Below are 288,358 nucleotides of genomic sequence, written 5' to 3' on the forward strand. Positions count from 1 at the left end.
AAGAGACCACAAGCCAAGGAATACAGGCCACCATTAAAAAAAAAAAAAACACTGCCATTGAGTGAACTCCAGCTCATAGTGACCCTATAGGACAGAGTAGCACTTCTCCCATAGGGTGTCCAAGGCTACACATCTTTACAAAAACAGATTGCCACATCTTTCTCCTGTGGAGCAGCTGGTGGATTTGAACCACTGAACTTTGGGTTAGCAGCCAAGCACTTTAACCACTGCACTGTCAGGTCTCCCTAACTAGAAGCTGCATAGGGCCTTCAGGAGCCCTGCCGACACCTTGATTTGAGCCCAGTAAGACTGATTTTGGACTTCTGACTTCCAGAAGTATAAAAAAGTAAACGTGTGATGTCTTAAGCCACGACGTTTGTGGCAATTGGTTATGGCAGCGGGAAAGGAAACTAATACAGCGCCCCACCGCGAATGCCGTGTCACATCTCACATTCACTGGTCACTTAGTGAGTGACTGTTGAATGAAGGTGGATTATTGCTGTGAGCACACCAGTTCTATTGGGCAAGATACGTGAGAAAGTAGGGCTTTTTCACGTTTATATTAACACATCAGATGGGTCTCAGGACTTCTGAGCACATATACACAGTGCAACCCGTGAGAGCTGGAACTTGGCGAGACTGCTTTGTTTTCCCAGGTTTCAAAAGTTTTCCGGCTTTGACAGGGTGCAGTCTTACCTCTTCTCTATTGCTTGTTTTAGTAGAAAATATTTGAGTTTTCCTTCTCTGACAGGTTTCCGCCTTACATAGGTTCTGGCTTTTACAGGTTTTACTATATATAGATAAAGACAGAGAAATGCTGAAGTTATACCCCCCTTACACAAATGTTAGTACTGGGTATCTTTAGACAGTGGGATTATGTGTGATTTTTTAATTCTTTCTTCCGTATGTGTGACTACAGTAATTAAAAAACCGTTATCAGATCCAGCCCTGCCTTTGCTCCGCACAGACTGGGGCTCCACGAGTCTTGTAATGCTTCCAGGGGAGGTGGAGGGGCCTTTTCAAAGGGAACTTAAGGGTTCCGCTGTCCTCTGAGATGGGAAAGCAGATATGGGATGTTTGGAGTTACCTGGAGAGCAAAGGGCTGGTCCTGAGGGAAGGAGGGTCCTTATATATAAAGCGAGCGGCAATATGGCCAGTGAATGGCCCAGATTGGCCCAGGAGCAGGCAGCAGATATTCCAACAGCTGTGAAATTCCAGAGCCAGGCTGAGGCCAGGCACTTTCCCTTGCCTACCTCCTCACTCCAGCTTTCTCCCCTTCTGCTCACACACATTCAGCATTCTCCATCTCAATCCAGGAGCTCCTGTTGGGGGCTGGAGCTGCAATGTACTTGGCTCTGTGCTTTTGGGAACTTAGCAAGGCTTGGTTCATGATGGAGCTATCCAATGTCTGCTGGATGGTGGGCAGGTGGATGGATGGGTAGGTGGGTGGATGGATGGATGGATGATCGGTGGGTAGATGGAGGGGCAGGGGGATGGATGGATGGATGGGTGCGTGGTTTGGTAGGTAGATGGATGGATAGATAGGTGGATGGGTAGATAGATAGGTGGATGGTTTGGTGGGTGGATGGGCGGGTGGGAGGGTGGAGGTGTGGATAGATAAGTGGATGGGTGGGTAGGTGATTGGGAGGATGAATGGATGGGTGGGTGAGTGGATGGATGCTCCTGTCCCCTTTCTTATCTCCATCTCCTGACCTTCCACCTCTGTAGGCTCAGAGGCCTCCTGTTCAGGAAGCCCTTGCTGACCCTCCAGGCCCCCATTGTACTCCATGGTAACCTCAGTTACACATCCTGGCAGAGTCTGCCCGGTACCCAGATTGTGGGACTCCAAGCTGATTTCCACCAGCAGTGCATGGACACCTTGAGGTCAAAGTCAACATCCTGGTCCACTCTTGTTTTTTAGTGAACCCACAGCACAGGTCTTGCACCAAAGAGGTGCTCAATAGATACTATAAAGGAAGAGAAAGGACCTTCTCTTCTCTCTCTGAGGCTGTTTGGCTCATCATTTGTGGGGGCAGGAATAGGGGGTCCGCCCCCACCATCAGCCATCCAAGGCAGCTTCCATGGTCCCAGGCTCATCTGCATCCTCGACCCCACCAGCTGGTTCATTTTACTTTGCTCCCAGTCATGGTCACGAGGGGACCTGAGAGGGATGGTGACTCAGCCCAATTCATCACCACAATGGAAAAACCCAGTCACCTGTCCTCCTGGCAACGAGACCAGAGCTGCCTCTGCATCTGGAAGGGCAGCAAGTCTCACCGACTTTAAGGTCCTTTTGTCTTTCACCTGCTGAAAAATCAAAGATGAAGTTCTGCAGAAGCACCCCTGGCTGACATTAAGTTTGTAGAGAGAGGATAGGAATTACAGCAACCAGGGAGTGAGTGCTCCTCCATGCCAGGCTCCATGGAGTCAAGTACCCCATGTGCGTCACAAGTCCATTGTTATCTGAAGTGGCACTTGACTTTCTTTTGGCCACCAGCACCTGACACACCCTTTGTATGAGGCAGAGCCCCCCTCTCACTGTTGTTCTTGTTACCTGCCTTTGAGTCTGCCCTTGACTCATGGCAACCCTGTGTGTTATGGAGTAGAACTGCTCCACAGGGTTTTCTTGGCTATAATTTTTAGAGAAGCAGCTTGCCAGGACTTTCTTCTGCAGAGTTGCTGGGTGGGTTCGAACTGCCAACTTTTAGGTTAGCAGCTGATCACAAACCACTTGCAACAGCCAGGCCCCTCCCACTAGAAAAACTGAAAATATCTTTTACCAGCCTCCCTTGCAGCTTTGACATAATCTGGGCTCCTCCAATCAGACATCCCTGTTCTTGACTGTGAATCAGAAACTGGTGGCAGCAGGAAGCTGAGGCCACACAGAAGTCATTCCGGTGAAGATGGCGACAGCTGTGACAGCAGTTCAGCTCCAGCTTCAGAGGCAGCCATGGCCCTGATGGCAGTGCCAGTGTCCAAGCCCAGGAGGATGGAGGTGGTGATTTTTTTTATTATTGTTATTTGTGGTAAACATATACATATAACAAAACACTTGTCTTTTTGACATTTTTTTACGTGTACAATTCAGTGACATTAATTATGTTCGTCATGTTGGGCAACCATCACCACTGTCTGTTTTCATGGTGGTTTTGACACCAAGGACAATGCTGCAGTGCTGAGCCTGCCTGGCTCCTGAGATCCTGAAAGCTTCCCACCTCCTGTTAGCAAAGCCCTTTTCTGCTTAAATTAGCCAGAGTGGGTCTCTCATTCTTGCAACTCAAAACCCTGACTGATATAGCCAGTTGCTGCAGAGTCGATTCCAACTTATGGCAAACCCGTGCGCACAGAGTAGAACTGTGCTCCATAGGGTTTTCAACGCTGTGACTTTCAGAAGCAGATTGCCTGGCCTTTCTTCCAAGGTGCTTCTGAGTGGGTTGGAATCACCAATCTTTCAGTTAGTAGATGAGCGCTTAACCATTTGCACCACTCAAGGACTCCTGACTGATATATTAGCCTCAATTTATAGATGGGGAAATAAAGGCTCAGAGGGTCTTCAGAAAAGTTGTATCTTGTCTACAGCTTAGGTGCAGGCTAGCCAGTCTTCTCCTGCCTGTTTTACAAATGGGACAACAGAAGTTGAGAGAAAGCAATGACTTACCCAGCATCCTTTAGGTAATTAGGAGCAAGACTGAGAGGACATTTTATAGAAGCCCCGTCCCAGCCAATAGCTTGGCCCTCTGCAGGGCTCTGCTTTGCTTCGTTAAAACTCTGCCATCCAAAGAAGGAGAGTAAGGAATAGGAGGAGGAAATGGAATACGTGGCTAATGGCCTCCATGAACAACTGCCTCTTTTGCCATGAGACCAGAAGAACTGGATTGGTGCCTGGCTACCATTGCTGAATGTTTTGATCAAAAACTCTATAGAAGTATCCTAATCAAAAGGGTGAAAGAGGAAGAGAATTTCAAATCCTCATACAATCCAGACTTCCTGGAGCAATTGAGGCTCAATGAACCCCTAAAACTATTGCCCTGAAATAATCTTTAAACCTTAAACTAAAAATATCCCCTGAAGTCTTCTTTAAACCAAATAGTTTAGCTTAATTAGTAAAGAGTGTCTGCCTTGAGCACTGTGCTCCTTTAAAAAACTTCCTATATGGGATCAATTTGACAACAGCAGCTGGAAAAGTTTGACAGGAGGCTTAGGGAGTAGTGAGTTTATGTTAATGATGGAGGAATAACTCAGGAAAGGAGGGTGAGAATGGTTACACAACTTGAAGAACATAATCAATGTCATTGAACTGTTGTTGTTAAGTGCCGTCAAGGCGATTCCGACTCATAGAGACCCCATGCACAACAGAACGAAACACTGCCCAGTCCTGTGCCATCCTTACCATCGTTGTTAAGCTTGAGTCCATTGTTGCAGCCACTGTGTCAATTCACCTCGTTCTGGGTCTTCCTCTTTTCTGCTGACCCTGTACTTTGCCAAGCATGATGTCCTTCTCAAGAGACTGATCCCTCCTGGCAACATGTCCAAAGTATGTAAGATGCAGTCTTGCCATCCTTGCTTCTAAGGAGCATTCTGGTTGTACTTCTTCCAAGACAGATTTATTCATTCTCCTGGCAGTCCATGGTATATTCAATATTCTTCGCCAACACCACAATTCAAAGGTACCAATTCTTCTTCGGTCTTCCTTATTCATTGTCCAGCTTTTACATGCATATGATGCAATTGAAAATACCATGGCTTGGGTCAGGCACACCTTAGTCTTCAGGGTGACATCTTTGCTCTTCAACACTTTAAAGAGGTCTTTTGCAGCAGATTTGCCCAATGCAATGCGTCTTTTGATTTCTTGACTGCTGTTTCCATGGCTGTTGATTGTGGTTCCAAGTAAAATGAAATCCTTGACAACTTCAATCTTTTCTCCGTTTATCATGATGTTGCTCGTTGGTCCAGTTGTGAGGATTTTTGTTTTCTTTATATTGAGGTGCAATCCATACTGAAGGCTGTACATTGAATTGTACATGTAGAAATTGATGAATTTGTCTATGCTCTGCTGTGCATGTTTTCAACGACAAAAATATATAAAATAAATTACTAAAAACAAACAAAAAACACCCTGCCATCCAGCCTGTCCCCAAACATCAGGCTTCTTCCTCAGGGTGTAAACGATGAAGAGAACCCGGCAGCAGAGGCACTTCTTGACTGCCTGACATGGCTGATTTCTCCAGAACGGCTAAGGCTCCCTTGTACCTGCCTATCCCCTTTGCTTGAGGCAATAGCTCAGGGGGTTGTTTACAACAACCTTCATCATCTATTAAGTCTTCACTTTTAGGGGTCTGCCAAGATTGCTAATACAAATTCACAGCCGACCCTCCTTAACACTCACGTGGGGTTAGTGAATTTTCTGAGCTTAGCAGATTGACTATACATCAGTTCAAGACCATTCTGACACCATTCTGCACACATACAGATGTGTGGTGGTGTCGAAGCTCTTGTAGGCAGACTTTTACACCCTCTCAGCGCCTGCATTCCTCCAGGGAATTCAGAACAGGCTAAGCCTGGTGAATTATATAAACAGAACATCAGCATCAACAATTAATTTTATTCAATAACTGGGTTCGAAATTATTTTAAAGGCTAGGTTTCAGAAAAGTCTGAGTCTCCAAAGCAATAACAACTTCATCATCAGTAATAATAGTAAAAAAAAAAAAATAGTGGCCATTTATTGAATACTTAAACCATGTGTCCCATACCATATTAAGTGTTCTCTTTACTAAATCTTACAGAAACCTTCTGAGTTTGTATCATTCCAGTTTCACAGAGTATGACATGGAGGCTCAGATAGGGTAAGTAATTTGCATGATATCACACAGCCAGGAAACAGTAGAGCCAGCCCGAGCTCTTAAGGATTGGCTTTCTGTGTGTGTGTGTGTGTGTGTGTATATATATATATAAACCCCAGTGCTGTCAAGTCGATTCCGACTCACAGTGACCCCATAGGAGGCCACCAGCGTTTCCTATATGTATATGTGTATGTACACACACACACACACACATATATGGAAACCCTGATGACATAGTGGTTATGTGCTATGGCTGCTAACCAAAACTTCAGCAGTTTGAATCCATCCATGAGGTGAAACTCCACGGGGCAGTTCTACTCTATCCTATAGGGTTGCTATGAGTCGGAATTGACTCGACAGCAATGGGCTTGGTTGGTTTTATATGTAGGTATACACACACACACATATATATATACACACAGCCCCCTGGACCTTGGGGTTTACCCAGTCACCACTGCTCCTCAACTGTGACAAAGGAGCGTTGTAGAGCTAAATTACACAGCCTGATTAATGTAATAGCAAGGCATTTTATTGAGGAATAAAACAATTTGCAAACTGGGAAACACTGGGTCAAGAGGTTTCCAACACGGTGTTGGGCAAGAGTGTAAGGGGTTTCTATTCAGTAGAGAAAACACGTGTACTGGTTACAATCATGGTGGCTTGGATTTACATACAGTTATAAGACAATAGCAAGTTCTATGTTAGTTGATAGATTTCCTGGACTTAATCTAGTAAGAAATTTTCTGCTTCATAGACGTTCATCATTCTGCGCAGCCATTATTTCAAGACCCTCTGGAAAAACATTCCCTGACAAACATTTCTTTACAAACCATATTCTTCCTCCATTGTTTGTTGGGAGTAGTTAAAGACACATTGCTTGTTAAAGTTTCCCCATTCTTGAACATGGTTTGCGGGGACTTCTAAGTCAATTGGCAAAATAATTCTATTATGAAATCATTCTGCATCCCACTTCGAAATGTGGCGTCTGGGGTCTTAAATGCTAACAAGCAGCCATCTAAGATGCAGCAATTGGTCTCAACCCACCTGGAGCAAAGGAAAATGAAGAACACCAAGCCCACATGACAACTAAGAGCCCAAGAGACAGAAAGGGCCACATGAACCAGAGACCTACATCATCCTGAGACCAGAAGAACTAGTTGGTGCCCGGCCACAATCGATGACTGCCCTGACAGGGAGCTCAGCAGAGGACCCCTGAGGGAGCAGGAGATCAGTGGGATGCAGACCCCAAATTCTCATAACAAGACCAAACTTAATGGTCTGACTGAGACTGGAGGAATCCCGGCGGCCATGCTCCCCAGACCTTCAGCTGACACAGGACAGGAACCATCCCCGAAGACAACTCTTCAGAAATGAAAGGGACTGGTCAGCGGGTGGGAGAGAGATGCTGATGAAGAGTGAGCTAATTATATCAGGTGGACACTTGAGATTGTGTTGGCAACTCTTGCCTGGAGGGGGGATGGGAGGATAGAGAGAGAGGGAAGCCGGCAAAATTGTCAAGAAAGGAGAGACTGAAAGGGCTGACTCAAGACAGGGAGAGTAAGTGGGAGTAGGGAGTGAGATGTATGTAAACTTATATGTGACAGACTGATTGGATTTGTAAACGTTCACTTGAAGCTTAATAAAAGTTATTATAAAAAAAAAAAAAAAAGTTTCCCCATTCTTCTCTAAAGCACAATGGAAACTTAAGGAAATGACAGGCTGATTATTCTGTTAAAAATTAAAATAGAGTTTGACGTTGGCCAAGAACATAAAAACTCACAGAACTGCCCCATAGGCTTTCCAAGGAGCAGCTGGGGGATTCAAACAGTTGACCTTTTGGTCAGCAGCCAAATATTTAAGCATTGTGCCACACCTCAATTATTAATTTTAGGGGCTCCTTTTCAGGAGGAAACCAAGAGACAGGGATTTCCCTGAGGAGAGCCACAGACCTGTATGGAGAACCCAAGCTTGCTGCCTCCCACACTGTTTATACACTGCAGCCCAAGTATATATGCTGTTTACATGTTTTTGGGTACATGTGTCCCACCTGGGCACAGCTGCCTCAGCCCTGATCAGAGGGTTAATCCACTGCCCCAGCAGCTTCCACAGCCGCCTGGGAACCTCACCAGAAAGCAGCCCAGCTAGAAGGTTCATGAAGGGGAAGGATATTTGACCTGCCACCCTACCCTCACCCTGGACCTCCAACTTGGCCTAGCCCAGCACTTCCATTCTGCACCACAAGGGCTGGAATCCAGGAGGTGGGGTACAGAGCTCCCCACCCCAAGGTCACTGGCAGAGCCAAAGGAGAACCCGGGCCTCTAGACACTCAAGACACAGTTCTGTCCCTCTTTGCCTTGTCCCCTCTCAGAATTTTTTTGACCAAATAAATTTTGGGGGTCAACAGGTCTTCATTCTCCCTCTCCGTCCGAGGCCTTTGCAGATGGGAGCAATACAAGGCCATATGGGGCGAGCGGAGCTCCTTTCCCTGTTCAATAGCGTAGGGCGAATTGGGGGGAGCCACACTTTGGCCTGGACCACAAGGGCCCAGAATACCTTTGCCAGGAACCAGTCACTCCCGCAAGAGTCCCCAAGGAAACCCTCAAACTCTGAAAACAGGGGCTATGCCCCAAGGGCGCCTATACACCTGCTTCTTCCCAACGCCCCAGGGCTTTTCCCAGCGGGTCCCTGGTGGCCGCGGGTGGGGCCGAGCTGCGTAGACAAGAAGTGCGGCGTATGAGGGGGAGGGATGTCGCCTCCGGCTAGGGTTCCTTCTAGAGCCTAAACAAAGACGAAGGCGGTGGCCGCTGCCTCCCCCGGGACCTGACGCCTCGCGGCTAGAAGGGTACTGGAGGGACAAGAGGGTTCGCACACCGCACCCGGCCGAGGCCGACCAGCGGGGACCTCCCTCCTGGAGTTTCCAGAGGTGAGAAGCAGGCATGGGCGGGCGGGGGGAATCGACCAGGGGTCTCGGTTAGGCCTGGGTGTCGCGGCGTCCCACTCGCCCCCCTACCCACGCGCCCCTCAGGGCGCTCCAGCCGCTGCAGGAGGCGGAAGCAGGGCGCCCGGCACCGCCCTCCGGGTCTAGCGGCTAGGCCCGGCCCAGTGCAGCGGACCAGCGACCTGTCCCCGCCCAGCCCCCGCCCCCACGGGCACGCCCCCCCGGCGCACCGCCCCCCGCCCGGCCCCCGCCCCGGCAGCGGCGGGAACTGTGGAGCGGCTGCCAGCACCTGCACCCGCGCGTCGGCGGCGGTGGCGGCGCCCAGGCCCAGCTGCCCGCCTGCGTGTCTGTCTCACTCAGATCACCCTAGGTGAGTGGCGGCCCAGGTGCCGGCAGCCCCCGGCCCCCGCACCCCTACCTTGGCGGCTGCGACGCTCGCCCTCAGACCCGCAAGCCGGGCGCCTTCTTGCGGGGGCACATGCCGCCTACGCGAAGGAAGGCCCCCCCACGCTCTTGCTCCTCGCAGTGCCCGCCAGGCCGGGACTCCTAAGGCCACGGCTCGTTGCCACCCTCACCTCCCCCAGCCCGACCCCCGGTGCGTTGGGGTCTCTTTGTTTGGACGGGAACCCCCTCCCGCCGTTGCTTCCCGAGTGTCACCTCCACCCACCCTGTGTGCACCCTACTCCTTCCGGAGTTCACCCCGACCAGGTGGCAGCGGGCGCCTTTTGGGGGTGCACGGTCGTGCAATTGGTGGATTTTTTTAAACCGTTTTGGGAGGGGGGAGCGCGGCGTGGGGTGCGGCGAGAGCGCTTCTGGCTCCCGGCGGCTCCTCCCGCCTCGCTCTCCCGCTGCTCCGAGCCTCCCGCGCTGCTCTCCGTGCCCGGCGGAGCGCACTCCCCAGACGCCGCAGCCCCGAGCCGGGCAGCAGGGGCGCAGACATGAAGGTGCTGGGCCACAAGATCGAACTGCTCACAGGTACCATAGTCGCTTCCCCGCGGCCGGCCCTCCGCGCGGCCCTCGCCACCTGCCACTTCTTGAGTTGGAGCGCGTGCGGCACTCGGGGCCGGGGCTTGGGGAGGCTCGGGTTCGTGCAGAGGAAGGGGTGAGGGTGCCGGCTAACTCTGGCCTGGGTGCTACCAAGCCCTGTGCGGAGCCCTTCCCCGGGAGGGGACTTGGGGCTGTGCCCCGCCAGCCTGTGCCGTCCAAGTCACAGGTGCCCCGCGTCCAGTTGGGCAGAGCGAGAGCGGCGGGAACGCAGGTTAGAGGATCGACCCCCAGGGGTCCCCGACCAGCCGTGCTCGGCTCAGGTCCCCGAAAGGCAAACTCGGAGCTTCTGCCTTTTAATCAGCGTAGCTGTCCCCCAAGAAAGGAGCTTCCTGGGCTCCCAGAGGAACCCCTGCCATGGGTCTGGCTTCCTTTCCCTGGAGCAGTCTGGCTGCCTCTCCCTATGGGGAGAAGTTTCTCGCTAGGAGTAGAGGCCAGGTGGCCTGGGAAGTGGGAAGCCAGATTGGATGCTGATGACTGGGGGGCTCTCAGCCTGGGACTCCTCAGAGAAGTGGCCAGACACTGGCCGGTGGAAACCGGTGTCCAGGGAACTGTGGCCGAGATCAGCAGAGGACACTGACTTTGCCTGGAAGAATCAGGAATGGGAGCTAGGCAGGGAGCTGAGGAAGAAGCTCTCCTGGGCATGCAGGCTGATTGCACACGCAGCTCTGCCATCTCCCCAGGGAGAGGTTGTGGAAGGACCCAGACAGCAGGAAGGGGCCAGAAAGGGAGGCAGTCTGGTTCTCCATCTCTTCTTATTGCAGATCCCTCCAGGCCTGGGACTGGTAGGTGCTCAATCAGTGTGTGTTGGATGAACACTTGGACTCCCAGCAAGTGCCCTCTGGCACCTGGGAGGGTTTGGTCCCTGCCCTCGAGGACCTTACTGTCTGGTACAAGAGAACGGAGCACAGGAGTCGGGTTACAAGACAGAGGAGGACGCAGCAATCTGGGGCACCAGGAAGCAGGTTGGAGTGTGAGTCGGGCCAGGAGGGGAGCAGAGAGGCTTTGAGCATGTGGCAGCATTTGAGCTGGACCCTACAAAACAGTTTCTTTTCATGGCGGGGAGGTGGCATTGCAGGCTGAAGGGCCCAGGGAAAGGCATAAGGGGAGGCGCTGTGGTGCAGAGCCTGGGGGGCCTGAGGTGTGTGTGTGTGAGAGGGGGATTGGAATGAGGTCAAGATTGGAATTTGAGGCTGTGAGTGCAGGGTCATAGAAGGGAAAATGGTGGCTGTTCTTGGATCACCCGAAACTCTGGCCAGGTGCTCAGATGTGCCACACTAGTGGCATTTCTGAGCCCATGTAGCTACAGGGTAGGGCACCTCCCAGGGTATGTGGGGCAGGACGCCCCTCCAGTCCCTTGCCAATGTTTCCTTGTAGAGCTCACTTGAGGCGGGCCCGCCCCACCTACGTCCAAGAGACCTGCATGGGCCACTGGACTTGTTATCCTCTGGAGGGAAAGTTTTTACAGCCCCATGGGTTTTTAGAGCCCTGCAGAACTCCTGGGTCCTTTCCCATCTTCCTGGCCCAGAAGGGCCTGGAGCAGGAGTACTCACAGGAGTCACAGGGGGCTCCAGTGGGGGCCAGGCTTTGGGGGCCAGTGTGGTATGCCCCCATCTCCTGGATCCAGGGGTCAGGATGGGCCCCGATTTCTGGCAGGCTTTATGAGTCCCCAGCCAGGTTGAAACAGGACCCCCCAGTCACTGCTGGTCACAGGGTCCACGTTGTACCTCCAGCCAGGCCCTGGGGGACAGTGCTTCCCTCAGTCACCATCTCAAGGTCTTTGCAGCCTCCCCTCTCTCTCCAGCCCACTCCTACCCTTTTCCTTGTCCTGCAGATCTGGGTTCAAATCCCAACCCCACCACTTGCCTGCTCCGTGATTTCAAGCAGGTTGCTTAACCTCTCTGACTTCAGTTTACTTCTCTTAAAGATGAACTGGTGTTTCCTCCCTCTGAGAACTAGTGTGTGGCTCCCTGAGATAGTGCAGGTGGCACACCTGGTCAGGGTCTAGACCCTGGCAGGCACCTAACAGGCTTAGCCTACCCTCTGGTTCTTGATCTTGGTTGTCCCGGTGATGGGGAACTCCACCTGCCCTGCCTGGCTGGCCACGAGGGTGTTTGCATTTGCTGCCACCCCAATTTATCCTGCTGTCTGAGATTTTTCGAACCCACTTGCTGCTCTGTGGGAGAAAGGTGTGGCAGTCTGCTTCCGTAAAGATTACAGCCTAGGAAACACTATGGGGCAGTTCTACTCTGTCTTATAGGGTCGCTATGATTTGGAGTCAACTCGATGGCAGTGGATTTGGTTTGGTTGCTCAGTGGTTAAGTGCTCAACTGCTAGCCGAAAGGTCGGCGCTTTGAACCCACCAGCTGCTCCATGGGAGGAAGATGTGGCAGTCTGCTCTGGTAAAGATTATGGCCCTAGGGAACAGAATTTCAAATTCTTATAGACTCTAGACATTCTGGAGCTTTGGAGGCTGAATGAACCCCTGAAACTATTAGCCTGAGGTCATCTTTAAACCTTAAACCAAAACTATCCCCTAAAGTCATTTTAAAACTGAACAATAGTTTAGCTTAACTAGTATAAAAGATCTGCTTTTATTATTATGCTCTTTTAAGAACTATCTATACGGGATCAGATTGACAACAGCCACTCCAAAGATTAGATAGGAACTTTAGGGGGCAGGAAGTTTATGTTAATGAGGGACGAACAACTCTGAAAATGTGAGAATGGTTGCAGAATTTGAAGAATTGAATCCATGTTATTAAATGGTACGTGTAGAAACTGTCGATTTGGTGTATATGTTTTGCTGTGTATATTTCCAACAGCAACAACAAAATAAATAAAATTCAGGAAAAAAAAAAGATTACAGCCTTGGAAACCCTACGGGGCAGTTCTACTCAGTTCTACTCTGTCGTTGGGAGTGGGAATCGGAGATAAGCAGATCACAGTCAAGAGTGGTAGCCAGTTTACAGTGATGGCATACAGCAAAAAGCACGTGCTCAGTAATTATTGACTGAAGTCCAGCCTCACATACCTGCCCCTCCAGGATAACTTCAAGGAGGCCTCTACCTCTCTGCCCTCACATCAGCATTAGAAAATTGTCCCACTGAACCATTTTTTTAAACTCAGATCTATTTCGTTGTTTATTTATTTAGTTTCACATTCTTCCATTTTATTATGATTCCCATTTTACCGATGAGTTTGGTTGCTTCCTCAAGCCCATACTGCTGGCAAGAAGAGGTGGAGCCAGACGGAGCCATCATGCTGTGTTCTAACTGCCTGACTGCAGGCCAACACCTCAGTTTCCACATCTGTAAAATGGGATAGTCTTGGTGCCTACCTGGTCGGGCTCTTCGGTGGACTAGATAAGACGATGTGTGTGAATGGCAAGCAAACAGCAGATGGCAGTTGCAGGGCTGTTGTCCCTGAGCTGTCTCCCGAATGTCCTGGGGTCTCCCCAGCCTGCCTGTGCTCTGGTCACCTGATTCCCTACCTCCAGGATGTCCCAGTTCCTTCCTGGGTTCTCTGCATAACCCAGGCCTTTCTGAGATGTGTTTCTGGGGGAGCCTCAGGTTTCCATTGTATGGGATGGAGGGGACACAGCATCTGAGGTTGGGCGTTCTGGCCGGACATCTGTCGGGAAAGCCAGGTGCCCAGGTCTGGTGTCCTTTTTTTCCAGGGGAAGAGAGGAGTGGTACAGGACATAGCAGGAGGTGTCACTGGTAACTAGTGCTTATCTAGGCTGGAAGTTTCCAGATGCCCTCTGTTGACTTATAGAAAAAAAAAAAAAAAAACCAAACCCAGTGCTGTTGAGTCGATTCTGTCTCATGGAGACCGTATAGGACAGAGTAGAACTGCCCCATAGAGTTTCCAAGGAGTGCCTGGCAAATTTGAACTGCCAACCCTTTGGTTAGCAGCCATAGCACTTAACCACTATGCCACCAGGGTTTCCTTTGCCTTATAGAAGCAGGGACAAAAGAGGCAGGGATTTTAGAATCTGTATGGGAATTTCGGGTCTCTTCTGATTCTCTGAGCTTCTGGGTAAGTTCGTAACTCCTCTGACCCTCAGTCTTCTCATCAGTAAAATGGGAATAACAGCTCTGCCTTGTTCGCATCGTGAGAAAGAGCTGAGATGATACACTGAAGGAGCCCAGTACCACTGTCGGCTGTACACACAAGCTCTATGGTTCTCAGAGGGCGGGCTCTTGGTGCCTTTTGTAGCTGGGTGTTTTTTTTTTTTTTCATGTGATGTGGGAAAGTGGAACGTTAGTCTATTCACAAGTAGGCAGGTGATTGTTTTAGTGCATTTGTACTCAAACAATATGTTTCCAAGACTGTTTGGAGTCAGAGGGAGCTCTGCAATGGCAAATTTGGTTCTCTGAAATGGTCCCTTGGGAGCCTAGATAGTGGATCTTGGAAATTTTAAAAAATCTATTTGATTAAAAAGCACTTTTTTTTTCCAGTTCTGTCTAGAATTATGGTTTTATTTTAATGTAGGAATGTGCACCCCATACAATTTTCTAAAAATTAAAAAAATTTTTTTCTTTTTTTTTTGTTGTTAAGAAATCCATATAATTTTATAGACTGGGATTAAATGGTGTTTGATTGTTGGTAGGTAGGTCAATCCACATTTTACATGTGTGAGAAACTGAGTCATGGACTTGCCCTGTTGTAGTCGTGAGATGCCGCTGTGTCGATTTTGGCTAATAGAGACCGTATATGACTCGATGGCACTGGGTTTTTTGGTTGGGATGACAGAGTAGAACTGCCCCTTAGGGTTTTCTAAACTGTAATCTCTACGGGAGCGGATCACCAGGTCTTTCTCTTGCAGAGCTGCTGGGTACGTTCAAACCACCAACCTTTCAGTTAACAGCCTAATACTTAACCTTCGGGCCACCAGGGGTCCTTGGAATTGCCCTAGGAGGCTCAGAATAGGACCCCAAATCTCATTTCCAGTTCATCTATTTCAGTAAATGACCGGGGTGCTACAATAAAGAAGGTGGTGTGTACATAGATGGGTGAGGAGGTGGGGGCCGCTGGAGGAGGGGGGAGATGTGCAAAACATGAAGTGTGCCCGGGGCCGCCGGCCGGTGTGTGGGTGTGGGGACATGGGCAGGCTGTTGCTCCATGCTTCGGAGGGTAACTAGTACAACTTTTATGAAGGACAAATTGGCAGTGTTGTATCAGAAGCTTAAAAATGTGTGTGATCTGTGACTCATGAATTTTTAGGAACAAATAAAAATGTGTGCAGAGGTGTTGGTTCCAGGATGTTTATTAAAAAAAGGTAGAAACTACCTAAATGCCTAAAAAAAAAAAAAAAAAAACAGTAGAGAAGGTTAAATAAATGGGAGTGCATCATACCAGGGAATCCCAGGTAGCTGCTAATTATAAAGGTTATTTATCCGTCTGAACAGATGTCCCCCAATATAAGTGTAATAACAATAACAGTGATGACAGCTCACACTTATATGTCATATGCCATGTGCCAGGCACAGTCGTAAGAGCTCGAGATACATTAACTCATTGTTATTACAACCCAATAAAGTGTGTGAACTATTTTTTCCTTTTTACAGATGAGGAAACTGAGGCACAGAGGGGTTAGGTAACTTGCCAAAGGTCACACAGCTGATGAATGGCTGGCTAGAATTCAAACCAGGCTGTCTGGCTCCAGAGTCCAAAAGATGTTCCAAAACAGTGTTTTTTTGCTTATTTTAAATTATTTTTTCAATGCTTAAAAAAGAATGAAAGGATATATGCCAAAATGTTAACAGTGGTTTCCTCTGGTCAATAGGATTATATGTGATTTTTACTTTCTTCTTTTCATGCCTGTTTTTCTGTTTTTTCTCAGTGTATGTGTAGTACATGAAATTTAAGTTATATTTTTTAAAACTAAAAATTAACAAATGCATGAAGGAAAGTGATAAGTACTGTGGCTCCGATTAAACCAATCCCATGAGATTTCCCACGAGGAGGGGAGAAGCCTAGGGTGTGGAGTGGGTGTGCTCTTGGAAAACTTGGAGGAGGAGCCATTCAAAGTGGATGTTGAAGTTGGCTTTCCATCAGTCCAAGGAGAAGGAGGGCACTTGGGGCAAAGTGAACAACGTGGGCCGAGGTGGGGCCACAGGAGTGTTTGGGATGGGGTCGGGGGGGGTATGCTGAGTAATGGCCTCCAAAGGTAGCCAGGTCGTGGTCCCTAGAACAAGGAGCCCTGGTGGCATTCTGGTTAAGTGCTTACCTGCAAACCGAGAGGTTGGTGGTTCAAACCCACCAGCTGCTCCACAGGAGAAAGATGTGGTGATCTTCTTCCGTAAAAATTACAGCCTTGGAAACCCTGTGTGGTAGCTGTACTCTGTCCTATAGGGTTGCTATGAGTTGGGTTTTTTAGATTTAATTAAACCTGGTGTCTTTGTTATCTAGTGCTGCTGTAACAGAAATACCACAAGTGAATAGCTTTGACAAAGACAAATTTATTCTCCCACAGTCTAGTAGGCTGAAAGTCCGAATTCAGGGCACCAGCTCCAGGGGAAGGCTTTCTCTCTCTGTTGGCTCTGGAGGAAGGTCCTTGTCATCAATCATCTCCTGGTCTAGGAGCATCTCAGTGCAGGAACCTGGGGTAGGGGAGGGATGGGCACTGCTCCTGGCTCTGCTTTCTTGGTGGTAGGAGGTCCCCATGTCTCTCTGCTCACTTCTCTCTTTTGGATCTCAGAAGAGATTGATTTAAGACACAATCTAATCTTGGAGGAGCCCTGTTGGCGTAGTGGTTAAGAGCTTGGCTGCTAACCAAAAGGTAGGATTTTCAAATCCACCATCCGCTCCTTGGAAACCCTATGGGGCAGTTCTGCTCTGTCCTGTAGGGTCGCTGTGAGTTGGAACCGACTTGACAGCACATAACAACAACAATCTTGTAGATTGAGTCCTGCCTTATTAACATAACTGCTTCTAATCCCACCTCGTTGACATCATAGAGGTAGGATTTACAACGCATGAGAAAATCACATCAGATGACAAAATGGTGGACAGTCACACAATACTGGAAATCATGGACTCGCCAAGTTGACACACATTTGTGGGGGGACACAATTCAGTCCCTAACATCTGACATATAGAATAAAAATCTCCATTTTACTACCTTCCCGTCAAACTGACATTCTTCCTCCTTGTTGCAATTCACTATGAATCATTTGAGAACTTTTTCTTAGAATTTTCAAATATATATATACCTGTTCAGTACAATTTTTTTTTGCATAAATGGGATTGCTTATTCTTATTATTCTGTGACGTCCCTTTTTCTCTTAACTGCATCCTGTAAAATGCCTTCCCTATCTGTTTACATGGAAACCCTGGTGACGTAGTGGTTAAGTGCTACGGCTGCTAACCAAAGGGTCAGCAGTTTGAATCTGCCAGGCGCTCCTTGGAAACTCTATGGGGCAGTTCTACTCTGTCTATAGGGTCGCTGTGAGTCGGAATCGACTCGACAGCAGTGGGTTTGGTTTTTTGGGTTTTATCTGTTTACATGGAACTGCCTCATTTTTAAATAGCTGCATGGTACTCCAGGATGTAAATATTCCATAATTTATTTAACTACAAGGTTTTCTTAAGTATGTAAGAGGAAGTAAGGAAGACCCTAATCACCTATAGTCAATGACTTTTGTATCAATCAAGCATGTACGAGATCTTCCACTTAAAAGTCCTTTTCATATCTACCGTCTCTGGTGTACCTCAAAGCTTTTGGAGGTAGGCAGAGGAAGGCTAGCGCTTCCATTTTACAGATAAGGAATCTTTTTAGTGATGTGCCCAAAATAAAGCTGGGAAGGGAGTACTCTAGAAGAAATATTGGCCATGGTTTCAGTGACTCAAGGCCAAACCATTAATACGTGGAGGGGTTGAAATTCATCTCAAGCCCGCATGTTTCTAACACTCCTGCTGCCTTCAGGGAATGGGAATCAGGAGGGAAAAATAGAAGAAAAACAATGGCAGAGCAAAAAGGGCCATCTCTGTTGCTTCATAGACCCCGGGTTTCCCCCACTCCACCCTGCTCTCAGCCATTTAACCCCTTACAGACCTCAACCAGGCTTCCTTTGTGGAAGGTTGATGTTGTTAGTTGCTGTAAAGTTGATTTCCACTCATGGCAACCCCACGTGTGCAGAGTAGAACTGGGTTCCATAGCGTTTTCAAGGCTGCGACCTTTCAGAAGCAGATCGCCAGGCCCGTCTTCCGTGGCACCTCTGGATGGGTTTGAACTGCCATCCTTTCTGCTTGTAGTCGAGCGTTTACCGTTTGTGCCACCCAGGAACTCCGAGGGAGGTTAATAGGAGCCTCATTATCTTTTGCCTTATCATTTAGCTGCCTTTTTTTTTAAATCATAACTTTCTTAGGAAGAAACTTCTCTGCCACTGTCCTGTGGGAATGTCCACTCTGGCTCCTTTATCCTGGAGTCCCACATCTCCACACTGGGACCTGGCTGTCTCTGTTTCATGGGCTGACACAGACCTGGCTCTCTGGATCCCCGGCATCACAGGCCATCTGTCCCTGCACTGCCCACTCTCAACCCTTTTAATAGCACCATCCTCGTCCTTGGGGACGATGGTCTCCAGGGTGGTTTCATAACAGGCCTGGGTGAGGGCGGGGACACCCCAGTGCTGCCAAGCATCTAATTGAGCTGGGTGTCGAGGGAGGGAGCAGCTAAAAAAACTCCTGATGGGGGAAGAGTTTTTCAAGGTGGGGGCCCTGTTTCCAGTTCCCCACTGGGATGGACGGATGAGTGTGCACACATCAGAAGAGTGGAAGAGAAAGGGTGGGAGAGGGGGGAGAGAGGATGCCTTGCTAAAAATACAGCCCATCTGCATTGTGTTAGCTAGTTTCCCCGGAAACCACTGGAAACACAGCACTCCAGGAGAGCCCGGCAGTGCTGCGACCTGAAGCCTGGGCCCTGGCCTCAATGCCCTGCCTCCTTGGGCTGAGGACAAGTACTCTCCCAGGGGGCTTTTCCATGAGGACTGGGTGGCCAGCAACTCCTAGCCCTGTCCCAGCATGTGTGAATCCCAAACTAGCCTCCAGTGAGGACCACCCTACTTTTATGAGGCACCGCCATTGCAACAAGGTCCCTGGGTGGTGTAAGTGAGTTGAGCTTGACTAGTAAAGTGGAAACCCTGGTGGCGTAGTGGTTAAGTGCTACGGCTGCTAACCAAAAGGTCCACAGTCCGAATCCACCAGGCGCTCCTTGGAAACTCTACAGGGCAGCTCTACTCTGTCCTATAGGGTCTCTATGAGTGGGAATTGACTCCACGGCAGTGGGTTTTTTTTTTTTTTTTTTTTTTTTAGTAACTTAAAGATTCGCGGTTCTAACACACCCAGTGGCCACAGAAGAAAGGCCTGGTAACCTGCTTCCATAGACGTTACAGCCAAGAAGACTCTATGAAATAGTTCTACTCTGTAACACGTGGGGCCACCATGAGTTGGAATTGACTCCGGCGATGGGCTTCTCCCAGGAGGGAAGGAAGGCCAGGGAAGGCTGGGAGCTGCAACCTGGTCTCATGGCAGCTGCCCCATCACAGAAGTGGGTGTCCACGCACAGGCTTTGTGTCCCCTGGTTGCTGGACAACCATTGCATAGACTCCCCAGATCTCTGGCCGGTCCACAGGAAGAAGTAGAAGGAGCAGAGGGAGTAGGATGGGGTGGGGGGTTTCTTCTGACCAACTAGCTGGTGGAGATTGTTGGCCTTTGGGGGCAGAAGGGAAAGTCTGAGGGGTTTACCCTTTAGAAAGGCTGAAAATGAAGTTGGCAAGGAGGAAGGGAGGAAGGCGGGAGGGAAGCAGGGAAGGAGAGAGGGAAGGAAAGAAAGAAAGGAAGGAGAGCAAGAAAGTAGGAAGGAACCCACCTTCCAGACCAGGCAGCCGTGGTGTATAGAATGAGCACTGGCCTGGTATTCTGGAGACCCCATTTTGAGTCCTGGCCCTGTCTGGGCAAAGCACTGAACCCATGTCATCAGGGTGAAATAAAATAGCACAAGAAAGCACTTTGTGAGCTTAGAAATGCATTCCAAAAATAAGGAATTGCTATTGATCTTCAACCACATAGTTAAAAAAATTTTTTTCCTGATTATTTATTATAGACACTAATTTTCAATCCACTACCCAGGGATCACTCTTGTTAACGTTTTGATGTATGTTCTCCCAGGCTATTCATATTTATATTTCAAAATTGGGATAATACTGTATTTTTGTTCTGTAACAGCTTTTTCTATTTATTATGACATAAGCATTTTCCCATATTATTAAATAACCTTTTAAAAGTGATTGGCCCATAACTTATTTATCTAGTCCCTTGTTGTTAGTTGCTGTTGAATTGATTGTGACTCGTGGCAACCGCATGTGTGCAGAGTAGAGCTGCCCCATAGGGTTCTCAGGGTTATGACCTTTCAAAAGGAGATCGCCAGGCCTGACTTCTGAGGTGCGTCTGGATGGGTTCGAGCTGCCAACCTTAGCAGTTTGTGCCACTCAGGGACTCCTACCAATGGACATTTAGTCGCTTCCAGTTTTCCTCTATTATAAATAGCATGTGGTGAGCCTTGTAGATTAAGTCACTGAATGCCCTCCCGGATGGTCTCCTTGGGAAATTTCCCACAGAGAGGAAATTGCTGAGTCCAACAGTATGAAGCCTTTAAATAATTTTGATTCGTTTTGCAAAGCTGCCCTTAATTTATACGCCCACAAATGATACAGGGAACTGCCGGTTTCCACGCATTGCCAGCACTGAAAACTTGGCCAGTTCCATCTAGTGAGCTTTTTTCCATGTTTATTTGCCAAGTGTAGTCCTTTTATGAGTTTCCAGGCCATGTCCTTACCTAGTTCCTCTTAGCGCTTCCCAGTCTATGCCATCCTGAAATCCAAGTGAGGGCTCCAGAGCCTGTCCTAGAGGAACTAGGGCCCTGAGTCCTCTCTGGCTTCTTTCCTGCTCCGCTGTTCTTACTTGCCGAGTTGATTTTCAACGCCTGGTGACCCCATCTGACAGAGTAGAACTGTCCCATAGGCTTTTCTAGGCTGTAATCTTAATGGGAGGAGTCCTGGTGGCACAGTGGTTAAGTGCTTGGCTGCTAACTGAAAGGTGGGCAGTTTGAACCCACCAGCAGAAAGATTTGACAGTCAGCGTGAGCGAGGATTTACAGCCTTGGAAGCCCTGTGGGGAAGTTCTGTCCTGCCTTAAAAGGTTGCTTTGAGTTGGGATCATGCGTTGCTTTTTTCTATTTTTTTGAAATATGTTTTAATTTTGAAGAGCAAATGATAGAATGGCGTCCCCAGAGCCAAATCAGCCGGTCTTGCAGGAGACTTCGGTTCCCTGGGTGAAGCGCTCCCATGCGCCAGCGCTTGGGGTGCTGGGGTTGGACGGTCAGTGTGGTGCCTGAGTGCCGCAGCCCCATCCCTGTTCTCCCCCGGCATCCCCGCCGCCGCAGGCCCCAACCTTCTCCCTCGCCCTCCCTCCCCAGGGCTGCTGCTCCACGACGTGACCATGGCGGGGCTGCAGGAGCTGCGATTTCCGGAGGAGAAGCCGCTGCTCCGGGGCCAGGACGCCACCGAGCTGGTGAGTCGGTCCCGGAGCCGAGGGTGCCACCTGGTGGCCAAGAAGGAAACCTCGTGCCTTCCCTCCAGTCATGACGATGGTAACAAGTGCTGACGCTCCATGGGGACTAGACACGTGCCACGTGCCCGGAATCCTTATGCCACCCTCACAGGCTTTGTCCCCACCTTCCATCCGGCCTGAGTGCCCACTCGGTTAAGACTCAGCCAACCTCACTGTGGTTTCTGCTACCTGTGTGACTGAGAAAACTTTGTAATGAGAAAACAGGCACAGAAAAGGCATCTGACTTGGCCAAGGCCATGCAGCTGGCAGGGAATGAGGCTGTACTCAGCGTCTGGTTCTGGGTAACCTACAGCCCCAGGCAGTAAACACTGGGCAGGGCTGTCCCGGGTGCTTCCTACTTCTTTGTCTTTTCCCTACAAGCCTCTGAGTTTCAAGGGCCAGTATTACCAACAGTACCACCCGGAGCAGTTGAGCTGAGACCCTCAAGGGTTACTAAGTTACCCAAAGCCCCCTTCATCTGGGGATCAGGCGTTAGATTCCAGATTTCCACCCACGCTTGCCTGGCACCCTCTCCCTGTTCAATTCTACTGGGAACTGCAACACAAACCTCCTTGCCAGGAGAGGCTGTCGGCCCACCCTTCGTGGAATTCTGGGATGCCAGGGCTGCGGGGTTCAGGCTGGTTATGCTGTTCCGACGTCCTCATTTACAGAGGGCAAAGCTGGGAACCCAGTCCCTGGAATCTTCAGGCAGCCCTTCTCTACTTTCTTCAGGCTCCCCTGAGCCTGCCCCCAGAAGGTGAGCCCAAGAGCCACCAAGCAGCAAGTATTGGGGTCTGAGCAGCAAGCCAGGATTCAGGGGATCCAGCTACGTAAGGCCAGCCGTCCTGTCCGCAAGAACGGTGCAGCCTTATCTTTAAGGCAGGACCTTGAGTTAATTTATAAGACCCCGAATATTGGAGGGCAGCCCCTCCCCAGGAGTGGCCAGGGGACACTGCAGGGCTTTTTGTTACCATTCCACTCCCTCCTGGGTCCTGGATGTTTGCAGAGGCCTCTTCACTGGCTGCCTTGCTTCTGCCTTTGTTCTACACGACCTTTCAAAGTACAGCATGTCACTGCTTTGCTGCAATGTCATCAGTGCCATGCTGCCATCTCACTCAGTCACAGCCACAGCCTTCCTGGGGCCCGGGGGGTGATCTGTACCCCTTTCCCATGCTCTCCCCTGGCTCACCCCTTTCCATCTTCCCTGGCTGGCTACTGGTCCTCAGACATGCCCACCATATTCTCAGGCTGGAATATTCTAGCCCCAGAAACTGCAGGGCTGGCTCCTCATCTGACCCAGCCCACCCCTACCCTCCCCAGGCTCCTGGGAGCGGGAATCTTGTCCGTCTAGTCCTGGTCTCCCCAGCACCTAGCACAGTGTCTTGCACATAGTAGGCTGTCAGTAAAGACACAGACTGGGAGGATGCCGCAAGTTGTGATCCAGCTCAAAAGAAATATATTTCTCAAAACTTAATGGAAATCCGCTTTTCCCCACAAGCAGTCTTTTGAGGTGTATATAAATAGAGACCAACTCTCTTGGGAAGGCCTGGTGGGGCAATGGTGGTCCTCAGGAAACCTTCCATCACAAGGGCTTAAGTGTGGGGTTCCATTATAGCCCTCAAGGGGGTCTGTCTGCTGGGGTGGGGGTGCATCAGTGGTCCTGACCAGGCCCCGTGGTACATGAGGGTGTGTTGGCCTGGTACCGCCTGTGCCTGTCACCTCAGCAGGGGGCACCCCAAGAGATATCCCTGCCAGGGCGGCCCCACACCTGCCAGGGTGGCCCCACAACGTATCTCTGCCCAGTCTGAATGGCCCCTTGTTGCCCCCTCCCTCCTTCCCTGTCTTGAGGGGCACACTCCCGCCTTTTCCTAGGGGTGCTGCCTTTCTGCTGCTTCTGCTGTGGTTGGGGGCTGAAATCAAACTTGGTCCACCTGCCACCATGACCCGTGTTTGCCCCCACAGTGTTCCCACCTTGCTTGAGGGTGTGCGTTTCAATCCCCTGCTGGAGTATTCTCCAGTCAGCACAAGTCCCCTGCGGTGGACCTGGTCACGTCCTCCTATTCCAAAGTGCATTAAAAGCCCTGTCCCTGACCCCGAAGACAACCCTCAGTGCTCTCAGCGCGGTCTTTCCAGGTGTTGTGACGAGCTGGTGTAGGCCTGTGGACTCAGCCTTCAAGAGCTATGTGGTGTGCTCTTCCAGGCTGGTGCCCTCAGGTGGATTCTCCTTTTCCACCTGCAGTGTGCAAATGGGCCTGTCAGCTTCACTTTTAACTCTTCCAGAGAGGGGTGAATCCCTGCTTATGCGTGGGCACCCCAGCCCTGTGGTCACCTCAGACTTTCTTGCCTTTGACAACTTCAATGCCAGGGCTGTCCAGGACTCCGTGGGGATCTGCTGCTTGTTCTTCCGCCCCAGTGTCCCCTCTCAGCCTCCCACAGCCCCTCCTATGCTTGGCCAGCTCCTCTCACCTGGGCTCTCCCTCCTGCCTTTACCCCTGAATTTATCACTCAGCTCCTCCTGGACCTCCAGGTCTCTGAACTGGCTTGTATTGCTCTAGCAGTGTCTTTGTTTTTTTTTCAGTCCTGCCGCTCCTACAGCCCCCCCAATCTCCTGGGACTCCCAAGCACCCGAGGGGCACACAGCGCACCCTGCCATTATCTGCCCTATCCTCCTTATCTGAGTGTTTTTAACAAAACTGCCTCCTTGTGACTCTCCTGAGATAATTGCCCCCTTAGTGTCTTCAGTACAAACATTTCGCAAGTCTCCTTGCTCAGCCCCGTTGTGCAAGGATTCATCAACAACCAGCCCCCATTCCCTTCCCCTCAGCCCGGTCGCCTTCTACTGAGAGCAGAACCAGACTTGGTTCCACTAACCAAAGGCTCACCCCGCTTAGTGTAAATCACCTGTGCAGTGTAAACTCAGACCTCCGTGCTTTGAGAGCAAGCTGCAGGCAGGCCAGAAAGGGCAGGAGTGGACGGTGCACCGAGCAACTGCCAGCACCGCTGGCCCAGGTTAGAAAAGCCTCCTCAACTCCCTTCCTGTGTGGGCCTCAGCTCCCCATCCCTAAAATGGGTGTGATCGTAACTCTCGCCTCTCAGGACTGCCCATAAATCATCAAATGTTCCTTCTCTGCCTCTGCCCTGTGCCTCGATGGTTAGACCATGAAAATTGGCTGTCGGGGGGTTGGGGGGAAGGGGCAGCAGGGCCAGGAGGAAGACCAAGGAATTGGAGTCAGAGATCCCACTGCTTTTGAGCCTGCAACTCGGTCTCTCTGAGCCTCGCCTTTCTCACCTGTGAAATGGAAATCTTCATGTTTTAAATTAATAAGGAAAATCAGTGTCAGCAACTGCTCATGGGCTCATCTGCCGAAGACTTAATACTTCCCTGCCTGGCCCTTTGTACACTCTTGATTGCTCTTATTAAGATAGACCCACCCGTGGCAGTCAAGTCGATTCCGACTCATAGCAGCCCTATAGGACAGAATAGAACTGCCCAAAGGGTTTCCAAGGAGCAGCTGGTGGATTCAAACTGCTGACCTTTTGGTGAGCAGACGAGCTCTTAAGCGATGCACCACCAGGGCTCCTAAGATAGACGAGGGAACTGAATTATCTGTTCTTGGTGGTGCAACGGTTAAGCACTTGGTGCTGCTAACTGAAAAGCTGGTCGTTCTAACCCACACAGCAGCTCCTCGGGAGAGAGACCTGGCAATCTGCTTCCGTAAAGATTACAGCCAAGAAAACCCTATGGGGCAGTTCTACCCTGTCTCCTGGCGTTGTTATGAGTTGAAATCAACTCAGCGGCATCAGGAACAACAAGATAGACCAGGGAACAGAGAAATCGTGTCCACTTGAGACAGAGCCCTGTGGGCCCCCAGGCCAGCAGGGTCTGACTCTGCTCTATCTGTCTGCCTTTCTGTAGGAGAACTCAGATGCCTTCCTCTTGACTGTGGACACAGACTGGAAGGTAGGTCACCCCGTTCAACCTTCTGAGATGTGGGACCACAGCTGGCTGGCCCCCTACCTCCTGGCTTGGTCCCAGAGGAGGATTATAGCCTTCTGTGTGCCCCACCCCAGAGTGGCCTCCAGGACCACTCCCACTGCTCAAAGCAGCTACACCTGCCCCCTGCCCAGTGGAGAGATGCCCGAGGCGGTCCGACCTACCCTTCCTCCTTGAACAGGACACTGGGGGAAGGATGGGGACAGAGAAGGGAGTGAAGGATGTTGTGATCTGAATCAGCATTTTCCACCAATGAAAGCCAGGTCGATGCTCAGAAATAGCTCCTGTCTCCATGGCAGCGGTTGCCTGGACAACCATGTCGTCCGTCCTTCGTTTGATGCCAGAGTCTCTGTGAAAACTGAAATCGTTCTTTGTTTTTATTCCTCCACACAATGCTCTTGCTCGCGGGGCCTGCCATGTCTCCCCTCTGAGGCGCAGAGTGGCCATTTATTTCTGTGCCTCTGGAAATGTCTGGCAGCAGACATCTGCTATCTGTAGGCAGAGAGAGGAGTGTGACTTACACTGGGAGTCTTGCCGGTTGCTGGGGCCCCACGGGTGTCAAAACCTGCGGAGCAAATGCAGACCCTTCCAGGACCTTTCTCTTGGCTAGATGGAACTAGCCCCCAGGCCAGTGCCCTGATCTGGGCCTGACTTCAGTTTGGGCCAATTCCCAAGTCCCGTGACAGCACCAGCCTCCTGGTCTGGATGACGTGGCAGGTGGGGCTGTCTGCTGCTCCTCTCTGGGGGCCAGCAGCTCTGCGGTGAGGATCGGCCTGTGCGTCAGTCCTTGGTCACGCGCCCCTTCAAGGACGTGAGAGGAGCCTTCAGCACAGCCAAATGTGCACATACTCAGATCCCTGGAGTGCCATCTCCAAACACAGATGAAGGATGGGGACAGGGAAGTGGGGAAGGAGTGGGAGCCCAGGACGAGGGATGGCGGGAGGTGGCCCAAGCTGGTAGGCACCAGAGATCAGGGCCAGACACATGGGCAAAAAGGCCATAGAGGAGGGGACCCTGCCCTGACACACCGGTCCCACGTCGGGGGTGCTGAGTGGGGTTTTCTGCCAGCCTCCAACACACACACACACACACCTGCTGCAGGGGTGGGGGTTCTGGGGTCGTGGAGGAGGACCCCCTCCCCGCCCCTGGAGCCCCCTGAAGAGCAGCCACCCCAGCAGACCGAGTCCTCCACACTGGGTGCTGGGCCCACGCGCAGGGCAGTGCTCACGGTGTGCAGGACCCTGATTCTCAGACCCTTCCCCTGGTAAAGGGCAGCATGTGTTAAAAGGCACCTTCTTGTCCACACCAGAGTCTCCTTTTATTTATTTATTTTTGAAAAGCAGCCATAAGTTTGGCTGATATCTAGGTGGAGGCCTGATAGGGCTTTTATCTCATTTCATAGGGGCAGGCCGAGTCACTGCCCTTCACCTCACTGGGTCCAGGCAAGGATGAGCAAGGCAGAGGGACAAGCAAGAGCCAGACAGACCTGTGTCCAGGTCTGGCTCTGCTGCTTACGGCCGCATGACGTCAAGGACGTTAGCTCTACCTCAGCTACCTCATTTGTGCAGTGAGACAAGGAGCTCAGACCTCACCTGTGTGTTTTTGAAGGTTGGGGATGCTGCCTGCAGGCCAAGCACTCAGACACTTGGCACACAGCAGCTGTGTCCAGGGAGGCAGTATGGGCTAGTGACCGCCAGAGCATAGAGTGCTCCTGGCACTGGGGTCACTAGCTGTGTGACATTGGACACGTTAGCTAGCCTCTCTGTGCCTCAATTTGCTCATCTGTAAAGTGGGTATTAAAAGCAGTAAGGCCTGGTACATGGGACACAGTTTAATAAGTGTTTGCCACTCTCAATAATGTACTCCCAGCCTCTTGCTGAGTGGGAAAATTACTTAACCGCTCCGTGCCTCAGTTTCCTCATCTGTATATGCTAGTCCTTTCTCATAGGCTTGTGAAGATTACATGTCTTAGCCTTGCAGCTCCCTGTGCTGTTTCTCCCATCTGCAGATGCAGAGGCTCAGAGAGGTTGAGTCAGACCCACCTAAGGTCAGAACTATGGCTGGCTGGTACCTGGGTCTGGCTGGCTCCACAGCCCTGCTTTTAACCACCACATGGGAGGGAGCGAGACCTGAACCTGCCTTGTGTGACCACAGTACTGCACAACTCCAGGGAAGAGGTGACAGGGAGAGGCACACAAACGTCCCATTTCTCCCCTACCAGGGCTGTGCAGGCCCTCGGGTCAAGTCTGGAGCAATTGATGCGGGTGTTTTTCATCCTCATAGCAACCCGGTGAGGAATACACTAGACCTCTTTTACAGTTGAGAAACCTGAGGCCCGGAGAGGTTAAAAACTTGCCCAAGGTCACCCAGTTAGAGGGGGAGCCAGGACTTATACTCAGGTCTGTGTGATTTGAAGCCAGTGAGCTGAGCAGAAATGGGGGGCCGTGGCTTGGAGTGGGCAGTGTTGGAGGTCAGCTTCTCACCTGGGCTGGAGGGTAGGGAGGTTAGAGGTTAGAGTGAGCATAGGTTACATGGGGGCTGGGGGAAGCAAGCAGGGACTTGTTGGCCGAAAGCTTTACTCTCCCTGGCCTGATCCCTGACACAGGTGGGACACACCCCTCCTTTGAGAGCCATATGGAAGGACTTGGCGGCAGGGGCAGGAGCAGAGGACAGGGGCTGTGCCTTTGCAATCTGCCTCAGATGTCTGAACCTCTTTCTGTGCTGAGGTGGCTGTAGGGCCAGAATGTGAGGGCCAGGGGGTCACCCCATCCTCCCCCCTGGCTACCTGGGTGGGGGGTACAGGGCCAAGCCCTCTGCCCAGGCCCCCAGAACAAGAGGGCAGAGTTGGGTAAGGGGCATTTGTGCCCCCCACCAAGGCAGGGATACAGCCAGGAATAGTGTCCCAGGCAGGTGTTGACCAGGTCATCAGGTGCAGGAGCCCACCTCCTTCCCTCAAGGCTGCCAGCCAGCATGCAGGGCTGTCAGTGAAGGCTGGGGCACATGGCGTGTTCCTACCCTAGAGAGACAGAATGGGGGCAGAGGCACCCAGCACCCCGCCTTCTCTCTGGCGCTCTGCTTTTTTCAGCCCTTGGGCTCCCTCTTTTGCTCACCTCCCTGGCCCATTTCCTCTCCTTTGCCTCCCGCTCTCTGTTTGCTCTAGATCAGCACACCTCCCCAAATCCTGGCAGGGGCTCCTGCACCTTGCTCCCCAGAAGCCTGGGAGCCAAGCCCACAGGCCCCAGGAAAGGGTGGGCATGTCAGGTGCGACAGGCTGCCTCCTGATCCTTCTTCCCGTCCTTGAAGCTGGATGGGGGTGCCCCTCCGTGCCCCTGGCCCTGCAGTCTGTCCAGAAACCCTGGCCCAGAACCGCCTTGCAGCAGAGTGGGCAGGCATTGGGCATACATGTGGGCAGAGTGGGAGCTGCCCTAGGGAAGGAGGAGTTATCCTCTTGAAGCAGGGCCACTACCCTGGTGCCCCAAACAGCAGTCACTTCCCAGGCCTTCCTTGTGGGGAAGCTAGGTGGTGCTGGGAGGCTGGGACTCTGGTCATGGGTCAAGAGGTATGCCCATCTAGGGGATATCTGTGTGTCCTGCCACGTCCTGCACTGGTGTGCATGTCTGACACCGTGTACAGGGCATCCCTGTGCGTGTGGCCTATCCCTGTGTTCCTGGGACCCCGTGTGCAGCTGCAGCTGCTGGTGAGTGCTGGGTGCTGGGGGCAGGAGAGATAAGGAGACCGGTCCAGGATTCTGTGTTGCAGGGGGCGGGAGCAGCTGCGCAGGGCTGGGGGGAGTGAGGACCTCGGAAGCCAATTGGAGCCCGATTTGTCTTCCAACAGCCAATCTGGGAGCAGGGGCTCAGGGCGAGCAAGTGGCTGCTCCGGAGGCCCGCAGGGAGGATGGGCCAGCCTCGGCGGGGCCAGGATCCGAGTATAAATGTCCCGGGAACGGGGCCCCATCACAGAGTCGACCCTCTCCTCCCAAGCGGCCCCTCCCGCGGAGTGATTCAGGCCTTTGTTTGTCCTTCCTGGTCGAGTCGGGGCCGCCTCCCTCGGCAAGATGCCGGAATGCTGGGACGGGGTGAGTGCGGCTGGGTCTGGGAGGAAGGGCATCCCTCAGTCCCGTGTCTGGTGCGTTGGTCCTGCAGTGCCGCACCGTGGGGGTTGCTGAGGAAATGCGGAGGGCTCCAAGCTCCCTGGTCCGCAGGAGTGGCTGGGGGCAGTCAGGCCCTAGGGAGAGGGCGGGGTCGGATGACATCTCTGCGGAGACGGGTGCGACGTGTCTGGGACTCGCCCGTGAGGCCCCGAAGGTCTGCTACACGCGTGTCAGTGTGTGCATATCCACTGGCGTGTGACCTCTACCTGGTGTCCTTCCTGAGCCCCGAGGCAGAGTTCCCCCTGCCAACCTGTGTCCGAGGGTGTCTGCAGGCGGCTGCCCTCCTGCCCGTGTGTGTTGGTGGGGGCGGTGTCTTGGTTGTTCGGTTGAGCACCGAAGGACAGGCAGCCTCTTTCTTCCTTAAGGGCTACGTGCGAGGCTCTCCGTGGTCCCCGGGCACTTCGGTGCCAGGCGGGCAGAGGCCGAGGAAGTCTCAGCCCTGGCCACTGCAGACGGCTCCTGCAGGCTGGGGTCTCTGCGGGGGAGGGTGGAGGAAGGGTCGCCGTGCCTTACTTCGTGCGTGCCTTAGGGCAACGCGGGATCCTTGAGCCCGACAGGCTTGTGGCGCCAGGTGGGTGCCAGGTGCACAGGACCCACATGGAGGGAAGAGGCAAGGGCAGACCCCCCATCCCGCCCGCCTGGTCTGCAGACCATGGGATCGATCGCCCGCACAGAGGCGACGACGTCAGCGCCTACAGCCTGCGTAGACGGTCCCCTGAATTATTGATACGGTTGACGGAAAGGATCGGCCCTCTACGGTCCCCGCTCTCCAGCTCTCTCCCACGCTGAGGGCTCTGCATCCCTCAAGGTCACGGGCGAGGGAAGAGGGCTGGCAGAGAAGGGACGTCAGAGCCCCCTCCCTCACTGCCGCAGTGCCTCATGCCGGCGCCCACCTGGAGGGAGGGGCTCTGACGTCACCCCGAGCCAATGCGAGCTCTTGGCCTCGGGGTTTGGGGAGCTCAGAGCGTGTGGTCCTGCAGCCCGAGGGGCGTCCACCCTGTGCAGGAACCCGAGGGACTGCGGGCTTCTATCAACCAATCTGGGTCTGAGCTCGCCAGAGTCGGAGGGTTCAGCCAAAGTCACTGGGCCACGCGGTATTGGTGTGGGGCTGGCGCCCCCAGGGCCTGCCCAAGCCCAGCCTTTCCTGTCCTAGGAGAGCTGAGCCTTAGTGGGGCCAGCACTGTGGCTGAGGCTTGCGGGGGTGGGGAAGTGGAGGGCGGGTGGAGGGGAAGTTGAGACTGAGCAGCTACACCGGGGGTGGACAGGGCCGACGGCCCTCCTCCGCAGTGGAGGGCAGACATAACCCCACACACCCATGCCTGTCTGGGTGGTGAAGAACTAGGTATGGAAAGTCAGCCTGCCCTGGGGTCACTGACCTCTGAGAGTCTGCCTTGAGAACCGCCTTCTATACCACAGGAAGTGCATTGCAGCTGTCCAGCCTGGGATGCCTCTCCTGCCTTCCAGAGCCCAGAGACAGAGAATGAGTCATGGACCCCCGGCAGGGGTAGCCTTCTGTGGAGGGGGTGCCTCCATACCCCTGACACACCTCTGGCCGCTGAGGCTGGCTACCTGGCAAGGCCCACCTGCCCCCTCTGGGTTGACCTTAGCAAGTCATTTCTTTCTCAGCCTCAGTTTCCTTCTCTGTGGCTTGGGTCCATGTGAGGAGTAAATGAGAAACGTGTCCAGCAAGTGGTCAGTGATCTGTTGTCCATGTGCTTATTTCTCACAAAGTCCCTGTGAGGTGGCTTCAGGTGAGAGGGCACAGAGGAGTGACATACCCTGCTCAAAGGCACACACTAGTGGCAGGGCTGGGTCTTGAGCCCCCAGCATCTAGATCCACTGTTTCTTGATGGACTAGTGACCCTTAGTAGGAAAACCAAGGGTGTGAACACAGGAAGATCCCTGAGCAGGCATTGGGAAGACCTTTGGGGAGAGGGTGGGTCTCCAACCCTGGGCCTGCCTGAAGGGAGGCCTTGGGAAAGAGCATTCAAGGTGGAAGGACCAGCTGAGCAGTATCCTGGAGGTGGAAACCAGGGGCGGGTATAAGGGTTGGGTAGTGGGTGGTTGGGCTTGGCTGGCATGGAGCTGTTTACCAAGAACCCTAGTTGGGGCTAGAGTCCCTGGGCGGTGCAAACAGTTAACATGTTCAGCTGCTAAGTGAAGGTTGGAGGTTCAAGTTCACCCAGAGGCACCTTGGAAGAAAGGCCTGGTGATCTACTTCTGAAAAATCAGCCATTGAAAACCCTGTGAAGCACAGTTCTACTCTGACACACATGGGAGCGACTTGACAGCAACTGCTACTGGTCTAGCTGGTGCTATTGAGGCCATTCCCCTTCAGCAGCAGGGAGCACTTGAAGGGTACTTAGTTGGGGAGGGCCAAGGTGGAATTGAGGTTCAGGCTGGGGTGAAGAGGTCAGTGGGGAGGCTGTCTCAAGGGCACTGCAGCAAGATGGAGAACATAGGCCTCATTGGACCTGAAGGGCAGGGCTAGGCCAGGGCAGCACGGCCTGCTGACTGGCGTGCAAGGAGCCCTGCACTTCTCCACAAAGACCAGTTCACGTTGTTCTTTACCATGCTTGGGAAGGGCTGCTCCATCTGGTCTGTCCTGTCTGGGGGCTGCTTGGTGTGATGAGAATGGGATGCCCCACGTGGGTCCCTACCACAGACCCGACAGCCCACAGCCTCATTCCTCAGGAGAGCCAGGAGTGGGGCCTGCCCAGAGTGCCCAGCGCTGTCTGTCCTCTCCAGGAGCATGACATCGAGACACCTTATGGCCTTCTGCACGTGGTGATCCGTGGCTCCCCTAAGGGGAACCGCCCGGCCATCCTCACCTACCATGACGTGGGCCTCAACCGTAAGTGCCCAGCCAGCCTTGCTCGGCCCTCAAGTCCACCAGAGCAGTGAGGCCTTCCTTCTCTGCTCCCCACAGGGCCCACACCTCAGCTCTGTGACTGTACCTATCCGGTCCTTGGTTTCCCTATTGGGCCATGAGGTTGATCACCTCTGCCTCACTTGCCCTCTCAGCCCCTCCTGCCCCCCTCTGCTCAGCCACAGCTGAGAAATGTGTCTTCGCAGACAAGCTGTGCTTCAACACCTTCTTCAACTTTGAGGACATGCAGGAGATCACCAAGCACTTCGTGGTGTGCCATGTGGACGCCCCCGGGCAGCAGGTGGGGGCGTCGCAGTTTCCTCAGGGGTAGGTACCCCACGCCCCCCCAGTCTTTCCCCAGCTCTGTGCCCAGGCTTCCCATGAGCCCTGATCTCCTGCTCTGCCTGCAGGTACCAGTTCCCCTCCATGGAACAGCTGGCCGCCATGCTTCCCAGCGTGGTGCAGCATTTTGGGTGAGTCCTGGCCCACCCCTGTCCCTCTGCTAGGGAGTACGGGGTACACAATACCACCACAGAGCCACCAGGCTCCAGCTGAGGGTGGGGCCTGCCCTGGATGATACCACCCCGTGGAGGGGGACTGGGGCATCCGTGGGGAATGGCATTCTAGCCCTAGATTTACCAGTCATGTTCTAATCCAGGTTCAAGTATGTGATTGGCATCGGAGTGGGAGCTGGAGCCTATGTGCTGGCCAAGTTTGCAGTGAGTACCCCCACAGCCCCCCAGCCCTGCCCCCATGGGACTGTGTCACTGGCCCAGGGCCAGTCTCTCCCAGGAGCAACCCTTTGGCCACAGGGAGATTTTCCTGCTCTTTCTTCCTTCTCCTCCTCCCCCAACCCCACTTCCTTTTCGTTTGGAAGGATCCTTTTTTTCTTTTTTTATCCAAGGAAATTTACTTGTTTTGAAAAGATTACTTTCTTCATTTATCTCCTTGGACGACTATAAACTATAACTTGCTTAACTGTAATTCAGAACCAGAATTTCTGTTAGCAACAAACTGTACAACTGATGGCTCTAGCCACTAAATAAGGATTGCCCTTCACTAAGGTAGTAATTAAACATGAATAATTTTTACCCTAGAATTACACTTACATTAAGCTTGTGAGATTTAAAGAAAGTCATATTTGAAAAACCTCAGGTTGGGTAGGAGCCCACAAGCTTCTCGTCTTTAAAGACAAAGACTTAATTTTTAGAATTCAAGATATTTCTTTCGTCAAAACAAATGACCAAGTATGGAATCTAGACTTTCCGGAGCCGTGGAGGTTGGATGAACACCCAAAACGATTGCTCTGAGATAACCTTTAAATCTTAAACCAAAAATATCCCTCGAAGTCTTCTTAAAACCAAACAATAGCTTAGCTTAACTAGTAAAGAATGTCTGCCTTGAGCATTATGTTCTTTTAAGAGCTATCTATATGAGATCAGTTTGAAAGTAACTTGAAAGATTAGATAGGAAACTTAGGAGACAGTGAATTTAAGTTAATGGGGGAGGAGCAACTCGGAAAAGGAGGGTGAGAATGGATGCACAACTTGAAGAATATCGTCACTGAATTGTACATGTAGAAATTGTTGAATTGGTGTAGAAATTGTGTAGAATTTGCTCTGCTGTGTGTGTTCTCAACAACAAAAATAAATTAAAAACAAAACGCACTGCCATTGAGTCAGTTCCAACTCATAGAGACCCCATAGGATTTCCAAGCCTGCAAATCTCTGTGGAAGCAGACCGCCATATCTTTCTCCTGCAGAGCTGCTGGGGGTTTCAAACCACCCAGCTTTTGGTTAGCAGTTATCACTTTAATCACTTCGCCACCAGTTGCAAACTTTCAACACATTACTATTTTGTTAACTATAGACCATTCCCTGCCACCCCAGACAAACTTGGCATGGCTCTAGTATAGCACGCATATTACCATTTTCCTCCAAACGTGGGCAATTAAACAGAAAATACAGAGCTGTATTACCATGTCCAAGGAGCCCTGGCAGTTCGGCAGTTTGAACCCACCAGCCACTCCATGGGAGAAAGATGTGGCAATCAGTTTCTGTAAAGAAAACAGCTTGGACATCCTATGGGACAGTTCTACACTATCCTATAGGGTCTCTTTGAGTTGGAATTGACTGGACAGCAATGGGTTTGGTTTTTGGTTTGGTGACCGGTGTCCAACACAAAGCAAGCTGTCGAAAACCCAATTAATTTCAATCACTAGGGATTCAGTTTCTATAAAAGCAAAGAAAAAATATTTACAAAACATAACAAGATGTTCTATTCAAGATGTGTAATACTCAGTTTTATAAAGGTATATTAAAAGCAGCAGAAAACAGCAATATAGCCGTAGGTTCAAAATAAAGCAAAGAATTTTAAAAGGCTAGGGGGAGGGAGAGAGGCAATACCATGTGTTACAGAGTAGAAGTGCACATAGGGTTTTCTTGGCAGTAATCTTAGTGGAAGCAGATTGCCAGCCCTTTCTTCCGTGGTACTGCTGAGTGGGTTCAAACTGCTAACCTTTAGGTTAGCAGTAGAGCCCAAACTGTTTATACCACCCAGAGAATGCTATGAGTCCAATCAACTGGACAGCAACTAACAACGACAAAAGGAGGGAGGAAGGCCCGTGGGCATCTGGAAGCAGTAACCCAGGAGGGCTGTCAGCTGTCACCAGTTGTCTTATCAGTGGCACCACGAAGCCTTTGCAGAGCGTTCCTGTCTCTTTTGATCCTCCCAGTCACCTGTGAGATTTGCAGGACCAGCTTTTTAAAGCCCATTTTCTAGGTGGGAAGATAAGGGCTCCCCGTGCACCACCCCACCCAGCCCTGCCTCCCTCTCACTGCAGCTCATCTTCCCTGACCTGGTCGAGGGGCTGGTGCTGATGAACATCGACCCAAACGGCAAAGGCTGGATCGACTGGGCTGCCACCAAAGTGAGTGTGGCCGTGGCCAGCCTGGGTTGGGGGGTGAGAATGTGGGGGATGGACATTCATGCTGGCTTCTACCTTGGCCTGCAGCTCTCCGGCCTGACCAGCACTTTACCTGACACGGTGCTATCCCACCTTTTCAGCCAGGTAAGGGGATGGGGGCTTCTGCAGACCTCGGCCACCCTCAGACAGGAGCAGGGTGGCAGGACTGGGGATCTCAGCTCCATCTCAGGAACCTTGGACAACTGCTGAAGGGCATGGGTTTACCCAATCACAGCCACTTATAGGAGTGCCCGGCAGCCAGGCGGATGGTTATTTGGCATCTGGAGTCTCACTCAGTACCTTTCTATCATCCGTGCGTCCATGGTGTCAAAGAGCAGTTGGGGGTGGGAGCCTGCTCTCCCGAGGCCCCGCCCCTCCCAGGGCCCCACCCCCAAGGGTGGGGCAAGGGCCTTGACACTTGGACACTGGCCCTCTGAGCCCGAGTCCTTTGTCCACTCCCCTGGGCCCAGGAGGAGCTGGTGAACAACACGGAGTTGGTGCAGAGCTACCGGCAGCAGATTGGGAATGTGGTGAACCAGGCCAACTTGCAGCTCTTCTGGAACATGTACAACAGGTATGGGCTGGGCAGGATTGGCAGCACCTTGTCTCGGACAACCCCGCCTCCAGCTACCATGGGAGGCAGGGCAAGCTTGACAGCTCTCCCCGCTTTGTAGATGAGCACATTGGACCTTGGAGAGGGCTCACCTCTTCCCATGGTCAGAGTGGGGGATGGAAACCGCTATGTCTACTTCTCCTCCCTTGGGACAGAGCTGGCCAGGAGCCCTGGGGAACACTGAGAACAGCTGTGCTCCTCAGAGTCCCTTTAGGGGCTTCCATGCAGGGGGCAGCCAGGCAGCAGACACCTCCTCGTCTGCCTTCTCTTCTCTTTCTCTGACAAATATTTATTAAGCACCTGCTTGTGCATGGTGCTGAGAAACAATGGTGAATAAGAGACCCCAGCTCCTGTGTATACAGGGCAGGTCCATGTTTCCCTGCTTCACAAATTGGAATCTGTGTGGCCTTGTTCAGACAAAGCGTTGATGAGCCTTGAGCCCAGCTCTGTGGCTCTGGGACTAGCCCAGGGACTCCGGGGATGTTGGGCCACAATAGCCACTGGGCGTGATGGGGTACGGCTGAAATACCGTGTCAGGTGTGGGGACATTCCCTGGGATTCAGTCCCTGGGGATGCCCACCTCTGCCGTCTCCTCCCCCACCCCCCACCCCCCGCAGCCGCAGAGACCTGGACATTAATCGACCTGGGACGGTGCCCAATGCCAAGACACTCCGGTGAGTGCCCCCACACCCTCTGCCCACTCCTGTCTTTGCCCCCCCCAGATCAGACCAGACAGCCCTTTTCTTCTGTCTGCAGCTGCCCCGTGATGCTGGTAGTCGGGGATAACGCACCTGCTGAGGACGGGGTGGTGAGTGTGGCTTGTACCCTGACTGCAAGTGAGGGGAGGGGTCAGAGAGTCATTGGTCCCTGGCCAGCAGAGCCTCCTCTTGACCCAGCCCGGGGTAGCCTGGGGACAGGCACTGCTCAGTGGACTTCTCATCCCACTTCCTGCCATCTTGCCACCCATCACTGCCTGGCATCCCCCTCCATATACTTCAGATGAGGGAGGCGTGAAGATGAGGGGGGCGAGACCAGGGCTGGGACACCCTATGGCCCCTTCTCCCCTGCCTCCCCAGCAGTGCAGCCCCCACCTCAGCCTCTAGCCACTTAGACCCAGAGCCTAAGAGCTGTCTTTTCTCTAAAATTTGCTTTATTCATTATGAAATAAGTAGTTCATGGTCCTGACTGACCACCACTTGCCTTTGTTTGGGAACCATTTCTCACCTTTCCTGCTGGACTCTGGGAGCAGGCAGCTTGGGCTGGCATGTCCCTCTCAGTACAGAGGTGGCAGGAGAGGTGGGGGTCCAGGATGCCCAGGGCAGCCCCCAGATGTGAAAACTGCCAAACCTTCCCTGTGACTGAAAGAGGGCTTGGCAGAGCAGGGGTGTGGGCTGTGCCGGCCATTTTGACCGAGGCAGGGTCCTCCAAGTGTCCTGCTGACCCTTAACACCTGCCTTGGGTCACTGCTCTATGTCCTGTGATCCCTTGCACTTTCCCAGGCCACTGCGCCAGGGTGGCCCTGGCTCCTTCAGACACCTGCCCACCCTCTGCCCCACACCCACCCCACCAGCACTTGTGAGTGGAATCCCAAGGTTCTCGGGCTCCTTGCGGCTGCTAACTGACCTCCAGGGACTTGGCCTGGGGAAGGGCAGCTTTGCCCAGGTCCTAGGGGCCGACTCTGTGTCTGCCTCCCCCACGCTCCCCTCTCCTTGCCCGTAGAGCTCCCCAGCTCTGGGTCTGGGACTCACTTTAGCAACTGGCTGTCTGGGATTTCCTCCTCCCCTACCACCACCCCACACCCTCAGGCTTGAGAGGACCTTGCTCTTTGTTGAAGCTGCCTCCTTGCCCCCAGGTTGAGTGCAATTCTAAACTGGACCCCACCATCACGACTTTCCTAAAGGTAAGGCCTTTCCTGCCCAGCCCTGGGCCACATCCCCCACCCGGGACCCAGCCTCAGTGAGGGGTCTGCCCTGGGGGTTCTGGCTGGGGCCCTGGCCAGGACAGGAGCAGGATTGTGTGTCTGGTCAGGGGAGCTTGCCCATGTGCTGGAGGGCCAGGGTGGGGCAGCCCCTGCTCAGCTGACCCTGCTCTCTCCCCTGCAGATGGCAGACTCTGGAGGGCTCCCTCAGGTCACACAGGTGAGGCCGTGGGCCCTCCTTTCCTTGCACCACTAGCTGGAGGTGGGGGAAGCCTCTAGCCTCCCTGATAACCCCAGGCAGCCAGTCAAAGCTTGTCCCTGTTCCACCCCCTTGCAGCCCGGGAAGCTGACAGAAGCCTTCAAATACTTCCTGCAAGGCATGGGCTACAGTAAGTCTACCCCTACCCCACCCCGGACACTGGTGGGGCAGGCTTCCCATGTGGGAGTGGGAGTCATGCGGGTGGGGTTGGCATGCAGGTGTCTGGGAGCACCTGTGGGTGTATGAACTGTTTGTCACCTGGGCCCAGGATGCTGGCTGACTCTCGCCACATACTTCTAAGTTGTAAGTTCAGCATTCCAGGGCCCAGCTCTCCTGTGCCTTTGGGGAGGCTTTGGGATGCTGTTTGGGTAGCAGTGCTGGCCCTGTGGTGGTGGTGGGGCTTGTCTCCCAGCCCTGTAGAACCAGAGGTGGGGCTGGGTCTTGCAAGGGGACACACCACTCATTCCTGTGGGGCTGTGGGAGCATTCCTGGGCCTGTAGCAGCTGAGAAATCCCTCTGTCACAGGTGCTGGATGGTGCTCAGGGCATCATGGGAGTAGACTTGGAGGGTGGGGATCAGGGAGGGCAGGTGGGACCATCTGGGTATCAGGAGAGCTAAGGCAGCAGAACCTGGGGAGTGGGGGTACATATCTGAGGACCCTGAGATAATAGGGGCTATGAAATGGAACTGATTTCTTGCCTCCTCCCCCTCCCTTTCCCTCTCCCAGTTTCCCCTTGTGCAGGGATAGGGAGGCTCCCAGACTGCTTGCGTGCCCCCCGAAAGACATACACACACCCCTCTGGCTCCTCTACTGGGAGGCAGACATTCTCACCCTGAATTCTTTTTTCTCCAGACTTGAGCCTCTGGAGCTTGGGCCACTTTGGAAAGCTAGGAGGGGCAGGGCTGTCGGGGAGGCCGGGGAGCATATCCAGCACAGATTCTCTCTGGCCCCAGGGGCTGCGGCCTTTTAGGAGAAGTGGGACAAAGAGAGGCTGAGGCCCATAGTGAGGCACGGGTGGAGCCTCATTCTGAGGTACTCAGTGGACATTTGTGGGACGAATAAATGAGTCATACTTGTCAGGTTCTGGAACATATTCTCGGGGCCCTGGGAAAAACACCGCCAGAGAGCCCAGTCATTGAGAGGGCCTCTCCATTCTACACATGAGGAGACTGAGGCCCAGCAGAGTGGTGAGGGCCCTGGGACTAGGCTGTGGGATCAAAAGGACCTTATTGACATGGGCCCCTCAGTGCCAGCACCCAGGCTAGAGAAGGGGGGCCAGGTGAGTACCTTCACCCCGCTGTTGGAGCTCCCTCAGGCCAGATACATTATCCGTGCTGTGGTTCCTTCTGGGGGCCGCTGCCTTGGCTCTCCGAGGCTCTGGCCCTGCCCCAGCCCTCTCTGTGCCTGTCCTTTTTCATCTCATCTCTTTGGCCTGTCTCAACACCTCTGCATTAGTGGACCACACTCTTCACCCATGTTCTGTGTCTCCCCACCCCCTGCCCCTTTCTGGCTCTGTCTTCTCTCTTAGTTGCATACTTGAAGGACCGAAGGCTGAGTGGAGGAGCAGGTAGCCCTGTGCCAAACCCCCACCACTGCATGGACCCCCCCCCCACCCAGCCGGATTTCTGTGCAGTGCTGCAGCCAGGCCGCATCTTGCTGTGGTTTCAGAACCTTGTGTCCTGCTCAACTCGAAAGCCCCAAAGATGCCCGCTTTTCCACAGGTCCCGGTCCACCATGGGATCTGGCCCTTTAGGCTCTAGATTTGCTGGGCTTTTAGAGCATTTTTGCTTCTAGATTGCTATGGGCTGTGTGGCTTCCAGAGCTCTGGGAGTCGGAACAAGAAGCCACGTCCTCAGAGGTGAGGTGCAGGCCCAGCCCTGGAGGCAGTGGTGCCCAGCCATGCCCAGAGATGGCTGGTTGAGTTCAGGAAGGTAGAATTTGCTCCCTCGGGTCTCACTGATGGAACTCTGGATAAGGTGATTCAGGGCACCATACCTTGTCCTCCTCCTTTCTAGAAGTCCTAACCACCCTCCCCTGCAACATCCTCTTGAGGGAAGCAGAGTTGGAAATTTCACATAGCTGCACCAGCTCAGGGGTGCCCGGTCAGCTCACTCTGGACTGGCTTTGACCCTGGTCAGCTACTGAGAGAGGCTCCTGCTGGCCTCTGTCCAGCCACTTTGGCTCCCTCACTGCTGCTAACGCTGCATGCTTCAGGCTTGATGGAGCAGCCGCCAGAGGCCTGGCTTGGGATGGGCCTCTGTGTGTCGTTGGAAGAACAGGTTTCGCTGGCCGCTTTGCTTGTGTGTATCCTTTTCCTGCCTGCTGGTGCCTGGCCCCAGCTCCTTGTCTTCATGCCTGTCCCATCTCTGTCTACAGTGCCCTCGGCCAGCATGACCCGCCTGGCCCGTTCTCGCACCGCCTCCCTCACCAGTGCCAGCTCGGTGGATGGCAGCCGCCCACAACCCTGCACCCATTCGGAGAGCAGCGAGGGGCTGGGCCAGGTCAACCACACCATGGAAGTGTCCTGTTGAAGCCCTGGGTCCCACCGAAGACACCCACCTGCCCACCTGCATCGACCTGCCGTCCCACTGCCATCCCTTGCACCTGCTCATTTTCCCTTTAGTTTATTTTTGTGAGGGTGAAGGGGAGGAAATGGGGTAACTTTTTTGTTTAAAAAAAATGAAGGGGTCTATCTTAGATGCTGCAGCTGAACAGTCTTCAGATGGTTTGAGGGACTCACTGCTCCCCACCCCCAACTCAATCAACTTCACTTGGAATTAGACCCCTGTCACTCAACCCCCAGTGGCCCAGGCACAGACAGACGGGGCAGGAGTACAGAAAGGAAGGCAAAAATCTGAGTCCTTCTCTGGCCAGGATCTAGGATAGCATCCTAAATTCCAGAAAGTATGTGGGATGACCCCTTGGGCAGGCAGGTTTGAAGCCAGGATGGAGTTTTGAGAGGGTAGTGGGTGTTGGCACAACAGGTCCAGCTTGGGCATGGGCACGAGAGCCAGGGGACAGCTGTTGGGAGCACTGGGGGTCAAGGAGCCCTGGAGATTTGGAGGCCCCAAACCCTGCACCAAGCACATCTGTTTTTATTTTTTAGTACATGTGACAATCATCTGAATAATAGCCACAAGGGGGCGTGCCTAGCAGGCAGCTGTTTTCCTGGTGGTCTCTGGGCCAGGCTGGTGCTGTAGGGCGGGGTAGGCAGGGCTTTTAAAGGGAGTTTCTCTGCCCAAGGGAGACAGAATATGTAGGACCCTGAGGAACCCCACAGACTGTTCCTTCGACCCTACCACATCCTGATCCTGTCCCTGAGGTAGAAGTCTACCATCTCCACAGTGACCTCACTACGGGCTGAGGGAAAAGGCTGGGATAACCTTTGTATTGTCAGTGGCTGGCCAGAGACAGTCATGGCTGCAGACCCCTTCTTTGTACCAGTCAGCGGGAGGTGGCCTGTGGGATTTTGAGGGAGACTTCTGGTCAGCCTCGGCTGACGTTTCCCATAGGCATCACTGAGGAGGAGCGAATTCATCTGGAGAAAAGGGGTGCAGAGTCTCTCATCTATCCATCTCAGTCGGGTGGAGTGGGGTTGAGCTGGGGCTTGTTGTGTTCTAGAATGAGAGGCTCCCCACACACCCCAGCCCCCTCCTGTCTCTGAAGACCTGGACTGTGCCAGGTGCTTCCCACCCACCCACCTGACCAGGTAGAATCTCCTGGCTCAGCAGCCAGCACCTGTTTGTCTCAGAGCCTAAATCAATTGTCTGAAACCCCAAAATAGGCAAAAAGAGAGGGGAGACAGCAATGAAAACCGAAGGGCTGTGGAGAAGGAGGGTATGTGTGGGCTGTTCCAGGCTGAGGACACCTGCATGGATGTGTTTCCTCTGCACACATCACCTGTCCCCTTCTATAATCTGAAGCCATTACTAGACTGCACTAGAGCCTGGAGAGAGTCTGTTCCTAGTTCTAGTCACTCACGTGCTTCCTTTGACTATTGAACATGACTGTTTGACAAGCTGGTAGAATTATTTTTTTTTTTTACTGTAGGTGTAGCACTGCGAATCTTGGACTTTTTTTTTTTTTTAATTTTGCTGTGTTCTTTCAGATGAGATATCTATAAATACCTATACAGAATATATATATATATATATGTATATTGGGTCCTCCTGTGTGTGGTTTTCCATTGGAGGTAGTCTGTCTGCTTTCTCTGGTCAAGTTGAACTTTTAATGGAGTTTATTATCTTCCTCTCTGTACAAAGAGCCTACTTTTGTGTATTCTGGTGGCTGACATCATGAAACTTTGAGATGACAAAACGTAAAACAGAAAACCCTTGTCAACGTAGAAAGAGTTAACTGTGCTGAAAAACTAATAAAGACACTAAGAAGAATATGAGTGTGGTGATGCTATGCCCAGAGAGAATGTTTAGGTTGGTGTGTCTCGGGTTTATGTGCAGGTGGGAGGCCAGGGACTGTCCCTGTCTCTGTAGCTCCAGCACTTGTTACATACGTTATTTTGCTGGTCCTCAACATTAATTCCACAGAACGGATACTATCTCGGTTTACAGATGGGGAAACTGAGCTTCAGGATAAGGGATCTGCCGTAATAAGAGGACACATTGGGAGCTGAACTCGGCGTTGTTTGACCTCAAAACCTATATGTAGCGGTACCGTCTACTTGCTGCCCGGATTGGTTACATTTAACAGCATGTTGCTTAGCTGCCCATGTTTAACCACCATGCTTCATTCATTCACTTAATATTGAGCCCGTTTTATGCCAGCTAATAGAGAAACAATAAAAATACCCAGTATGTGCTATGCGGAGGAGGAAAAACGGGAGGGTGTACTAGCCAGTGCGGGGAACGAGGGTCTATTCTAGATCCGAGAAGGCTCCTCGCGCCACCCCGGAGCATACACACGCAGACTGCTATAACTGAGCAAACAGGAGGAAAACGGTAGCTAACAAGGGGCCTTCGACGCCCACCTGGGTGCGATTTCCTCCGGCCAGCGGCCAAGCCCTCGCCTCCCAATCCAGAAACCGGATTTTGTTCTAGCATCTAGACTTCCACCACGCGAGGTCCCAGCTCTCGGAGACTCATCCGTGTGGAGGGCTATACGTGGCTCAGAAGGTTGGAGGCAGCACCAGAACACTCTTTCCTGTACTCGGACCAAGCGTTTTCTGAACTCGACTGGGGACCCCACCCCATTTCCATGGGGTCGATTGCGACTCAACGACTCCATAGGATAGAGTAGAACTGCCCATAGGGTTTTCAAGACTGATATATTTTACGGAACCAAGACTGCCAAGGCTGGTGGGTTCCACCGCCGACCTCTCAGCAGCCGAGCGCTTAACCACTGCTCCACCTGAGCTCCTTCAATTGGGGGCACCTGGACTCAAAGAGGATGTTTTCAGGAGTAACTATTAGACCGGCAGCAAAGCCCCACAAGGCTCTCCCGGGTGGATGCTGAAACCACGTGGTCCTAGTGCCAGCTGGCTCGCTCCCATAAGGCCCCGCCCCGGAGGCGTGGTCAGGGCGCCGGAAGCGCCCGCTCGGATCTACTAACAACTAGGGCCTTGCGCGCTCGGACCATGGCGGCCGAGGCGAAGCGCCCGCGGGTGAGTCCCGGGCGGGAGGCGCAGGGCTCACCCCTCTCCGCTGAGCCCCACCTCACCCCAACCGCCCCCCGCCCCGGGACGCCGTCCCGCGCGCGCCCCCTGTGCTCCCTGCCCTGGGTCACCTGCCGCTGTCCGCGCGCCCCCTCCCCCACTCAGAGTCCTGCCTCCTCGCGCGGGCACGCGCGCGCCGCCGTCCTTTCCCGTCCCCCGCGGGCCGTCCTGGGTGGGGCCCCGTCACTGCCCTCGCTTGTCTCAGGTGGCGGGGTCCGTGGGCGGCGGCGGCGACGCGGATCCAGACCCGGTGGCCGGCTTTCTGAGCTGGTGCGGGGGTGTGGGGCTGGAGCTTAGTCCCAAGGTGAGTGAGTGGGCAGCGGGCTGGAGGGAGGGGTGGCGGGGGCGCGGCCAGCTCTGACAGGCCCGGCCCTTTGCTCAGGTGGCGGTGAGCCGGCAGGGCACGGTGGCCGGCTACGGCATGGTGGCCCGAGAGAGCGTGCAGCCGGGGGAACTGCTGTTCGCAGTGCCACGGGCAGCTATCCTGTCACAGCACACTTGCTGCATCGGCGGCCTGCTGGAGCGAGGTGGGCATGCGGGCGGGTGGGCGGGCGGGGGTGCCGGGCCGCACCGCCGGGCGCCGAGACCTTCACCCTTGCGTCTCCCGCAGAGCGAGGCGCGCTGCAGAGCCAGTCGGGCTGGGTGCCGCTGCTACTGGCGCTGCTCCACGAGCTGCAGGCTCCGTCCTCGCCCTGGAGCCCCTACTTCGCGCTCTGGCCCGAGCTGAGCCGCCTGGAGCACCCTATGTTCTGGTGAGAGCCCTGGGAGGGGTTCGGGAATGCTTGCAGGCAGCCTGCTTTAGCCACCCTGCCCCCAAACGCTGGTCCTGGTAGGGTGTGTAAAGGGAATCTGAATGGGGGTGTCACTACAGGCCGGAAGAGGAATGGCGGCGACTGCTGCAGGGCACAGGCGTTCCCGAGGCCGTGGAGAAGGATTTGGCCAACATTCGCAGCGAGTACTATTCCATCGTCCTGCCCTTCATGGAAGCCCATCCCGAACTGTTCAGTCCCTGCGTTCGCTCCCTAGAACTCTACCAGCAGCTCGTGGCTCTAGTGATGGCCTACAGGTCAGTGAGTAGAACCTGAGGAAGGGAACCTGTTTTTAGAACTATTGGTGTTTGGAACCTACTAGCGGCTCTGGAGGGTGGGGGAAGACCTGTCAATCTGCCGCCATAAAATTATAGCCTAGAAAACCCTATGGGCAGTAGTGAAAATTGACTCCATGCACCTAACAACACTGGTGGACAGGAAAAGGAAGTGAGCCCCTTACCCAAAACGGGGCCTCAGCCAAGTTCTCTCTCCCAGCTTTCAGGAACCACTGGAGGAAGAGGAGGATGAAAAGGAGCCAAATTCCCCCTTGATGGTGCCTGCTGCAGACATACTAAACCACTTAGCTAATCACAATGCCCATCTAGAATACTCACCAGTGAGTAGATCCTGCCCAGTTCTTGTTTTTTTTATGTGCACCGATGATGAGGGTGTGGATTCAAATCCGTGTGTCATTTATGCTAGCCTGCTAACTGGCTAAAGGCTCGCTATCCCAATTCAATTCATGCTAAAAACGAGTAGGTGAAATTAGCTCTTCCTGCATCTCCTTGCTTTTTACTCAAGCATAACCCCAATCAAAATATTTGAACACAAACTTATTTCGAACGCCTAAAAGAAAATGGCAGTTAACTCTGACAAATTATTCAGCCATCCTTTATTTGGAGCTGGAGTTTGGGTGTCTTGCATAACCACGCTTCATTCTTCCCTTCGCTGCTCTGTAAGTGCCAGTGAGCCAAGGTAGCGTGTGGGCCCCATGGACAGCAGCCTGAGACATCTAGTCTCACTACTGAGGAGGGTCTTCATAGGTCAGGGGTCTAGGGCTATCCCAGGGCTGTAATTAATCAACTGTATTTGCTATACAGAAAGTTGTAAGAAAAAAGTTTATGGAATTGAGAATTAGGAATTAGGGACTTATTAATCCTTGCTTCCATTGTCTTTCCCCACTTTGAACTGGGTTTAAATTATTCTTAAAAGCTAGCAACTTTTTAAGTGCTGAAAATGAGCAATCAAGCGATTCACCTGATGCAACACTGAGGCTGAGCTGTGTATGCCTCACCCCTCTCATTCTACAGTGCAGGGTCAGAAAGGACTTAAAAGGCAGACGCTGGTATAGCATCACTCCTATGGCTGAAATACACCTGCTGGAGGCTCTTCTAATAGGGAGATAATCTTTCGGGGGCTGGCTTGGGAAAGGCCTGGCTGCAGCTTCTCCCTTCTACGCTAGGACTGCCTTCGGATGGTTGCCACCCAGCCCATTCCTAAAGGCCAGGAGATTTTCAACACTTATGGGCAAATGGCTAATTGGCAACTGATTCATATGTATGGTTTTGTTGAACCATATCCTGGCAACACTGATGACACAGCTGACATTCAGATGGTGACAGTTCGTGAAGCAGCATTACAGGGTGAGTGTCTGATTAACTGCCAGTCTTGGACATTGGCGGACATGTCTCTGTACTCACCTATCCCACTCTACTTCCCACACCCCCAAGTTCAGGAGCTCTGCTACATAGCAGTTGCCCCCACTTTTGGGCAGAGGGTAGACTAAGGGTAGATTAAAAAGAGAAATGAGTCCTTGGGTACACTGACTTGCGGACCATTGCTTTTCCATCTACAGGAACGAAAGTTGAAGCTGAGAGGCTCCTACTACATGAGCGCTGGGATTTCTTATGCAAACTGGAGATGGTCGGGGAAGAGGGAGCCTTTGTGATCGGGTGGGAAGAGGTGATAACTGGAGAGGAGTTGACCACCACACTCAAGGTAAAGGGCTGAGAAAGTGAGAAGACGGGAGGTGTGTGGTGGACTGAATGGGGAGGACACTTAATAAAAATGCTGCCAAGACAGGTGAGGCCTCCTCTAAATCAGCTTCAGAAGCACACAAGTAATGCATCCTAAATAAAGGGTCTGATGGTTGCTTCCAGGTACTGTGCATGCCTGCTGAGGAGTTCAGAGAGTTTAAAGACCAGGATGGATGGGACGACAATAACAGGGAAGAGGACAGCCTGAGAATCACAGATATCCCTAAGCTGAGAGCATCATGGAGACAGCTTCTTCGGGACAGTGTTTTGTTGACCCTGCAAAACTATGCCACAGACTTAAAAACGGAGCAGGATTTACTCAATAATAAGGAGGCATATGCCAAACTCAGCTGGAGGGAACAGCAGGCTTTACAGGTTCGCTATGGTCAGAAAATGATCTTACATAACTTGTTGGAACTGACAAGTTAGTAGGCTGCCCTGCTGCCTGAAGGAACAGAGATGATAACAATTTTACTGTAAGCTAATATTCATTGATGCTTCAAAAGAAGGAAAATCTGGATCTTGCTATTCTTATTAAATATCAAAAGGAGAAGTAGCAAAAGGGGTTATCCTGGCTGGGATTCACTCTGAGTATGGGTAACATGTAAAAAGACTTGGGACAGCAGACTTAGGAACCACTGCTAATTGTTAAACTAAGAACAAAATTTTTGGCTGTTTTGTTGTTTTAACCAAAGCAGGAATGTAGTAGTAATAGGCCTTCTCATATTCTAGCATTTAATAACATGGACTTTATAGGTAAAAAAAATATATAGGTAGATAGACCAAAAAACCAAACCCAGTGCCGTTGAGTCGATTCCAACTCATGGCGACCCTATAGGACAGAGCAGAACTGCCCCACAGAGTTTCCCAGGAGCGCCTTGCAGATCTGAACTGCCAACCCTTTGGTTAGCAGCTGTAGCACTGAACCACTATGCCACCAGGGTTTCCTAGGCAGATAGAGCTGGTTCAAATCTGGGTCTACTCTGAGTTACCTATTTTTTTTTTTTTTTTAAGACTCTTCCACTTCCTGTTTAAGGACTCAGTAAGCTATAAAACTGGTACAGAATGAGCACTCAGTGATGATAGTCGCTTTAATTCCACCCTCCATTATCCAACTAGCAGTCTGAGGTTTGCTCCAGATGGTACAACTCCCCCTTGAGGGAATGAACCCTAAGGCCCCAAGGACATTCAAGCCCCACTCATGTTACGACTTCAATTATTTAATTTTGAACTTTTCATCCTTTCTTAAAACTTGACAGTCATCATCAAAGGTAAGGTAAATTTTAAGTGGAAAAGTTTTAAATATATACCTACTCATTTTCTTTTTAAAATTAACATCAGAGACCATGAAGGGTAAAAGGATGTTAAAGATAAATGGATTTTTTGTAAATTTGTAATTCAGTTTAACCATAGAGACCTGCTCCAATAATTTCACTGTTGAAAAGGAAACAGGAAGCAAAACACTATACAAAAAGCATCTTCCTTGCTTGTTTGGCATGCCAGATTAGTGGGAAAGAGTTATCAGTTCATTCAGCAGAAAGTCACCATCCACTTTCTTCTCGCCACCAGCACTGGCCGCTGCTACTGAGAAAGGCACAGTGGACTCGCATGCGCGACATGACTTTACTGTTACAGTGTGCGTACACCTACAAGAAGTGGGGATGCTAACGCCCAGGAACTAGAAAGACTACAAAATACAACACACGGACCAATACATTTACAAAACATTCAGAATCCTTACAAAAGGAGCTGTATTGGTCCTTTTTACTTTTTTGTTGTTAAACTCATATGGCCATTCAGTGGTAATGGGGAAAGGCAGTTCATACGGTCTGGTTCCCTTTCTTTCCCCCATAATTTACAAGTATTAGGAAAGAAGGGGGAGCTTTACACCTGGTCCAGTTTCCCTTTATAAAAAGAACTATTTCAAAGGCTCAAGGGGTATCCTCTCCAGGAAAGACAAGAAGCTGGTAAAACTGTTGCTCTCCCTGCACAGTCAGTTTTAGATTGGGGCCAGGGAAGAGGCCAAACAAAAAACCACAGCACCTTAATCTTGAGCCCCTCACCACATTCCCTGGCATACCAAATTCCTGCATGTCCACATTTTCAACACCGTGGTTGTCTTCAAGCTCCCCTGTCCACATTAAAAAAAAAAATAAGTTACATAATATTTAAACTGGCTTTTCGTTATTCTTTGGGATACCAGGAACGTCAGGAGACACGGAGCTATGTCCCCAGACAAGTGCACGGCATCAGTAGCTGCCTCTGTTGTATGCTGGGTAGATACCAGTTTATCCACTTGCCTTGGACACGTTTTGCACAAACCCAAGAAGTTCCAGACAAAGGTTTTCTGTTTCATATATTTACACAAGTTCAAAATGATATTCACAGCATCTTCTAAATTTTGGCCAAGAGTCAAAAAAATGCATTTAAACTTTGGAACGTGCCCACATAGACAGGAGGCTGACCCCAACAGTACAGGGGCCAGATACCCGAGAACCAAAGGGCTGGAAAAGTCAGGAGGACCCAGAGGATTCTTCCGTCAGTTTATAAACTCGGTGCGATGGGCCCTCCTGGCTGACAAGCTTACAACAGAGATGCAGTTCCATCTAACTGGCACCTGTCCCTTCCATTACTTGCTGAGCTTGCTTCTGTCCCATACAGCACTGTGCGACCGACTGGAATAACCTGAAAAGTGGAGACAAAATTTTATTTGTGAGAAAACTTCAGACCTAGCAATACGTACTTCCTATCTAGCTTCCCATCTGCCTTAACTATTGCCTTCATCACCAACCCAAGCTGGAGACAGCGAATGAACCTCATTTTCCTGTCCCATTCCTACATAATTAACTTGTAACTCACTTTTCAATTTCTGGGGCACAGTGTACAAACTCGTGGTTCCAGAACTTAAACGCTGGATTTTTAATCAGCTCAATGAAAGTAATGAGAAGACCCCAAGGATGTGGCCTATTTACAATCAACCGTTCCAAGAGAACCCTGGAGAAGGGAGAGAAAAAGTTAATGCACAGAGAGACATACAAATTCATGACCACTCCTCTACTGCTTTTTTCCTAACTCATCCCTGATTATAAAACCACATGCAAAAGCTGCTTGCTTTTACTAAAGACAGTGGATTAATTTCTATACACGGCATGGTTAATGTAGACAGATTGTGAAATTAGAACACCTGTGTTTCAATCCTGGCTTTTCCCTTATGGAAACCTAGAAGACTACTAGCATAAGGTGAGGATAACTTATCTGTCTCTCAGAGTGGTTGAGAATGAGATGGAGAGAAAAAAACCCACCAAGTACATGCACAGCATATAGAAAGTAATCACTTAAAAGAATGAATACCCAATAAAAGTGAGGAAATAGGAAACAAGAATTCAAACACTGCTAGTGCCTATGAAAACCAGTGTAAATTTTCTGAGTGGCAATACATTGTTTGACCTACCAACTGTACTTCAAAATCTACCCTAAGGAAATAATGAAGCCCATGAACAAAGACTTAAGTACAAGGAAGTTCACTGCAGCTTTATACATATTCACAAAGGTAGGACACTAGCATCTAAACATCTAATAATAAAATACTAGTTAAACTTTGGTACATAAATCCAAGGAATACCATACTTAGTACCACAGGTACTAATATGAGGTGAAAGTACACGGGCAAAAGTATGTTCTCAGTATTTTAAGTATAGTTGTATGTAATCACACTACAGTCTACCCACTGCCTCATCTCCGATGCTGTGAACGCAATCTGCAACAGATTCTTAACTACTGTTAAGTAAATGAATATGATGATGATCTTAGTTCTCCTGCTTCAAAACCTTTAACCCAGTGGCAATGAGGTAAATTCCAAGCTCCTTAATCCCTAACATAGTCTTTTAAAAAGCCTGCATGATTTGAGACCCTGGTTAATTAAATTTGACCACCACCTCAGAGTGATGCCCTCAGTTAAAATATGCTGCCTTTTACTGTCAACTTTTTATTCCAGCAATGATCATGACTTGTAATTCTCTATTTGTGATTTTTTGTGTCCAGTATCAGACTAAGAATCAGGAGAGCAGAAACCATGTTTATTTTATTCACAACCATACTGCACATCAAACATTACTGAACACAGATGCTCAGTGAACACTGAATGCATGGAAAAAACACTCAGAATTTGTAATGGGAGGAGGAGGGGGAAGAGACACCATTTAAGAAGCACTTAAACTAGTTTCTCTCTTACCTTGTGATCTGTTCCTGGATAGCTTCAGTGTTGGCCTCTGCAAAAAGGTACAGCATGGTGCAGCTGAAGTAATGTGTGTGACTATTTGGGTACCGTAGCTGATTCGCAATTGCATTCAAGAAGAGATACCGACCTAGAAATGAAGAACAAGCAGCTGAGTGAGGCCTTTGACAGGCCAACAAACAGTTCTCACTGGCTAGGGTTTGGATTTCTATACAGGCTTTCAAAGGAATTTTTTTCTGGTCTAAAACAGAGGTTCTCGAATTTTTGGTCTCAGGACCCCAAAGAATTTTTTGTTTTTGTGGGTTATATTTCTGTATTTCCACATTAGAATTAAGATTTCAAAAAGTTCATTTTAAAGAAAAATGGGCCCACTACGTTAATATAAAAAGTTAATAAAAAATATTTTCATGATGAGTGACATCGTTTGACTTTTTGCAGAATTCCTTCAATGTCTAGCTTAATAGAATACAGCTGTATTCTCATTTCTGCTTCTGCCTTCAGTCACTCAGCTGCAGTGTCACGTTTCCTGTAGCTCTGGAGAACCCCACTGTAACACCTGTCATAGAATGGCAGCAGAAAAGGCAAATATGCTGTCTCACCATCATGAAAATATCGTGACTTCACAGCCTTCCTAAAAGGGCCTTGGAGACACCTCCAAGCGTTCTCAGACCACACATCGAGAACCGTTAGGCTAAAATATATCGGAATAAATATGTACTATCTTAACTAGGCTTGGCTGCCTCTACATGGTATTACTCACGTTTGTGAGGTTATCACAGTGGGTGTTAACAACACTTCTCCCCTAAAGGCTGCCTTCCTTTTATTTCTGGGCTCTTGAACTTAATGGTCTCAATCTTGATTTTAAGATGTCTCAAATCCCTTCTACAAACAGGACACAGTATTTATACTCAAGATTAATCAGCCTCTCAAGAATCCACGGCAAAGTTAAAAGTAGTTGTCTTTCTAAAGTTTATCCGTGCTAAAAAGAAGACTATATAAGAATGAACATAGAGCATCAAAAGAAATGTAGCTCAACCAGGCAACCTACAATAGAAGTTATACTGTGAATTTTCTGCAGACCAGGTAGAGACAGTCCCATTCATTAATCTTTATGAACTTAGCATTTAACATGTTGCCTGGCAAAAAAGGTGCCGAAACTGGAAAAAGACAGGTTAACAAAAGCATGTAACATGAGCCTGTATTTAAAGAGATTAGTAAAAGAACCATATTTGTTTTCACACTAAAAAAATATAATCACACACCAAAATAATAACTGATATGGTAGGATTCTGGATAATCATTTCCTTTATGCTCTTGTTTTCTGCATTGAGCAGAAGAACATCCAACTTAAGATATAACCACCAGCTACACATGTACTATATATGGACAGATAGTCTTTCCCCGTTGTGGCTTAAAACATATTTTTGTGGTAACTCAGATTGTGGCTAAAACTACATAGCTCTCCGCTCACCTTCAGTGTCCAAGTCCACAGCCAGGTTCTGGAAGATATCCATGTGTGCCGAGTGGGTGATCGTGCTCATAGAAGGCGTACTGCCCTTGTTATGAATGTGTGCAATGGCCTGAGTCCCTACATAGAGCACCAGTGCATTGATGAGCTGGAGGTTGTAGCGATTGCCAGGATCATTGGATACCTAAATAAGCAAAGCAGGACACTTCTGATTTACTGACTCCCACAGAGGATTGAGTCCATCACCAGAATTTTGAAACCCTTCTTACACCTTTACGGGAAGGCTGAACTGTTCTCTACATTCTTTGTGATTTTAATTTTAGAAACTGAATTCGTGTGGTTAACAGCCTAACAGAATCAGGATTTTCCTCAGGAAGCCAAAGCTTTAATATAATAGGTACTATCGCTGTACACATGCCACAACTTTACTATAACGTTTGTGAGGTCAACATATGGCACAATCCCAATTTTTAAAGACCTCTAGAGAGGGAGAAAGTTGTGATGGCGTGGTATGGGAAGACTGGACAACTTCAAGTCATTCCACACAGCAAATTAAATCAGAATCCACTTATTTAGAAAAATCTTGGGGAAGAGAAGGCAATGACTGTCAGTGGTTTATTCCTAAGAGAAAATCAGAGAGTCCATTCCCTGGATGCCTCTCCCAAGACTACAGCACTGTTTCTGATGAACTGAACCAGTAAAATTTATAGTCCATTTAATCCCATCCAACCACTGGAGTTGACAGTATGTTTTAAATCAAAGCATGGCAATTAGGTTGAAACGCTAACACACAGCTGGACCACACACAGGATTGTATAATTCACATAATAAGTGCTTTCTGTGGAAAACACAGCCGAAAAATTTAGTTCAAGAAATACAAAACCTTTCAAGGCTCTATCATTTTCTGCTTTTTTTGTTTTTTAAATGCCATGTGTTTTCATTAATGGAAGCATGCTCAGTCATGGAGTATCTTTACATTTTTGGTTGGCAATATGGACTTTGAGAAATACTATGTGGGAATACATGGTTATCACAAAACTGGGGGGGGAGGGTTCTTGAGCGCCATGATTGGTAGATGTGTGTCTTTCCCACCAGTCATGGGTAGCAGATGCATTGCAGAGTGCTTTCTATTAGGTGACATGAGGAGTCTCTGGTTTTCTAAATAGGACACATACACACACAAAACAAAACCCACCAGGGCTCCCTAACTATCACACAGGAAACAATAAATATGCTTACAAGGCTTATCTAGCTGTACAAAAGCCAGAAGAGACAAAAGGTTTACCCATACTACCTCACATTTAAGCCTGATACCCCAACTATTTTGCATCAACAAACTTTTTTTTTTGCCTTTCACCATTACACAAGTTCCCCCTGGAGGGCAGCAAATACTTTCAGTTGGAAAAGTAGACTCCCAAGACACCTAGGAGGCAGAAAAAGTAGGTGGGCAATCATATATTCTAAGGATCCTGAAAGGGCTAATTAACCTGTAGGTTGCTGCGCAAATCCGACAGAAAAGTGACCGGCGATCGAGTTTTAAGATAGGAGTCCAAGTCCTTTTTGAACTGAGGTGGCATCACTCCAGTGAAATTGGTGAGAATCCGAGGTGCAATGTTAATTTCACTCAACATGTCCACCTACCACAGATAAATTCAAGAATCACAACCAGAATCATTTGTAGGAGGCTGATATCAAAATGTATCTATGCCAGGAAGTGGTAAGATTGCTTTTTTTCCCCTAAAGCTATACACATTACAAACGTCTTTAAGAGTAGAGTTGCCATATTTTATTGGTTTGATATGTCTTTAGTCAATTTTTTTTAAGGGGGGGGGCACTGGCTGTCATTACTGTAAGAATCTAAACAGAAAATAAAAGAAACCTCTCATTCTATATGTAATGTCGTTGTGTGCTGTTGCATTGATTCTGACTCATAACAACCCTGTATCACAGAGTAGAACTGGTGCATAGAGTTTCCTAGGCTGTAATCTTTATGGGAGCAGATTGCCAGGTCTTTTTTCCCACAGGGCCACTGGTGGGTTCAAAACGCCCACCTTTCTTTCGGTTAGCAGCTGAGCACTTAACCATTGCACTACCAGGGCTCCTTCTGTATATATTACTTATCTAAAATAAAGTAGGATAAGTATCATTTCTGGAGAGGTCTAGTTTGCACCATTAACTGATTATTTCTTCTAGACTAGGATTTCAAAATAGGAGTCCAAGATGAGATTTCTTACTCATCAAGAGCCCAGTCTTTAAAAGAAGCCCAGCACAACAAAGAAGACATCACATACTTGGTACTTAAAAAAAGAAATTCATGTGAAAGAAAAGAGTAGAAAATACATTAAAAATTATAGTAGCCATGTTAGGGTAGTTTGATTTTAAGGAGTCCCTTCTGTCAGTTACTTTAACAATTTAAATAAAATACAAGCATTGAAAAATCATCTCTGAAACAGCAATGTAGGGGTATTACAAAGGCCTGTTTGTTCTGCAACTCTCTGCCATACAGAGGTCACTCAGCAAATGCCTGGCCCAACAGCTAGGCTGAGGTTCTATAAATATAACTGAGTTTAAGACAAAGATTAAGATAAAAACAGCAATTACATAAATACTGAGAGCCAAATTTAGGAGCTGCAATGTCATGCCTGGTAGAAATAACAAACATGATTGCTCCCCCATAACAAAACACTTACCATCTAATAAAATAAAATTGGGGAGGGGGATTTAAGGGACCCACTTAACAAAGAAAGGGCTGAAGTAGTAGGAATTAAAACTTCCTTGAGCTAGCTGCATCTTTACCTTCAGATTAGGAGTGAATGGGTCTGGGAGCCTCATGTTTCTTGGGAAGGCACTCAGGATCAGATTTCTTAGCTGGATACAATTAGGTGGGATCACATCACAGAACCCATAATGGTAATCACAAAGGAACTCTGGGAAATCATGCAGAAGAACCAGCAGCACTCTTAAAGTGCCCTGTTTTTAAAAAAAGAAAAAGAAAAATATTAGCTGTTTCCACACTAATAAAACAGGAGTAAAGTTTTTCCTATTATGAATTTGACTCAAATAAAAAAGGCAAAGTATACTTCAATAACAAAAAAAACTGTTACAGGTTTTAACCAACACTATCACAGATGATTTATCTTGATAAGGAGTTCCTAAAATCAAATTGAGGCTCTTAGCAAGGCCAAGATGGCCGACTAGGCTCTCGATAAAAGGTTAATCCAGATCACTCTAAGTAAGCAGAGGAGGAAGACAGCAAAGTAATGTATGTGCTTAGAATGTTCCAGGAAACAGAACGCAAGTGCAAGGTCTTCAGAAGGAATGTTTTGCACAGACGGTCTTCTGGAAGGAGATAGGATTAACTGATAAGAAGAAAAGGCTATTTTTGAAATGTCTGTGGGATTAGTCATGCCTAACTTTGTGTATAAAATGTTCAGAAAGGAGCTTTTTGTAAATTCTTCCTACCCCAATTCAAATTGTTACATTCCCAATAAAACTCTTTACTTTTGCTTTCAATAGACTCAGAGACTTTTGTTATTTATGGTGTCAGAGTTGTGGGATTTGAAGGTGCATTACTGTCAGTGATCCCAAAGAACTGAGGACCGGGCTACAGTGCCAACAGAACCATTTTGGGGCTCACTGTCTCCACAGCATCTCAGGAGTCATCCCCAGATAAATAACCTCTTGAATTTGAGCTCCACTTCTTTTTGAGTAAAAAAAGCCCCTGAGTCTTATTGAAGGATCTGGTGCCTTCATACACGTAAGTGAATTTAGTTCCACTCTGTATTTCTACAAGTCTGTTTGGATTTGTTTCTGCAGAGACTGACTCCCTCATCATTGGAGGATCTAAGTTGATTGCCTGGAGTTTCAACTTTGTTCCCAAGGGAACCCCAGACTCCGTAAGCCACACACACACACACACACACATAAAACCCATCCTTAACGCAGACCTCCACCAATGCTATCAAAAAGAGGGAGGTGCCTCTAATTTGAGAATGAAAAACCACAAACAAACAAGAAATGGAAGGCTCACAAAACTGGGAAAATTTAGACTCCCATATAAGAGCTTTCTAGGTCCCCAGCACTGAGAACACCCAGTGCAAAGAAAGAGAAACAAAGAAAAAAATGCTTCAAAATAGCAGTGTCGAGCGGCCCTGAAGAGACCTTAGGAGGCTCTCTCTAGAATGTGCTGATAACTGTCCCTGTTAAGATAGCCAAACAGCAACACAGCCGCAGCTGCAATGATAATAGGAAAATTAAAATGGGAGGATTGTCTTCTTGTTGCCAGGCAATCAGGCTGGACCTGTGCTACTTGCACTTGAAATGGTGGAGGTGTGGCTCCACAAATGACCGAGGGTTCTGCCAACTTTGTCCAGACCTTATGACTTTCAGAAATAAGACTGAGGATTAAGCCTAGGTGCTTCTGTCACCAGGGAGGACCAAAGGCCCCATGTTACAATTAAGGTTCAATGAGTCTGCATTTGTGCTGTCGTCAGAGAATTTTAATGATCAGCTTTAATCAAATGGTCTGAATAAAATCTCTCCACCTGAGGCTCTGGCAAATTAATGTGTTTTTCTAATCAGTCTCATCCAAAAATTGCTATACAGGTATCCCCCGCTTTTTGAAAGTTCGCTTTATGCCACTTCACTTTTACAAGACCGACATTAGTACCTGTTCTAACCAAAGGAACTTCAAAGAGGATTTTCGCTTTTACGAAAAAAGGTGGAAATAGCGTTCAGTGTTTGTTTTGCAGTGAGTCGTTTGGAGGTAGCGTGCACCCTGATCAAGAGTGGTACCAAGCTCCTTCCCGGGAACTACAGGCAGCATCTCAGCTTTTACTGTATGTGTTACCTGGTATGATTTGGTAGGTTATTTTTGGGTCTGGAATACTAAAAAATGTTTCCCATATAAATTAATGGTAACTGCTTCTTTTGCTTTATGCCAGTTCTGCTTAAGAAAGGTTTCACAGGACTGCTCTACTTTCAGATAGCGAGGGAAACCTGTATACATTTTTAAGAAACTAGGTTGGGATGTATGTAGTATTGTATAAACCTGGTTTCTGAGCTGGACTCACAGATCAGTGAGTTTATGTAGTTTTTCTGTTTCATTTTGTTCTGAAAGTCTGCCTCTAGTCTAGAGCTCGGTATCTGGGTTTCTGTATCAGGTTGAAGGCCATGGCTGGTGTTTTTCATGGAGCGATTTAAAAGCTCAGTTCTTACCTCTTCCAAGAAAACTACGTCTTGCACCTGGGCTTTTAGTAGCTGAGAAACTTTGATATAAGTCAGTCTATTTGAAAAGTACACTGAAAAAGGATAGATTATTTTGACTGATAAAACAAAGCCTTAAAAAAGGACAAATAATTCTAAATTTTTTTCTCTAAAGGATCCTATAAAGCGTGCCAATGACAGGATTATGAAAATATAATAATTTCCTACCTCCGGATGGTATTATTAACTTAGATTATAATAGCCCTTTAAAGAGCTTTTATTTAAAGGTTTACAAATAATTGCTTATATAAGTTCAATACTCCTACTATTCCCAGAAACTAATGCAAGTAAATTTGTTCTGACAAAAGTTTATATGTTTTAGAGTAGTATGTCAGCTTAAAAACAGTTTCCAAGATCTTTTTTGCTAACTAGGATAGACTGAGTATGCGAGATGGGTTTTGTTAAATGGAAACAGTAATTCTGTCCTAAGATAAAGACTGGTTGTTTCAGAAAACACAGCACACACACATACACAAACACAAAACCTGGATGGATATGGAAGGTTTTAGAAGGTTATCTAAGTTTTAACAGGTTCATTTTCAAGATTTTGGGTGGATTGCTGACGTTGAGTTGGGTTGGTGGATGTTTTGTTAGAGGCTCTTACTTTTTATGCCACATAGAAAGAATATGTATGTGTTTTTAGCTCTGGTACTGGATGTGTCTGCCACTTGCAAGACTGAACTATAAGAGATATATACCAAAGATGGGAAATTGAAGGGCTTATTAAAGAGGAGTTTGATCAAAATATGCTGCAGCTAAGAGTTTGATGGATTCGTTCGTAAGCATTTTTAGAAGCTTTGTCAAATAACAAAGAATTGAGTTTATCACTACTGGAGTGATGGAATTTTCTTTGATTACTAGGTTGAAAAGTTAATTTTTTTCTTTGTACAATCTGCCTCTAAGGCAAGGATTCAACAGAATAAATTCTTAAATCAAAAACCAAGCCACATTACAAAAAAAAAACACTGCTGTCAAGTTGATTCCAACTCATAGCGACCCTATAGGACAGAGTAGAACTGCCCCATAGAGTTTCCAAGGAATGCTTGGCAGATTCAAACTGCTGACCTTTTGGTTAGCAGCTGTAGCACTTAACCACTATGCCACCAAGGTTTCCCCAAGCCAAGCCGCATAAAAAGAAAAAAGCAGCTTTGGTAAAAAAGTTTTTACACCTTTAAGATATTTAGATATTTAAATAACTCAAGTACTGTTCCTCAGTGACCTATGATAAACTCCTGAAATTTTTGAAACTTCATGGAAAGCCACAAAATAATTTCTGTTTTATAAAAAGAAAATTGCTTTAAAAAAATTTTTTTAAAGGATTTACAATGTTATCAATTACATGGCAATGTTATCAAATCAGAAGATGTGCTTCATTTTAGGCTAAATATTACTAGTACATTTGTATAAGCTTCTAGAAATTTGTTGATGTTCTCTCTGTCCCTGATATGTTCTGGTGATACTTTGCTTAATATTAGAAAAAGTATGGTCATAATTGCAGTCTTTTTTTTTTTTAAAGTAATGACTTGGAAACTATTTCTTTAATTTAAAAAGTAGCATTATCTAGGCCAGTGGTATTAACTGTAGAATTCAGAGTTTACCTGTAAAGTTTTTACTACTATTCAAAATGTCTAGAGACTTGATAATTTCAGTATATACTATTTAGTATTATTCTATCTGAAGTGCTTTCAAAATAAGGTTAATTACCATGTTTAGAGACATTTTTGTCTAATTTTTTAAAATTGACTTTATTTAGATTTGCATTACTTTTGTAGTTAATTCCCATCAGGTCTTTTCACCTTTAAGGATTATTGTTGTTATAAGTTAACCACAGACATTTTAAAGTTGACATCTGCAGCTAAGTTTTACTTTGCCAATTTCCTGAAAATGTTTTACTAAAATATTTCAACAAAAATAAACTAAATATTTCTGGAACTCTAATATAGAAGCTGACAGGATTTTCAGCCTGCTACTGATCCCGAATTGCATGGAACCAAAATTAACTACATACAACTGAGTGAACTAAAAGAATTACTATAAGGTTTCTATGAGAATACTGCTGATGTTTAACGTTCTATTTTATGGAATAATTACTGGAAAGCCCATGGTCCTCCCTTATTTTGCCCATACTGACACCACATTGTTCAACCTGAACTATTAAAATACGGTCACAGCTTAAAGAAGCCTTGATGACCAAAATCCAGACTTGCAAAATCTGCCTAACCTTACCCTGGGAGAGTATATGTATATACACACACACACACCCACACATATATTAGAAAACACACTAATTAAAGGACCCATTAGAACCCCACTGAAAAGGACCATACCTAGTCCTCCTCACCAACCTGTGGGCCATCAAAAGTAGGAGTCAAACCCTGAATCCATCTATCAAAACTGAAGAAGGCCAAGCTGCCTCTGTAGACCAACCAGTCCTCCATGGAACTAAAAACCACCCTGAGATGCTCTGGAGGCTAGAAGCAGATGACATTTGATGTAGACAGGTAATCCCAAGATCACAGAACAAGACTCCATGCATCTTGCTGAACTTTTGGACTTTGCTTTATAACTGTAGCTATCCTTATGCTGTCGGCATTACTCCATACTTCTGGTCTCGTTCCCTAGTAATTTTATTCAACATGAAAGTCCATTTAAGTTTTATACTTCTCTTTCTAGTAATGTCTTCTCCTTTTTTGGTATCTTTAGTTGGTTACCCAAAAGCAGTGTTTATTGAATATGATTATTACAGACTGGATGAATTCTTTTGACATTATAATGTTAGTTACAGGACTTGTTAAATGTATTAGGGATTAGGTATGTAACTTTTGCAGTCATACTGCCAGGCGCAAAGTTATGCAAAGAATTATGCATCTTGAGGAAATTCAAGTTTCTGGAACTTCCAAGCTTATGCTCTAGCACTCTCACCTTTTATATTGCTGAGATGTTGCTCCAAAAATTTCAGCCTGTCTACTCCATGCACCCCTTACCATCAGATCACGAGAAGCAGAGGGACTAAGCAATGAATGGCATGGTGAAGATACAAGATGGTGCCTGGCTACTGAATAAAAGTGTAGTAGTGTCTGGGGTCTTAAAAGCTCGAAAGCAGCCATTTATGTTACAAAAACCAAAACCCACTGCTGTTGAACCGATTTGGACTCACAGTGACCCTATGTTACAGTACAACTAAAATACCATGTAGAAGAAAGTGTTCTTATAGTGAGTGGTTTTTGTGATCTAAGAATTTCTACAGAAATTCTTGATCAAAGGGGGGTTATGATAGGTAGTTTCTAATATCAAACTGAGGCTTGCATCAAGGCCAAAATGGTGACAACAAGGCTCTCAATAGCAGATTAACCCAGATGACTCTGAGTAAGCAGGGGAGAAGACAAAAAAGCAACATAAGTGCTTAGAATGTTCCAGGAAGCGAGGCAAATGCAATGTCCTTGGAAAGAATGTTTTATACTGATGGTCTTCTGGAAGGAGATAGGATTAACTGATATGAAGAAAGAGCTGTTTCTGAAACCTTTGTGGGATTACTCATGCCTGACTTTGTATATAAAAGCTCAACTTTATCTCCAGAAAGAATTCTGTAATTTCTTCCTGTGTGCTACCTGATTCAAATCGTTACGGTCCCTCAAAAAAAACTCTTTACTTTTGCTTTTGATAGACTCAAAGACTTTACGCTTCGACGTATCTAAATACTTACATGTAAAAATCATTAAAATTTAGGCTTCCGAAGTTTCTAGCCTTAAATGCATACACTAGAAAAGGCAAAACAAAAAGGAAAAAAAATGATGTACACTTCTATCAGCAGAAGTGGGAAAAAAAAGAACAGCTAATGAATACCAAATGAAGTAGGAAAAAAGATCAGAAATTAAAGAGGAGGAAAACGAAAACCTAAGAAGTGCAAATTAAATCCATAACTGCCAGAATGGCTAAATGAAAAACAGATAATAACAAGTGTGGAAAGGACATGAAGAAACAGTAACTCATATGCTGCTGGATGTGAAACTGGTACACACTTTGGAGAACTGTAGTATCTACTAAAGTTGAGCACGTGGATACCCTATTATATGGATACTGATTATGCAAGTATGTTTGGTTTTTGCACTTCTCTGAATGTTCGTTACACTTTAATAAAAAGCTTAGTAATGAAAACAAAAAATTAAATTTGCAACTCCCAGTTAAAAGTTTCTCAAAATTTTTTCACTTAAGTTACTTTACTTTATAAATTCAAATTTAATTACCTTATAGAGGATTTGCATAGGTTTGGTGAGTTCCACATTTCTAAGGAAAGGTGCTAAATATTTGAATAAATCAATCAGTAGCTGTGCATACATAGGCCATCCCTGAAAGGAAAAAATATTCATGAGCCATATTATACTCAGCTGTTGTTTTTGGCCATCAAAAAAGGTGCCCAACCAGCTACACTGTGACTTGATTACTATTTACTTCATACGAATGTAACTAGAGAATACTGACCAAAGTACCTCTATTAATGACTGATTTGCATTAAAAAGGAATGAGTATAATTATGGAGATAGGATATTTTAAACTGGCTCCAGAAATTCCAGGCCATGTCCATCCTTATGCCTGCAGCAAAATTTAACAACAAAAAAATGGGGGCGGGGGGGCAAGGGGGCTGAGGAAATTCCACATAGAACAGAAAACCAAGAGACTGATAACAACTGGGGTTTTTGTTGTTGTTTTTTAATTCCTTCTTTTAATCAAGTCCTGGATCTCAGCCATTTTTTTCCCCACTCCCAAATCCTAGCAGTTTATAATATGAAATTATAAAATGAATACTCTATTTTCAGCCAAACTTGGCCTGCTCACTGTTCACCAATCATATCAATTATGTTCATTCTGGCATAACTTTGAGAGTTAATTCACCAGTTTTTTTTTTTTTTTTTTGGCCAAGACGACTCCAACACATGGTAATCACATTTTCTTCTGATTAAAAATAAAACCCATTGCCGTTGAGTAGATTCCAACTAATAGCGACTCTTTAAGAGAGTAGAACTGCCCCACAGGTTTTCCAATGAGTGGCTGCTGAGTTCGAACTGCCAATCTTTTGGTTAGCAGCCACAGCTTTAAACAACTGTGCTACCAGGGCTCTAATCTAAAGGGCCAAATCAGGGTACTTTCTACTCATTTGCTATTTCAAGACTGGAGAGAAACTTTTCATATTAACTGTGCTGTACTCCCAAAAAGACTAAGAACTTGATCCTAATTTCTTCAAACAAAGCAGCCCAGTGACTCTCAACTTACTGTTAGAAAGCCTTTGGCATCAGGGATCCCCTGTAAAAAACCAGCAGGTTCCAGGACCTCATTTCTCAGATACTTATTTCAGGTGTCTAAGAAAGCACCCAAAGGCTTGAACTTTTTAACAAAACTCTTAAGTGACTGACATAGGTGTCCTATAACAAACTTGGAAAGTGACATCTTAATCACTGAGGAATGGCTTTCAGGCAGAGCAGTCAAGTACTGGTAAGTTCCCTGCTTACAACAGGGTTCAATTCTGATGTAAGTCAAATATTTTTTAAGTTTTCATAATTACTGCCTTTTATTATCAGTATCTTTATAAATCCAGCAGTGTTCCGAACAGTAAATCATAAAATTAAACATCTGAGAATGGTAACATCAGCAAATTGAGTGCTGCAACGTATTACTAATGATAAGAGGTACAGAAAAAAAAAAAAGATGGTTAAGTATGGTTCAGCGTAACTCAAATACGTCATAAGTCAGGGACTACCTGTATTTGTTTAAGCTTTTCTCCGTCACCTGACTCAGTATTAAATAGAAGAATTCCTAACTAAGCTCGGAAGAAGTTAACAATCGCTACTAAATGACTAAGAGAAATCTGCAGGCAGTGCTAACAAGCCCCAGCTAGTTATAAGTCTTCATCAGTAGGAGATAAACTGCAGCCACACCTTCTGCTGTGGTGTATGTGCTAGCATTCTCGCAATAAATATCCGGTGGGAGATTAGTTCAAGCCAGGCATACACAAAACCAGGAGCTTTTGTAGGCCTCAAGATGTGGAATGTATTGCTGAAAGAAAAACAAACAAACCCTTAGTCAGAAGCACCGTTCAACTTAAATATAACTTGAATGAATGCAATGTAAGTAGACAACATGCAAGCTGTCGTACAAATCAATATGCCTCAAATCCACAAGAGTTCTATTTCTCAAATTTTATTACACTAAACCAGCAACCCTTAAAAGGGAATCTCTATCAAAACCAACAATACTCACCAGAAAGCTGTAAGTGTCTGGAAATTAATGGTTTCCAAAACATGCTCCGGTGCATTGAGTTCCAAGAGCAGCATAATAAAGATTCGATGGTAGGGAAGCTGCTGAAATTCACTTTGCCGAACATCATGATCCTGTAGAAGAACTCCCACTACTATACCAAGAACCTGTAGACCACAATAATTTTAGCTTATAGTCATGAAGATAATTCACTTAACACAGTCAAGTCACGCTTTTTACCCTGCGTTCCTACGCCCCACATTAAACAGTACATACCAGTTGAATAAAAAACTGTACACTGGCGACCAAAGGGACCAAACGTTGATCTGATTTGGCCTGCAATGTTTACTTTGAATTTTAATGTCCTTGGACCAGACAAATGTCTCCATAAACGTCCACTGGTTTTTCTAAAGTTCTAGAAATCAACAATGGTCCTTCACATTTTACCATGCTACCACAATCGAATTATCTTATTTTTCTGGTCTGACATGAAGTTGACAAGTGACAAATGGTTATAAGCCCATTTATAATTACCTGATTCCAAAATCTAAGTGCATTTTTACACACTTTTCATTGTTTTAACATATTCAAATTTTCTAGGATTGCAAATAGTGTGTAAATTAAGAGAAAACTGTACTTTGTTCCCTTTCAGAAATTTCAAGTCAACAACTACAATGTCACTCACGCCAATCTACTGGTATTGGTGGACAGTTCTAGCCATCCCATTCCCAGCTTATCTGTGTACAGGTGACAAACCACGTACTAACTGAACGTCTTCAAGTGTACTCATAAACTAACATTAACACACTGAAACACATTATGAATTATTTTGTTTTTATTTTTGTATTTCAGTTAAGGCACTATTTTTCTTAAACTTGGTAGTTATGTTTGCATATTATCTATAAATTTAATTTCAGGACAGAAAAGGGGATGCTACAAAATGTTTCTGGGAGGGGCTTGGGCCTGGGTAGGGTTGAGAACCACAGATACAGACTTCAAGTGTACTGTGACTAAGGAAACAAAGGATTTCAGACCTTGTTCAGCAGATTGATCTTTGTGACAGTGTTGGTGGCCTCCCCTGAGTGCTTCACTAGCAGTGCAATGAGTCGGACAAAGGCATCCAGGTTGTGATAGCACTTGGCTCGGATCATGGTGGGATTGGCAGCAGGATTGTGCTGCTGCTCAGCCTGAGCGCGGTAACTGATTTCAACACACATTTCTGTACACAGACGAAAGAACCTTGTTATGAGGTCATCAGTCTTCAGGATTCCTTGCTGGTGCATCTACCATGGGAACATAACATAAAAGAGAGTCAATGAGATAACACACATGAATAAAATTCTTACAGCTTTGATATTCATGCTTAAGAGGTATTCTCTACGTGTTTCTATTCACATTTATAATTCTCACTTTGTAAAAAAGATGTCATTAGTAGAATGACTTCCCCACTAAGGAGCTGTACAGAGTTCCTCTTTTTTTAAATTTAATGGAGAATAGAGAAGATGGAAAATGAGAAAAAGATAAAAACATGGCAATTTTGAACAGGAGTCCATAGCCAAACAATTCAGAAATTAAACTGTATGAGTTAAACCGACTTACAGTAACCCACTAGGTCACATTAAGACATCCTGGACAATGTGTCTTTCCCACAAGAAGGAAACTACATTACATACATTTTACTGTCTCACAGAACTTAAGATAATTTTCACCAACTGACTCAACCGATAATAAAACTGGGTGGAAATTTTTGGAACTCTAACTAGCTTAACCCTCAAAATCAAATAATAATTTATACAAGACGTAGGCACTAAATAAAAATACCCACAGATCATATCCAGCTATTTTAATGCAATAAATTGTTACATTAATTTTAAATAAAGTTGAGAGGGCGAGTTTATTTAAAATGAGTGTCTACAAATTATATGACATTTGATCTAAAAGTAAACTTGAGCAGGAAAGTTACTTGGCTAATACACCCCCACACTGAAAAAAAAAAAAAAAAGGTGAAACAATTGTTAAGCCTGCAGAGGGAGATGGCAGTCGGCACTTACTAAGCAAAGAAACCAAGCCCAGAAAAGAAATCCAGAGCGTTATCTTAAAAATTGTAAAACGATTTAACTGTCCCTTGATAAGCAAGGAAACAGCTGAATTAGTAGGAAATCTAAAAAAAAATTAACGGAGAGGAAGGAATCAGGACTCCAGCAAGAAAGAAAACAAATTCCCAAAAGAGCTTTTGCAAAGGGCAACAGAGAAGAATAACACGTTATCTTTTTCACACAGAGAGAAAGCATGAGAGCAAATAAGCCAGCAAGAAGAGCTGAGACAGGTGCCACATCCATACCCATGAAATATAAATGCTCACAAAAACCAATTGATTTCACAATTTCTTCCATCCAAATCAGAAATCAAACTATAGACATTAGCTTTTTGACAGTGTGTGTTTTGTACTTCCCTGGATTCTTTTAGGGGACAGCTTTACTTAGTATGACTTACTAAGTAGCATTCATCTTTGAAAAGTAAATCTGATTTAAATTTTAAATTCCAATCATCTCTTCCCATTCAATTGTCATTTATCTGAAATTAGACCTAATCTGTAATCTTTCTTTGGTGGCACACCTAAGCTTTTGGTGTCTGTCTGGAGATATCTGATGGTCAATCTGAAAAAATAAGCAGATATCTCCCTCCCCTCAACAAATGTAACAGTGCTACTGAAGAGACTGTAAGGCCAGTTCAGGAAGAGTGCCGTTCCCATCAAGTGACATTATGATCAGGACACACTGACTTACTGGCCTTAGTCCCTCACAGTGCCTGGAGGCAGCCAGTGATGATCAAAAACAGAATGTTAAATTATACAATGATGCTCTTCCTACATTTTTGTCTGTTAACCCTGTTCACAAGTATTTCTGCCAAACCGGATTTTTAGCAAGGGTTTGGTTCCGAACACTGTAACTCAAAGTCCAATTTAGATCAAACTGAATGAAAATAAATACTGGGAACTATTTCCCAAAAGAACTTGTTGAGTTTTAGGTAGATTAAAAGAAAAGAAAAGAAAAGAAAAAAAAAACAAAAACCCCAAACCACTGCCGTTAAGTCGATTCTGACTCATAGGGACCCTATAGGAAAGAGTAGGACCACCCTACAGGGTTTCCAAGGAGTGCCTGGTGGATTCGAACTGCCGACCTTTTTGGTCCACGCCGTAGCTCTTAACCACTACGCCACCAGGGTTTCCTTTAAGTAGATAAGCTACATAATTTAGAAAATAAAATAAAATGCTCCATCATTTAAATATTTCACTCTTTTTGTTTGCTTGTTTTGTTTTGACTGTGAGAAGATTTCTTATTGATTAGCCCATAACCCTATCCCTACTGGGTATCAAGCTAGTAAAATTACTACATTCATTTGGCAATTTCATTATTCATTATCCATTGTATTTGGAAGCTGTGACAGCTGGAAAGAAAAAACACAGATGGGATAAATATAACTATAATGGATGGGGAATACCAATTTTACTGCTTAGTAATCAACAATGAGAAAACAAATAGGCTGGATCAATTTAACAGAGAAAGGATGATGACACTTTTGGTTTGCATGAGTATGGAGGTAACTGTCTGACCACAGGTATATAATACTGAGCTTTAATACTGGAGGCATCACACCCTACTTATGTTGAATAAAAAGCACCTTTCTTTCCAAAAGCTCTACCTGTCCAACAAACGCAGAGAAAGCTTTGGTACTGTCACGGCCAGCTGCTGCTGAATGGTAGAGATTCACCCATTCCCTTAGAAGATACTCTGCCTTTTCCCTCAGGCCTGGAGGATCATCGTACTCTGAGGCTTGAGAGATCCCAGAATGCATCATAAAGTTAGGCCCTCCATGAGCACGATCAATCATTGCTTCATAGTTGGATCGCACTACTTCCATCAGCTGGGGCAATCTAGTACAATAAATACAGAGTGAAAATCAGTCTACTCATGGTTGTGATTTCACAGACATACAGTAGGTCAATTTCTTTATATAACAGAAACCTCAAAATGATAATCATTTTACTTTACCATTTCCATGTTTACACAAAACTATCCTTGTGCTTAAGAAACTCTGGTGACACAGCGGTTAAGCGCGTACCTGCTAACCAAAAGGTTGGCAGTTTAAACCCACCAGCTGCTCCATAAGAGAAAGATGTGGCAGCCTGCTTCCATAAATGTTACAGCCTTGGAAACCCTATGGGACAGTTATTACCTGTCACATAAGGTCCTATGAGTCAGAATCGACTCACTGGCAAGGGGTTTATCCTTGTGCTTTGCTGCTTTCATGGTCTCTTCATGTCTGCTTACTTATGAGAATATTATGCAAATAACTGACCTCAGTTAAGCCACTTCTAGACAAAAAAATTTGCCTGTTGAAATGAAGGTGATGTTTAGAGTCAAGAAATGTCACTGCATGCCTGCTATGTGCTGTTGATTTCTTAAAAGTTATTTCTCTTAATTCTCAACAGAAGTATTTTTTTCCAATTTATACAAGAAACTGAGGTATAGGGAGGATAAGTCACTTGCCTAAAATCACAGAAACTTTAAGTGGCCAAGCCAGGGCTTAAACACAGGGCTTAGACACCAAGTCAGAGTATGCAATACTGCATGCATCGCTCTACATCGGGTAGCTGGGGCAGTTAGTTAAGCTTTCATACTTCAAGGGGCAATATTAGGCCTCACTAAAGCTTCCCATATGGTGTAGATAAAGCAGTTATAACAGGAAATGTTAGTAAGTCTGTACTTTCATTTCAGGAGACTGCTGAACACACAGGGATTTCATCCTCACCCTTCTGGAGCATTGCCTCTGGAGTGAGCATTAATCCTCATAAGGGTTTCAATGGTGTGGAACAGATCTGCCTCAGTAACATGGGCAACACTCCTTTCATCCACCAGCAGGATTTTTACCAATTGCATAGCAAATGCCACCGCCATGTAGTTTAAACCATTCTCCATTGACTGGCAATACAGAAAGCACAATGTAAGAATGGCAATACTTACAGCTAACATACTTCCCAACTAAGAGAGTCCCTATTTCTTTTTAAGTAAATTCTTTTCATACCTGAGCTAGGTGAAGGTCATACTGCTGCATATTAACCAGATGATTCCGAATCAGCAACTCCACAGCCTCCACATTATATTTATATTCATCCCGACACTCAATTAGGCACCTAGAAAAAGTCAGTATTTTTGTATTTATATAGGCTTAACCATACTGTATCAGATAAAACAAAGGGCCCATTTTATTCCATACAGAGTTAGCACAAATTAAGAACACCTTCAGAGCCACGTGCAAATCAGTATAAGTTTCAAAACAATCAGAAATAAACACAGGTAGTCCGTTAAATTCAGACTTTGCTCTCAAAGCCTAGAAAACAGAGGATTTCATTTAAAACATCTAAAATTTTTGTATATGGAACATCACAGCTATGCCATCATTAAAATCTCTTAAAACAAATGACCTACAATTTACTCCCCAAAGGAAAATATTGATTTTCTGTACCCACCATAGGGAGAAGGTGGGCACCAGACGAAAAAAGGACGGCATTCAGCAATTCTCATCACTCACTATTAGGAATTTCAAAGGTTCCATTTACTTTCCGGGGAAAAAAGGGAAACCTCTGGACATAAGGCGATGCATGTCAAAAGGCAGTCCAATAATTACTATTCTTCTATGATGCTCACTGACCTTGTGATCTGTTTGTTACACCATGGAGATCCATATGCCCGGCCATCCTGCAGAGCCTTTAGGACCAAGAGGTGGCACTCCCTGTAACGCAGCAGTAGGTCAGCATCAGCACCACTCGTAGCATCTAGCAGGCCCTCTACAGCCTACAGGAGAGAGAAAGTACTTAAAACCACGGAAAATAACTCACCCCAGCTGTCAGTGCCAGAAACCAAACCTTAATGCAAACTACAATACAAAATTCTTAAAGCCAAAAGTTAACAAGCTCTCCATTCTCCAAATACTTTTTCACTCACCTAACACACAAGCTCTAAGTTCTACCTAGGTCATGCTCACTCTGTGTTCTTCACTGTTATAAAAGGCTCCTCTGTCCCTACACAGTCAAAATCCAAGGCTCCCTACCTACATCCCTTCCCAAATTGCCCAGGTACTTGGATGAACTTTCCAACTTGTCCTTCAGAATCTAAAGGGCTATTTTTGAGAGTATCTTCAGTAATAATTCCAGGAAACCTTTCCCTAAGGAAAAATAAAGACTTCCCATTTTAGTATCTGTAAGTTCCATGACTACCCCTATTCTGGAGAAAATCACCTGCTTATATAAGGAAAACTTAATTTTTTAAAAAAGCATCAACTGCATAAATAGGTAGGTAATGGTGCAGTATTTACAAACCCAGCTTCTCGTAAAAGTAGCAGCTTAATAACCAACCTTCTGAAGCAATCCAAGAGCAGCTATGGCATCCCGAGAGTTTCGAGATAATACTACAACCTCCAAAAGACTTCGAAGAGCTTGAGCTTGAGGATTCATAGCCAAAGTTGGTGGGATGGCGTGTAGATGCTGCTCCAATTCTGTAATGCACTTATCATAAATCTGAGCTACATCATCTGTTGCCCAAGCTTGCTATTTTAGAGAAGGATGACAATAAAAAGAGATAAGCAAAAAAAAAAAAAAAAATTAATGTTTTTTTAATTGGCACATGCCTATTGGTTTGTTTACCTTCGTATTTACTTTTTTCATCAAAACATGATGTGGTTCTTCCATACTCCTCCCTGAACTATTCAGCCTTAACACCATTAGGTGAGGCAGTGGAAGGCAGGCATGGGGGAAAGGAGGGTTTCACATGACAATGGGAAGCCTGGCAGACACCGCCGTAATCAAGTGACTAAAAAGAGCACCATCACTAGTGAAACAGACTGAGGGCATTTGTGGCACTAAGTAAGCCCTTTACAACTTACAATATTCCAAACCATGGAAAGTACAGTACTCAGTTCCACTGCCAAAGCCTGATATAATAAGAACACAGCAGCATCTCTTCCGTGATATTACCATCAAAGATGCATTACTTGACTCCGGTCATGTGAAAAAAATCAGACAAACACATCAGGCTGTTCTAGAAAATAACTCATCTATCCATAAGCTTCAAGTGTCAGGGTCATGAAAAATTGAGGGAGATTTAAAAATATGACAAGTAAATTAACGCATGGTTCTGAACTACGTCTTTTTACTATAAAAGTCATTACTGGCGAAATCTGAATGAGATCTAACTAAGGATTAAAAAAAAAAGATGGTAGTAATGTACTGTGCTAATTTCCTGATTTCAGTGGTTTACTGTGGTTAAGTTGGAGAATGTCTTTGTAGGAAAGACAGCACAGACCAAAGGACTCAGGGGTGATAGGGCACCAGGTCATCAATTTACTCTTGAATGGCTGGGAGGAAACTTTTTTCCCCAAAATTCTTTGTGTAAAATAAAAAAGAGGGGGGGGGGACCATGAGGATGCCATATAAATTCCTCTAATTAGGCCAAACAGAAGAGTTAAATCAACCTCATGGATTTATTAAAAAAAAAAAACCCCACTGTCTGTCGTGCTGATCTGATACAAAGAATAACTACACTCAACAACTGTGGGTATGTTTTTTTTCCCTTGTAGCTTAAAGTCCCTGAAAACAAATAATACATTAACTGGTAAAACATTCCAATTAAACTATAAAACACTTAATCCAAGGCAAGTATTTACCTTCATGGGCTGAGCTAAAAATCCTGTGGGCTGACTTAAGTCATTTGTAGGCAAAAAGCCAGGCACATTGCGTGCAAACTCTTCATAAACAGCCAGCTGTTTTGGGTCCACACCACCAACCTTGGAAGAAGAAAGCCTATTTTAAGAATATTCGCTCCACAATCAAAGGAAGCTTTTTTGAAAGTGGAAAATTTTCATGGGAGTATCACAGTGGTTCTGAGAAGACACACAGCAGTCATTACAATATGAAAAATAACAGCATGAATGTTCGCACAGGCAGAAGAGTTCAGAAAGAGCACTGCTCGTTACCCTGAATCCTGTCACAAACACCTTCATTTATATATTTATTTTTTTTGCTGGAAAATGCCTCAAATTGGACTATGCCAGTGTAATTCTCCTTTGAAGCTGGCAAAAGTTACTGGATTTCTCACTACCCTGTTAGGACAGTAAACAACTAGCACTAAAAAGACAAACAGCAGAAAATGAGGCTAGGGAAACCCAAGCTGGGAAACATAAAAATAACTAACAGGTACATGAGCTCTTTTCAGTAGCATTTCATCAACTTTGTGGGGGAAATCTAAGAAATCTAAGCTATTTCCATACCTGCTCCACAGGCAGTCTTTAATGAAATACAACTGAGGTGAGGTGCTTCTCGGAAACATTTAACTCTATTATCCTGGTGAGAAGCTTCAAGCTATAAGAACATTAGAAAAAAAAAAAAAAACAGGGATGGGGTGGGCAGACAGAAAGAAGCCCAAATGCTCACTTTCAGTCTGATTTGCTCTGGCATCCGCTCAGCTTGGTATGTTAATACAACAGGATCACAGTACCTTCGCCCTTCTTGCCTGGCATGTTTTCTCAGCTCAAATTCCTGCAAACAAAAGAAATCACTGAGGTTCTTGTTATGAGGCACTTTCTTAAACAGAAAAAAAACAATGCTTAAAAAGCAAATGCTAAACACTTACAGTTGCTAATCTCTTGTCCATCTCAGGGCCTGCTTTTTCTACTGCAGTCTTCTGAATAAAACAGCAAGCTAATTCACAATTGTCCTGAGCTAACTGAGCAGCCGCCTGATCCATCATTTCCCTTTGCTGTGGGGATGCAGTCTATTTAAAAAAAAAAAAAAAAAAAAGAGGCATAAGGGTTTCCGTAGATAGCTTCAGATGGTTACACCTGCCATGCATTAAGTCAAATGAGCTATGGTTCTACTTAGGACTCATTAGCTATAACCCTTAAAATAGTCTAACAATCAATTTCCTCATTTGTAAAATGAGAATACCACTTGCCCCTAAGCATCTTATCAGGTTAAGATGGTGAACAATGCGAAAATAATAAAGTAGTTGACAAAGGCATTATTAACCAAGACATCTGAGAATCAAAACTAATAACTGAGTTACTTAGAGAGTCTGTTTGTCGTGCACATACAAAGTCATTTAAATAATTTTCAATGCTAAAAAATGCTCGTTTCTTCAAAGCAACAAATATATGGGTAACTACTATCTGCCAAGCCCTGTATGTTGAGCATGTAACAGGGAGGAAAAAACAGGCATGATCCTTCACCTTATAAAATTTACAATCTAAGAGGAAGGAAGACGTCAAACAAATAAGGTGCTTATTAGAATAAGTGCTACTGCCTACTACTACAGACCAAGAAAAAGAAACTCTAGCAGACATGCAGTAGTGAGTTTTGTACTACCAAGGAAATAATCAACTTACGCGAAGGGCCGAGGCAAAACTGTTCTTCAGGTTGGTGGATATGCTCATAAGCAAAGGTTCCCTGCAAGTAATCATGGCCATCCCAGCCGTCAGGTTCCGCATCATATGATGGGCTGCTATTCGCATTCGGGATTCCTCAGAATCCAGGGCAAAATCCTTCCTGACTATTTGCTCACAAGTAGTCATGGCAATCTTAATTGACCTATCCACCACAGGATGGACCAGCTCTTGCACAGCCCGTTCAATTGCTTGACGAACACACTGCTTTAACTGTGGATGGGTCTGGAACAATGGAATCTAGGTGGGGCAAAACAAGTCAGCAGCTCGTTGAGAAAAGTGAACCCAATTTGTACTGGAACTCATACCCATGATTTTGCAATTATTTCAAGGTTAACCATTAACTTGCCAATTTCGAGTTAAAATTAACCAATGAAAAGAACTTAGGAAATGGGCTATACAGAGGAAAAAGTATTATGTACACCCTGGATATAGGATAATAGACATGTCTTAGATTTTTTTTAAATTTCAGATTTAATGAGCAAAGTCTTCACCACGAGATGCATTACCTACTTCCTGCTTGGTCCAAATTCGTGGCTCAAGCACTCCTAAAAAACTATGCCTTAATACTCACATTGGTCCCTTTAACTTATTAAATTTGTTTAGAAATTAAAGGTAGAAAGTGTTAAAAATACTCATGATGAACACATAAAAGTAATCAGATTACAGAGTAATACGAAGGAGAACCACAATTTTTACATCTAGGATTAGTTCAGAAACTAAGCACTACAGCTGTATATTAAAAAATGAAAAGGCCAGGTTAAAATAAAATAATCTCTTTAAAATCCTTCCAAAAAAAAAAAAAAGTTCAGTGTATTAATGTCAGCCCTGTACTCGTGAGCATTTTACTTTCTAAACTGCAGACATCATGAAAACACCATGTACTTGAATCCAGATTAAATAAATTGAAGATAAACAATAAATTACCAACCTGATTCTATAGCATAAATATACCTTTAAATATAGGAAAAAGGAATGATGGGAAGCTTAGACCAGACTGCTTCCCAGAACCAAGCCACGACAACTTAACTAAAAGTGCGAAGTCCTGCTTCAAGACCTTAACCTGGAAATTTTATATACACACACAAAGACCTGCTCAGTTCCAGCTAACTGCCCAAAAAAGTGGCTGAATATAAGGCTGAGGTGACATGATGAGGAAAATAAACCACAAAAAGTTCTGGTACACACTAAGGATATTCTGACTTGCATAAGGAATTTTCAGAGACTGGTTTTAATGTAGCTGACTTAATTTTTAATATCACAGATTTGTATATGAGGAGTCAATATTAATGATGTCCAGTTACAATTAGTATTTTCAGGGAAGGAAAAAAATAAAGCCAACTGTACTACACAGTATTTCTTGATCCCTGTTCTCTGCAACAAATGCCTACAACCTAGGACACCAGAGGGAAGGGGAAATGAGAAGGGAAGGTGACCAAACAGTTCCCTTGTCACAAATTAGGAACTGGGGCCATGGAAGTGAGGGCACTTACTTACCGTTGGGTTTAGAGTAATGTGCGGTGCCAGGCCTGCGAGGGAATACACATTGATGTCATGGTAGCTATACTGTGGCTGTGGTGGAACAGTGGCTGTACAGGTGGTGCTGGTAGCTGGTGTTGTAGAAGTTGCTAAATATAAAATCATAAAATAAGAGCTAAAAAGAACACATTTCTTGGCTTTACTACATAATTTAACTGGGTATCAAGTGGTAATATTTAATGCAAACCAACTGGATTACTAATTGGATCACAGGTTATTTCTTTCCCACCCTAAATTATCACAAGGGAAATTCTGTTACTAGAACAGAGGTTTGGGCAAAGCATGTAAAACTATGTACATGGCAGTGCCCCACAGCACAGAAATCAATGAGGGGTAATGCCACATTAGCAGGCCCAGGCCTTGTAGGAATAGCCTATATTACAGAAGTTTATTCTTAACCTAGGTTGTTCCCTGATTTCACCTGGAGATTTTCAGAAACTGAGGGCTGGGAAAGAAAGAAAAGCAAGTTTATTCTAATCATACCTCTCATCCCAACCCTCTCAATTCAGTTCACATAACCCATTCCCCCTCAGAGGTCTACCTGGTCTGGCCAAACCCAGGTTCAGAAACAGCACAGGTGAACATGCCATGCAACTGGTTTCTGAAGCCTCAAACCTACTTAAGAGATAACCCTGCCTAGCTGTGATATAAACAACTGACATTTAGTTAAGAATACCATACGTAATGCCAGAATGCATGAATAACAGCGAACATCACTCTTAATTTAGGAGGCTCACCAAAAATTATAGTTTTAGCAACATAAAATGTAGAACAACTATAAACTAGCTGTATACATGGAGATGTACCATTTAAGAGAACATTCTGGTAAGGGAAGGGATTAACTAATCACACTTACTTGTGGTTGTGATGGGAGGAAGTTCTTCTGGCTGCTTGACATCTTTCTTTGGAGCAGAGAGCTGTTCATCCAAGTTCTTTAGGCGATCTTTATCCTTCAGGAGGTTGCCAGGTTTTAGTTCATTGATGTCTAATGCAAGGTTCTTACAGAGGACCTCGATCTCGAACTTCAAGTTCAACTGCGTAATTCCAACAGTTGATAAAAATTTTAAAAAGAAAAGTCTTAGCTTTATTCCTAATGTACTCTATTCTCACCCAATTATTATCATGCATTCCCTAAAATACTGTCTTTACTGTAATTTTTAATAATATGCAGGCAGAAAATGTTCCAAGGAATAAAGAAGCAACAAATTTACCTTTAAGTCATGTTCCTGATGTAGTTCAGCTAATACATTCATAATTGCCATTGTCCAGGGGTTTGGTGGCCTGAACACCTAAAGGAAAGCTATTATGTTGAGCTGTTCAAAAATCCCCTTTAATTTGGATTATTTAGACATTTAAATAAATGGGTTATTTAAAACATTTAAGTACTTATACCTATGTGACCATGACAAAAACTCTAAGCCTTCCTATCTATACCAAAACCCAAAGCCACTCATTAGAACCAGAGTCTTACTATTTTACCTGGCTTCACAAATTGGAAATCTAAGTTCCACTAAGGAAACCTGGCTGTGTGTTTATAATAAGTAAAGATATAATCTCCTGATCCTGTGCTAAAACAAATCAACTCTTACAAATCAATAAAATATTAAAATCTACTCACCACACTACGAATGCTAGACTCTAAAACTTTGGCAACAAAGGGCACTACATAGAGCAATTCTTGCTGTCCTTTAACATAAGCCTCTAGCAGCAAAGATTTTACATCCAAGTCCTAGAACAAGAAAAATACTTTTTAAGCTGAGAATATGTTACAAAACTACTCACAAGGTACCCAAAGAAAGGAATCTTGCCAAGCTCAACCCAGAAATAGGGATCAATGTACATTTGACTTAAGATTTCCTAAAAAGAAGGAAGGTGACAACTACATTTTGCTGGCTTTTCTTTATCCTCTTTTTCTTTATGGTACGGTACTCAGAGCATGCAATTAGGGATTAAAAACGTGCCAAACTCTCATAAGAACCATTTAACAATGAAAATGGCCCCAAAGTCAAGAATTTCAGACATACTATGCTATGTAAACAGTTTCAAATTTTGTATGAGCATTCAGCTGAAACTCACAGTGTGTAGGATGGGTTTATTTTTAGCTAGTGTGATCATTCCAAGCCAATGTCCCAAGTTCTTCAGCAAAGAACGATCTGAGAAGTTGGCTGCAGCTTTATCAGATGTCAGGAGCACCTAAAATAGTGTAGGAGTAAAGAGAGGTATGAAAGTGAGATTATGAAAGAACGTACTCTACCAAATGTTTGAGAAAATCCCCTATCCTTCTTTACAGATAAAAAGGATGTCACCCAAGAAGCCCATCAATTCTGAGAACATGCCACAAAGTAGTCTACTCCATATATTATAGCAATATTATTTTGCTCTGTGTTCATTACCCAACAGTAACACTTTTACTTTAAACAAATGAGTCTTTGCATTTTATTTTTTAAAACAGGCGATGCAAATTCATGGTATAAATTTCAAAAGGTATATTTTTCCCAGAGAAAAAATATTTTAAAACTCTGATAACTTTAGCTAGGTTTGAAGCAGAAACCCAACTTCAAATCTCTTTGTAAAGCTAATCAGTTAAATTCAAATGAAGACTACAGCTACACTTGTAAGTCCTTTATGGCAGCAGGCATACAGCAGAACACAATAAGGCCACCAACTGCAATCTTTATGCATTATCCAGGTCGTTATACATCTCTGGCAACAACTAAGTCAGCTTTGTGAAATATGGTATAACATTGCTTACACACTTCTTTTCCTATGTCTAAAAAACCCAATCCATTTCATAAAGTTTGATTTATGTTATTTCTCTTAATTCTCCAGTTCTTGTTTTCCTAAGGGGGAAACGAACCATCACAGAAGAGTGCTTTGAGCAACACACACACCTAATTAATTTATGGCCATGCTTAAATTTTTGTTTAAAACAAGAGACTTGAGATTTTTGCTTCAGAGTATCTGGAAGCTTTCACGTATCTCAGTCGCTCCTGGTATCAAACAGATCAGATAACTGAAGCTGAACATAGTTATGTTCCTTAACTCCATACAGCAACAGCAGAATGGCACAGAGTCAGCTGTGCAAGAGGAAGAGCCAAGGAATTCTTTAGCACTACAGCGTAACCAAGAACGGGGAAAATTTCCATTCATTGGTTTAAATATAGTGCTGGTTCCTAGCCAGTATGCCAAGTTCTTCCACAAAGAACAATCACAGGTTATGCTAAGTTGAGCTTTTTTTTTTTTCCTAAAAGTTATTCCTCATAAAAAATATAAGTAATGGTTTGGAGATTAAAATACTTAAATGTGATGAAACAGGTTTCACCTCATCACTAACAATTTAACCTTAAAATAAATTGCTGAGAATCCTAGAAAACAATTCCACAAATAGGTTAAAAATCTAGAGACACTGGGCACGTGAATACCAGAAGACACAAACAAAAACATTCGCTTTAGCACTGTTTATAACAGTGAAAACTATTAACAACCTAAATGCCCATTAGCAGTATACATCCATACAATGAATCTCTATAAAGTTGTATTGAAACAAAAAAGGGGGAGGACTCAAGCTAAGAGCATACTGCAAACAATATCTGGGGGTTGGGGGAAGCAAATTAATAAAAGATACACAAAGGGTGATGTCATATATAGTTTTAGAATATGCAAAGCAATGTTATACTTTATGTACGACAGGTGGTAAGGATATAAAGCCATGCGAGGAAAGCTGAAAACAAACTCAGAATAGTTATTTTCAGAGTAAACAGTATATAGGTTATGCCTGTAAGATTAAGTTCTTCATGAAATTTAGTTCTACATTCAAAACAAAGCTTAGAGCAATTTTGAGATATCTTATATAGACAACATATAGAGAAAACAACAAACCCTCCCCCAAAACACACACACTACCTATACAATCAGGTATTTTCAAACTCAAAGAAGTAATGACAGGAAATATAAGAGCCAACACCTACTTTGATGTTTCTGTAGGTCTCATTCAAAACCATCTTGTTAAATTCAGGATTCTTCAGCGTGTCAAGGAAGTTTGAATACAGGCTGTGAAAGTTTGGCTCAATACTGACTCTCTTCATAACCAGGTATTGTGAAACCCAAGGCATAAATTCTTCCTTCACAGTTTCCTTTAGCTCTTCAACCTAGCCAATCGATATGACATGAAAAATATATAATTATAATAAAGGTTTTATTTATGTGAGCAATACGACAGTAAATGGCTCCTTACAATATTAATTAGATGCTAAATCAGTAAATAATGTCTTTGCCCCACATCAGAGGGATGCTCCAAAGTATGTTTAGTCTAAGGTAGTAGAGTCATCTCTTCAATTGGGTGACTAGGACTGAAACATCTAGGGTCACTGTCAGCTTTGAAATTAGAAAACATATAGCCCCTCACCCCATCTCACTCAACCCTCCACTTAATCGAAAGATTCTAACAGGTCTAACACTAGAACTACGTTTTCCTAAATTTTGATCTCTAGAAATCATCTTTAAGTTTGAAACTTCTCTTCAAAGAAAGAATGCTGAAGGCCGCAACTAGTGGAATTTCTCCCCCAATGAAGTACGCTGGAATTCTGAAAGACGGTACTTGCATTACATCTTAAAACCCACTTGTTTGGGCTAATCTTATTGACTAAAACTTCCATTTCCAAGCACCGTCCTAGCATATAATCTTAGGGGGCAAGCATATTTTTAGGCAGTTTTTCAAAGGTCTACCTCAGCTATTCAGCCTAATAAATGCTGTGAATGATCTCTAGGAGGAGATGCTGAAGTGCAGATAAAATCTTCCACGACCATGACATCATGTGGTTAATCTCAAAGACTCTATAGCTCACTGCAAAACAATATATTTTAAACTTGCACTAACTAACATCCATAAAAACCACAAACACTAGCTTGCCATCCACTTTCCCTTCACTTTGATTCAATTACCTCTAACTTTAAAATGAGTACTAAAAAAAGGATGCAAAGGAAGGGCCAAGTTGGTGCAGTAATCAGACCCTTCCAGTAATCCCTCTTACAATAAAGGCCGGAAAAAACAAGTGAAATGATTATATTTATGACAAGCTAGGAGCCCTGAACATCAAAGACAATGTCAGAAAACAGACTGAGCAGCAGGGGGAGGGACAGACAGTACAGAAGCGGAGAGAAGTTGCCAGACCTGAATCACTGGGAACCCTCAGGCACTATTTCCTGGAGCAATTGTAGCAGGGCTGGTGGTAGCGTTGGGCCACAGTTTCCTCAGGGAGACACAGCAAGCCACACAGCCTGCTCACACCTCCGGAACCAGAGAAGAATGGCACTCTGGGCAAACGCTAAGTACTTGCTTATATTTGACCATGCCCCCCACCATCAAGCCACCTTCAGTGGCTGTTATTTCCCTGGGCCTGAGATAGGTCCTGCTGAGCATCCTGAGCCATTCTCCTGGCCCTGGAGAAGGAATAAATTCACAGTTGGGGGAAAAGATAATCTCCCAGCTCCACTACCCTGTGGAGCTCAGGACAAAAGCAGCTCCTGTCCAGGCATAAACGATCCATAGACTTTCAGTAACTTTCCCCCCTGTACAGGCCTCTGTGGGCCTATTTCAGGGGAACAGACCATTGCTGGCAGCCTGCAACTGTTTCAGCTGTACAGTGGAGCGGTGGGTGTTTGATGTCTGACACCACTTTGCCTATTAAATGGGGTCTCACCTGCCCACATCAGGGGCCTGAGGACTGGTGGCTCTACTCAGGTCACCCAGCCACCAGCGACAGGTGTCCAAGGATAACTAGTACCTCCCAGGCCTCACAACCAAAAGCACTGGATGCCCACAGTCCATCAGCAGAACCCATCCACCTGTGTGCGTTATGGAAGATGGACACACTTTCCTTCCAGAAACTCAGGGGACGGTTGTCAGCTCCCTGCCTTGGTTCAGACTGCTGCAACCAGATACCTCTAACCTACACCAATCACCCGTGCCCCTCTAAGACTGTAGGACAGAGCCTGTGCCACACACTTGATGACCAACGACATGGACAACTGAGCTGAATCCATGCAAGGGAAGTGACCTGATAACAGCTCTAGCCATCCAGTGACAGGATGTCAGGGCTTCAAAGGCAAAAATAATCAACCTAGCTCACTCAAACAACCTATCTGGGCATATTGAAACAAAACAAAGCAAGAAGCTAGGATACAGTAAGCAAATAAAAAACATACTAATAACTTATAGATGGGTGGGAGACAACAGTCAATATCAAATCACATAAAGCAGCAGACCATGATCGCTTCAACAAGCTCTTAAAAGAAAGAATCAACGAAATCTTCTGGATGAAGGTGCCTTCCTGGAAATACCAGATGCAAAATACAAAAAGATTAATATACAGAACTCTTCAAGACATTAGGAAGGAGATCAAACAATATGTAGAACAAGCCAGGAACACACAGATAAAGCAGTTGAAGAAACTGAAAAGGTTATTCAAGAACATAATGGAAAATTTAATAAGCTTCAAGAAGTCACAGAGACACAGAGATCAAAAATTTAGAAGATTAACAATAAAAGTAAAGGATTAGACAACTCAACAGAAAGTCAGAGGAGAAGAACTGTGGAAGTGAAAGCCAGAATTAGTGAAATGAAATACAAAACACTTGGCACCAATATATTCAAAGAAAAATCACATAAATGAATTAAAAAAAAAAAAGAAGAAGAAACCCTAAGAATCATGTGGGACTCTATCAAGAGAAATAACCTATAAGGGACTGGAGTACTAGAACAGGGAGGGTAACAGAAAATAAAGAGAGAATTGTGGAAGATTTCTTAGCAGAAATTTTCCTTGGTATCACGAAAGATGAGAAGATATCTATTTAAGATGCACATCAAACTCCACGTAAGATAGATCTTGAAAGAAAGTCACCAAAACCAAAATAAACCCGTTGCCAATCGAGTCGATTCTGACTCATAGCAACAGTAGAGGACAGAGTAGAACTGCCCCCATAGAGTTTCCAAGGAGCGCCTGGTAGACTCAAACTGCTGACCTTTTTGGTTAGCAGCCGTAGCACTTAACCACTACGCCACCAGGGTTTCCAAAAGTCACCAAGACATATAATCAAACTTACCAAAACTAAAGACAAAGAGGGAATTTTAAGAGTGGCTAGGTTTTTTTTAGGGATAAACAAAAAGTCACCTACAAAGGACAGTCAATAAGAATGAGCTTGGACTACTTGGCACAAACCATGCAGGCAAGAAGGCAATGGGATGGCTTATATAAAGCACTGAAGGAAAAAAACTGCCAGCCAAGAATCCTATACCCAGCAAAACTGTCTCACAAACATGAAGGCGAAATTAGGACATCTCCAAATAAACAAAAGCTTAGGGAATTCACAAAAACCAAACCAAAATTATAACAAATACTAAAGGGAGTTCTCTGGTCAGAGAATCAGTAATATCAGGTATCAACCCAAGGCTAGAACACAGAACAGCGAAATCAGATGTCAACCCAGAGAAGGAAATCATAAAAATAGATCAAGATAAAAAACCGCTCAAGACAGGGAAACAGCGATATCATTATGTAAAATAAGACAACATTAAAACAATAAAGAGGGACTAAGAAATGTAGTCATAGATCTTTCATATGGAGAGGAGGGCAAGGCAATATAAAGAAATAACAGTTAGGTTTAAACTTACAAAAATAGGGGTAAATATTAAAGTAACCACTAAGGAGACTAGCAATCCTATTCATCAAAATAAAATACAAGAAAAAAATACAGAGACTCAGCAGAAACAAAATCAACAACAAAGAATAAGAGGAAAAGACTATAAACTACTCACTACAAAAAATTAAGTGGGAAAAAGAAACTGTCAATAACACAAAAAAAGACATCAAAATGACAACACTAAACTCATTAAAAAAAATACCTATCCATAATTACAGTGAATATAAATGGACTAAATGCACCAATAAAGAGACAGTGGCAGGCAGATAAAAAGACACAATCTGTCTATATGCTGCCTACAAGAGACACACCTTAGACTGGGGCACAAACAAGCTAAAACTCAAAGGATGGAAAAAAATATATCAAGCAAACAACAAGCAAAAAAGAAGAGGAGTAGCAATATTAATTTCTGACAAAATAGACTTTAAAGTTAAATCCACCACAAAGGATAAGGAAGGACACTATATAATGATTAAAGGGACAATATACCAGGAGGATATAACTATATTAAATATTTCTGCACCCAATGACAGGGCTGCCAAGAAACATAAAACAAACTAACAGGACTGAAAACTGAGATAGACAGTGCCACAATTAGCGTAGGAGACTTCAACACACCACTTTAGGTAAAGGACAGAACATCCGGAAAGAAGGTCAATAAAGGCATGGAAGATCTAAATGCCACAATCAACCAACTTGACCTCATACACGTATATAGAATACTTCACCCAACAGCAGCCAAGTATGCTTTCTTTTCTAGCGCACACGGAACATTCTCTAGAATAGACCACGTATCAGGTCATAAAACATGATGTAGCAGACTCGAAAACATCAAAATATTACAAAGCATTTTCTCTGACCATAACACCATAAAAGTAGAAATCAGTAACAGAAAAAGCAGTGAAAAGAAATCAAACACTTGGAAACTGAGTAACACCTTGATCAAAAATGACTAGATTATAGAAGACATGAAGGATGGAATAAAGAAATTCAGAGAATCCAACGAGAATGAAAGCACTTCCTATCAGAACCTCTGGGACACACCTAAAGCAGTGCGAAGAGGTTAATTTGTATCAATAAATGCACACATAAAGAAAGGGCCAAATTCAAAGAATTATCCATACAACTTGAACAAATAAGAGAGCAACAAAACAAACCCTCAGGCACCAGAAGAAAGCAAATAAAAAAATTAGAGCAGAATTAAATGAAATAGAGAACAGAAAAACAATTGAAAGAGTTAACACGATCAAAAGCTGATTCTTCGAAAAAATTAGGAAAATTGATAAACCATTGGCCAAACTGACGAAAGAAAAACAGGAGAGGAAGCAAATAACCAGAATAAGAAATGAGATGGGCAATATCACAACACACCCAACTGAAATTAAAAGAATCATATCAGATTACTATGAAAAACTGTACTCTAACAAATTTGAAAACCTAGAAGAAATGAATTCCTAGAAACACACTACCTTCCTAAACTAACAGAGGTAGAACAACTAAATAAACCCGTAACAAAAGAATAGATTGAAAAGGTAATCAAAAAAGCTCCCAACGACAACAACAAAAAACCCTTGGCCCATACAGCTCCACTGCAGAGTTCTAACAAACTTTCCGAGAAGAGTTAACACGGCTGCTAACGGTTTTGCAGAGCACAGAAAAGGACGGGTTATTACCAAACTCATTCTATGAAACCAGAATATCCCTGACACCAAAACCAGGTAAAGACACCACAAAAAAAAAGAAAATTACAGACCTATATCCCTCATGAACTTAGACGCAAAAATCCTCAACAAAATTCTAGCCGATAGAATTCAATAACATGTCAAAAAAATAATTCACCATGACCAAGTGGGATTCATATCAGGTATGCGAAAAAAAAAAATTTTTTTTTATGCAGGGGTGGTTCAACATTACAAAAACAATTAATGTAATCCATCCTATAAATAAAACAAAAGACAAGAACCACATGAACTTATCAATTGATGCAGAAAAGGCATTTGACAAAGTACAACACCCATTCATGACAAAAAACTCTCACCAAAATAGGAATAGAAGGAAAATTCCTCAACACAATAAAGGGCATTTATACAAAGCCAACAGCCAACATCATCCTAAATGGAGAGAGTCTAAAACCATTCCCCTTGAGATCGGGGACCAGACAAGGATGCACTTTATTACCACTTTTATTCAACATTGTGCTGGAGGTCCTAGCCAGACCAATTAGGCTACATAAAGAAATAAAGGGCATCCAGATTGGTAACAAAGAAATAATAGTATCTCTATTTACAGGTGACATGATCTTATACACAGAAAACCCTGAAGAATCCTCAAGAAAACTACTGGAACTAATAGTTCAGCAGAGTATCAGGATCAAATTAAAGATACAAAAATCAGTTGGATTCCTCTACACCAACAAAAAGAACATCTAAGAGGAAATCCCCGAATTGATACCATTTACAGTAGCCCCCAAGAAGATAAAATACTTAGGAACAGATCTTACCAGTGACGTGAAAGACCTATAGAAGGAAAACTACAAGACACTACTGCAAGAAACCAAAACAGACCTACATAATTGGAAAAACATACCTTGCTAATGCATAGGAAGACTGAACATGGTAAAAATGTCTACTCTACGAAAAGCAATCTATAGATACAATGCACTTTCTATCCAAATCACCAAGTTCATATGAAAGAGAAAGAAGCCCCAGGTAAGTAAAGCATTAGTGAAAAAGAAGAACAAAGTGGAGGCCTCACTCCACCTTATTTTAGAACCTATTATACCACCACAGTTGTCAAAAGAGCCTGGTACTGGTACAACAACAGATATATAGACCATGGAAGAGAACTGAGAATCCAGACATAAATCCATTCACCTAAGGAGCAGATGATATTTGACAAAGGCCCAAAGTCAGTTAAATGGGGAAAAGACAGTCTTTTTAACAAATGGTGCTGGCATAACTAGATATCCATCTGTAAAAAAAAATAAAACAAGACCCATACATCACACCATGCACAAAAACAAACTAAAAATATATCACAGACCTAAATATAAAATCTAAAACAATAAAGATTATGGAAGAAAAATAGGGACAATGGTATGAGCCCTAATACATGGCATAAACAGTACACAAAACATTACTAACAATGCACAAACACCAGAAGAGAAACTAGATAACTGGGAGCTCCTAAAAATCAAATACCTACGCTCATCCAAAGACTTCACTAAAAGAGTAAAAGACTATCTACAGGCTGGGAAAAAGGTTTTAGCTATGACATTTCCGATCAGCAGCTGATCTCTAAAATCTACGTGATACTGTAAAAACTCAGCTACAAAAAGACAAATAACCCAATTAAAAAATGGGCTAAGGATATGAACAGACACTTCACTGAAGAAGACGTTTCGGTACCTAACAGATACATGAGGAAATGCCCATGATCATTAGCCATTAGAGAAGTGCAAATCAAAACTACAATGAGATTCCATCTCACTCCAACAAGGCTGGCATTAATCCCCAAAGCACAAAATAATAAATGCTGGAAAAGTTGTGGAGGGACTGGAATACTCATACACTGCTGGTGGGAATGTAAAATGGTACAACCACTTTGGAAATCGATTTGGCACGTCCTTAAAAAGTTAGAAATAGAACTACCATATGATCCAGCAATCCCACTCCTTGGAATAGATCCTAGAGAAATAAGAGCCTTTACACAAACAGATATATGCACACCCATGTTCACTGTAGCACTGTTTACAACAACAAAAAGACGGAAGCAACCAAGATGTCCATCAACGGATGAATGGATATAAATTATGGTTTATTCACAAAATGGGATTTCTATGCATCAATAAAGAACAACGATGAATCTGTGAAACATTTCATAACATGGAGCAATCTGGAAGGCATTATGCTGAGTGAAATTAGTCAACTGCAAAAGGACAAATATTGCATGAGACCACTATTTTAAGAACTCAAGAAATAGTTTAAACAGAGAAGAAAATATTCTTTGATGATTATGAGAGGTGGAAGGGATGGGGGAAGGAAAGGGTATTCACTAACTAGATAGTAGACAAGACCTATTTTAGGTGAAGGGAAAGACAACAGACAATACATGAGAGGTCAGCACAACTGGACTAAGCCAAAAGCAAATAAATTTCCTGAATAAACTGAATGCTTCGAAGGCCAGAGTAGCACGTGCAGGGGGTTGGGGATCATGGTTTCAGGGGACATCTAGGTCAACTGGCATAATAAAATCTATTAAGAAAACATTCTGCATCCCATTTTGGAGAGTGGCGCCTAGGGTCTTAAACGTTAGCAAGCAGCCATCTAAGATGCATAATTGGTCTGAGCCCACCTGGTGCAAAGGAAAATGAAGAATACCAAAGACACAAGGTAATTAAGAGCCCAAGAGACAGAAAGGGCCGCATAAACGAGAGACTACATCAGCTTGAGACCAGAAGACCCAGATGGTGCCCAGCTACAACCAATGACTGCCCTGACAAGGAACACAACAGAAAACCCCTGAGGGAGCAGGAGACCAGTGGGATGCAGACCTCTAATTCTCTTAAAAACGCCAAACTTAATGGTCTGAGACTAGAAGGATCTCGAAGGTCACGGTCCCCAGACCTTCTGTCAGCCCAACAGGAACCATTCCCAAAACAAACTCTTCAGACACAGACTGGACTGGACTGGACTACAGGATAGAAAATGATACTAGTCAAGAATTAGCTTCTTGGATCAAGTAGACAGATGGGACCATGTGGACAGCTCCTGTCTGGATGGGAGTTGAGAAGGTAGATGGGGACAGAAGCTGGCTGAATGGACACAGAAATAGACGGTGGAGAGAAAGAGTGTGCTTTCTCATTAAAGGGAGAGCAACTAGGTGTATATAAATTTTTGTATGAGAGACTGACTTGATTTGTAAATTCTCACTTATAGCACAACAAAAATTAAAAATAAAAACATGCAGAACTTCAGAAATAAATCCCCTAAACTGTTAGGGATAAAAAAAAAGAGCACCTGTAAGTGATTTATAATCATGCTCACCTTTTGTGTCATGTTTGATTGTGAGAGATTGTTGAAGATAAAAGCAATTTTCTCTTGGATATTTTCTGGTGGCTCCACAATTCTCTCAGTTTGATCTGTGGCCACAAGCAATGTATCTATATTTGTAGTATTAATCGAAGGCTAAAAATAATAATAATGATAAAACATGTAATATAAACAAGTTGAAATGCTTGCTTGGCAAGTTCCAAAATAAAACGTATATGATATTATAATGTATCTCTTTATTATAAAAATACACATGGTATGATTGTGCATGGGAAGCATCAAGCAAGAATACATAAACTAGTAATAGTGGCTGCCTCTGGGAAATATGAGGAGGTCTCAGAAACATAAAGGAAGAAATACTGGTCTTTATGCTTTTCCTTTAATAGGCACGTGTTATAGTTAAAACCAAAATACATGCTCATTACTGGATATATCACAACATAACAAATTCTGGAAAATGAAGAAGATAGACCTACTTACTGGCACATCTTTCTTAAAGCTGACTCCGGTTGGCCTGGTGACTGTAACCGTTTTAGCAACAGTGGTGGTTGTTGAGGTGGTTACCATAGTGCTAACCTGACCGGCAAGAGGAGCTTTTGCTGGAACCTGGGCCTGAGCCTGGGCCTGAGCCAGTGCAATACTTCCAGGGGTTGTGATGGAACCCTGCATTTTCACAGGAGGATCTCTAGACTGCTGTCCATATTCGATATACTATAAGGGTAGGGAAGGGGAAACACATTTAAAAAGTTTTTAACAGAAATTCTAATATTTCAATTATATTCTCCTCACTTTTCTGAGGGGGACTAATAATTTCAGAGCACTGTTTAGGTTCATTTTCCTCATTCCTTGCCTCATCCAGGCACTCACACACAAGTGGGTGCCATGGACTCCTTAGAAGGTTAAAATGTTAGTATGTAAAAACTATCTATGAGGCAAATAATCTAACTGAACAACTTCTAAGATATCAGCCCCAAATATCTGTAAGCTTTGTTTAATCCCTTAACAAATGCAAGCTTAAAATTCTTAAAAATATATATGGTAAACTAACTTTTCTCTCTCTTTTGAACACAGATGAGAAACCTATGATCTAAAAGGCACACTGCAATGTTTAAGTTTTATCTAACAAAGTCTTAACTACCAAAACTAATATAAAACACTGTACACAGCTAAGCCAACTCAACAGTAATACTAGGTATTCTAGAAGCTTTTCCCCCTCAAAAAACCAATAAAACTCCCTTCCCCATCTTCACCCCCAAATTAAAGGACTGCCATAGCATTTCTCATTCTATGACAACAGCCCCTACCTGGCAAAACTAAAGCCATCTACAGTTGTGGTAACTTCACAAAAGAAAGGACATTTTTCTTAAAAAGAGGGTTAGAATGGTTGTACAACTTGAAGAATGCAATCAATGTCACTGAACTGTAAATGCAGAAACTGTTGAACTGGTGTATGTTTTGCTATGTATATTCTCAACAACAACAGAAGAAATAAATAAAAAGGAACAAAAAAAGGACATTTTTAAATAGGAAGGGCAATCTCTGACCCAAGTACAGCCCTTTAAAATGACTAAGTATATAAGTATAAGCAATGATCTCTCTCTTTTTTATTTTTCCCTGTCTTGTTATGCTAGGTGTTTGGTACAATTTTCTATGATTACCCCCGTACCATCTCTCCTGCTCTCCAGTCTTCCTAGCTGTATATTCCCAGCTCCGGATTCCAAACACCCTTCTTTAGAACTTTTGAGTGTGGTTAGCCTCTGGCCTCCCATCTTAGCTTTTCAAAGTTCTACTTTCTCATATAGTTTTTACTAGTACTGGCTTAATATTTAGCACTATATCCACTCCCCCACCCTCCTGTCTTGAATGGATACACTACCTCCCAAACCAGGGTCTCTTACGTTTAGCCATCACAATAGTTCTGCCTCTTTTACAAATCCAGCAGAGTGAAGTAAAAAACACAAACTAAATTATAATTTAGAATTTCAAGTAAGTTCAAATTCTGATCTTTCTGATTTCTTAAAAAACAATCTTATAAAGCCATTTATCTGCTGTGTGTAAAATACAAAGCTAATAAAGCTCAATCAAGTTTCTTGTTCTCTTTAAGCTGACTTTGACCACAGGTTAAGACAGTGGTATAAATGTTTACCTGTCAATCTAAAATCAATCACTAAGACAATGGTCCTTAAATTTCAAGAATAACCACGCAAGAAGGCAGCTACAAATATCATTTCCCTAGGTCCATTTCCCTAGGGACTGTCTTCTTTTCAACAAGCAACTCAAAAAAGCTGGTTAGGAAGACTGTATTTTACTACATGTAACACCATTTCATCTTATTGATATTTAAAGCAGATAAATAATTTTACTGATTTAAATGTAAAATTCCCACTCAAAATCCTTTTTAAGAGAATAAAAACTGTTTTATTAAATCAAACAAAACCACTGGTTAAAAAAAGATAACCTAAGAATTCTATTTTTTTAATTATTTTTCACTACTGAGCTGCAAAACAAGCAACCAATATATTTATCTAGTTCATGCCAATCATTAAAAAATCTTAATGTCTTTCCTAGCAAATCCCAAATTCAACACTCTGAATTAAAACAGTAGGAATGTTTCCAATACATAAACCCTCAAACTACTAAAAAGATTTTAGATATCGAAGGCACTTACCTCCTGTAAATGATGTGGGAATTGCATAAAGTGACTGATAGAAGCCAAGTGCTGACAATACTGGGGATAGTCCTTCAATCTGCAAGCAAAATCATTCATTCATCCCTTCATCATTTCACATAAAAGTAGAAGCAGAGCTACACACAACAACTTCCTTCCATATGCTAATCAAGGTCCTTTTCCCCATTCTACCTACAAAATACCTTATTTGAAGAGAATACCAAAAGGAAGAACATAGAAGTAGAGGGGGAAAATAGTTATGAGCTGTACTCCTTTTACATCAGGAAGAAACATTATCTTTGTTTTTTAAAAGTCCAGTTTTAAACTAGCTTTCAGTGGTCTCACTAAAACTACTACCTGTAAACAAGCCCAAATGTACACCAGGTGTCATCAACAGGTGACAAACAACTTGTTAATCCATACAATGGAATAGTTTAGCAATAGAATGGATTGACCTACTAAAACATTTAAGTGACATGGATGAATCTCAAAAGGATCATGCTAAGTGAAAGATGTCAGACTCAAAAGCCTACTATTGAATGATTCATTTATATGACACGTCAGAAAAGGCACACTCTAGGTAGAAATCAGATCAATCATGGCCAGGGACTGAGGGTGGGCAAACATTCAGTATGTTGATTGCAGTGCTGGCTACACAACTATATAAATTTAACAAAGTTCAAAAAGCTACACACCTAAAAAGGATGGCTTTTATTGTATACAGATTATACCTCAAACTACAAAAATCCTGCAATCTCAGTTTACAAACTGCCTACCACTTCAATTACTGCAATAAACTGAACTTTTAAATTCTTCTACTTCATATAGTCATTGCAACACAAATGCATGTATACTGCTTTGTATGAGGCCTGCCATATATTATAAATAAAGTTAATAAATGATAGTTATTATTCTTCATAATGACAGGGGAAAGCTTCATAGGAAACCTTCTCACTTACCTATTTTTAAATCTATCTAAAGCAGCAATCCCGAAATAATACATTTTGGATCCAAAAGGCTTGCGTAAGGCTTCAAGGACATATCGCAGGGCCAGACCTAGGGCCATGTATGTGACCAGTCCTTTTTCGATTATTCCTCCAAATAGGCAAGCTGTTATGTGTAACTCCTTATCAGGGTACTGGGGGAAAAACCGATATTCTTCAAACAGGTTCCTCAGCATACAGTTAAATACTTCTCGTTCTCTTTTTATAGTAGAGTCTTTAAATCTCTGTAGCATTTCTAATACCTGGAAAAAACCAAAACACACACATTAACTATTACTGAAAGCTGTCCTTATATATCCTTAATAGAACACTTATTAAGTATTTAACAAAAATCCCATGTTCCTGAAAAACTTCAATTTTGGGACAGTTGACTCAATTTGAGAGAAATGTAAGGTTTTAAGAGATACAAAGACATATTCAAAACACTTCAAGCTGGATTTCAAAAAAATAAATAAAACATGAAAAGGTCATTTATTTTAAGATTTGCCTGAACAGTGAATAATTAGATCATCCTGGACACTCACCTCATCAACAGACATGGTTGGGTGTGGTGGGTGATTATATATTCGCTGGAAATAGCTGTTTGCTTCATCATCTATCTCTTTACTAAAGTGCTGATTTGCCTCTGGCCACACCTGAGACAAGTCCGCTGTTGGAAACAGAAAAGTAACCAGTGGGCAATTCAAGCCTTTTGACCGCGTCCCCACATAGAACCAGAAGACCAATAAAGTTTTAACTTAAGTGAAAAGTACAGGAACTGAAGAAAGTATTAAAAGGTCAAGTTTCGATATGAAAAGTGTTTTGGATAGACATAAAAGATTTTAACAGAACTGCCTAATATTTTCCTTCAGGACTAATTACAACGTTTAAACTCATACTACATTTATCCTTAATGCAACCTCACTCAAGGTTAATTCTTTACTATTTTATAATAAAAATCACATTTAACACATAAAAATTTTCAATGCAATGTAAGACAGACCAATAAAAACACAATGCATGCTACAAAACATAACATTCAGACGAGCCTTTCACACTAGTATTTTCAAGTCAGCTGACAACACTACTTTTAAACCCTGTACTATGAATATTTAGTCCCAAAGACAAGATCATTTATAATTCCATTATGCCTACAGATTTATAAAGATGACTTCTCTAACGTAAAAACTATAAAAATTACTAAAGGAGGCAAAACTTTAAAAATTGGTTTTAAGTTATATCATGTACATTATATGGCTATAACCATAAGATAAATTAAAATATAGTCAACTATTTTATAAGCTGCCAGGCTGAAAACAAATCTGAAATTCTCCTGGCTATTCCTGACTTGAAACAACAAATTTTTAGGGTATGCTCGAGATGTCTATACATGTATCTAAATCGCTGATAATCTTTCTTTTCTCTTTGCTGTACCTACTCTTTACTTTTAGTATGATCATACCATAAGAATGCTACACCTCTCATTAAACTTAAAAGTACCATCTTCACTTTGTTCTAGTAGTGGAGAGCAAAGGTGAATTAATACCTCATTTTTATTTTAATAATTCAAATTCATTAATTTATTCCCACTGGTCTGGTCTAGGAAGTAAGTATATCAACATATGGTCCTACTGATAATATACTAAATCAATGTATTTGTTCCTGTAACTCCAGGTACAAGAAACGGGACACAACAATCAAAAATTTGTACATGGATCAGTCATACTTCACAATCACGGACAACACTACCACTTACAAGGTTTCATCTTACTCTGCTGGAATGTAGGCTGGTTCAGTCCAGAGGTGCCCAGTTTTCTCTGTACAAAAGGGTCGTTATTCACTGCAGGGAGTCCAAGAGCCCCAGTTCCTATACCAGTCAGGCTGCCTGTGCCAAGACCACCTACTAGAGAGAAGGAAGGCAGCCAGAAGTCCTATCATTACTCATATTCTTGAATTTATTCACATCTCAGAAATAGTCCTTTTTGTACTTATTTTTAAAAGTCAGGATCTTTGTTAACTCCCTTACTATGTCCATTCAATTTTACAAAGAATCTCAACAAATAATAAGATTAGAATGGAGCATGCCAAACTTTCTTTAGTATATATAATTATCTTATTAGTTCCTTTATATTCTTGCTAAGTTATTAATGCACCAAAAGAAGTATACATTCTCAAAACACACACCATCGTATTACAAGATAGTCAAAATGAGTTGGTCTACTTTTCTCAATGACTAAAAGTATACAATTTCATGCACTATCTTGTTGCCATAATGCAGGACTTCTTTATTCCCCTCAACTTTATCAAACAGATTCTAACAATAGTTAAAACTTTGCTAGGAAGCCTTAGTAAGGACAGTAACTTTGGTTTAAATAACTGAGCCATTAGGGCTAGAATCACAAACCAGCAGTGTTCACTATATTATAGATTATGACAGCATTTTACTTCTTATGTTTAGTTCTCTAATTTATATTCTGATGATAAAAGGTGCAGATGGCTAAAGACAAGCAAGTCGGTACAACCAAAAAAAAAAAAAGTAACCTTTACTTCAATATAATATCGAACTCCAAAATATTCGAAAAATATGAAAAAGTTTTAGGGATTTACTAGTACTTTCAAGGTAGGTAAAGTGCAGTGAAGCCAAACACATGCTGAAATCTGTTATGTACAATATTTCCTACCTTTATTATAACAGCCATGCATAATTCATAAAGCTGTGAGTTCTTGATCTAAGCTTCTTAAAATGTGTGATTAAGGAACATGTTACTGTTTATACTATCATTTGGTAAAAAATTAAATTAACTTCACCACTACAAATAACCTTAATTCTTTATTCCATTAGGTGGGATTAACAGGAATAGTACTGTGTTTTTCTCTTCCTAACTTTGGATGTTGAAACAATTCTTGCAAAGGTATTTAGTTGAAGCAGCTTTCCTTATCACAATGGCTACAAACTCCTTAAAATACAAGAAGGCACAATGAAATTTAAATACTTTGCTCCCACCCATTCACTCCCCCTTACCTGGAAGCTGTGATGACAGTCCTCCAATACCACTGAATGCTGTTGTCTGGTTTGGGGTAGAAAGGGGTGGAAATGCTTTTGCTGGTGACTGAGGGGTACTGAAGGCAGAACCCAAATTTGGAGGAAAACCCTGCATACTCTGGGTATGGGGGGCAGCTGAACCACCTATACTAAGAGATGCCATTCCACCAAGAGGATCAATCTAAAGAAAAACATTATAAAGATGGATTAAACATCCTTCAAGCAAAGGCACACACATGACACAGGTAAAGCAATCTTTAGCAACAGTACTCCACATACTTCATAAGCTGTAAAACCCCACACAATTGTGATGATGCTTAACTCCAATAAAGTCAAGCGTGCCAGTTGTTGTTCTTACCGTGACATATACTGAGTAGGTTTAAAGAGCTGGCCTTTGCCCAGGTACCAGAGCTGTAAAATGAGGGCTACCAGACTTCAAGAAGACCTGAGATCAGTGCCTTGCATATATAGTACTAAACACTTAGTAGCAACAAGGCGCAGTTGTTATCCTTGGAACTGTCAGTTGGCTTTTTTAATAGGAAAAGAACCTCTCAAGCTAAGTTATGTAACTTTCAACACAATAAAAACATTAGGAATTAGCAATCAATCTTCCAGGCAAAAGAAATAAATCTAGTCAAAATTATAAAATCTTGGAGTTTGGAGATCAGCTCTTACTTAAATTAAAAAAAAAAATAAAAACAACAGTATACGTGACTCGCCAACAGATTTTTTAAATATCTAATAACTATACTTTCAAGCTTTTTGGTACTACTTCATTCTACCTGGCTACAGAAAATTGATAAGCAAAATGCCTTTTATACAGTGGCCACTGAAGAATCACTAAGCGCCTGTTTCTTTTTTTAATCCCCAATTTGCCATTCAGTGCAGCTGGAAACCGAAGCAGAACTCGTTGCTCCCAGAGAAGGCGGTGGTCGGCGTCAGGGAGTATCTTAAATGTACCTTGTTTTTAAAAGAGCAGTTCAGTTGAGAGCTGAAGAGCCCCAGTTCTAACAAGTCCTTATGCTCTAGCACTGCTGCTTTGCCCGTGAAGCTACAAACAAGACACATCAGGTTCAAAGGCAGTGCTTATTTCTCAAGAATCTAAGTTAATTCTTTTTTAAAAAGAAACCCTTACCATTTACCTAAGTAAGCTGTTCCACATCTTTCCTCTCAGTCATGTTCTATTTAATGATTAAAAGCTAAACTCAACTACAACGCCTAGTTATGGGTCTCCTTTAAAATATAAGTAGATGCTAGACATGCAATTATCTAAAATGTAATAAATTCAGACAAAATTTTCTTTCGAGTAGATTACTAATGGTGACGTAGAAATTTATTCTATTCCAATCTATGAACAAAAGCAGATGTACGAATTGTCGGTTTCAATTACCTGAACAGGAGAAATAGCATCTAAGCTGCTAGCACTGGGAGGGCGTCCTTTTGGCATAACTCCAGGTGGAGGCTGTCTGGCCTTGTTCATAACATTACTGCAATTGGCTACCATGGTGAGGATGGTTTCTGATAACTCCTGAGAAACACTCCTAAAGAGAGAACAAAGGTGAAAAATATAACTTGCTAGTCCCCAGAACACCTAAATATAAGTTAATCTGTTTTTCTGATAAGGAAAAACTTGTTGAAACATACGGTTAATTTCTACTATATCTCCCAACTGTGCATTTATCACTAGAATTTTCTGAGCCAACTTGCTACAGATTCTCTTTAAAGTATCTAATTAATACTTCTGAAAATAAAGTCTATGTACAGCACGACGAATAAATTTCAAATACTCCAACAAACATTCCACATTCCTACCCACTTTGCCAAAAATTATGTGCAAACCCAGACATGGTCAAGAAAAAACAGAAGAATTAGACTTCAAAATTAAAAATTCTCACGCACCAAAAAAAAACAGTATCAACAAAGTATCTTTACCTACAGAACGGGAGAAAATACTTGGGAACGACATTATTAGATAAAGGTTTAATATGCAGAGTATACAGTAAAACCTGTGAAAGCTGGAACCTGTGTATGACACACTCCTGTCAGAGAAGGGCAACTCCAATATTTTCCACTAAAACAAATGACAAGAAAATTGGTACGATCACATCCCGTCAAAGGTGGAAAACTTCCAAGACCCAGAAAAACAAGGCAGTCCTGCAAAGTTCTGGCTCGCACAAGTTTCAATGTATAAAGAACTCCCATAACTTAACAACAAAAAAGACAATCAAAAATAGGATAAATGACTCGAACAGAAATTTCACCAAAGACATGCAAACAATCAACAAGCAGAGGAAAAAATCACCAATGTCATTAATCATTAGGGAAATGCAAACCAAAACCACAATTCGATACCATTTCACTCCCACTAGGAGTTAATCAACCCTATGGCAACTGAATTTTTTTTATTATTATTATTTTCGAGGATGGCTATTATTGGAAACCCTGGTGGTGTAGTGGTTAAGAGCTATGGCTGCTAACCAAAAGGTCAGAACTGAATCCGCCAAGTGCTCCTTGGAAACCCTATAGGTCAGTTCTACTCTGTCCTATAGGGTTGCTATGAGTTAGAATTGACTTGATGGCAATGAGTTTGGCTTTTACTATCAGAAGAATGGGAAACAAGTTTTGGTGAGGGTATGCAGAAATTGCAACTCTCACTCATTGCTGGTGGGACTATAAAATGGTGCAGCTGCTGTAGCAAACTGTTTAGCACTTCTTCAAAAAGTTAAAGGTAGAATTACTGCATGGTCTGCTTGTTCCACTCCTAGATATATGTGCAAAAGAACTGAAAGCAGGAACACAACACCAATGTTCACTGAGGCACACTACTCAAGATAGCCAAAAGGTAGGAACCTAAATGTCTACCAACAGAAAAATATATAAATATAGTATACACACACCAAAAAAAACAAACTAGCTACCGTCAAATCGATTCTGACTCCTCGCGACCCTGTGTGTCAGAATAGAACTACGCTCCACACAGTTTTCAATGGTTGTGATCTTTAGCAAGTAGACTGACAGGCCTTTCTTCCGAGGTGCCTCTGGATGGACTCAAACCACCAACCTTTCAGTTAGGAGCCCAGCACTTTATCATTTGTGCCACCCAGGGACTTAGTAATAAAGAAATGAAGCTTTGATATATGCTCCAACATAGATGAACTTTGAGAACATTATGCTGAGTGAAATTAAAAACACACACACAAACCTCTTGCCGCTGGGTTAATTTCAACTCGTGTCGGCCTTATAGGACAGGGTAGAACTATCCCATAGGGTTTCCAAGGAGTGCCTGGTAGATTCGAACTGCCAAACTTTGGTTAGGAGCCATAGCTCTCAACCACTGCACCACCAGGACTCCAGAGTGAAATAAGTCAGACACAAAAGAACAAATATTGCATGGTCCCATGTACATAAAATATCTAGAATTTGGCAAATTATAGAAACTGAAGTTTATCAGTCATTACCAGGGATCAGAGGGAGGGAAAAAGGAGAAGCTATGGCTTAAGGGGCCTGAGTTTTTGTTAAGGATGATGGGAAAATTTGTGAACAAATAGAAGCAATAGTTGTAAAACATGAGAAACAATTATAATTAATTTCAGTGAATTGTACACTTAAAAATTATTAACACGGCAAACTTTCTGTTATATATACTTTACCTTTACCACAATACAGTTTTTTAAAAAGTCTACATTAGATCACTACAGCAAAATCCACAAAATTTTTTTTACTGGTGCCAACACCAAAATATAATGGTTCACACAAGGACTAGAAATTTAAAGAACAATGAGTTGTTTTACATACACTGAAACGAGGTAGGAAGTATTAACAGATCACAGAAAACAAACATATCTACTATTAAAGGTATGGGTTTACTTGTTTTACTAAATGTAAGCCTTTAATAAAGTAGATAATAAAACCATTAGTTTACAAAAGAAGCTCAAAACAAAGGCATTTCAAACAGAAGAACATGAACAGCCCTCTCAAGCTTCTTTTAATAATGTACAAAGTTTCAAAATATCTACTCCCTGTAATTAAAATTTCAGTGAGATACTACATCTCACCTTTCAGACTGCCACATCCTTTGTCAGCAAGGCTATGAGGAAACAGGCCCTCACACTCCTTGGTGGTTATACAAAACAGAAAAATTCCTACAGAGAGAAATTTTGGAATATCTAACAAATTCTTACGTATGCATTTACCCTTTAACCAGCAAATCTGATTCTAGTGCTCCAAATAAAACATTGGCAAAGACGATGAACGCATCCAAGGCACAACAACTGGTCTCTGTCTGCCTTGTGCAAGAGGAAGAAGGATGTCAGGAATACGGGGAGGAAATGGAATATGTTGCTAACTGCCTCCATGAACAGCTGCCTAGTCTCCTTTGCCTTGAGACCAGAACTGGATGGTGCCTGGCTACCATTATTCAACATTTTGATCAAAGACTCCACAGAATAATCCTGATCAAAAGGGGGAAAATGTATTAAAGAATTTCAAACTCTCATGGACTCCAGACTTTTTGGAGCCGTGGCGGGTGGATCAATCCCTGCTCTTTTAAAAACTACCTATATGGGATCAAATTGACAACAGCAACTTCAAAGATTAGATGGGAACCTTAGGGGGCAGTGAGTTTATTATGTTAATGGGGGAGGGACTTAGGAAAGGAGGGTGAGAATTGTTGCACAACTTAACATGTAATCGATGTCACTAAAGGGTACATGTAGAGTTCAAGTAGTGTATGTTTTGCTGTGTATATTCTCAACAACAGAGAAAATCTAAGAAGAAAAAAACACTATTCATTCAACTATTTATGATACAAAAAGAAAAAAACAACCAATAGGAGACTGGTTGAATAAACCATGGAACGAAAGCAGCACAAGATGTGTAAACAGAAAATGACAAAAGTGTCATTGAAAGAAATTAAATACAACCTAAGTAAACAGAAAGACACATTCCAGGTTCACAGACTGGAAAACTTAATACTATTAGTTAAAATAGCAATACTCCCCCAAATAATCTACAGATTTAATATAATTCCTATCAAAATCCCAGCTGGCTTCTTTGCAGAAATTGACAAGCTGAACCTAGAATTCATATGGAAATGCAAGGGACCCAGAATAGACAAAACAATCCAAAGAAGAACAAACCTAGAGCACTCATACTTCCCAATTCCAAATTTTACTCCAAAGCTATAGTAGTCACCGTCTTTAAAACCAGAAGATACAATGCCCTCCTGAGCCTGGCCCTGCTTCTCATCTGTACTTGGCTTTTGGAGAAAAAGTTCTGCCTTCCACTCCATGTCCTGCTGCCTGTATCAGCTGAGGACACTCAGTTCATCATGCTTCATCTCATCACATTCCTTTCAAACATCTAGTACCTAGCAAACTCTGTAGTCTTGTTGAATGTTGGAGGGGCTCTGGAAACTCCGGGAACGTGAGGCCAAGGCTATGCCCCAGAAACTTTTCGGTTTATCTTCTGGGCCTTCATCTGACAGTGGCCATATTGCCCTTCCCTTGCACAGCTGGGTTTTCTTGTTACTCAGGTTTTCAAAATGACACAGTGCACTTTTAAGAGTACCGACATAAAGAATAAACTACAAAGAAAAGTAAAAGCTAATATAAAACTGATGATAGTGGTTATCTGGGGGAAATGGGGGGCGGACATAGAGTGGGTTGTGGCTAGGGAAGACAAAAAGAAAGTAGTATAGTTCTGCTAACATTCTCTTTCCTAATCTGAGTGACGGGAGTGCAGCTATTCACCTTACTATTTAACTTAAAACTTTACATATACATCTTATATACTTTTCTCTATGTATGATACACTTCACAACAAATATTGTTTCAATTAAAAAAAAAGTGACACTAGCAAAAGGAAAGACAGAGATCAATGAAATAGAATTCAGAGTCCAGATACAAACCCGTATATTCATGGATAATTTTTTTTTTTGAGAAGACAATTCAAAGTGGAAAGAATAATCTTGCCAACAAATGGTGCTAGGACAACTAGATGTCCACATATAAAAGAATGAGTTTGGACTGCTACTTCACGTCATACACAATAATTAACTCAAAATGGATCTAATATATATTTTAAGTAGTATACAACTTTCGTCTTAAAAACCACTGAATTATCTTAAGCTGCTTTTACTTTTATTCATTTGACCTACTTTCCCCCAAATCAACTATTCATACAATCCAATTCTAGTATTAAAGGTCATTTTCAGGCATGATCTTCCTACCCTGCACAAGCTTGTAGACAGGCCAACATTGTCGCCAGAGTTTCTGGAGGAAGTTGAGCACTTTTGGGCTGATCTTTCTCTGGGGCAAGTCCACCCAAAATAGAAGGGCACCTTCTCTTTAAAAAGGTCATACATGCCTGGATAAAGGGCTCCTGAAAAAGAAAAAAATCTCTCAATGTATTTGAAATTCATCTGAATTATTTTCAGATTAAAGATAACTACTAGGCAGTATAACTAAAATTCAGAATAAACAGCATCTTCAGTACTATTTACAAGTTGTTTCTTTATCCACTGTAACTATCAAGATTAAAAGGCAGACATGAATAAACAAATTCCGCTTTACCCCATGCTCTCTAATTTTATCTGTGAGCCACTTGTCAAGTTTGAGGTATTCACGACGTGAAGCAAGCGCAGCAAGGTCAATAACAAAGGCAAATGGAGTACCATTTAGCAGCATTGACAAGGCCTAAAGAAAAAGAGTATTAGAAAGTACAAGTCAAGCAATTAAGTAACCCTTTCTGTGTCTCAATCCTACTTTCTATTTCCAGTTTTTACTTTCACAAACAAATCTAAATAAAACATTCCACTAATTTTTTTTTTTTTTTTTTGGTCACAGATTTTTAAATGCTTTAGCACAATTCAGTGGTAGGTAATGTTAGTACTCGCTCATAATAAGATCATACAAGTAATGATCCTTCCCCATTTCCTGAAATCTAAGCCCAAGCTTCTTCTAACTTAAGTGTAACTATATACCAGTGTTGCACATGAAGTGATCAAGACTCTGTTGATTCTAACCAAATATGCTAAAGGGTCGAAACCCAAATAGTTTCTCCAAAAATTGCATCTCAGAGATTGCCTCCCAGAAAAGCTTAAGTATCATTTGCTTTAGAATAGCCTTTCAAATAGCACAGAAGACCAATCAACATACAATCAAATGTAAATGAAAACACATTTTTCCATGCCTACAACCACTCTCCTTCCCAACCCTTTCTACCTAACAAGGAGAAATTCTAAATCTGAAGTCATTCTAGCTATGAACTAATTACACAGGCACTATTCCTAAGGCATCTTACGTTACTTTTAAAAAAAAAAAAAAAAAAACTATTATTATTTATTTATTTATTTTTTGAAGAAAAAGGTATTTTGCGTTTACCATTAATAAATAAAACAAAGTCAACCTATCCCTCCAAATCACCTTCAAGTCCTGGGCCACATCAAGTATTCGAGACAATTTGGCCTGGTCATACTGCTCCCCTCGCATGTACCATTCTGCCATTGCATGCATGATAAGTTGGCGAATTGAGGGAGACTGCCCCTAAGGGAAAGAGGGTGAGTAGGTTTAAAGAGCAATATTCCGAAACATTTTGATAAGCACTACTGCACCTTCCCAGCTAATTTTACTTGTTTATATAAAAATCAAGCATATCAGTGCAAGTATTAAGTACAGGCCACAAAGACTATGACATTACAGGGTACACATGCAGTGACATTTTTTATGGAAAAGCCAAGTTACTTCCAGGTCTTCCAAATTGAAGTTATGTCTCTCAACCTGGGACATACAGCCATTCAACAAATTTATTTGTCCTATAAAAGTCTGCCCATACCTTTTCTAACATGAAATAAGAATAAAACAGAATATAACCACGAGGTTATAAAGTTTATATTACTTCGTTAAAATTAAATTCTAAATTTCTGCTCTATAAATAAAAACAAAATACTTTAAGGTAAACACCTTTCATTTCACACAGTTTAGTGTTTATCAATACTTCTGGGAACAGTATTTGTATACTCATTTTAAATCTAGCTATTTCCAAAAACAGAAATATTCACGTTTTATAATTATTCAATATTTTTCACCAGAAGACAACGAGCATGTTGCTAGGTTTTGTTACTTACACAGTCTTTTTTTGAGAACTGACCCAAAGACTTTCAGTTGAAAGATCTAAACGCTAGTGTAACAAATGGAAAAACAAAATTTTAGAGCTGTGAACAAATCCTATTTGGTAGAAAATGATGAGCTAGACTAGGAATTCTGTTTTGTTGACTCCTAAATCTCCAGGCCTTCAAATAGTACTTGACAAATAGAGCTAAGTAAATTATTTCTCAGAATTGACAGCAAAGAAGTTACCATCAGTGTTTCCAAGTCACATTTCAATAACTGTCCTAGAGTGGCAGAAGAGCTACGTGAAAGACATACTCAACCAGGATTGAGTGGACAAGGCTCCCAACCTCTCAGCCTGGGTGAGGAAGACATAAGATTATCTGGGCAACAAAATGCTACCACATTACTTAAGTCTCTAGGAAAGGAGGAGGACCTGGCTGAATGACGTGGAACCAAGGTTAACATTTTTTTATTTACCAATAATAGCCTTAACTAATTTTTTTTAAGGTACTTATTTTTTTTTTATATGTAAACTAATATAAGAAAAAAAAAGTAGCCACAAAAGGTACTTGAAGTTAAGGAGAAGATGACTGCTTTTTTCTTAAAGCTTCTACACTTGTCATACTAAAAACGTAGGCTACTAAGAAAAATCAACTGACTAAAGGATACTTATTGATCGAAAGCATTTTAAAAAATTAGGAGGGGAAAGCACAAGGGCCTGACAGGCATTTCTATACAAACTAAAAAGAAATCTAAATGCTTGATTTGGATAAAACAAAATAATGTCAATAAAACTGGTTTGTGAAACTGTAGATGTTTTGTCATTGAAAAGGCCTCAAAGCATGACTTTCTGCCTGATTTCCATCTTTGATGATGGATTCCTAAAAACCCAAATTTAAATATTAAAACACAATACAGGGAAAAAAAATTGGTTTGCGATCTTCTTCCATTTACTGGTTTAACAAAAAAAAACTACTCGTGTAGCTTCTACTCCCATAATTAACACTTAAGCTCCAAGGAAACTGGTTGAGCCAAATGAGTCGAAACATATGTCCACACAAAAACCTACACAAGAATGATTTTAGCAGCTTTATTCATAATTGTCAAAAACTAGAGGCAACCAAGATGTACTTTAATAGGTGAATGGATAACCAAACTGTGATATTATGTGGTACATGTAAGAACCTAAAATGCACATTGCTAAGGTAAAGAAGCCAGTCTGAAAAAGCTACATACTGTATGACTACAACCATATATGACATTCTGGAAAAGGCAAAACTATAGAAATAGTAAAAAGATCAGTGGCTGCCAGGGATTGGTACTGGGTGGGGGGAATGAAGAGGCTGAACACAGGGCATTATTAAGGCAGTGAAACTACCTGTATGATACTATAATTATGGATATGACATCATGCATAAGCCACAGAACTGTACAAGGAGTTAACCCTATGTAAACTATGGACATCAATAATATTGTATCAATGATGGTTCATCAATTGTAGTAAGTGTACCACACCAATGCCAAGGTATTAAAAGTAAGGAAAACTACAGGGAGCGGGAGGACAGAGGAACTCTGTACCTTCTGCTCAATTTTTCTGTAAAATTAAAACTGATACAGATTATTAACTAAAGAAAGGAAATCAGTACCCTAGCAATAGAACTTTCAAAATACTGATTTTTTTTTTTTTTGGTTGCCTTGTCTCCTTGCTCTTTGGCATTTTATACTTTAATGTCCACATGATTCTAAAAGACAAAACAGGTTTTATGACAGTACAACTTTTCTAGAAAGATACATTCAGAGAACAACAATAATTTATTTTTCTATCTTAACATCCTCGATTCTCCACAGAATGTCAATCATTTAGAAGACGAAGGGAAGATGAGGAACCGGTCATGTCTCACCTGCCCGTGCCATGCATAGTGTAAAATAATAGCAGAGTTGGGGTGGTTTCCGAGGAAAATTGGCATCAGAGTAGAGATGAGTTCGTGGCGCAAGGTGTGCCAGGAAGTGCTGATTTGTAGTAAGGCCAATACCAGCATATCTGGACAGTGTTTGATAGGGAAGCTGAAGAGCTGTTTGACTTGCTCATACTGTCCCACCTCTGCAAGCCTCAGCAGAGATTCAATCAAATCCAAGCTCTTCCTACACAAGAAGGAAGGAAGATGCTCTCTATCAATGAAAATCCAAGTATACAAAATTCATTTTCCAAATGAAGTGATGCCAGCTATCAAGACAAAACCAAGTGGCTATCACCTTCTAACATTTGCAAACGTGTAGGTTTTTATAAAGCTATTTAAATTTTTGGTTAAATTGGTGCTAATATTCATTACAAAATACATGCTGGGTGGTGCAAATGGTTAAGCTCCTAACTACTAGCCAAAAGGCTGGCAGTTCAAACCCACTAGCGACTCCAAAGGATACACTTGGCAGTCGGCTCTGTAAAGATGACAGTCTGGGACACCCTATGGACACTTCTACTCTGTCCTACAGGGTTGCTATGAGTTGCAATCAACTTGACGGCACACAACCACCTCAAAATAAGCAGGCTCAATAAAAATACCATTTCACTTAAATCTGTTAACTATTAACTTCATATTTCAAAAATGCAGAAGTGATAATTTTAAAAAAAAAAAAAAAAGCTAGTAAGAGTGTTTACCATGTGGCAATTTCTCGATTGTCGTCCTCCGGTGGTGCTTTCAGAATATCAGTGGCAACAGTATGACAGGGATAGTCAGCAAAACAGAAGATCTCTGGGTTTATAAGGGAATGTTGAATGAAGGAGAGCTGGGACAAGAGAAGAAACATCCTTACTACTGTAAACGATCGCGAATGCTATAAAAATCAGAAACATTTTCATTAGGCTAATCTCAATCTTCTATTCGAATGACAGTTTCTCTTTAAAATTTTAATTATCTGTCCTTTCAAAACCCACAGATAATTCAAAAGGTGAAAAGTACATAATGAAATGGCCTTAGAGACAAATGTCATTAAACTACTAGGAAACAGCTCGGTTACTGCACCTCAACTGAATCGACTAGTATTAAAATTATAATATTCCTTCAATGTTTTTGACAATCCTGCTTTTCTGAGCTATGCAGAACAAACTCTACTTTAAAAGAATATCTCAATCAACGGGTGGGTGGCACCATACATAAGGAATGAGCCGTTACTTTGTTCCCCTTCTACAGCTGAACACCATTCACCTACCTGGCCTTCCGCGTGTTTCCAAGGTCTATATATGAGGTCTACTGGGAACACTTCCATTCCCAGGCCTCTTTGAATGCCATAAACCACATTATGAAGTCCTTTACTGTCACGAATTTGAAATCCAGGATGGTCCAGTTCATAAGTTACTTCCTTGAAATTCAAACTCGGGTTCTATAGAAGAAAAAAGCATTTCTAAGTTTAAATGAACAAATGGTTCATGTTTTGATGACCAACCTAAACGTGCAATTCAATCAAGTTGTTCTCATCACAAAACTCAAAGTCATCTAATCTTTCTGGCATTTTGAAAGAGATTTAGAAAGATAAATTCTTAATACTCAGAACAAACTGGCTCTACGAGCAAGGTACTCAAACAATTTAATTTGTGGCATATTTCCAAACTTCTGAGTATGTAAAAGGGGAACCCTTTCTTCCCCTACGTAACCCAACTATAGTTCCCACCCCAATATGGCAAATAAGTAACTCTTCATTCAGCAACTCTTCTCTTTACATCAAGACTCTATTATCTTGGAACAAAATGGCAAAAGATAAACCAATTATCCCAACCATCATTCTTGATTAACTGAAGATCTCCCTTAAAAGTATCTCAATGCATGCATCAGAAAAAGCGGTCTAGATTATTCTTTATGACAAAATGACTGACTATTCAATTCAAAATATGTATGAAAAGGTATCCTAAAAAGCAGTATCTGACCCCTTAGAAAAAACACAATTAAAGCAAAGGAAAACAAGTTTATAGAAGGTAATTTACCAGATACCCAGCAAAAAGTAGTTAAGTATGTTATGCTTAAAAGGAAAAAGCCACAAAAGGACAAGACATATGTTGGCTTAGTCACTGCAGTGAGGTTTGGGGTAGCACCTTTCAGTTTCTGTTTCTAACAAGCTTCTATGTGATGCCAATACTGCCAACACTCGGAGTACAAAGGAGTACACTTTTAAGTAATAAGAATTCAGAATATGTGCTCAATATTCAAGGTGGGATGGCAGGAGAGATGTGGATCAGGTATGATCAGCTCTGAATAGTTACTACAAAAGATTTTTATTGTCTCTGCATTCTTCATTTAAAATGTTTTCTATTCAGAAAAAACACCTTTTCATTTTAAAATTTGTTTCCAGGAGTGGCTTTAACACTACCATTACTTTAGTGTTTTAACAGCACTATCTTAGAGAAAGATGAGCTTGGTATATCCATGGGCATGCCCCTGTGGTTTCCTCCTCCCGTGCTTTGTGGGCAATCAAAAAACCAAACTAGATGCCCAATGTGTTTGTGAAATTGTCCTCTGGTCTTTGCTTAAAAAAAAAAAAAGTAAAGAAAACACTAATACATGGAAATAAAAACGAAGAACAGGAAAAACAGGTAAATGATTCGTCTATTCAAACCCACAATGCAGTACTCAATTTACAGCCAATTCTCACTCTCTGAAATCAGGAACAAAACCGATCCAGGTAACATGGAATTCTGAACTCGTCTGTAACTTTTTTCAGAACGGTATTTTTAATGGGGCAACAAGTATAAAAATGGAAGTAACTTAGCTAAGAGGGCATGTTTTTACTTTTAACAAGATAAGCACCACACATTAACTCGTTATCCGTAAGTAATGAAACTGTCATTTTACTTTGGTTTTCTTTCTATCCACTTTTCCAAGTTTTCAGCAATGATCATGTATTACTAAAGGAGATTAGCTCGAACACTGCAGTGTTCAACTTTGTCCATCTTCTACTACCATGGACATAACAGGTCCATCTGCTAAGAAAAATAACAAAAAGAAAACCCACTGACATTGGTAGCAGTAAGGGCCCACATAGAACGGCATGATTTCCTCTAACGGGAATTTACCTATAAGCTGCAAACATGGAAAACTGAAGTGAGAAATAGGATACATGACCTGGACATGCGATAAAAAGAACTTTATGCATGTGTATATACGTTCTTTAACATTATATTTTGTTTCTTGACATTTTATGAAGGTTGAAAATATTGCATCTTGACGCCACTATTCTCGCACTGATTAAATTTCATCATTCCCTTTTCATATCTGAGAAGTTTTCATTCTCTTGTATTATTTAGGTATTTCAGCATCTTAGGAGAAGTTCTTTGTTGTTTTGGGGCATGGGGGAGTGGCAGCAATTATTTAGTTTGGGAATAATCCAGAAGTAGTAGTAAATATGGACTTTCATTATCCCTATCCACCATAAACAAGACTTGGCAGTATTTTTATTACATCTATCAGGGTCCTATAGGGTTGCTATGAGTCGGAATCGACTCAACGGCACTGGGTTTGGTTTGGTTTGTTTTTTTTTTTTGTTTTTTTTTTTTTTGGTTATCAGAAAACATTCTGAAGGCCTGCCCTTTCCTCAATAATTCTGTGCAAGCACCACGGGAGAATTATTACAACATATTAGTTCCCCCCAAAAAACATACAAACCCCCAACCCACCAACTTACTTCAGCACTGCACTGCTTCAGAATTGCATGCCAACCACCACTAACAGAATCTGAAGTTGATTATGTACTATTTCTAGAACATAATTATCTCAGATACTTTATTACTTTTTGAGCCAATAAAGTTATGGAATTACAAAACATTACTTTCGCTTAGCTGGAATTTTATTCATTAGAATTCGATTTCTTTAGCTGATTCATACTAAAATCATGACTCAAAAACCGTGATCACATGTACTCACCAGTTCTTTGAGAACGTCAATCAAGACTTCTACATTCCATGTGTGTGCCTGTGCTCCATCGCTTTTATCTTTCCCATCACTCCAGATCCCACTGCCAGGAGCAGAGATACTCTGTAGAAATACAACTTGAATTAAAGAAACCCAAACCCTTACTGTGTTTCGCTCTTGTTAAAACAATCAAGCCTACTCTAATTTAATAAATAAAGAGCACAGGACATTAATTCACTTAACAGCTGAATTCTACATACTTACTTGTAACGGAATACCATCTGTTAATCCTGAATGAGTTCGAGCCATCATTCCCAAAACCCTTGCAACTTGGGCAGCTGTGACCTCCCGAACACCAAACTGCATGATTATATTGCGACATTCTTCAATACTGGAACAAAAATATAACTTTAGAAAAATGCTACTAAGATTAAGAAATGCTGGTAGAAAACGAGCCCTTGTGTGAGATCCCTAGAGTTTTACTAACAGAGGCAGACTGATAAGCATCATTTCTTGTTACTTTTATATAGCTAAGAATGTATAAATCACATAAATAAGAAAAACCTTAAAAGATCAATGGAAGAAATATGTGCCCAAAGTGTAATGATTTCTCTTACAAAGCACATGTTATTTTCATCAATCTTCAGTAAGAATTTACTCAATAAAATAGATGCTTTGGTCATTCTAATACGTACAGAGTCTTGAAAATACATCCAAACCTTTTCATTTTACATCTTCGAGTTTACTAAAACAAGCTTTATGTCAGGCACACACACAAAAATAAACTATTTAAAACATAAGTGGGAATGGGGTTGATATGAGGGTTTTAAAACACTGAAAGTTACGCTTAAAGTCAATGCAAAGCACATGAATGTCTCTCGTAACTTCTTCTCAGAAAAATATTAACAACCCACTATGTCATAGTCGGAAGTGCTACCAGTAGGGTGAAACAATTTTCTCTGGTGCCCCGACAGGTAAAAAGAATACGCATCCTGAATACAACCAAATACTTCGAGGGACAGAGTAGCAGGGGTGGGGGGTCCGGGGACCCTGGTTTCAGGGAACTTCTAGGTCAAGTGGCATAACAAAATTTATTTTAAAAAAGTTCTGCACCCCATTCTGGTGAGTGGTATCAGGTGTTTTAAAAGCTAGCAAACAGACATCTAGGATACATCAATTGATCCCAACCCACCTGGAGCAAAGGAGAAAGAAGAAAACCAGAGACACAAGGAAAATACGAGCCTAAGAGACAGAAAGGGCCACATAAACCAGAGACTCCATCAGCCTGAGACCGGAAGAACCAGATGGTACCTGGCTACCACCAATGACCAACATGACAGGGAACACAACAGAGAGTCCCTGACAGAGCAGGAGAAAAATAGGGTGCAGAACTCAAATTGTAGTAAGAAGATGAGACTTAACGGTCTGGCGGAGACTGGAGGGATCCTGGAAGACACAGCCCCTGGACTCTCTGTTAGCCCAGAACTGAAACCATTCCTGAAGCCAACTCCTCAGAAAAAGAATAGACTGGACTATACGACATAAAATGAAGAGAGTGCCTCTTAGCTTCAGCAGATACATATGACTAAATGGGCATTCCTGTCCAGAGTCGAGAAGAGATGGCAAAAAGGGACAGGAGCTGGTTAAAACGGGCATGGGAAATCCGGGGTGGAAGGAGGAGTGGTGCTGTCACATGAACAATGTGTGTATAAATTTTTTTATCTGAAACTAACGAACTATAAACTTTCAGATAAAGCACAATTAAAAAAAAAAAAAAGATGCAACAGGCAGAGGATAAAATGAATAGAAAAACATGGTAGGAGATAAAGGCATAGTGAGCAAACTGTAGGAAGAAGAGAAAACTAGACACATTAAGTGGAAAGTGATACAAGTTCCATAAACATTAGTGTCAACACCCCCCTTTCCCCAAAAAGATACTGGCAATTAGGTTAAAACCTGGTAGTTTCTTGATCTCTACATTTGAAAATGGGGGGTGGGGGGGGTAGGAATTTAGCCAGTGAAACTAGGATGTGAAACATGTTTTAGAAGTAAAAAATTCTGAAAGGCAAAGACAACATTAAGAAATCTGAGGAGCTTATTTTAAAGAATGAAATTGTACTTGGCACAAGAGTAATCAAAATTTAATGTGTCTGACTACCAACCTTGCACAAAAGCCATAGCCTACTTCTTGCATGAAGTCAGCCAGAGAGCTCTCCATCATGGTTTTAGCTACCCCTCCAGAATCAGGCAGGATCCTGTCCATTAGAATGTCCCGTTTTTCAGAGTATAAAAGTGGTGCAAGCACCACGGGACAGCGTTCCTGGGGAAAATCTGAGGAAAAAAGAAGGGAATTATAACTGCTATGGTGATTAAATGCAAACGATCCTCTTTTTTTGCTCACTAAAAGCCCCTCAAACCTGACTCTTCACAAGTTCATATCCAAAGCACAGTTTAGTTTTTTCCAATCTTTAGTTACCCAATTTAAATATTTTTATATCACAAAAATTTCTTATTAGCATACTTTTAATTTTTCATATTAGGATTCTGGTGTCTAATGAACAATTCACGCCCTAAATATTACTTTAAATTCTCTCAATAGGGCTATCAATTCTCACACAAGGAAGGCATCAGAAACATAAATAGAATATGAGAAGCTATTTATTTCAATGATAAGTAGAAAATTTCCTATCACTGAAAAAGTTAATGCAGCTTAAACTATGTAAGCATTAGGAAAGAAAAAAATTACAGAATGTCAGTCCACTACCAAAGGTTTAAAAGTACTTACCTCTCTAAAAGAAAGATCATAGAAATAAAGAATGGTAACATTAGAACCTGTAGTTATTTAGCGTAACAATAGCCAACAGTAAAGGGGACAAAGCGGGTGTATCAAAACTGACCAATACCGGAAAATGATTAAAATTTTTAAAAACTAAAAAACAGCGTGTTATTATAATGTAGTCTTCCTAAGGGTGAAGAAAACAAACAAAAGACTATATCTTTATATATAGTCTTAACTATGATAGTTATATAACAAGATTGTCGGTTAAGCTATATCCATTTGTACGTTTTCTATAATGAGGCTTTATGGTTCGTTATTTTAAATTACAAAATGCTCTCTTCAAAAAGACTACACCAACATAAAAACAGGGGTAAATCCCTACCTTTACTTATATTCTAAAATGCATTTGTCGTGTTTTTAATTATTCAAAGAAATCATTTTTTGTAGGCCAAGATCACTCCCTTACCTCTGCGCAGTGTCTTAAGAAAAGCGTCTATCTGCTCCTGTCCAACTCCAAAGGCTCCCTTCTGCCCAAAGAGGAGATGGGAGAGGAGGAGGTGTAGGACCTCTATTGCTATATCTTGGAAGCCACCTTCTTGATTTCCACTGACGTCTGCGTCAATATAAGAACGCAGAAGATCTGGAAGCTTCTGTTTGATAAACTGGGCGGCTAAAAATCAGGTAAACCAAAAATCATTTCCACACCACAATGGGTAAAAACTCATATACTATCAAAATGTATCTATATACACCCACTCCTCACTTATCAACATGATTAGGTTCCAAAGGACCAGGTCATTATGCAAAAATCAGTGTTATATGAATACGGAGGACGACCACATCAGATCATAAAATGGAAGATGACTACACATCATTACATAACTACCAAACCACTGACAATCATGGCCTAGCCAAGTTGACACATAACCTTAATTATCAGTTTGTGTTACTTTCGCCTCGCACCTCAGCATTCCTTACGGCCAGACTTCCATCGTTAATCCATAGAACAGTCAGATAATAAATTCTTTACTACTGTCGTAAATGTGAAACGTCAGATAACAAGACAGCCGATTAGTGAGGAGTAGGTGTATTCTATAAATAAATCTATTCATCCTTCTCATTTACCAAATCACCTTCTACCCCCTTCTAATGCTTTGTATCTCTAGTTGGTTTTTCAAAAATTAACCTTTAAAGAGACCAATGGAAGTCAATCTTCAAAAAAAAAAAAAAAAAAACCATCTTAATTTCTAAACTCTGAAGCCTCAAGATTCCCCAAGCTGATTTTAAAGAGTCTCACTTCACTATAGAATTTTTAAGAAAAAGAACATACCGAAACCTCTGAGATCTGAGCTGGAAGAATTCAAGAGGGCAAGGCCAAAAATTACCTGAAACAAGAAGGGTTAGAGTAACTAAGAATTTAAATGGCTGTTTTTAATCCTAATTTGGCCTACCTCTTTTTTCTAAATCACTTACCTCTTGTACTTTGCTTAACTTGAGAACTTTACTCAGCTGGGCAAATAAGTGGGGTGCAGGCTTTAAACTCTGAAACAGACCAAATTTGATTTTAAAACAAGAACTTACTAGTCTTCGAACAGGTTTTAAAAGCATCTGTTTGCCCAATTATGGAGCTGTTTACCAATAAAGGTAATGCATACTGCTTCTAGAAACAATACGCCACGTCCTAGAACTGTGGACTAACATCCTATAAACTGACACCTCCGCTTCACAGTAATAAAGCTTAAGCTTTTACAGAATCTGGTTATAGTAGGATTTACAGTTTTATCAAACTGCCTGAATATTGTTAGAAAGCTACAATAGAAGCCCTAAGTAACTAATTGAAATTTTAAAATTAAGGCATGGCATTATGAGATCAAAGTCGATGGCCTCTTTAGAAAGCTTAATAAGAGATCGTATTCTTAGGACTGCTGAGAATATAAGCAGTAAATACCAACCTTCTGATAGTGCAATGGATTATCAATGGCATAGGACAGCGTCGAGATAAAATTTGGCTTTGTAATCAGCGACGCGCACTCCTGAATCAGAAACTGAGTCTTCAAAAATAAAAAAGAAAATTTTCATTAGCGCTGACAGTCATCTCCCACGAATAAAAAGCAGATGTGCTCAGAACATGAACGTGTAATGTAAAACACACTGTGTGTTTCTATGTTATCCAAATCAGCTCTTTAAAACACCCATTTAAACTACTTTAAGTTCAATTAGTAACGATGTTAAACAAAAACTTCCACAAAATAATGCCCACTAATAAGATGACTATGAGAACAGTATCATAAGAAACTATTACCAGATTGAGAATCAAGCCAAAGAAGACTCAACCCAGGACATGAGATCCCCTCTCTGCCTTACTTACTTGTCAAGCAGGACATCCCCATTCCTGCTTCCTTCAGGCAGGTCACATCCCCAGCTCTCTAAGCCTGAACTACGTAGCTGTAAGGGCAGCTGGGCAGGAGAAGGGAAGGACAGAAAAAAGGAGAAGTCCAAGAACACCTTTTAGCCATCCAGCTAAGATTATTTCTGGATGCTCTCTGTATGTGTCACTCGCTACAACCACTATGCCCAAAATACAATTCATTAAATAATTACAGCTAAGTGGATATAAACTCTACGAGCCCCAAATACCTGATGGAAATCTTTGCCACTGCTTTTACCATCGCCACTGAAATCCACATGCGAAAATAGGCAGCGTAATAAATGCCTGTCTGCCTCAGGACCGTGCCGATTCACAATCTAAAAAGACCAAAAATATAAGTCTGCAAGTCAACATTAAAGGAGGGCGGGGGGGAGGGAATCAATCTCTAGCTCAAAATCCCAAGTTAAATTAACTGTTCCTATTGGAATGAGTGTAGGAAATACTGAGATGGAGGTACCGATATTTTATGATTAATATTTTTTAAATGCTTCCTAATAGTCACTAGTAAGAAAGATAGAGGAAGAAGAAAAACTACCAGTAACTACCCCATATAAGCCTAACCAGGCCTCTTTCATTTTAGTCAACTTCTACACAAAAAACACCTGGCAGCATAAAATGACATGTACTGGGAATACAAAGTTTAAAAAAAAAAAAAAAGTTATAAGGTAACAATTGTATAACAAACTAAACTCATATGAACATTTTTTCTATGTTATTATTTTTACTCTAAAAATGTAACCTGTGATTTCTCTAACACAGCGGTGACTCTATACAATGGCCTAAAAGACAAGGCCCTAAATGAACCGGCCACCAGCTACCTCTGCACTCGGTGCTTTGGATGACGCCTCTGAGCTCCATCAACTCGTTTCTCACTGTTGCTCAAAATTACCAACATTCGTTAGCACTTGCTATTCCTCCTAACTGGAAAGCTCCAGATAACTATGCATGGTTTGTTCTTTCAAGTCCTTTAGTTTCCTGCTGAAAAGTCACCTTATCCATGAAGCCACTGGTGACTACCCTCCCTAAAATAGCAACATAACCTATCCCACCATCACCTCTCTCTCACATTGTTTACTTTCTCTACAGCACTTACGAACACCCAACCCACCACCTGGTATGTTTATTATTTGAGAACAGGGAATTTGTTTGGTTGTGTTAACGTCTACGTATCTAGTCTAGAAAAGAGCGTATTAGCAATGTATGTGCAGAATAAATACTTGTTACGTGCTACAGTAAACATTATAAATAATATTTAACTACCTACTTTGGACTAGATATACTGAGCTTCCTCAGTTTCATCATCAACAATCCTACCAAAAATTGCTCCCATTTTATAGGTGAAGAGGTAGACACTTAAAACAGATTCCATGAGCCGAAGATCCACTAGCCTGAGAGTTAAAAACTCGGATTCACCCTGATGGAGCAGGAGAAAAGTGGGATGCAGATCTCAAATTCTAGTAAAAAGGCCAGGCTTAATGGTCTGACTGAGACTGGAGGGGCCCCAGAAGACACGCCCCTGGACTCGCTGTTAGCCCCAAACTAAAATCATCCCTGAAGTCACTCTTCAGACAAAGATTAGACTGGACTGTAAGACATAAAATGATACTGGTGAGGGGTATGCTTCTTAGCTCAAGTAGACACATGAGACTATGTGGGCAGCTCTTGTCTGGAGGTGAGATGAGAAGGCAGAGGGGGGACAGGAATTGACTGAATAAACACGGGAAATACAGAGTGAAGAGAAGGAGCATGCTGTCACATTATAGGGAGACCAACCAGGGTCACATAACAACGTGTATTTAAGTTTTTATATAAGAAACTAACTTGAATTGTAAACTTTCACTTAAAGCACAATTTAAAAAAAAATCTGGATTCACAGTCCAACTCCAAAGCCTACGATGTTTGTACTGTATCATGCTAATTATGTGACAGCTGGCTAAGTTATTTAACTTATTTTAGTTTCCGTTTTCCCATGCAGAAAAATGTGTGAGTTAGGTAAAATTAATCTTTACATTGTCCCACAGGCATCTGAAAGTTAAAATCTATATAATCAGACGATCAATAAAAACCTCTGCATCTCCAAACACTACTATGAACCTATTCATAATGTACTGTTTTTGCAGGTTTTTATCTTTCTTTGATTAAGTTCTATAAACGCAGAAACTAGTCTGTCCTTCTAGTATCCTCCTAGAATGCTGACCACTATCTTAAGGGGCCAACTCAGATTAGTAAGAAATAGAATTACATATTCTCCAACTAACCAGGCCTCTCTCACAAGAACAAAATCTAGCTCAACAAATATTTATTGAGTACCTCCATATACACTGGAAACCGTGGTGGCATAGTGGTTAAGTGCTACAGCTGCTAACCAAAGGGTCAGCAGTTCGAATCTGCTAGGCGCTCCTTGGAAACTCTATGGGGCAGTTCTACTCTGTCCTATAGGGTCGCCATGAGCCGGAATCGACTCGAGGGCACTGGGTTTTTTTGTTTTTTGTTTTTTTTTTTTGATTTCCATATATGCTAGACACTACTTTAGGTGCAGCAAATACAGCAGAGGAGATTGGTGGAGTCCATTTAACTCTCATAAAGTGGAAGAAGAAAAGTATCGGCAAAAATAATTTCTGATAATATTACCTACTAAATGAAGAAAACACAGGCTATGTGATGTAATGACGGGGGCGGGGTCAGGGGGGAGGATGGAGCTCAGAGAGGCCTTCCCCATGTGAGCTGAGACAAAATACAGCGAGTCCACAACCACAGACAGAGCTGGTGGAAGGAGGAAAAGCTGTCCTGGATAAAGGAAAATCTACTGCAGAGGCTCCAAGACAGGAAAGCACTTGTTTGAAGAACAAAAAAAGGCCAATGATAGTCAGGGGCCAGGTCACAGTTAACAAACAACTTATCTAGCACTATTATACCAATCTAAAAAAAGGAAAACACATACTCCATTTGACTGGCAATGGCAAAAAAAAAAAAGTTCTAAGTGTTTAACTAGGAGTCAGCAAAGATTTACTAACATCCCTTTTACCCTTTACATTTGTTTCTATAATGTTTTATAGTTTGCAACTGCTTTCACAGCCACTCCATCTTCCCAACAACCCTATAAAGTATATATGGACAAACACACACATTCAAGGATGCAATGACTGAAGATGTTACACGTAACTTGTTAGCTGGTAGGAGGATCAGACAGTATGTTTTACGGCTGCTGGGTGAATGAAACATTCCTTCCGTTGATACCATGCTGCCCCCTCACTAAGAAAACTGTATTTTTTCCTTCTTAAATTCAAGTGGCATTTTAAAAACATTATCCTGCATTGCAACAATGATGAAATAAGATTATATGCATCCTCATAAAATTAAGCCCTGTACAAATTTTCACACACACACATGCAGAACAAACTGAACCAGCTGGGCAGTGAGAGCAGTAAAATAATGGAGACTTTTACGTAAGTACCTCAGAATTGAAAGCAAAATCTTCAGGTTGTATTCAAAGCAAAGTAACTTAATCGAAGACATTCTACAGTGCTTCTGTAATAATCTAATTTATGGCTGAAGCTACACATTAAGAACATTAACAAATAATTCACTTATGATGGTAAAAATTCTGAAAATCATGTGGAATGGTTTGAAAAAACAGGGCACTATGTGGCCTATGTTGTTGTTAGGTGCGATCCAGTCGATTCTGACTCATAGTGACCCTATGCACAACAGAACGAAACACTGGCTGGTCCTGTGCCATCCTTACAATCATTATTATGCCTGAGCCCATTGTTGCAGCCACTGTGTCAATCCACCTCGTTGAGGGTCTTCCTCTTTTCCGCTGACCCTGTACTCTGCCAAGCATGATGTCCTTCTCCAGGGACTGATCCCTCCTGATGACATGTCCAAAGTATGTAAGACACAGTCTCACCATCCTTGCCTCTAAGGAACATTCTGGTTGTTCTTGTTCCAAGACAGATTTGTTCGTTCTTTTGGCAGTCCGTGGAATATTCAATATTCTTAACCAACACCACAATTCAAAGGCATCAATTCTCTGGTCCTCCTTATTCACTGTCCAGCTTTCACACGCATATGATGCAACTGAAAATACCATGGCTTGGGTCAGACGCACCTTAGTCTTCAAGGTGACATCTTTACCATTCAACACTAAAGAGGTCCTTTGCAGCAGATTTGCCCAATGCAATGTGTCTTTTGATTTCTTGACTGCTGCTTCCATGGCTGTTGATTGTGGATCCAAGTAAAACGAAATCCTTGACAACTTCAATCTTTCCTCCATTTATCGTGATGTTGCTCACTGGTCCAGTTTTGAGAATTTTTGTTTTCTTTACGTTGAGGTGCAATCCATACTGAAGGCTGTGGTCTTTGATGCTTCGAGTTCTTTTCACTTCCAGCAATCAAGGTTGAGTCATCTATTTTACATAGGTTGTTAATGAGTCTTCCTCCAATCCTGATGCCCTCTTCTTCTTCATATAGTCCAGCTTCTCAGATTATTTGCTCAGCATACAGACTGAATAGGTATGTTGAAAGGATACAACCCCTGACCCACACCTTTCCTGCCTTTAAACCAATCAGTATCCCCTCGTTCTGTCCGAACAACTGCCTGTTGATCTATGTAAAGGTTCCTCATAAGCACAATTAAGTGTTCTGGAATTCCCATTCTTTCCAACGTTATCCATAATTTTTTAAGACCACACAGTCCAACACCTTTGCATAGTCAATAAAAAACCATATAAACATCCTTCTGGTATTCTCTGCTTTAAGCCAGGACCCATGTGACATGAGCAATAGTATCCCTGGTTCCACGTCCTCTTCTGAATCCAGCCTGAATTTCTGGCAGTTCCCTGTTGATATACTGTTGCAACTGTTTTTGAATGATCTTCAGCAAAATTTTGCTTCCATGTGATAATTAATGATATTGTTCTATAATTTCTGCATTTGGTTGGATCACCTTTCTTGGGAATAGGCATAAATATGGATCTCTTCCAGTCAGTTGGCCAGGAAGCTGCCTTCCATATTTCTTGGCACAGAAGAGTGAGCACCTCCAGCGCTGCATCTGTTTGCCATCGGTTCCTGATCATATGCTACCTCCTGAAATGGTTGAATATCGACTAATTCTTTTTGTGTAATGTCTCTGTATACTCCTTCCATCTTCTTTTGATGCTCCCTGCCATCGTTTAACATTTTCCCCATAGAATCCTTCACTATTGCAATACGAGACTTGAATTTTTTCTTCAGTTCTTTCAGCTTGAGAAACGCTGAGCGTGCTCTTCCCTTTTGGTTTTCCATCTCCAGCTCTTCGCATATGTCATTATAATACTTTACTTTGTCTTCTCTAGCCACCCTCTGAAATCTTCTATTCAGTTCTTTGACTTCATCATTTCTTCCTTTTGCTTTAGCTGACTGACATTCGTGAGCAAGTTTCAGGTCTCCTCTGACATCCATCTTGGTCTTTTCTTCCTTTCCAGTCTTTTCAATGACCTTTCACTTTCTTCATGTACGATTGTCCTTGATGTCATTCACAACTCGTCTGGTCCTCAGCCACTAGTATTCAATGCATCAAATCTATTCTTCAGACGGTCTCTAAATTCAGGTGGGACATACTCAAGGTCATAGTTTGACTCTTGTGGACTTGCTCTGATTTTCTTCAGTTTCAGCTTAAACCTGCATATGAGCAATTGATGGTCTGTTCCACAGGCGGCCCCTGGCCTTGCTCTGACTGATGATATTGAGCTTTTCCATTGTCTCTTTCCACAGATGTAGTCAATTTGATTTCTGTGTGTTCCATCTGGCGAGGTCTATGTGTACAGTCACCGTTTATGCTGATGAAAGAATGTATTTGCAATGAAGAAGTCATTAATCTTGCAAATTTCTACTATTCGATCTCCAGCATTGTTTCTATCACCAAGGCCATATGCTCCAACTACTGATTCTTCTTGTTTCCAACTTTTGCATTCCAATCGCCAGTAATTATCAATGCACCTTGACTGCATGTTCGATCAATTTCAGACTGCAGCAGCTGATAAAAAAATCTTCAATTTCTTCATCTTTGACTTTAGTGGGTGGTGTGTAAATTTGAATAATAGTCGTATTAAGTGGTCTTCCTTGTAGGCGTACGGATATTATCCTATCACTGACAGGGCTGTACTTAAGGACAGATCTTGAAATGTTCTTTTTGACTATGAATGCAACATCATTCCTCTTCAAATTGTCACTGCCGGCATATTAGCCTATATGATTGTCAGATTCAAAAGGACCAATACCTCAGCTCACTAATGCCTAGGATATCTACGTTTGTATGTTCCATTTCATTTTTTGACAATTTCCAATTTTCCTAGATTCATACTTTGTTCTGATTATTAATGGATGTCTGCAGCTGTTTCTTCTTCATTTTGAGTCATGCCACATCAAGCAAGGTCCGGAAAGCTTGACTCCATCCACGTCATTAAGGTCGACTCTACTTTGAGGAGGCAGCTCTTCCCCAGTCGTTTTCTGAGTGCCTTCCAACCTGGGGGCTCATCTTTCAGCACTGTATCAGACAATGTTCCACAGCTATTCATAAGGTTTTCACTGGCTAATGCTTTTCAGAAGTAGACTGCCAGGTCCTTCTAGTCTGTCTTAGTCTGGAAGCTCAGCTGAAACCTGTCCTCCATGGGTGACCCTGCTGATATCTGCATACCGGTGGCATAGCTTCCAGCATCACAGCAACACGCAAGCCCCCACAGTATGACAAACTGACATGGGGGTGTGGCCTACAGAAGACATATAATGGAGGACACTAAAGACTTTATTATGTGAAAGACGGTTACGTGAAACAGAAAGATGGTTACACGAAACAGAACACCAAAAGCTTGGTTTTTGGCTCCTTTCTAATAGGGTTTTCCATAAATTGAGGTGGTCAACTACTATAATCAGAAACAGAATCCTTTATTAATTTTTTAAAGCTTTTCTTTGGATCTAATACTGATGAGGTAGCAATTATCTAAGGACTTGTGCCTTCAACACTAGCTCATTAAAACAGCTTTAAAGCACACACATAAACACACATCGATTTTTCTAAGCTCAAGAAGATTTATAAAAAGAAAAATATATAAAATCTGGCCTAACCGATGATCTCAAAAGTCTTGAAATGCCCAAGATTCTATGAAAGTACTAGGTTTGTTTTGTTTTTGCTGACTGAAGACAGTCACTCACTACATGACAATGTTTACAGTTTTTAGAAATGACTGGAATAACTATACAGTCTACCTAAATATATATAACACTTCACATAAAAAAAAATGAAGTGTCGCCATAATTTTAAAGTTGGTAAACATATTCTACCCTTAAAAATATTCATTTCAGTGTGGTGTCTGGGGTCTTAAATGCTAACAAGCGGCCATCTAAGATGCATCAATTGGTCTCAACCCACATGGATCAAAGGAGAATGAAGAACACCAAGGTCACACAATAACTATGAGCCCAAGAGACAGAAAGGGCCACATGAACCAGAGACTTACATCATCCTGAGACCAGAAGAACTAGATGGTGCCCGGCCACAACCCATGACTGCCCTGACAGGGAGCACAACAGAGAACCCCTGAGGGAGCAGGAGATCAGTGGGATGCAGACCCCAAATTCTCATAAAAAGACCAGACTTAATGGTCTGACTGAGACTAGAGGAATCCCGGTGGTCATGGTCCCCAAATCTTCTGTTGGCCCAGGACAGGAACCATTCCCGAAGACAACTCATCAGACATGGAAGGGACTGGACAATGGGTAGGAGAGAGATGCTGATGAAGAGTGAGCTACGTGTATCAGGTGGACACTTGAGACTGTGTTGGCCTCTCCTGTCTGGAGGGGAGATACAAGGGTGGAGAGGGTTAGAAGCTGGTAAAATTGTCACGAAAGGAGAGACTGGAAGGGCTGACTCATTAGGGGGAGAATAAGTGGGAGTGTGGAGCAAGGCATATATAAGCTTATATGTGACAGACTGACTTGATTTGTAAACGTTCACTTAAAGCTCAATAAAAATTGTTTTAAAAAATATTCATTTCAGGTTTTTAGTGTATTATCTGTATGAATAGTTTGAGTTACTTTACAAAAACACAGCATCTATTCAAAGAAATTTAATATAATGAAAACAAGAGGAAATTCTGCAGCAAATATAAAGTTACTTTTAACAGGAAATGTGTTAATTTAAGGACATAAACTTCATATCTGTAAGTTAAAGACAGCAGAAGTAGAAGAGGACTTTTCTACTCTAACCACTCAAAATACAAAAAAAAAAATTCCATTTTCAATGAAACATTCTGTCTTGAAGAAAGCTCATTTTTATCTCCTCAGATGAAACGCCCAATACAGACTCATCTTTGGGGCAGATAAATCAATAAATAAAAATGTTTAGGACTGATAAATATCCCGAAACATATACAGATATTCTACGTTCAAATGATGAGATCTGGGGTACAAATAAATCATGAAGGAAAACAGGCTGTTCATTTAGACAGCCAGATCAACATGCAGAAATTACAGAAAAGCAAAGCAGACAGAGCTATAAATGCGTAAACCAAGCTCAGGGTGCTACTTTTAATATCTGTGAGCTAACTATATAGCCAAAGGAGTGTGCTGGAACAGATACAGAAGGAGAAGGGAGAGGTGGCAACCGTTATAAAATCTGAGAACAGAGGGAAATGGCAGGCTACCCTCAATACTTCCCCCCTACTCTCAACCATCTCCAGCACTGCTAATACATGAGTAAATAGCTGGACCCATTCAAATATGGACAAAAATTCAAAGAATCATCATGCAACCTATTTGAAGAAACTGTAAAATAAACAGAGCGAAGAAACAAGGGAAGTTAACATACATTTCAAATTCTTACCAAAAAACACAGATAAGAAGTTCAAAGAAATAGCATTCTACAGTCTCAAAGAAATTATAGGAATTGTTTTTGTTTTTAAAGAGAAAAGTCCTTAAAAAAGTAAAACAATGGTTCAAAGACAAGATAACAAGAAACGAACATGAAAACAAGCTTACGGCGTCTAGAAGAAAAAACCCTACAATGAAGATAACCACGTAGCAGCAAAAACAAAAATATTTAAAATAATTAACCTAATAAAATCCATTAAGAAAACATTCTGCATTCCATTTTAGAGAGTGGCGTCTGGGGTCTTAAACGCTCCCAAGTTGCCATCTAAGATGCATCAATTGGTCTCAACCCTCCTGGCGCAAAGGAGAATGAAGAGTATCAAAGACACAAGGTAATTAAGAGCCCAAGAGGCAGAAAGGGCCACATAAAGCAGGGACTCATTAACTTGAGACCAGAAGAACTAGATGGTGCCCGGCTACAACCGATGACTGCTTTGACAGGGAACACAACAAAGAACCCCAGAAGGAGCAGGAGAGCAGTGGGATGCAGGCCCCAAATTCTCACAAAAAGACCAGACTTAATGGTCTGACTGAGACTAAGATGACCCAGGAGGTCATGGTCCCCAGACCTTCTGTTAGCCCAACATAGGAACCATTCTCTTCAGACAGGGGCTGGACTGGGCTATGGGACAGACAATGACACTGGTGAAGAATGAGCTTCTTGGGTCAAGTAGACACAGGAGACTATGTCGGCACCTCCTGTTTGAATGGGAGATGAGAGGGTGGGGGGGTCAGAAGCTGGCCAAACGGACACGAAAATGAGAGTAGAGGGAAGGAGTGTGCTGTCTCATTAGGGGGAGAGCAATTAGGATTATATAGCAAGATGTTTATAAATTTTTGCATGAGAATCCGACTTGATTTGTAAACTTTCACTTAAAGCACAATAAAAATTTAAAAAATAATAATTATTATTATTATCAGTAGATACTGATTCACAGCGACCCTACAGGACAGAGAAGAACTGCCCCAAAAGGTTTCCAAGGCTGTAAATCTTTATGGAGGCAGACTGCCACATCTTTCTCCCAAGGAGCGGCTGGTGGGTTTGAACCATCAACCTTTCGGGTAGCAGCCCCTAACCACTACATCCGTCACCAGGGCACCTCAAAATAATTAAAGGAAGGTTTAAGGCTATCACATAAATGTAGGCAAAATATATGAAAAGAGTGGACAAAAAGACCAAAAAAAAAAAAAAAAAACCCAAAGGTGTTCCAACATACAAGTAATAAAATATCTTCAATCCCACAAAAACAAATGAAGGATATTCAAGGAAAACAAAAATATCTCTAAAATTAGAATTTGAACTGGAAGATCAAAGGATACTCCATATCACAAGAAAAGCTGATGCAATCCTGAGGCAAAGCTGACCAATGCCAAAGCATACAGGTGAAATTAATGACCTTAAATTAAGAGAGAATTCACAAGAATACTGAGGTTAGGAGTAGATGCAAGCAGGAAAATTAAGTAACTTACAGCAAATGGAGAAGGGGGAACTGACAGTTTTGTCGTTCAATGCTGCTGAAGAATAATGGGCAGTACTATTTACACGATAGGGAATAATGCAAGAATTTCAGAAGTGATGACAACTACACTTCGAATAAAAACAAGCAAGATATTCTCAAGCATGAAAGAACCAAGGTAAAACATCCCAAATTCTTAATGAAATAGATCTTTGACAAGTTGTTGTTGTTAGGTACCATTAAGTCGATTACGACTCATAGGGACCCTATGTACAAGAGAACGAAACACTGCCTGGTTCCGTACCATCCTCACAATTGTTGTTATGCTTCAGCCACTGTTGCAGCCACTGTGTCAATCTATCTCACTGAGGGTTTGCCTCTTTTTCGCTGACCCTCTTCTTTATCAAGCTTGATGTCCTTCTCCAGGGACTGGTCCCTTCTGATAACAAGTCCAAAGTATGTGAGCCCAAGCCTCACCACCCTCGCTAAGGAACATTCTGGCTGTACTTCTTCCAAGACAGATTCGTTCCTTCTTCTGGCAGTCCATGGTATATTCAATACTCTTCACCAACGCCACAATTCAAAAGCATCAATTCTTCTTCGGTCTTCCTTATTCACTGCCCAGCTTTCGCATGCGTATGAGGTGACTAAAAATACCATGGCTTGGGTCAGGAGCACCTTAGTCTTTTGTAATAGATTTGCCCAATGCAATACATCATTTGATTTCTTGACTGCTGCCTCTGTGGGAGTTGATCGTGGATTCAACTAATATGAAATGCTTTACGACTTCAATATTTTCTGTTTATCATGATGTTGCTTATTGGTCCAGTTGTGAGGATTTTTGTTTTCTTTATGTTGAGGTGTAATCCATACTGAAGGCTACAGTTTTTGTTCCGATTGCTTCCATTTATTTCAGTGAGATTAAAAGGGAGGTCACCAGGTAAGAAAGGAGGAGGAGGAATATTGAAATTTTGAGGAAAGACGGGTATAGATTTTATCATTTGGATAACCTGGTTTTCTATTCTAACCTTCCTACTTCAACCTATGCAGCCTTAAAACAATTAACCTTTCAGATCCTGGGCTTCTTCATCTCTAAGAGGGAGAACGAAATTTTCATCACAGGGTTAATCCAGCTTGAGGATCTTTCCTATTAAAAGTAATCATCACACATAACAATGTGTGTGTCTAAATTTTTGTATGAGAAACTGACTTGAATTGTAAACTTTCACTTAAAGCACAATAAAAAAAGTAATCACCACTGACCTTCCTGAGCCCTGTTCTGAAAATAACCATCACATCCATTTATATTCAATAAGAACATGCACGTGCATCAATAGATGGTATGAGAAGGGGTGTAGGGCACATCTGTAACAATCAGTGTTGGATCCAGACTGACTCACGAGACCCCACACCCAGAAAAGGGGCAAGTAAACTGTAGTAAAGAGAGCATGCTGCAAAGATGCTGGATTCTACTCCTGGGTGTACCACCAATTTGCTGTGTGCCAGTAGATGTCACTTAACCTTTCTGTGCTATTTCCAATCTGTAAAATGAAGTCCTGGGACCCGCCTGTCTGGTTCTTTCCAGCTCTAAAATTCTGTAGATCTATGGCTTATTCCATTTATGCACAGCTGCCCCCTGCCTAGACCAAGTATGGCTTTGAAGAAAATGATATCACAGTACCTGCCTGCCTACATTTAATCTTTAAGTTAAATTTCAGTACTCTAATAAATTAAACTTTATAGTGAGTATATAATTTCTATTGCCATAAGTAATATTTCTATCGCCATAAGTAGCAAATTATATCAAAATATTGTTTTCTAAATGAACATTGTAGGGCCTTAAGGAAATATCCAAATATATTTTGGGACAAAATTTTTAGAAGAGACATACAATCTTTACAACGGTTTTAAGAACAATTCAACAGACACATCATGAGGAAATATGATTTTAACCATTTTGCTAATTTTATAAAAAATTATTAATTCATTCTTCAATGACAATTTCACAATAAAATAAAAAAAAGCATGAACATCTAGATTTTTAATGGCACAACCACCAACCACATATATTGTCATGCATTTTTAGGTATCTGAAATGAGTTTTTGTTCCAATAAGCCCAGTGATGCCCTAAGTGTATCCATGGCTGATTTCTGTCACTTAGAATGGACTTCAATTGGGGGATCTGGATAATAACCATAATCAACATGTCCTGACTGATGAAATTTCTACATCCCTTCAACCACTCCTTGCAGCAATCAACAAAGTACTGCCCTTTCATTGAAGCCACTGTCCTAACCCTCTCACACAGTAGCAATGAACTAAAAGTTGCGTTAATATTCTCATCACAAAGACTTCCCAAGTCTTCACTCTCTTCTGTGTCTCTCCCTTTGGCATGTTTACAAACCTCACTGAATTGGGCTGTCTGAAAAATTCAAATGACTTCTTTTGTAGTAGGAGCAATTGGGGACAATTTCAGCAAATTCCATTTGCCAGATTTAGCCAATAAAAATACAGGACGCTCATTTAAATTTTAGATAATTTTTTTTTTTTTACGTATACATATGTCTTACACACTGCATGCGGCACACGCTAAAAATTATGTATTGCTTATCTGAAATTCAAGCTTAGCTGATCAACTTGTTTTTAATTTGGCGTCTCTACCTTGTAGCCCGCCTTAGCCAATTGACAGGATCTATGAAAAAGTGTACTGAGACAATAACGATGATAATGGTGATGGTGATGACAGCATCTGATTTTTATCAAGTATTTAACAGGTGCTAAAAATAATGAGCTTTTCTCAAGGGAGAATGAAGAAAACTAAAGACACAAGGGCAAGATTACTCCAGAGGACTAATGGACCACAACTACCACAGCCTCCACCAGACTGAGCCTAGTACAACTAGATGATGCCGGGCTACCTCTCCTGAATGCTCTGACAGAGATCACAATAGAGGGTCCCAAACAGAGCTGGAGAAAAACATACAACAAACTTCTAAGTCACAAAAAATGACCAGACTTGGTTAGCGGGTGGAAGAGAGACGCTGATGAAGAGTGAGCTAATTATATCAGGTGGACACTTGAGATTGTGTTGGCAACTCTTGTCTGGAGGGGGGATGGGAGGATAGAGAGAGAGGGAAGCCGGCAAAATTGTCAAGAAAGGAGAGACTGAAAGGGCTTACTCAAGAGGGGGAGAGCAAGTGGGAGTAGGGAGTGAGATGTATGTAAACTTATATGTGACAGACTGATTGGATTTGTAAACGTTCACTTGAAGCTTAATAAAAGTTATTAAAAAAAAAAAAAAAAATGATCAGACTTACTGGCCTGAAAGAGACTGGAGATATTCCAAGAGTATGGCCCCCGGCTACCCTTGTAGCTCAGTAATGAAGTCACTCCTGAGGTTCACCCTTCATCCAAAGATTAGACAGGCCCATAAAACAAAACAAGACAGAAGGGGCACACCAGCCCAGGGGCAAGGACTAGAAGGCGAGAGGGTACAGGAGCTGGTAATGGGGAACCCAAGGTCAAGAAAGAAGTGTGTTAACATGTTGTGGGGCTGTTAACCAGTGTCACAAAACAATATGCGTACTACCTATTTAATGAGAACCTACTTTGTTCTGTAACCCTTCATTTGATGCATAATAAAAAAGAGCTTTTCTGATTGTATAATTGGGTGTGATTTGCTAGAATTAATCAAAAGAAACAATCTACTTTGTGTTCAATTGTCCAAAAACTCATCCACTTATTAACCGAAGTCCTACATTTTGCCAAGCTCATGCCAAGCACTGGGAAAATGGCACTGAACAAAAGGACCTGGCCTTTGTCCTCATGGCGTCCACAGCTAGTAGGGAAAGAACAGTAAAATACTCTCAAAATGCATACCAACAACGGAAAAGTACAGTGAAGAAAAACTGCAGTGTGTCATGAGGGAGTAAAAGAGGAGAACCTACTTTACCTTAGAGTATAGCTGGGGTGTGGAGAAGTGTCAAAGGCCTCTCAAATTCTGAGAACTAAAGTTTGAGTAGATGTGGGCAGAAAAAGCATTGAGGGAAGAGCAGGAAAATTTGGCAAGCTGAAGAGACAATAAAAGGCCAGTGTGGGTAGAGCATAGTTAGTGAGGCCACAAAGACAGGAAATGAGCCCGTAAAACAGGTAGAGGCCAGACCATGTAGGCCCGACTGCATCACATTAAAGATTTTGGATTTTGTTTTAATGGCATGAAGAAGTCACTGAGCAGTGTGGTGACATGATCAAAACTGCCTATTAAAATGGTCTGTCTCTTATACCCTTTTAATTGAGAACTGAATTTTACCCTTCAGCGAAAGATTAGACAGAGTTATAAAACAAACAGTAACACATGTGAGGAACGTGCTTTATGGTTCAATCACGTATACGAGACTATATGGGCCAAAAAAAAAAAAAAACCTGTTGCCATCAAGTCGATTCTGACTCACTGCTTATAGGAAAAAGCAGAACTGCTCACCTTTTGGTTAGCAGCCAAGCTCTTAATTGCCGCACCACCAGGGATCCATATATACACACCTACCCAAAAGCAAAGATGAGAAGGCAGGCAAGCACAGGAAAACTGGACAAACAGAAACGAGGACTCTGGGGTAGAAACGGAGAGCGTATTAACACATCGCGGGATTTGCAACCATTGTCACACACACACACAAAAATTGTGTACTGACTGTTGAATGAGAAACTAATTTGCTCTGTAACCTTTCACCTAAAGCACAATTTTTTAAAATAATGTCTCTGGCTGCTGTGTGGAAAATTATACGGAAGGGAGAAACAGTACCACTGGGGAGAACAAACCGCTGAAGTAGATGGGGCATGAAATGGGAGTGTCTTGAACTAGGGTAGTAGCGGTGAGATGGAGAAATAACTTGGATTTCAAAATGACAAGACTGCCATTAGACATAGGTAAGGAGTAAAGAAAACAGAGATGCCAAAGAGAACTGATTTAACAGTCTGAGATTTGAGAGGAGAGATGGATATGCCATTTCCAAAGAAGGGCAACCCTGGGGAAGAAGCAACTCAGATTAGAGTGTGTCAGGCAGCCCAAGAGGCAATCTAATTTTGACCCTGTTTAATTTGAAATGCCTATGTCACCTTAACACCCTCACACCCAACCTTCATGCCTTGTATCTCATCCATGTTGAAACAAAAAGACTGGAGTCATTAGCATCTGCTTTGTGGAGCTAATCTGTTCTATACTCAGAGATGATGTTTTACTTCATAGTTCAAATACAAACAAAGAGAAAATGGTCATTATCCAGGCCAGAACCTAAAGAGCTTGGATTCAATAATGACTCATGGAACTGGAAACAACTAAACAGAGATTTGGAAGAAGGTATGGTAGTAATGCTCATAAAATGCAAACATACTCTGTCATTGATAACATTTGTTCCCACTAAATGGAGAAAAATTTCAGATAAGGGAAGTCTTTATATATCATTTATTGATTTTCGTCTTGACAATGACAAACAAGAAACAAACAGTTTACTTTGGGGGCGACTTCATTTTGACAACAGTCACCAACAATCAGGCTGAGTGGTTAAAACTTTTAGTTAAGCAGTTACAATGAGTTTTCCACCCCATCCTCAGCATTTCCCACCAAATTAACTGTGTGAACATTTACATATACTGTTCAATATTTGTGAACCGCATTTTATTCTACATGGGAAAGTCTGAATGAGAAACAAATGTCAGTTAAATTCTCTTACATTTTCCTCTTCACATGTATGCTGATACAGAATGATAACCCCATCTAGAGTACACCATGGAAACTGTTCAACAAGAGAGAAACTGAAAATAACCATTAAAGAGAAATGGCTGAAAAATAGTGTCAGGATCCATTTACCTAATTCCTAGACGTGTTGTTGGTACAATGTGGTGTGCTATAAATAATGGGCCTTGTTGATAATGATACTTATGTATGTGAATATGGATGAAGATATTTGGGCAGAGCTTTGTGAAGATACACCCACTATGTAATGAACGAATCCATGTGAATCTCCTAACATTCTTACGCAGCACATTAATGCAGACGGTGGTTTTTTCTAACATAACCGAGGACATATGGAAATGTTTAAAACACTTTAAAAGTACATCTGCTAATGTCTTCATAGATAGCAGCTTGTTCTGTCTGTTCTCTGAAATGTGTCAATCATCACTGCGCTTCTCAAAACTGAGATGTTAAGAGTCTGTGGTGTCAAGAATGGGCTCATTGTGGGCTGCTGATAGCACAGACTCCTACTAATGTTCCACTGTACTTCTGAGCCATGCTAAGGATCCGAGCCTAATGGATCACAAAGAGCGTTTTAAAGCCACCTTTTCCCTGAATGCATTCAACTCTCAGGACCTTGTCAAAGAGCACCAGTGGTTGCCACAATGACATCGACCGAGTGCCCCTTCCTCGATGTAACCTTCAAATGGATTTGAAGGCTTCTGAAAACAGGAAGCAAACTGTTAAGGGAGTTCAATGGTGCACACCTGAGCTTTAAACAAAGTTAAACCTGAAATAATATTTGAGAAACGGGCCTTTCACAGTAGAGAATAAACCATTATTATACAGGAATTTCCAATTGGGATAAAATAACAGAGTTTAGAACAGTTGTTAGTCGTCAGAATGTAACAAATGCTTTACATTTACTATTTAATTCCTACAACTTTCCTATAAGTATCATTATCATTCCCATTTTATAGAAGAGGTCCTCAGAGATGTAAAGAGACATTCACCATTTAATAAGTGGCAAAATGATGATTCAAATCCACATCTAGCTGATTCCAGCTTGTAACCACTCTCTCCAAAGTCCCCAACTTAAGGCACCATAATATAGAGATCTATGGACTCAGCTAAAAAAAAATTTCAAAAAAAAAACAGTGCAAATCCTACATTTACTCATGGTGAAACTGCCAGATTTATTCAGTATTTTTCCTCAGCTTTTGAGACAGAATTAGAGAAAGAGATAGCTTAGGGTGAAAGAATTAAGTTCAAATCCCACCTCTGTCATTTACGCCCTGTGTGGCCTTGGGTAAGTTATTTAATTCTTCTGTGCTGCTGTGATTACACTCAATGAGGTAAATAATATCCCCATTTTTCAAAGGAACAAACTGATTAAATCCAACTATGCATGCAACTATATTCCAAGATTGTTGATCCCTTTATTTATAGCAACAAAAAAAGTGTGCTGCCAAATTTCACTGAGTCTCATTCTACATCAAAAGGTTGAATAAATGAGACTTTGGGGACTACACTGACCTGAGCTTCTGTACAATTGTCTTGGAGGAATCACAAGACCAGACTAAATGCCTGTGGCTAAGTGGAGAGGTGTTTCTAAAGTGTAACAATATTTTCACTGTCTGTCCTCCTGGGAAGAGGGCCATCTGGGACAATATAAAAGGACTGGAGACATTTCATCAAAGTGGACATTCAAATGGCCAACAAGCACATAAAAAAATGCTGGACATCATGAGCCGTTAGAGAGAGGCAAATCAAAACCACAATGGGATACCACCTCACCACCATTAGAGTGGTAATGATCAAAAAGGAAAGGGGTAGTTGTTGGCAAGTATGTGGAGAAATTGGCACCCTCATCCATTGCTAAAGGGAATGCAGCAGCGGTAGAAAACAGTTTGGCAGTTCCTCAAAAGTTGAACATGGAACTATCATATGACCCAGCAATCCCAATCCTAGGCGTATACCCAGAAGAAGTGAAATCAAGAACTAGAAACCCATACACCAATGGTCACTGCAGCACCTCTCACAATAGCTGAAAGGTGGAAACAACCAAAATGTCCATCAACAGATGAATGGATAAACAAAATGTGGTATATAATACAATGGAATATTACTCAGCCATTAAAAAAAAAATGAAATCCTGACACATCCTACAACATGGATGAGCCTTGAAAACAATATGCTTAGTCAAATAAGTCAATCATAAAGGGAAAAATACTTTAAGAATTCACTTATATGAAATAAGCAAATATATAGAAATCAAAGATTATTAGTGGTTACTACAGGTGGGGAGGAGGAAGAGCGGAGTTCTTGCTTGTGATGACACTGAGTTTATGTTAATGGTGGTGGAACAATTAGATAGGGATATATGAGGTTATACAACATAAAGGGTGCAATCAATGTCACCGAATTGTACACACAGAAACTGCTGATGAATGTTTTATTGTGTATAATTCCACCACAATAAATAAACAAACAAAAGCTCAAGAGAGCCCAATTAAAGAAAGCGAATTATATTCCTTTCCTTCAGCCTAAGAACCCAGGTAAGCTCATGGGGTGTTTGGCTACTCCTGGCCCCGCTGACACAGTTCCAGAAAGAGGCAGAAAGCCCTTCTGGGGTTGGACAAAAGCTGTAAACTTCCTTGCAAGTTTTACTCCTCCTTCCTTATTATCAACCTTCAGTAAAATCTCTGCTATGCTCTAGGATCTGCAAACATTTTCTGCAAACGGCCAGAGAGTAAATATTTTAGGCTTTGTGGGCCATGCTATATCTCTTGGGACGACCACTTAGCTGTCACTGTAGCACAAAAGCAGCCATAAATACATAAACGAATGAGCAGGGTTATGTTCCTGAAGCCTTGCTTTTCGTCAAGGCCTTCAGTGCAGCTTGGACTTCTTCCTTTAGTACCATCGGTTCTTGATCTCCTAAAATAGCTGAACATCAACCAATTCTTTTTGGTACAGTGACTTTGTATTCCTTCCATCTTCTTTTGATGCTTCCTGCATTGTTGAGTACTTTGCCCACAGAATCCTTCAATATTGCAACTCGAGGTTTCAATTTTTTTCTTTAGTTCTTTCAGCTTGAGAAACGCCAAGCGTGTTCTTCCCTTCTGATTTTCTAACTCCAGATTTTTGCACATTTATTATAATACTTAACTTTGTCTTCTTGAGCCATCCTTTTAAATCTTCTGTTCAGCCCTTTTACTCAACCAAGGACATTACACATGAAGAAAGTATAAGGTCATTTAAAAGACAGGAAAGAAAGAAAAGACCAAATGGATGCCAGAAGAGACTCTGAAAATTACTCTTAAACAAAAAGTAGCTAAAGCAAACGGAAAAAATTAAGTAAAAAAAGGGCATACTCTAGGGAACTCCCAAAAAGGGAAAAGGATAAACTACTTTTAATTATCACATTGTTGTTAGCAGTGTCAGGATAGGTATTCTAAGACTCTTCTCTGTGTATGGTGTGTATCACTGAAAACTAAAATTTTATACATACGAAGAAAGGAGAGACAGATTTTAGATCATGAATTTAACTAAAAACCCTGGAGCCCTGAAATTAAATTGGAAGTATCAATCTGAACGCAGAGTGTTATTTTATCTTTATTTCTGCCCACTGAAAAGTCCTAATAATGGCCAACCCAGTAGCAATACGCAATACAAGAGATGGTGATCTCTAAATACCATTTCCCACTAAAAGAAAAGCCAAAGTTTTTCAGAGAAATTGCTTAATTCCAAGTCTGGAGCAAGACATGTACAAGAGCAGACTGAACATCTTAGTTTGCATGCTATCTGGGATGGCATCAAAGACTACAAAAAGGACTCTAGAGCCAACCTGAATAAGCTTCCACTGGATAAAATGTAACAGGGTGAACATCAATAAAAATAATAAGTTCAATGGATTGAAACACATCAAATATGTTTAAAATACAGTTCATGAGAATACTAAAAAAACTCATTGGTTGTCAGTTCTACTGTCCTATAGGGTTGCTATGAGTCGGACTGACTCGATGGCAACGGGTTTTTAACCTTTGGAGTAGGCTATGTGGAACCACTTCATTATTTTGAAAACTGGCCATTAAAAGAGAATCAAACATTTATCTTACATTTCTTATAGAAACTATACCCTCAGGTAACCAAATAGCTGATAAGGGCAAGTTTCTCTTAACAGAACTATTCTACCTAATAAAGCAAGAATGAATAACAATTAGAATATCACAAGTTTGCAATTCCCAATGAATTAGTGAATCTACTCAAGAAATCGAACACATGTATTGCGTTGGGCAAATCTGCTGCAAAAGATCTCCTTAAAGTATTAAAAAGCAAAAATGTTTTGAGGAGTAAAGTGTGCCAAAACCCACTGTTGTCGAATAGCTTCTGACTCATAATGACCCTAAAGGACAGAGCAGAACTGCCCCACAGGGTTTCCAAGGAGTGCCTGGTGGATTCGAATTGCTAACCTTTTGGTTAGCAGCTGAGTTCTTAATCACTGTGCCACCAGGGCTCCGTGCCTGACCCAAGCCATGGTATTTTCAACCGCCTTATACGCATGTGAAAGCTGGATGACGAATAAGAAGACCAAAGAAGAATTAGCACCTTTGAATTATGGTATTGATGAAGAATACTGAATATACCATGGACTGCCAGAAGAACGAACGAACCTGTCTTGAAGTACAGCCAGAATGCTCCTCAGAAGCAAGGATGGCAAGAACTTCTCATGTACTTTGGACATGTTATCAGGAGGGACCATACCCTGGAGAAGGACATCACGCTTGGTAATGTAAAAGGTCATTGAAAGAGAAGACAACCCTCAATGAGACGGACTGACACAGTGACTGCAGCAATGGGCTCAAACATAGCAATGATTTAAAGGATGGTGCAGGACCAGGTAGTGTTTTGTTCTGCTGTACACAGGGTCACTATGAGTCAAATAACTCGACAGCACCTACCAACAACAATCAATGATCAAAGCCTGCTTAAAAAAAAAAAAAATCACAAAAATAGAAACAACAAGATATTATGAACCTTCTGATATACCACCATCTATTTTTTTTTTATATAAAATAGTCCTGGGGTGGGGGGGGACTTCATCTGATTAAGCTTCTAAATTTAACTACCAATTCGCAGGAAATAAAAAAGACAGAGGAACATGTTAACTACTACCCTGGGGATATGCTCAGCAAAATTCACACAGTGGGAAAACTTCAGGACAAACAGCCTGATTTCTTCAACAAAATAATTCCAAGAAAAAAATAGACAGGAAAAAGTACAGATTTTAAAAGACTTAATAAGAGCCAATGCAACAAACGGATTTTATTTGAATCCTGATTCAAACCAACTATTAAACAGAAATTTACACGAGACAAAGAGAAAAAAAGTGAATGTTAACTGGCTATCTGATGTTTAGGAATTAGTTCTAGTAGATGTTTCAGAGCAGGAGCAGCCAAAAAATTGGAACTAGAAGATCTTCCAATCCCATCTAATTTTTTTTTTTTACTTCCTTGTCTTGCATAAACAAATACAAAAGGATTCAACATAAGAATGTTGTGAATTCAAATCTCACATCTGCTATTTTAAAACATTATCAGTGGACAAGATTCTTAACATCTTTGAACTTCACCAAAATGGGACGAGTCTGCAAGGCTTGCTGTGAGAATGACAGAACTGGCATTAAATCGTATTAAAAATAAAGCCTGCATACAATCCAGCAATCCCACTCCTTGGAATATATACTAGAGAAATAACAGCCTTTACACAAACAGATATATGCACACCCATGTTCACTGCAGCACTGTTTACAATAGCAAAAAGATGGAAGCAACCAAGGTGCCCGTCAACAGATGAATGGATAAATTATTCACATAATGGAATACTACGCATCGAAAAAGAACACTGATGAATCCATGAAACATTTCATAACATGGAGGAATCTGGAAAGCATTATATTGAGTGAAGTTAGTCAGCTGCAAAAGGACAAATATTGTATAAGACCACTGTTACAAGAATTTAAACAAAGAAGATATTCTTTGATGGCTACAGGGTGGGGGAGGGAGGGAAGGAGGGAGGGAGAGGGGTTTTCACTAATTAGATAGTAGGTAAGAACTATTTTAGGTGAAGGGAAAGACAACGCACAAAACAGGAGAGGTCAGCACAACTGTACTAAACCAAAAGCAAAGAAGTCTCCTGAATAAACTGAACGCTTCAAAGGCCAGTGTAGCCGGGGCGGGGGTTTGAGGACCATGGTTTTAGGGGACATCTAAGTCAACCGGCATAATAAAATCTATTAAGATAACATTCTGCATCCCACTTTGGAGAGCAGCATCTGGGGTCTTAAATGCTAGTAAGCAGACATCTAAGATGCATCAATTGGTTTCAACCCACCTGGAACAAAGGAGAATGAAGAACAAAGACACAAGGTAATTATGAACTCGAGACAGAAAGGGCCGCATAAACCAGAGACTACATCAACATGAGACCAGAGGAACTAGATGGTGCCCGGCTACAACTTGATGACTGCTCTGACCGGGAACACAACAGAGAACCTGAGAGAGCAGGACAACAGTGGGATGCAGAGCCCAAATTCTCATAAAAAGTCCAGACTTAACAGTCTGACCAAGACTAGAAGGACCCTGGAGGTCATGGTCCCCAGACCTTCTGTTAGCCCAACACAGGAACCATTCCCAAAGCCAACTCTTCAGACAGGGATTAGATTGGGCAATGGGACAGAAAATGATACAGGCAAAGAGTGAGCTTCTTGGATCAAGTAGACACGAGACTATGTGATGGAAGGGTGGAGGGGGTCAGAAGTTGGCCGAATGGACACAAAAACAGAGTGGAGGGAAGGAGGGTACTGTCTCATTAGGGGGAGAGCAGTTAGGAGTATACAGCAAGGTGTGTATAAATTTTTGTATGAGAGACTGACTTGATTTGTAAACTTTCACTTAAAGCACCATAAAAAGTAAAGCCTGTAACACTGTAAATGTTTGCACCAAAAACAACAACAACAACAACAACAACAACAAAACACCAAGCCCATTGCTGTCAAGTGATTACAACTCATAGTGACCCTAGAGGACAGAGTAGAACTGCCCCATAGGGTTTCCAAGAAGCACCTGGTGGATTCGAACTGCTGACCTTTTGGTTAGCAGGTGTAGCTCTTAACCACTACACCATCAGGGTTTCCATAGACGTTTGAACAATTGCTATGAAATGAGAGAACTGACGTTACACACAGTGACGAAACTGAAGGAACACTTAGGTTCTTTTACTCAACAGTGTTTATAAGATCCATCCATGTTGCTCCATATAATAGTCGCATTGCTTTACAGTGTACCTTATTATGGACAATTGGGCGGTTTCCAGTTTGGGGCTGTTATGTGTTTTTTGGTGAACGTATGTATGCATTTGTTTGATATATACCTAAGGAGTGTAACCAACAGATCATCAGTGATTATGTTCAGTTTCTGGAAGAGAGCTTGAGCTTCTGAGACGTTGGTAATATCTTTCTTGACCTACATGGTTATGATAGATGTATGTTCACTTCTGAAAATTCACTGATTTGAACACTTTTAATCTGTGAACTGTTCTATAGGTACATATGTATAATAGGCTCCAATAAAACAAACTAAAACATAATAATGTGTGGCACACAGCAGATGTTTAAATAGCAGCTGCATGAAACTGTTAGGTCAAATTCTGACTAATCACAGTTTTCAGACTTTATCCTAAGTAATTAATGGAAGTTAAGGTAGAAAACTGGTAAGTCTTTACTGGACAGCTTTTGGGACTAGATTTTAAGGCCCTGAAACTCAGAATGAAGAACTTAGATTTGTTTCTGTAGTAAGAGAACCACTGAAACTATTAGAGCCAACAAACTTAAGCACTGTTAACTCATCTTATTTTTTACACTTCTGACTAGGAACACCCCCAATCTCACATTAAAAAAGATACACTCTTCCTCCTTACTAAGTGTGGTAAACAAAGCAGTGTCAAATGCAGTCAAATCCAAAGGCACACACACTCCTGCTGGTATTTCAGTCTACCACAGAAACAGTGGTACGGGAAAAGAGAAAGGTCAAATAAGAGCTAAATAATTCCAAGGACTAAGCTTTTCCATTAGAAAGCAGAAGAGTTGCCTAAGCACAAAGACATACTCATAAAATGTTATGATTACAATCCAAATATACTACTTACCTAAAATATAGGGTATACAAAGAAAGCTTTCTTTCGAAAGAGTTTCATTCATTTAGTTTGTCATAGTAACATAACATTTCAGAAAGACACAGCAAAGGATTATAGAGCTTAATAATCCCAGAGTTCTGAGAGTTTGAGGATTTGAGTACCCTTGTTCACTGTTGGGAGTTAAGTGCTTCTCCAGGGCATCTGAAAACATGTACCAAAATCTGATCCTTTGACCTAGTTAGCAGTACTTCCACATCTAAGAATTAGTGCCTCAGAGACACGTATACAAATACATATAAAACAATGTTGACTGAAGCACAGCTCTAACAAACAACTGGATACAAACTAAATGTCCATCAATGGGTTACTAATTAAATCACAATACAACTACACTATGGAAAACCATGCAGTCAAGAATGACAGACCCACTGAAAATGGCAAAACACTAATTTTATGTTTAGTATGACACCACCTGGAGTCCTGGCAGCAGAGTGGTGAAGAGTGCTTAAAATATACTTTATGAGTTAAAAAAAAAAAAAGAGAGTTTTAGTATATATGCCACAACTAAGATATGGCTCTCTTTCGCAGAGTTTTAAAGGAAACAGACCAAGCAATACAAAACTGCCTCTTCTTACTGCAATGATGATGCTGTGACAAGCTGCATTTTAGGTATTTGTTTTCCAATTTACTAGTGAAGAGCTGGTAACTAGCAATGCAAAGATCTTTCAGGTTCAGGATTCAAAAACCTGATCAGAACCGGAAGCACTAACTAAAAACCACCAACTGTTTGCCAATAAAACCTGGCCATAGTATTCTTGGAAGTCATTACGCACATCTCTACAGTGGAAATCCACACTATATAAAAACCAAAAAAAAAAAAAAACCCCGTTGCCGTCAAGTTGATTCAGACTCATAGCGATCCTACAGGGCAGGACAGAACTGTCCCATAGAGTTTCCAAGGAGTGCCTGTGCATTTGAACTGCCACTGCTTTGGTTAGCAGATGTAGCTCTTAACCACTATACCACCAGGGTTTCCCCACTTTATATAGAACCAAAAAAAAAAAAAGTTTCCCGAAAGCTGACAAAGAAAGGGAGGCAAGGGCTGAAGAATCACTGTTACCTGATTGTTTACTTCGTGCCAGGCATTTCACAGGTATGGAAACATGCTTAGACATATTTCCTTCTCATTCACTACAACTCCTGGGGAGCAGCTACTGACTTATGTAGAATTACACAATAACTTGAAAGGTGGGTCAAGAGACAATTTACACTTATCAAGGTCATGCTTCAGGTAAACAAGCCTCCTTAACAGCTGTAAACTGAAGAAAAAACTTTAGAAAAGGCCTTTAAACAACTAATACACCTCACAAAATTAAGGCTCTTGCACTCCTCATCACAAAATCTCACTAACTTCACCATTTATTAGAACCTCAAATTTGAATAACTTCTTTTCCAGCTGAGAGAGCAGATAGAACAAACAAGAGTAGGGTTAAGAGAAGCAATAAGGGCAAAGAGGGAAGTGGCAAAACACACACACACCAACCAAAGTCATAAATTAAACTATTAGAGTCATTCATTATGAGATATGCAGCTTACATAAAGGGATTTCTTGATAATACCGGGATATTAAAAACAAACAAATCTATGTCAGTAATATGTTGGTTTAAAACAGTTAACGGCCAATGTTCATTTCACAACAATTTACACTGAGGATAAAAATTAGTACTTGAAGGAGTAAGCTTCAGTAATCTGCAAGTTTGTCTTATTCCCCTAAAGTTCCAGGAAAAGGTATACAATACTCATAAACAATTTCATCATCTACCATATATGTTGTTCTTAAACTGAGGATCGACATTCTAGTGGAAACAGGTGGCACTATCAAGTATCATCCCTCTTATTCATGGTGGGATAAAAACAATGACTCAGAAAATGGCCACTTACTCACAAATAGGTTGCTAACAAAAAGTCCACAAAATCTTTAACCTCCTCTCTCTGCATAATCAGAGAAAATGATACTGGCATTCAAAACAAATTATAGTGCTCCTTCCAAGCCATCTGGTGATTCAAAATTTCAAATATACATCTTTCAACCAGCAAATCTTCAAAGAATCTATCCTACAAATATACTAGCAAATACATATTAAAAAAGACCTTAACAGTATTGTTAATAGCAAAAACAAAAAATGCCATCAATGAGGAATTAAACAAAATACAGTTAATCCATACAATGGTTTACTATCCAGGCTTTAAAGAAAAATAGAGAAGTCTTTCATGTACCGATAAGAATAAGTCCCAAGATATACCATTAAAAAAAAAAAAAGAAGCAAGGTGCAGAAAAGTACTTATTGTACCATTCACATAAAAAAAGGCAGGAAATACTTATTTTCTATACACAAAGAATATCTTTGGAAGGACAGTTAAAAAAAATGGCTAACATCAGTTGCCTGTGGGTAGAGGAAGTGGGTAACTTAGGAAATTAGGTCAGTGGGCCATCTCTTTTAAAAATAAAATTAAATATCCCCTGAAGTCTTCTTAAACCCAAACAAGAGTTTAGCTTAACTAGTAGAAAATATTTGCCTTGAACGTTACGCTCTTTTAAGACAACAGCAACTCGGACAGATCAGACACGAACTTTAGGGGGCAGTGAGCTCATGTTCATGCGGGAGGAACAACTCAGAAAAGGAGAGTGAGAATGGCTGCACATCTCAAAGAATGTAATCAGTGTCACTGAATTGTACATATAGGAACTGCTGAATTGGTGTATGTTTTGCTGTACATATTCTTATTAATAAAATTTAAAAAATTAAATGTAACCACAAGTCCTACACATACACACACAAAAAAAGGAAAAGAAATGTTCTCATACAAGCCCTCTCATTTCTACATTTAGCTCAAATAACTAGCACTGTATTTCATTTACAAGCTAGTTACCCTATGTACTAACTACAGTTAACAGGGTAGAAGGAAGAGAATTAGCATTTTTAATGCCTGTAACAGGAACAGAAACCCTTGTGGCGAAGTGGTTAAGTGCTACGGCTGCTAACCAAGAGGTCCGCAGTTCAAGTCCACCAGGCGCTCCTTGGAAACTCCATGGGGCCGTTCTGCTCTGTCCTACACGGTCGCCATGAGTCGGAATCAACTCAAAGGCACTGGGTTTGGTTTTTTTTTTTTTGGTGACAGGAACTGTGTTAGGTACTATAATTTCCTTTAACCATGTTAAGATTTTATGGTAAATTTTATTCTTTTATCCTCATTTTGCAGATGAGAAAAATGAGGTTCAGAAAAGTTAGCCGGGGTCACACAGCTAAGAAGTTACAGTAATTTCACATACATACATACATATAGCTGACTTAAACTGGGAAGAAAGACCACTAAAACTATACTATTTAACTTTCATAAAGATCAAATGAAATACTCCAGAAGTCAAACCTAAGCTTGAAATCAATTAAAATAGACTAGAGAGAGAAGGGAGGGGAAGGTGTCCAAAAGGATCTGAATAGGCATTTCCCCCAAAGATATACAAACGGCCAGTAAGCATGTGAAAAGATGTTCATCATCACTGGTTATTAAGGAAATGCAATGAGATACCACTTTGCAACCACTAGGATGACTAAAAAACGGATAACAAGTGTTACCAAGAACGTGGAAAAACTGAACTCTGATACACAGTGGGAATGTAAAATGGTGCAGCCACTTTAGAAAAGAGTTTGGCAGTTCCACAAAGTGTTAAAACATCTGACCCAGCAATTCCACATTTAGGAATATATCCAAGAGAATTGAAAACATACTTGTATCCACAGCAGCATTTATCTGTAATAGCCAAAAAGTAAAAACAATCCCTTATGTCCATCAACTGTTGAATGAACTCAACGTAGCATACTCATACAATGGAATACTGCTGACCACAAAAAAAGAACTGACACATGCTACAACATAAATGAACCTTAAAAACATTATGCTAAGTAAGGGAAGTCAGATGCAAAAGGTCACTTATTGTCAAATTCCATTATAGGAAATGTCCTGAATAGGTCAATCCATAGAGATACATAGTAGATTAGTCATTGCCAGGGGTTAGGGGAGGAATTAAAGACTGCCAATGGATACCGGCATTTCTTTTTGGGGTGATGAAAATGTTATGGAATTAGACTGCAGTGACGGCTGCACAATTTTGCAAATAGACTAAAATGCTGAATTACATACATTTTACAATAATTAACTTTTGTGATTTGTATCTCAATTTTTTAAATAAAATTTAAAAACGGGAACTAGGCCATAATTTCCATAGAAAAATAAAAATCTGCGAATGCTAAAAAAAAAAAAAAGACTGAGGTAAGATACCTCTTACATATTAAGCTGAAGTGAAAGCGTCTGAAATAAAGGGCAAAAGTTAGTTACCTTTCATGCAAAATACCCACATAAATTTCCAGCTTTTTTCCCACTGCACACTCATTACCTTTAATGGTATTTGTTTTCTGACAAATTTACTTACATGCTGTATTTCCTGCTGGCTGGCTCGGTAGTTTTTCTTGGTTAAATTGTCCACCAGGTAGCTGATTTGAGACAAGGCCAGCGAGAGCGAGTCAAGATTCATTGCTGGTTGGGGCGGAAGCAGGCGGCCGAGCCCGGCGCAAAATCACCATTATTCCCCTTTAGTCACCTCAGAGGCAGGTTAATGCTTTCTTTGTAATTAGCCTATATCTGGTGTCTGCACAATGTGTTCAGTTCTTCTTAACCAGGGGTCTTACTCTGTTCTGAAACATGGCACCTGTTTAAAAAAAAAAAAATCCAGAACTTCAGGTTAGTCATTTTTAAGTACAGGAAAAAAAGCTTTAAAATTTTTTTCTTCTCTCCATCGTAGTACATAAAACATCACCTAAGGACTTAAAACAAAAACCTTCAGATAGCTCAACAGCAACTGACAAATGTCACCAAGTTTCAAAATAAGACAGGGCAAGTCTAAGAAAATAACCCTTCCCAAAAGATTTTATTTTAACAAGGCAATCTATAATATTTGAGATTTCTATTTTACTCTTTGGAAATAGCAGGAAAGTACTGTACTTACAGTTAAAATTAGGGTTTGTGGAAAGAAATACTCATTCCACATTTAAAGTGCCTCTTTCCACACTGTCGACAATCTATGTACAATAATCCATTTATTCACTTTACTCCTTATATATTGCTTCAGAATCTGATAGCTTGGTCTTAAAGTTATACATTAGGATGCATGTTTTACGTATCTGAATGGCTGATTGAAAGGCGGATAATAATTCAAAAATACTAAAATAACAAGCAGCCATCTAAGATGCATCAATTGGTCTCAACCCACATGGATCAAAGGAGAATGAAGAACACCAAGGTCACACGATAACTAAGAGCCCAAGAGACAGAAAGGGCCACATGAACCAGAAACCTACATCATCCTGAGACCAGAAGAACTAGATGGTGCCCGGCCACAACCCATGACTGCCCTGACAGGGAGCACAACAGAGAACCCCTGAGGGAGCAGGAGATCAGTGGGATGCAGACCCCAAATTCTCACAAAAAGACCATACTTAATGGTCTGACTGAGACTAGAGGAATCCCGGCGGACATGGTCCCCAAACCTTCTGTTGGCCCAGGACAGGAACCATTCCCGAAGACAACTCATCAGACATGAAAGGGACTGGACAGTGGGTAGGAGAGAGATGCTGATGAAGAGTGAGCTAATTATATCAGGTGGACACTTGAGACTGTGTTGGCCTCTCCTGTCTGGAGGGGGGATGGGAGGATAGAGAGAGTTAGAAGCTGACAAAATTTTCATGAAAGGAGAGACTGGAAGGGCTAACTCATTAGGGGGAGAGCAATTGGGAGTACGGAGTAAGGTGCATATAAACTTATATGTGACAGACTGACTTGATTTGTAAACGTTCACTTGAAGCTCAATAGAAGTTAATAAAAACTAAAATATCAGTTGTATTTTTGGAATTCAGAATTCCTTGGAAGATCATTCAACACCTGTTTGGGAAGTCCTCATGTGCTGAATTTGTGCTACTTCAACAGGCCTCCTTACCTTTATTATTAAAAACATACATATGCATCCCTCTCTCAAAACCCCAGAGGATCTGTCATGCCTTGTGTTGCCACTGGGATCACAAGAGTGGAATTGTAAAGGAACAAGTGAGATAACCATGACAATCCTGCAATAAAAAGGCTAAAGTCCGTCCAAGCAATTACTCTACTACAGTTATTTTCTAACACTTCTCAATTTAACCATGATGTGTTACAGTTCAAACAGAAGGTCAACGACATATAGCGTTCAAAAAAAAACTCTTATCAAGGATGTGGCTGTAATAACAACTGTGGAAAAAAAAGATTTCTATAGGGTGCTCTCAGTATTTTCCCTAATAGTAAGATACTGGGAACAATCTAGATATCCATCAATATATGGACTGTCTACATACATGAACAAAACCCCAACCGGCATGCTAAACAGACATTTAAAAGTGGAGTTTTGGCATAAAAATCTACTGTATGCTGCAGAGTAAAAAAGATTATAAAACAGCATATAGAAAAACTAGGTACTATTTATATAACCCCCACGTGTCTGTCAGTTTGTCGTACCGTGGGGGCTTGTGCGTTGCTGTGATGCTGGAAGCTACGCCACCGGTATTCAGATACCAGCAGGGTCACCCATGGAGGACAGGTTTCAGCTGAGCTTCCAGACTAAGACAGACGAAGAAGAAGGAAGGACCCAGCAGTCTAATTCTGAAAAGTGTTAGCCAGTGAAAACCTTATGAATAGCAGCGGAACACTGTCTGCTATAGTGCTGGAAGATGAGCCCCCCAGGTTGGAAGGCACTCAAAAGATGACTGGGGAAGAGCTGCCTCCTCAAAGTAGAGTCAACCTTAATGACGTGGATGGAGTAAAGCTTTCGGGACCTTCACTTGCTGATGTGGCATGACTCAAAACGAGAAGAAACAGCTAGAGACATCCATTAATAATCCGAACCTGGAACGTACGAAGTATGAAGCTAGGAAAATTGGAAATCGTCAAAAATGAAATGGAACGCATAAACATCGGTATCCTAGGCATTAGTGAGGTGAAATGGACTGGTATTGGCCATTTTCAATTGGACAATCATATAGTCTACTATGCTGGGAATGACAACTTGAAGAGGAATGGTGTTGCATTCATCGTCAGAAAGAACGTTTCAAAATCTATCCTGAAGTACACTGTCAGTGATAGGATAATATCCACACGCCTACAAGGAAGACCAGTTAATACGACTATTATTCAAATTTACCCACCAACCACTAGGGCCAAAGATGAAGAAATAGAAGATTTTTATCAGCTGCTACAGTCAGTCTGAAATTGACTGAACATGCAATCAAGATGCATTGATAATTACTGGCGATAGGAATGCAAAGTTGGAAAAAAAGAAGATCAGTAGTTGGAAAATATGGCCTTGGTGATAGAAACAATGCCAGAGATCAAATGATAGAATTCTGAAAGACCAACAACTTCTTCATTGCAAATACCTTCTTTCACCAACATAAATGGCGACTGTACACATGGACCTCACCAGATGGAACACACAGAAATCAAATTGACTACATCTGTGGAAAGAGACGATGGAAAAGCTCAATATCATCAGTCAGAAGAAGGCCAGGGGCCAACTGTGGAACAGACCATCAATTGTTCATACGCAAGTTCAAGCTGAAACTGAAGAAAATCAGAGCAAGTCCATGAGAGCCAAAATATGATTGAGTATATCCCACCTGAATTTAGAGACCATCTGAAGAATAGATTTGATGCACTGAACACCAGTGACCAAAGACCAGACAAGCTGTGGAATGACATCAAGGACATCATCCACGAAAAAAGCAAGAGGTCACTGAAAAGACAGGAAAGAAAGAAAAGACCAAGATGGATGTCAGAGGAGACTCTGAAACTTGTTCTTGAGCATCGAGCAGCTAAAGCAAAAGAAGAATTGATAAAGTAAAAGAACTGAACAGAAGATTTCAAAGGGCCTCTCGAGAAGACAAAGTATTCTAATGACATGTGCAAAGAGCTGGAGATGGAAAACCAAAAGGGAAGAACACGCTCGGCATTTCTCAAGCTGAAAGAACTGAAGAAAAAATTCAAGCCTCAAGTTGCAATAGTGAAGGATTCTATGGGGAAAATATTAAATGACACAGAAAGCATCAAAAGAAGATGGAAGGAATACACAGAGTCATTATACCAAAAAGAATTAGTTGATATTCAACCATTTCAAGACGTGGCATATGATCAGGAACCGATGGTACTGAAGGAAGAAGTCCAAGCTGCTCTGAAGGCATTGGCGAAAAACAAAGCTCCAGGAATTGATGGAATATCAACTGAGATGTTTCAACAAACAGATGCAGTGCTGGAGGTGCTCACTTGTCTATGCCAAGAAACATGGAAGATAGCTTCCTAGCCAACTGATTGGAGGAGATCCATATTTATGCCTATTCCCAAGGAAAGTGATCCAACTGAATATGGAAATTACAGAACAATATCATTAATATCACACGCAAGCAAAATTTTGCTGAAGATCATTCAAAAACGGCTGCAGCAGTATATTGACAGGGAACTGCCAGAAATTCAGGCCGGTTTCAGAAGAGGACGTGGAACCAGGGATATCATTGCTGGTGTCAGATGGATCCTGGCTGAAAGCAGAGAATACCAGAAGGATGTTTACCTGTGTTTTATTGACTGTGCAAAGGCATTTGACTGTGTGGATCATAACAAACTATGGATAACACTGCAAAGAATGGGAATTCCAGAACACTTAATTGTGCTCATGAGGAACCTTTACATGGATCAAGAGGCAGTTGTTCGGACCGAACAAAGGGATACTGATTGGTTTAAAGTCAGGAAAGGTGTGTGTCAGGCTTGTATTCTTTCACCATACCTATTTAATCTGTATGCTGAACAAATAATACAAGAAGCTGGACTATATGAAGAAGAACGGGGCATCATGATTGGAGGAAAACTCATTAATAACCTGCGTTATGCAGATGACACAACCTTGCTTGCTGAAAGTGAAGAGGACTTGAAGCACTTACTAATGAAGATCAAAGACCACAGCCTTCACTACGGATTACGCCTCAACATAGAGAAAACAAAAATCCTCACAACTGGACCAATGAGCAACATCATGATAAACGGAGAAAAGATTGAAGTTGTCAAGGATTTCATTTCACTTGGATCCACAATCAACAGCCATGGAAGCAGCAGTCAAGAAATCAAAAGACGCGTTGCAGTGGGCAAATCTGCTGCAAAGGACCTCTTCAAAGTGTCGAAGAGCAAAGATGTCACCCTGAAGACTAAGGTGCACCTGACCCAGGCCATGGTATTTTCAATCACATCATATGCATGTGAAAGCTGGACAATGAATAAGGATGACCAAAGAAGAGCTGACGCCTTTGAATTGTGGTGTTGGGGAAGAATATTGAATATACCACGGACTACCAAAAGAACGAACAAATCTGTCTTGGAAGAAGTGGGGCCAGAATGCTCCTTAGAGGCAAGGATGGCGAGACTGCGTCTTACATACTTTGGACATGTTGTCAGGAGGGATGAGTCCCTGGAGAAGGACATCATGCTTGGCAGAGTACAGGGTCAGCAGAAAAGAGGAAGACCCTCAACAAGGTGGATTGACGCAGCAGCTGCAACAATGAGCTCAAGCATAACAACAATTGTAAGGATGGCACAGGACTGGGCAGTGTTTCGTTCTGTTGTGCGTAGGGTCGCCGTGAGCCGACTCGATGGCACCTAACAACAACAACAATTTATATAAAATTGTTTAATATTTTATCAGAAAAACATTACACAGTATTACAAATTTGCTTATTGTACATCCATTCCATGGAATACCAAGCAGCTGTCATTTACATTTGTCTTGTCAAGTGTTAACATAAAAGAATACATATAAACTGTTTTCTATACACTGTTGGGTAAAGCAAATAAATGATACTGAGTGAAAAGTTGCAAAACTTTGAATTGCATGATCCTATTTCTATTAAAAAACAGACTAATAAATACTTCTGTTTGTAAGTGCACAGAAAATAAGGTCTTAGTTTATAGTAGCTACACAGAGACAAGATTTTCACTTAAAATTCCACTTAAAAGGCCCTGGATAAGTAAGCTACTATTGAAAAGCACAGTGGTTAACAGCTCAGGCTGCTTATCAAAAGGTTGGCCATCGAATTCACGCTAGAAACCCTACGGGGCAGTTCTCTTCTGTCCTATAGGGTCACTATGAGTCAGAATTGACTCGATGGCAATGGGTTTGGTTTGGTTTTACTGAAGAAGAAGAAAGTAGGAGGCCTCACACTACCACTACCTGATCTCAGAACCTACTATACATCTACAGTAGTCAAATCAGCCCGGCACTGGTACAACGACAGACACACGGGCCAACAGAACAGAATGGAAAACCCAGATGTAAATCCATCTACCTACAAAGGCCCAAAGCCTACTAAATGGGGAAGACAGTCTTTTTAACAAATGGTGCTGGTAAAACCAGATATCCATCTGTAAAAAAATGAAACAGGACCCATACCTAACACCGTACACAAAATCTAATTCAAAATGGATCAAAGACCTAAATATAAAACCAAAAATGATAAAGATCATAGAAAAAAAAATAGGGTCAATGCCAGAGGCCCTAATATACTGCATAAATAGGATACAAACCATAACTAATAATAAACAAACACCAGAAGATAAGCTCGATAACTGGAATCTTAACAATTTTAATCAAAAATTAAACACTTATGCTCATCAAAAGATGTCACCAAAAGAGTAAAAAGAGAACCTACAGACTGGGAAAAAAGAAATTGGCTATGATAAATCAGACAAGGTCTAATCTCTAAAATCTACAGGAAAATCCAACACCTCTACAACAAAATGACAATCCAATTAAAAAAAAAGGGGGGGGGGGCAAAGAATATGAGCAGACACTTCACCAAAGACGACATTCACATGGCAAACACACACATGAGGAAATGCTCATGATCACTACCCATTACGGAAATGCAAATCAAAACTACTATGAGATACCATCTCACCCCACATTACTGGCAATTAAAAACAGAAAATAAGAAACACTGGAGAGGCTTCTGGGATATTGGAACTTTTACACACAGCTGGTGGGTACAACCATTTTGGAAAACCATGTGGTGCTTCATTAAAAAGCTAGAAATAGAAATACCATATGATCCAGCAATTCCACTCATGAGACTACTATTGTAAAAACTCATGAAAAGGTTTACATACAGAAACAATCTTTGATGGTTGGTTGCAAGGGAGGGGGAGGAAAAACACTAACTAGGCAATAATTAAGCATTAACTTTGGTGAAGGGTAAGACAGTACACAATACTGGAGAAGTCAGCACCACCCAATCAAGGCAAGGTCATGGAACCGCCACAAAAAAAACAAACCGAACCCATTGCTCTTTAGTTGATTTTGACTCATAGCAACCCTACTGGACAGAGTATAACTGCCCCACAGGGTTTCCAACAAGCACCTGGTAGATTCAAACTGCTGACCTTTCAGTTAGTAGCTGTAGCTCTTAACCACTATGCCACCAGAAGCTCCATAGACACATCCAAACTCCCGGAAGGATCAAATTACTGGGCTGAGGACTGGGGACCATGGTGTGTAGGGACATCTAGCTCAACTGGCATAACACAGTTTATAAAGAAAATGTTTTACCTCCTACTTTGGTGAGTAGCGTCTGGGGTCTTAAAAGCCTGTGAGCAGCCATCTAAGATACTCGACGGGTCCCACCCCGTCTGGTGCAAAGGAGAATGAAGAAAACCAAAGAGACAAGGGAAAGTTTAGTCCAAAGGACTAACGGACACAATTATCACCAGACTGAGTCCAGCACAACTAGATGGTACCCAGCTACCACCACTGACTGCTCTGACAGGGATCACAACAGAGGGTTCTGGACAGAGCTACAGAAAAATGTAAAACAAAATTCAAACTCACAGAAAGACCAGACTTACCGATCTAACAGGGACTGGAGAAACCCCGAGACTATGGCCCCCAGACACCCTTTTACCTTAGTAATGAAGTCACTCCTGAGGTTTAGCCTTCATCCAAAGATTAGACAGGTCCATAAAACAAACAAAAATACCCACAGCTCAACCATGTATGCGGAACTAAATGGGCACATAAGCTCAGGGGCAATGACAAGAAGGCAGGAGGGGACAGGAAACCTGGACGAATGGAAATAGGGAACCCAAGAGAAGTGGAGAGTGCTGACATGTCATAGAGTTGGCAACCAATGTCACAAAACAATATGTGTAATTAATTAATGAGCAACTAATGTCCTCTGTAAACCTTCATCTAAAGCACAACAAAAAATGTTCTATGCAATAATAACTCAAAAAAAGATTCCATTTAAAAAGGAATCTTTCTAGAATTCTAACTGGAAAACACTTCCAAACCTGTAACGTATGAAAATGCTATTCATTGCAGCAATATTTGTCACTGCAAAAGAATGGCCATGAGTAGGGGACTGGTGAATAAATACCCTGGACAGTATGTGCGTATGTGAATATATATAGTAGGCTACCTTTTAGGCTTTTTGTTTGTGTATATGCTTTTTGTTTGTACATCCGCACATATACCTACAAACACACCTGCTTTTTTTGCAAGTATACACAGAAAAAATAAACTAATGAAAAATGGTTACCTATAAGAGAGTAGGAAATTCTGGAGGTGTACTGGTTAAGTCCCGTGGCTGCTAACCAAGGGCTGGCAGTTCAAATCCACCAGGCGCTCTTTGGAAACTCTATAGGGCAGTTCTACCCTATCCTATAGGGTTCGCTATGAGTTGGACTTGACTCGACGGCAACGGGTTGGGTGTGGTTTGGTTTGTAACAGAGTAAATGAGAAGGAGGCAGAAGGAACAGAAACAGGAACAGAAATTCATATTATACCTTTTATATGATTTTAATCTTTGAATCATGTATATATTTTACACGTTAGAAAATTTTAAATTAGATCAAACAAGGAAAAAAGACTAAAGCTGAACACAAACAAATGAACCTGGATATCAAACTGACAACATAAAAAATTATTTCAAGTAACTTCTGAACACATTACTTTGGATATCCTTAGTGGGATGTATTTTTAAGTACAAAGAACTCAAAGAATTTTAAGTTTGACTCAGTAGGTTTACTGTTAGCTGTATTTTCTTGTAATTTTTAAACTATTTTTAATATATTGTTGGATAAAGCAAAAAAAAGTATTAGTAGGAATCTAGATTTCCAGTACAGAGAAATGTGGTAAGCAAAAAAACGTAAAAAAAAAAAAACACCTAATTTGGTCTAATGAAATAGCCTAGAAACAGTGACAACAAGCTCATCTAGATCCTGGATCTTTCTAAATACTAGAAAGAACTAAGGTTCCTTGGAGAAATGATTGATCCCAGGGGTTTGGTGCAATGAAAATACAAAGAAATCTGGTCATCCTGTGATAATACACAAGGAAACACTCAAAATCAAAGGAGGATATGTCAAAAGGTCACAAAAGCCAGTGAAAGGAACTCTCAATGTTTATTTTTTGTCAATTTGAGCACCAAAAAGCAACTTATGACCACTGTTTCTATTATCTGCCTAAACCACAGCATCATTTAAGAATATGTGAGGGGGGCAAAATGTGAGAATAATTTGGTTACGTTACTATTACCAATTGGTATAGTCTACATTCTTAATTAATCACGAATATATCATTTGAATGCATGCCTCTGATCAAGTTTACTATTTGCAGCCACAAGTACATTTCTATATTCAAAACTCTTCACACATATCCAGATGAAAAAAACAATTCCAAACAGTTAAACATTCTAACATAAATAAAAGATTTAAATGATAATGTGTTATTTAATTTGCAATTTCAGTAAGACACTACAGGTAGAAGTTCTTTCTAATAACTTATAATGTAAAAAAAAAGAGACTATAACTATAACACAATGAATCCCTGGGTCCATGGTTACATTTTAAAAAAGAGAAAGAAGAAAAGCTCCTTAGGGAAAAGCTAATGTAGAAATTATTTGAAAAGAAAACTACTATTTTCTAACACCCCTAACCCACCATGTAAAAACGGATTCAACCAAGAATAACCAACAGTGGAAAACATGCTCAGGTGAAAGGTTGTTGGAAAATCTGCATAAAGCCAAAGTATTACCCAACAGACTACCTACTTATTGCAAAGGGGAAAACGTTCCTTTTACAAAAAGATCTGGCAGTCACTACCTTTAACCAAGAGATCACGGTTATCACTAATAGGACAACCTAACATATATGCCTACTGAAGCAATATGAAATACGTATCTCTTACAAAGTATTCTGGCCAAAAATCTTGAACTTGAACCTAAACATACTTCCACACTTTATCAATTTACAGAAAATATGGGGTTCAAGGAACAAATTTAAATACACACGAGGAACCTATCATACTAATCAAAGTGTTGGACCAATATACAAAGACCACTGCCCTGAGCTCATCGAAATGTGAGCATGAAGGAAAAAAAGTGGGAGGTCTGTTCTAGATTGCAAAATTTCAAAGAAAAAGTAATTTGTGAACCCTAATCAAAGACATTCTTGAGGTAACTGATTTAAGTTCGAAAATTGTTTGGATATTACACATTACAGAAGTATTTCATTTTCTTGGGTATATTACTGTTATACAAAAAAGCTTTATTTTTTTTAAGAGATGCATGCTGAAACATTTGGGACCAAACAGTTCAGCAAAATACTACTAGAAAAAATACGGCAAAATGTTAGTTGTTGACCAGAAGAACTAGGTGGTGCCCGGCTACAACCGCTGACTGCCCTGACAGGGAACACAACAGAGAACCCCTGAGGGAGCAGGAAAGCACGGGGATGCAGACCCCAAATTCTCATAAAAAGACCAGACTTAACGGTCTGACTGAGACTGGAAGGACCCCGGTGGTCATGGCCCCCAGACCTTCTGTTGGCCCAGGAGAGGAACTATTCCCGAAGCCAACTCTTCAGACATGATTGGACTGGATAACGGGTTGGAGACGGATGCTGGTGAGGAGTGAACTTCTTGGATCAGGTGGACACTTGAGGCTATGCTGGCATCTCCTGCCTGGAGGGGAGATGAGAGGGTGGAGGGGGTTAGAAGCTGGCAGAATGGACACGAGAAGAGTGGAGAGAGCGGGCTGTCTCAAGGTGTATATAGGTTTTTATGTGAGAGACTGACTTGGTTTGTAAACTTTCACTTAAAGCGCAATAAAAATTATTTTAAAAAGCTTAAAATAAGTAGCAATTTAAAAAATACTCCAATATTTAAAACCACAGGCGGCCTACTACAAATAACACTATCTAGATGACCTTCAACAAATGACAAAACTTATTTGTTTTGACTTGTGAAACTCGGCCTCAGATAGGTGGTCGCTTTCCCAAACGGGTATTCTTGAATGGTTAAGAAAGTCTCTGGATGGTGTAAATGACTAGCCTGCTCTTGTGAAAAGTCGGAGGTTCTAAGTCCATCTAGAATTGCCTCGGGGCGGGGGAAAAAAGCTAGCAATCTACTTACAAAATATCAGCCACTGAAATCCCTGTGAAGCACGGCTGAGCTGATATGCATGGGTTCCCCAGGAGTAACTGACTGGAGTACAGCTGGTAAAATGGGTAAGAGGTACAGCAGAGATAATGATCTGCTAAGCCCTCAAGGCAGAGAGACTCCAGAGGGTAGCCTAAACCAGTCTGCCCTCTGATAACATCCCCTCAGGAGAACAGAAGGAGGCATCCACTACAAGCACAGCCAAAGAGATGCTTTATCACCTGACATCTGCTTGAGCAGCTGGCTAAAAAGTAAGCCGCTGTCCATCTAGCAGGGAGCATGGCCAGGCCCATCAAGATGTGACTGGCTGGTCCAGAGTAAGAAGATGGGCAAGCTGAATGGAAGAGTTGCTCCTGATAGGGGCAACTAAGACCCTAATTGCTTGAACCAATGTCACAAAACAATATGTGTATTAATTGTTTAATTAGAAACTGATTTGCACTGTAAACCTTCACCTAAAGCATAAAAAAAAAGATCCTAATTGCTTGTCTTCTGTTTTAGTAAGCATCCAAGATAGCTGCAATGCATACAAATTCTGCAAATTAAAGTTTCACTATTTTCAATTATTTTAAAAGCTGAACTCAAAATACATTTGCATTATCAAAAAAAATCAGTATTACATTGTTAAAAGAGCCTTTACCCTTTAAATATTTCAATTAAAAAAACTGGCTATTAAAAATTGTTTTAAATAATCACATACTCATTTATGCAAACATTTCTCTTTGATGACTGTCAAAAATGTAAAGAGATCATTATTAAAGTCTTCATCAGAACTGTATGTTACCTTTCGAGCATAAAATCTAACATAAAGCTGATTAAAGAAACAAGTTCATTACATTTTGAAGAAAAATTTTAAATTGGAAAAATTCACTATGATCTAATTCCTTATACTGTCAGGATTATTAAAATGCCCCAACAGTGATCCCCTCAAAATCTCTTCCAGTTTACTCATCTGTCAGTTTGTCTCATGCTGTGGTGGCTTACATGTTGCTATGATACTGGAAGCTATGCCACCAGTATTTCAAATACCAGCAGGGTCACCCATAGCCAACAGGTTTCAGCGGAGCTTCCAGACTAAGACTAGGAATAATGCTTGGTGACCTACTTTTAAAAATTAGCCAATGAAAACCCAGAGAAGAATATTGCCTGATATAGTCCTGGAAGATGAGCCTCCCAGGTGGGAAGGCACTTAAAATACACAGTGGCTGCAATAATGAACTCGAGCATACTAATGATCCTGAAGATGAAGCAGGGCCAGGCAATGTTTCATTCTGTGGTATATGGGTCACCATGAGTCGGAGCTGACAAGACAGCAATTAACAATAATAACGATACAAGTATCACCTGCTAAAAGTGCCCCTCCTATTAATTCACATACTTTGGACATGTTATCAGGAGGAATCAGTTCCTGGAGAAGGACATCGTGCTTGGTAAAGCGGAGGGTCAGCAAAAACAAGGCAGACCCTCAAGGAGATGGACTGACACAGTGGCTGCAACAACAGGCTCAAGCACAACCACAATTGTGAGGATGGCACAGGATGGGGCAGTGTTTCATTCTGTTGTACACAGGGTCACTACTGAGTTGGAAGCAAGTGGACAGCACCCAACAACTACAACACAGCACTGATGCTAACAATCTTCTTAGTATCACCTATCTAGCTTGTGCTAGGTTTAAATATACTTTAAGAAGCCAAATAGGTCAGACCCCAAACTATCAAGCTGATCATATCCCAACTTCCAATTTTGAAACACATATAATTTCACATGTGTTGTGATTTGTTGCTGGAGGAATTAAATGTGTCACATGTGACTCCACTGTGAGCAGACTCTTAGAAGCTTGTGCTTCGTTTCCTCCGGACTTGGTCCCAGGTACGTTTTCCTTTCGCTGATTTTGCTTTGCATCCTTTTGCTATAACAGGCATTCCCCGGGTTACAAACAAAATCGAGATCAGTTCCTAAGTTTGTCTTTAAGTTGAATTTGTAAGTAAGTTGGAGCAGGCACATACAGTTCTTATTTAGCGTTGGTCAGTCAAATCTCTGGTCTTATTATATAGTATATATTTGTACCTTTCTATAAGGAGCTCTGGTGGTACAGTGGTTAGAGCAACTGACTGCCAATGGAAAGGTTGTCAGTTTGAAACCACCGGCCACTCTGTGGGAGAAAGATGTGGCAGTCTGCTTCTATAGAGATTTACAGCCTTGCAAACCCTATGGGGTCGCTATGAGTCAGCAGTAGGTTTGGTTTTCTTGGGTACCTTTCCATAGGGTCGCTATGAGTCAGAATCAACTTGACACCAATGGGCTTCCGTTTGGCTTCTATGCACATAAAACACTTAAGAAACACTTCCAAACCATGCAAGGTTTTCATTCATGGGCATCAGAAAGTAGTGTGTGTGCGCGGTATTACGAACCACTGTATGACACTTATTACGGCAGTCCATTCTGAAGTATGAGCTGTCAGAAGGACAGACGTTCATAATCTAGGACTGCCTGCACTAAGTCATGGGCGTGAGTACAACAATACGCCAGGTCCAGTGGACCCTCTAGCATATTATCAAACCTGGGGGCGGTCTTGGGGATGCCGGACACACTCACTTAGTGGCCACGATGAAATGCTGTCTGGAGGTAATTAGAATCTAATTTGTGGACTTCCATTCCAGTACTTCCAGAACCCACTTCAGAATTTTGAGTTTTATCACAAAAGCAATCCTGTAAGGCATATGAATTGGTTTTGGTGTTTTTAGGGGATACGTGTGTGGCAGAGAATGACTACATGCTCACCAAATCTGTTCCTCTTTTTCCTGGATAAACAGCCAGACTACATTTCCCAGCCTCTTTTACAGTTAGGTGTGGTAATTAGAGGAGGCTCTAGTCCATACATATTGGTCAAAAATGATACATGACACTTTCAGACCTGGCCCATAAAACCTTCTACTTGTGATCCTCTGGTTCTTTCACCATCTACTAGCTGAATAAAAACCTACAGGAGGGTAGATCACAGGGTTCCTCAATCACTACAAAGAAGGCAGCCAAATCATGGGCTTGTTCTTTGTAACTCTAGCCTGCTTTACTTAATACCATGAGAATGATCAGGTAAACATTTTTAGATATCTTTTTACAGAGTGTAAAATTAAGAAAGGAAAGAGTAAGTTGCAGGAAAACTTAAAATGTCAAGAGTGAAAGAAGAATGAATGCATCCAGGAAAGAATTGCAAGGACGCTGCAGCTGTGTGAAGAATGAGGGGAGGAGTCCAATACATTTCCAGACTGGCTCATGCACCTGAGTTTCTGGTGTTCCATTTACACCTGACATGAAACAACTGAGGAAGAACAAGTTTTAACTGCAAGAAAGAAAAACAGAAACTCAATTTTGGGACATGTCTAGAGTGACGTACACAGAAGGAATCTGTTGGGCAGTTGGATTTACTACCTGAAATCCAGCAAGTGTGGGCTGCAAATATAGATCTGGGAGTCATCAACATATAGATGAGAAAACTGAAGAATGAGAGGACCTAGATAGAGTCCTGAGGAAGCTCAGCATTCCAGAGCGGCTAGAAAAGAAGGAATCCAGGAAGGAAAATGAGAAGTGGCCAGAAATGAAAATCTACTAGAGTGTATAACACTAGCCAAGAAGAGTCCTTTGCAGGATGGTAATAGGTGAAATCCAGGAATAGACTGCATCCCTAAGATTCAAGGACAGATCTTTGGGAAATGTCCACTGGGATAGGTACCCTCTAAAACGGCCCCCAACGATCCCTGCCAAATATTTATACCTTATATAAATATTGCTGAAGGTGGGCTGGATGTAATGACTGGCTTCATAAGAATAAAATATGCCAAAAGTGATAGAAGTCGTCTCCAAAATTAAGTTACAAAAACACTGACTTCTATCTTGTTCATCTCTCTTCCTCGGAGCCTGCACTGTAGGGGAAGCAAGCTGCCATGTTGTGAGTAGTCCTATGGAATGGGCACATGCGGCACGGAACTGATGTCTCCTGACCAACAGCCAGCAAGGATATGACACCTGCCAACAGCCACGTGAGAGAGCTTGGAAGATCTATAGCCTAGGAATACTTCAATTGCAGCTTTGTAAGAGACCCCAAGTAAGAGGCACCCAGCTGAGCTGTACCTTGAAGTAATAAATGTTCTTTGTTTTAAGCAGTTAACTTTGGGGGTAATTCATCACTCAGCAATTGATAAGTACGGAAGGAGCCCTAGTGGCACACTGGTTAAGCACTCAGCTGCTAAACAAAAGGTAAGCAGTTCAAACCCACCAGCCGCTCCACAGGAGAAAGTTGTAGCAGTCTGCGTCTGTAAAGATTTATAGTCTTGGAAACCCTATCGGGCAGTTCTATTCCGTCCTACAGAATCGCTATGAGTTAGAATCAACTCAATGGCAATGAGGTTTAATTGATAACTAATACATCTATAGATTAGGGAAACCACAGGGTAGTGATTTAAAGAAGAAAATATAGTTGGCAGTGTAAAAGAAGGACAAAGAAATGATTATAAGTCATCAGAATCGGCAGTTAGGAGATCACTGATGGTCTTTAGGAAGGAACGCAGTCTTTGGAGGATAACAGACGGGAGCATAAGGAAAATAGAAGAGACTAAATCTCTCTAAAGGAAGGGGACAAAAGCATCAAGTAACGAGGTCCGGACTTTAGCTCAAGCCCCATCCCCTCCAAAGCCACACAACCCACGTCATCTTCTATCCCTTTACCCCCCTCCTTCAGTATGCATGACACACTATAAAATATAATCCCACTGTTCACTGTTGTTCTATGTGTATTATCCTTTTCATCAGTTCCCAGGGATACCTTGAGTTTATTCAGTATCTCTTCCTCATCGATACTCCCCAATCAAGCACCCAGCATTGAGGGCTCTTCGAATAAGCTTTTTAAGAGATTAAACACAATGTAGTCAATAAAGTTTGGGAAATTTCTTCCTTCTTCACTAACCATGAGAAAAGATAGGGATAATTTTCTACAGTCTCCATTTTAAGTTGGCTGTCTTTAAAGTCACCTTCATTAACATCCTTATTACTTCCCCAACTAAAACTCTGCCCACAATAATGCTAATATGGCTTCCTGAGCCAGTGACAAAATTAGTCACACAAGACCTACAACGTAAAGTACATTATACATTGCTACACAGTAGTCACTCTTATACCTGAAACAAATTCCATGAAACTATGAGTAATGTACCCTGATTTCCTACTATACGCCCTTTTTAATGCTGGTGTTACCCCCTAAATTCACAACCTACAATTTAAAAGACAATACGTTTAGCTATTACTATTTTGTCTGAAAAGCATACACATTTCAAATTTAAGACAACAATTTTAATTGTGAACGGCATTTAACCTATCTCTAAAAAACCAGTCTGACTCATGGCAACACCATGTGTCAGAATAGAACTGTGCTCCATAGGATGCTCAATGGCTAATTTTCAGAATTAGATTGCCAGGCCTTTCTTCTGAGGCATCTCCCAGTAGACTCAAACCTTCAACCTTCTGGTTAGCAGCTGAGCATGTTAACCATTTGTACCACCCAGGGGCTACATACATATCACTAAGAAAGTTTAATTTACAGCATTTTTTCTAACACAATGCTTTCTTATGACAGATAAGTCACATCCCAATTGCAGAGATGATAAAATATAGAAAAATTATCTTAAAAATCAGTGAAATATAATATTCCTTTTCCCTATGTAGTCTTCTTTCCCATGTACTACTGTAAAATTAAAATAAGTTTGTGACTGGTGATTTATACCAACAATAATTTTATCTAAAATAAAATAACCAGAACAACAAATCTGAACCTCAAGAGATTTACTGGAATAAACCTGAGGGCAATATTATCTCCAAAAACGTTTTGAAATGTGTGGGGGGCTACTGGCATTCAGTGAGATTCAGAGATGTAATAAACATCTTGCAAGGAAAACAGTACCACCAATGAAGAACCATACCGCCCAAATGCTAATTGTGGCCTTGGTGAGAAAATGGCCTTTCTATCCACCTTCTACAGGGTGGGCCCTAGATTCGAATACCGCAAGATTGGCTATCCACAAAGTTAACACAAAGCCAAGCACAATTAAAATCTATCATATGATAAGAAATAGTAAACAGCTTATGTGAAGTGCCTACCACAACTACCAGAGTAACTGTTTATGCGTAAGTACTATACATATTCACCCAGTCAAGTATTTGTTGATCACCTACTATGTGCCAGGTACTTGGGATATATCAGTGAACAGACCCATATCCCTGCATCTCACTGGAGAAGACAAGTAATTCATTCAAGAATTTCATTTTACTTGGATCCACAATCAACGTCCGTCTTAGTCATTTAGTGCTGCTATAACAGAAATGGAAACCCTGGTGGCATAGCGGTTAAGTGCTACAGCTGCTAACCAAAGGGTCGGCAGTTCGAATCCACCAGGCACTCCTTGGAAACTCTATGGGGCAGTTCTACTCTGTCCTATAGGGTCACTATGAGTCGGAATCAACTTGATTGCACTCGGTTTGGTTTTTTTGGTTATAACAGAAATACCACAAGTACCCACTTTAACAAAGAGAAATTTATTCTCTCACAGTCTGGTAAGCTACAAGTCCAAATTCAGGGCACTGGCTCCAGGGGAAGGCTCTCTCTCTGTTGGTCCTGGAGGGAGGTCCCTGTCATCAATCTTTCCCTGTTCAAGGAGCTTCTCAGGCACAGGGACCCCGGGTACAAAGGATACGCTGTGCTGCTGGTGCTGCTTTCTTGGTGGTGTGAGATCCCCCTCTCTGCTCGCTTCCCTTTCATCTCTTGTAAGATAAAAGGTGGTGCAGGCCACGCCTCAGGGAAACTCTTTTTACACTGCATCAGGGATGTGACCTGAGCAAGGGTGTTATATCCCATTCCTGGTGGCGTAGTGGTTAAGTGCTACGGCTGCTAACCAAAAGGTCGGCAGTTCGAATCCACCAGGCGCTCCCTGGAAACTCTATGGGGCAGTTCTACTCAGTCTTATAGTCGCTATGAGTTGAAATCAACTTGACGGCAACAGGTTTGGGTCAGTGTAGAAATCTCTTTAACCACAGGCAGAGATTATAACACATAGGAAAATCACAAAATGGAAGACAACCACACAATATTGGGAATCAAGGCCTAACCAAGCTGACATTTATTTTGGGGGGACATAATTCAATCCATGACAATGCCCATGAAAGCAGAAGAAATCAAACAACGTATTGCACTGGGCAAATCTGCTGCAAAAGACCTCTTTAAAGTATTAAAAAGCAAAGATATCACTTTGAAGACTGAGGTCATCCTGACCCAAGCTACGGTACTTTCAATCGCCTCATATGCATGAGATAGCTGGACAGTGAATAAGTGAGACCAAAGAGGAACTGATGCCTTTGAATTATGGTGTTGGCAAAAAATACTGAATATACCATGGACTGCCAGAAGAACAAACAAATCTATCTTGGAAGAAGTACAGCCAGAGTACTCCTTAGAAGTGAGGATGGTGAGACTTCGTCTCACACAGTCTGGACGTGTTTTCAGGAGGGACAAGTCCCTAGAGGACATCATGCTGGGTAGGGTAGAGGGTCAGCAAAAAGTGGAAGACTCTCAATGAGACAGACTGACACAGTGGCTGCAACAATGGACTCAAACGTAGTAACGATTATGAGGATGGCATGGGACCAGGCAGTGTTTTGTTCTATTGTACATAGGGTCACTGTAAGTCAGAACCAACTTGATGGCACTTAACAACAACAACAACGTATAATACCAACGTTTTTTGGTTGCCAGGGTCCTTGGGGCCTGATAAGAGATGACTAAAAATTCAAAATGAAATTGCAGTGCAATGAATTGCTTTTATATGGCTCTTCTAGCCATGGTCTTGTAATGCCCATGAAATGATTAGGTGGAACTATGCAAATAAAGTGTATAAAACTCTTGCCCAGATTGGCTGGGATATGCAAATAAGGTACCCGTGATTCACCAAGGGTCAGTTTTGCCATCCCACTAGGCTTAAAAAAAGCTGCTTCCAGAAATTGAGTTGTGAGGACCTCAAAACCTTCAAGATCCAGGAGCAAAGCGTGCGTGTCCTTTGGAACCAGCGTCCCGGTGCTGAGGACCTCCTTCCTAAGCCCAGGAGACAGATAGCTGTAACACTAGAGGTAGCACAAGACAATGAGAAGCGGCAGCAAACAGGGCCACAGAGTCCAGCAGCAGAGAAAGAGTAGAAGCAAAACCAGGAGACTGGCCCAAGATGGCATGGTGGGCTACCTGGCCTACACAGCAAGGCAGCTACAGCGGACTTGCCGACCTACTGAGCAAGAGAGCTGAGGGCCTTTGGGCAAGAGGCTTCGTGGTGGAGTGGGTGCCTCTGAGCACTTATGACAACAGGGGTCTGCTGCGGGCACAATGAAAAGAAGCAGTCCTGACTGAAGAACTGTACCCTGAGTCATTCTTTTTTTTTTTTTTTAATTTCTCATGCAAAAATGTATATACATACTGTTTCGTGACATTAGTCGCAATCCCCACAATGTGACAGCACACTCCCCCTTTTTACCCTGTGTTCCCTCCTGAGTTGTTCTTGATCCTGAATTGTAACCTGTTACTTCCTTAATAAACTTCATAATTTTAAGTATGGTCTGTGTTCTGTGTAGCCACTGCAGCTAATCATAGAACCCGGCAGAGAAGTAGAGAGTGCCATGAGAGGGAAGGCTGGTGTTAGAACTGGTTAAAAGATTGGAGAGGGGAGGTATGTGTGACCTCTGCCTCATAGGAATCAGCCTTGGGCTGGTGCTGATCTTAATTCTCTCCCCCCGCCCCAAAGAAGTCAGATGAGGTCTACTACCGCCATCTCTACAGAAACATTTTCAGGTTATTTTTGCATTTTATCTTTGGACAAATACCCTGTACTTCTGTGCCTTTAGTATAGTTGTCTGTTTTAAGGCAAGGGGCATATTCTCAAACTATTCATGGCACAGTAGTGGGTGCATACACGGTACACTTACCTCTCCATAACCCAAACTACAGAGATGTGAACAACCCAAAACATGGGAAAAGAATTTTTTTTACACTTAGGAATGCCTAGTGTAAAAAGTTTCCCCAAAACCCAACTAGCAAGGAGTAAGGAAATGTTCAAGGCCATAAAGGTTAGCTAGCAGTTAATCAGTTTGAAACGAAAACTTCACCAAGAATGAAACAAATAACTGAGTCGACCTGGTTCAAATACATAAGCTATGTCACTTTAAACAAGCAATTTATTGTACTCAGTGTAAAATAAACTTAATGTTAATAAACTTTTAAGAAATATTTAATAACCTCATACGTATCTCTAAGTATTTTACAAATACTAATCCAATCCATAATCCACATAACTCAAAATACTGTTTGCAGGTGTTAGCAAATAAATCCCTTATTTTCAAGGACTGAGAATGTGAAGAGCCAGGGAAGCCTGTTTACTCCAAAATCAGAAAAGAATCAAGTTCCCGATCATAATCAACTGGAGTATTCGTAAGTATTTTCTTATAGCTTTTTAAAAAATTAAGAAGTTCTGAAGTACATAATATTCATAAGCTTGTCAGATAATAACAGTATCCTTCTTGAAACTACCTCCTTTATTTAAAATTAGAACTATACCAAGAGAAAACAACTCAAATATCTATCAAAATTCAATTTACAATGCTGAAGAACTTTTTAAAATTTAAGTTCCTCCATCCTTAGGAGGCCACTGCAGGTTCATTACAGAGGTTAAGCAGTGACCCCTCACACTAATTATAACAGGAAAGACTGTCTTTATGTCACACCCAAGCTTCACATTTCCATACTGAAGAGATGAAAAACTCCAATCACACGTCTTGACCTCCAGAAACTTCCGGGAAAAATCCCGAATCTGCTTTGGTTACAACTAAGAAAACCTCATCCAATGAAAAAAGTTAGAGTAAAGAAAACTCTCGTTAATTCAAGTAACTGCCAACATGTAAACAGTGTAATTCTGTAGATGTATTAATATAGTAAACTGTAAAATCCCCAACTACCTTCAGAGATTTTAGTTGCACGATGATAAACTTTGTGTTTTTCAAAAAGCAACTGGTTTAGAATTAACAGTCTGACAAAGACTGGAAGAACCCCCGAAACTATGGATCCTGGATGCACTGTTAACGCAGAAGTGAAACCATTCCGGAAGCCCACTCTTCAGACAAAGATTAGACAGGACTATAAGACAAAAAATAATACACATGAGGAATGTGCTTAAGTTCAATCAGATACATAAGACAAAATGGGTAGCTCCTCTCCAAAGGCAGGATGAGAAGGGAGGAAGGGGCAGGAACTGGTTGAATGGACACAGGGAACCCAAGGTAGAAAGGGGGAGCGTGCTGTCACATTGTGGGGATTGCAACTAATGTCACAAAACAGTGTGTGTATTTAAAATAAAATAAAATAAAATAAAAAAGGCAACTGGTTTAGTTCCTAAAAGGAGCCCTAGAGGCACAATGGGTAAGCGCTCAGCTGCTGACTGAAAGGTCAGACGTTGGAAACCACCAGCCGTTCAGAGGGAGAAAGATGCAGGGAGAAAGATGCGGCAGTTAGCTTCCATAAAGGTTTACAACCTTGGAAACTGTATGCGGCAGTTTTACTCTGTCCTATAGGGTTCCTACAAGTTGAATTTGACTCAACAGCAATGAGTTTTAGTTCACAAAGTTATGTTCTACATCCTAGTTTGGTGACTAGCACCTGGGGTCTTACAACTCTTCGTATCTACTCATCCAGAGCAAAAGAGAAAGGAGCAAACAAAAGAAAAGTAAAAACTAGTCTACAGGACAAATAGTCAACTTGAACCACAGCCTCATCTACCCTGAGACAAAAAGAACTAGATGGTGCCCAGCTACCACTACTGATCATTCTAATCAGGGCCACAAGAGGTGGACACTGATTGTGGAATGGAAAAAATATGTGGAACAGAACCTCAAACACCCCCCACCGCCCAAAAAAACCCAGACCTACTGGACTGGTTGAAACTGGAGGACTCCCTGAGACTACTGGCCTGAGATACTCTTCAAACCTTGAACCGAAGCTAACCCAAGGTCATCCTGTAGCTAAGTAACAAATTGGCTCAAAAAATAACTACTATCACGCATAAATACTGTGCTCCTTTAAAAAAAATCTATATGAGACCAAACAGTCAATAATTAAAACAAAGATGAGAATGTAAGGGGGCAGAGAAACTAAATTAATGAAACAGAATACCAAAATGGAAAAAATGAGAACATTCACGCATTGTGAAGAACATAACCAACATCACTGAACAACTTGTGTAGAAACTGTTGAATGGGAACCTAAACCTAACACAACAAGCATTATTAAAAGAAAGAAAAAAAAAAAAAGCGACTGATTGACCATACAGGTTCTCATTTTTTTGATGAACTATCAGATACCTGGATCTTTTATGTCTTTGTATTAAACTCTAATAATGTCACAACTCAAGTTAAACAGTATGAAAAGACAGAACATTAGGCTAGAGTAGGAAAACCTGACACACTCAGCTTTGCCATTACTTGACCTTAAATTAGTCACCTCACTTTCCTGGGCTTCAATTTCATAAAGTGATGGCAACAAAATTCTGAATGACAAACTTCCAAAGTTTAATTATCTAAAAAAAATAACAATTATAAATATATAGCCATAAGAGAGAGAATCCACGCCCTGAAAGAACAAAAACAAGACATACTGTTTCCTAAGAATGCCATGGTCTATAAATCTACCGAACTGTATCAAATGAAGTGCTATTCATTCATAAATCTGGGCAATGTTTACATTTTGAGGAAGGGGAGACTCCTTGCCCACAGAAAATTTACAGGCATACAATTAAGTGAACTTTCCAAGTAGTCTTTAGGAGGCCAAGAGAAATGTGAAAAATCAATTTGGCTAAGAATGATCAGGAAAGATTAGTAGACAACACATTTGAGTTTGGACTGGAATGAGGGATGAAGTTTTGGGAGATACAGATGACGGGGACTTTCCAGACAAAAGGGGCAGAGATGTATCTGGAGACAACTGTGTAGCAGTCTTTTGTTCACATAGCACAGAACATTAATGTGCTGCTACGGACAAGGAGGGGTCAGCCCTTCTAGCTCCAGATAAAGGTATCTGAAGGACTTCTGAGCAGAAAAAGGATATTTCCAAAGGACCAAATTTGGAAGCAAATCGGCAGTAATATAAAGAATGGTATTCCTAGAATCTTTTACAATTATAACGTATTCACATGTTATCTACATAAAAAAGAAACCCAATAAACAAATGGACTGGAAATGGTACTGGACATTAGTTAGAAAGCTACTGCAAAAAAGATAAAGGGTCTGAAACTAGACAAAAACTATTCTTACAACAGATCTATATAAAAAAGTAACAATTTCAAAAACTAGGAGCTATAAATTGAAGACTTGAGTGACAAACATTCAAGCTAATTTAATCATCTAAGGGAAAATGTTGAGCTCTTAATATGAATCTTAAAAACATTAGGATGGTGTATTTCAAAATATGCTTTCATCCCACCTTCTATTTCATATCGTTAGTTCAACATCACAAAAAACTCTCCTGCATACAATTTAATGTCTCAATCAACATTTTAGACTTTCCTCCTAACAACATTAAACATTTCTTAAATCCACCCTCTACACTCTGAAAGGCTGTATTTCCTTCAAACCTCAGAAGAGGGTTGCAGATTAAGTCTACACCTCTAATTGCTGACTTCTTAAAAGAATGCTTTTCAATGAAGGATTTAACTGTTTCGTTACATTCTTGCAAGACTGAGTGAAAAGTATGTTAAAATAAACTATTATGTACACAGGATGCAAAAGGTTTCCAAATGATTTTAGCTTTGAAACAGCTACTAAAAAATTGTGAGCAAACAGAAAAGGAACTGCTGGGATTTTCTATATATAAAGTCCTAAAATAAGGCTCAGTGGGATGCCATTTTGAAACTTCCCAGCAGGAAGTTCAGTTTGGTCAGAGGGCTATTTAAGAAGTGCTTCAGCTAATATTTTTGATGACTTGAAAGCTTTCTTCTTTTACAAAAGAATATGTCCAGTTAGTAAGGCACAGCATTTCAAAATGACTAACAAACATTTTACAAAAATCAGTGTTTTAATTGGAATTATTGTAGACAAATTGGCCAAAGATTTATCTAACAGAATGAAATAAAAAATCAAGTTTATAAATACAAGCTGGAAAAAGAACGTTTCTTCTAACTAGATCAGCATCTAACCAAAAACATACTTACAAAAATCAACATCAAAGATAATTGTGAAATTAGTCTTTAAAGCATGTTTTGAAGAGGTAGTAGGCATCTCCTTTTCTGGCTTCACATAGTTTTGTTTTTTATGATTTAATCCAAAGTTTAGAGAATGTCGAAGTACTTAACCTGAGATGATCCATGACAGGGAGACCAGGATTTAAATCTTCAGTAGAAATTTAAGAGACTAGGAAGAGCCACGGAACCAGGGAAGAGCATTTCAGCTCTGTTCCACCACAGTGCCAGAAAGCTTGCCTTAAAACTCCTAAGACAGACTCGGGGGACAGTAAGCGTGTTAATGGTGATGGCTGAACAACATGATGAACACACTTAATGTCACTGAACTGTACATGTGAAGATTGTTAAAATGGCAAATATTTTGTTACTCAGAGTATAAAAAAATTTTTTTTTTAATTTCTAAGACTACAATGTTAGGTAAGAAAGGGAAGTATTTTCATTTACTGGTCAAGTCTTTGTTCCTTGATTAAGTCTTTTTTAAGTTTTCACTGAAAGTCTTGGGGCCCACTTGTTGAAAAAGGACCAATCCTCCAAACAGATTTTATCAACATGCTGCCATTTCCGTCAAAACACTAGATGCCTAAGCTTTATGTATCATCAACCCATTTTCTTCTTAGACAAGGTAACAATTTGCAGTGTCCTAAAATGTGATTCAACTGTTACCATACAGCTTATTAACAATTAAAATACTGTACTACCAATCTTTGGAAGGCTAAGAATCTCAACCTGGGTCAAAGATCACTAAAGTATTAAATTCAAGTATCCCTTCTAAAACAAGTTTGTTCTTAATCTGTTTGACCTACTTGCTAATTTTTTCTCACCTTCCCCCATTTTTTCATCCATGTATCCCTATCCCTATCAAAGGGCCTGCCATAGAGGGAGTGTTCAGAATTTTTTCCTAAAAAAAGTACTCGATTATATTTCCTAAATTACTAACTGCTTAAAAAAAAAAAACAAAAAAACCCAGTCACATGCAACAGAGTTATAGAGAAATAGGCAGAAAAGCAAATAATAGAGTCCTAAGAAATGTGACATTCGACTGAGTGTCTTCAGAGGGATTTAATTGTAATATAGTTTCTATTAAGCACAACATTTTCAAACACATCGATCAGTATTTGTTTTGCTCTTTAACCCACAAAGCTTACTACTCGTGGGGGTGGTATCTGTACTAGCACAGCTGGATGAATTCTGCAAGGGGGAAGGATACCGGGGGAAAAAAGGTATTATTTGTGTGTTCGGCCTTAAGTAACCCCCGTTAGATCTGCGGCAAATTTCTCACCAGCAACTGTGGCCTACAAGCGTTCTCTTCGCTAGGGGTGCTCCCCGCGGACGGGCAGAACCGCCACTATTGCAGACAGCCGGCGGGTGGCTGGGGGCGGACGGCGGAGAAAACTGAGCGCACAGGCGCGCGAGCGGAACAAAACCTGTGGCCAGAAGTAATGAGGAAGTGCTCGCTCCCGCCCGCCCCTCCCACCCGTAGCCACCCGAAACATGGGGGATTTGACAACGTGCTGGGGGCGAGGAGGGGACTCGCAGATCCAGGTACACGGAGAAGAACCGGGAGCCCACAACTCCAAACACGGTCCCCCTGTCCACGGAAGTAGGCCTCGGGGGCCGATGCCCCTGCACCCATTCGGGAGCCCAGAGAGGAAAGAACAAGTTGAGGAGACTGGTGGGGTCTTAGGAGATGCAGATCGCGCGAAGTGAGGCCCAGTGGCCCAAACTGCCGCCACCGCCGCCGTCCTCGGAGCGTCCAGGCCCGGGCCGGGGGCCACCCCGGCTCTCACCCCGCGCTCTGCCATCCGTTTCCCGGAGCTTTCGCGCTGGCCTCTTTTCCTTAGGGCCCAAGCCTCCGCGAGTCGTAGGGGCAGAGTCCACCCTCCCCTGCCTCGCCACTTTCCCGGCCTGGCTGCTCCTCACTCCCCAGAACTCGGGCAACGTTTCCAATGGCCCCAGGACCACCCCCGTGCCTTTCCCCACCGGCACTCGCGTCCCGTAGCTGACCAGGTCCGCCTACGGCAACCCCAGGCTCCAGCCAACCTCACCTCACACGGCTGCGGCGGCGCTGGACACAGGAAACTCCTGGGTCCCCGACTCCGGCGCTCCTCGACCCCCTCTTCGGTTAACTCCGCTTGTTTCTCTACAAAATGGCGCCGAGGTCGCGCGCTCTCGTCGCGGCCTTTCCCCTCCCCGTTCCCATTTCATCATTCGTCGCCCGCCCGAGGGGGGATGGCCCCAGCACCAGCCAATGATCGCACCCGTCCCGTGGCTCCCGCCCAATCACCGACAGGTGCCCGCGGATTTAAACCAATCACACACTATCACTTGCAGAAGTCTAGGAAGAAACCAGGCTCCTGCTAGCAACTACCAATCCGGACTCCCACTTCGCAGGGTTTGGCCAATTGCCTCTCACAAGTCCCCAGGGGCTGGAGTTGGAGCCCTCGCGCCTGCGCTACGGGCGGGGCCAATGGGGATACGGAGAAAACTTCGATTTGTGGGTTCGTGTACTTCCCACCCTCGAGGTCTTCAACCAATAGGAGCTTGGCATTGCCTCTAAGAAACAATAAATAAGGGGGGAAACCCACAACCCTTCACTACCCTGCGCGGGAACTACTTTGAGTTGAAGTGAAGGGTCTTCCCCACTTTCTCTTTTGAAGTGTCGCAGGGCTTCCCAATCTAAACACCCCTCTCCCCTCCTGTCCCTTTCCTTAGAGCGGAGTAAAGTGGGGAACGCCAGCTACCAGGAAGCAAGCCAGTATATGACTAAAGCGGTGGCGCTCTGCACCCAGGGACGAGTAGTTGCTTTCTAGTACCCACCCCGGTTCTTGTCGTAAAGAGGACGTCTTTGACGTCACTTGCGGCGCCCAGGGAGGAGCAGTGCATCCTGGAGAATGTAGTCTTCCAGATCCTGCACCTGGTCATGATTTGCCTCGCTTTCGTCGAGTAACTTCTAGTTCTATGTTGAAGGGGTGCCCTACGGAGACGTAGGAAGCCCAGGTCCTCTTCCTGGATTGAGCTCTGAAAGCTATATCAGAAAGGATACCTGTGCTCTTTGCTGTCGGGAGAAAAGGTAGAGAGACTCATCTTCTGCTGTGATTTGTTATCTATAGTAAAAAATATAGTTCGTTAAGATTTCCCTCTTCCCACGCCAGCATGGGAGGTCTGGGAAGGAAGCGTTGACTGGCTCTTTTTCAATTCGAAAAAACCTATCCCTTTTCTCACCCTATCTTCAACCTAGCCATCTGTCTCATACTACCTTTTGTGCTTAAAAAAAATAAAATTTTTTTCGACACCTGCCTTTCTTTGCTTGGATGCCGAGTCTTTGCAGCAAACATTTATTGAACGTTTTTTCTTTTTCTTGTGTTTGCCAAGCAACTAACTGTATGAGGCTCAGAAACCCCATGTACAGCAAGAGCAAGGATCACTTCAATCTTGTTCGAAGCTGTATTCCCAGCACCTGACACAGCGCCTGGCACATAGTAGGCATGTGAGCAAATAAATGTTGAAAAATCAGGAAATGGAGAAATGGACTTACAATATTATAATGTTTAGGCCCCTTAAACAGGCCAAGTATGGGAATCAGGCCCTTTTCTACGTTGCTGCTGGTACTAAAAAATTGGTAAAATCTCTATGGATAGAATTTTGGCCAATTTTATCGAAACTGAAACTTCACAGAGTCACTAGCCCAGTAATTCCATATCTAGAAATTTATTCCACAGCTGAACATTGCAGATGTGCACAAAGAGGGATGCACAAGAATACTCACTGAAGCATTGTTTATGGGAAGCAAAAATTGGAAACAGTAGGGAAGTGGTTAAATAATTGTGTGGTACTGTCATACAATGAATTATGAATTGTTAAAAAGAATGAAGTAAATCTATATGTACTCGTATGGAATGGTCACTAAGATTTATTGTGAAAAAAATTATTAGGTGCAGAACTGGAAAAAAAAAGTAGCGAACTCAGAATGTTACATTCTTGTGGGAGAAAATAACTATATATTCCTATATTTAAAAAAAAAAAATATTTACATGTAACTAAATATGTAAAAAGATTCAGAAAGATACACCACCTCAACTGATACCAGTGGTTATTCTTGGAGTACCTGGTAGGCATTGCTGTCACGTCGATTCTGACTCATAACCAGGGGCTGGTTACCCAATAGGCAAAGTAACAATTTAACATTTTTTCACCACACCAAAGATTCTGCTTCTGGGTATGGCTGGCATCTCTCTCTCTCCCAGCCCACAGCACCTTCCTACAGAATCAAAGCCTCTTTTCAAATTTACAGGGGTGGATGACCCAGTAAGCAAGGTAAGCACTTACTAATCTGTAGTGAACAATTTCACATGGATTTCACATCAATTTCACAAAACCCGTGTGAAATTGTTTACTACAGATGATCTGGTAAGCAAGGTAAGCACTGTGCTTACCTTGCCTATTGGATAATGTGCCCCTGCTCATGGCAATGCTATGCGTTACAGAGTAGAACTGTTCCATAGGATTTTCATTGGCTCTGATCTTTATTACAGCAGACCACAAGGCCCTTCTACCATGGTGCTGCTGGATGGGTTCAAACTGCCAACCTTTAGGTTAGTTGTCGTTAGTTGCCCTAGCTGAGCACAAACTGCGCCACCCAGAGACCTCATTCCTGGGGAGAGGAGTGAAAATGAGGAAGAATAAAGGGAACTTTTGCTCTTAATTCTGTTATTGTATTATTTGCATTTCATATAAAAAGAATGTATTCATGTTTTGTTTGTGTCATTTCATATAACTTTTAAAAAGAGATAGAAATTGAGACCCAAAGAGATCAACTAAAATCAGCTCTGTAATCCTGCAACTACTAGTAATTGAAGCCTCAAACTTAGATCTCCTGAAATACAGCTGAGTTCCTTTCCCCCACTTCAGCCTGTGTGCCAAAAAAATGGTCTGCTGCTTTATACTGAGGCTGCTCTAGACCCTTGAGCCCACTGCCAGCCCTCCTCCGGAGTTGCTGCACCAACATCACTCCTAGAATTTGACCCACATGGGGCACACTTGAAGGCAACCAAGTACCTAAAGAGTTCACACAATAGGCTGGCGATCAAAGTCCTTCAGCTTATTCTCATCAGTACTGGTGGCTTTTATCTTTGCTAGGAAGCTAGAAAGTCCCACAGAATGTTTACAAATGGAAAGGGGTAGGGGAGAGCTGGTACACCTCCTCCTTTTACTGAAAGACAAAATAGTTAGAGATCACACCCAGACAAACTGTTTTACTAGAAACCGTCACAAAGGTCTGCATCATCTTATAATTCAGCAATTATGTGTACAGGAGCTCAAAGGTATTTAGAAACAAGACATTTCAGCCAGCTGTTAGTTACGCACCTGGCCTCTTTCCTTCCCCTTTTCCTACCAGGTCTTCACCCCAAATTAAGTGTACATAGGAGGCTCTGAAGTAACTTTACAAACTTTTCATTGTTTCCCAAAATAACCTAGAGAGGAAAATATAAGTGCTGGGAACAAGAGCTTTACTTAACTGGGTTAGGGATAGAAGTAAAAAAATAACTAGAAGACAAAGGACTTGCTTTGAAACCTGTATAAACTGTATTATAAAATGTTTGGAGGTGCTTGGAAAATGGTGAGCAGAAATACAAAGCCTTGTTATTCCATGTATAGGAGCCCTGGTGGTGCAGTGGTTAAGTGCTCAGCTGCTAACTAAAAGGTCAGCAGTTTGAACCCACCAGCTGCTCTGCAGGAGAAAGACGTGGCAGTCTGCTTCTGTAAAGATTATAGCCTAGGAAACCATATGGGGCATTTCTACTCAGGTCTCAAGGGTCAATGAGTCCAAACTGACTCGACAGCAACCAGTGTTAGTTTATGTTTCTATTACCCAGAACCAAACCTGTTACCATGGAGTCAATTCCAACTCATGGGGACTCCATGTGTTACAGAGCAGAGCTGCTCCATAGGGTTTTCTTGGGTGTGATCTTTACAGCCAAGGTGCTCCTTAGAGCCAAGGATGGCAAGACTTCGTCTCACATACTTTGGACATGTTATCAGAAGGGACCAGTTCCTGGAGATGGACATCATGCTTGGTAGATGGTCAGGAAAAAAGAGGAAAACCCTCAAAGAGATGGATTGACACAGTGGCTGCAACAATGGGCTCAAGGATAACAATGATTGTGGGAATGGCACAGGACCGGGTAGTATTTTACTCTGTTGTACATAGGGTCGCTATGAGTTGGAACCAACTCAATGGTACCTAACGACGTTGTTTTTAGGGGTGAAAGTATTACACCCTCCTACCACATGCTAAGCACTTTACATGCTTTATCTCATCCAAGCCTTAGGATTCTGCAAGGTAGGTATCGTGTTACTCCTTTTTACAGATTTTAGAGAGGTTCAGACACTTCCCCAAGATCACATACCTAATCAAAGGCGTAGCAAGGGTTAGAACCCAGGCTATCTGACCTCAGGGCCCACATCTCAGTCACCATGCTCTAAGCCCTGGTTTGGAAACCCCTCTGACTGGGTGGCCTCTAAGGTCCCAGCTGTAATATTCAGTGGCCCATCGGTGACCATATATTTTTCAAGTAAAAAAAAATCAGATGTAAAAATAAATAGTTAAAATGAGATGCGTAGTCTGACAGAGGGTTATACGTTGGTCAGATAAAAAAAAAAAAAAAATTTTTTTTTTTTTTTTTTTTTGGTGCTGAAAATACTGTGTGGCTGGTGTTTTCCAGGTGAGTTTACATTTGAATTCTTAGATTCTTTCCATAACAGGCAGTTTTGTTTCACGATGATGTGGGAAGCTTCTGTCTTTTTTTTTGAAAGGTCATTTCTCCTTCTGCCTCTTTTCCTGAGAGATAAGGAAGGAGCTAGAGAGGGAAGGGGGAAGACCACAGAGCATCCCTGGGTTGTGATTGGTTTAGGGTTATCTGACAATGGTTGTGTGTAAAAAAAGTTAGGGCAGATCTGAGAAACCTCCCTGGGCTCTAGACAGATGAGCAGACCTAGAATTACTCCTGATGGACCCAGGGCTGGACAGAGTCTGTGACTTTACCCCAGCTTTCTGTGCCTTCCCTGTGTGCAGAACTGATACTAGAAGTGATTGCCAGAAGCCTGGACCCTCGGCCCCTGCTGTTCATCCTCTGCCCAGGGTTGGGGGGGGGTCTGTCATCATTCTTCCCACTCAGGGTTCTTGCCTTGGCAGATGGTCATCATTTTGTATTACAGACACTTCTTTGGATACTATCTCAGCCCCCAATTTATACTTAACATCTTTTGCCTAGCACCTTTCTCTACCATCATCTTAGGGATTAGAGAGGTAAACTTAGAGAAGTAAATCTCTAGGTGGCATCGTTGTGGGGAAAAAAGAAAGCCTAAACCGTTGCTGTCAAGTCGATTCTGACTCATAGCGACCCTATAGACAGGGTAGAACTGCCCCATAGAGTTTCCAAGGAGCGCCTGGTGGATTCAAACTGCTGACCTTTTGATTAGCAGCCGTAGCACTTAACCACTACACCACCAGGGTTTCCTCATTGTGGGGAAGGAGACAAGAAGTTGAGGTTTGTCCCCCAAACTGGTCTTTACCACTCTGTATCTCCCTCTCTAGGTTATAAGTCAATCAGACATTTTAGTCTCTTCTAAACACAGTGTATGTAGACTGTTAGGAGTCTGAGAAAAAGGGGGCCTCTGCTTTTAAAATGCTTATAATCTCTCTTTGGATGAGAAAAGGCCAGGTCAAGTCATAATTTGCAAGCAGTTCTGCAACCTACAGAATGAATGGGCCCAAAATCTCAAAGCTGAAAGACAATGGAGAATACTTTTACCAGAACTCTTGCAGGAAATGTAGTTTAAAGTAACACCTCCTCCCTGCACCCAGAAAGGTGGGCTGAACAGCCAACTCCACCAACTCGAAAAGGACTTTTCATGACCTGGGGTCCCTGAACTCTCAAAGGGCCACAAGGCACTATTGGGGAGGGTAGAGGGGAAGGCCTGTGAACAGCTTTCAGTATTTCAAAAAGCATAACAAAATCAGATATTTATTTTTCCCCACCCCACCCAAAGCTACAGCTCAAAACCAAACCCGTTGTCATCGAGTTGTTTCTGACTCAGAGTGACCCTATTGGACAGAGTAGAACTGCACCAATGGTTTCCCATGGAGTGGCTAGTGGATTTGAACTGCCCACCTTTTGGTTCGCAGCTGAGTTCTAAACCACTGTACCACCAGGGCTGTAGCAGCTATCATTTAATAAGTATATCACTATTTGGTACGCAAAAGTCTTCCAAAATTTGGAGCCCATAGGGAAAATAATAATCAGAGATCTTTGGAGGAAAATGTTGAGGAATCTCTGTATGGAGGCCCATTCCAGCTCCAAAGTCTGAGCTTAATTACCGTCATTCCCTGCCCTGAGGACAGAGATATGCTCAAACAGTAAAACCTGTGAAAGCCCAAAACTGTGTAAGGTAGAAACCTGTCAGAGAAGGAAAACTCAAATATTTTCCACTAAATAGAGAGCAATAGAAAAGTGGTGACTGCACCCTGTCAAAGGAGGAAAACTTGTGAGACCCAGAAAAACAAGGTGGTCCTGTGGAGTTCTGGGTCTCACAGCTTTCACTGTATTTGTTTTTGAAAAACACTCAGTGTGTTTTAGAGCAGTGAACTGTGGTGCAAGAAGAACACAACAGACTCCAGGTCCAAATAAAGAAGAAAGCATTTTGGCAAGTTTGCTTGTATTTTCAGAGTGTTTGATAGTTAGCTCCAGCCTGGTGCTTGGCACATAGTAGGTATTCCATAAATACTGGCTGAATGAATGAATGGCTCTTTAAAAGAACTATCTCCAGGGAAACATTTCTTTTTAATAGGCTGTAGATCATATAGAATATCCAATCCTACTGTCTTGATACAGGCAATAGACAACCAGGCAAATCTGTTTAAAAAAAAAGAGGGAATAGAGGTGTGAGGAAGTCATTTACAAGGTTTCCTTTATGTGAAAAAGCCTCTCAAAGTACAATTTGTGCTAAGGTTTAGTCTTGCCAAAGCACTATCAAGAATCTCACCCCTCCCATCAACTCTAAACAGTTGCCATTGAGTCAGTTCCAACTCATGGTGGCCCCATGCGTGTTAGAGTAGAACAGTTTTCAGTGGCTGATTTTTCAGAAGTAGGTTGCCAGGCCTTTCTTCCATGGTGCTTCTGGGTGGACTCAAACCTCCAACCTTTCAGTTAGCAGCCAAGCATGTTAACATTTGCCCCACCCAGGGACTCCCCCCCATCAATTTTAGGAGGCAGGAAAGGAGCCTGAGATTGTTGTCCTATCATTTTACAGACAGGAAAACAAAGACTGTAGAGCTTAGTGACTCCATCAAGGTCGCATAGCAATTTGGGGGCAGAACCCTTGATGGAACCCTACAGCTTCTGGTGACTTCCAGGCAACTGCTTACTAGGCATCCTCCCCACATAGCCTTTTTTTCCTTCCCCCTTGCCTCCTCCCAGAATCTACCATATTGGTCACAGCAGTGTAGAGCATCCAGAGAAAGAAAGGAGTTTGTGGAAGGAGAGACACCCCAAGAGAAGCAGATTGAGTGGTGGGGGATGGGAGATGCCAGCTTCTGGGAAGCCCTACCAGCAGCTGAGGAAGATCACAAGAAGGAGGTGTTCTTCAAGAAGCTCTCAAACATCTTCAGAGCCTGAGCAGGTCGATATTGGGGCACCATGTGTCCTGAGCCCTAAGCAGAAGACAGGCCAGATAGTGAGTATTGGCTGGCTGGATGGTGTGTGCTTCTCTAGAGCAGTGGTTCTCAGAGTATAGTCCCCTGACCAGAACCAGCAGCAGCATCCGGAGACTTATGAGAAATGCAAATTCTTAAGACTCTACCTAAAAACTACAGAATCAAAAATACTAGGGATGGAGGGGCAGCAATCAGCCCTCCAGATGATTCTGATACCTGTTAACCAGTGTTCTAGATTCAACATTTTATAGGTAAGTTTTTTTACGCAGAAAATGCAGCAGACTTTTTTTTTTTTCTGCTTCTATTTTAATCTAAAGGCCTGAATGGAAAGAAGATTTAGAAGCGCTGAGGAGAAATCTGGCTTCACAGAGAGGGTGGTACTTGAACGTCGGGACCTGAAAAGCTAGGTAAAGCCTTTTATAACCCTAGCCTCTAAGCCAAGACCTCTAACTGCATTTATTTCCTTAGTCCTCTGCCCCACAGCTTCTTTCAGGCCCAGAATTAATCTGGAGTCTTTAGCCAGGACTGTGGTTTTTTCAGGCTGAGTCCTCGTTAGTCCTAATTGAAGGGTGAAGAGTTCTCTCCCTCCCCCCCAGGAGGACCTAGCCCAGACTGAATCCTTAATCATCAGCCTAGGACAGGCCCTGGTTAAGAGGTGGATAGAACCCCAACCCTACCTTGACTGTGAGGAATGTGATCTTCTCGTATTCTTTAAAGAAGCCAGCCACCTGCTTGTTCAAGTACCAGGGTTGGTAGGAGCTCACCAACTAGGGGATCAAAAAAAGGGGTCACTTGGCAGCTGTGCTTTCCACAGCCTCTGGAAAGGGGTTCCTCCTTAAAGCAGCCCTCAGGCCAACTGACCCTTACTTGGGTGTCCTGCTCACCTATTGGCTCAGAGGGGCAAGAGAAATGGGTTTAGAGCTAGAGCCTCAGGGATATATGTAGGGCCATAACGCCCTTGCCCCTACAGCCCCCATTTCCACCACCAGGGGAGAACCCTAATTTCTTCAACAAATAATCATTGATTAAATGCCCACGAAGTGCCGGGGACATAGCTCTGAATAGTATGGGCACTTCAGTACAGTAGCTCAGCCCTGTCTGTCAGTGATTCCAGTCCCTGAGTCTTCCTGAGCTTTAGCCTCGTGAGGCCACTTGACATCTCCACTTGAGGGAATCACAGGCACCTTAACCTAACTGAAGTAGATCACCAGGCCTTTATTCTGAGGTGCCTCTGGGTAGACTCAGACCTCCAACTTTCCAGTTAGCAGCCGACTGTGTAAACCATTTGCACCATCCAGGGACTCCTTGTTCCCAAAAGGAAGGAAGAAATACTTGTGCTTCAGGTGCCTGTGCTGGTAGGTGTTGATCACAGGCTAGCCTGGAAGCCAGCTAGTCAACAAGGAATTAACAACTGTGATAAATGTTAACACAGGGGGACTTTGGGAAGCCTGTAACCCAGTCCAGGGGTTCAATGACTTTCTGAGGATGGGAAAGGCATAGGAGTTACCTGAGTAAGAAGTGGGAAGAGGGAGGAGTACATTGCAGGCAAGATGCCTTCTGGAGAGAAGGTATCTGACCTAGTCATCTAGTGCTGCTGTAACAGAAGTACCACAAGTTGATTGCTTTAACAAAGAGAAATGTATTCTCTCACAGTCTAGGAGGCTAGAAGTCCAAATTCAGAGTGTTCAGTCAGGGGAAGGCTTTTTCCCTGTTAGCTCTGAGTGAAGGTCCTTGTCATCAATCCTCCCCGGTTGAGGAGCTTCTCAGCGCAGGGACCGCGGGTCCAAAGGATGCGTTCTTCTCCTGGGTCTTGTTTCTTGGTGGTATGAGGTCCCCTTGTCTCTGTGCTAGCTCCCTTCTTTCTTTTATATCTCAAAAGAGGTTGACTTAAGACACAACCTAACCTTATAGATTGAGTCCTGCCTGAATCACATAACTGCCTCTAACCCTGCTGCATCAACACCGTAGAGGTAGGATTTACAACACATAGGAAAATCACATCAGATGACAAAATGGTGGTCCATCACGTAATACTGGGAATCACAGCCTAGCCAAGTTGACACACACTTTTGGCGGGGGGGTGGGGGGTACAATTCAACCCATAACAGTATCTTTGGGCATATTTGAGAAACTGAAAGACCAAGAAAGCTGATGGCACCCAGACAGGTAGCCAGGAGCTGGGTCAGGGGTATTGCAGGGAAGCCTTTGAAGGGTTGGGTGGAGTAGCTGACATGTTTATATTTGCATTCTCTTAAAGCCACACTATTGAATAATAGTCGTCTTAACTGGTCTTCCTTGTAGGTATATGGATATTGTCCTACACCGACAGCTTTGTACTTGAGCATAGCTCTTAAGATGTTCTTTTTGATGATGAATGCGATGACATTCCTCTTAAATTTGTCATTCCTGGCATATTAGACCATATGATTGTCTGATTCAAAATGGCCAGTACCAGCCCATTTCAGCTCACTAATGCCTAGGATATTGATCACCATGCGTTCCATTTCGATTTTGATGACTTCCAGTTTTCCTAGATTCATACTATGTACATTCCATCTTCTAATTATTCATGGATATTTGCAGCTGTTTCTTCTCATTTTGAGTCGTGCCACATTAGCAAATGAAGACACCAGTCCCGAAAGCTTTATTCCCTCCTGTTTAGTCATGAAGGTGGACTCTACTTTGAGGAGGCAGTGCTTCTCTAGTTGTATTTTGAGTACCTTCCACCCTGAAAGGCTCATCTGGCACTATATCAGACAATATTCTGCTGCTACTCATAAGATTTTTGTTGGCCAATTTTTTTCAGAAGTAGACTGCCTGGTCCTTCTTCCTAGTCTGTCTTAGTCTGGAAGCTCCTCTGAAACCTGTCCACCGTGGGTAACCCTGCTGGTAATTAAGGTGCCAGTGGTGTATTTTCTAGCATCATAGCAACATGTGAGACACCACAGTACCAGAAACTGAGAGTTAATACAACTATTATTCAAATTTACACACCAACCACTAATGCCAAAGATGAAGAAATTGAAGATTTTTACCAATTTCTTCAGTATGAAATTGATCAAACATGGAATCAACATGCATTGATAATTACTGGTGATTGGAATTCGAAAGTTGGAAACAAAGAAGAAGGATTGGTAGTTGGAAAATACAGCCTCGGTGATAGAAATTATACCGGAGATCACATGACAGAATTTTGCAAGACCAATGGCTTATTCATTGCAAATACCTTTTTCAACAACATAAACTGTGACTATACAAGTGGATTTTGGTATACAAGTGGATCTCGACAGATGAAATACACAAGAATCAAATCGAATATATCTGTGGAAAGAAATGATGAAAAAGCTCAATATCATCAGTCAGAACAAGGCCAGAGGTCGACTGTGGAACAGACCATCAATTGCTCATATGCAAGTTCAGGCTGAAGCCGAAGAAAATTAAAACAAGTTCATGAGAACCAAAATATGACCTTGAACATATCCCACCAAATTTGGAGGGCATTGGAAGAATAGATTTGTTGCGTTGAACACTAATGACCGAAAACCACATGAGCTATGGAATGACATCAAGGACATCATACATGAAGAAAGCAAAAGGTCATTAAAAAGACAGGAAAGAAACAAAAGACCAAAATGATGTCAGAAGATACTCTGAAACTTGCTCTTGAGCATAGATAGCTAAGGCTAAAGGAAGAAATGATGAAGTAAAAGAGCTGAACAGAAGATTTCAAAGGGTGGCTCCAGAAGACAAAGTAAATATTATAATGAAATGTGCAAAGACTGAAGTTAGAAAACCAAAAGGGAAGAACATGCTCAGCATTTCACAAGTTGAAAGAACTGAAGAAAAAACTCAAGCTCTAGTTGAAATTTTGGAGGATTCTATATGCAAAATATTGAACGGCACAGAAAGCATCAAAAGAAAACAGAAGGAATACAGAGTCACCGTCCCCCAAAAAATTGGTTGACATTCAGCCATTTTAGGAGGTAGCATATGATCAAGAACCCACAGTACTGAAGGAAGAAGTTCAAGCTGCACTGAAGGCATTGGCTAAAAACAAGCTCCAGGAATTGACAGAATACCCATTCATATATTTCAGCAAACGGATATAGTGCCGGAGGCGCTCACTTGTCTGTGCGAAGAAATTTGGAAGACAGCTGCCTGGCCAACCGATGGAAGAGATCCATGTTTTCGCCCATTCCAAAGAAAGGCAACCCAAAAGAATGCAGAAATTATCACACAATATCATTAATATCACATGCAAATAAAATTTTGCTGAAAACCATTCAAAAACGGCTGCATCTGTACATCGACAGGTAACTGCCAGAAATTCAAGCCAGATTCAGGAGAGGATATAGAACAAGGAATATCGCTGCTGCTGTCAGATGGATCTTGGCTGAAAGCAGAGAATACCAGAAAGGTGTTTACCTGTGTTTTATTGACGGTGCAAAGGCATTTGACTGTGCGGATCATAACAAATTACAGATAACATTGCAAAGAATGGGAATTCGAGAACATTTAATTGTACTCATGCAGAACCTATACATTGACCAAGAGGCAATTCTTCAAACAGAACAAGAGGATACTGTGTGGTTTAAAACCAGGAAAGGTGTGCGTCAGGGTTGTATACTTTCACCATACTTATTCAGTCTGTATGCTGAGCAAATAATCTGAGAAACTGGACTATATGAAGAAGAATGTGGCATCAGGATTGGAGGAAAACTCATTAATGACCTCCAATATGCAGATGACACAACCTTGCTTGCTGAAAGTGAAGAGGACTTGAAGCACTTACTGATGGAGATCAAAGACCACGGCCTTCAATATGGATTACACTTCAACATAAAGAAAAATCCTCACAACTGGACCAATAAGCAACATCATGATAAACAGAGAAAACACTGAAGTTGTCAAGGATTTCGTTTTACTTTATCCACAGTCCATGCCCGTGAAAGCGGTAGTCAAAAAACCAAACCATGTGTTATTGCATTGGGCAAATCTGCAAAAGACTCTTTAAAGTGTTGAAAACAAAGATGTCAGTTTGAGGACTAAGGTGGACCTGACCCAAGCTATGGTATTTTCAATTGCCTCATATGCATGTGAAAGCTGGACAATGAATAAGAATGACCAAAGAAGAACTGATGCCTTTGAATTGGTGTTGGGGAAGAGTATTGAATATACATGGCCTGCCAAAAAAAGGAACAAATCTGTCTTGGAAGAAGTACAGCCAGAGTGCTCCTTGAAATCGAGGATGGAGAGACTTTGTCTCACTTATTTTAAACATGTTATCAGGAGGGGCCAGTCCCTGGAGAGAGACATCATTCCTGGTAAAGTAGAGGGTCAGTGAAAAAGAGGAAGACCCCCCCCCACACACACACAAAAAGACGAGATGGATTGACACAGTGGCTGCAACAATGGTCTCTAGCACAGCAATAATTGTGAGGATGGCACAGGACCAGCCATTGATTTGTTCTGTTGTACATAGGGTTGCTATGAGTCAGAAATGACTCGATGGGAACAAACAACAACAACAAAGCCACACTGGCCATGGTGTAGAGAAAGGACTGGTGCCCAGCTACAGATGTTGCTGGAGACTAATCAGGAAGATATTGCAAGGAGTCCAGGAAAAGCAGCAGTGAGGATGGAGGGAAGTAGGGTCTCAAGAACTTTGGGAGGTCAAATTACCAGGCTTTGGCAAAGGATGGATTGTGAAAGGTGAGGGTGGAGAAGTGAAGGTTGGCCTGTTACTGTGTGCATTTCACTAGTATGAGACAGGGAGTCTGGAGGAGCAAGTTTGGGGACAGAGATGGGGAGTTCAATTTGGGAGCTTCAGGTGTCTGTGATTCACCCAAGAAAAAAAAAAATGACAAACGGCCCCCAGGGGCTCAAGCTCAGGGGGCTTCAGGGACTGAAGTTGTTGACAGGCAGGTTGAGCTGCTGCAGGGACGGGGAGGCTTGCAGAGGCCCCAGGGGCCAGATCACAGTTCAGGGCATGGAGGAGGAGCCCCACCCGGGATGCCTGAGCCCTGCAAGAGGCTGAGTGAGTCATGTAGCTGAGGGAACTGAGGGGCTCCTCATTTTTCTAAGTGGTCAAGCAGGTATGACTCTGTATTCCTTCCATCTTCTTTTGATGCTTCCTGTGTCATTTAATATTTTCCCCATAGAATCCTTCACTATTGCAACTCGGGGCTTGAGTTTTTTCTTCAGTTCTTTCAGCTTGAGAAACACCGAGCGTGTTCTTCCCTTTTGGTTTTCCATTTCCAGCTCTTTGCACTGTCATTATAATACTTTACTTTGTCTTCTCGAGAGACCCTTTGAAATCTTCTGTTCAGTTCTTTTGCTTCATCGTTTTTTCCTTTTACTTTAGCTGCTCGACATTCAAGAGCAAGTTTCAGAGTCTCCTCCAACATCCATCTTGGTCTTTTCTTTCTTTCCTGTCTTTTCAATGACCTCTTGCTTTCTTCATGTATCATGTCCTTCATTTCATTCCACAACTCATCCGGTCTTCGGTCACTAGTGTTCAATGCATCAAATCTATTCTTCTGAATTCTCTAAATTCAGGTGGGATATACTCAAGGTCATATTTTGGCTCTCGTGGACTTGCTCTGATTTTCTTCAGTTTCAGCTTGAACTTGTATATGAGCAGTTGATGGTCCATTCCACAGTGGCCCCTGGCCTTGTTCTGACTGATGATATTGAGCTTTTCCATCGTCTCTTTCCACAGATGTAGTCAATTTGATTTCTGTGTGTTCCATCTGGTGAGGTCCATGTGTATAGTTGCCCTTTATGTTGGTGAAAGAAGGCATTTGCAATGAAGAAGTCATTAGTCTTGCAAAATTCTATCATTCGATCTCTGGCATTGTTTCTATCACCAAGGCCATATTTTCCAACTGCTGGTCCTTCTTCTTTGTTTCCAACTTTCACATTAAAATCACCAGTAATTATCAATGTATCTTGATTGTATGTTCGATCAATTTCAGACTGCAGCAGCTGAAAAAATCTTCTATTTCTTCATCTTTGGCCCTAGTGGTTGGTGCGTATATTTGAATAATAGTCATATTAACTGATCTTCCTTGTAGGCATATAGATATTATCCTATCACTGACAGCATTGTACTTCAGGATAGATCTTGAAATGATCTTTTTGACGATGAACGCAACACCATTCCTCTTCAAGTTGCCATTCCCAGCATAGTAGACTATATGATTGTCTGATTCAGAATGGCCAATACCAGTGCCTAGGATACCGATGTTTATGTGTTCCATTTCATTTTTGACGATTTCTAATTTTCCTAGAGTCATACTTTGTACATTCCAGGTTCCGATTATTAATGGATGTTTGCAGCTGTTTCTTCTCATTTTGAGAGGTAGCATATGATCAGGAACTGATGGTACTGAAGAAAAAAATCCAAGCTGCTCTGAAGGCATTGGCAAAAAACAAGGCTCCAAGAATTGATGGAATATCAATTGAGATGTTTCAACAAATGGATGCAGCACTGGAGGTGCTCACTTGTCTATGTCAAGAAATATGGAAGACAGCTTCCCGGCCAACTGACTGGAAGAGATCCATATTTATGCCTATTCCCAAGGAAGGTGATCCAACTGAATGTGGAAATTATAGAACAATATCATTAATATCACACACAAGCAAAATTTTGCTGAAGATCATTCAAAAACGGCTGCAGCAGTATATCGGCAGGGAACTGCCAGAAATTCAGGCCGGTTTCAGAAGAGGACGTGGAACCAGGGATATCATTGCTGATGTCAGATGGATCCTGGCTGAAAGCAGAGAATACTAGAAGAATGTTTACCTGTGTTTTATTGACTATGCAAAGGCATTTGACTGCGTGGATCATAACAAACTATGGATAACACTGCGCAGAATGGGAATTCCAGAACACTTAATTGTGCTTATGAGGGACCTCTACATAGATCAAGAGGCAGTTGTTCAGACAGAACAGGGGGATACTGATTGGTTTAAAGTCAGGAAAGGTGTGCACCAGGATTGTATTCTTTCACCATACCTATTCAATCTGTATGCTGAGCAAATAATCCGAGAATCTGGACTATATGAAGAAGAACAGAGCATCAGGATTGGAGGAAGACTCATTAACAACCTGCGTTATGCAAATGACACAACCTTGCTTGCTGAAAGTGAAGAGGACTTGAAGCACTTACTAATGAAGATCAAAGACCACAGCCTTCAGTATGGATTGCACCTCAACATAAAGAAAACAAAAATCCTCACAACTGGACCAATGAGCAACATCATGATAAACGGAGAAAAGATTGAAGTTGTCAAGGATTTCATTTTACTTGGATCCACAATCAACAGCCACGGAAGCAGCAGTCAAGAAATCAAAAGACGCATTGCATTGGGTAAATCTGCTGCCAAGGACCTCTTTAAAGTGTTGAAGAGCAAAGATGTCACCTTGAAGACTAAGGTATGCCTGACCCAAGCCATGGTATTTTCAATCTCACATCATATGCATGTGAAAGCTGGACAATGAATAAGGAAGACCGAAGAAGAATTGACACCTTTGAATTGTGGTGTTGGCGAAGAATATTGACTATACCATGGACTGCCAAAAGAACGAACAAATCTGTCTTAGAAGAAGTACAACCAGAATGCTCCTTAGAGGCAAGGATGGCGAGACTGCATCTTACATACTTTGGAAATGTTGTCAGGAGGGATCGATCAGTCTCTGGGGAAGGACATCATGCTTGGCAGAGTACAGGGTCAGCGGAAAAGAGGAAGATCCTCAACGAGGTGGACTGACACAGTGGCTGCAACGATGGGCTCAAGCATAACAACGGTTGTAAGGATGGCACAGGACCAGGCAGTGTTTCGTTCCGTTGTGCATGGGGTCGCTATGAGTTGGAGCGGACTCCACAGCACCTAACAACAACAAGCAGGGAGGTAACTGACAAGGTCCTTGGACTGTGTGACAGGTTGGCCAGTGGAGACCTTAAAGAGTGGGTTTCTGTGGAATGAGGAGGCAGAAGCCAGACTGGATTGTAGAGTCAAGGAGAGAGGAGAGCTGTTGCTGGAGGGGAGGGAAGGGGTTTGTTTTTTTAAGTTGGAGAGATTTGCACACATTTAAATGTTAATGAAGTTCTTTTGGAAAGAAGTTATCTCTCCTTCTGTAAGATTCCAGCTTTAGATAGCTGGAGGAACAAGGTTTCCAACTCCTTTGTTCCCGGGCTTGGAAGTTGGTTAGTTCTGGTTCAAACTCTTGCTGAGAATTTACATTTCCACCCCAGATATACTGAATTAGAATTTACATTTTTAACAAGATCCCCAGGTGATTCTGGGCAACTTGTTAGAAATGCAAATTCTCAGCAAGGTTTCAAACCAGAACAAACCTGTTTGAAGCCCTGCATTGTTTCCAAAACCAGCACCAGTTGCCATCTAGTCCACTCTGTGTCAGAGTAGAACTGTGCTGATTTTTTGGAAGTAGATCTTCAGGCCTGTCTTCTGAGGCACCTCTGGGTGGACTTGAACCTCCAACTTATTGGTTAGAGCATTAACCATTTTAGACTCTTAATTCTCAACAAGGAAAAAAAAACCCAAACCCAGTGGAGTCAATTTTGACTCACAGAAACACTATAGAAGGGAGTAGAGCTGCCCCATAGGGTTTCCAAGGAGAGGCTGGTGGATTTGAACTGCTGACCTTTTTGGTTAGCAGCCTGAGCTCTTAACCACTACACCACCAGGGTTCTCAAAGGAAGGAAGAAATACTTGGGCTTTGATCATTTCGCCAGCCCTCCTGTTCCACATAATTCATCCCCAAGGCACCCAGTGTTAACTCTTCTGTAGGGGGGCCTTGCAGACTCTTCTCCAGGGTGCTGTCTTTTGGAAGAATAAAGGGCTGCAACTTCACCCGCCCCAACTCCCAGGCCTCCCAGAATCCACCCTCCCCTTCAGGGTGCCACATCCTCACCGGCTGCTTCAGGGCCTCTACAAACTTCTCCCCACCCAGGAAGTTGCAAGCCATGTCAGTGTCCCCATTGTAGACGAGGGCACGGAGGTCATGCTTCAGCAGCTCCAGGTAGAAAGGTGCCATGTCCGTATACTGCCTCTGGTACAGAGAGCTAACCTGGGGGCTACAAGGAGAAGAAGCGAAGCATGCCCAGGTGGGCTGCGTCCACCCTGAGACTCAGGGAAACTGAGAACTGGGGCCCCTGGGGTCCCTTCTGAGCCCTGCCTCCCAGCCAACAAAGAGTTCCTTCTAGGCCTGAGCCTTCCCACAGTGCCAGGGTCACCCTCTTTCCCACATCCTTTTCCTCGACTGTAAGACCTCCCACCTCTGCTTCCCTCTGCAACGCAATATGTGCCTCTCCCCCAGCCATTGCTTCTTCAACAAACATTTATTAGGTGCCTGCTATGTTCCAAGGAGCCATGGTGGCACGGAGGTTAAGCGCTTGGCTGCTAACCAAAAGGTTGGTGATTCAAACACACCAGCTGCTCTGTGGGAGAAAGATGTGGCAGTGTGCTCCTGTAAGGATTTACAGCCTTGGAAACTCTATGAAGCAATTCTACTCTGTCCTGTAGGGTTGCTGTGAGTCAGAATCAACTTGACAGCAATGGGTTTGACTATGTTCCAGGCACTGGGATTATATGAGTAAATAAGATCCCTGCCCTAGCCTCTGTGCTGGTGCCTGCTGACTTGTCCTACTTCTGCCCCAAGAAGGCCCCTCAATCCTATGGGGCCACAGCCCAGCTGTCATGGCTACCCAGATGCCCTCAGGCTCACCTGCACAGTTCCCAGACGGGCAGGGAGTCGGGGATGTGGAGGGCCTTCTTCACGTCATTCCGGTTCAGCCACACGTACATGGCGGTAGCATTGATGCACTCAGGCACTCCAGGGATGGGACCATCTGAAGGCTGGAGGGAACAGGGGTTCAAAGCCTCAGATATTTCCTGTCCCCATGTCATTATTCCATGCCCAAAACACCAATCCAAACTCGTTGCCATCCAGCCAGTTCCAACTCACTGCAATTCCATGTATGACAGAGTAGAACTGCTCCATAGGGTTTTCTTGGCTGTAATCTTTACAAAAGCAGATCTCCAAGCCTTTTGTCCATGATGCTGCTGGGTGGGCTCAAACTACCAACCTTTAGGTTAACAGTGGAGCTCAAACTGTTTGAGCCACCCAGGGACCATTCCACACCCGGGCCCCCCAAACTTGGGATGAATCCCATAAAAATCCTCTTTTGGAATCCTACAATCCCCTTTCATGTTCTAGACCCTGGATCCTTTTCTGTAATTCTGCTCCTTCCCCTTCCCACATGGGCTAAGTCCTTCCCCTCAGTATCCCCTCCTGTAAAGCAGGAGAATTGGCCTGGATGATCTCAAAGGCCTTGCATCTGGGACTGTCCTGAGACCCCTCTCCCCCAGTAGCCCCTGTTTTACCCTGTACTCAAAAGCAAGTTCTCAGGGAGAGCAAGTAACCCAGGAAAGGGGGGACGAAGAGAAGGGCTAGCCAGGTCATTTTGTCTGCCTTTCTCTGCCTCACTATCACCACGTGAAATTCCCAAGTAAGGATTCCAGGATACACTTGGACCGGGTGGGGTCCCTGAGCAAGTCTGCCTGCCCCACCACCTTGGGCACCTCACCATCCTGAGCCCTTAAGGCTTAGACCATGCTGTCCCCAGGCCAAGGCTGCCCTGGCACAGAATGCAGACGGTGGGCACAGAGGGAAGCTGGAGTGAGGTCCCCTGGTACTACAGTCTGGGCCCTAGAGTCAGACTCCTTAGGTTCATAGTCCAGCTCTGCCCTCACTGTGTAAGCTTGAGCTAGGACAGCACATCTTTAAGTTTGGTTCCTTCATCTGTGAAATGGGAATAATACTACTACTTACCTCAGAGGATCCTTGTGAGGATTAAATGAGGTAAAGTATCTAAAATACTCAGTGCCTGGCATAGAGGAAGTTCACTTATTCAGTCATTCATTCAACAGATAGTTATTGAGTGTCTCCTATGTGCCAGATATTGGGAACGCAGCAGTAGAAAAGCAAAGCTCCTGCTTTTATTGATCTTGCATTTCAATGGGTTGGGGGGAATAAACAACAATAAATAAGTAATATCGGTAAACTTGCTATGAAAACAATGAAGCAGAACAACCTGCTAGAGTAATGGACAGAGGCGAGAGGGCTGGGGTGTAGGGAGCTATTTTTGTTTGGGGAAGACCTCTCTGACAGAGACCTGAGCAGAGACCTAGGTGAAATGAGAGAGGAAGGCACACAAACATCTGGTGGCAAAAGGTTCTGGGTAGGGGAACAAAATGTGCAAAGGCCCCGAGGCTGAAGCAGGTGAGGATGGAGCAGAGCAGTGGTGGAGGAGGAGGAAAGTGATAGAAGATGAGGTCAGAGAAGAGCCAGAACACGTGGGGTCCTTTAAGCCTTGTGCGTACTTTGCTTTCATCCTAGTAAGAAGGGAAGCCATAGAGGGTTTTGAGCTGAGGATGCTATGGCTTGACCTCAGTTTTAAAAGGCTGCTGCAAGGAGAAGAGACTATAGGAGAACTAGGGTGGCAGTAGGATCCTCTGAACGAGGAGGGTTTGTAATAGTCCAGGCAAGAGATGATAGTGGATTGGACTAGTTGCAAAGGTGGAGAGAAGCGTTACCTGCAACAATTATTTCCAGACACAAGGCCCATCCCTCACCATCCCACATCCCACTCAAGAAACCACTTACTGGTGTGGCCACATTGAACTGGTATTTTCGAAAGAGGTTGCTCATGTCAGCAGCATAACGCCCCTGGTAGCCCTGTGCCCCCCAGCAGGGTGAATAGAGGTTGTAGATGTTGAGTCCAGTATCCTCAATCATGTCATAAGCTTCCGAGACCTGCAGAGAGAGAGATCAGTCCAAGTTCTTGCCAGGGTTGAGGGTGAAAACACAAACAATTTGCTATACTTCTAGTCACGGGGCCCAATCACTTTGATACGCAACCCGATGCAAAGCCTTTGGGACCTGAGCTTGTGTCCTCTGGCCTCTTGAGGCCAGAGGACACATCTGTGCCATACCACAGGGCACTGCTGCAACCCTTCCCCACAGGGTGAGGGCTATCAAATACCAACTAGTTCTACCAAGCCAGTGGGCTCCATTATGCTCTAGGGACCAAGGTTCATGATTTTTTTCTTTTTTTTTAATTTGACCCATTTAGATTGGGCAAAAGACTCTGGTCCTCCCATCTCACCCATTCCTACTCCTATGAGTATTCCGAATATCTCCACATGGGCATTCATAGCAGGCACATTGAAAGGCTGCATGGCAGCCAGACTTCTTGGCAGAAATCTGAATTAGAGCACCCAGTAAACACTACCAGTTGCCACCAGTTGACTTCATCTCATGGAGGCCCCATGTGTATCAGAGTAGAACTGTGCACTATAGGGTTTTCAATGGCTGACTTTTTGGAAGTAGATCACCAGGTCTTCTCAGGTGTTTCTGAATAGACTTAAACCTCCAACATTTCAGTTAGCAGCTGAGCTCCTTAACAGTTTGCACCACCAAGGTACTCACTACAAAAATGCCAATTCCTGTTTGAAAACTAAATTTTGGTGACCTGTGATAACTCCCTATCTACTATAACCCTTTATCAAGGGTCAAAAACAAAGCCCGAGGCATGTGCACTTTTTTGATCCAGACAATGGCTAATCAGGACCTAGAGGCCCAGCACCAGAGCAGGGAGCATAGTCAGAATCATGGCTCTGGGACATCCATCTCCTCTGACACCTCCTGCTGTTTGCTAAAACCCAAACCAAACCCAATGCCATCGAGTCGATTCCGACTCATGGCAACCCTATAGGACAGAGTAGAACTGCCCCCTAGAGTTTCCAAGGCGCGCCTGGCAGATTTGAACTGCGGACCCTTTGGTTAGCAGCCATAGCACTTAACCACTACGCCACCAGGGTTTCCTCCTGCTGTTTACTTTTCAAAAAATAATAGAAGGCTGAAGTTTGCACCAAATCACTTTTTTTTTTTAATTTTATTTATTTGGTCGTTGTTGAGAATATACACAGTAAAACATACATCAATTCAATCACTTCTACACTTAAAATTCAGTGACAGTGGTTATATTCTTTGAGTTGTACAGTCATTCTCACCCTCCTTTTCTGAGTTGTTCCTCCCCCATGAACATAAACTCACTGCCCCTAAGTTTCTTATCTAATCTTCCAATTTGATCCCATATAACCAAAAACCAAACCCATTGCTGTTGAGTCAACTCAGACTCATAGCGACCCGATAGGGCAGAGTAGAATTCCCCCATAGGGTTTCCAAGGAGCAGCTGTTGGATTCAAACTGCTAACTTTTGATGAGCAGCTGAGCTCTTAACCACTGTACCACCAGGCCTCCTGATCTCATATAGATCTTAAAAGAACAGAATACTCAAGGCAGACATTTTTTACTAGTTAAGCTAATCTATTGTTTGGCTTTAAGAAGATTTCAGGGGATATTATTTGTACCAAATCACTTTTATAATGAAATCAGAGCCAATTCAGAGTTCCCTCAGACCAACTTATTTGTATTCAGATATGCATACCGTCTTGGGTGGGAAACAGGGTGGTGTGACAGCAAACACAGCTGGAGGAATTTGGGACAGTCCTATCTCCTGTGGCCACTCCTGGACTCCCTGGTGTATGTTATCTCTGATGTGGATCAGGGCCTATCTCCTGAGTGTTTGCCAAGACCTTTTAGAAGGGTTTGTTCTTGATTAGAGCAGGATAAGGGGCAAGGCTGAGGGGCCTGGTGGGAGGCCACACAGCCTAGGGGACAAACCCTCAACCGTTGGACGCTAAGGATCTGAATTCTTGTCCTCAAGCTGCTTCTTGCTGGCTGGAAAGCCTTGGGATGGTTTGTTTTCCTTCTGCAGGATGGGGATATTTGTATTCCGGACAACAACAAAATTAAATCTGGAACACACCAAACTTCCATGTTGTTTGAATTTTAAATGAGGATTGTCAAAAGAAACCAAGACAATAATAAAATTGATCTATTAGGTGAGGTTTACTCAGGAAGAAGACTCGAGCATCTGGTACCACCAAACTACATGTGGAAATGTGCTCCACCAAGTATTAGCAGTGATTGGCTTATACTGACAAAATGAAGGCGCAAATAAGCTTATTTTTAATTGGCTTATGCAATTTACTGTTGAAACGCTGTCGGTATTTCATTGGTCAATGAGAGTGGTAGTGCTGTCAGAATCTCATTGGTCAAGAGGGTGGCCTGATTGACAGGAAAGATAGGCTTAAGTTTTGGTAAAGATAAGTCTTAGGGGTGTTGTCTACTCTACCTCAGATGCTATTTTGTCAACCACAGGACTCCATTTTTATTTCATTTGACAGAACAATATATTATATTTGCAATTTAAAAAGAAAAAAATTTTTCAACAACAATGCAGGCTCCACCTATCTGCCTGCCTTATAGGGTTGCTGTACAGGCGGAAGAAGGAAAAGTCACTCTTCGTGAATTGGGAGGGTGTGTGTGTGTGTATGTGTGTACCGCACTGTGCCACTGGGCTTCGAGCTCCTCTTTTTTCTCCTCTCTGTAACTGATGAGGAGAGGCTTCCTCTTTCCACCCCTGACCAAGGAGAGGGTGACTCACCGCATTGTAGCAATTGTCCCCCAGGTTGTCGTAGAAGTTGCAAGTACCCTCAGAGCAGCAGTAGGTTTTGAGGGATGCCCAGAGGCTGTGGGCAGAGAGCAGGCAGTAAGGAAGCCAGGTCAGGGGCCCCATCCCCGCTCTAGGCCCACCACCATGCCCGTGAGCAGTCACCCCATTTCCTGCCTTATTTCAGCCTAAGTTAGCCTGCTTGGTTGCCTCCCCCACCTCTGACCTAAGGATGGCAGAGCACCGCCTGCCCCAGAGATAGAAGTGCCATGAGGTACAAAAGATAAGGGACTAGAAGAAGACAGCTTACTTGTCACCAAAGAGGCCATGGTAGTAACCGAATTCTACCAGAGTATCATCGTTTAGCTCGTAGCTGCTCAGTCCGTTTCCCACTCCAAAGCCCTGAAACCAAAAGAGAGGGAAATGGCCAGAAGCCCCCTCCTGGATGGTGCCAGTGACATTGGCTAACCTTTATTGAGTACTCACTGTCTGCCAGGACTGCTCTGAGCCCTTCATATTCATTATCTCCTTTATTCCCCATATTCCTGTGAGGCTGGTATTATTATGTGCGCTCCTGTTTTACAAATGAGGAAACCGAGGCACTGAAGTTAAAGAGCTTGCTCAAGGCCATAATACAGCCAGACCTTGGCAGAGCCAGGATTCAAACCCAGATTAGTGCGTGATGCCTAGATTTACACTCTTAGCCATTTGGCTGTTCTGCCTCCCACAGGATTAACACAGAGCCTTACTCAGAATTCCAGAGTAGCTGACAGCTGTGGAATGAGCCTCATTTACAGATGGGAAAACAGGAGACTGCTAGAGGGTAAGGAAGAAAAGGATCAAGGGCAGAGCTTAATCTCTATCCTCTAAACATATCCCAAATCCTCCCATTTATCTCCATCTCCACTTCTCATGTTGCACCATCATCCCTGTGTCTGGAAAACCACAACAGGCCCTAAAACAAAAACCAAACCTGCTGTTGAGTCGATTCCAACTCATGGCGACCCCACGTTACAGAGTAGTACTGCTCTGCAGGGCTTTCTTGGCTATATTCTTTACTGAAGCAGATCGCCAGGCCTCTCTTCCATGGTGTTGCTGGGTGGGTTTGAACCACCAACCTTTAGGTTAGTAGTTGGGCCCCAAATGTTTGTGCTACACAGGGACCCCTACAATTGATCATACCCTTGTTGTATGCTTCTCCCTGCTCCCCATGACCCACCTTTCTGCTAAAACCCCTCCAATGGCTACCTATATCCTCACCAAATCCTCACCATTGCTTACAAAGCCCCCATGATCTGGTCCCCGCCCACGCCTCCACCTCGCTCTACTATGTGCCCTTGTTCACTCTGCCCCAGCCACAGTGGCCTCCTTACTCTTGCTCCATACCCAACACCAGGGTCATTCTTCTGCCATCTTGCACTTGTTTTTCTCTGTCTGGACCCCTCTTCTCCCAACTCTTCTTGCAGCTCATTCTCTTCATTCAGCTCATCTGACTCCTTCTCTGGAAGGCTTTCCAACCCTGCTGTCTGAAGTGGCTCCTTCCTGTCACTTCCTTCACTGCCCTTAGCATTATCTCAAGGACCTTGTTCATATATGTGTGTGCATGTTTATTGTCTATTTCCCTCTACCTAGAACTTCAGCTCCATGAAGGCAGAGATCCTGTTTTGGTCACCACTATATCCCCAGTGCCAGGTCAGTGCCTGGCACACACTGGAATAAAGGAAGGAATGAAGGTCCCTGAAGCAAAGGACAAGAGTTTCCAGCCACTGCTGGCATTTGGCTCTCCTCAGCCAGCAGGGGCCTGAGACTTACCTTGAAGTTGATGGATAATGTACCGTTGACAACCTGTGCACTCAGGGAGGGGATGTACACACCCCCATAGCTTTCTCCGAAGATGTAGAAGTCATGGTTGGCAAAAGTGGGGAACTTTTCAAAGAAGCTCAACAGTGCCTGGTAGTTGTCAGCAGCCACCTGAACAGAGAGGAAATGGGGCCCAAGCAGCTGGTCAAGATGGGAGAGAACCGTAGATAGCCTCCCCACCTCAATCAAAGGTCAAGAGAGATCATCTTTTTGCTTGTGTCACCCAACTCAACTCTTCCCTCCTCTGGCCCATTCTCCCCACTGAAGCCAGGGGGAATCTTTGGTCACAGTGGCACTCCTCAACTTCACACCCTTCAAGAGCTTTCTTCTACCCTTAACCCTAACAAGGCTTATAAGACCCTCCATGGTTGAGCCTTGCAGAGGCTCACTAGCCCAAGCTCCTGCCACTCTCCCTCTTGAATGGAATGCTCCAGCCTCTCAGACATCAAAAGCGTTCACTTATCTCCCACCTCTGCCCACTGCTCCCTCTGCCTGAATGCCCTTTCCTTTGTATTCTCTGGGCTTCTTCAGGAAAGCCCTTCCTGAGGCCCCAGATGATGTAGAGCTCCTTGCTCTGTGCTCCTGCAGTCCTGTACCTCCCCTTCTCCTCACACTTACAATGACTTGTTTAAGGTCTGTCTTCCCCACTGGACTGTAAGCTCTGTGAGGGCAGGGGCTGGGACTGGCCCACTCACCACCGTTTCCCCCAAGTGTGGCACTGCACTAGGCACAGAGTAAAGTACATCTGGGAAATGGCAGACCATGGATTTGAACCCTGGCAGTCTGACTTAAACACTAGTCTGTTCAGCTTTCCCAGTATAGAGGAGGGAGGCATTATTACCCTCTCTCTGTCAGCACCCAGGGTTGGGTTTGGGGTTCCTTGAAGCTAAAACAGAGGCCACAAACCCGAGCTTGGAACCAGGCAGGGAGTGTGAATGGGTGTAAGACAACAGGGCAAGGAGGGGACGGTGGTGACCTGGAGGGCATGTGGCCTTCTAAAGCCACCCTACCCTTGCTGCTCCTCAGCTCCACAAGGGTGTTGCCAGGAGGGAATGAAGTCCCAGCATTGTCGACTTTTCAACAGAAGCCACCCATCTGAATTTTTAAATGAAATCTTCCAAATCGTGGTAACTAAAATTCAAGTTTTCTCCCTCCCAAACACTATGCAGGCCAAAGCAAAGTTGTCCATGGGCTGAGTGAATGTGGCCACAGACCACCAGTTTGCAGCCTCTGGTCTAAGGAGACATAAGGCATCTCCTTTCTTCTTCCAGCCCTTCCTTTCTTTCTTCCTCCCTCCCTCTCTCTCTCTCCCTCCATGTCCATCTTGCTTTCCTTCCTTCCCTTTTTTCCCCTTTCCATCCCTTTCCTCCTCCCTGCCCTACCTTGAATGGCCCAGCCACTCACCTGCTGGTCATCGATCTCGTAGTTGCGACTGAGGGAGTAGGAGTAGCCCACACCAGCAGGGGACTCCAGGTACAAGACATTGGCCACCTGGTTCCAGCTGTACTGGTTTATGTAGAGGGACCCATCAGCATTCATCTGTGAGGAGGGAGATGGACAGGTATCCTCTGGGCTACAGGCACCAGGGGCAACCACGAGGCTGAAAGCAGTGCTCACAGGGGCTCTTGCCAGTGCCACCTGATAAGATGGCCATGAGGGAGGGGCAGAAGAAGTGGGTGCCCAAGTCAGGCAGCAGATCGCTTCAGAGCATCTCGCTAGCATTCCAGGAGGGAAGCCAGGCAAGCCGCTTTCCTACCAATCTCTCTACCAATCTCTCCAAACCTCCTCTGGAGAGAGCCCTTCAATCTCTAGAGCGGTACAAGTTATTCCCATTTAAAGCCAAACTTTACAAAGAATTTTCTTCCTAAACCCTGCCTTAAACTGCTCCTTACTGGCACTGTTCTTTCTTAAGCCCTTGGGAGAGAGGCATTGTGGGGAGTAAGAAGGTTACTTATGTACTAATATTATCTGGCAAGTACTATGCAAAGTACTGTATGGAAATGACCTTCTTGCTCTTCACAGCAACTTTTGATAGGTTCTATTATTATTCCCATTTCTCAGATGAGAAAACTGAGGCCCAGACAGGTTTACTTGCTTAAGGTCACATAGCTAAAAAGTGGTAGAGCCCATTGATTGGAACCAATCAGTCTATGCCAAACTTCTTCCCCTAAATAATATAAAGCCTCACAACACTAATATTTTTGCCCATTTCACAGATGAGGAAACTAAGGCCTGCAGAGGTTAAGTAACTTGCCTAAGCTCCTACAACTCTAGGAGGTGTTGGAGATAGGACTTGAATGACCTTTCACTGATTCAAACATGTGAGCTGACTCTGTAGCTTCTAGTAACATTCAGGATGGTTTCCTTTCTGTGGGATTTGACTTACCTGATCCTAAAAGGTCCACAAGGCAATAGCTCAATGAAGGAATTGGGACCCAGAGAGGAGAGGTAACAGGTCCAAGGTGACACTGGCTGCCAGCCAGGTCTCCTGAATCCAAGCCAGGGATTTTCTGCCATGCTGAGCTGCTTGATCTAATGCCCTCCCAGTCTCCGGCTCTGAAGGCCTGATTTTGCCATGCCTCCAGCTCTTACCTCCTGGCACTGAGCCACCTTCAGGGACTCTCACCTCAGCTCTGACTTGGATCATCAAGAAAAAATTAGGCCAGATGGCATTTACCTCTCCTGCCCCACCCCAGTACTGTTCCCAGGAAGTCCCTGTCTCACCCGGTAGGGCCCATTCTCTGCCAGAAGTCCCTCCATGGAGCTACAGCCGGGACCGCCATTCAGCCAGAGCACCAGGGGATCCGATGCCGGGTTCCCCTGGGATTCCACAAACCTGCAAGAGCAAGGAAAAGCCGTCCTCTGGCACTGTGTTCCAGGTGGCCAGCAGCCCAGCTTCATGGGCGTACAACCATGCAGTCACACAGAGCCCTGTGTTTAGAAGGCCTCTGCTCTTAGTTTAATGCTCTGCTGTCACCATCTTGAAATTCTTAATACCTTTTGAACAAGAGGCTGTGCCTTTTGATTTTGCTCTTGTCCCAAAAATTATGTAGCTGGTCGTGTGGCCAAGAAACTGCTCGCTGTTTGGGGTTGGGCCTCCTGCCTCCCCACCATACCCAGGAAGCCCTGGGTTGGCAAAAGAAGGTTGGCTTCCCTTTGTTTTCCAGGGCCCTGACTGGGATTCAGCCTGCCCCAGCCACTGCGGCTGGTTCTTGGCCGAGCTTCAGCCCCATCAGCCATATGTGATAGGTTGAGGGTAGGAAAGGAGGTGTTTGTAGGACCGTTAGTGGCAAACCCCAATTGGAGCCACAGGGTTTCCAAGTCAAAAGGATCTCAGCAGTCATCTGCTTCAACCTACTTACTGTAGAGACAGGGAAACTGAGACCCTGAAAAGGAAAGAGCTGTGAGGTTGCACAGTGAGTAGGTGTTTGGACTAATGGAGTGGTTCGTCCCTCACCCTGCACCCTAGTGGAGTAAAGAGAAAGAGTGCTCATTTAGCACTAATCATTGCTGTCGGGTCGATTCTGACTCACAGTGATCCCACAGGACAGATTAGAATTAGGAGTGCCTGGTGGATTTGGACTGCTGACCTTTTGGCTAGCAGCCATAACTCTTACCCACTACACTACCAGGGTTTCCCTTTAGCACTAGGCAATGGAAAACCCAGATGTCCCCAGGGGCCAGGCTGGGAACATACATGAGAAGAGCTGCCAGGTAGGTTGGAGCTTTAGTAAACTGAAGGGCAGGTGTCTGCCCAGCTCTAACCACTGGTTCTGGAGAGAGGAGGCATATCTGACTTCTGCTTCATAGGAATCAGCCTTGGGCTGTTGACCTTGATTCTCCTTTCCCCTTGTGAAGAGAGAGGTCAGACACACTGTTTTTACATCATTTTAAAAGGGTGTTGGATTAGAGTAGGTACCCAGATTTGGGGATTTCATGGATAAATAAATTTTCAATTTTCCCCCACTTCCACAAAAAGAAAGATGGGTTGAGAGCTATACAAAGTTGAACTCTTATTTTGCAAATATGAGTACTTTATTTTTCAAAAAAAAAACCTCATTTCTACATTTTTCTACATTGTCATAAAACTTAGCTTCAAGTATCTTTCATAAAAGAAAGTAATTTGAATACTGAGAATTAGGAAGAATAACAAAATAAAGGACAGTGTTTTCTAAGAAAGAACAGCTAGCTACCTCTTACTGACACATACTATGTGTCTTATTTATTTGTCTCATTCTCCATGTGCTGGCATTTGGGAACCTATGGGCCATGATCTGTCAGCGTTACTGGCTCTGAAGTTTTTGTCCGAGGCTACCTGGCTACCTAGTGGTAGAGCCGTGGACAGGAGACCCACCTTCAGCAGCGATCTGGCCTCTCAGGTAACCGGCTCAGGACTGAGTGACAAGACTCCCACCTCTCCGGCCAAGTACAGATGCTGTGGGGTTTTGGGGAGCCAGCAATCCCTGTTGGCTTCCACCATCCTTCTGGAGTGAACCCCTCACCCTTAACTGCTCACCAGTAGTGGAAGTATTTGCCTTCGCCAGCCTGGAGGAAACCAGACCACTGTAGGAAGTTGAGCTGAGTAGAGAGGCCAGGCAAGGAGGTGATGAGGTCTGGAGCGTACTGGCCAGAACCCAGGCCAAGGTACAGGCAGGAGATGGTGAGGAGGATCTGGGGCAAACCCATGGCCACAAACCTGCTGGAACAAAGAGCTGGAATGCTCCCACAGAACTTCATAGACTTTTATAAGCCTGAGACTATTTGCCCTGGTGATGACCAATGATAACCAGGAATTCTGGGTCAGCATAGGGCAGGCCACCAGGAGGTTAGGTACTCATGGTGAATGCCACCAAGATTTCCAAGTTTTTCCATCACACTTAACAGAAACTCAGTGCTCCCTGAGCAATAGTCCCTCCTTTCCCCCTCCCTTCTGCCCCTGATAACCACTAATAAACTTTGGTCTCTGTACATTTGCCAATTCTAGATATTCATATAAATGGGATCATACAATATTTGTCCTTTTGTGACTGCCTTTTTTCACCCCATAATGTTTTCAAGGTTCATCGATGTTGTAGTGTAACTGGACTGTTCCAGTTCTGCTCAGCATGGTCGTAGAGACACGAAATATGTGAAAGCAAAAGAAGAAGCTTTATTTGGTTGGCCAAGCAAAGAAGCACACTGAGACTTTCGTCACCAAGATGGCTCCCTGAACAATGACCACAATGGTATTTATTAGGGGAAGGGTCCTAGTGGAAAGGAACAAGGTTGTTGATTGGTCTGGCCTGAAAAAGATATTTCTGGGGCAGTTCCATTGTCTGCGCTTGTTCAGTCTAAAAGTGGAGGGGGGATTCTCTTAAACTGGAACTTAGGCTTGGACCCCTCGCTTCTGAAAGTCTTCCCCAATCTTGGGCCACTAAAGTTTGGTTCTGTCTGGTGGGAGAAAGCTTCTGGGGTCACCCAGAGGATGGGTTGATGGTTCTGTGCATGTCAGGTGGTCCAGATTAGGTCTTAACTGGTTCTGTGGTCTGCAGACCCCAGGGTCTTGTTTTTCTTGGGCAGGAAGTTGGTCACAGATTGCCTAAAAAACATCTGGAGAAACAAGTTAGAAGGAGAGGTGGCTCATGCTACTTTACTTACAAGTTCAGGGTCAGTAATGGTGCCCAGAGGCTGGGGTCTCAGTAGCATGTGTCAGGGCTTCATTTTTCTTTATGGTTGAATACTATCTCATTGTATGGCTATACCACACGTTGTTGTTCATCCATTTATCTGTTGATGGACATTTTGGTTGTTTCCACCGTTTGGCTTTTGTGAAGTGCTGCAGTGAAAATTGTTCACTCTCTTAATGGTATCTTTCGGTGAATGTAAGTTCTTAGCTTTAATAGTTCCATTTATCAGTCTTTTCCTTTATGGGTTAGTACTTTCTGTGTTCTGTTTAAGAAATGTTTGCCTACCTCAAAGTCATGAACTATTATCCTGTGTAGCCTTCTAGAAGGTTATCTTTTGACTTTTCATAATTAAATCAACAAGCTACCTGGAATTGTTATCTGTGTATGGTATGAGATAGAAGATAACATTCATTTGTTTTGATATGGCTATCTAATTAAAGTTGGCCTTAAGCTGGCATGGTATGGAATGATTCCTGGGCTGGGGATCACAGTCCTGTTCTCTCGTTTGTCATCACTGCTAGCTAACTCTATACCTTTGGTCAAGCTCCTTCCCCTCTCTGGGCCTCGGTTTCTTCATTTGTGAAATAAGGAGCCTCCGTTGGGGACAGACTTAGGCTTCCATCCCTGACAGTCAAATCGCTTCTTTGTACCACCTGGCTCCTAAGAAGTTGGCAGAAGGTAGGGGGTGGATACTGGGAACATGAAGCAAGAATTAGAAATTACAAAGAAGTATGAATTAGAGACTGTGGCGATGAAAGTTTAAATAAACAACCTAATCTGTTGTTAGCTGCCATCTAGTTATCTGACTCATGGTGATCCCACGTGTAAAATAGTAGAACAAACATAGCTAAAGAACGAATCAGTGGTGAAACACCAGGTCAAGGACCTCTCCCCAAGGCCTCAGTGGGAGAGAAACACGCACACGTGGACAATGGCACCTCCACTTTTCTACTCCTTATTTTGTGTGGATTTAACTGTTCCCTACATTTAAAAAATTAGCAATATATTGTCTACAAGAAATGTTTAAAAATATTTAGTGTTGAAAATAAAGGTCTGCAAATGTGAACCAAAAAGAAAACCAGGGGAGCAATTTTAACACCAGACGAATTAGTATCTAAGATGAAAAATATGAAAAAGACAAAGAAGGACTTTATATACTAGTAAAGGGACGGATAGGTGAAAAAGGTATAATAATTCTGGACACATTTGCATTATATATGAACCATCTTAGACAGAATATTTATAAAATAACAGCTGACAGAACTATAGGATTAAAATAGTTATGTCAGCTCTCAGAGTTGGAGATTTAATACAACTATCTGGGAACAATACTTAGTGGAGTATACAAAAAAAAAAAAAAAAAAACCCAAACCCGTTGCCATCTAGTCTACTCCGACTCAGCAACCCTAAAGGACAGAGTAAAAGTGCCCCATAGGGTTCCCAAGGAACACCTGGTGGATTCGAACTGCTGACCTTTTGGCTAGCAGCCGTAGCTCTGAACCACTACGCCACCAGGGTTTCCAGTATAAAAAATAGGTATGTTTAAAAAGATAGGTTAAATATAATAGTAAATGTTGTTAGCTGCCTTCGAGTCTGACTCATTGGGGCCCTATGCACAATGGGACCAGACCACTGTGATCCACAGAACCCAGATCTCACCCACGGAAGGCGAGAATTCTACCACTGAACCACCACTGCCCCCACTCATAACTAGTAGTTCTCTTATTTTCTTCCCTAGGCCCTGGGCAGCCCCTGGGGAGCCTTTGGGGGTGCCTGCGCTAGAGACCAGGGTCCTCAGCGCCTGAGCCAGGCAGGAGGCTGGCAAGACTGAGAGGGCAAAAGCGTGGGCATAGGTGGGGTTCTCTGCTGCATGGAGAGCACCCTTTGTGTGGCCTCTCCCACCTCAGCAGGAGAAGGTGCTGTCCCCACCTCCAGCCCGGAGAGGGACCAGGGGCCTTGCGCACCCACCACCCTTGCCCAGTGATCTCCACTGGAGCTTGCTTTTCTGTTGGCACCAACCTGACAAGGGCTGGTTTCAGAAATCAACTAAGGTCTGTTGGCAATGGGGAAATAAACGCCTCTGTGACACGTGATGGGGGCAGGAGTGGCTGGTAACATGAGCTGAGCCTGGATGAGCAACTGGAAGAAAAATAATAAGAAACCTTTCCTTTCCCTGGGTTACACACAGCAACTTCACTTCTAGCTGAACAAAGCTACCTTGTTTCTCAGTTTCCTCTTCTATAAAATAGGACTGATTATAACATTAGGTTGTTATGACCATTAAACCAAAACCAAACCCAGTGCCGTCGAGTAGATTCCGACTCATAGTGACCCTATAGGACAGAGTAGAACTGCCCCATAGAGTTTCCAAGGAGTGCCTGGAGGATTCAAACTGCTGACCCTTTGGTTAGCAGCCGTAGCACTTAACCACTACACCACCAGGGTTTCCGTTATGACCATTAAAAGGGATAAAACATAATATTTACATGAAAAGTACTCAGTAAGTGGCAGACTTATTATCATAATCTGTCCTTACCACAGCCCTGCTAGGTTGGCCCTACTTTTGTCGCCATTTTTACAGGTAACGAAACTGAGGCTCAGAGAGATTAAGTAACCTAGGATTGGAATTTGAATCTGGATCAGACTCTGAAGCCTGTACTCCACAGCCTCCCCTACTCCAATGCCTAGTCCCAGGTCTGCACTAAGACTGCTGGCTCCATATGCCCATCCTTCCACAACGTGGGAGCCTCTAGCCTCTCAGCCACGTGGTTCCTTCCACTTTGCCACCGGTTCCCTGAGCCAGGTGGGTCTCTTTGATCCTGAGCCAAAAGCTCATTGCTGTAATAATGAAAAAATCAATATTTATGTTACAGGCTTTCTCCTCTCCGGGATCATTTAAAGGTCAAACTCCCAGGTGGCCTCTGTAGAGTGTTCCCCACCCCCAGAACCCAGAGCCAGTGGTTTCCCACCTGGGAAAAAGACTAGCCCATATCCTTGGGTGACCTGGGAGAGTATGCACACAACCAAAGGAAGCTGTAGCAATTTGGAGCAAAGGCGGTCAGGTGGAACCACTCAGAGAGTCTCTTTGGCATTGCCTTTTTGCATTGAGTAGAAACCTGTCTGCCTGGGAAGCTCTGACTGGGAGAAGGAGACTTTAGTCTTGAGTCCAGGGTGGAAGCCCTCTATTCCCCCATCCCATCTCCGGACTCTCCACCTTCAAATCCCATGGCTTTGAACAACATCTAGGTAGCATGATGTAATAGAAGATCCATACAATGGAACATGATTTGATAATAAACAGCAATGAGGTATTAATACATGCTACAATGTGGATGAACCTTGAAAAATTATGGTAAGTGAAAGAAGCCAGTCACAAAAGACCACATACTATATGATTCCATTTAGATGCAATGTGGTGAAAATCCATAGAAACAGAAAGTAAATTAGTGGTTGTCTAGGGCTGGGAAGAGTAGGAGGCTGGGGGGAAACAGGGAGTGACTGCTAATGGGTACAAGGGTTTCTTTTGGGGGTCAGAAAATGTTCCAGAATTGATTGTGACAGTGGTTGCACAACTCCGTAAATATACTAAAAATCATTGAATGTACATTTTAAATGGGTGAATCGTATGGTATATGAATTGTACCTCAATAAAGCTGTTATAAAAAAATCCAATTAGATTTCCCCCATCATTCTGTACCACATCACCCTGTCTACTTCCTTCATAGGACGTCACCATTTGTCCTTGTTTACTTGTATATTCTCAATCACAAGACAGTCAATCCCAGGAGGACAAGAACTCCTCTGTCCTCAGCATCTAGCTCAATGCTTGGCCCATGGTAACTGCTCAATCATTTGTTGAATGAATGAATGAATGGCTAATGAACATTCCTTCAACCTCTCACCTTCATTTTTGGCCCAAAGCAACCAAATCCAGGGGAGATCATCCAGGCTTAGCTGTCACATAGCTAAGGAGTTGATAGAGGAGCTAGATGTTAAACCTTATTTAATCTTTGGGTCTCTGAAATGGAAGCTTTTAAGCACTCTGTTCTGTTGGCTCCCCATTTTTTTAATAATTATCATTTGTTGAATACCTACTGTGTGTTGGGCATTTTATATTACCTAATATTTAATCCTTACAAAGGCCTGAAAAATGGTATCATGGATTGGATTATGTCCCCCCAAAAATGTGTGTATCAGTTGGGCTGTGCCATAATTCCTGGTATTGTGTGATTTTCCTATATGTTGTAAATCGTGCCTCTATGATGTTAATAATGGAGGGTGGGCAGCAGTTGTTAGTGAGGCAGGACTCAACCTACAAGATTGGATTGTGTCTTGAGGCAATCTCTTGAGATATAAAAGAAAGAAGCAATCAGAGAGACAGGGGGACCTTATACCACCAAGAAAGCAGTGCTGGGAGCAAAGTGCCTCCTTTTGACCAGGAGTCCCTGCACCTGAGAAGCTCCTCGACCAGGGGAAGATTGAGCACAAGGACCTTCCTCCAGAGCTGACAGAGAGAGAAAAAGCCTTCCCCTGGAGCTGATACCCTGAATTTGGACTTTTAGCCTACTTTACTGTGAGGAAATAAATTTCTCTTTGTTAAAGCTACCCACTTGTGGTATTTCTGTTACAGCAGCACTAGATAACTAAGACAGAATTTGGTACCAGGAGTGGGGTGCTGCTGTAACAGACAACTAAAATGTGGAAGCGGTTTTGAAACTGTGAATGGATAAAGTTGCGACAGCAGCAGCAGAGAACCTGCAGTGGTAGAAAAGCAGCCGCAGAGAAGCAGCAGCAGCAGAACCAGGAGACCAGCGTGAGATGGCGCTGGAGCTGATGCTGGAGCAAGAGAGCTGAGTGCCTGTGTGGAGTGAGGTGCTCCGGGCACTTATTGGTGGAGCTACTGAGCTTTGGAACACTTGCCCTAGCACTGCAGATGCAGGCATGAGGCCCCAGGGCCAAGAGGCCAAGAAACCAGGAAACAGATGCTGAAGAGACAAGGAACACAAGAAGCTGAGTTGCTTCAGTCTCAGAAGTTATGGCCATGACCTCAGAGGTTTCAAAGGGTGGAGCCATGGCCTCTGGTGTTCCCAAGGGTGGAGTCACCACTTAGATGGACTAGGAGAATTGTGCGTCTAAAGCTGAGGGAGCAGAGTTGCCGTCCCAGTGGGCCTGGAAGGTGGAGCTGAAGCCTAGGGCCAAGGGGCCTCCACTCAAAATCCAGAGTGTGGCTGATACCTAGAGTCTGTAGGGCAGGGTGATTGTGTAAATCGTCTCAGAGAACAGAGGATTATTTTCAAAAGCTTGAAGGCTAATGTAATGTGTTCTGCTGACTTGCTTGGTGCCTGTTATCCCCTTTCCCTCCAGTTTCTCCCATTTGTAATAGAAATGTCTAGCTTGTGTCTGTTCTGCCGTTGTATCCTTGGAAGCAGATAGCTTGTATTCTAGATTTCACAGATGAAGATTTTGGACTTGCAGTTAAGACTTTCGCTATGATGTAATGGGGTGAATATGTTTTACATGTTTTAAGGGTATGATTTTTGCGGGCCAAAGGATAGAATGTCATGGATTGAATTATGTCCCCCCAAAAGTGTGTGTATCAATTTAGCTAGGCCACGATTCCAGGTATTGTGTGATTTTCCTATATGTTGTAAATCCTGCCTCCATGGTGTTAATGAAGGAGGATGGGCAGCAGTTGTGTTAGTGAGACAGGACTCAACCTACAGGATTGGATTGTGTCTTGAGGCAATCTCCTGAGATACAAAAAACAGAAGTGAGCAGAAAGACAGGGGGACCTCATACCACCAAGAAAGCAGTGCTGGGAGCAGAGTGCATCCTTTGGACGCAGGGTCCTTGCACAAATAAGCTCCTAGTCTGGGGGAACATTGATGAGAAGGCCGGCAGAGAGTTGATGCCCTAAATTTGGACTTTTAGCCTACTTTACTATGAGCAAATAAACTTTTCTTTGTTAAAGCCATCCACTTGTGGTATTTCTGTTACACTAGCATTAGATAACTAAAAAAGATAGTACACTGGCTAGGATTCTGTTTGTTAGTAACAGATACCAAAAATTACAGTGGCTTTGACAAAATGAAAGTATCTCTCTCTATCTTAAGTCAAAGGTAAGTAGTTCATGCTTATTATGGAAATTTTGGGGACCCAGACTCAGCATTTCATCAGTCTGTCATCCTTATAGAAGGGTTTCAATATCACAGTCCAAGATGGTGGCTGCAACTCTAATTATCACATCTGCATTCCAGGCAGTAGGATAAACGGAATGACAATAAAGAAGAAGCAAAGGAAACATGCCAGCTGTCTTTAAAGGAAGGGTCTCAGAAATTGCCTCAAGATACTTGTGCTTATATTTCATTGGCCAGAACTTAGTCACGTCTCCACACTTAGCTACAAGAGAAGCTGGGGAATGTAGGGTATATTCTGGGTGGCCATATGCCCAGTTAAAAAGCAGTTCTATTTCTGTTAAAAAACAGGAAAGGAGGTCAGACAGTCTCTGCTACAACAATTAATATGTTGTTGTTGTTAGGTGGTACTGAGTAGGTGCTGGCTTACAGCAGTCTTATGTACAACAGAACGAAACAATTGCCTGGTCCTATGCCATCCTTGCTGTTATGCTTTGAGCCCACAGTTGCAGCCATTGTGTCTATCCATCTCATTGAGGGTCTTCCTCTTTTTTGCTGACCCTCTAATTTACTAAGCATGATCTCCTTCTCCAGGGACTGGTTCCTCCTGATAGCGTGTCCAAAGTACTGAGATGAAGTCTTGCCATCCTCACTTCCAAGGAGCCATCCGGCTGTACTTCCTCCAAGACAGATTTCTTTGTTCCACTGGCAGCACATGGTGTGTTCAATGTTCTTCACCAACATCATAATTCAAAGGTGTCAGTTCTTCTTCAGCCTTCCTCATTCATTGTCCAGCTTTCACACACATATGAGGCGACTGACCTATGGCTTGGGTCTGGCACACGTTAGTCCTCAAAGTGACATCTTTGCTTTTTAACACTTGATAGAGGTCTTTTGCAGCAGATTTGCTCAATGCAATACATCGTTAATTTCCTGACTGTTACTTCCATGGGCATTGATTGTGGATCCAAGTAAAATGAAATCCTTGACAATTTCAATATTTCCTCTGTTTACCATGACGTTGTTTATTGGTCCATTTGTGAAGATTTTTGTTTCCTTTATGCTGAGGTGCAATCCATACTGAAGGCTGTAGTCTTTGATCTTCATCAGTAAGTGCTTCAAGTCCTCTTCACTTTTAGCAAGTAAGGTTGTGTCATCTGCAACTGTAGGTTGTTAAAGTTTTTTTCCAATCCTGATGCTATATTCTTCTTCATATAGTCCAGCTTCTTGGATTATTTGCTCAGCATACAGATTGAATAAGTATAGTGAAAGGATACAACACTGACACACACCTTTCCTGACTTTAAACCACACAGTATCCCCTTGTTCTATCTGAAGGACTGCCTCTTAGTCTACTCACAGGTTCCGCACGAGCACAATTAAGTGTTCTGTAATTCCTATTCTTTGCAATGTCGTCCATAATTTGTTATGATACACACAGTCAAATGCTTTTGCATAGTCAAGAAAACACAGGAAAACATCTTTCTGGTATTCTCTGCTTTCAGCTATTATCCATCTCACATCAGCAACAATATCCCTCTTCTGAATCTGGCTTGAATTTCTGGCAGGTGCCTGTTGATGTACAGCTGCAACCACTTTTGAATGATTTTCAGCATAATTTTACTTGTGTGTGATATTAATGATATTGTTCGATAATTTCTGCATTCTGTTGGATCACCTTTCTTTGGGATGGGCACAAACATGGATCTCTCCCAGTTGGCTGGCCAGGCAGCTGTTCTCCAAATTTCTTGACATAGATGAGTAACCACCTCCAGAGCTACATCTGTTTGTTGAAATATCTCAGTTAGTATTCCATCAATTCCTGGAGCCTTGTTTTTCACAAATGCCTTCATTACAATTGATTCTTGATCATATGCTACCTCCTGAAATGGTTAAACATCAACCAATTCTTTTTCGTACAGTGACTCTGTATTCCTTCCATCTTCTTTTGATGCTTCCTGTGTCATTCAATATTTTCCCTGTAGAATCCTTCAATATTGCAACTTGAGGCTTGAGTTTTTTCTTCAGTTCTTTCAGCTTGAGAAATGCCAAGCATGTTCTACCCTTTTGGTTTTCTAATTCCGGGTCTTTGCATATTTCATTAGAATACTTTACTTTGTCTTCTCAAGTTGCCCTTCGAAATCTTTTGTTCAGCTCTTTTACTTCATTTTTTTTCGCTTTTGCTACTCTGCATTCAAGAGCAAGTTTCAGAGTATTCTAACATCCATTTTGGTCTTTTTCTTTATTCATGTCTTTTTAATGACCTCTTGCTTTCTTCATGCATGATGTCCTTGAGGTCATTAGTGTTCAATGTCAAATCTATTCCTAAGATAGTCTCTAAATTCAGGTAGGATATACTCAAGGTTGTATTTTGGCTCTTGTGGACTTGCTCTAATATTCTTTAGCTTCAAATTGAATTTGCATATGAGCATGGTCTGTTTCCCAGTCGGCCCCTGGCCTTGTTCTAACTAATGATATTGAGCCTCTCCATTGTCTCTTTCCATAGATGTAGTCAATTTGATTCACGTGTATTCCATCCAGCTAGGTCCATGTGTATAGTCACCTTTTATGTTGTTGAAAAATGTGTTTGCAGCAAAGAAGTTGTTGGTCTTACACAATTCTATCATGCGATCTCTGGCATCATTTCTATCACTAAGTTCATACTTTCCAACTACTGATCCTTCTTCTTTGTTTCCAACTTTTACATTCCAATCACCAGCAATTATCAATGCATCTGGATTACACATTTTCTCAATTTCAGACTGCAGAAGTTGGTAAAAGTCTTCAGTTTCTTCATCTTTGGCTGTAGTGGTTGGTGAGTAAATTTGAATAATAGTTGTATTTCTTGTAGGTGTATGAATATTATTCTAACACTGACAGTGATGTACTTCAGGATAGATCTTGGAATGTTCTTTTTGACAATGAATGTGATGCCATTCCTCTTCATTTTGTCATTCCGGGCCCAGTAGATCATGATTGTCTGATTCAAAATGGTCAATTCCAGTCCATTTCAGCTCACTAATGCCTAGTATACTGATTTTTATGTGTTCCATTTTGTTTTTGACGGCTTCCAATTTTCCTAGATTCATACTTTGTACATACCATATTTCGATTATTAATGGATGTTTGCAGGTGTTTCTTCTCATTTTGAGTCATGTCACATCAGCAAATGAGGGTTCTGAGAGCTTGAATTCATCTATGTCATTAAGGTCAACTATACTTTGAGGAGTCAGCTCTTCTCTGGTCATATTATGAGTGTCTTCCAACCTAAGGGTCTCATTTTCCGGCACTATGTAAGACAATGCTCTGCTGCTATTCATAATGTTTTCGCTGGCCAATTTTTTCAGAAGTAGACCTCCAGGTCCTTTTTCCTAGTCTGTATTAGTCTGGAAGCTCCACTGAAACCTGTCTACCCAGGATGATCCTGCTGGTATTTGAAATACCAGTGGCAAAGCTTCCAGTATTACAGCAACACGCAGCCACTACAGTACCACAAGCTGACAGATGCGTGGTGGAAACAAGTAATATACAGGTTAGGAAATCAGGCCTAAAGAGTTTAAGTAATATGTCAAGGCCTCACCCTAAGTAGCAAAGTTGGGATTGGAACATGGTACATAGTAGACATTCAATTTCATCTCTTTTTAAATAATAATTAAAAAAAATCAAACATCAAACTAGCCATGTGTCTATTATGTGTCTAGTTTAAAAAGTTTAAATCATATGTCAGTGGCCCCTTGTCTCAACTCTGCCCACCTCTCTCCAGTCCTGTTCTCCAGATTTTTGTCTCTTTGAAATGGTTTTTGGCATTTATCTCAAAATTTTAAAATAATATACTTAAGACTGCTTTTTACTCAATTTAAAAATTAAAAGCAGCAATTATTAACTAATGATTTAGCTTTTTCTCACATCTGCACCCTGAAGTCCCTTCATCCCATTTTGTTGTATAAGGTTATGTCACAAAACACCTATGGGGTTAAATAATCAGTGCATACATTATCATGACTCTGTAAATACTGTTCACTGTTGTGCTAAGTAGTTTACAATGATTACATTTCCTTTCTTGTAAAAGGTTTTTGTTTTTCCTACAGTTAATAATTGCCATATTTTTCCATTTGCTTAGTTATCTATGCACTTATCCAAATGCTCCGAGAGATCTGTCAATAGTTACTCCAAATGCTTAGGCATATCAGATAACCTCTTAGCTTTACGGTTTCCCTGGAGGCCCTCCTTCTACAGCTCTCTATCCTCCTATTCCAACTGCAGTGGAAATCTTTTATTTACCCAGTTGCTCAGCTGCCATTCCAGAACCACCTTGGTCATTCTTCTGAGATTGATTCCTTGTTTCCTGGGTATTCTGCCTTCCTCTTTCTTGGTTTACAGCTCTGTTTTGTTGAAGCATATCCTCCAGTGACGTTCTAAGAAGGGTTGCATAGGATGCAAATTTATTTACTCCTTGCTTATCTGGAAATATTATTTTAGCCTCACATTTGAGAGTTTGGTTACATACCGAAACCTAGGTTGAAACTCACTTTTGCTCATAAACTTGAAAATGTCGATATGTTATCTTCTAGCTTGCAGTGGTGCTGATGAAAAGTAACCCTCCACACACACCCTCAGAACCATTAAGATTTTCTATTTCCAGGGTTGTGAAATTTCATAATAATGTTTGGAGCTCTTAAAATTCAATTTACTGACTCAAAATATGGAGACTCATGTCTTTCAGTTCTGGGAAAATTCCTTGAACTATATATATATATATATATATATATATATATATATATATATATATATATATATATATTTAAATAATGTTCCCCACCCCATACCATTTTCTCTATTTCTGGAACTCCTGCTAGTCAAAATGTTGGAGCTGGACTGAAACTCTAATTTTCTTATCTTTTCTCTTTTCCTATCTCTTCATCTCTTTGGTCTGCTTTCTGGGAGATTTCCCTAACTATCTTCAACTCTTGGTTTTTTAATTGGAGCCCCGGTGGCATAATGGTTAAGAGCTCAGCTGCTAACCAAAAGGTTGGCAATTCAGTTTCACCAGCTGCTCCTTGGAAACCCTATGGGGCGGTTTTACTTTGTTCTATAGGGTTGCTGGGAGTCAGAATAGACTCAACGGCAATGCGGCTTTGGTTTTTTGGTATCGTACTTTTAATTTTTAGGTGCTTAGTTCTTATTTTCTTCTTTTTTCAAAACATCCTTTTCTTGGTTTATGCATGCGATATCTTCTTTATTTCTCTGAGAAATATCCAGGAGTCAGGCATTAAAAAGCTGACTGGAAGCTGTTTGATCGTGCTTGTTGGTCAGCTGAGGTCATCACTGCAGGGTGTCAGGTAGGAACCCAACCTTTGTATTGGAGGTATCTGTAGGTCTTTTCTCCAGGGTCATTCAACTGCTCCTCCTCTCTTCTGCCTGGGGTATAAACCTGAAGTCCCTCCCCTCTTGTCAGCCCCTTACCTCTCCCCTACCCTCCTTTGTACCTCAGCTCCCAGAGTTAGGAATCGCCCTGTTCAGTTGCTCCAGGGAAGAAATTTCCATTTCCTAGAGTGAGGCTGGGGGAAAGGAAGAGAGAAAACAGGAGTTGTCTTGGCTGGGCTCCCTAAAAGCACAGCCTGAGAGGAGATGGGGATTCTTGTGAAAGTGATTTATTGATGGAATGGAGGAAAGCAGGGGAAGAAAGTTAAGTGAGAATGTGGTCTCAGCTGGAGGCTGAATCCACCCTGACACAGAGGATGCTCTAGAACACAAATCCCACTGGGAGGTTAGTCCTTTGAGGGTGGGGATGGTGGGGGGCAGGAAGTGGAGGGACAGAATGGTGGTGCCTCTCAGTCACTGACTGCAAGATGCACTTTCCCAGCTGAGGTGACTCCATTTCAGAAGGGGGCAGTCAACTGAGATGGGAACAGCTGTAAGCCCTCAGCCAAACTCACATCAGCTGGCAAGTTGGGGGTATCAGCCTGTGAGGTGGGTCTGGGTGGGCCTTCAACAGCATTCACTCTAGGGGTCAACCATACTGTCTTAAAACTTCCAATTAAGTCCCCTCCCTGTAGCCCCCAAACCTCACCCTTGCCTTCCGTATGCCTGGCCAGGAACACCTGCATTAGACTCTGACATGAGTGATATATATACATTGTGTTAAGCCACAGGGCTTTGGGGGTCCTTTAAGTAATAACAATTTCATTTTTAACAGAAGAATGATCAAATGGATGAATCTTGGACCTGTTTGCCCCCGGGGAAACTTGAAGTTTTTGGAGGACAGTATGTCTGCCTCCCTGGTTCCAAAGTTCCTGGCCTCCTTCCCCACAGAATGAAATGTACAAAAACTGTATCACAGCAATGAACTAACACCACATCTGGATTTGTACTATATCTATATCTGGGAAACCCTGGTGGCGCAGTGGTTAAGAGCTACGGTTGCTAACCAAAAGGTTGGCAGTTTGAATCCACCAGGCGCTCCTTCCTTGGAAACTCTATGGGGCAGTTCTACTCTGTCCTATAGGGTCGCTATGAGTTGGAATCAACCGGACCACAATGTTTTTTGTTTTTTTTTTTTTAAATCTACATCTGAGGAGCCCTGGTGGTGCAGCGGTTTAAGTGCTCAGCTGCTAATCCAAAGTCCAGAGGTTCGAACCCACCAGCTGCTCCACAGGAGAAAGGTGTGGCAGTCTGCCTGCATAACGATTTACAGCCTTGGAAACCCCACAGGGCAGTTCTACGCTGCACTATACAGGGTTGCTATGCGTTGGAATTGACTCAACGGCAACAGGTGTTTCTGTGATTATTCGATTGGTCTGATTCTGCCACCAGGTTGGAAGTGGCCCTGCCCCAGGGTAGAGGTGTCACTCAGATGCACCAAGCAGCTGAGTCACCAGGAGCTAGTCTCCTCTGAGGCTGCAGATGCCCCACTATCACAAGCACAAATTATGCAAGGGTGACCTCTACTGATCAAAGGAAGAAACTGCAGTTGCATGCTCCTTCCTCCTAGTATGACAAAATGATCAAGACAGTCTCTGTATCTGCCAAGCACTTCACAAATATTATGCCATTTCCCTTGGATTTGTAATATCTACATCTACAAGGCAGGCATCATCACCTCCACTTCACAGTTGAGGAAAATGAGGTTCAGGGAAGTTAACTGACTCATCTGAGTTCCCGCAGCATAGGAGGCATCGCTAATTCAATCAGGGTCTGTCTGAGGCCTCTCTAGTCTCAGCCCTGCTGCTCTCCCACCCCCAGGTGATGCTCCAGCTATAGGGCCACTTTTCAGTTCCTCTCACCTCTGGGCCTTTGCATATGCAGTTACCACTGCCTGGGATGATCTTCCCACCTCTCTTCATCGAGTTAATTCCTACTCGTAACTTAGGGCCCAGTTCGAATGTCACTTCCTCCAGGAAACCTTCCTTGACTCCCCAGATAAGCTCCATGCCCCTAAGTATTCTGTCTTCCCTTCTTGGCACTTATCACAATTTGCAAGTATGTACTTGTGTGACTGCTTGCTTAGTTAGCATCAGTCTTCCCCACTAGCCTGGCAGGGGAGCTGGTGTGAGTTTTGCTGCTTCTGGCCAGCACTGAGCACAGTGACTGGCTCCATAGGCAGGACAGGCAGGGCCTGCTTGACACAGGCCTCTGAGACGATGGAACGGTGGGTACTCATGAGTTTGAAGCTCACCCCGAGATATGCGGTCAGGAGGCACCTGCAGCATAGGGCTCCCGCTGCAGAGGCCTCAGGGGTGCAGGGAAGGAATGATGGGGCCTGAGCTGAGGCAGAGGCAGTGGGGCTGGAAGCTGAGACAAGTTCTCAGTATGTGGGGAAGGGCTGGGACTCTGTGAACCCCTGGTGGGGTATGGAAGGAAAGGGGGTGTCAGGAACCACTGCAGGCCTCCAGCTTGGTAAAGGAAGTGTGGTGGTACCATCCCTGAGACAGGGGCCACAGGTAGTATCTTAGACTGTGTTCTCTAGAAAAGTAAAACCATTAAAATGTATAAGTATCTATATACCCATTGCTGTCAAGTAGCACTGCCCCATATGGTTTCCAAGGAGCGCCTGGTGGATTCGAACTGCCGACCTTTTGGTTAGCAACCGTAGCTCTTAACCACTACACCATCAAGGTTTCCAAGTATCTATATAACCACTACACCATCAGGGTTTCCAAGTATCTATGTAGAGAGGTTTATATCAAGGAAATGGCTCACATGGTTGTAGAGGCTGGAATGTCCCAAGTCCATGGGTCAGGCTGGAGGCCTCGCCTGATTCACATAGCCACAGGGGCTGGCAAACCCAAGATCTGGTCCGACAACAGGGTTCAGGCTCACAGGCTGGAAAGACCAATGAATCCCAAGATTGGCAGGCAAGATGGCAGGTAAGCCACTAGCTCAAGTCCCAAGAACCGGAGGTTGGACAAACGAGCCAGCTGCAGGATCCAGAGTGAGCAAAAGCTTTCGAGCTTGCCAGAAAGTCCTCCTGGTAGGCCACGCCCCTAAGGAAACTCCCTTTCAACTGATTGGCTACTCACAGCAGATCTCAACATGGAGGTGATCACATTTTATCAAATCTCATCATGGAGGTGTTCATATCATTATACAACTGCCAAACTATCATTAACTGCCAAACCACCAGAATCATAGCCCCGCCAAGTTGACAGACAACCTTAACCATCACAGGTGGTGATGCAGAAAGGCTGTACTCCACTAGCCCACTCCTACCCCGACCCTTCCCTCTCCCATCGGTGGGCCCACTCCTACCCCAGCCCTTCCCTCTCCCATCAGTGGCCTGGACCCTGTCTCCAGCACCAGCCACAGGCCACAGAGCTCAGCAGCCCAAGCTCCTTTTATTAACCATCATCCCTTCTCCAAGTTGTGCACAAATTAAAAAAAAACAATAAAATACCCTGACACAGAGGGCGGGGGAGGAAATGCTGAAGGCGCTCCTGAGGTTTGGAGATTCCAGCTCCTTTTCCCAACAGCCTGGCCTGGCTCTGGGCAGCACTGACTCCCCTTTTATCCTCCTGCTGCCCCTGCCTCCCCCCGACCATGAAATACAGCATTGGTAGCTTTGCAGCCTAACGTTGTCAGCGCTGGGGGCTGGCAGGGCTTGGTGCTGTGCAGGAGGCTGAGAGAACCGCAGGAGTAGGGCTGGCCCAGGGCAGAAAGGGGCAGGCACTGGGAGGGGATGGAGAAAAGGTAGGCCATCTGTCTGGAGACTGGGCAGAAGCCTAGCTGACCTCTGACTGGCTCCACTCCTTCTTAAAGCTGACTGCCCCAAGTGGTGGGCTGCTGGGGGCTGCTCCCTCATCTCCAATACAGAGGTTTTAGGCAAGAGAGGCCAGGGAAATGCTGGGTGTTCCAGGGGGAAGAAACTTGACCCAGTACCTGGGATTGACCAAAGTGCTCAGTACCTGGGCAGCTGAGGGGCCAACGTGGGTCAGGATGGGAATATGGAAGGTGAGGACAGAGTCCCTCCTCACCCCACCTGGGACAACAATACAAGGTGTGACCTCAGTGTGACTGAAAGGCCACTAAGGTCAGGCCTGCTGGATGCATGGTGCTGAGGAGGCTGATGAGATAGGGTTTGGCATGTATCCCCAACTTATGTGAGTGGAAGAGACTGAGCTAGAGAAACAGGGACAGGGCATAGAGAAGCGATATGAGGACAGGGTCTGGCGGGTAGAGAAGACCCAGATTGGAAGGGAAATTTCTAGGCTGGAGTGACTGGACTTACATGGTAACCCCTGTTGGTGACAGCTGCCCTTTTTCTCTCTGGGTTGACTATCATTGTGGGGTTGGCTATGGGTGAGGCAGGAGGAAGAAGAGCAATCACTGAGATGTCAGAGGTTCCCCTTGACCCTGGCCAGCCCAGCCTGTGTGCAGGGCCTGCAGCCTTCAAAAGTGGATGAAGGAACATAAAGGCTTCAACCCTTCTCCATCACCCACCCTTGTGCCTCTGAGAAGATGCGCCCATGTGGAATCTGAGAGAAAAGCAGACTCCCCCACAGGGAAAGCTAAAGGAGGAGTCCTCACAGCACCGTGGCACAGTACGGCCCTGGCTTCAGAGCTGGGCTGGCACTGTTTGTAAACATGAGACGTGGTGATATCCTGGGGGTGTAGGCGGAAAGGGATGCCCGCTTGGACCCTCATGTTTGGGGAAAGAGACAGAGTGGGGCCCCAAAAGACCTGGGAGATGTCTGCTAGCCATGGGAAAGATGTCTACCAGGCTCACTGTGGGCTCAGCAGGGAGTGGATGAGGCCTGGATCTACCCACCTCTGTTGCCTCTGGAGCAGTCACTGAGCGTGGGGATACTGAGCACAGCCCTATCCAGGACAGGCATTCTGTGGAGAACAAGTGGCTCCTTGCCCACAGTCTTCCTCCAGAGGGAAGTGAGCCTGGGTCCTTTGTTCCAAGGCCTACTGTCCCTCTTCACTCACGGGTTTCAAGCATGGAGAAGTGGAGAGTTGGGGGGAGGGTTCCTCTGTAATGCAAGACCTCCTCCCACCATCCATGGCACTGCCAGGACTGGGGAGCAGGAAGGGAGCTGGGTTTGAGTTATCCAGAGGCATGGGCCCTGCTTTCACCCAGAACTGTCCCTGGAAGAGAAGGTCTGGATGCCATCCCACCAGTCCAGGGGAATGACACCAGACTCGGGGTGGCCCCACAGCCCTAAGAGATGGGTCCTTGGCAAAGGCTGTATCTTCTTTGGGAGACAGTGGTTAGGCCAAGAGATCCACAAAGATGGCGTTGGCTGTGGTCTGGCCAAAGATGAAGGCTCCCAGGGTGACCAAGAGGACTCCGTAACTGACCAGCGCCCACCAGCTGTAGGGCAGAAGGCGAGAGAGGCCTGGTCAGTCATCCCATCCCATGATTCTCCAGACTCCAAAAGATCAGTTAACTACCGTAATTATACCACTTCTGTTTGCAGGGTACTTCCTATCTTCCCAAGGACTTTCCATTCAAACGTAATCAGGGCTGGTGGAGTGTATTATCCCTGTTGCTATTGTTAGTTGTCATTAAGTCGTGGTGACCCCACGTATGCAGAGAAGAACTGCTCCACAAGGTTTCTGAGGCTGTGACCTTTTGGAAGCAGATTGCCAGCCTGTCTTCTGAGGTGCCTCTAAGTGGGTTTGAAGTGCCAACCTTTTGGCTACTAGTGCAGCGCTTAACCATTCGCGCCACCCAGGGACTCGACTCCTTGTATTATCCCTAGCCCACAGATAAGGAGACCAAGACCTAATGGGATTATCTAATGCTGACCGGTCACAGCAAGCCAAGGACAGGATCAGGATGAGAATGAAGGTCCTGGTGGAAAGATGTTCAAGAAAAGGCAGGTCACGTGGAGTGTGATTCATTTTGTTAAAAGAAAAAAAAAAAGGTATTTGCGAATATGTTCATCAAAAATAGCAACGGAGTTATAACCTGGTATTGGCAGTGTGATTTTTATCTTTTTTAGACTCAACTGTATTTTCCCAGTTTTCTTCAATGAAAAAGTATTACCTAATAATTTTTTCCTTCCAAGTGTGTAACCTGTTCTCAACCTCTATAACTCCGGGAATGGGCATATTAAAACAACGTAATGTTTTCCTCTCAAACAAAACAAAAGTAAAAAAGACTGTTCTATGCAGAGCTGGCAGGGGTGTGGCGAAAAGGGTGCTCTCCTTCACTGCTGCTGGGACTGTAAGGAGTCCTGCCTTTTTGGAGGCAAAGTGAAAAGGAACGTGCCCTGTGACCCAGCAACTTCCCTCTAGGAATCCATCCTACCCAGGTCCTTCAGCATGTCTTTCCACAAGTGCCTGTACAAGAATATTCACACTCAGGGCACTTTCATACAACAGATTATTCTACAGCCACTGAAAAAAGAAAGAAGTGGATCTAGGCACCCTGACATGGAAGGATCTCCAAGACATATGGTTTGGGGGGCAGGGAAGCAAGTGGTAGAGCAGTATGTCTGGCATGGAACCATTCTGACAAAAACAAAACTAGACAAAAGCCCGTTTGTGTACACATATTCATCTATGTGCACACAGAGACATGTACATGCACAGAATGGTCTAGAAGGGCACACATCAGCCTGATAACAGGGAACTGTCTTTGGAGAAGGAATGGGGTGGGTTGTGGGCTGGGCATGAAAACGGCCTTTTTTTCTCTTAAGTCTTTCTGTAGTGTTTGAATGGGAACAACTATTACCTATTACTCGTCTTCTCTGAGTACTAAAAAACCCCGTATTTTTCACAGATATGCAGGTCTCCTGACTCCTACCTATTTTAAGGTTCCTCAAGGCCACTCCCCCCATCTGCCCCACCCCACCCCAAGAAGACGATGTGCTGGGCCCTGCTTTACCTGGCTGGCTTGACTTCCTCCATCTCAGAGAGTTTGGCTTGAATGAGGCACAGTCCTGGAAGAGAAGAGGTGCCCTGAGAGCCTGGGTGGGCTCCTCACCTCAGGCCTAGCCTCCCCTGGCCCACCGCTAAGAGGCAGAAGGTGAAAGGCCTGTGTTTACTCTTCCAGATATTCCATCTCTGCCTGCCACGCCACACCCAGCTGGAGGCCTGGCATCTGCTCCCTCTTCTGGCAGTGAGCAGTATCTGACCAGCATCCCTTGGGCTGCAGGCGAAACTACATGGGAGCTATATGGGCAGCACTGGATGGAGACTCAGTGGTGGCCACGCCCCAAGGCTCCCCGCCTCCCCCATATACTTCCTAGCAGATATGGCCCCCTCGATCCAGGCAGAGTGGCAAGGGCTTTCAAGGTAGCTTCGTGGCCAGAGGCACGCTGGGTAGAGATGAACTCACAGTCAGGTGACAAGATACCTGCAGTCCTGAGTTTGCCCACAATTTCCCAGGGATCTGGTGGCAGACCTATGTCTAGAATTCAGGCCTTCCAGTTTCTGCATCAGGGGGTTGACACCAGACCCTGTTGCCCCTGGGCTGTAATGGGCTGAACCAGCTAGATCCCCGATAATCAGGGAGCAGCAGAGACTTGAATGAAGTGGTTAAGAGTATAGGCTACGGACCCAGACGCGAGACTTGTGTTTGAAAAGGTTTTGTGACTTAGTATGTGTATATGTTAACCTCTGGGGAAGTCTGTTAGCCTCTCTGAATGTCAGTCTCCTCATCAGTAAAAAGGAGGTAAGGGACGTAACAACTACCCCTTCTTTGCAGGATACAATGCTTGGGCAGGGGTGACAGTGAGCCTGGCTGGGTGATCCACAAAAGCCAGTGGGTACTCTCCCAGGCAGAGTTTGAACAGGTGGGGCGCTGAGGCTGGGGAGGCCCTGCGAGTCAGTGCTGGGGGGACGTGAGAAGGAGGCCCAGGGCCCGCACCTGGGAAGACGAAGATGAAGCAGGCGGCCAGGCCTCCCACCACTGAGATGACCTTGCCGATGTCAGGAATGAAAAGCGCCAGCAGCAGGGTGAGCAGGAACCAGACCAGCGTCTGCAGCACTCGCCGCCGCCGCTCCCGCCCCACGTCCTCCTCCACCGGCATCCCCTGGTACCGCAGCCACAGGCCCTCAACCACGGCCCTGCCCACACGGAGAGAAGGGGGGCTCAGAGGCGGCCCTGCTAACAGCCCCACCCAAGCTCACACAAGCCAGACCCTCAGATGAACAGATTGTGGGGAAGAGGCTCTGATCCCCGAGCCTTGATTTCTAGTTCTGTAAAATGGGCCTAACACTTCGCCTCAGGGTTGCCGTGGGAACAGGATGAGATGGTGAACGTGAAGAAGGGCTTGGTGCCTTGCTCACCACATGGGAACTGATACTATTACTCTCCTTAAAAGGAAGGGCCCGGGGTACCCAGGAGATTGGTGTCTGTGTCATAGCTCGGAAGGATCTGGCTACAGATCTTAAAGGATTCACAGAACATTTCGGTGACCCTGGGACAAAGGGGGCAGCTGAGACCCGGGATCTTGGGGAGCCATCCTAGGCACTGGGCACTGACACTCTTCCATGGGCCTCAGTTTCTCCTTCTACAAAACAGGTTCCACACAAGGCCAAAGGACCAGGTGCAGGGGGTGGGCTCGTAGGGAGCTCCAAGGGGCCCTGGTGAGAGGAAGCACTTCCCTGAGGTGGGGAGGGAGCTCACCGCCCACAGAAGTGCAGGATGGGGTAGGAAGTGAGCACGCTGAGGATGATGAAGGCTCGGGCAATCGCCACAGCCATGTCCTCTGAGGGGTAGGACAGGAGCACATCAGGGTCCACGGCAGCTCCAAAGGTCAGGAAGCCACAGATGCCTGTGGGCAGGGAGAAGATGGGCTCGGGGCAACTCCTGGGAGGGCAGGGAGGGCCTGTCCACACCTCAGTGCAGCTGTAAACTGGGAGGACACTGGAGCAGCTCCAGAGAGGCACAAGGTAACCAGACACCGTCCTTCCCTGACTTCTTCCTCCCCCTTGCCAGAAGTGGTCTGGCTATGCTGTCGTCGTCTTTCTGTCTTGAACTTGCCTAGCTCATTCCTCTCTCGGAGCCTCTGTACTAACTGTCCCGTCTCCCCCAGATCTTTATGCTGCCATCTCCTCCTCATTCAGGTCTCAGTTCAGATGTCCCCTCAGAGAACGTTTCCTGCCCGGCTCATCTCAAATAACTCCTATCTCTAGCCACTCCCTATTATTCTCTTTCTTGAGAGCACACATCCCTCTGAATTTTTTTTTTTTACTTGTTTATCGTCCATCTCCCCAACCAGAACACAGGCCCCAGGAGAATAGGGACTCTTCGTCTCTTGTTCCTGGCTGTCTTCACAGGCAGCTCCAGGAACTGTCTGTGGAAGGAACGCAGGCCACAGGGACATTCTTCCTGGTCTCCCAGTCCTGCTCCCTTATCCGGTCCATTCCCCATACACCAGCCAGAGCCATCTTTCGCTGAGCCACTCCTCTGCTTAGAACCCCTCCTTCCTAGCTCCCAAGAAGTCCTCAAAGCCCAAAAGGGTCTGGCCCCCACTGCCCATCTGACCTCACTCCACCTCCGCTGTCCAACCATATCGACCTTCTTTCTCTTCCTGCCTCGAGGACTTTGCATTTTCTGGTTGCTCTGTCTGGAATGTTCTTGCTCGGGTCTTCACATTCTGCTTCCTTTTCATCATTTGGGCCTCCTCGGATATCACCTCCTCAGAGGGGGGACTTCTGTGAACCTCTCCTCCCTCAAGTCACCCTACCCAGTCACACTCACACCTTTACCGTTTCACTGACATCATGGCCCTCACCACTCTCTAGAACTTCTTCTTGAGTCTGGATTGTTTTACTTTGCATGACTGTCTTCCCATCTAGGCTAACTTCCACGACAGCAGGTTTGTCTCATCTCCACTGGGCCCCCCGTACTGAGAACAGCAGTGCTTACTAGACATCACTCATCTTGGCAAGAGAAAGCCCACGAGCTCAAGTTCAAGCCAATACCTACAAGTGTCTGATGTGGTGGGAGTACAAGGCTGTTCCCAGGAAAGCTAGGCCAGAGGCTGTGGGGACGTGAGGGAACGTGCGAACACTCTAAGCCTGGCTCTCAAGGGGAATACTCACCTGTGCCCATGTAGACAGCAAGGGCTATGACCATGGCGGCCGTCACCACTCCGCCCCAGGTCTTCACCTCAGGCCGCCGCATGCTGTTGAAGACGGGCACACTACTCACGTGGCACTGTCAGGGTAAAGGGCACGGTCATGGTGGGGGAGTGACCTCACCCGTTTCCAGAGGGAGAGACTGTAGGGACAAAGACCCCAGGGACAAGGGACAAGTCCTGGGGCCCCCACTCCATCCTTCCCAGGATTCCTCCCGTCCTTCCTGGAATATGGATGCTATCCCGGGATAAGGGTTGAGCTAAAGGGATGGTGGGGACCTTATAACTGGCACCTGAAATCCAAAGCAGATGGTGGGCATGGCATTGAACACGGCTACCCAGGAAGCTGGCCTGCAGACAAATACACAGGGTGCTGCTGCCTGTGGACCCCATACCCCCACTCCTCACTCAGCCCACCATGGCCTCCACCAACCAGCATCTATACATTAGACCCACAGAAGTATGGGAACAGGGAGAGGAGACACCTCCACCTCACAGGGCAGTAAACCGTGCTTTCAGAGGCCCTCTGGGACCAAAACCCAGAATTCCTGGTTCATGGATTGGGGCTTTTGCTATTCTGGTTTGTTCCTTTCAAAAAAAGGAAACTTTTTTCTTCTTAATAACCAAACAGATTCATCTACCTGTAGAAGATAGATATCACAGGGGAGCATAAGCACGGAAAATGTTCAATTACACCCTGGCTGTCTCTGTGCTGTTCATCTGTTGAATGTTGGTGGTTAAAGTCTCTCCCTGTCCCTGGTTCTCCCTTTTCCCTTCAGTACAAAGAGATCTGGACTTCCTGCTTCCTTCTTCCAATGGCCAACGAGTCAATCCCTGACGAGCTAAGCCTTGGGAAGAGCGCCTTGGTGGCCTTTTATTCCTGACCCTCCTCTTCCCGGGGCCTCACCCACCTGGTCAGGATGTTCCCGGGGGTCATCTCTTTATCTGGCCAGAAGTATTTGATGATAATGATGGCAGTGACATACCAGGTGCCCACAACGCTCAGGAAGCTGCCAGGAAGGAGAGATTGAGTGTCCTCCTCCCCAGCCGCCCCTTCTCTAGTCATATCCCCAGGGGCAGCCACACTCAGCTCAAGTGACCTCGGTGTCTACTGAACTAACTAGGAGACTATACCAAGCAAATGCCTGAGAAATAAGTTTTGAAGAAACCTGCCACAGCTAGGAGGAAGCTGGACAGTCGAAATGGGACCAGACTGACATTTCTGGCCATAGGGAAATGCACTGGTTCAGCTTCAGTCAAAACGGCCCCGACTTGGCAAGGGCTGTGAGCAGGGCATCCTCTGAACCTGACCTTGGAGAACTAGGAGATACTGCGATTAAAGGGGTGAGTCCAAACACTGGCAAGTCAGCATTAAAGGGGACCTCTGGGACAGCTGAGTATGGCAGCTTCATTTACAGATTAGGAAATGGGCTAGACCGAAGCAGAAGGGCCTGGGATCCTTCAGAGAATCTTTTCTGAGGCTGAGCCAGAGAGCCAGTCCTCTCCCTTTACACCAAGCTGCATGGAGGATGCTGCCAAGCTGACAATCCCAAATGATCAAAAATCCCACCCTCCCAGGGAGAGGCAAGCCCCAGCCAGCAGCCTGCCTGCACGCTCCTGGGCACAGCCCCAGCCTTCCTTGACAAGGACACGTAAAACCAAATCTCTCATTGATGCAAAGGGCCACGTCTCCTTTGTTGTTGACAGGAGAGGAAGTCTTATACCCAAAACCCTGTAAGCCCTGGTCCAGCCTGCCTTGACCACTCTTGCTCCCCAAGAAGGGGAGGAGGTGTGCAGGGAAGGGGTTCCCAGCACCTCTTGGCTCTCCAGCTGCCTGTGATCAGATTTCTGCCAGGCACTGTGGGTGGGAGAGGTAGAGTCTCCAAACCTGGCATATTTCTGGAAGCCGATCTCCCTGGGGATGGACAGTGGCAGGATGAAGAGGAAGGCGGTGAGGCTGATGGTGAATTTGCGGTCCGTGTACCAGGGGCCGCTGCTGACCCCCTCGGGCCCCTCTGCCACCACAGCTATAACTGCACAGGGAGGAAGGGGCAAATGTCATGCCAGGGTAGCACAGGTGCGATGTCCTGCTCTGCTGGGCCTCAGGGCCCCCATCTAAGGGAGGATTCCCAGATGGAGCCTGGGCCCAGGCTGGGCCTTGGGCAGGTGTTCAGCACCCTGTCCGTCCTCCCCATGATCCCCAGAGAGGAGGCGGTGGGCACTCAGGGGGAACCTCACTCTTGTCCTGTTGGTCCCCGATGATGATGAGGAAGGCGATGCAGGTGCCAAAGGTGTAGATGGCGATGGCCACCTCACACAGCACACCTGTCAGCTTGCCGCACACAGCCCACACAACCTCCTGGTAGGTTCTCTCATTGCTGGCCTGGGAGCAGTAGGCCAGGATGACCAGGCCGCTGATGATGAAAACCAGCATGCCCTGCAGGCAGGAACACAGAGCAAGGGGACATGGGAAGGCCTGCCAGAGGGCATCCTCTGCTGCTCAGCATCTCCTGGGCCAACACCCAAAGTGGACCTGGCAAATGAGTCTTACTTCACAGGGCAATTTTAATCAATTGCTGGAGGCTGCCAGGTTGAGATTTTCTTTAAAGACAAAGTTTTGTGGAAATTTTCAAACATATGCAGAAGTAGAGAGAAGAGTATTAGGGGCCCCCATCGACCAACCCCCCATGCGTCTGTCACTTTGTTGTACTGTGGGGGCTTGTGTGTTGCTGTGATGCTGGAAGCTATGCCGCCGGTATTCAGATACCAGCAGGGTCACCCATGGAGGACAGGTTTCAGCTGAGCTTCCAGACTAAGACAGACTAGGAAGAAGGACCCAGCAGTCTACTTCTAAAAAGCATTTGCCAGTGAAAACCTTATGAATAGCAGCGGAACACTGTCTGATATAGTGGTGGAAGATGAGCCCCCCAGGTTGGAAGGCACTCAAAAGATGACTAAGGAAGAGCTGCCTCCTCAAAGTAGAGTCCACCTTAATGAAGTGGATGGAGTAAAGCTTTCGGGATCTTCATTTGCTGATGTGGCTCGACTCAAATGAGAAGAAACAGCTGCAAATATCCATTAATAATCCGAACCTGGAATGTATGAAGTATGAATCTAGGAAAATTGGAAATTGTCAAAAATGAAATGGAATGCATAAACATCGAAATCCTAGGCATTAGTGAGGTGAAATGGACTGGTATTGGCCATTTTCAATTGGACAATCATATAGTCTACTATGCTGGCAATGACAACTCGAAGAGGAATGGTGTTGCATCCATCGTCAAAAAGAACGTTTCAAGATCTATCCTGAAGTACAACGCTGTCAGTGATAGGATAATATCCATATGCCTACAAGGAAGACCAGTTAATACGACTATTATTCAAATTTACGCACCAACCACCAGGGCCAAAGATGAAGAAACAGAAGATTTTTATCAGCTGCTGCAGTCTGAAATTGATCGAACATGCAATCAAGATACATTGATAATTACTGGCGATTGGAATGTGAAAGTTGGAAACAAAGAAGAAGGACCAGTAGTTGGAAAATATGGCCTTGGTGATAGAAACAACGCCAGAGATCGAATGACAGAATTTTGCAAGACCAACGACTTCTTCGTTGCAAATACCTTCTTTCACCAACATTAACGGCGACTATACACATGGACCTCGCCAGATGGAACACACAGAAATCAAATTGACTACATCTGTAGAAAGAGACAATGGAAAAGCTCAATATCATCAGTCAGAACAAGGCCAGGGGCCGGCTGTGGAATGGACCATCAATTGTTCATATGCAAGTTCAAGCTGAAACTGAAGAAAATCAGAGCAAGTCCACGAGAGCTTATGACCTTGAGTATATTCCACCTGAATTTAGAGACCATCTGAAGAACAGATTTGACACATTGAACACTAGTGACCGAAGACTAGACGAGTTGTGGAATGACATCAAGGACATCATCCATGAAGAAAGCAAGAGGTCACTGAAAAGACCGGAAAGAAAGAAAAGACCAAGATGGATGTCAGAGGAGACTCTGAAACTTGGTCTTGAGCGTCAAGCAGCTAGAGCAAAAGGAAGAATTGATAAAGTAAAAGAACTGAACGGAAGATTTCAAAGGGCCTCTCGAGAAGACAAGGTAAAGTATTCTAATGACATGTGCAAAGAGCTGGAGATGGAAAACCAAAAGGGAAGAACATGCTCGGCATTTCTCAAGCTGAAAGAACTGAAAAAAAATTCAAGCCTCAAGTTGCAATAGTGAAGGATTCTATGGGGAAAATATTAAATGATGCATGAAGCATCAAAAGAAGATGGAAGGAATACACAGAGTCATTATACCAAAAAGAATTAGTCAATATTCAACCATTTCAAGAAGTGGCATATAATCAGGAACTGATGGTACTGAAGGAAGAAGTCCAAGCTGCTCTGAAGGCATTGGTGAAAAACAAGGCTCTGGGAATTGATGGAATTTCAATTGAGATATTTCAACAAACAGATGCAGCACTGGAGGTGCTCACTCATCTATGCTAAGAAATATGGAAGACAGCTTCCTGGCCAACTGACTGGAAGAGATCCATATTTATGCCTATTCCCAAGAAAGATGATCCAACCGAATGTGGAAATTATAGAACAATATCATTAATATCACACGCAAGCAAAATTTTGCTGAAGATCATTCAAAAACAGCTGCAGCAGTATATCGACAGGGAACTGCCAGAAATTCAGGCCGGTTTCAGAAGAGGATGTGGAACCAGGGATATCATTGCTGATGTCAGATGGATCCCTGCTGAAAGCAGAGAATACCAGAAGGATGTTTACCTGTGTTTTACTGACTCTGCAAAGGCATTCGATTGCATGGATCATAACAAACTATGGATAACACTGTGAAGAATGGGAATTCCAGAACACTTAACTGTGCTCATGAGGAACCTTTACATAGGTCAAGAGGCAGTTGTTTGGACAGAACAGGGGGATACTGATTGGTTGAAAGTCAGGAAAGGTATGCGTCAGGCTTGCATTCTTTCACCATACCTATTTAATCTGTATGCTGAACAAATAATACGAGAAGCTGGACTATATGAAGAACAGGGCATCAAGATTGGAGGAAGACTCATTAACAACCTGCGTTATGCAGATGACACAACCTTGCTTGCTGAAAGTAAAGAGGTCTAGAAGTACTTACTAATGAAGATCAAGGACCACAGCCTTCAGTATGGATTACTCCTCAACATAAAGAAAACAAAAGTGCTCAAAACTGGACCAATGAGCAACATCATGATAAACGGAGAAGAGATTGAAGTTGTCAAGGATTTCATTTCACTTGGCTCCACAATCAACAGCCATGGAAGCAGCAGTCAAAAAATCAAAAGACGCATTGCAGTGGGCAAATCTGCTGCCAAGGACCTCTTCGAAGTGTTGAAGAGCAAAGATGTCACCCTGAAGACTAAGGTGCGCCTGACCCAAGCCATGGTATTTTCAATCACATCATATGCATGTGAAAGCTGGACAATGAATAAGGAAGACCAAAGAAGAGTTGACGTCTTTGAATTGTGGTGTTGGCGAAGAATATTGAATATACCATGGACTACAAAAAGAATGAACAAATCTGTCTTGGAAGAAGTGCGGCCAGAATGCTCCTTAGAGGCAAGGATGACGAGACTGTGTCTTACATACTTTGGACATGTTGTCAGGAGGGATGAGTCCCTGGAGAAGGACATCATGCTTGGCAGAGTACAGGGTCAGTGGAAAAGAAGACGACTCTCAACGAGGTGGACTGACACAGTGGCTGCAACAATGAGCTCAAGCATAACAACGATTGTGAGGATGGCGTAGGACCAGGCAGTGTTTTGTTCTGTTGTGCACAGGGTCGCTGTGAGTCGGAACCAACTCGGCGGCACCTAACAACAACAGCATCGACCTATCACGGAGCTTCAAAAACAATTACTTCTTGGCCACTCTTGTTTCATCTATTCCTCCCCCCCCACCCCCAGTCTGGATTGTTTTGGAGCAAATACAAAGTTCATATTACTTCATCAGCAAATATTTCAGTAAGTAATTCCAAATGATAAGGACCCTCTTTTTAAACATAACTAAAAAATTAATGTAACACCTAAAATAACTAAATATGCTGTTAAATTTCAAACTTCCCTGATTGTTGGGAAGGTTTTCAGAGCCTCACCTGGGCTCAGAGGAAAGAACGCTTGAACAGATTAGTAATGTGTGCTGTGTGTGAGGGAGAGGAGAACAGCAGTATGTGTGTCACCTACCGGCCATCTTGGATCCAAAGTGTTCTTTTTGAGGCAAAGGGCCCAGACCCACCACCTGAATGGCACCCTTACTCTCCATGCCAGTGCACTTACCATCTGCAGTGTGATGCCAGCTGCCACGCCCCCAGCAGTACTGAAGGCTGCTGGGAAGTTCAGCAGCCCTGCCCCCAAGCAGGCGTTGACTACGATGAAGATGGCCCCAAGTGTGGAAGTGGTGCCTCTGCCCGGACCCCCGGGAGAGGCCTCCCCATCACCCTTGGGGGCTGTGTCCACACATGGGCTCTGCAGCAAGCGGGCCCGCTCCCCGGCGTCCGTGCTCCAGCCCCATTCGCCAGGGTCGCTGTTGATGCTGACCTGGGCCATTTTCCCAAGAGCCCTCTGCCTGCAGAGTCTGTGGGTTCTGTCTCACGATCACATCCCCTGGGCAGTGAAGGGGACAGCCAGAGCTCAGGTGGAGGGCAGCACCAGCCCGTTCAAGCTCCTACCCTGGGAGGCCTGTGGGCTCTGGCTCTTCTCCACCTAGAAGGGACAAAGGCAGGTACTACTGTTACTTTAAGATGGGGAGACTCGGGCACAGAAAGGTCAATTAACTTTCCCAAGATCACTGGCTAGGATTCAAATCCATGTGTGCCTCTGTACAGAATACCACATTGGTACCACAGTGTGGAATGGCAGATACAGAAATATGGCAAATGCAAATCCTGCTTGCTTCATGATTGCAGGCCCATACGGTAATTAAAGTGTAAATACAAGGAGGAGGAGTACTCCTATGTCAGCACTAGGGAGAGGCCAGGCTTAGGACTAGGTGTGTCACAGGGGGATATCTTATTTTACTGAATCCATATGTCAGAAGACTTAAGAGGTCAAATCACTGTCACATACCAGCAGGTGGCTGAGCAAGATTTTGATCCAGATCTGCCTGGCTTCCCAGCCTTTTCCACACCACAGGGCCAAGGGCACCTGGGTAAAGAACCAAGGCTGTTTCAAAGCATTGCAGCTCAGCACGCCTCCCTCTGGTCCAGAGTCTAAATTCGGTGTGGCTTTTAAGGCCCTTTGAAATTCAGGCCAATTCTCCCTCCTCTCCCTGAGCAATGGGGCCCCCCTTGGGAAGTTGGGCAGCCCTGCTCCCAGGCAGGCATTGACTATGATGAAGACAGCCCAAAGCTTGGAAGTGGCGCCATTCCTGGTACCTGTCACATCTGGGTCCTCAGGGAAATAACGGATTACTGATCCCCTGCTTCCAATGCTCCAGTCCCTCTATGCCAGCCATGCTTCTGGGTCCCACTTCTTCCCCACTTCCTGGGACACTCACTGAGATCTCTGCAGAGCAACCTGGGGCCTGGCCTTGCTCATCAGGTTCCCTCTCAGCATTTCCTCATGTGCTAGCACTTCATGGCACCAGACTTGTTCTCCTGGGCTAGACTGCAAGGCTGTGGGGCCGAACGTGTCATGTGTACTGTTACTATCAACAGCCACTGCTGCAGTCTCAGAATGCTTTATCTCATTCAATCCTCACAGTAGCCCTAAGAGGTGGGTATGACTGTCACCACCTTACCAAGGAGGAAAGTGAGCTCCAGAGAGGTGAAGCACTCTAACCTGTGTCATGCGGTGGTCAGTCGTGGAGCTGGGACCTGTCTGTCCCTGGAGCATCCATCTGTTTGTGTGTGCCCCACCCCTGTGCCGAAGATGGTACTTTCATCTTCGGGCACAGCTGAACTCTGTAACAGGCTTGTCACCTGATAGATTCTCTTCACTCCCTTGGTAAACAGAGATGAGTTACAGCTTCTTCTCTGGCCTTAGGCCTCCCCCTTGAAAAATGAGAAGAGGCTTCTTCTTCCCAGAACCTTGAGATGCTCTGATCTTCACTGCTATCAAGGTTCAGCTCACAGCCTGAATACTCTTCAGAGAAAGGATGGCCCCAGACCCAGAGCAGCTCTGAGCAGGGAGGGGCTGTGATCTCAGTCTCTGATTAGACTTTGAAGTCAGAATCCTAACTCCTCCACTTCTTAGCTGTGTGACCTCTGGCAAGTCACTCTGCCTTTCTAGACCTCCTTTCCTTTCCTGGAAAATGGAGATAACAACAGCACTTGCCTCACAGGTTACTGTAAGAAATGCATTAACATAGGTAAGGGTTTATGATTCAAAAAAGGCTACTGCTGTTGTTTTTGCAAATGGCCCTTTTCATGCTCCTCATTCTCATCATGCCTAAGGAGCCTTAATCCTAAGCAAGCAGGAGGCAGCCAAAACCAAACCAAACCTCCAGTCCATTGCCACTCATAATGACCCTCTAACACAGAGCACGACTGTGCTATAGAGTTTCCAAGGGGAGCCTGGTGGATTCAAACTGCCAACCTTTTGGTTAGCAGCGAAGCTCTTAACTCCTGCACCACCAGGGCTCCACAAGGAGCAGAACCCTGCCCAAAGCAAGGCCTGGTGCCACAGCTAGGCAACAACGGACACAAGGGCACTAGGGCAGCTAAGAGGAAGGAAGGAAGAGCAACATGAACCAAAACCCCAAAACCAAACCCATTGCCGCTGAGTCGATTCCAACTCATAGCGACCCTATAGGACAGAGCAAAACTGCCCTGTAGAGTTTCCAAGGAGTACCTGGTGGATTCCAATTGCTGAATCCGAGCAACATGAAGGCCAGGTTAAAAGGGCAGGGGCTGAGTGGGCAGTGAGGAGCCAGAAGTGGCCTTCTGCAGAGGCTGCTGCTGGACAGCTACCACACAGGCCGACAAAATCTGTCAGACTCCTTCCTTCAGTCTCCTCTGGCCTGAGTCCTGAACCCAGGCTATCCATACAAAATGCTGCATTTTACTCTCCACTTGTCCCTTCCTGGTTTAGCCCACGAGGTGCAGGAGACTGATCAGATGCCACAATAATGACTGACCCAACTACTACCCATCATAGGCAGCATCCCTCCTGATGCCCTCAGCTCACTGGGGGTTTAGGATGACTAACCAGGGCCCTTGGGTGGTCAGATGCTTCCCACTGTTCTTTCTGATGATGGATAAGCAAAGCTGGGAGCCCTGCACTCATGGGAGGTAAAAGGGAAACTAAAGGAGCTCTCAGACATCTCTCACCAAGCTTGAAATCGAGGGGCACAGCTTCAGAGGAAACACCCCTCTGCTGGCTCCAAATCCAGAAACATCAGTTAGGTGCCACGGAGCTTCCTCTTACGCAACCTGCCACCCAGCCAGCAACTCAGCAAAAATTCAAAGCAGAACTAAGACTAGGGTGCTGGGTAGCGAAGGCAGCTCAGGACTTCCAGGCTTCCAACATAGCTCCAGAAAGAGTCCTGGAAATTCGGTGCTGCCAGAATCACGGGATCACCTCCTCCACCACCCTCACATCACAGACAGAGGCCTAGGTCTATAGAGTGACTTGTCCAAAGTTGTGAAGCTTGGTGCAGCCTTCTGATTCTCTCCTAGAAGGAGTAGTCATCTGCCCAGCCTCCACTGTCACCCACATAAGCGCTCAGGCTGCGGTGCCTATGAAGCTCAGAGGCAGGGTGGCTCTACCTCTTGTAGGCTGTGCATTAGTCCAAGATCTCTCACACATTCCCCCCGCCCTCCCACCCCACCCCCCCGGCCCCATTGCTCAGCAGCATGGTCCCCAGTTTACCTGTTCTTTCCACTCAACTGGCTATGGTAGAGGTCCTTCTCCCCAAAGAACTGTGATCTGATTCTCCTCGGTTCACTCTCTGGCCCCAATTACTTCTTTCTCAAGACTTTACCTAAAATCCGCCGTCAGCAGAGAGTGCAGGTTGTTTCTATGCTGGCCTCAACAAAAAGTAGGGGGAACTGAGTGGCTCTGGCTTTAACTCATGGAACGAGCCAGATCAGATGGGGAAACGGGCCCACGGAAGGAGCGGTAGACTAAGGTTACAGGGTAGTTGGCAGAACCAGAACTGGAAGCCTGATGCCCAGATGCTCACCCCAGAGTTGTGCTCATTGCACTAGCCCCCTCCGATCCCAACCTGAGTGGGTGCCCAGTCCAGCCTGGAGCTGGAGCCCTGAAATAGGAGGAGTGTGCTGCATTGAGAGGTGGGTTTGGGCCCACACGGGACGAAGGGACGATTCCTAGACCTGAAGCGATAACGGCAGGCCGCTGTAGGGAGAACTCGGAGGGACTCCAGGGCTAGACTCCGGCCTAGGACGAGGTGGAGGAGACAGGCAGGGCAAAGGTCCGGCGGCGCCGGCGCGACAGAAGGCGGGCGTGGGGCCAAGGTCACCGGGCTACAGAGCCCTGCAGTAATTGTGCCCGAACTCTGCCGCGGTAGGGGGGCTTTGGGGACCGAAGAACCTAACCCATCCACTGTCCGTACCTTCTACCCTCTATAACCTACCTCCTACCACCTTCCTACGGTGCTTCAAGCCCGAGCCGGCTGCAGAGACACGTGACATCGATCACATGACCGCTCCGGCTAAGGGCGCGCCGCGAGGCACGCTGGGAGTTGTAGTTTTCCGGAGATATCAACCCAGGACAACATCTGCTGCCTGAGTTCCCCACCGGATAGCATTCCCCTGAGCCAGCCTTGCGCCCAGTCTGGTTGTGCTTATCCTGTTACTTTTAGTCCTGGTCTCTTGTCCAAACCAAACATTGCCCCTTCCTCACAAGAACCTCATTTGTAGATTTGACGTCTTCGCCAGTGCAGCTGCAGTGGGCCAAAGCTATCCCCTCCATACCCCACCCCACCCCATCACTCCAACATGTCTCTGCCCTACCTTCATGCCCACAACCAGTGATTCTGGGGCTGCTTTTACTGAGGACCGTTGGGACCATTCTTACCTCCTTGAGCTGTCTTTTCTATGTATATTGTTCACGGTTGTTACTCCAGGGCCTAGATTCTAGAACAGTTCTTTAGCACGTTGTAGGTACTCAATGAATATTTGTCGAAAGAATGGGTGTCCGGAGCCCTGGCTTCTGTTCCTGGCTGTGTACCACTCACAAGTTGTCACACTATCTTCTGCATTCCAATGTCCTCATCCACATCATGAGAATATGCTCTGCTACACCTACCTCTCCATGGATCCCTTTCTCATTCACCCTTTTAATAGAAAATTTTATGGAGAAATTGTGTATTCACATGCAATTGAAAGAATCAGAGATGTCATGTATCCTTTACCCAGTTACTCTCAATGGAAACTTTTTGCAAAACTATACTACAGTATCACAACCAGTACATTGACACAACCCACTGACCTTACTCAGGTTTCTTCAGTTTTATTAGTAATCCTTTGTGTGTATTTAGTCTACGGAGTCCTTGATAGACCTGTATAGGGCAGGGGTATGTGTGCAGCTCCAGTAAATACTGCTAGGTGTATTTACTTCCACCGGCAGTGTATGAGTTCTAGTTGCTCTACTTCCTTGTTTTCACTTGCTATTGTCAGTCTTATTTTAGCCACTTTAGTAGGTGGATAGTGGTATCTCATAGTGGTTTTGTTTTCCTGATCAATATTGTACTTTTTCAAGTTTATCGGTTATTGAATAGCCTTTTTTTGTAAAGTGTCTGTTCAAGACTTCTGCTCATTTTTTTAGGTTGGATTGTCTTACTGATTTGTGAGAGTTCTTTATATATTCTGAATTCTAGTCCTCAGTTATCTATATGTCTGGTTTTGGTTCTTCACTCTATTGGTTTTCTTTGATAAAAAAAAATCTTTAATTTGAATGAAGTTCCAAGACTAGTGCTTTGTGTGTCATTTAAGAAATATTTGCCTACTCTAAAGTTGTGAAGACATTCTTTTGTTTTCTTCTAGAAGCTGTTTTACCTTTCATATTTAGGTGTGTGATCCATTTTGAATTAATTTTTTGTATATGCTGTCAAGCAGATCAAAGCTCATTCTTGTCATTTAATACCCAATTGATTACGTGCTGGTTCCTCCTAAGTTTTTACTTATCTTTGAAAGACTGCAGATATTTGGGGGGCTGGGGCTGGGATCAGGGGCAGAGCTCACAAATCAGACATGATTTCTACACTCTGGTCTGTTGTTGGGAAGGACTAGCAAGAAGATCCCCTGGCATCTACACAGTGAAGCCCTGTGTGGCACAGGACTGTGTCTGTCTGCCCTGAAGTGGTTTGCCATTCCTCCTTCTCTTCATGGATTGCTGAGGGCAGCACAGGGTACATTATATAAATACAATCTCGGCCATGTAAAAATTTGCATAGAAAAATCTATGGAAGATTATTTAGTATAGTCAACCGTTATCTCCAGGTGGTAGGTATTGGAGACTTTTATATTTTATTTTCTAAAACAAGCACAATTATCATTGAGAAAACTGTACTATTCTTAATACTTTTATATCAGTTTGAAAAAGAAAAAATTGGTCTTTCATTTATCATTGGACATAAACCAATAATTCCTGTTAAAAAAAATTCTGTAGTCCAGTAGCAATGAAAAAAGCTAAAAACAAAATTTTCAAGCTGGTTGAGTGAGCTGGACTCTGGTTTGTTTAGATATAAGCCTGAAACAGGTTAGTCTAATACTGCCCAGTCGGCTGGTCCATGGGGCCAGCTGTATCTGAGTCACCCAGAAATCTTTTATTTTTAAAAATAGGTTCCCAAGCCTTATCCCAGACATACTGAATCAGAATGCTAGAGGTGAGGCCAATATTTTAAATAAGCTCTCCAGGTGATTACTCTCCAGATTTGGGGACTATTTTACCTTAAATTATAATGAAACAAAGGCATGACTTTCTTTGGTGCAGGTAAACTCCCCATCTCCGTCAGGTTAAAAGAGAAAGGTAATATCTTAGAGCCAGACTTAGAGACAAGGACACTTATAGGCAAACAGCTTGAGCTCCTGAGAAAAACAGGGCTCACACACCATGTGACTGTATTCGGTGAGGAATGGGATTCAGTCCAGGGTGAGCGGGCAATACATGCGTTTAAAAACAGGGAGGCCAGCAGTGTGGTCAAGTTCCATTTCCAGTTAGTTGAGAGCTTGGCAGCATACTTTCAACCATTTTTTGCTAGAAACAGGGAGACTGTCTCATAAGCTATGTAGTCACTTTAGGGAACAGCTAACGTTTATTTTTCCCCTTTTAAGATCATTTTCCGAAGACATCTAGTGAACCAGTCTGTTCACTCTTTTACCACCTGCATGTGTCCATTAGCAACAGGAACAACAGATGAAGCAGAGTCAGGAGCAACACTCCCCCAACCCCCAAACACTATGTCCCTCAAGGGGTGAGGATCATCAAGGACATGCAGAGCCTGCTTTCCTTTTCCAATGGCCATCGAACACTACGGATTAGGAAACAAACACACTCTATGGATCAGGCGCTGGAGGGAAGGGTAAGGGGGAGTAGTCACTGTTCAGCAAACATTGGGTTATCTGTTTATGGTGATGGAAAATGTGGCCATGGACGCTGGTGATGGTTGCAGGACATGATTAATATAACTGTTGCCACTGAATTGTACATGTAAAAAATGTTGGAATTGGCAAATGTCTTACATATTATCATCTACAAAAAAAAACTGAAAGTCACCAACCAACCAATAAAAGCCAACATTAGAAACAAAGCCACACCTGATCCCAATAATGGTATCATCAGATGATTATTTTAAAATAATGAAAAATAAATACATGAAAACACTCTGGATGGCCTCTGGGTCTGACTCCTGCTCCACTGCCCACCAGGCCAGTAGCTGTCAAATCTTGAGTGGTAACTAGTACTGAGCACAAGGGGACAGAATGACCACAGACAGGACTGACACCAAGCAGGTGCCAATGCTAAATGTCCACAGACACAGAGGGCACAACTTTCTGCAATGTTGCTTGCAAATCATTTTTTAAAAAATTTAATTAGTTGTCAACCTTTAGACATCAATGGACCTTCCATAAAAACTGGGATTTCCATTTTTCTTGAAAATTTTAAGACCTGCAATCCTGGGCGCCCCCCTTTTCCCTACTACTCCTCAATATTGAAGAGGAGGGTTGGTCACCAAAGGTCATCTTACATCCAGTTCACGTCACGCTTTTACTTCATTCACTCTTTATTTACTTTACCTACTGGGCCTCCCTGATACCCACAGGATCCTTCGTGGTACTCCACTTGTCCCCCAGAGTCCAAGGGATTTATACCCATATTCTCAGCTTCTTTGGATGAATAAGCCAAATGGCTCATGAAGAAGAGATGTGTCTTCAGTCTGTATTTGGAATAGCCAACACATCTATTGGCTTATGGTTAGCAGAGCTTAACTCCTGGGATACATAGCCACTCCTACCCCATTCCTCTCATTAGAAGAAAAAAAGACAGCAGACAATGGTTGGGTCTACAGTGATTTTATTGTAACAGAGAAACCAGGCTGCAATAAATCTACATGATTAGAGCAGATGGTGGTTATCTTTCCAAAGGGTGAAGCCTGAGCCTGACTGCCAGCACACACAGGTGAAAAGCAAAGCCCAGAACGTCCCCTCTGCTGGTCCTGACCTGCACTGCCTGGCTCACACTGTGAGAAGAGGACTGCACAACCAGATTCAACCAAGGTGGGCCGTCCAAATGGACAGAGGCAGGGGATAATTCAACAATGACTGAAGAGGATGCCGAAATGAAAGTGCAGTTATCTCTTCTCCAGGTAAGGGTACGACATGTGCATTAAATTATATTCTTCATACTTGAAATAAGTAAATCCTGACAGCAGGGGGTGGATGGGCCAATAGAGCAGCAGAAGGGGATGAGAATCTAGGCTAGTGACAGGTCTTTGTGCCTAAGGAGAAGAACAGCCATGATTCAGGATAAATAAGAGAGGAGCATTAAAATGCCTGCGAACATTAAAAAGGGGAGACTTCTTTTTTTTTCTTAAATAAGACAGGAGAGGGCATATTTATTTGCCTTGCCGCAGTGGCAGTGGATTCAACGGTTTTCATCAAACATGTCTTCTATACCACGGTCTGTCGTTGGGAAAAACAAACGTGAGGCCGACTGTCAACGTCAGAACTAAGTCTTCTCACAACGCCTCCAGTAAGTGCTATTTCTCATGCTGGATGAACAGAGGAACCCTCGGCACACAAGATGCTGCGGTTAAAGCTTCTGAGATATTGCAATGGCATGACTGACAGATTTTTGGCTCTGACCTCTTTGTAACTCTTGTAACATGTAAACTCTTTTGGAAAAGCTGGAGATAAAAGGATGGGGGAAGAGTTTGGTTTTGGAGCCACAAAGTTCCAGACACCAGCCGCGGCTGCCTCCGCCCCATTTTGCTACATGTTCTTTTCTGCGAAAACACATTCAATGGCTGAGTGCTCAGCACTGTGGTTGAAAGAAAGGATCTGCTCGCCACCATCCGCCCTCCCTCATTTTCCTATGAATCTCACAGCAGCAGAGGCTGAAGACAGACAGGTTGTCTCTGTTCCTTCTCACCAGAGAAGTTACTTGGAGACCTCGTGAATGGCCTGGGCAAGGTACCCCACGTTGCTGGAGGTGACCCCTGCCACAGAGATGCGGCCGTCCTTCGTCATGTAGATGGAGAACTCCTTGATCAGCCGCTCCACCTGCAGACAGAAGAGAGCTTGGGCACACCTTCCTGGGTCAGGGGGCTCCCCAGCTCTGGCATGGCACAAGAGCCCACTTGTTAAAACAGAAAGACAACAGCAATTGTTTCCTCACTTAAACTGCATTCTCAGAATTCGGTGTGCTAGCTCACAGTGACAGAAGCGGCGGCTGTTTTTAAAGTGAAACCAAACCCAGCCCACTAGTGTTGTCAATTCAGACTTACAGTGACCACATAGGACAGGGGACGTCTGCCCCACGAGGTTTCCAAGGCTGTAAATCTTTATTTATGGAAGCAGATTGCCACATCTGTCTCCTGTGGAGTGGCTCGTGTGTTCGAACTGCCGAAGCTTTTTGTTAGTAGCCAAGTGCTTAATCACTGCGCCACTACGAATCCACGTTTTAAAGTAGGTAGATGAATTCTAAGATGTGATTAGGTGAAAAAAAAAAAATCTTACATCTAGCATTTATAGAAAAATAAGGGCTTAAACACAGTAACAATTGTGAGGATGGCACAGGGCCAGGCAAGTGTTTTGTTCTGTTGTACACAGGGCCACTATGAGTCTGAACTGACTGGATGGCACCTAATGACAACAGAAAAATAAAACCGGCATTCACCTGTGAACAGCAATGATCAGGCCCCTGCTTGACCAGGCTATTATTCTAATACAACACGAGCCGTGTGATCTTATGAAAGATACAGACAGGTAAACAGCTAATAAAAAAACAAAACAAAACGAATGCTACCTACTACCTTTACCTAATCCTGAATAGGTTGGCAAGGATGGCTCAATTGGTCGGCTGTGGAGAAATCGGAGTCTACTCACCTGTTCAGGCTTGAGACCGGTGAAACAAAACATGCCGATCTGATCAGTGATGTGTTGCCAATTGTGGGAGGAGCCCTCCTTCTTGAGGTTGGAGACCAACTGAGTCCGCATGCTAATGATGCGGTCTGCCATGCCTTTAACTTCTTGCAACCTGTAAGAAAACCCCGAGATGTGGCTGGCTTAGCTCAGTGCCGGCCAAGCACTACTGGACATGCCAGAGCTCACAGCAGTTTATCTCCCACGAGTACTGCCCCTGCCATTGCTGTTCAGTGGATTCAGACTCATAAAGACCCTATAGGATGGAGTAGAACTGCCCCATAGGGTTTCCGGGGCTGTAATTTTTATGGAAGCAGACTGCCACATCTTTCTCCTGTGGAGTGGCTGGTGGGTTCAAATCACTCACCTTTTGGTTAGCAGCCAAGTGCTTAACCACTGCACCACTGGGGTTCCACTACCTGGTACCTACGCAGTGCCGTTGAGTTGATTCCGACTCATAGTGACCCTATAGGACAGAGCAGAACTGCCCCACAGAGTTTCCAAATAGTGCCTGGTGAATTCGAACTGCCGACCCTTTGGTTAGCAGCCATACCACTTAACCACTACTCCACCAGGGTTTCTAAGTACTCCACTAAGATGCCTCAATTCTCAGTCCTTGACTGAGCCACATGTTGACAATGGCTTCAGGGAAGACAGCTATTTAGTTGCATCCTATTTTATATCGGAACACTAATTTGATCAGGCAACAAAAACAATTAACATAATTGGGCTGTTAAGAACGAATGAATCACTCTAAAATTTAGGAAGACTATAAGGCCCTGCAAAAAAGGTCCCCAGGTGGCACAGTTTGTGCTTGACTGCTTAACCTAAAGGTTGGCGGTTTGAACCCACCCAGTGATATCACAGAAGAAAAGTCCTGGTGATGTGCTTCTGTTAAGATCACAGCCAAGAAAACCCTATGCAGCAGTTCTACCCTGCATACTTGGGGTCTCTATGAGTCAGAATTGACTCAACAGCAATTAACAACAACAAGACTCTCCACCCTTCATGCAGGAGGCAAAAGCTGTAGGTTAAACAAAAAAATATGACCTTGTTTTTAACAGTGATGGGAATCAGAATAAACATTCCTGCTTTCACAATAAAGACAAGGCACCGTGACTCTACAATGTGCCAAGCTATGTGCTCAGTGCTGAGGAGAGGCAAGACTATGACATGGGCCTTGCTTTTAGCTCACAAGTGAGTCTGGGAGTCAGGCATGTGAACAACCAACCACAGAACAAGGCAGGACAATTCAAGTGCTGGTAAGAGTTGCAGTGCTGTGCTGAGAGAGCCCAAGAAGAGAGGATCAATTCTGTCTAGAGGCTGGAGAAAGCAGTCCTCTGACTACATACACAAGGCTTGCCTGATTCTGAACACAATCTCCCTCTTCCTCAGAATTGACCCTTTCCATTCCACTCCAACAGCTCTACTGGAAACCCTTGTTGGCTCTCCCCAACCAGCCAGCACCATTCACTTTGAGGCCTGGGTCTTAGAGGCACTGAGTGTATGACCCATGGCTAGATCCAGCACTATCTTAGCAAAACCCCTCCATGTTCCTTGTTCTGGCAGAATAAAGTTCTCACTTCTTACAATATCAATCAAGGTACTTCATGACCTACTCCCGCCTTCCCAGCTTTGTTGCTTCCTCCATTCCTTTTCACATCCCACATCTTTGCCTCGACCACCACTTGGGGCTCTCTCAACACACTCTACACAGTGCACACCACACACTTCCAGACACATCATTCTAGTCATCTACCACAGTATTTTGTACACTAGAGACTCTCAGATGTGTATGCAAGTGCACACATTAAAAAAAACAAACAAGAAAACAACCCTTTATAACTATCAGGGAATAAAGAAACATTAAAAAAACATTCAAAATATTACGTGAACCATGGGGGCTGGATGAACCCCTGAAACTACTGCCCTGGTATAATCTTTAAAACTTAAACTAAAAATATTCCATAAGTCTTATTAAAAAATGTCTGCCTCGAACATTATGCTCTTTTAAGATCTATGTGGGATCGAACTGACAACAGTAACTAGAAAGATGAGATAGAAAACTTAGGGGGCAGTGCGTTTACGTTAACTGGGGGAGGAACAACTCAAAAAAGGGGGGTGAGAATGCTTGCACAACTTGAAGGATGTAATCAATGTCACTGAATTGTACATGTGGAAACAGTTGAATTGGTTTATGCTTTGCTGTGTATATTCTAAATAATGAAAAAAAAACGTAGAAAAAAGCTTAATATAATTCTAAGTGACAAAAATAAAACCAACCTTCCATATACATATAGAACGGCATGTAATATAACCATGGATAATAACTGGCAAAGAATACAAAGCTGGGTTACAGCGGCTAGAGATACGGCTAATTTTTTCCCTCTCTCACACCTTCTGAAATGTATATACACATTAATTCTATAATGGGAAAAATAAATTTATAATTTAAAAGGCAGTCGATCTTTTGGTAAGCCTAGCACAAATCTACTGTACTAAAAAGAACCAATGAACCAGATTCTTACTATTTCCTTCAACTTTTATAGGATTAATATAAGGTAGAAAAACAAGTTGTAACATGATAACCGGGTGAGCTATGAAGTTTCTTAGAGACGGCAGATTTAGCTTGTCTACCTAAGACTCTGTTCGGAGCTCTAACCCCTCTAACTAACTACACAGGATAACCTCATGTATAACAAATCCCATGTTCCATACGCTTCTTGGTTTTTATGAACTCTGCATTATCTAGAGCAGGGGTTAGCAAACTTTTTGTAAAGGACCAAACAGTAAATATTTGGCTTTATGGGGCATATGATCTTTGTTTCAACTACTGAACTCTGCCGTTGTAGCATGAAAGCTGCCAGACAACTGTAATCAAATGTCGTGACTCTGTTCTAATAAACCTTTATGTACAAGAATCGGGGGCAGGCTGGATATGAATAGTTTCTCAATCCCTGATCTGGAGGAAAGTTTTCTAAATAGTATGTTATTACTCCGCTGGACATAAATTCATGGGGTACAACTGGCACTTAGAAAATATTTGAGGACAACAAGATTGTTTTAGCTATATATACCTGCACACGCAGGTATGTGTATTCAGGGTCACGATGTAAAATATATTATGTGGATTGTGGTCAAAAAGATTGAGTAACACTAATTTAGGGAATAGGCATCAAGAGATTCAGATGGTATAATTAATAAAAAACAAAAATGTGATGTTTTTGAGAAAGTTTTCCTATATAACATACTTCAATGTGAACTTGAATTCAGAGGAAGCCAGGTTTTACTTAACATGGAGATACTGGAATAAAAGGAACTACCATTTCTGAATTATGCCTATCTCTTACAAGGAATAACTAACTTATTTGTCTGAAAGTCCTGACAAAATGTACACTCTTTCTGTCCTTTCCTCCCCCTTCTATGTATGGAAGCTGTAAAGTACAGTCAGTCCCTGGGTTATGAACGTCCATCCGGCTTACGGACAATTCATACTCAAGAACAGACTGCCATAAAGCCTATTATATTAAAAATTTGAGTAAAACACATATAATGGTTTGTAATAATGAACGCATGCACTACTTTGTGATGCTCACAAAAGCACTTTGAAGTTTGGAAGTGTTTAAGTGTTTTATATGCATAGAAAGGTAAAATATATACTATGTACTAAGACAAACATTTGACCAGCTGACACTAAATAAGAACCATATGTACCTGGTCTCATCTTACCTATAAATTTGACTTAAAGACAGACTTAGGAACAGGTCTCGTTCATAACCTAGGGGCTGCATGTACTATATGCTATCAGAGGCCAATTATAAAACCACCTCGAAGGATCAGTGGTGGGAACAGGTAGACAATGGGGAGTGGCCATGTGTCTTTACCATTGTTTCCGCAAATCCGGGGTGGTCAGAATGGCCGAGGCAATCCGTGCCCCATTGAGAGGAGGGTTGGAATACATGGGACGGATCAAGATTTTCAGCTGTGATTCCACCCTTTTGGCTGTATCAGCATCTACGCAGACCATAGTGAAGGCCCCCACACGTTCACCTGAAAAGACAAAATGGATCATGTCTTCTAGTCCTATTGTCTAACGTGCCAGAGTAAATCATGATTAAACTTTTCATGTATTATCTGTTTTCATGAGAAGCCTCACAAAAATAACTCTTAGGTATAAATAACATTTTTTAATAACCAGAATGGTGAATCTGGGTGCAACCAAAAGTCTGAATACTTCGAGAGTATGCAAAAAGGTCTCTTTTGGCTCATGGACCAGTTACTTTTTTTACTGTACTTTAGATAAGGTTTACAGAACAAACTGGTTTCTCATCAGTTAGTACACATATTGTTTTATGACACTGGTTAACAACCCCATGACATGTTAACACTCTCCCTTCTCACCCTTGGGTTCCCTATTACCAGCTTTTCTGTCCCCTCCTGCTTTCTAGTCCTTGCCAGTGGGCTGGTATGCCCTTTAGTCTCATTTGTTTTATGGGCCTATCCAATCTTTGGCTGAAGGGTGAACCTCAGGAATCACTTAGTTACTGAGCTGAAAGGGTGTCCGGGGGCCATACTCTCAGGGTTTCTCCAGTCTCTGTCAGGCCAGCAAGTACTGGTCTTTCTTTTTGAGTTAAGAGTTTTGTTCTACATTTTTCTCCAGCTCTGTCCAGGACCCTCTATTGTGATCCCTATCAAAGCAGTCAGTGGTGGTAGCTGGGTACCATCTAGTTGTACTGGACTCAGTCTGGTGGAGGCCATGGTAGATGTGGTCATGGACCAGTTACTTTTTGTTTGCAGATGCAGGAATCAGTTTTCCTTCCTGGAGGAACTCAGGAACTAAAGAAGATCTGGCTAAAAAGGTCAGTAAAATCCGATCTACATCTGTCTTCCCTCTCTAGATAAGGAGGTATGGACAGGGACAGACACACACACACCCTCTTCCATCAAACTCTACTCCTTTGCGGTATCCTCTCTCAGCTCTTTTTCAAACTCATCTGAACACGCATCATACTGGGTCCATTAGCTTACCATATAAGCCCATGTTCTTGGCATATGACTGGCAGAGACAAACATCAATGCCCTGTTCGATGAAGTGGCGCACAGCCCAGGCATCCCTGTTACCATCTCCGCTGGCAAAGCCTTGGTAGGCCATGTCAAAGAAGGCAAAAAGGTTCTTTTTCTGGGAAGGAAAGAGAAGGCCAAAACTTGAAGCAGCCCCTCTGAAAATGCCCCAGATGATTACTTGTGCTTATTGGGACCATGCCTGCCTCACAGAGCCAGTCAACACAGTTTTCTCTCCTAGTGTAGGTTTGGGAGATGCTTTAATTTTGACAGAATTAGGATTAAAAAGCAAAAAAACAACAAACCAAATCTGTGGCCATTGAGTCAATTCGGACTCATAGCAACCCTATAGGACAGAGTAGAACTGCCCCATAGGGTTTCTAAGGAATGGTTGGTGGACTTGAACTGCTGACCTTTTTTGGTTGGCCGCCAATCCTTAATTACTGTGCCACCAGGGCTCCCAGTGTTAGGATAATTACATACATTTCTTTACTTTGGTAGATATGGTCCCTTGAGAAGATACTAAGAAAACAAAATCTTAAGCTCGATCCGCCCAGAAATGCTATTTAGTCAAACAGGAAGTTCTTCTAAGCCCATAATGATCTGGGTAATTATTTTGGTCTAGTAAACACAGGACGAAAACCAAACCCACTGCCACTGATTCTAACTCATAGTAACCCTACAGGACAAAGTAGAATTGCCCCACAGGGTTTCTAAGGCTGTGAATCTTTATGCAAGCCGACTGCCATATCTTTCTCCTATGCAGCTGCTGGTGGGTTCAAACTATTGACCTTTTGGTTAGCAGCCAAGTGTTTTAACCACTGCACCACCAGGACCTCAAACGCAGGACCAGGATGCTTTAACACTCAGCATTAGCCTCTTCTGGGGCTAATGTAATCCTGGCAGACTTATAGCCAGGTCTCATGGGGTGGCTTCATTAGAACCATCTCAGCTTGAAAGCGCTCTCTGAATGTTGTTTTCTTTTCTCACCCTCCGTTTGCAGCTTAGATTTGACAGAAAATGAAAAAAGGAGTGAATATGAGAAGATAGAACAGGAATAATATTTTCCTCCTTAGGGATTTTGATTAGTGCCTTCTCTGGCATGCTGACTATGCTGTATGAATGAAAATGGCAATGCTGAGGACAGTGACAAGGAAAGGAGGGGACATGTAAAAGCAGACAGAAGGAGCTACCACTAACCACTGACTGGGGCAAATGCTGGCACAAGCAGCAGATATACTGGGGCCAGTGGATGTCACCTGTGCAGGCTAGGCAGTGACAAGCTTTATATAGAATTACCTACACCTAGGCTGAGGAACAAAAACTTATTTTCAAACCGTTCATGCATCATCAATTACAGAACTGCTAATTATGCAAGTGAGGAACCCTCTCTTGGCAGTTTACCCCACGTGTGGAAATTTCACACAGGCTCAAGGTTAACGGAGTCTCATGGTTAAGTCTTTGCCAAGTTAAGCATCTAAGTCCAGTTACTAAACACAGACTGTCACCAGCCAGTGCATCCTCCTACCTTCACCACTGCTGCTATCTCCTTCCACTGCTCAGGATGAGGGTCAACTCCTGTGGGATTGTGAGCACAGGCATGCAGAAGAATAACACTTTGCTCTGGTATTTTCTAAGGGGAAAAACAACCAATAGATCGGTCACCAGGTTTAAAAGACAATATTTACCTGAAATGCCATAGGGTCGGTATCATTTGATAAAGAAAAAAAGTAGCCCAGAGTCTGGGAACTAGCTCATTCCCAGTATTTTAAGTCAGATATTTAGACCCAGCTGGATGACATCAAATCTCCACAAGCAAGTTTATTTCTCGTTCCACCACCATTCCCGCCCAGAAAGTCATACTTACTGAAATGTCTTCTATAGCGCCTGTGAAGTCAAACCCACAAGTCTTGGGGTCATAGTATCGATAACCATGTAGCTGCAGGCCAGCATCCCTGAAGATGGGTGTGTGATTTCCCCAGGATGGTTTGGGCAGAAAGACATCTCGGCTGAACTTAAAGAATCTTTGCTAAAAGACAGGATGAAAGGGGATGGGAAAATGAAGAAAGGAGAAGCAAATAAAAAAGTTGGTATTTTTTACCGAGAGGACATTTTTCTTTACTAGAATCCAGCTTCTATCTATGGCTGAGACACAGTATTGACTCAGGCTGCCTGGGCTGGATTCCAGGCTCTGAAATTATACTGATTGTGTAGCTAAGGACCTCTCTGGGCTTCACCTTCTTCTCCTGTGACGTGGGGCTAACTGTACCTCCCTCACAGGATTATGAGAATTAAATGAGTTAAAATACAAAAACTCCTAGGACTAGTAAGTGTTCAATAAATTACAGGTATTATGATTATATCTTCCACGCAATTTCTTCAAAGTACTTTCATTTTTCCTGACTCCATTGATCCGAGAGTAAAAAATCTCCCAACTTTGTGGAAAGGGGAAATCTACTTCCTGCATCAAAAGTCAAATACACATGCAATAGGAAACCCTATCATTCTCAACTTACAGCTCTTTCCCGAAGGAGATTCCAGACTCACCAGAAAATTGGCTCCAATCCTTAACGCCCCGGTTCCAGAAATAGTCTGCACAGTGACATACTGAAGGAAAGATACCCTCAATCAGTGAGGTGCAACGCTCCATACAACGTTACAACTTATCGACAAAACTGAGATCAAGCCCACAAAGTGGCACTACTCTATGCAGTCAGTACACTTCGTACTTCAGAAGCAGAAAACAACCTTCCAAATGAATATCTGGAAATGGAGAGAACAATACTATTTTTTCACTCCCCCATTTGCTAAGGGACAGACTGAGTCTCCTCGCCTGTTCCCAGAATAGCTCTCTCTGGTTTCCAACACCTGTGCTGGTACAGAAGCTAATTTTTTATTGCCTGTTACCAGTATCACCCCAATGTCATATGGAGAGGACACAAAAATTCCTTCTCAATATGAAAAAGCAGTGATTTATTCAAAGAAATAAAGACACTAAGAACAGTCACTGCATTAAACATTATTCTGACCATACAAAACTGAACACCAAAGTTTCTTGAAAAGCAAGTCAACAAGTATATTAGGATATCACTGTGACATTTTGAAGGCTGTCTAAGAGATCCCCCTCTACTAGTTTTCATAATCTGAAAATATTAACCTTTCAAGCAAAAGGAAGATGCCTGAGATAATTCAGGCAACTTTAGGGGATGAGTAAGAAACCACAGTAGGTTTAAAAAAAAAAAAAAAAAAAGTTTTTTTTTAATGGCACCGTAGAAGTAGAAGGCTTTTTATTTTCCATAAAACATCTTTTGGATGGGAGTGGCAGTGTAAACGGGGGAAAATCCAACTAAACAAAACACATACATTTGTCTCTGCAAACCCTGGCACGATGGAAACCAAAACCTAATCCTACAAACTGCAGATCTGGTAATACTAACGAGTCACAAAGGCACAGCAATTTATAAAGGATAAGCTGATGCTATTTTAAGATCGGATGGTCTCATCCTTAGGATACAAGTGGCTAGACTGACAGACTTCTGCTAAATCAAAGTCTGAATTAAAAATACACAAGTCTCCATGAGAGGTTAGTAGGTGGCTGTATGGAAATTGACCAAATCATGCTCCGTCCATGACTTAGGGTAATTACATCACCCTGGGGTGGAGCTGTATGCTTTTCTCTGAGTTAGTGAAACCACAAGTGGACTTAGACCAGTCCTGTGAATGAGCTGTATTTATTCTTGCAGGGGAGAGGGTTGGCTTAGTTTTGCTACTTTTTATGTTTTATTTTTCCAGACTTAGAAAAATACTTACACATGTAAGTGTATCCATTAAAAAAACAAAATTTTTTCAATAGAAAGCAAACCACGATGCACATGAGCCCACATGTCAGCCAGCCTTTCCATGGCCTGGCCACGTCCTATGTCTCGCCTGTATAATCCTAGTCTTCGACTCTAAGTTCTGACAGGAGAAATTGACCTACTCTGTGGGCGCATATAGCAATCTCTTGGAAAAGCTTAAGTCCAGTAACGTTTAGGGCCATCTTTCTCCCACAGTAAGAGGGCACTCCAAAGAACTGCGAAGAGGAGACAAACTATGAGACGGTTGTGCGTCCCCTCAGGGCCACAGTGATGTCTTAACCTCTGACAGAGTAGGGAGGGAGTGTGGTCTTTTCTCTTTCCATGTCCTAACTGGCTGTAAGGGTGGCACAGAAGTGCCCGACTGGCCCCGGCTCTACCAGTCCACCTGTGGCTTGTTCCCTGACTACTTCCTCTGACTACACTGGAAGCTTACGATGGGGGGTGGGGAGAATTATAGGCCTACACTAGGCAACATTAGGCATTTCTAAAACACATTTCCCTGGAAAAAAATATCAGCACACACAGGCTAATGGTAAAAGTAGTGCCACATGTATCTACGAGTCAAATTACTACTGCATTTTCAGGGTTGCCACTACATTTTTAGAACTTGTATTATATTGTCTTTTAATTATTTCCAATTTACTATCTAAAGGAGATATATTGGCAATCGTGCGTTTGCTTGCACACAATCATTGTATATAAAGTGAGCAATCTTTTCATATTTGGTTAAATTTGCAGATGTTAAAAACAGACCCTGCATGATGCCAGAGTCTGTCCGGCTTACCCGGCCACTCTTCAGCACCTCGCTATTCTCGCCCAGGGCCAGTTCTGCAGATGCCTTACAAAATTCAGCCAGGCCCCCAATGGGCAGGTATTCCTTGTCCAGATTTTTTGCAGCAATCTGGGCCTCTGCCTAGACAAGAGAAAATGCATCCATTAGTTCCTTCTCCTTACCTGGAATTATCATGATTAACATTTAATGCTTTGTAACTTAAATACTAAAAGTAAAGCTTTTTTTTTTTTCCTTCTGTCTGTCTGGAAACCTGCTGTTTATTAACTGTTTTATTATGATAAAATATATATACATAGATATATAAAACAAAAGATTTGCCCATTCAACATTTTTGACATACACAATTCAGTGACATCAGTTACTTTCATCATGTTGTACAACCACCCCCATTATCTGTTTCCAAATTATTCCATCACCATTAACACTCAGTGACCAGGAAGCAATGACTCTCCCTTCTCCACTCCCTCCCACCCCTGGTAACCACTAATGAACTTTGGTGTTTATATATTTGCTTATTCTAGATATTACATACAAGTGGGACTACACTATATTTGCCCTTTCATGACTGACTTATTTCACTCTGCATAATGTTTTCAAGGTTCATTCATATCAAAGCATTTTTTTTTTATTTGAAGTTACTGTCCAAGAAAAAGGGTAAGTAGAAAATTTGGTATTTTATACTGCAGAACAGAAATACCATTCATCTTTAATCACATTTCATAGCTGTTTTTAAAAGTTAATTTAAAATGGATGAATATACAGCATCTCTGTTACCATTCAATAGGAAATGGCGTTGTTAGAATGGACCAGAACAACGTTTCACGAGCAACACTTAAAGTAGATGTAAGACAATAAAACCAAGTTAAATCCATAAAAGAGAAGCATTTCAAGGTAGTGGGCAGAGCTTCAAAGAGTTAAGAGTAACAGCCACATATCTTCACGCTTTGAAGTTAGAGACCTGGCTGCCCTTACTAGCTGCGTGACCTTGGGCAGGTTATTTCATCTGAGTCTAGTTTCCTCAACTGTTAAACGGAAAACTAATTATACCTCATATGACTGAGAAAGAGTTAATTCAATGAGGTAGTGTACAAAAGTGCTTGGTGGTGTTTCAGTTTGCAACAGTAGCTGACACTGCCTTGCAATAATAGCTAATACTTCTCAGAAATCTCTTCCCTCTGTGGGTCACTCAGCTGATGCTCTAAGACTCCAGTGGCTCATGAGTGCCTGAGCCAGCTTGCTCCGCTGCACACAGCTTGGATTATTGGAGTTCTTTACTCATACCCCAAAGTCTGCTTCTGTAACTTCCACTCATTGTGTCTAGCTCTGCTGTATGGAGTAACAATATGTCACCACCCCCACTTTTGGAAGTGACCAAGCAGCGCATTCATATTTCATCAGAGGAGATGCAGATGGAAGAAAAATACATAGCAAAACTATTCTAAGGAGATTAGTTACATTATTTAAAGTCATATGATAATACAATAGAAAGATTACAAATATAAACATAGCTAACAAAAATGAAGAGGAAAAAGTGAAAAATTATTGTACAAGGTAGAAAGGGTACGAGCATGTTATGCACAAAGATTTTATTAAGGAATCAAAATGCAGAGTCACTATGAGTTGGAACTGACCCAACAGCACACAACAACAACAATCAAAATGAGAGAAATGGAGAACAACAGTAACTTTCAGCCACAAGGGGCCATTCTACCACAGCGGACAATGTTTAACACCGTGGTCCTTCTTGTGCACCTTCAGGATTAAACATGATGCTAAGCCTATTTTTACAGATTATCACAAAGCCACAGATGGGTCAATCTGGGAAAAGACCGTGTCGTTCCAACCCCTCACTTCTACAGCTGAGGAAACTACAGCCCCAGATCCTGAGTGATTAATGCAGCTAGAGCCAGCACTGTTATTAGAACACAGGTCTCCTGACTCCCCAGGCAGCACCCTTCCTGCCACCCACAACGGCTCCCTTCGGTTTACTCATCCAATTAAGCAGCAGATGGATGGCAAGCTTACCTTCCGAACACTAGGGAGCACATAGGGCTTTCCATTGTCGTCCCGGTAGGCCCCAACTCCCAGGTTCATCTTTTTGCTGTTGGTATCTCTCTTAAAAGCTTCTGTGACTCCCAGGATGGGATCTGGGGGCCCCATCTCCACATGGGCCCACCAGGAGCTGAAATGAGAAACACAAGGTATCAGTCAAATTGGCTAGATTCTCATGGTCAGAGATTTTACCACACATGCATAGCAATGGCACCAATACAACAGTGTGTAAGATTTCTAAGCAGCTTGCAGAAGAGCGAAGAAGGCCAATAATTCAACACAAATGCTATGAGAAGCAACAGGGCAGGGCAGGATACCTGTACAGACTTAGAGCAGCAAACCTGACCTGAATGCCCCAGGCAAAATACAAGTAATTTGGCAGTGAGAAGACAAGAGCAGAGAAGTAAGCAAGGGTTAAGGTAACAGTACTATTTGATGCCCCAAGGGGCTTGGGCTTGTTAGAGCATCAACAGAATGCTTGTTAAAACATACAGCTTCCTGAGATCTACTCTGGATGTAGTGAAACATGGAGAATCATCAAACTCTTTGTTTTTCTGGGCAGGGGTGGCGGTGGGGGGAGGTTGTAGTGATCACGTGGGGTTGGAATCTACTCAATGGCAACTAACAGCAACAACAGTGGTGATCAGGTGCGGGGTTGGGGTAATATAAATGAACTCGCATTTCTGAGAGCCCATCTGGTCGCTGGGTGGGGTACTGAACGCAGAGTGGCAAGGGGAGGTGCCGAAGATCACTGAAGAAGCTGGTTTGTTACCCAGAAAAAGGGATGTGGGCCTGGACCAGGGTAGTGGCAGGAGAGGTGGAAAGGAAGAGACAGAGTTGCAAGGTATTTAGGAATTAAAAATCAGGTTTTTAGGAATTGAGAATCAACTGATTCTAACATTGTACTAGTTCTTTCATTAATTAATGAGTTAAAATGCTTGACAGTATTCATTATTTTATATTTGTATGAGTCATATTGCTATCTTAACTAATATCCTTTAACAGTCTTGGAGGACCTCCATGCGGGGGGGGTGGTGGTGGTCACCTGCCTGAGCCCAAAACCAAAAAAACCAAACCCAGTGCCATTGAGTCGATTCCGACTCATAGCGACCCATAGGACAGAGTAGAACTGCCCCATAGAGTTTCCAAGGAGCACCTGGCGGATTCGAACTGCCAACCCTTTGGTTAGCAGCCCTAGCAATTAACCACTACGCCAACAGGGTTTCCTTGCTGGAGAAGTACAGCAGCATACCCCACCCTCACCCAGTTTTCTCTGTGAAATAAAAGTTACTTTGGTTAAAGGTTATAATTAATGAGTGATGAGACTATAATGGAGCCCTGGTGGTACAGTGGTTAAAGACCTAGGTTGCTAACCAAAAGGCCAGCAGTTCAAGTCCACCAGCTGCTCCCTGGAAACCTTACTCTGCCCTATAGGGTCACTACCAATCAGAATCGACTCAATGGCAATGGGCTTTGGTTTTTTTTGAGACTATACTAGGGTCAGTAGTGACAGAGGAATACAACTATGTGTGTGCTTTTGTTTTTCAAGGAAAAAAGAGTACTGTTGTTCCGAAGCAGCAGTTCTCAAACTTTTTGGTCTGTGGATCCCTTTGTTGTCATTGTTAGGTGCCACCTAGTCAGTTCAGACTCACAACAACCCTCTGTAAGACAGAATGAAACACTCCTCAGTCCTGTGCCATCCTCACAGTAGTAGGTATGTTTGAGCCCATTGTTGCAGCCACTTTGTCAATCCATTTCCTTGAGGGTCTTCCTCTTTTTTGCTGACCCTCTACTTTACCAAGCGTGATTGTCTTCTCCAGGGATTAAAACAAAAAAACCAAACCCGTTGCCGTGGAGTCGATTCCAACTCATTGGATTGGTCCCTCCTAATAACATGTCCAAAGAAAGCGAGACAAAGGCTTGCCATCCTTGCTTCTAAACGCTTCAAACTCTTAAAACTTACTGTGGATTCCAAGCATCTCTTACTTATGTGAGTTATAAGTATCAATATATATAAAAAAAAAATTTTTTTATATACTATATTATAAATTAAAACTGAAAAATTTGTTACACTTATTTACTGACTTATTTAAAAATACAAATGAAAAAAGCATTTTATCTTAATATTATTCAAGGAACATACGGTCACAAGACTTACAAATAAAAGCGTGTCTTTTCTGCTTTGCAGTGATTAGTTTTTTCTAGAATCTTGTAGACATTGTCACCCTTCTCCCACACTAGTTCTATCTAGTACCAGGACTCAAAATCCCTCCCATTCTTTTTCATTGTTCTGGGCTACTTGGTTGTTTCTAGCATCTAAGCAATAGTAAGAAACACAGACACCCCAAAGCAACTTCTGAACTGGACCTAAGAAAAGCTTTCATTATTTCCTATCCACAATTTGAAAACACACAGCCACCTGTCTGTATCACTGTCGTTAACTGATAACTGAGAGGACTACTATGAATATCAAGGACATATTAGATTATAAAAGAGAAAACTTCTCAGGTTCCGTCTTTCAGGCTTTCAATCAACGATGACAGAGATAAATGACTTGTTCTGAATACAAAAAAAAATTTTTTTTTAAGGACAAGGTCAGAAGGCTACATTCTTTAGTTCTGTGAAAAGCACTTATTTGTCAAGTCCTTTAAAAATTTTTTCTGAAATAGAAATTCTCTCAGAAGCCACAGCCCTGGTGTTCTGGTACGAATCTGAGGGAGGAAATAGGTTATCTCTTAAAAATAATTCTAAGAGCAATTTCAAAATATTGACTTTTACACGATCTAAATATAGGAGTGCTGCTATTAGTTGCCGACTCGTGGCGACCTTATGTATCACGGAAGGAAAGCTGTCCTGTACTGTATCAAGCAATGTTCTGTTGTGCTCCATAACATTTTCATTGGCTGGTTTTCAGAAGGAGATCAACAGTCTGGAAGCTCCACTGAAACCTGTCCACCATGCGTGACCCTGCTGGTATGTGAAATAACGGTAGCACAGTTTGCAGCATCACAGCGACATGCAAGCCACAACAGTACCACAAACTGACAGACAGGTGGTGGAAATAATAGGAGTAGGGATACTTGATCACTCTTAGTGTCTTAGTCATCTAGTGCTGTTATAACAGAAATACCACAAGTGGATGGCTTTAACAAAGAGAAGTTTATTCTCTTACACTCCAGTAGGCCAGAAGTCCGAATTCAGGGCACTGGCTCCAAGGGAAGGTTTTCTCTCTGTTGGCTCTGAAGGAAGGTCCTTGTGATGCATCAGCCTTCCCTTGGTCTGGGCGCATCTCAGCGCAGAAACCTCAGGTCCAAGGGATGTGCTCTGCTCCTGGCACTGCTTTCTTGGTTGTATGAGGTCCCCCTTGTCTCTCTGCTCACTTCTCTCTTTTATATCTCAAAAGAGATTGGCTTAAGACACTACCTAATCTTGTAGACCTCATCAATATAACTGGTGCTAATCCATCTTATTACATCATAGTGATAGGATTTACAACATACAGGAAAATCACATAAAATGGTGGACAATCACACAATACTGGGACTCATGGCCCAACTAAGTTGACAGCTATTTCTGGGGACAAAATTCAATATATGACAATTAGTAACTGTGTTCAATGTCCTCTACGCTTTTCATTATTCCATTCCTTAGAAGAGTAAAAAACTTAAATATACATTGTAAGAACTCTGATGTTTTTAAAGAGATAGTACTAGATGAAAACAAGAGTGTCTAGGGACAAAATTGATGCTGATAACCCGTGGCTTACGAAATTATTCTTATCAATGCACTTTGGACATAAGCTCAAAGCCTCAGCCATTAAGCAATATTGACTAGTGAACCAAAAGCACAAAGGACTCAGATAAGCATTTTTAATCCAAATGTTTTGCAATGTACCCAAGCTTAAGCCTATCTAGTGCTTTGTTGTTGTTTGGTGCCCTCGATTTGGTTCTGACTCACAGCAACCCAATGTACAACAGAACGAACACCGAACACCACCTGGTCCTGTGCCACCCTCACAATCATTGCTATGTTTGAGCCCATCATTGCAGCTACTGTGTCAATCCATCTCATTGAGGGTCTTCCTCTTTTTTGGTGACCCTCCACTTTACCAAGGATGATGTCCTTCTCCAGGGACTGGTCCTTTCAGACATGTACAAAGTACATGAGATGAAATCTCGCCAACCTCACTTCTAAGCAGCATTCTAGCTATACTTCTTCCCAGACAAATCTGTTCATTCTTCTGGCAGTCCATGGTACATTTAATATTCTTTGCCAACACCGTAATTCGAAGTCCTCAATTTTTCTTTGGTCTTTCTTATCACAGGCCAGCCTTTGACTGAAAATATCATGCCTTGGGTCAAGCTCACCTTACTCCTCAAAGTAATAACTTTGCTTTTTAACATTTTAACGAGGTCTCTTGCAACAAATTTGCCCAATGCAATATGTTGTTTGCTTTCTTGACTATTGCTTTCACGTGTGATGATTGTGGACCCAAGTAAAATGAAACACTTGACACCGTCAATATTTTCTCCGTTTGTCATGTTGCTTACTGGCCCAGTTATGGGGATTTTTGTTTTCCTTATTGTTGAGGCGTAATCCATGCTGAAGGCTGTAGTCTTTGATTTTCATCAGGAAGTGCTTCAAGTCCTCTTCACTTTCAGCAAGCAAGGTTGTCATCTGCATATTGCAAGTTTAATGAGTCTTCCTCCAATCCTGATGCCCCGTTCTTCTTCATAAAGCCCAGTTTCTCAGATTATTTGCTCAGCATACAGATTGAATAGGTACGGTGAAATGATACAACCCTGATGCACACCTGTCCTGATTTTAAACCACTCGGTATCTCCTTGTTCTATTTGAACAACGGCCTCTTGGTCTATATACAGGTTCTATATGAGCATGATTAAGTGGTCTGGAATTCCCATTCTTCGCAAAGTTATCCATCATTTGTTATGATCCACACAGTCGAATGCCTTTGCAGAGTCGATAAAACACAGGTAGTCTCTGCTTTCAGCCAGGATCCGTCTGACATCAGCAATGACATCCCTTGTTTGCTGGCAAATTCTATTTTTAGAAGTAGATCACCAGGTCCTTCTTCCTAGTCTGTCTTAGACAGGAAGCTCTGCTGAAACCTGTCTTGTCCACCATTGGTGACCCTGCTGGTATTTGAAATACTGGTGGCATAGCTTCCAGCATCATGCCAAGTCACCATCGTAGGACAAACTAAGAGACGAGCGATCGGCTTAGTGCTTTCTAGTTTCTATAATGCTTTCCCACTTACTTTAAAATAAGAGAGGTTGATTTACCTGTCCAAGGTCACAGAGCTATAGACAGCAGAGACAATACTACAGTTTTGACCTTCTAACTATTATTATTGTACCCACTACTACACATTGTAAGGAGCCCTGGTGGTGCAGTGGTTAAAGTGCTCGGCTGCAAACCGAAAGGTCAGTGGTTCGAATCTACCAGCTGCTCTGTGGGAGAAAGATGTGGCAGTCTGTTTCCATAAAGATTTACAGCCTTGGAAACTCTATGAGGCAGCTCTACTCTGTCCTACAGGGTCATTATGAGTCGGAATTGACTCGACAGCAGTGGGTTTGGTTTGGGTTTTGGTACTGCACACGGTCTTTCCAAATGGTTTCATGATATTTCCTCACTTACTTCACTAAAAGTTAAATCAGAACAAAATAATTAAAAACAGGTAATTACAAATCAAAATATATCAGCACAGACATTTTCTTTTCTTCATTGACCTGTGATTAGGTCTGGTCACATGCGTCTATGCTTTTATAGCACAGATCAAAAAAAAGCTTCCACGTTCAGTGCTTTCTGTTTAATAAATGCACTCAGACTTACAAAGAGTTCTATTTAAATGACCCATGTATGAAAATTAAATACTCCATAGGATAAATCCTCAGTTCTTCAGAATACCAATTACCAAGGTTTTATTGTATTAGAATGAGCTATTTAAAAAAAAACTTTAAAGGCTTGAGTTTATTTTAAATGTTTTCCACTTTTACCATTTGGCTCTCAGCAAAGATCACTTCCCCAGTGGCTGGAGAAAAGGTCTTCACTTCACTGTCATCTGACCTGTTCACACTCCTGACCTGTTCTATCAATCGTGCATCATTGTTTAAACCTGAGTAGCACGACCGTGAGGATGGCACAGGACCGCACAGTTTTCCTTCTGTTGTACCTAGGGTCACTATGGGTTGGAACTGACTTGACAGCCCCTAACAACAACGACAGCACTTCTTCTACAGCAGGTGCTCAAATATTTTAAGACTATTTTTCACACACATTTAGCACCACTGGGATTCTCCTACTTGTCTAGATTTTAAGATACAATATCAAAGTGACATATTTGCTTCTGTTGCATTATTTTAAAAAGTCAGGGTTTAAAATACAAAGATTCATTTTGGAAGATATGCCAAGCACTGTTCTAAGAGAAACATAACAATGAACAAAGTGGGTAAAGTCTCTGCATGGAGCTTACATTCTAATGGACAAGAAACAAAAAATGAGTCAGGCTCTCAAACTGAAAGAATGACTAAAAGGTCACACCCACAGGGATTTGCACCAAGCAGTTTAAAATCAAGCTTAGGCCACCCAGGCAAATCCATAAAGGGTTTATTTTAAGATTACTAGGACAGTGAAACAAGACTTTCTCTTTCCCACAAATTTTAGACAACTCTGTCTTTTCTCCAAATTTGCTTTACACATGGTAAACTAACAACAACAAAAAACAAACCCACTGCCATGGAGTCAACTCCTACTCATGGCTACCCTACAGGACAGAGGGTTTCCAAGCAGCGGCTGGTAGATTCAAACTGCTGATCTTTTGGTTAGCAGCCAAATGCTTAACCACTGTGCCTCCAGGGCCCTCCCTAATTCTGGTCCACTAAGCAGGCAGGCTTAAAGAGCACACCTTGATACTAAGCCAAGGAAGGACCAAATCAGGCAGAGAAGGGAGTGTGAAGGCCTGTGGAAGACAGTACTGCCAAGAGTGAGGCATTCTGGAAAGGACAGATTGTTCTGCTGGGTTAAAGGTATCATGCATACATTCAAATGTGAGGCCAAGGCAGATACAAGAGGCCAAGACTTTGCTCCTTGTAGTTAATTTCTGGTTGGGGTGGCTTGGAGACTCATTGTTGTTGCCCATGAGTCGATCCCGACTCATGGCGACCCCACGTGTGCGGAGGAGAACTGCTCCATAGGGTTTTCAAGGCTGTGATCCTTCAGAAGCAGACTGCCAGGCCTGTCATCTGAGGCTCTGAACTGCCACCCTTTGGGTTAACGCTCAACCGTTAGCACCACCTGGGGACTCCTCATTAGATACTACTTAATTTTCTTAAGAACACTGCCCTAAATCGGCTTATTGGGTGGATTAATTTCCTGGCTCAGGTCTCTACTAAGCCTAAGCCAAAACCAAACCAAACCCGTGGCTAAGTGCATTCCTATTTGTAGCGATCCTGTAGGGCAGAATACAACTGACCCATAGGGTTTCCAAGGCTGTAATCTTTACAGAAGCAGAATGCCACATCTTTCTCCCATGGAGCGGCTGGTGGGCAGTTCCAAACCCTGACCTTTCGATTACCAGCCTAATGGACCGCTGCACCAACAGGTTTCTACTAAAACCGTTGCCATCCAGTAGATTCCAACTCCTAGCAAGCCCACAGGGCAGAGCAGAACTGCCCCATAGGATTTTCAAGGAGCGGATGGTGGATTCGAACTGCCAACCTTTAGCTAGCTGCCAAGTTCTTAGCCACTAGAAAAAGGAAATTACCAGCTAATTTTTATGTTCCTTACTTTTCCTCAGCAACACCACAGTTTGAAATCACACGTGTAATTTTGAGTGACACCTGTCCCTCCCTCAGTCTTGTTCACCACTGTTGTCAGTATCTGGTCCAGTGCCTGGTTCTGAGACACTGGGATTACGCAGTATTTACTGAACGAAAGAGCAAAATTAACTTCGGAATAGGGAGGAAGAATGCGATTTCCCTACATCCAGACCTCCTAAATGCTTAAAGCCCTTTCCACCAAAGGTCAAATGGCCCGGAGGCCACTGGAGACTCAGGCGACAACACAGACAGCAGGATGCCGCGCCAAGGTCATGGGATGCAGGGAGAAAAGCCTGGCCCTGACGCCGGCGCCCCGGTAACCTCCTCCTGCGCGCTACCCTCCCCAGTGACCACTCGCGGTAGTCGGTCCCCTTCCCAGCGCCCCGTCGCGGGCTCTACCGAGGCCGCGCCCCTCCGCCCCCTACGGCGCCGGTCAAGGGCAAGCGAGCCCCGGCGCCGCAGCCAATGGGCGCGAGGCAGCCCTGGCGCCTCAGCCCGCGTGGTCCGCCCTCGCGTTGCCTCATCCCGCGAGCTCCGCGGCCCGGGTCCGGGTCTCGCGCTGCCCCTGCCCCATGGGAGTCCGGATGCCGCAGAGGGTCACGCTTCCTTCCCCAGGGGAATGCCTTGGCACAGGCTGGCCGGCGGCCCTGGGGGAGGGAAAGGAGGGGTGTGGGACCCGGGGGTCACTGCAAGGCACGGCCGCTCTATTCTCAGCCCCCAGCGCAGGAAAGCCGAGGGAGGGCCAGGGGAGCTGTGTGTGTGTGTGTGTGTGTGTGTGCACGGTCGTGCGTGGAGGCGAATGTCCTGGGTCCACCGCAGCGCGGTGGGCCAGGCCCGTCGTCCTGGCTCAGTCTCCGCATCCTTCCCGGCTTACCTGGCTCTGGCAGAAGTCGCGGCGGCGAGGCCTGGTTGGAAGGCGGCGGCGACCCCGGGGAGGATGCGGCTGGAGTGCAGCAGGGCCATGGTGGGCGGCAAGAGGGCAACGGCTAGCGGTAGGACGCAGCGGAGGGCAAGCGAGTGCAGACACCGCGGCGCGGGCTCCTGCTGTAGGTAAGGGCAGAGACTTCGCCGGACGAGGCTAGAGCGGCCGCTCGCCAGACCCGAGCCATGTCACAGCGGCCCCTGGCGGCTGGGGGAGACCTCCGCGGAGCCGCCGCCCCGCCCTGGTTTACCTGTGCAGGGCCCGGACCACGTGGCGCCGGCAAATGATAAGAACGCTGCTTATCGCCGCCTACGGAGCCCGGGGTCCCGCTGCGCGGGGGCCGTTTATCCATTTCATTCATTTAATCGCGACGGATCTAAGAGGTAGCTGCTATAATGCCAGTGTGAAAGATGAGAAAATACAGACTGACGTAGGTGAAGTAATTTGTTCAACGCCATAGAGCCAGTAAGGCCCTAGGGGGTCCGCACTAAACCTTTAGCCTTTCTGTTTCCTTAAGTTCAGGTCACCTCACTGTCTTCCTAAATGTTCACTTAAGGAACCGTGGTGGAGCAGTGGTTAAGCTCTGGGCTGCTAACCAAAAGGCCGGCAGTTTCTGCAGGAGACAAGACCTGGTGATCTGCTTCAGTTAAGATTATAGCCTATAAAACCTTATGGGGCCATACTACTCTGTCCTATAGGGTAACTGTAAGTCGGAATCTACTCTACGGTACACAACACTATGGAGAAGATAACAGTGCTTACCTTGTGGGGCTGTTGTGAGGATTAATTTAAGTGAGATTAGCAGATTATGTCTAAAGATGGTTTGATTTAGTAAACACAAAATAACCATGGTTCTTAATGACAGTCTTGTTTGCCAAATTCTTAAAATTGTGTGTGAGGGGAATTAATAAAATTTGAAGGAAAAAGCGAATAAACTTGAGACCCCAGAAGCTGAATGATTCAAACAATTCCACTCTAAATGAAGGCTATTTCTCAGACACTCTTCTCTAAAAGGAGCCCTGGTGGTCTAGTAGTTAGCTCAGGTTGCTAACTAAAAGGCTGGCAGCTGGAATCCCCCAGCCACTCCTTAGAAGCCCTGTGGGGTGGTTCTATTCTGCCGTTGCTGTGCGTCAGAATCCACTAGATGGCAATGGGTTTGGTTTTTGGTTCTTCTCTAAACCCCAGACAGAACTGTGTCCCTTGGTGACACAGTGCTCCACACTGACTGAATGATGAAGTCTAGACCCCTACCTAGGGTGACATCCTAGGCCCCTCCCAGTGGAGCCCCAATTTACTGTTTCAGGCTTGTCTCCTGCTTTGTCTCTGACCAGGACCTCTGCCCCAGCCAAAGGCGGTGATTTGGGATTCCATCACTATCCCCAAGCCTCAGCAATTGCACTTCCAGGTGTAGACCCTAGAAACCCTCTCACACTTGTGTGAGGATGTTAGTGAATCATTTTTTATAGAAGCAAAACACGGAAAAACTTAGCTGCCCACCAATAGGGAATAAATGGCATGCACTGTTACAGTCACGTGATGGAGCACATCCAATGGGGAGACGGGGGAGTGGGCTGCTGCACAGAGGAGCTGGTTCATGGTAAGTTGCCTCTGGGGCTGGGTTTTTCTGCACCGTGGATTGCAGGGCCAGGTTTGGAGAAAGGGCTGCAGGAATCTCCTTCCCCATCAGGAAACGTCCTTAAAGACAAGCTCTAAGATTCTGGTTCCAGAGTTGCCAGACCTCTGGGGGTGGAACATGCCTTGAAAAATGATTGCTGAATTGAACGTCCAATGAGGATATTGGGTATTGGAAGGTGGGGATAGGCAGTCATGGAGGGTGGGCCAGTGTCCATCAGCAGATATTTTTTTCTGGGCCCCCAGCTGGTCTGCTTTCCCCAGCCCCCAGGAGTCCCCCTTGCCATTGGGTGTGGCCATGTGCTTAAGAGAGGACAGTGGGATATGAGAAAAAGGATGTATTCCCTCCCAGGCCTGCTATGGAAACTGCACACGTGTGTTCCTTCATGCTCTTTCTCATTCCTCTGCTGGATGCACAGGGTGATGATGAGGCTCTGGGGGCTGGTACAGCCACAAATGGAAGGAGCCTGGGTCCCCAAATGACTGCAGGGGTGAGGGCTGCCCTCCTGACCTGGACATTCTCTCAGGACACTTACGTGAGCAAGAAATAAACCCCTGCCATTTATGCTGAGTCATTAAATATTTGGGCCTATTTCTTGCAGCAGTTTATCCCACCTGACGTAAAACAGGTGTTTCACATGTGTACTTGATGTTGTTAGCTAGACATTCTTGATGGAGCCGGCTGTCAGACCTCCTGTAGCTGGAAGGACATAACCCCAAGGGAGAAAATGGTCAGAGAAGAGTGGGAAGTGCCTTACAGACTGTGGTAGGCAGAATAATGCCCCCTTCCTCCACCAAGATCTCTGCATCCTAATCCCTAGAACCTGTGAATATGTTACCTTTTGTGACAAAAGAGACTTTGCAGGTGTGACTAAATTAAGGGTCTTAAGACAAGGAGATTATCCTGGATTATCTGGACGGGCCCAATGTAATCACAAAGATCTTTTAAGAAGGAGGCAGAAAGATCAGAGTCAGAAAAGGAGATGCGATAATGGAAGCAGAGGGAGAGATTGGAAGATGCTAAAGTGTAGGCTTTGAAGAAAAGGATGGGACCATGAGCCAAGGAGTGCAGGAAGCCTCAAGAAGCTAGGAGGGGTAAGGAAAGAGATTGTCTTTTAGAGCCTCCAGAAAGAAGCACAGCCCTGCCAGCCCATTTTGGACTTCTGACTTTGTTATAGGTTGAATTGAGTCCCCCAAAGATATGTGTTGTGAATCCTGACCCTCTATACTTGTGAACGTAATCCTATTTGGAAATACGGTTTTCTTTATTTTCTTAAAGAGGCCATATCAGCGTAGGGTTTGTTTTAAGACAATCACTTTTGAGATATAAAAAAGGCATATTAGACACAGAAGCAAGGAAGCACACAGATGAAGAAAGATTGATGCCATGTGGAGGTCACCAGGAGACTAAGACAAACTGAAAGAGACAAGGATTTCCCCCCAGGGTGGACAAAGAGAGCCTTCCCCTGGATCCATCACCCGGAACTCACACTTCTAGCTTCCTAAACTGTGAGAATATTAATTTCCATTTGTTAAAGCCACTCATTTGTGTATTTCTGTTATAGCAGCACCGAAAAACTAAGACAGACCTCTAAAACTGTAAGCAAATAAATTTGTGTTGTTTTAAGCCACTGAGTTTGCCATTTGTTACAGCAGCAGTAGGAAACTTAATTCATACACACTTTTTGACAGCTCAGGGCAGGGTTCTCATACTCCTTCCCACCCCAGGCTCTGGAGCCATGAGGACCGTGGAAGCCTGGGTGGGGGCAGACTTACAAGATGGCATCCCTGGGACAACAGCTTTTGAACAAGAATGAGTTCTTCAAAGTACTCAATGCAGCACCCCTGCCTGATACTGGTTATTCCAGGAGCAAAGAAGTAGGCTGGGGTTGTGAGTGTGCCTGCGCATGCATGGTACTTCCACTGAGCTGATAGTCCTCATTTACTTTGGGCAGGACTCTGCACTTAACATGCGATGTGTCCAGGGGTTGCTGCCCCTCCTGTCCTTTTGCAGATGAGAGAATGGAAGATCACCGATACGAAGTCATTTGGGCCTCATGTTCATCATCTGTAAAGTGGGTGTGTCCTGATTCCCCTCTGTTCTGCCTCACACTCAGACTTTTCACCATTCCCATTCCCATCGAGTTGACTCCAACTCAGTGTGACCCTGAAGGACAGAGTAGAACTGCCCCTTAGGGTTTCCAAGGCTGTAAATCTTTAAGGAAGCAATAGGGGCAGGTTAGCCAATAGGCTAATCAGATCATCTATAGTGAACAATTTCACATTTTTCACCACAGCAAAGATTCTGCTTCTAGGTATGGCTGGCATCTGCCTCTCCCAACCCCATAGCACCTTCCTACAGAATCAAAGCCTCTTTTCAAATTTATAATCCTTGACAGGGGCAGATGACCCAGTAAGCAAGGTATGCATGGGCTTACTTGTGCTTATTTCTAATCTGTGGTGAAATCGTACACTACAGAAAGATGTGGTGAAACCCATGTGAAATTGTGCTTACTAAGTAAGCACAAGTAAGCTCGTGCTTACCTTGTTTACTGGTTAATCCACCCCTGGGAAGCAGACTGCCACGTAGTTCTCCTGCTGGTGGGTTTGGACTGCTGACCTTTCAGTTGGCAGCCAAGTGCTTAACCACTGTGCCACCAGGGCTCCTTAGGTTTTTACCAGAAGGGCCCAAATTCCCCTGTCTGTTGGGAGTGGGTCATGATTTCAGGATTGGAAGGTTCTGGACTAGCCCTGGGCTGGTGCTGGCCATCTGGCAGGAGAGGGGAGCAGAGCAGCAATCACCTGTGTGTGCCCAGTGCTGGGCTGGGGGCCTGGGGAGGGCAGACCAGACATAGCCCTGCATGTGCTCAGATATGGCAGTTCCAGGAGCCCAGGGCAGAGAGAGGCTGGTTCTAGCTGGGAAACCAGGAGAGGTCGAGTTGAGGTGATTGGGAGGGGGGAGGGGGATGACAACAGCCCCATCATTTGCTTCACAGCTCTCAGTGCAGTCGCCCCCATTGATACGTGTGTGAGCATGGGCTCCAAGTGGTGGAGTGACTTGCCTAGGGCCACAGAAGCACCTCTGTGAGAGCCTAGCCTTTCTGATCATTGACCTATTGTTTCTTTCATTCAGTTCCGCCCCTTCTGGGTGCTGATGCAGGATCTGCCCTGCCCTGCCCTGCCGATGCGGGTGAGACCCAGGGCCCAGAGCTAGCCAGGGCTGAGATGTGAGGGCCTGAACATATTCCACACACATACTCCAAATATGTCCTCTTCCTACCTCACCCAAGACCCGACATGCTCATTGCTGAGTCATTTCTGATGCATCTACCTATTTCCTTACACCAGAAATCCAAGAGACATCCTTGATCCGCCTCTCCTCACCTCCCATGTGGACCTCCTGAGCACATCTGGAATAATAATACAACTATAAAAAAAAAAATTTAGACAGCACTTATAATGCCTCTATACATGCTGGGTCTTGCTGGAATCCCTTCACATTTATTTATTCATTATTCCTTACAATGATGCCATGAAGTTGGTGTCCAAGGTCCACAGCCAGGAAGAGCAAGAGCCATGAATCAGCCCCAGCTGTCTGGCCACGGAGTCCTGGCTCCTAACCACAGAAAGTGGAAGCCACCTACCTGTCTCCATGTGCGTGGCTACCACTATCAGCTCTCTCCTGGGCCACACCAAAAGCCCCTCCCTGGACTCTGACTCCAATCTTGCCCCTGTGGTCCATCCCTCCACAGAGTACCCAGCAGGGTACTTTTTTTTTTTTAATTGCTGAAAATATATGTATATATATATGTACACAAAAACACAACACTTGCCAATTCAACATTTTTCAGGTATACAATTTAGTGATATCAATTACATTTATCATTTGCGCAATCACCACCCATATTTGTTGTCAAATTTCTCATCACCATAATTTGGCTGATTCCTTTTTTTTTTTTTTTAATTTTATTTGGTTGTTGTTGAGATTATACACAGCAAAACATACCAATTCAACAGCTTCTACGTATACAAGTCAGTGCATTGATTACATTCTTCAAATTATGCAACCATTCTCACCCTCCTTTTCTGAGTTGTTCCTCCCCCATTAACATAAACTTACTGCCAGTGGGATCCTTCTAAAGCATACAACCAATCATGACTCTCCCTTGCTTAAAAGCCTGCTGAAGTCAATGTAAAATGGCTTAAAAGCCTAGGGATAGAGTCCAATCTCCTCTACATGGCCCTCAAGGAGGCCTTGCAGGATCTGACCATCCTCAAAGAGAGGCAGGTGCTGGCCTCCCCCCATGGAGCAGACTATGACAGTGTTTGCCACATCGCCCGTCCCTTTACTGCCTCAGTGCCCACTGCTTCCTCATGCTCTCGGCCAACCATTATGTGTCTAGAGCAGTGTTGTTGTTGTTAGGTGTTGTCGAATTGGTTCCAACTCACAGTGATCCTATGTACAACAGAATGAAACACTGCCTGGTTGTGTGCCATCCACAGAATCGTTGCTATATTTGAGCCCATTGTTGCAGCCACTGTGTCAATCCATCTCATTAAGGGTCTTCTGCTTTTTTTGCTGACCCTCTGCTTTACCAAGGATGATGTCCTTCTCCAGGGACGGGTCCCTCCTGATAACATGTCCAAAGTAAGTGTGATGAAGTCTCGTTATCCTCCTTTCTAAGGAGCATTCTGGCTGTACTTCCTCAAAGACAGACTTGTTTGTTCTTCTGTCAGTCCATGGTGCATTTAATATTCTTCCCAACACCATAATTCAAAGGCATCAATTCTCCTTTGGGCCTCCTTTCATTGCAGATTTCACATGCACATGAGGAGATTAAAAATATCATGGCTTGGGTGAGGCATACCTTAGTCCTCATGTTGCTGATAGAAACCCCAGGTTCTGCTCAGCATGACTCGTATTGGCCAATAAATGAGAGACCGAGGTGGAATAGCAGAAATGTGCCTTTATTTTGTTGTGCAAGGAAAGGAGTCAGTCAGAACTGCTGCTGTCAAGACTGCTCCTCAAGGGTGAGGGGAAAGGTTATTTTTAAGGGGTTTACAAGTAGGGAGTTCATACGAGTTATGTCAGCAACATTCTTAATCATACGGTGAAGGTACAGTGGGGTTTACATATAACTTCATGTGTTGCCAGAATTTTTAGGGGGCAGGCCAAGCAAAGGATCTAGGATTCTAATGCAAAGATACAGGGCAGGCCGAGCAAGCTCCTTGAGGCAGCGGAATTTTCCACAGCCTGGGGACCTCTGCCTTACTCAGTGATATCTTTGCTTTTTAACATTTTAAAGAGATCTTTTGCAGCAGACTTGTCCAATGCAATATGTTTTTGATTTCTTGACTGCTGCTTCCTTGGGTGTTGATTGTGGATCCAAGTAAAAGGAAATCCTAGACAACATCAAACTTTTCTCTGTTTATCATGATGTTGTTTATTAGTCAAATTGTGAGGATTTTTGCTTTCTTTATGTTGAAGTGTAATCCGTACTGAGGGGTGTAGTCCTTGATCTTCATCAGTAAGTGCTTCAAGTCCTCTTCACTTTCAGTAAGCAAGGTTGTGTTATCTGCATATTGCTGGTTGCTGCTATGAGTCTCCCTCCAATCCTGATGCCACGTTCTTCTTCATATAGTCTAGTTTCTTGGATTATTTGCTCAGCATACAGATTGAATAAGTATGTGGAAGGATACAACCCTGATGCACACCTTTCCTGACTTTAAACCATTCAGTATCTCCGTGTTCTGTTCCAGTGACTGCCTCTTGGCCTATGTACAGGCTCCGCATGAGCACAATTAAGTGTTCTGACTTTCCCATTCTTCACAATGTTATCTGTAATTTGTTATGGTCCACACAGTTGAATGCCTTTGCATAGTCAGTGAAACACAGGTAAACATCCTTCTGGTATTCTCTGCTTTCAGCCATGATCTATGTGACATCAGCAGTGATATTCCTTGTTCCACGTCATCTTCTGAATCTGGCTTGAATTTCTGGCAATTCTCTGCTGATGTATTGCTGTAACTGTTCTTGAATTATCTTCAGCAAAATTTTAATTGCATGTGATAGTAATGATATTGTTGGATAATTTCAGCATTCTGTTGGATCAGCTTTTGTTGGAATGGACACAAATATGGATTTCTTCCAGTCGATTGGCCAGGTAGCTGCCTTCCAAATTTCTTGCCATAGACAAGTGTACACCTCCAGAGCTACATCCGTTTGCTGAAACATTTCAATTGCTATTCCATCAATTCCTGAAGACTTGTTTTTAGCCTGGAAGCGTAGTGGTTAAGAGCTACGGCTGCTAACCAAAAGGTTGGCAGTTCAAATCCACTAGGCACTCCTTGGAAACTCTATGGGGCAGTTCTAACCTGTCCTATAGGGTCACTATGAGTCAAATTGACTTGACGACAATGGGTTTGGTTTGGTTGTTTTAGCCAATCCCTTCAGTGCAGCTTGGACCTTTTCCTTCAATATCATCAGTTCTTGATCATATACTGCCTCTTGAAATGGTTGAATGTCGACCAATTCTTTTTGGTACAGTGACTTTGTGTATTCCTTCCATCTGCTGCTTTTTTTTTTTTTTTATTGTGCTTGAGGTAAAAGCTCAAGTTAATTTCTCATTCAAAAATTTATACACTTTTTTTTGTGTGACATTGGTTGCAATCCCCACAATGTGATAGCACACTCCCCCTTCCCACCCCAGGTTCCCTGTGTCCATTTGTCCACTTCCTGTCCCTTCCTGCCCTCTCATCCTGCTTTTGGACAGGAGCTGCCTATTTGGTCTCCTATATTTGATTGAACTAAGAGGCATGTTCCTCACATGTGTTATTTTTTGTTTTATGATCTAATCTTTGTGTGAAAAGTGGGCTTTGAGAATGGTTTCAGTTCTAGGTTAGCAGAATGTCCAGGGGACATAGTTTCGGCGTTCTTACAGTCTCTGCCTGTCAGACCAGTAAGTATGGTCTTTTTACATGAATTTGAATTCTGTTCTACATTTTCCTCCCTCTCTCTCTGGGACTCTCTGTTGTGATCCCTGTCAGAGCAGTTGGTGGTGGTAGCTGAGCACCATCTAGTTCTTCTGGTCTCAGGCTGGTGCAGCCTCTGGTTTATGTGGTCCTTTAGTTCTTTGGGCTAATATTTTCCTTGTGTGTCTTTGGTTTTCTTTGTTCTCCTTTCCTTCTGGTGGGATGAGACCTATCTTAGATGGCTGCTTGCAAGCTTTTAAGATACCAGACACTATTTACCAAAGTGGGATGTACAACATTTTCTTTATCAACTATGTTATGCCAGTTGACCTAGATGTTCCCTGAGACTATGTTCCCCAGGCCCAGCCCTGTCTACTCAGTCCCTCAAAGTGTTGGTTGTGTCTAGGAAACTCCTATGCTTTTGCTTTGGTCCAGTCCTTCCATCTTCTTGTGATGCTTGCTGCGTCATTCAGTATTTTGCCCATGTTGTTGTTGTTGTTAGGTGCTGTCAAGTCGGTTCTGACTCATAGCGACCCTATACACAACAGAACGAAACACTGCCCGGTCCTACGCCATCCTCACAATCGTTGCTATGCTTGAGCCCATTGTTGCAGCCACTATGTCAATCCACCTCGTTGAGGGTCTTCCTCTTTTCTGCTGACCCTGTACTCTGCCAAGCATGATGTCCTTCTCCCGGGACTGATCCCTCCTGACAACTTGTCCAAAGTATGTAAGATGCAGTCTCGCCATCCTTGCTTCTAAGGAGCATTCTGGTTGTACTTCTTCCAAGACAGATTTATTCGTTCTTCTGGCAGTCCATGGCATATTCAATATTCTTCGCCAACACCACAATTCAAAGGCATCAATTCTTCTTCTGTCTTCCTTATTCATTGTCCAGCTTTCACATGCATATGATGAGATTGAAAATACCATGGCTTGGGTCAGGCGCATCTTAGTCTTCAGGGTGACATCTTTGCTCTTCAACACTTTGAAGAGGTCCTTTGCTGCAGGTTTGCCGAATGCAATGCGTCTTTTGATTTCTTGACTGCTACTTCCATGGCTGTTGATTGTGGATCCAAGTAAAATGAAATCCTTGACAACTTCAATCTTTTCTCCATTTATCACGATGTTGCTCATTGGTCCAGTCGTAAGGATTTTTGTTTTCTTTATGTTGAGGTGCAATCCGTAGTGAAGGCTGTGGTCTTTGATCTTCATCAGTAAGTGCTTCAAGTCCTCTTCACTTTCAGCAAGCAAGGTTGTGTCATTTGCATAACACAGGTTGTTAATGAGTCTTCCTCTAATCCTGTTGCCCCGTTCTTCTTCATATAGTCCAGTTTCTCGGATTATTTGTTCAGCATACAGATTAAATAGGTATGGTGAAAGAATACAACCCTGATGCACATCTTTCCTGACTTTAAACCAACCAGTATCCCCTTGTTCTGTCCGAACAACTGCCTCTTGATCTATGTAAAGGTTCCCCATGAGCACAATTAAGTGTTCTGGAATTCCCATTCTTTTCAGTGTTATCCATAGTTTGTTATGATTCACGCAGTCGAATGCCTTTGCAGAGTCAATAAAACTCAGGTAAACATCCTTCTGGTATTCTTTGCTTTCAGCCAGGATCTGTCTGACATCAGCAATGATATCCCTGGTTCCATGTCCTCTTCTGAATCCGGCCTGAATTTCTGGCAGTTCCCTGTCGATATACTGCTGCAGCCGTTTTTGAATGATCTTCAGCAGAATTTTGCTTGTGTGTGATATTAATGATATTGTTCTATAATTTCCACATTCGGTTGCATCACCTTTCTTGGGAATAGGCATAAATATGGATCTCTTCCAGTCAGTTGGCCAGGAAGCTGTCTTCCATATTTCTTGGCACAGACGAGTGAGCACCTCCAGGACTGCATCTGTTTGTTGAAACATCTCAATTCCATCAGTTCCTGGAGCCTTGTTTTTTGCCAATGCCTTCAGAGCAGCTTGGACTTCGTCCTTCGGTACCATCGGTTCCTGATCATATGCCACCCCTTGATATGGTTGAATATTGACTAATTCTTTTTGGTATAATGACTCAGTGTATTCTTTCATCTTTTTTTTTTTTTACACATTAATTATAACTTTAATAAAACAAATGTTATTAAAAGCAGCAACTAAACCATAAATCTCTTAGAAGTTGCACAGGGTTATTTTAAGATCAGTTGGCAGTAATGCAGCTCTTAAATCTCATATGAATGAAATGCTGAGGTGGGGAGTCAGAGTGACCTTGCTAGGCCTTGTGCTGACTTCCCAAGTGGGGAAGACACCACTTTCTTCAAGCCCAGAGTCTGGAGCCTAAGTAGGGAAGGTGCAGATGCACCGTAACAGACCTTGCTTGTCCTGTGCTTTCTCAGAAGCCTGGAAAGCAGGCCTGGGAACTTGCTGTGCTCTCTGAAGCCACACAGAAAGCCATAGATTGGATCCCAGGTCCCACACCCCTGCTGGGCTTGAGTGGCAGCAGCCCTGGGGCTGAGAAGGGGGAGAACTGTGTTCAACCCCAGCTCATCCCTGCCTAGGCCATGCCAGAGAAGCAGAGGGAGGTGCTAGGCTGTGCACAGGAGACGAGGTCGCATTTGAAAGGCACTGAAGGAGCTGAGGTTTGAGGCAGAGGGCATCTGAACTAGCTCAGGGACCCCCTAAGGTAGGGAGTGGGTCAGGCCTAGTAATGAAAAAACCACCTCCTCAAGCCTGCTGCCACTACTGTCATCACTCCTCCCACTGCTCCATCCACCTCCGCCTTCTAGCTGGCAACCTATAAGCCCCAGCCAGGCTAGAAGCCACAGCAGCAGTTGGCAGGCTGGTCCCTATCTGGTGCCCCCCGACCACCAACCACCCCATTCGAGGCACTTCTTTACATTTTCCAATCAAGTGAGTCAGTTTCTAACATCTTTGGAAGCAGCAAAAGTGAGGGGTCCCTCTCTCCCTTCCCATTTTTGGTTTTTCTCCACATGGGACCAAGTTTGTCAGTTCTAAGAATTCTGTTTATATTCCCACAGACGAAGCTTCCCTTTGCAGGGACTGAGTGATGCAGGCCCTTTAAAAATTCCAACCTATCCCACGCAAAAGTGGTTGTCAATTTTAGGATGGGGCAGGGGTCATGGAGGAGGGTACGAGAACCCTGTGCTTATCTGTGAGGCCGCAGCTGGTTCGTGGGCGGAAAGGCGGGGCCAGGAACCAGGCTTTCACGTTTAGTTGCAGCACATCGCCCTTGGAAGGCCAAGGGAAGGCCAAGGGCAGGAGCCAGACGGGCCCTGGAGGGGTTGTGTAGCTGTCAGTGATGTGTACACACCTGGAGGGTGGGGCCTGAATGTGTGTGCCTGGAGGTAGGGTGTCCGGTTGTGTGGAGATATGTGCCCGGAGGATGACAGCACATGTGGATTTAAGCTTGTGTGAGTGCATGTGTATTTGGCTGTGTGTGTGGTGGGGTCTGGAAAGGCAACAGGAAAACAGCCTGTTTGGCTGCTTGGCATGACGTGACTTCCTTTCCTGCCTCCCCCTCCCTCCCCCCCTGTTGCTCAGGTTTTCGAGGATGGCTTCATTCCGGCAACTAGGCTAGGCCCAGCTCCGTGGCAACTAAGAGGGGTGGGGTCAGGATAGGGAAAACTGTGACCTAAGAAGCTGACACCTGTAGCCTTCACTTTCAGCTATAATCATCGGGCCCTGGTGCTGGTGCCTTCTGAGGCAGAGACCCAGCCTCTTCACTTGTCAGATCATTAGCATCCCAAGGTCTCTGCCACACAGGCTTTCACAGGGCAGAAGAGGAGGGCAGGAAAGTGGGAGAGAAAAGCTAAGCGGTATCCTCTTACCCCCTTCACCCATTCTCATAATGTGGCCCTGGGTAGGACTGGCTGCCCCATGGGTCAGCTGTGAAGGACATCCTTCCATCTTCTTTTGATGCTTCCTGCGTCGTTTAATATTTTCCTTCACTGTTGCAACTTGAGGCTTGAGTTTTTTCTTCAGTTCTTTCAGCTTGAGAAATGCCAAGTGCGTTCTTCCCTTTTGGTTTTCCATCTCCAGCTCTTTGCACATGTCATTAGAATACTTTACTTTGTCTTCTCGAGAGGCCCTTTGAAATCTTCTGTTCAGTTCTTTTACTTCATCAATTCTTCCTTTTGCTTTAGCTGCTCGACGCTCAAGAGCAAGTTTCAGAGTCTCCTCTGACATCCATCTTGGTCTTTTCTTTCTTTCCTGTCTTTTTTCTTCAGTTCTTTCAACTTGAGAAATGCTGAACTTGTTCTTCCCTTTTGGTTTCCTCTGTTAGTTCGTCGTACTGTGGGTGGTGGCTTGCGTGTTGCTGTGATGCTGGAAGCTATGCCACTGGTATTTCAAATACCAGCAGGGTCACCCATGGTGGACAGGTTTCAACTGAGCTTCCAGACTAAGACAGACTAGGAAGAAGAACCTGTCAATCTACTTCTTTAAAAAAAAATGACCAATGAATACCCTACGAATAGCCGCAGCATATTTTCTGATATAGTACCGGAAGATGAGCCCCTCAGGTTGGAAGGCACTCAAAATACGACTGAGGAAGAGCTATCTCCTCAAAGTAGAGTTGTCCTTAATGATGTGGATGGGGAAAAGCTTCAGAGACCTTCATCTGCTGATGTGGCACGACTCAAAATGAGAAGAAACAGCTGCAAACATCCGTTTATAGTCAGAAATGGAATGTACGAAGTATAAATCTAGGAAAATTTGAGGTCTTCAAAAATGAAATGGAACGCTTGAAGATCCATATCCTAGGTATTAGTGAGCTGAAATGAATTGGTATTGGCCATTTTGAATTGCACAATCATATGGTCTACCATGCCGGGAATGATAAATTGAAGGGAGATGGTGTTTCATTCATTATCAAAAAGAACATTTCGAGATCTATCCTGAAGTACAACCCTGTCCGTGATAGGATAATATCCATACGCCTACAAGGAAGACCAGTCAATATGACTGTTATTCAATTTTACGCACAAACCACTAATGCCAAAGAAATTGAAGATTTTTACTAACTTCTGCAGTCTGAGATTGATCAAACATGCAATCAAGATGCATTGATAATTACTGATTGGAACGCAAAAGTTGGAAACAAAGAATAAGGAAAAGTAGCTACAAAATATGACCTTGGTGATAAAAATGATGCTGGAAATCACATGATAGGATTTTGCAAGACCAAAGACTTATTCATTGAAAATACGTTTTTTCAACATCATAAATGGCAACTATACATGTAGACTTCACCAGGTGGAATACATAGGAAAGAGACGATGGAGAAGTTCAATATTCTCAGTCAGAACAAGGCCTGGGGCAGACTGTGGAACAGAGCATCAGTTACTCTTATGCAAGTTCAAGTTGAAGCTGAAGAAAATTAGAACAAGGCCAGGAGAGCCAAAGTACAACCTGAGTATATCCTACCTGAATTTAGAGACCATCTCAAGAATAGATTTGACGCACTGTAAATATTCTTTAGCAGCCACCTTTCATTCCCTCCCCATCCCTAGCCCTAGGCAACCTACTTCCTGTCTTTATAGATTAGTCTGTTCTGAACATTTCAAAAAAATGGAATCATACAATATATAATCTTTTTTGTCTGTGCTTTAATTGTGAGTTATGTTCATTTCTGCCAACAGAGCAACCAAAAATATGAGGAAATGTTTAATTTCTGTTCCTAGTGGCTTAAGTCATTTGGCCCATATGACCCTGGGCAGTCTATGTCACTCCATCCTGGCTTTGCCAAAGCTGACTAGGTCCTGAATTGCTCTCAGCTTTTTCTCACTCCAGCTTTTTAACAATAAAATGTCTTTTTCCTACTGACAATGTAGTGGTTAAGAGCTGGGTTGCTAACCCAACGGTTGGCAGTTCAAATCCATCAGCTGCTCCTTGGAAATCCTATGGGTCAGCTCTACTCTGTCCTATAGGGTTCCTATGAGTCCAGATAGACTCGACGGCACCTAACAACAACAACAACCTACTCATTGAGGGCAAATAGGAGAAAAAAAAAATCCTGTGGAAATCCAACTGGTAGGTATCACGTGTTGGCTTAGATGTTAGTTATCTGCTTTCATATCTGCTGTCATAATGGTCTTGGGGTTTCTGGTTTCAGTGTCCATCATAACATCAGATGGGGTCCTTGTAGCTGGCTAAGAATTCTCCGCCTCTCCTCTGCTCTGATTGAATTGATGTGATCAAAACAAGGAATGAGAATTCACAGAGATAATGAAGTCAGGGGACAGAAAAAGTGCAGATAGTGAAAGTTTTGACCAGATCCGTAGGAATGAAATAGTTTGGGTGCTACTTTATGCAGTGTTTGTGAAATGACACTTGAAATATACAAAGACAAATCTCATTGCCTAACTCCCAATGAAAAACTTTCTCTTAGTGAACTCCTCCATGATCTTGGCTCTGACTGAGTACACAGTATTTATTGATCACCTCATAAGCAGCCCCATGCATTGTAGGGCAGTGCCAGGTGTGATGGTGTTCTTCTTCCCTTGCTGCTTTTCCCACAATTTTGTCTCCTGATCCTTTGATGTCAACCCCCATGTCCTTCTCCAGACAGGTCTGCTGTGCTCCCGGACATTTCCATGCCAGTGTATATGCTGTGCCCTCCTCCTGTTCTCCTCAACAAACTCTTACTCATGCTTCAAAACTCAGCTTAAGCTCCACCTCTTCTCTTCCCACCTAATTTCCTCCACCTTGGGTTTTCTTAGCATGCTTGTATTGGATTGAAATACATTGCCACGATATTTTGTAGGTCTTCCCACTGGATGGAGATGTCTGTTTCCTCAGTCCTTGAATCCAGACTGGCCTTATGACTTGCTTTGACCAATAGAATGTGGCAGAAATCATGCTTTGGGAGTTCTAGAGCCTAGGCCCCCAGATGCCTTGAAATATCATCCTTTGTTCTCTTGGGATCCTTCCCTGAGAATGCTGTGTAAAGCCCTGTCTAGCCTGCTGGAAAACAAGAGGCCATGTGGGCCATCCACCTCAGCTGAGTTACCAGGTGACTGCAACCACATGAGTGACCCCAGGCAAGCCAGCAGAAGAACTTCCCAGATGAGCCCAGCCAAAATGCAGAATCACAAACAAATAAATGGTTGTGGTTTTAACCACAAAGTATTGGCGTGGTTTGTTATGCAGCAGTAGGTAGCGGATACAATGGTGCATTTTTCCTGGTGTTTATAAAGGTCACATACCTGCGATCACAGGAAACTCTGGTTTGAGAAGGGACATTGTTCCCAGGGGAAAGAGCTCTTTCTCCTATCTCTTTTATTCAATTAACTCCCATTCCCTATTTAGGTCTCAAATTAGGTAACCTTTCTCTAGGAATCCTTCTCTGAGTCCCCAGAAGCTAGGTTAGGTGCCCCTCTGATGGGCTCTTTTGTACTCTATTCTTATCATGGTACATTTCCCAACTTCAACGGTAGAGAGCCCGTCACCGTACTCCCAGGATCTGATATAGCACATCATGGGTATGGAAGGATTTTCTGCTTGTGGATCTCATCAGTTCATCAAATATTTAGAGATCCCTTCACCAGACCACCTATTGCATTGTGGGACAGTGCTAGGTGTGTTAGTGCTCTCCCTTATGGTGAGATTAACTCTGTATTTGCGTACCTTCTACTCATAGGCCTACATCTGATCATGAGAGCTGGAAAAAAATCCCCTGCATATTTGAGTACAGGTGCTATGTTTTCTATGTTCTCTTAAATCATGTCTTCCTCAGCCCAAGGTATGAGAAACAGCAGAAAATCCTGTGGCTATCTGGCCTGGAGACTCTTACCATGCTGATCTCTCTTCTCTGATTAACAAAACCCATCTTAAAATGTTGTAAGAAGACCTCCTAGTTTGTTGCATAGTGTCTGGGATTTTAAAAGCTTGCAAGTGGCCATCTAAGGTGTATCAACTAGTCTCTACTTACCTGGAGCAACAGAAGAAGAAGAAGTTTCAGGAAAGGAGGAGGAAATGGAATGTGTGGTTGATTACCTCCATGAACAACTGTCCCTTTGCTATGAGACCAGAAGAACTGGATGGTGATCGGCTACCATCATTAAATATTTTAATCAAAGATTCTAAAGAAGAATACTGATCAAAAGAGAGGAAAATGCAGAATAGAATTTAAATTCTCATGGAATCCAGACTTTCTGGAGCCATTGAGGCTGGATGAACCCCTGAGACCACCACTCTAAGATATTCTTTAACCCTGAAACCATGAATGAAAAATATTCCCTGAAGCCTTCTTTAAAACAAACAACAGTCTAGCTTAACTAGTAACGAATGTCTGCTGTGATCATTGTGCTCTTTTAAAGCATTGTCTATGTGGGATCAAATTGTTAACAACAACTTGAAAGGTTAGATAGGAAGCGTAAGGGGAAGTGAGTCTATATTAATAGGAGAGGAACAAATTGAAAGAGGAGGGTGAGAATGGCTGCACAATTTGAAAAATATAATCAATGTCACTGTATTGGACATGTAAATGTTGAATTGGTGTTTGTTTTGTTGTGTATATTTTCAACAACAACAACAATCTTTTTTCTAATTTATTTTTATTGTGCTTTAAGTGAAAGTTTACAAATCAAGTCAGTCTTTCATACAAAAATTTCTAAACACCTTGCTATATATTCCTAGTTGCTCTCCCCCTAATGAGACAGTATACTTCTTCTCTCCGCCCTGTATTTCCATGTCCATTCAGCCAGCTTCTGTCCCCCTCTGCCTTCTCAGCTCCCCTCCAGACAGGAGCTGCCCACGTAGTCTCATGTGTCTACTTGAGCCAAGAACCTCACTCCTCCCCAGTATCATTTTCTATCTTATAGTCCAGTCCAATCCCTGTCTGAAGAATTGGCTTTGGGAATGGTTCCAGTCTTGGGCTAACAGAAGGTCTGGGGACCATGACCTCTGGGGTCCTTCTAGTCTCAGTCAGACCATTAAGTCTGGTCGTTTTACGAGACTTTGAGGTCTGTATCCCTCTGTTCTTCTCTTCTATCAGGGATTCTCTGTTGTGTTCCCTGTTAGGGCAGTCATCAGTTGTAGCCGGGCACCATCTAGTTCTTCTAGTCTCAGGCTGATATAGTCTTTGGTTTATGCGGCCCTTTCTGTCTCTTGGGCTCATAATTACCTTGTAACAACAAATCCTATAAGAACTTAACACCACGTTAGGAGTGGCATGGCCAAGGCTGAGTAGAGTGAGATGATCACTTTCATTGTTTAGAACTTTGTTGTTTAGTTAACAAAACCAGCCTCCCTGCAGAAGAAAAATGTGGCAGTCTACTTCCGTAAAGGTTTACAGCATTGGAAGCCCTATAGGGAAGCTCTACCCTGTCCTGTAGGGTTGCTATGGGTTGGACTTGAAGGCAGTGGGTGGGTTTTAAGCACATATTGATTTGCTGTTTATAGTGTCCAAAGACTTCAGGGTCAGAGTGACTTAACATGTAACTTAAAACTAATAATGCACAGTTGATTTTATTTATTGACATCTTTGAGAACAAGTATGGTACTTCTCATACAACCTTTTTTTTTTTCCTTAAATCTACATAGTAATTAGGCATTTAGGTGCTATTTTGATCTTTTTTTTTTTTTTTGATCATAGGAAACTGCCTTTTGTGCAATACCCCTGAGAATTTAGGTTAAGCTAGATTCCCGCATTACGTTCCATTCAGCTAGAACTTGTCTTTTTAAGGAAATTTTCTTTTTAGCACTTGGCAAAATTTTTTGTTTGATTAGATTGAATTCTATTTGTAAAAGGAAAAACTGCAAGTGGCACTAAATTCTTTTCGAGAACTGGATGTTCTTGTTGTTCTAGTATGGCAGGAAAAGCTGGACTTGTAGGAAGAATGTTGTTTTGAGTTCCTGTTCTGACTCAGGGTGACCCTAAAGGTCAGAGGAGGATTGCCCCATAGGGTTCCCAGGCTGTAATCTTTACAGGAGCAGATTACCAGCTCTTTTCTCCTGCTGACCTTTTGGTTAGCAGCCCAGTGCTTCGCCATTGCACCACCAGGGCTTGGAATCAGACAAATTTGGATAAGAATCTCTTTTCTATGGCTGGGTAGTTGTATGACAATGGAGATGTGACTAAACCTCACTGGAATAAAGTTACTGATTTTTGTGCTCAAAGAACATCAGACTTTTGTTTGTGGCTTCCTCCAGTTCCTACTGGATATGCGGAGTACAGCCCCCACTGATTGGTGCCCTGGTTGACATCAGCACTAAGAAATCCTACCACTGAAGCTGGTTTTTAAATGTGTTCACTTCCAGTGACCTCTGAGGCTTAAAATAGAAAGTAAGGAGCAGATGCAAGATCCCTCTGAACTTTGAGATTTGATGGCTGGAGCACCTTTTCTCAGCTTGGGACACCTTGTGTGGGATGTGGCGCGTGCGTGCATGCGTGTGTGCATGCGTGTGCGTGTCAGGGCTGGATTACCCAGCAAAGATGTGAAATCCATTTGAAATTGCTCACCACAGATTAGCTAGTAAATACAGTTAAGCTCAATGCAAACCACTGCATCCTGGGTTTACTGGTTAATCTGCCCCTGCTGTGTACTTGTGTTTTAACTAGCTACACCTGTGTTGTGTGTTTAAACTAGCCACACCTGTACAGAAGGCCTAGTTCTCCCCCCCCACCCCCTGCCAAGTGAATGAGTGTGTGTGTATGTGTGTTTGATGGAGGTATAGAGAGGCCTGTATGTGTGGTGGAGAGTGGAGGTTTGGAGAGGACTACCTGCTTCAAGGAAATCCTTTCTGAATCTATTACCTCATCCCAAACAGGTGGGGCTTCAGAGCCCTCTAGAGTTCCTTAAACATAATCTGAGGTGTGATAGGGATGTCTGTGGCTGGTTGGAGCATCTGTGGGCACATGCTGCCATCTGCTGGTAGAAATCTCAAAATGCTTCGTGCAGAACGCTGCAAGGGCTGAGTGTTCTACCTGGCTCCTCAGCAGGCCTCTTTCAACGTTTGGAAGAGAATTAAGAGATTTTACCCAAAAGCAATTAAAAAAAAAAAGTAAGTTGAAACAAAAATAAATGCATTCTGGAGTAAAAAGTATTTTGTATTTAGTTTTAACTTCACAGAAACTTTACAAAATGTCAAGCCCCTTAAGGCTGCCTACTCAAACCGCTATTAAATTCTTTTCACTCTGCTTTGCATTGTGTTTATTTAAGGAAAAAAAAAAAACTATATATGTATTTAGATTTTTATTGTGCTTTAAAAGTTTACAAATCGAGTCAGTCTCTCATACAAAAATTTATATACACCTTGCCATATACTGCTAATTGCTCTCCGCCTAATGAGACAGCACACTCCTTCCCGCCGCTCTCTATTTTCGTGTCCATTCAGCCAGGTTATGACCCCCTCTGCCCTCTCATCTCCCCTCCATACGGAAGCTGCCCACATAGTCTCATGTGTCTACTTGATTCAAGAAGCTCACGCTTCACCAGTCTCATTTTCTATCCCGTAGTCCAGTCCAATCCCTGTCTGAAGAGTTGGCTTTGGGAATGGTTCCTGTCCTGGGCTAACAGAAGGTCAAAAAACAACTATATTTTTATAATACAGACTTGTATAAATATTAAAGTGAACAAGATCTGCAATCCACTGTCCTGTTTATACATTTTATTTAAAGATTCTAACATGGACATATATTAATTGGAAAGGACATAAGAAATGTATAAAATGCAAAGAAGGCTGTCTCCTTTCCCACATCCTGTCTCTTTCCCCAGAGGAAACTAGTGTAAATTGTTCCTTCTGCAGCAATTATCATATGACCAATTACTTGATTCTCTCCAAGAAGAGAAATTGGAAAAGCACACATTGAGATTAAGTATCTTAAAATACAGTAAAACCTGTGAGAGCCGGAACTCGACGGGACTGCCTTGCTTTTCTGGGTCTCACAAGTTTTCCGCCTTTGACAGACTGCAGGCTTACCACTTTTCTATTGCTCTCTGTTAGCGGAAAATGTTTGAGCTTTCCTTCTCTGACAGGTTTCTGCATTACACAGGTTCCTGCTTTCGCAGGTTTCACTGTATTATCCCATTCTGTTTCTCCTTCTGGTGAATGTTTGTGCAATGCTGGTGGCCTGCATGTATGAACTCACTGACTTCTGATCCAAACCACAAAATAACTACCACTGCTTCTCCTTTCTCTACTGCATTGCCCTTGTGCCTTTGTAAAAATATATCTTTTTAATATATTGTTGAATTTGATCTGCTAAAATTTTGTTTAGCAATTTTGTATCTCTGTTCAGGAGGGATATTGATCTATTTCTTGCCTTGTAATGTCTTTCTATGGTTTTGGTATTAGGGTGATGCAGGCCTCGTAGAGTGAGTGGAAAGTGTTCCCTACTGTTCAATTTTTTGGAAGAGTTTGCATAGGACTGGCACTTTTCTTCCTTAAATATTTGATAGGATACATGACTGAAACCATCTGGACCTGGAGCTTTCATTATGGGAGTGTCTTTAATGTTTTTAACTATGATTTCAATTACTTTCATAGATACAGGGCTAGAGTCAAGTTATTTATTTCTTCTTTAATGAACTTTGGTAGTTATTGTCTTTCAAGAAATTTTTCCATTTCATCTGAGTTGTCAGATTTATTGGCATGAAGTTGTTTGTCATACTTCCTTTTTATCCTTTAATATCTGTATAACCTGCAGTGATGTAGCCTTTCTCATTCCTGAGATGAATAGCTTGTGTCTTTTTTCTTTTTCTTGTAATCCTTTTGGCTAGAGTTTTATTAATTTTATTGACCTTGTCAAAGAACCAAATTTAGTTTCACTGATTTTCTCTATTGCTTTTCTGAATTCTGTTTCGTTGATTTCCAATTTTGTCTTTATTGTTTCCTTTCTACATCTTAATGGGTTTAATTTGTCCTTTCTCTGGTTTCTTCACATGAAAGCTGAGGTTATTGATGTGAGAGCTTTTTTCTAATATAGGTGCTTACTCTGATAAATTTCTCTTTCAGTACTGTGTTAATGGCATCCCATAAATTCTGATATCTTGTGTTTTCATTTTCATTCTGTTCAAAATACCTACTATTTTCCCTTTCGATTTTGTTTTTGACCTATGGTTTATTTAGATGTGTGTTATTTAGTTTCCAAATATTTTGGCATTTTCTGGAGACCTTTCTACAGTTTATTTTTAATTTCTTTGTGGTCACAGACCATACTTTGCATGACATGAACTCTTTTGACTTAATCAAGACTTGTTTTATGGTCAAGAATTGGGTCTTTCCTGGTAACTGGTGTGTACTTGAAAAGATTGTATATTCTGCTGTTGTTGGGTGGAGTGTTTTATAAATGCTAATCAGGTCAAGTTGGTTGATAGTGTTGCTCAAGTCTATTACATCCTTGCTGATTTCATGTCCACTTGTTCTGTCAATCACTGAGAGGGAGGGGTATTGAAATCTCCATCTATTATTGTGGATGGGCCGATTTTCATGGACCACACTTTCAGTAGCAAGTATCTAGGTATTGCCTGCTTCTTCCCTGAGAAGCTTTTTCTAATCTCCCAGCCCACCTGTACGATTGGGTGCTTCCAGAGTATGTTGTACTTTTCCTGTTGGAGCACTTACCATAGTACTTAATTGCCTGTTAATTTTTCTGTCTCTGTCACTAAATCATTATGTCCTAGAACAGAGTGACCGTGTTCCTTTTTTTTTTTTTCCCATTTAAATTCACATATTAAAGACTCAAGAAATACTTGGTAAATGCAAGAAAGATGCTTGAGCATATAGGAATTGCAGACTCCATTGCAATCGAGGCTCTAGGAGTTTGCTTACTCATTCAAGGTCACAAATTGGAACGTTAGCTCCTCTGGTGTGTCTTCTCAGTGTGCCACAGTGATGGGGTGGGCCTCTTAATATCAGGGGTGTCTAATATTTCCAGCTGTTTGCTGTGTGGTGCTGCACTGTGACCCCTTCCCAGTGAGCCATAAACCCTCAGTGAAAGTTCGACTTCACATAGTTTCTTTGCATTTTATATTTTGTTTGCTTGCTAGTGAATTATATGAGTAGAAATGGCATCTGTAATGCATATTCTGGGCAATAAACCACTTATGACTGATGCAAAGGGTAGGGTGATGAAATGTGGAGGAGGAAGAATTAAGCTGGGATGACACACACTCAGCGTACGGTTGGCCTGGGCTGTACCTTCAAGTCAGAGATGTGTCATAGTTAGGGAGTTTGTGTAAAGGTCAAAAAAAAAAAAAAGTTCTGTTTCTATTTAACCTGTCTAAGGAACACAGAAACTATTGAAAGCAATTTAATCTTGGGCATAGGGAGACTTCTGTTTGGTTAATTCCTTTATGTACTTTGAAAATCTAAAGGTATGAATTTATATGAGTTTGGTTGCTGTTGAGAAGTGGATTGTTCTACAGAAGACAGTGGAAAGAATGACTGGAGATGGTCTGGGAGAACAAGTGCAAGGAGATGAGAAAAGAGAGAAAGGGAGAGAGGGAGAGAGTAGACAGAAGGCATCTAGGTGGTGAAAAGATAAAACCCCTCCTGGGGTGATCTGGAAACCCTGGTGGTGTAGTGGTTAGCAGTTCTCATCCACGAGGCACTCCTTGGAAACCCTATGGGGCAGTTCTACTCTGTCCTGTAGGGTTTCTATGAGTTGGAATCAAGCTACATCTGCTAACCAAAAGGTCAGCAGTTCAAATCCACCAGCTGCTCCCTGGAAACTCTGTGGGGCAGTTCTACTCTGTCCTATAGGCTTGGTATGTGTCAGAATCGACTTGGCAGCAACGGGTTTGGGGTGATCTAATTAATGAGAATACCACAGTGATAGGGTGGGCCTTTTAATATCAGGAGTGTCTAATATTTCAAGTTGTTTGCTGCGTGGTGCTGCACTATAACCCCTTCCCAGTGAACAACAAACCCTCTGTGAAATTTCAACTTCATGTTGTTTCTTGGCACTTTTATATTTTGTTTGTTTGCTTATTTATTTGTTGTGATTTTAGTGAACGTTTACAGAGCAAATTAGTTTCTCATTAAACAGTTAATATACAAATTGTTTTGTGACATTGGTGACATTGGTTGCCAACCTCACGATGTGTCAACACTCTCCCCTTCTCTACCCCAGGTTCCCTGTTTCCATTAGTCCAGTTTCCCTGTCACTTCCTGTTTTCTCATCTTTGCTTTTGGGCTGGTGTGCCCATTTGTCTTTTATATATGATGGAACTATGAAGCACGTCTCTTACGTGTGTTGTCGTTGGCCTTATAGACCTGTCTAATCTTCGGCTGAACGGTGAACCTCAGGAGTGACTTCAGTACTGAGTTAAAAGGGTGTCCAAGGGCTGGACTCTCAGGATTTCTCCAGTGTCTGTTAGACCAGCAAGACTGCTCTTTTTTTCTTTTGTTTTTGAGTTTTGTTCTACATTTTTTTCCCATCCTGTCCAGGACCCTCTATTGTGATCCCTGCCAGAGCAGTAGGTGGTGATAGCTGTGCATCATCTAGTTGTTCTGGGCTCAGTCTGGTGGAAGTGGTGGTAGTTGTGGTCCATTAGTCCTGTGGATTGTTTGCTTATTTGTTTTAGTTTTGTTTAATGTTAATTGTATGAGGGAGGTAGGAAGAAGAATTGAAGTGGTAGAGCTAAAATCAGGAATAAGAATTCAGTGGAGTCAGAGAATTACAACAAGCAGTGGCAGTGAGAATAGAAGGCCCTTGGGATTTTACAAAAATTTTGGGAGAGGGCATGACTTTTCACATGATGAAAAATGAACACTGAAAGCTGATGACCACATCTGACACTGGGTTTCATTAGTATCTATCCAAATTAGGAGGCTCATATTTCTGATCTTTTTTTACCCCTTCCTACCCCATTTCCAAGGAGTCCCTGGGTGGTACAAATAGTTAAAGCTCTGGACTAATTAACCGAAAGGTTGGCGGTTGAAACCCACCCAGAGGTGCCTTGAAAATTAAGACATTGGAAACCCTATGGAGCAGTTCTACTCTGCACACACAGGGTCATTATGAATCGACTTGACAGCAACTAAGAACAAACACAATAACTCCATTTCCAAAGGATCCAGGTGAAATGTTGACCAACAGATGGGATTTGGGTTTCTTTTGAGAATGCATGTGTATGCTCAGGGTTACATACATTACAAGGGCCTACAACGGGGCGTTGTGAATGAGGGTTTTCACTTTGTCCAAAGTAAATGGAAGCAATGGCGTCACTAGGGTTGATGTCACCGTGTGTGGTAACTCATGGTGTCGCCCCTCACCCCCATGGACCTCCTCCCATACCAGATCATACAGAACCCTGGTAATGCTTTTTGTACTGTCGTTACTTGTAAATTGTAATTTCTGTGTATGACTCTTTTTTTCCTTTACTTACTACTTCATTCTCAAAAAAGTTATTCATATAGGTTCACAAATACTAATTGCTATAATATTGTAGCTAAAACAGAAAATTTGACAAAATCAGTGACCGTGAAGACACAGGCAGCAATGAGAAAGCGTCCTTGTAGCATCTACAGATGAACCCAAGTGATCTGAAGCACCTTTGTAATTGGTAATAATGACAGCTCTAACTGGAGGGCATTAGAAGGTTCAAAAAGTAAATTAGCATAGAGTCTTGTAGGTAGATTGATGCATGTAAGCTGGGCTTATGAAAAATGTTTTTTGTTGTTAAAACTAACTACAGGGATATTTTTATAGACAGTCATTTTGGTGTTGCCCCTGCCAATAGTGTCAACTGGTTCTGTCCGCACATCCCACACTCATCTAGTGACACCACTGACTGAAGAAGGAAAATTCATGGGAAAATAAGACATCACGTTTGGTGACAAGAGCTTAGGGTCAGAACTATCAGTGCACGCACAGTAAGAGTGTGTCTAAGAACACATAAAAGATTCTAAACAGAAAAGAGGCACAGAAGCAAAGCAAGGGGTGGGGATGGTTTAGGACAAGGCTTGAGAATGAGAAAAAACTGCCAGAAATGCCTGCTTATTAAGTCTTGTGATGTGGGGGTGGGCCAGTAGGCTTAAAGGGACAGAGCTAAGCTTCTCTAGACAAGGTGTGACCTTAACATGCGGTACATTCGGTGCCATTCTGCAGTAGTGGCAGACGGAGGCTCTTTCAATGCCTAAAGACCCAGCTTTCCAGAGCGAGGACATGTAGTGAGCAGCAGTTACTGAAAGAATGGGTAGAAAAAGGTAAACTTCACGGAGCATTTTATTTCCCATTTGTTCCCCTCTGCAATTTTAACTTGGTCAGTAAGTTCAAATTCCCCACTTCCCCAACTGTCACCCCCCTCATGCTATCCAGGCTGCCTCTGTCTTAGAAGCTGACAGGCAGCCAGGCTGTTTTGGAAGTGACCTGTTCAACCAGGATATTGACCTTAGGGTTTCTAAAGATGGTGTGACTTCACTTAAATTCTCATATTGTATTAAAATTTTCCTACCATGAGCTTTGATTTGCATGTAAAGTACATTAAAACATATGAAAGAATTCTTTCAATAGCTTTGTGTTCATATGCTCCGCCTTAGCTGCCTATATACTCATTTCACTTCTGTATTGATGTATAGGTTTATTTAGACCTCTGTCTAGGCATTGGCAATACAGATATAAAATTGATGTGGTCTTTAAGGATAGAAAATAAATGGATAAATAAATGGATATTATTTTAGTTACCTATACAATAATTTATGATTTCCATGAATCTGTGGGTTGGCAAGGGCTTAGCTGGGAGGTTCTTCTGCTTGTTTTGCTTTAGGTTTCTTACACAGATGCATTCAGCTAGTAGTTAGGTTTGGCTGGAAGGTCCAAGAAGGCTTCACTTATACGTCTGGTACCCCAGTGGACCTCTATGTGGCCTTGCCATTTCCTTGTGGGGTTTCATCATTTGATAGTCTAGCCCAAGTTTCTTAACAGCATGGTGACTGGCTTCACCAGAGAAAGTGGAAGCTGCTGGGCCTCTTAAAAGCAAGGACCAGAAATGGCATCACTTATGCTGCATTTTATTGATCGAGGAAAGTCACAATGCTAAGCCTGATTCCAGAGGAGGGTAATAGACTTAAAGGGGTTAAGTGGCATTCACTTATAGGATGGGAAGAAATTGATGATGACCCTTTTTGGAGAGTATCTACCACAGATACAAATAAATAAGAACCATGGCTAGAATTTAGTGAGCACTTCTTCTGTGTAAGACAGCAGGCTAAGTAGCTGGCATATACTATCTCATATAATCCTCACACTAGCCCAGTGAGGTAGGTATCGCCCTTATCCCCATTTTATAAGCAAGCAAATCGAGGCTGGGAGAAGTTAAATAAATAACCCAGATCAACCATCTAATAAATGGCTGAGTCAGGACTCAAACTCCGAGGCTGATGTGTTTGTGCTGTGAGGGGGAGGTAAGAGCTTAGCCTGTGGAGTCATTGTGCTTAGCCTATGGAGTCAAATGTTGTGAAAGAGGGCAGAGGGGTTCAGGGATGAGAAAATTTATCTCTGGCTGGGAGTTCAGGGAAGTCTTTAGGAAAGATGTCGTTTGAGTTGGATCTAGATGCTTAAGGATTGTTTAGACAAGAGCAAATTGGTGGATTAAGGATTTCTCGTAGGAGGGAAACATCATGAACATATGGTTGAGAAAGGAAGCAGGGGCATACACTGAGACCAAGGGGACTCTAGAATTCAAGTAAAGAGACAAGAAGAGCTGATGGAGGCAGGAAGTTTGGGACCATATTGTGAAAATTCTTGAACACCAGGTTGAGATCTTGGGGCCTTTATTTAGTGCAAACTGGGGAGGCATTCAGTGTTTTTGAACAACAGCTTTATTTCTAAGAAGATTAACCTCACAGGGGTGGATTTGATAATGCTGAAATGGGAGACTGAAAGCAGGTTGACCCAAGACAATGCTTTCTCAGTGGGCTAGGTGAGAGGGAATATGGGCCTGGAGCCTTTTGCTGACCATGGGAATGAGAAAGGGTATGGAGTAGTAAAGATATTAAAAGGCTTAGTTGAACAAAGAGTCAAAGATAAGTCTAGGACATCTAGCCTCAGTAACTAAGAGAATAGAAATCGGGCGGTCTTGGGGAGCATATGATGATTTAAAATTGGGGCTACTGAATTGATTTCAAACAGTGTTATTCGACCTGGGAGTTGGTCCAAAGGTGAGAATTATTGTGTATACTGAGAGAACATGACACCTTTTATTTTAATTAATTTGGCAAAATTCTGTAGACGAGTAACATGGCTTTCTTCTCTTTCTTACTGTCAGTCAAACCCAAATGGAACCCAGTTACTTTTCTGGCTGGCACCATTAGCTGCATATATATTCTCTGCCCATATCCCTCCCCCTGATACCCTCACATTAAACTCATAAGAGGTTCTGTCCTGTATCAGGGCACCAAGGGCTCGATGGGGCAGTATGCCTTGACCAGCTGCTTTACACTTAAGAAAAATGGAATAGAAAAAAGTTAAATGACTAGCACACACTGGAGCCAGGATGAGTGTGTAGGCTTGAGTCAGAGCAGGAGGGAGCAAGCACATTTATGACCTTTGTTCACAGGGCCTGGGTAGGTGGAAGGCTAAGTCATAGTCAGATAAAGGGCAGAGTTGGGGACTGTGCTGTGGCCTGGCAGCATCAGGAATAAGCCTGGGAGAGATGGAGCTGTGAGCTGATGATGCAGTTCCCTTTGCTGAGGCTGGCAAACATATGCTATTTACTTTTGTAAGAGCCCTAATAGGCTCAGGGTAGAAAATTTTCCTCCTGTAATGGTGCTATGATTAGGGACGTTCATTCTGATTAGAGTTACACACTGGCAAATGAGTGAGAACCATTGGGACTTGAGTAGCTGCTCAACGAAACCACTGCAGTCATTTCTGAAGTGGGCTGTTAACTTATTACTTGCTCTCTTGCTTTTCATTTGCTTCAGACCTGGGTGTATGGATTCTGGTGCCTTGGGAACGGCAGCTGGGGCTTAACTATTGAATGCGGAGGGCTTCCTACCACTCTGCCTCATTATTGACACTCACCCTCATTGTTCATCAAAGGTTTGGTAACCCCTTCAGGAGAAGGGACAGGGAGAGATTGCATTGTGTCTCTTGTCAAGTCCCTGGTTATTTGTCTAAGTGGTCTGCCCACAGCTGCATACTGAGTTATGTCCCCCCGCAAAATGTGTGTATCAACTTGGTTAGGCCATGATTCCCAGTATTCTGTGGTTGTCCTCCATTTTGTGATTGTAATTTTATGTTAAAGAGGATTATGGTGGGATTGTAACACCACCCTTACTCAGGTCACCTCCCTGATCTAATGTAAAGGGAGTTTCCGTGGGTGTGGCCTGCACCACCTTTTATCTCTCAAAAGATAAAAGAAAGGGAAACATGAAAGGGCTGACTCAATAGGGGAAGAGCAAGTGGGAGTGCGGAGTAAGATGTATGTAAACTTATATGTGACAGATTGATTGGATTTGTAAACATTCACTTGAAGCTTAGTAAAAGTTAATAAAAAAAAAAAAAGAAAGGGAAACAAGCAGAGAGTTGGGGACCTTATACCACCAAGAAAGCAGCGCTGGGAGCAGAGTGCATCCTTTGGACCTGGGGTCCCTGTGCCCGAGGAGCTCCTCGACCACAGGAAGATTGAGGTCAAGGACCTTCCTCCCGAGCTGACAGAGAGAGAAACCCTTCCGCTGGAGCTGACGCCTTGAATTTGGACTTTTAGTCTAGCTTACAGTGAGGAAATAAATTTCTCTTTGTTAAAGACATCCACCTGTGGTATTTCTGTTATGGCAGCACTAGATGACTAAGACAGAAACGGCCCATGGAGGAGCTGGTTTCCAAGAGCCATACAATTTGTTAAGGGCCTCCCAGGCCAATCTGTTATTACCTGTGTCATACACTAAAACAATACTACTACTGCTAGTATTCATAACAATAACAATAACAATAACAATAATAACAAACAATAACAATGTTGCTGTTGTGTGCTATCGAGTCAATTCCAAATCACAGTAACCCCATGTGACAAAGTAAAACTTCCCCATAGGGTTTTCTTGGCTGCAATCTTTATGGGAGCATATTTCCAGGTCTTTCCCCCATGGAGCTTCTTGGTGGGTTTGAACTGCCAACCATAACAATAATAACTACAATTTATTTCACGATTTTCAACCTATTTCACAATGGACTGGCCAAGTTATGCTCATCATTTCAAATCCCGCCTCCTTTATAGATGAGAAAACTGAGCTTTAAGTCCCGGTTCAGATTCCAAAGTTTATTCTTTGCCTTCTGTAATGGGAACTGAAGTTGC

General features: G+C 43.6%; 6 protein-coding genes and 2 non-coding genes across 26 annotated transcripts; 2 read left to right on the forward strand and 6 right to left on the reverse strand.

Moving 5' to 3' along the window:
- Nucleotides 1–9,031: 9,031 nt before the first annotated feature.
- NDRG4 (NDRG family member 4) lies at nucleotides 9,032–42,647 on the forward strand. Of its 10 annotated transcripts, none has more exons than XM_049864580.1 (17): nucleotides 9,032–9,150; nucleotides 21,307–21,401; nucleotides 25,357–25,401; nucleotides 32,282–32,441; nucleotides 32,663–32,783; nucleotides 32,867–32,929; nucleotides 33,115–33,175; nucleotides 35,299–35,385; nucleotides 35,470–35,526; nucleotides 35,892–35,995; nucleotides 36,652–36,708; nucleotides 36,791–36,842; nucleotides 37,887–37,934; nucleotides 38,137–38,172; nucleotides 38,290–38,341; nucleotides 39,741–39,779; nucleotides 40,589–42,647. In XM_049864580.1, exons 2-17 carry the CDS (start codon nucleotides 21,330–21,332, stop codon nucleotides 40,741–40,743), a joined length of 1,209 nt encoding a protein of 402 aa, XP_049720537.1. In that variant the 5' UTR covers nucleotides 9,032–9,150; nucleotides 21,307–21,329; the 3' UTR covers nucleotides 40,744–42,647. The 10 variants fall into 10 exon arrangements, with proteins under 10 accessions (XP_049720537.1, XP_049720535.1, XP_049720527.1 ...); XM_049864570.1 differs by lacking the exon at nucleotides 9,032–9,150 and adding an exon at nucleotides 9,616–9,755; XM_049864572.1 differs by lacking the exon at nucleotides 9,032–9,150 and adding an exon at nucleotides 9,618–9,755 and having other exon boundaries at nucleotides 32,336–32,441.
- Nucleotides 42,648–43,755: 1,108 nt separating this feature from the next.
- On the forward strand, nucleotides 43,756–49,409 carry SETD6 (SET domain containing 6, protein lysine methyltransferase). Its single transcript, XM_049865052.1, has 9 exons — nucleotides 43,756–43,829; nucleotides 44,086–44,184; nucleotides 44,263–44,407; nucleotides 44,491–44,632; nucleotides 44,752–44,946; nucleotides 45,185–45,305; nucleotides 46,152–46,332; nucleotides 46,545–46,687; nucleotides 46,849–49,409. The coding sequence occupies exons 1-9, from the start codon at nucleotides 43,803–43,805 to the stop codon at nucleotides 47,152–47,154; spliced, it is 1,359 nt and encodes a 452-aa protein (XP_049721009.1). The 5' UTR covers nucleotides 43,756–43,802; the 3' UTR covers nucleotides 47,155–49,409.
- Nucleotides 49,051–169,023, reverse strand: CNOT1 (CCR4-NOT transcription complex subunit 1). 7 transcript variants are annotated; one of them, XM_049865048.1, is made up of 49 exons: nucleotides 168,885–169,023; nucleotides 142,412–142,687; nucleotides 113,843–113,950; nucleotides 113,158–113,256; nucleotides 112,679–112,747; nucleotides 112,536–112,590; nucleotides 111,672–111,875; nucleotides 110,589–110,757; nucleotides 108,691–108,817; nucleotides 108,439–108,549; nucleotides 105,737–105,907; nucleotides 105,186–105,313; nucleotides 104,431–104,671; nucleotides 101,843–101,962; nucleotides 100,991–101,113; nucleotides 100,648–100,799; nucleotides 95,809–95,959; nucleotides 94,398–94,599; nucleotides 93,132–93,275; nucleotides 91,921–92,045; nucleotides 91,352–91,638; nucleotides 90,393–90,471; nucleotides 88,205–88,435; nucleotides 87,719–87,859; nucleotides 78,944–79,123; nucleotides 77,052–77,168; nucleotides 76,594–76,704; nucleotides 76,187–76,264; nucleotides 75,832–76,009; nucleotides 74,934–75,064; nucleotides 73,380–73,676; nucleotides 72,629–72,769; nucleotides 72,430–72,534; nucleotides 71,664–71,783; nucleotides 70,357–70,548; nucleotides 69,654–69,796; nucleotides 69,027–69,135; nucleotides 68,754–68,923; nucleotides 67,644–67,875; nucleotides 64,976–65,224; nucleotides 63,945–64,108; nucleotides 63,623–63,740; nucleotides 61,937–62,038; nucleotides 55,224–55,397; nucleotides 53,915–54,064; nucleotides 52,431–52,611; nucleotides 50,957–51,089; nucleotides 49,585–49,719; nucleotides 49,051–49,410 (listed from the first exon to the last, which is right to left on the reverse strand). In XM_049865048.1, the coding sequence occupies exons 2-49, from the start codon at nucleotides 142,511–142,513 to the stop codon at nucleotides 49,332–49,334; spliced, it is 7,128 nt and encodes a 2,375-aa protein (XP_049721005.1). In that variant the 5' UTR covers nucleotides 142,514–142,687; nucleotides 168,885–169,023; the 3' UTR covers nucleotides 49,051–49,331. The 7 variants fall into 7 exon arrangements, with proteins under 7 accessions (XP_049721005.1, XP_049721002.1, XP_049721006.1 ...); XM_049865045.1 differs by having other exon boundaries at nucleotides 67,623–67,875; XM_049865049.1 differs by having other exon boundaries at nucleotides 93,147–93,278.
- On the reverse strand, nucleotides 78,005–78,143 carry LOC126065231 (small nucleolar RNA SNORA46). The gene has a single exon (XR_007514777.1). It is a non-coding gene; the product is annotated as a small nucleolar RNA SNORA46 (small nucleolar RNA).
- On the reverse strand, nucleotides 95,371–95,506 carry LOC126065232 (small nucleolar RNA SNORA50). The gene has a single exon (XR_007514778.1). It is a non-coding gene; the product is annotated as a small nucleolar RNA SNORA50 (small nucleolar RNA).
- A 7,438-nt stretch (nucleotides 169,024–176,461) lies between the features above and the next one.
- LOC126065084 (lysosomal protective protein-like) lies at nucleotides 176,462–198,705 on the reverse strand. The gene is made up of 11 exons (XM_049864748.1): nucleotides 198,536–198,705; nucleotides 196,744–196,855; nucleotides 195,424–195,558; nucleotides 193,972–194,130; nucleotides 192,470–192,561; nucleotides 192,154–192,238; nucleotides 189,246–189,395; nucleotides 187,305–187,435; nucleotides 186,492–186,654; nucleotides 177,229–177,318; nucleotides 176,462–176,548 (listed from the first exon to the last, which is right to left on the reverse strand). Exons 1-11 carry the CDS (start codon nucleotides 198,703–198,705, stop codon nucleotides 176,462–176,464), a joined length of 1,374 nt encoding a protein of 457 aa, XP_049720705.1.
- A 15,884-nt stretch (nucleotides 198,706–214,589) lies between these two features.
- SLC38A7 (solute carrier family 38 member 7) lies at nucleotides 214,590–232,030 on the reverse strand. 4 transcript variants are annotated; one of them, XM_049864595.1, is made up of 13 exons: nucleotides 231,968–232,024; nucleotides 231,244–231,355; nucleotides 227,710–228,135; nucleotides 223,594–223,792; nucleotides 223,244–223,388; nucleotides 222,267–222,365; nucleotides 221,649–221,706; nucleotides 221,321–221,435; nucleotides 219,900–220,047; nucleotides 219,138–219,337; nucleotides 218,154–218,208; nucleotides 217,071–217,115; nucleotides 214,590–216,632 (listed from the first exon to the last, which is right to left on the reverse strand). In XM_049864595.1, the coding sequence occupies exons 3-13, from the start codon at nucleotides 227,977–227,979 to the stop codon at nucleotides 216,530–216,532; spliced, it is 1,437 nt and encodes a 478-aa protein (XP_049720552.1). In that variant the 5' UTR covers nucleotides 227,980–228,135; nucleotides 231,244–231,355; nucleotides 231,968–232,024; the 3' UTR covers nucleotides 214,590–216,529. The 4 variants fall into 4 exon arrangements, with proteins under 4 accessions (XP_049720552.1, XP_049720554.1, XP_049720555.1 ...); XM_049864597.1 differs by having other exon boundaries at nucleotides 231,244–231,396; nucleotides 231,968–232,007; XM_049864598.1 differs by lacking the exon at nucleotides 231,244–231,355 and having other exon boundaries at nucleotides 231,968–232,030.
- A 3,867-nt stretch (nucleotides 232,031–235,897) lies between these two features.
- Nucleotides 235,898–258,640, reverse strand: GOT2 (glutamic-oxaloacetic transaminase 2). The gene is made up of 10 exons (XM_049864602.1): nucleotides 258,453–258,640; nucleotides 249,714–249,870; nucleotides 247,680–247,808; nucleotides 245,586–245,645; nucleotides 244,906–245,067; nucleotides 244,567–244,671; nucleotides 243,006–243,156; nucleotides 241,862–242,027; nucleotides 237,942–238,092; nucleotides 235,898–237,116 (listed from the first exon to the last, which is right to left on the reverse strand). Exons 1-10 carry the CDS (start codon nucleotides 258,539–258,541, stop codon nucleotides 236,994–236,996), a joined length of 1,293 nt encoding a protein of 430 aa, XP_049720559.1. The 5' UTR covers nucleotides 258,542–258,640; the 3' UTR covers nucleotides 235,898–236,993.
- Nucleotides 258,641–288,358: the final 29,718 nt, after the last annotated feature.

This window comes from Elephas maximus, chromosome 21 (genome assembly GCF_024166365.1).
Source record: "Elephas maximus indicus isolate mEleMax1 chromosome 21, mEleMax1 primary haplotype, whole genome shotgun sequence".
NCBI classification, from domain to species: domain Eukaryota; kingdom Metazoa; phylum Chordata; class Mammalia; order Proboscidea; family Elephantidae; genus Elephas; species Elephas maximus.

Bases quoted from the DNA above. Each gene is read 5' to 3' on its own strand.
- NDRG4 (XM_049864570.1), top strand. From the start codon at position 9,719: ATGAAGGTGCTGGGCCACAAGATCGAACTGCTCACAG. The intron at 32,784-32,866 runs GTAGGTACCCCA...CTCTGCCTGCAG, and splicing joins GCGTCGCAGTTTCCTCAGGG to GTACCAGTTCCCCTCCATGG. The intron at 35,996-36,651 runs GTATGGGCTGGG...CACCCCCCGCAG, and splicing joins TTCTGGAACATGTACAACAG to CCGCAGAGACCTGGACATTA.
- SETD6 (XM_049865052.1), top strand. From the start codon at position 43,803: ATGGCGGCCGAGGCGAAGCGCCCGCGG. The intron at 44,947-45,184 runs GTCAGTGAGTAG...TCTCTCTCCCAG, and splicing joins GCTCTAGTGATGGCCTACAG to CTTTCAGGAACCACTGGAGG. The intron at 46,333-46,544 runs GTGAGTGTCTGA...TTCCATCTACAG, and splicing joins TCGTGAAGCAGCATTACAGG to GAACGAAAGTTGAAGCTGAG.
- CNOT1 (XM_049865044.1), bottom strand. From the start codon at position 142,513: ATGAATCTTGACTCGCTCTCGCTGGCCTTGTCTCAAATCAGCTACCTG. The intron at 113,257-113,842 runs GTATTTGGGGCT...TTATTTTTGAAG, and splicing joins GTGGCAAAGATTTCCATCAG to ACTCAGTTTCTGATTCAGGA. The intron at 55,398-61,936 runs GTAATTAAATTT...TTTTAAAAACAG, and splicing joins CTATGCAAATCCTCTATAAG to GGCACTTTAAGAGTGCTGCT.
- LOC126065084 (XM_049864748.1), bottom strand. From the start codon at position 198,705: ATGGGTTTGCCCCAGATCCTCCTCACCATCTCCTGCCTGTACCTTGGC. The intron at 194,131-195,423 runs GTGAGTGGCTGG...CTCTCTGTTCAG, and splicing joins ACGAGATCGATGACCAGCAG to GTGGCTGCTGACAACTACCA. The intron at 186,655-187,304 runs GTGAGCCTGAGG...TTCTCCTTGTAG, and splicing joins CCCGTCTGGGAACTGTGCAG to CCCCCAGGTTAGCTCTCTGT.
- SLC38A7 (XM_049864598.1), bottom strand. From the start codon at position 227,979: ATGGCCCAGGTCAGCATCAACAGCGACCCTGGCGAATGGGGCTGGAGC. The intron at 223,793-227,709 runs GTAAGTGCACTG...TCCTGCCTGCAG, and splicing joins CTGGCATCACACTGCAGATG to GGCATGCTGGTTTTCATCAT. The intron at 221,436-221,648 runs GTGCCAGTTATA...TTACCCTGACAG, and splicing joins CCATCTGCTTTGGATTTCAG to TGCCACGTGAGTAGTGTGCC.
- GOT2 (XM_049864602.1), bottom strand. From the start codon at position 258,541: ATGGCCCTGCTGCACTCCAGCCGCATCCTCCCCGGGGTCGCCGCCGCC. The intron at 242,028-243,005 runs GTAAGCTAATGG...TTGTCTTTTCAG, and splicing joins CAAGAACATGGGCTTATATG to GTGAACGTGTGGGGGCCTTC. The intron at 238,093-241,861 runs GTAAAGACACAT...GTTTTCTTACAG, and splicing joins CCGGATTTGCGGAAACAATG to GTTGCAAGAAGTTAAAGGCA.